This window comes from Macrotis lagotis, chromosome 1, assembly GCF_037893015.1.
Source record: "Macrotis lagotis isolate mMagLag1 chromosome 1, bilby.v1.9.chrom.fasta, whole genome shotgun sequence".
Lineage (NCBI taxonomy): Eukaryota > Metazoa > Chordata > Mammalia > Peramelemorphia > Peramelidae > Macrotis > Macrotis lagotis.
This window is the reverse complement of record NC_133658.1, coordinates 882177869-882430604: the sequence shown is the minus strand read 5'-3', so window position 1 is coordinate 882430604 and position 252736 is coordinate 882177869. Positions and strand designations below refer to the sequence as shown.

At 43.5% G+C, this 252736-nt stretch overlaps 5 protein-coding genes and 1 pseudogene across 5 annotated transcripts; 2 read left to right on the top strand and 4 right to left on the bottom strand.

Annotated features, from left to right (window-relative positions):
- Positions 1-741: 741 nt before the first annotated feature.
- Positions 742-1351, bottom strand: LOC141491348 (NF-kappa-B inhibitor-interacting Ras-like protein 1 pseudogene; annotated as a pseudogene).
- A 17880-nt stretch (positions 1352-19231) lies between these two features.
- On the bottom strand, positions 19232-28412 carry SRM (spermidine synthase). Its single transcript, XM_074218468.1, has 8 exons — positions 28239-28412; positions 27310-27430; positions 24331-24423; positions 22187-22340; positions 21611-21694; positions 20899-21044; positions 19866-19988; positions 19232-19613 (listed from the first exon to the last, which is right to left on the bottom strand). Exons 1-8 carry the CDS (start codon positions 28379-28381, stop codon positions 19596-19598), a joined length of 882 nt encoding a protein of 293 aa, XP_074074569.1. The 5' UTR covers positions 28382-28412; the 3' UTR covers positions 19232-19595.
- A 1591-nt stretch (positions 28413-30003) lies between these two features.
- EXOSC10 (exosome component 10) lies at positions 30004-67792 on the bottom strand. The gene is made up of 25 exons (XM_074218467.1): positions 67614-67792; positions 63504-63640; positions 61983-62106; positions 59601-59705; positions 59110-59275; positions 58813-58924; positions 57433-57508; positions 56770-56880; positions 56491-56634; positions 51980-52170; positions 49974-50130; positions 49636-49784; positions 49380-49430; positions 48784-48895; positions 47392-47442; positions 47145-47223; positions 46860-46969; positions 34275-34370; positions 34085-34159; positions 33571-33655; positions 33287-33360; positions 32695-32863; positions 32130-32188; positions 31549-31625; positions 30004-30816 (listed from the first exon to the last, which is right to left on the bottom strand). Exons 1-25 carry the CDS (start codon positions 67731-67733, stop codon positions 30786-30788), a joined length of 2661 nt encoding a protein of 886 aa, XP_074074568.1. The 5' UTR covers positions 67734-67792; the 3' UTR covers positions 30004-30785.
- A 10297-nt stretch (positions 67793-78089) lies between these two features.
- On the bottom strand, positions 78090-188940 carry MTOR (mechanistic target of rapamycin kinase). The gene is made up of 58 exons (XM_074218464.1): positions 188832-188940; positions 185194-185342; positions 182278-182386; positions 181558-181787; positions 180766-180966; positions 179762-179896; positions 178703-178978; positions 178512-178620; positions 176449-176635; positions 175106-175234; positions 174442-174686; positions 173222-173437; positions 171158-171363; positions 168184-168306; positions 167419-167508; positions 167188-167280; positions 164152-164286; positions 163477-163606; positions 161881-162131; positions 159794-159880; positions 157545-157712; positions 156849-156961; positions 156437-156599; positions 156053-156145; positions 155373-155519; positions 153429-153571; positions 151874-152036; positions 151616-151761; positions 127479-127554; positions 123587-123726; positions 119689-119789; positions 118606-118721; positions 116720-116797; positions 116408-116515; positions 112632-112757; positions 112377-112508; positions 108836-108951; positions 108007-108124; positions 103797-104003; positions 103180-103280; positions 102306-102402; positions 101675-101773; positions 101275-101397; positions 100921-101103; positions 97215-97349; positions 96653-96827; positions 94938-95073; positions 94082-94229; positions 92857-92979; positions 92603-92685; positions 90303-90375; positions 89793-89867; positions 89117-89252; positions 88225-88290; positions 83026-83106; positions 82763-82843; positions 81574-81679; positions 78090-80931 (listed from the first exon to the last, which is right to left on the bottom strand). The coding sequence occupies exons 2-58, from the start codon at positions 185311-185313 to the stop codon at positions 80916-80918; spliced, it is 7563 nt and encodes a 2520-aa protein (XP_074074565.1). The 5' UTR covers positions 185314-185342; positions 188832-188940; the 3' UTR covers positions 78090-80915.
- ANGPTL7 (angiopoietin like 7) lies at positions 141646-149143 on the top strand. Its single transcript, XM_074218465.1, has 5 exons — positions 141646-142213; positions 145731-145831; positions 146153-146347; positions 146880-147078; positions 147365-149143. The coding sequence occupies exons 1-5, from the start codon at positions 141844-141846 to the stop codon at positions 147532-147534; spliced, it is 1035 nt and encodes a 344-aa protein (XP_074074566.1). The 5' UTR covers positions 141646-141843; the 3' UTR covers positions 147535-149143.
- A 1450-nt stretch (positions 188941-190390) lies between the features above and the next one.
- Positions 190391-197632, top strand: UBIAD1 (UbiA prenyltransferase domain containing 1). Its single transcript, XM_074216943.1, is given in 4 exon segments — positions 190391-190405; positions 190649-191257; positions 191259-191691; positions 195292-197632. Coding segments are annotated over 4 exon segments (1545 nt in total). The 3' UTR covers positions 195780-197632.
- The last annotated feature ends 55104 nt before the right edge of the window (positions 197633-252736 follow it).

The following is a 252736-nucleotide window of genomic DNA, read 5'->3' as shown; positions in this document are numbered from 1 at the left end:
CTTTCTTTATATCCTAGCACAGGGCTTCTTCACTGATGGACCAGGTCCCTGGACTCCAGGGAAAATGGAGCAGAAGATGAGATTCCCTAAGGCCAAGGTATCCTTGACCAGTTGTCTGGTTCTGAGAAGGGAACAAGACTTGGGTTTGGAATCAGAAGATTCTAAATGTTACCTACTTTCTGAAGGTATTGGTTATGAAATTAAATTAATAGTCTTCATCCCAATTGGCATTTCTCTTATGCTTGAGAGATTATATGACATTCTGCTCCCATGATCTCCTCTGGGTCTCCCCACATCAACCCTCCCTTGTAGATATAACGGGTATTAATGTCCTTATTGTACAGGTAAGGAGCTTAAAGCACAAAGAAGTTTAATGACTTGCCCAAGGTCGCTCTGTCTCCTATTTTCCTCCAGGTTCAACCTTGCTCATAATTAGACAATTTTTTTTTGATGCCACCCACATTTTATTTTCATAGTCTTTACCACAAGTGCCACCTCAATGTTAAAAAACTGCTTTGAAATGAATGTAAATTCTATATACAGCACATTACAACAGGAGAGATGGGCAGTCTCCTTTCCCCATGACTTCTCCCCTCCAACCCAACTTTCTAACTTAGAGGATATAAAGTGCTTTGAAAGTCCTGCTTGGACCTGTTTCCTAAGGGAAAAGATGGTGGTTCTAGGCAATAGCTTATGTTAAATCTGTTCCTTCTTCACAAAAGTCAAGAATGAGGCCAGATGTTTGCCTAGATGCCATTTTACTGGGGCGCAGTGGGTCTAGTTCTCGTTAGTGGTGCTGCTTCTGTTCTTCCTTCCAGGGAGAGGGAATGAGGCTTTGCTCTGGGGCTGGGTGAGCCTGCTGGTTAGTGTGATGAAGGGCTCGATCAGGGTCTTCCAGTCAGTCACAGTCACCTCCCACAGCTTCACTTTCTCATTCCGGGCCCAGTGCTGGGCCATGTCAGTGTCCACCTGCTTGTGCTCAGATAAATCAGATTTGTTTCCTAAGACCACAATTGCTATCTCTTTTTTGTCTCTGAACTATATCTTTCTTAACAATATCCATCCTCCGAAAGGATTCGAGGTCATTCACAGCGTAGACCAGCACAAACCCATCAGCAAAAGAGAAATAGTGCCTGGGCAGCTCAGTGCCCACCTGCAGCCCCTGGGTGTCATAGAGGCGCAGCTGCTCCTTCAGCCCTCGGTCAGTTTCCACTGATGCCACGTACACGTCTTCCACTGTTTCTCTCTCTTCCTTACCAACAGTGTGATTCCCATAAAGAAGCTGCTCCAAAATGGCAGTTTTCCCCACAGATACTGCTCCACAAATTACGATCCTTCAGCCTTTTCCCATCTTGTCTGACAAACCCTGCCGAGCCGCGCGCAGGCGCCCTGGGCATAATTAGACAATATGAATCCAAATCTCATTAACTAAATTTAACATTCTATCCTCTATACTAGACATTTAGCAGCTGGCTGGTGCTAGACCTGGAATCAGGAAGACCTGAATTCAAATCTAGATTCAGATACTTATGGGTTGTGTGACTCTGGTCAAGTCCTTTAACCTCTGCCTCATTTTCCTCAAATGTTAAAATAAGGATAATAATAAAACCCATATCTCAGGGTTGTTGTAAAGATCAAATGAGATAGCTGCAAAACAATTTGCAAACCATTAAGCATTATTGCTAGCTATTTGTTGTGCAGGACTTCCCTCTTTGATTATTCAATGATCCATACAAGTGTCTCAGAGATTTTGTTAAAGCTGAAGAGATGAGATTTATGCTCTTCTGGCTTCCAGATTTGAAAAAGGTGTTCAACTCGAATCTCTTTTCAGTTGCTAAAGGGAGGAAAAAAACTTTGAGGAAAAAAGATTAGCTAATATGACAAAAAAGAGAAATGACAAATTCTGGAAGGGGTGTGGGAAAATCGTGACTCTAAAGCATTGTTGGTGTAGTTGTAAACTAATCCAAACATTCTGGAGAAAAATTTGGATCTCTGCCCAAAATTGTCAATGCCCATTGATCCACCAAAACCATTGCTAGGTCTGTATCCCAAAGAGATCATAAAAAAGGGAAAAGGACCCACATATGCAAAAATATAGCAGCTCTTTTTGTGGTGGCAAAGAATTGAAAATTGAGGAGATGTCCATCAGTTGGGGAATGGCTGAACAAATTGTGGCATATGATTGTGATGGAATACATTTTGTGATGTAATACTATTGTGTGTAAGACATAATGATCAGGATGGTTTCAAAAAAAAATCTGAGAAGATTTAGATGAACTTGTATAAAGTGAGAAGAACCAGGAGATCTTTATATGCAGAAACTACAATATTGTAGTAAATTGAAATATGATATCAATTGTGAAAGACTTAGCTATTCTCAGCAATACAATGATCTCAGATAATTCTGAAGGACCCATGATGAAATAAGCTATCCATCTCCAGAGAAAAAATTGATGGAGTCTGAATGCATATTGAAGCAATTGTTTGTACTTTCTTAAAAAAATAATATCACATATCTCCCAGGGTTATTGTGATAAAATGATATATTTGTAAAGTACCTGGTAATTCATAAAATAGTATCATTATCTTTTTTATTGCAGTAGTAGTGCAGCATCAGTAGATATGTTGTCAGGGAACAATGTGTCCAACTAAAGGTTTCAGGAGTTTGAGCAAATGTGAAAGAATTCACTTAAAAGAATTAACTCTAATACAGAAGAAATGTTAAGGACACAAAAGGTTTATTTTAAGCATTGCTGTGATTAGCAGAAGCTAAGGGAAAGAAAGACTAAAGACAGAAAACCATGGTCCCTAAGCAACCTAAGCTGCCATGAGAGAATGTGTAATAAGGAAAAATATAGAAGCAAAAGAGGTTGTTGCTGAAGAAAAACGTGGCTGGCTAAAAGTTCTTGTGGAGCATGAAAGAATTCATGTAATAGAGCAACTGACCCAGAAGGAATTTTAGGGACAAAAAGGTTTATTTAAGTATCAATGTGGTTAGCAGAAGCTAGAGAGAGAGAGATCCATGAGAGGATAAACAGTAAGGAAAGATATAGGGACATGAGAGATTATTTTGGGGGAATCATGCTGCCTGAGAGTCGGCTGCCCTCCAAAGGAAGAAGAGCAACTCAGCTGAGGATTGAGTGAGTTTTTAAAGGGGTTGGAAGATGAAACAATTTAGGAAAAGCAGGCTAAGACAGGGATCCTTTGTTTTGTTGATAAGGACTTGTTTTGTGTCTGGGGACAGGAATTTACCTGGAGTTCTTGCCAGAGAGGGGCAAGGTACTTTACTAAAAGTTCATTGACCTCCTCTCCTAACTTGAGCAATGGGATGGGCGAGAGGGGTTGTGATCAATATTAATGTAAGCTATATGGTCAGTGTAGAGGGAACAGATTAATTATAGAATATATTTCTCTTAACATTTCCCCTACTTCAAATATATATGTGTGTGTGTGTGTGTGTATATATATGCATGTATATAAATATACATACACATAGACATATAATACCAAATTTTTATTTGACTGCTTTCTTACACTAGGTACATGAGTTTTATTTGTGCAGTTTATCAATTTCACATAACCCAAGGTTAAGGTTATTACCCCCACTCTACAGGGAAACTGGGGGTGCAGAAACATTTAAATGCCTAGTCAGGCTCATATACTATGTGTCTATAGTGATATTTGAATTTGGATCTTCCTCATCCTGCATCCCGGAATCCTACAATTGTAAGCTGAAAGGTATAAGGATATCCTGTATGCATTTGGTATAATCCCTTTATTTTTTAAAGATGAGGAAACTGAGATCAGGAGAAGTCATTTGGCCAAGTTTGCAGAGCTAGTGAGAGTCCAGTCCTTGAAGTCAGACCCACATTTGTGATTCCTCATTCCAAAGTTCTTATATTGGATTCTTTAACGTCTGTCACCCTCAGTTTTCTCAGCTATAAAATAAACATAAAAATCCTCAGATTTTATTCCAGTCGTGAGAATCAAATCAGTTTACTATGAGAAGTATTTCTTGAGCTTGAAAACCTTATAGAGAAAAATGGAATTTTCCTACTCACAGAGACCAAACTGGAAGGGTCCTCCTTCCTGGGACCTTGCTCTCTTGATGAGTGACTGACTCCTTAGACAGTTTAAAAGTCAATCTAGACCATGTCACCATACTTCTCTTACTAACCTTGAGGAAGTTTGTATTTTTCTCCAAATCTCCCCCACCTGAAACCAGTTCTAGACTCCTGAACTATGATCAAATCAGCTCTGGATGAGTTGAGTGAGTTTTTAAAGGGTCCCCATGGGCCAAAGTGCCTCTCCCTGGGCAATATTTCCCTATACATATTGTAATTCCCTATTAGAATTTTATATTTGTATCTCCATGCTTAGCTTGCCATGTGGTAAGAACAAAACAAATGCATATTCATTTAATTCTGGAAAGTGGAGGCTGAAAGGATGGGTGGGTGATGGGAACACAGGCTCAAATTACTTTTCTTGGTGTCCCTTGCCATTCCCCAGATTAATCTAGTCTGGTTCTAGTTACTACAGTCACTTGCTTCTCTCATCCCCCGCAGGTGTTCACATTGCTTGGTAAGAATTCGCTCTGGGTTCTACTATTAGGGTCTGCACCACATTGTCTATCAGATGGGACTGACTTCTAAGAACCATGTTCTTCCTTCCTCTTTTTCTCCCAGAGAGCTCAGGGCCTTATGGTGGTTTTAGTAAGGGTAGAAGAAGAAAGAGGAAGGGAAACTTTCTGGGTCTCTTTTCTTGCCTATAAAATGCGAGAGTCAAAGTAAATGGTCTCCAAGATGCCTTCCATGATCTAAGGCAGTGGTTTCAAAATCAAATAGAAACAGAGACCTTCAATCCATAAACAAGGATCCTGCAGGCTGCAGATGGACTTAGTTTTTAAAAATGCAATGTCAGCTTTGATTTGTTATATTTTAATTTTTTCTGTTAAACATTTCCCAATTATATTTTAATCTAGTTCAGGTTTCACTCAGGAGTATTGTGGCCCAGCCCATGGGCTACTTGTTTGTCACCTATGTTCTAAGGGTCCTCTATCACTGGTCCTCTGGTCCTTCCAGTCTTGACCTTCTAAATTTTAAGCCAGTCTTTGTTCTAAGATCCTTTCTCTGATATTCTGTATCTAAGGTCCTTCCCAATTCTGATATTCTATGTTCTAAGGATCTTCTCAGCTCTGATATTTTATGTTCTAAGGTCCCTCCCAGCTCTGACATTCTGTGTTCATAGGGTCTTCCCAGCTGTGACATTATCTGTTCTAATAACCCTTCCAATTCTCCTATTCTTGTTCTAATAGCACCCCCAGCTCTCACAATCTATCTTCTAAGAGCCCTCAAAGCTCTGATTTTCTGTATTCTCAGGTCCTCCAATTCTAACCTTTTGTGTTCTAATGGCCCTCCCAGTTCTCCCATTCTGTGTTCTAAGTCCCACCTCTCCACTGAGACATTGTATGTTCTAAGGGTTCTCCCAGCCATGCCATTATCTGTTCTAAGTTCTGACAATCCATATTCTTAGAAGTGATCTAGATTGGGCTCTCTATATTCTTCCAACTCTGACATTGTAAATTCTAAATCTTTCTTTAAGACCTCTCCCAATTCTGATATCTATGTTCTAAGCAGATTTCCAATTTTTTCAGATGGTCTATATTCTAAGGGTCCCTCTATGCCTAACATTGTATGTTCTATGATCCCTCCCGGTGCTGTCATTCTTTGCCTTAAGGAACCTTCCAATTTTGATAATCCTTATTCTATGGTTCCCTCCAGCTTTGACATTCTATGTTCTAAGTCACTGACTGTGTCTACAGAGGGCAACTCCAATCTGTCAATGAGTCTGTCCTTTCCCAGCACTTAGACTTGAAGACCCCCGATGCCACCAAGTTCTAAACTCAACCTGCTTCCCATTTCTCTCTTCCCTCCGGCTTCCTGGGGACTAGTCCCAGTTTTAAAGGAGGACGCTGGCACAATAGAAGGTCCAGGGGACTTAGCCATAGGAATAGTGGTGTGGGAAGTGTGTCTCTGAGTCTCTGAAGTTGTTGTTGTGGTTCTTTTCACTACATGCATATCAATTTGGGAACAGAACTTGACCTTTGGCTCTTTGACCAAGAGAAGATCTCATGGCACATGATCAGCTAAAATCTTAACTCACATACACATTTTCTTTTCCTTTCTTTTTTATTTATTTCTTTAAGGCAATGGAGTTAAGTGACTTGCCCAAGGTCACACAGCTAGGCAATTAAGTGTCTGAGGCAGGATTTGAACTCGGGTACTCCTGACTCTAGGGCCGGTGCTCCATCTGCTGTGCCACCTATCTACCCCCACTTTTTATTTTTCAATAAAAACCACAATTCATAGTTTGGTTCAGGCAGAAGGAAAAGGATATTAGTTTGTTGGATGGGAAGGCTCTATTTAAATAAATGTAGGATCATAGATTTAGAGTTGATAGGTCCTCTGAGACAGAGATCATCTCTTCAACCTGACTTCATTTTATAATTAAGTAAACTGAGGCCCTTGTGACCTGCCCAAGATTGGTACTCTGTTCGTTGAACCATGTGAAAGACCAATTCACCTTAGAGCAATGAATAAGATATCAGATACAGCAAACTGGGGTGATGACAATGGAGATCCAGACTCCTGGAGCCTGGACGAATGGGGAGAGGCTAGAAGTTACAGGGAACAATTAGCAGAAAGTGTTTCAAGGATTTTTCCAGTACTTGGAGGAAGGAGGGAACTGTTTTCCTCTCCTGAGAGAATCTTAGTGAGCTGTTCCAGGCTTTGAAGGCCTCCCTGGGATCATCTTCCTCCCGGTGCTCCAGAAGTATTCTCAGCACCTGTTTTTCCTAAACTTTGTTCTACTTGAAGGGGCATAAGCCTTCATGACTGTCAGCCCCAATTCCTGTCCTTCACCTATACTTTCCAAATTCCTGGTGCTTTATCCCTCAAATCCACTGAAAGACAGAATGATTTACATGGAAGGTCACCAAAACAAATCCCCACACTTTACAATTAATTGAAATTTTATTTTATTTTTCCAGTTATGTGCAATGGTAGTTTTTCAACATTCATCCATTTGCAAATGTATGACTTTCACATTTTTCTACCACCACCCCTTCCTATCCCACCTCCTTGTACATGTACTTTGTGTTTAACATATGTACAAAATGGTCAATTAGAACTAAAGGAAAAGAAAATCCATGAAAAAAAAGGAAGGAAAAATATAAAGGAAAAATGTTGGGGGCGGCTAGGTGGTGTAGTGGATAAAGCACCGGCCTTGGAGTCAGGAGTACCCGGGTTCAAATCCGATCTCAGACACTTAATGATTACCTAGCTGTGTGACCTTGGGCAAGCCATTTAACCCCGTTTACCTTGCAAAATCCTAAAAACGAAAAATGTTTTAAAAGTGAATAAAGAATGCATTCAGACTCCATAGTTTTTTCCTCTGGACGTGGATGGCATTGACCATAGCAGATCTCTCTTAAGTCCCCACATCTTATAGATGAAAAAATGAGACTTAGAGTTGAAATAAATCTAGACTTGAGTCAAATTCTTCCTGATTCTAGGTGGCAGAATGGATTGAATGCAGGTTTTGGAGTTAGGAAGACCTGAGCTGGAATCTCACCTCAGACATTCATTAGCTTCAGTAAAGTTACAGGTTACAAAATAAACCCTTAAAAATCAACAAAATGTCTCCATATTAATAAAATACAAAAAGTAATAACAGAATGATTAGAGAAATATTCAGGCTAGGCTGTGCCAATTGAATAAAAATGATAATACTACCAGAGTTTATATTTTTAAAGCTATTCCAATCAAATTACCAATGACCCTTTATGGAAGTTGATAAAGTTATAACAAAGTTCATTTGGAAAAACAAAAAAATCTGAAACATCAAGGGAAATTATGAAAAGAATAAGGACAAAGGGCAAACAGCTCCAGACATCAAACTCTAATGTAGAGCAGCTGTCATCAAACTGTTTGGGTTTGGATTAAAAATAGAGATAGGTTACTGAAATGAACTAGTCAAAGGAAAATCAAGAAACAGTGGACTTCAGCAACCCATTGATTGTCTAGGATCACACAGCTAAAATGCATCTGAAATGGAACTCAGGTCTTCTAGATTCCAAATCCCTTTATGCATTACGCCATTTAGAATAAGACTAGAATTGAATTGAAAAGATAACAATTGAAAGCTATTGTTAACCTCATTTTACAGATGGAGAAAATGAAGTAGAAAAAAGTCAGTTCCCAGATATTTTATGCATCTTTTAGTTGGAATGAAATTTTTCTTTTCTTTATTACTTCTCTTGTTTTGTTTATTATTATTATTATTATTATTATTATTATTATTATTATTTTAAGGGTTTTTTGCAAGGCAATGGGGTTAAGTGGCCTGCCCAAGGCCACACAGCTAGGTAATTATTAAGTGTCTGGGGCTGGGTTTGAACTCAGGTACTCCTGACTCCAGGGCCAGTGCTCTATCCACTGCACCACTTAGCTGCCCCTATTATTATTATTAAAGAGAAATTTTGTTGATTTTTTAGAAAGATTTTATTTATTTTGAATTTTATATATTCTTTATATAGTCTTGCTTCCCCCCACCACAGAAGGCAGTCTCTATTAGTCTTTACATTGTTTCCATGGTATACATTGATCTCAGTTGAATGTGTTGAGAGAAGGATCATATCCTTAAGGAAGAAAAATAAAATATAAGAGATAGAAAAATTACATAATATAACATTTTTATATTCTAAATTGAAGGTAATAGTCTTTGGTCTTTGTTCTAACTCCACAATTCTTTCTCTGGATACACATGGTATTCTCCATCACAGACGGCCCAAAATTGTCCCTGGTTGTTGCACTAATGGAATGAGTGAGTCCGTCAAGGTTGATCATCACCCCCATGTTGCTGTTAGGGTGCACAGTGTTTTTCTGGTTCTGCTCATCTCAGCATCAGTTCATGCAAATCCTTCCAGGCTTCCCTGAATTCCCGTCCCTCCTGGTTTCTAATAGAACAATAGTGTTCCATGACATACACATACCACAGTTTGCTAAGCCATTCCCCAATTGAAGGACATTCACTTAATTTCCAATTCTTTGCCACCACAAACAGGGCTGCTGCGAATACTTTTGTACAAGTGATGTTTTTACCCTTTTTCATCATCTCTTCAGGGTATAGACCCAGTAGCAGTATTGCTGGATCAAAGGGTATGCACATTTTTGTTGGCCTTTGGGAGTAATTCCAAATTGCTTTCCAGAAAGGTTGGATGAGTTCACAGTTCCACCAATAATGTATTAGTGTCCCAGATTTCCCACATCCCTTCCAACATTGATCACTGTCTTTTGGTCATATTGGCTAGTCTGAGAGGTGTGAGGTGTTACCTCAGAGATGCTTTAATTTGCATTTCTCTAATAAGTAATGCTTTAGAGCAATTTTTCATATGACTATGTATTGCTTTGATTTCCTCAGCTGTAAATTGCCAATTTTGTTGATTTTTAATCTTTATTAATCTGTAACTTTACTAAAGCTACTATCTCGGTTAGTATCTTTGCTGTTTCTCTAGCATTTCCCAACTATACCAAATAGGTGGGTTTTTTTAAAAAAAATCTCTTTATCTGGAGCAGCTAGGTGGCACAGTGGCTAGAGCACCGACCCTGGAGTCAGGAGTACCTGAGTTCAAATCTGACCTCAGACACTTAATAATTACCTAGCTGTGTGGCCTTGGGCAAGCCATTTAACCCCATTTGCCTTGCAACAATCTAAAAAAAAAATCTCTTTATCTGTCTTTATGCCTTTGATTTCTTCCCCTCGTCTTACTGCTGCTGCTAACATTTCCAAAATTATATCAAATAGTAATGGGAAGAGTGGGTATACTTGTTTCACTTCTGAATTTATTGGGAAATATATTTCTATTGCATATGATGCTTGTTTTGGTTTTAGAAAGATACCTTTTATGATATTTTTAAGAAGTTCTGGGGCATCTAGGTGGTGCAATGAGCATCAGCCCTAGAGTCAGGAGGACCTGAGTTCAAATTTGGCATCAGACACTTGATATTTACTAGCTTGGCAAGTCACTAAGCCCTTTGCCTCCCTGCCCCCCACAAAAAAGTCCCTCTTATGCATTTCTGCATCTATTGAGATAATCATGTAGTTTTAGCTGTTTTGAGTTTTATTTTGATTAGTTATATGTATAGTCCCCCCACCCAATGTTGAACCATCATAATCAATGAAGAATGCTTTTTTTGGCTAAACTGCCATAATCTATTTGATAGAATTTTTTAAAAAAATTTTTGAGTCAATTTCATCAATGATTTTAGCTTGAAGTGTTCTTTTTTTTGACAAGGCAGTGAGATTAAGTGACTTGACCAAGATCATACAACTAATAAATATCAAGTGTCTGAAGCCTGTAGTGTTCTTTGTGTTTTTTCTTTTCCTGATTTAGGCATTAGGACTATAATTATTTCATGAAAATATTATGATAGGGTGCTTTCTTGCTTTTTGAGAATAATTTGTGAAATATTAGTACTAGTTGTTGAAAGTTTGATAGAATTCTCCTGTGATTCCATCAGGACTAGAATTTTTTCCTTTTAAAGCTCTTTTACACTGGATCTGTGTCCTTTTCTGAGACTGGGTTATTTAAGATCATTGCTTTTCAGCCAGTTTGGATAATTTATATTTTTTAAAGTATTCCTCTTTCTTTCTGTGTCCCCAATTTTCTTCACTTATACCTGTGTACAATGTGTTCACATTATTAATTTCATTTCTTCTGGTTTTATTGCTCATTGCTATTTTATTGATTTGATTTCCAAATCCCATATTTTTAATCAAATTAGCTAAAGGGGTGTGTGTATATATATATATATATATATATCAGTAATTTCAAATATCAACTTTTTATTTATTTCCATTTTTGTTTCTAATTTATCTATTTTCCTCTAATTTTTAGTATCCCCTCTTTTGTGATGATTTTAGGTTTATTTATTTGTTGGCTTTCTTTTCATTAATCCTCTTTTTTCCTATTTTGTTAATATATGTTTTTATGGAAATTCTTCTTTAATCTGAGAACTACTTTAGCTGTACCACAGGAATTTTGTTATATTGGTTCATAATCAGAATTTTATATAATTTTTATATATAATTTTATGATTTGTTTTTTTATTCATTATTCACTTATTTATTTAGGATTATTTAGGATTTCATTGTTAAGTCTCCATTTGAGTTTTTTTGTTTGGGGCCCATGAATCATTATTATTTGTATTGAGTTATGTTCTGTAGAGTGTATAATCTATTTCTACCTTTTTATATTTGTTTGCTATAACTGTATCCCCTAATACATGATCAATTTTTGTAAAAATCCCTTGTGGTACCGAGAATTATATATATACATTCTTTTGCAGTCTCTTTTAACTCTAACTTAACTCTAATTTCTCCAGAATTTTATCTAGATCCACATTGTCCTGATCATTTGTCTTTCTTAGTTTTATCCAAAACTGAGAGAGTAATATCCCTTTCACTATTGTGTTACTAAGTCTTCTTGTAGCTTAGATAATGTTTATTAATTTGGAACCTAAGGAATTTGGGATATATATATAAGTTTATTATTGATATTGGTTTGTTATCTATGGTTCATTTCAGCCTAATGTAGTTTCCTTGTTTATTCCTTTTTATTTTTTGAATGTTTGTTCTTGCTTTGTCAGATAGCATAATTGCAACTCCTAGTTTTTTGAATATATTAATGCAAGATAATTTTTCCCACCCCCTCAGTTTTATTTTGTGTATGTGTAAGTTATGAGAGTTAGGTTTGTATTTTCTCCATTTGTCCCTAATATTATGTTTTTCATATTGTGATTTCCCCTCCCCCTTTTCTGCTATAAACACAGAGTCATGTCCTATCAGTTACTTTAGATTATTGTTTTTAAAGCACTATTTTCACTGGTTCTCTTCCCCTCACCCTTGACTCTCCCTTCTCTTTATTATACCATTCCCTTAGGGGTTTTATTAGCTCTTTTTTCTTATCTGCTTTTTTTTCTGGTTAAATAATTCTTCCTCCCTTCTTACTGAGAGGGGAAAAGGGAGGAAGAATTATATAACCTACAACTTTTCTCCTTCAACTAGTCCTGTTTGTTAATTCTTTAAATTTCCTTTTTTTCCAAAGATGCCTCTGTCACTCTCTTCATTCTCCCTCCTATCTTTTTGACTATTCCAGACTCTAATTCTTTGATTCATGCCCCTCCCCATAATTATCTAGTCTCATTCTCTGCCCTTCTCATACAATCAAAATTTCCAAGGTATTCATTCTGGGATCTATAGGCAGTTGCCATTACTGCCTTGCAAAGTTTGCCTCATAGATGCCTCTTTTCCACTGAATAATGCCAATTACTCCCAGAATAATGTCAATCCTTGCACATGTCAGAGATGCCCCTGCCCCATGGTAGCCCTCTCCCCAACTTGGTCCCTGATTATGCAAGCTGTCACTAATCTGTGCCCTCTTCTGCTTACTTTCCCATTCAGAATGTCTTTCTTAGTGCAAGCCTGGCTTCTTATTCAGATGCCAGTTTTCCCTGGGAGTTCAAATCCCCTCCCCACCAAAGTAAGACAAGTGGTCTTTTCAAGCATCAAATCCCTCAGACCACATTCATCTCAAGGTCCTCAAGGTCCATCAACTTTCACAGAACATCTCTTTACCACTAGGAGCATTTATCAGTGGAACACCTTCTCACTTCAAGGCAAAGCCTTCTTTTCTCCCCCTTTTTAAATCTTTTCTCTTTCCTCCCTCTCCCCCTGCATTTGCTTCTCTTCTAGAGACAACAAGAATCGCCATCTTCTCACTATAAGTCTTTGATTCGACATGGGCACATCACACATTTCCCTCTATTCCTCTACTTTCCTCACCCCTTTTCATGTAACCTTCCATTTTGTAATGTAGTCGTAACAAGAAACTAACCCCCCCCCCAAAAAAAACCCCCAAATCTCATTGATTCTTTTGTAGGAAGGGTTTCATCAGATTCAATCCATAATGCTCCTATTCATAATGTTCTTTACTGTTATCTCTACCAGATTTCTGCCTTCACTCCTGTCTCATTTAAAAAGAAACCTCTTAGTGGTGTCTCTGAAATTACTGGGTGGGTGGCTGGCTGTCGCTGTACTTGCTTGCTGCATTTATTCACCCCTCTTGCATTTCTGTTGTCTGGGGGTGATTGAGAAGCAGGTAATAATTTCAGTCTTGTTTTTCTTTCAAAGAGTGTTTCAAATATCTCTTTATTATTGGATGTCTATCTTTTTTTTCATTTATGGTTCAGCTCATTTCTATAGGGTAGATGCCCATGGTCTGCATCCTGAATTCTTTCTTTGGACTAAATTATCCCATTTCCTCCTATATTTTTTTTTTGTTGGAAATGGTCTTGTATTTGAATTTCCTTTCTTTTCTTTTTGAAGGTCTTTCTCCTGATCACTTTGAGAACTTGCTTCTGAACTGAATTGTTAAATTTAACCGTTATGTGTCTTGGAGGTTGGTTACAGTCTTGGTTTTTTTCTGGAGGCAATCTATGAATTTTTTTCAATTGATATTTCATTTTATATATTCAGATGTTCTGGGCAAACAGTTCTCTTATTATGTATTGAATTATGGTATTTGGGTTTTTCATCTTGTCATGTTTTTCTGGGAGATCTATGATCCTTAGTTGTCTCTAGGCATCCGACATAGATCACTGTTTTACTTGTAGGATGAACATATTTTCCTTTAATGTTGTTTTTTTCCTTCGTTTTCTCTAGATTGTCTTTTACTTTTGTTTGTTTACATTCCCAACCAATTGTTCTCTTTGATTTGATGAGACATATTATCATAGATTCCAGTTTTTCTATTCAGTCCATTATTTTTGCTATGCAGACCATAAATTCTATTCTTCTTATACTCATTTCTTTTTTGAAACAATCAAGAATATCATGCTGTGGTTCCATATTCTTTTGAAATTTCACTGGGTCCCCTGTTTAATCAGGTCATTTCCATGAGTTTTACAGTATTTATTTAGAGATGCCTGAATTCATTTATTAGGTCAACAAGCCACATTTCTTTTTTGTTTTTAGGTTTTTTATAAGGCAATGGGGTTAAGTGACTTGCCCAAGGCCACACAGCTGGGTAATTATTAAGTGTCTGAGGTTGGATTTGAACTCAGGTCCTCCTGATTCCAGGACTGGTGCTCTATCCACTGTGGCACCTAGCCACCCTCCCCCCCAACATTTTCTTTTGTTGTTATTTATCTATTTCTATTCAAGATCTCTGAGGTTTCTTCTAAGATCTTTGGTAATTTTGATTTTCCTCATCCACTTTCTCACTTCCTCATTCCCTCCCCTGTGATTCCCTTGGGGGCCAGATGGCAGAGTGTTTCAGCCCCTGCTGTGCAATTCATTGTTCACCAGACTTAGCTCTGATCTGGGGACAGAATTGACCTCAGCTGGGAGGATGCTGAACTCTTTCCCTCAAATTTAGTGGAGTGTTACAAACCTTTCATGCATAGTGTCCTGCCTTGAAATCCTATTCCATTCTCTCTATTGCTCAGTGCTTTGGCCTGACCCTGACAGTTCATAGAGTTGCCATATTAGAGCTATGGCATTGATCACTATAGTTTGGGTTTCTGAGCTTCTGGGAGAAGGGTGAGGTGGAGGAAGGTATCAAATTATTTTAAGCCTAGAAAAGTGTCTTACTCCTTTGCCTCAAGTTTTCTGCTCTTCTGAAAAGATGGATCTTAGCTCATTGTTCTTTTGTTTATTATATTGTTTTTTAAATTTTCTTTTAAATTACAGGTATTCTAGGACACTAGTGTCAAATGCAAATAGAAACAGGAGAAACCCTATCTAAGAACACCTGTGGATCAAATACTGACTTAGAAAACCATATATTAATATTATCTCTGTTTTATTTTCATTTAGTTTATTTTAGTAAATATTTCCCAGTTTCAGTTAATCTAGTTTGAGCAGCATTTGGGAATATGGTAAGCTTCATACAACCCATAGATCACATGTTTGACATCGCTTTTCTAGATCATTGAGACAGCTAAAGATGCTTTATCTTTATGCAGTTTCTGTTTGGGAGAAGTTTAAGAGATCTTGGACGTTAGAGAAAAATGACTCATCCTCTATCTTGCTGGTCACATAGCCTGGAAGTCTCTGTTTTATTCTATTCTGTTCGATATTTTAGATTCCATTTTATGAGACTGCTCTTCTAGTGTAGTGGGGAGGTCCAATCCCTGGCAGGTAGAGCCAGACATTGGGGTTTAAGTTATAGCTCAACCACTGACCCTCAGTGTGACCTCTCTCTATTCTCTTATCTGTAAAAAGGAGTTAATAAATTTTGTGAAACCTCACAGGGCTGTTGCAAAGTAAGCACTTTGTCCTTTGTAAAATTTAGAACTAAAGTATCTGAATAAATGTCAGTTATTCTTCTTCTAAACTTATGAGCTAGTCTCCTGTCCCTCCTCATTCTCCCTATTCAATCCAATTTTCTCTCGAACTTTATCCTTTCAAATTATGGTGGGTCAGGGAAAGGAGAAAAAATTCTTTAAGCTTATCACTTAAGAAGCCAGGAGGATTGTCCATTTTCTTTTTTTTTTTTAAGTTTTTTGCAAGACAATGGGATTAAGTGGCTTGCCCAAGGCCACACAGCTAGGTAATTATGAAGTGTCTGAGGTCGGATTTGAACTCAGCTTCTCCTGACTCCAGGACCGGTGCTCTATCCACTGCACCACCCAGCCACCCCTATTGATCCCATTTTCAAAGCCAGGCTTGGTTCATTGCTGGAGCAGCCCTACCACTCAGTGAGACCTTGAATGGAAATCCTAAATGAATTCCCTCAAATGGTACTAGCAGAAGATAGTGCCCATCCTGCTCCCTAAAGTTCAAAATCCCAGGAGTGACATAATTATAACAAAGGATATTATTATCAAATTACAGATTTAGAACTGGAAGAGACCCTACTAGTTATCAAGTTCAGCTCATTTTACAGTTCATTTTACATTTTGCATTTCAGTTCATTTTACAGATGAGGAAACAGGGAGGTGAATGATAATAAAACCTAGCATTGATATAGTACTTAACAAGTGTGATCTCATTTTATTCTATCAATAATCCTGGAAGCTAAGGGCTATTATCTCCGTTTTACTGTCGAGGAAATAGGCTGATTCAATGACTCAACTAGGATGATAAAGTCACTAAATGTTGGAGGTTGGATTTGAACTCAAATCTTCCTGACTTCTGGTCCACTCTTTTTATTACCTATACCCCCTAACTGCCTAGTCTCACAGCGTCTCATGGGAAATAGGCAAGATTTGAACTCAAGTCTTTCTGACTTGAAGTCTAGTGCTTCATGTGTTATTTCCTTTGATCCCTTCAATAATCCTAGGAAATAAGTGCTACAGATATTAGAACCCAGGTCTCTCTTCTCTCTCTCCTGTGTATGTACACCCTATACCAAAGCTCTAGATATAAGACTCCCCTTCCTGGCGGATTTGAATAAATGAATGCATGAATACTGTTTTGGAAGGGGAGGTCCAGTCTTCTTGAATCCTCCTCAGTACTCCAAACAGTGAGTTTGCAGAAGTTGGAGTTCTAGCTTCAAGAGGGAACATGGGAGAGGCCAAGCCCTCTTCAGGTTGCTAAGAGCAACAGTCAGTCTCCCTCATGTGCCTCTCCTCAACTTGGTACAATAGACTTAACCTTTTATAGTTGAACTCTAGAACTTTCTTGCTCCTTCATTCTGTCCTGCAAATATTCTGCTATGAATTCCTTGTTTTGTTTGCTATGATTTGGATAAATGGACTGGTATTAGATGAGGAAACAACCTTGGTTATAGAGCTTGGGGTCCCCCCCCCAATAATAATGACAAAAATCAGTTGATTGAACCTGACCATATCCCTCTACACTAATACTATATAAAGGAGCAGAGATATACTGCTAGCCTGGTATCCCCTTTCTTTAAGGAGAGCAGAGTGGACCCCAGCTTCCTGTTTTCCCTCCTGACTAGAATTAAAGTCTTCTTTGTCTACTCTGTCTCCCTTTGAGTCAATCACTCATCAGTCTCTTTACACAGGTGATCCTTCTTTATCCTCATTCCCTACAAGCCAGTTATCCAGACTGGAGGGCCAGAAATAAAGACTGTCTCCCAGGTGGATCATCTGGTTACCTTAAGTCAGATTATATTAGAAAAGGCAATCTCTCCCTCTCACTATCTCAAGAACCTCTAAGACCTTCTAGACAGGATTGGGGTTGAGATGCTGAAGACTGTTAAACTCAGGGGAATGAGGGACTGGACTCCTGAATCCTCTTTCTATAATAGTTCCACAGCTCTGGGCTGCCTTAGTAGTGTAAGTTGAGTCTGCCTGGTTTCCTTGTCCTTATGGAGGTAAGGACTGTTTTTCTCTTCTTGGGGCTCTCTAATTTCTCCTAAAATTTTGCCAGAAGCCCAGCAACCAGGGCTCAGTTTCCCATTGCCACCTCTTCTATGGTTAATCCTTTCTCCCTTGACCCACTGGAGGAAATCCATAGGGTGAAAAGACTTGCAATCTGCAATCCCATCAACATTGGGGTTTTTTAAGCCCCTCCCTCTTCAGCTGGACTCCAGTATTGCTGTTCCCCTAATTCCTCTGATGTTGAGCAACTGACACTGCCCCCTGGCCCCCACCCCAGCTAATCTGATAGGGAGATGAAAAGAGGTGAACTTCAAGCCAGAGCCCTGTCCCTATTATCCCCTCTCTAGTCCTCAAATTCTCTTCCTTAAGACCAACCACAGCCTTCCCAAACTGTTGCTCTGATCCTTCTTCTTAGGCTGATCAACCTAACCGAACCCCTTCTTGCCCTCAAACTGTTACTTCCCAGATCCCTTCCTTCAGATGAGCAGAGGCAACTTGACCATGCTGCCCCAACCCCACTCCCACCCGCCCTGGTGACCTGGATTCACTCATCTTCAGCAAGGATTCAAGTCTGAAGGAAGGGAGGTGCCTGCCTCCTAGTAGGAGCTTCTTCCCTGTACAATCTCCACAGCCCAAAGCTCAGGTTCCGTCTGTACATGTTCCTTGGTTGCATTCCAGGTCTGAACCCTCTCATTTCCTTAGAAACACTAGGCTTTCTCTCAGCAGGGTTGATTTGAAGGAGGGCCAAGTTGGATTGAGAGGAGGACAAGGATCCAGCCTGAATGACTCAAAGTCCAGAACACCCAATAATCCCAAACCTCCCAGTGTGAAGCTGGCCAGGGACAAGGAACCCCAATTCAGCACCACGGAGAGGGATAGACTGCTTTAGGATGACTCCCTTGGCTTACCCTATATCTAATTTGTAAACTCTTAAAGCCTGGGATTGTTTGTGTAAAAAAATCTGGATCAGGGGCAGCTAGGTGGTGCAGTGGATAGAGCACAGGCCCTGGAGTCAGGAGTACCTGAGTTCAAATGTGGCCTCTCAGACACTTAATAATCACCTAGCTGTGTGGCCTTGGGCAAGTCACTTAACCCCATTTGCCTTGCAAAAACAAACAAAAAAAAGGAAAAAATCTGGATCGGAATTACGATCTAGAAAAGGACCATCAGAACTGCTAACTTCTTGGGTATGTTGTAGGAGGGATTTGATACAATCTGAACCTAAGAATCCTTCCTACAACATACCCAAGAAGTTATCCATTCTGATGGCCACTTGCAGTATTTTTTCATTTCTTAAGAGCCAAAATTTTCTTTCTAACCACTAGGACACTTGAGAGAGGAGAACTTCCGCCTCCAGAGAGTTTATAAAATGTGTGTGTGTGTGTGTGTGCGCGCTCCAGCCTTCAAACATGGGCTCTCATCTCCCTCTAAGACCTTGGGCAAGTCATTGTTTCTTTAGGAGCCTTGATCTCTGAAGAGTGGGACCCAATACCAGGATCACAGAACGTAAATCAAGAAGGCATGGTAGAGATCTAGTCCTGCTCCCTTATTCTGACAGACGAGGAACTTAGGGAAAACCAGACAAGTTCGAAGGCCGTAGATTTAGAAATGGAGGGTCACTGATGCCAAGTGTACCCTTCCTTTGGAGATCTCAAGACTCGATCAAGGTCACCCCTATCTCAACCCAAAGGAATTAGAATCTTTGAATGTTAAGGGAAAGGGGCAGCCTTGAACCATCAGTCTTGGTGAGAACTTCATGGAAAACAGGCTACTGGAGGTATAGAGCTCAAGGATCCAGAACAGAGACACTGACAAGCCACTCAGTTATAAATACACTGTTTGGTGAGGGGCCTTGTTAGAGGAGAGAAGGATCGTTCTGTACACAGATGATCAATATTAATAGACACTAATTGACCAGACTGGACAGAGACAGAGACAGACACAGACATCTTGTACTGCCCCTCACCCGCCCAGCAGAGCATGGCACAGGGAGCCCCTCAATCATGTCCTGGGTTCAGTAACACTTGGTCAACAGGCGGGGTTGGCTGGCGAGGGGCAGGTCCTCAGTTGGGAAGGGGTGCCAAGTGCCAGTCAATGCCCTCAGCGCAAGAAGAGGGGCATCCTGGAATGGGTACTTGTGGCTTGAAGTCCCTGGGAGAGGCCGAGGTGGGCATACCAGTCTCCTCACACATCACTCAGGGCCTGGAATAAGAGAATAAAGAGGGTCATGGGAAGGTAGTGGAAACTGTCGGAATCTGCCTAGGGGAAGGAGGTGGGCATCTTTCCTTTCAGGTCAACTGAAATTTGGAAATAGAAGGGACTTAAAAGGGCACCTGTCCAGTCCAATCCCCTCATTTACTGGTCCAAGGTCCCTCAGGGAAGTCAGTGGCAGAGAGAATTTGAACTCAGACCCTGTGACTACAGGTTGCTGCTCCAGGGTACCCCAGCTATTACCTTGCGGGCAAACTCAGGCAGCACAAAGGCCGCGCGGTGGATGTCTGAGTTGTAGTACTTGAGGTTCATTTTCTCTACTTGTTCCTGGGTCAGCTGCTGCACTGGCTCCCGGAAGTTAGTGCTCTGAGTGGGACAAAGAACAGCATGTTTAGGCTCTCGGGCCTCTATCTCCAGAAGACCCACACTGCCTAGTCTAGCTCCTTACACTCCATGGAAACCAAGATCTGATACTTGGGGTAAATGGGGGAAAGGCCACAGTGTAAGCAACTCATTCAATCCCTGAACTTTTTGGAGATGCGGAAACTAAGGTAGTTGGAAGCCCCCATGTATTATGGGAGTAGAGGGTGTACATGGCTCTAGAAGGTTAAGGAGTCTGGGGTGATCTGGAAGGGAATGGGAGACTGAGGTGAAGAGGAGAGATAGGAGTGAGGAGAAGGTAGAAGATGGAAAGGGGCAGGAAGAAGCTAAGATGCAAAGGAAGCTGGGGGTGATCCATAGCCAGAGAACTTGGGGGGGGGGGTGCCAGAACCAGGCTGCCTGCCTGACCTCATTTTATAGAGGAGGAAATGATAATAATTTTTTTTTAAGGCAGTGGGGTTAAGTAACTTGCCCAAGGTCACACAGCTGGGTAATTATTAAGTGTCTGAGGCCGTATTTGAACTCGGGTCCTCCTGACTGCAGGAAAGGTGCTCTATCTACTATGCCACCTGGTTGTCTTGGAAATGGTAATTTAAAACAATTTACTAAAGATCATACAGGATTCTGGCCAGTTTCCAGCCCAGCTGAATCTCGTGTTCTTCTGGCACAATCTCACTGTTGGGGACTGGCTTCCTAGCATTGACACGCAGGCCCAGAGAAAGCAGGCAACTTGTCCAAAGTCACACAGCTGGCTAGTGAAGGTTCCCAGGCCCCCTGCTCTCTGCCTTTCCATATCCATGCCCCAATAACAGCAAGTTTTTTCTATTTTTCCTGAGTCCTCCCCTCTCTACTGACTGACCTCCCAAGATGACCCAGGATGGCTGAGAAGACTCACCGAGGTCTTGCTGCAGAGCATGAAGCCAATCTGGCCGCTGGGGTAGGTGGGGATGGTACAGTAGGCATATTCCACAACAGGGAACAGAGACTTGCAGAAGTGTCGCATCTCCTTGATGAGGTCCAGATGCAACCATTGGCACTCACCTGGGGGATGGTGGGGGGGAAGTGAGATGGATTCCCTTGGGGATGGGAGGAAAGGAAGGAATGCTGGGGATGGGGTAGGGAATGAGATGAGCTCCCTTGGAGGGTGGGAGCAGAGGGAATGTTGGGGTGATCATCTGGAGGATGGTGGAGGGGAAGTGAGATGAGCCTACTTGGAAAGGTGGGAGGAGAGGAGGGAAGAGGAAGGGATATTGGGGTGGTTACTTGAGGGACTGTGGGTAAAGGGAGGTCATCTGGTAATGGGGAAAAGCAGAGAAGTCACCTCATCAAGGAGAGCTCACCCAGACCATGCTGGGACTATAGTTATCCCACCAATGCTCCCCTCTTCCCAACACTGGTTCTTCCCTGAGGAACATGACTACCAAGTACCTGAGATAAAATTTGAACTTAGGGTTTCCCGAATCCAAGGCCAGCACCCCAACCACTACACTGAACATTAACCTTGCCCATGGGAGGAATGTATTGTGTAGATAGTGAGGTTTTGTAGAGCAACATAAATTGTGTTAAAACACAATTTACAAAGAGGGTGACCTTCTTCAGGAGCTCACCCTGACAGCAGAGGATCCCATCATCCTTCAGCGCTGTCTTCATCAGTTGGTAATAAGACTCTTTGAACAAACTCTCAGCAGGACCTGGGCAGAGGAGAGAAGCCACAGAGATGCCCCAACCCTGCCAGGACCTACCTAGGACTGGGGAAGATGGGGAGACAAAGGGGGTGCACTCCAGGATTCTGGTTGGCCAGGACTTTGTATCCTCACTGCCCCCTCCTCTCACTGTGGAGGCAATGAGGATTGGAGGAGGGAGGGATGAGACTGCCCTGGGGAAAGGGAAGAGAGGCCAAGGTCTCCTGAGCAAGGCCAAGAACAGGATAACACCAGAGGCCTGAGGGGAGTGGGGAGAGGTCAGCTAGGAGGAAGGAGGCTGCAAAGGCTAAAACTGCTTCTCTGGGCCTCAGCTTCCCAACTGCAAATAGAGCTATGTTCTTGGCCAGGGATCACCCTGACCACTCCTGTCCCTTCCCCAGGCTATGAGGAGCCCTATGGGAGGTGATGAATCTGGGAGCATTGCCATTTCTGGACAGACTTCTCAGTTGGGGAGAAACAAGGCCTGCTTCTTCTGCTCACCCATGGGGTCTGAGGAGTCCGTGATGATGACATCAAAGGCGTCTTGGTTCTGCTGCATGAATTCAAATCCATCTCTAACATGCAAGGTCAGCTTCGGACTGGAGTAGCCCACGGCCATGCCCGGCAAGTATTTCTTAGAGACCCGGATCACGTCCTGAGATATGGGGCAGGAACTCAGTGGCCCACAGTGCTCCTGGGGGGGGGGGGCCCTAGCACCCCACCCGCTCTCACCACTTCAGAGGATTCCAGTCCAGAAGCATTGATTAAACCAATTCTCTGGGCCAGGTAAGTGCTGGCAACACAAGGGCTCCAATGAAAGAGGAAGCCCCCCACCCCCACAGCCAACATGCTACTGTTGTGTACATACATGCACACGTGAATCATTGCAAAAATAGAAAATAAGCAGCAAGCAATTTCTGAGGGAGGAGAACTCTCCCCCAGGCAGGGGGCAGGAAGAGATCCAGATAAACCAGATGCTCCAGAAGCATTGATTACAGCTTCCTATGGGCCAGGCTAGGTGGGATTCAAAGATGGATGGGAACCAGTCCCTGACTTCAAGGGGCTTTCATTCAGGGACAGGGGGTGGGAGGGGGAAGCTGCAATACACCTCAGGACACACAGACCCTGGGTAAAGTGGTTATTGTACAAGCTCTCACACTTCTTAATGGATGACAGCATCTCCAAGGATCTTCAAAATACCCTCAGAGGCAGATGAGTTTACCCCCATTTTACAGGAAACCTCAGGTCGGGTAGGTGAAGCAGTTGGCCCCAGAGTCCCACAGTCAGTGTGTGTGTGTGTGTGTGTGTGTGTGTGTGTGTGTGGCAGGATTCAAACTCAGCCCTTCCTGAGTTCAAGTCTGGCATGGTGGCCACTAGGACCCATGGTTGCCTCAAGTGAATAGAAGCTTGTTTCTGGAAGAGGGTGGATGTGCTTGGAATCAGGGAGAGGAACAGGAAATAGCAAAAAGCCAAGAATATTTCTGTTCTCTGAAGGGGGGTGGAGGGGTCGGTCTGGCTGAAATCCAGAGGGTTCCAATTCAATGGGAGTTGCTAAGGAGTGGGGCTAGGTTGGGAGATCAGGGCTTGATGAATCCAAACCCCAGCATGTTTTCAATTCTCAAATCCATGGCAGAAAAAATAGTAGACTATTTAGGTCCATTTCCTGCTCCCTGCCCACCCAGCTCATGGATCTGCCACTATCTAGCTCCATCTGATGCTAGAGGCTTCAGGCCAGGCCCATCCCAGGATTAGAAGATGATCAAAAATTCAGAGGAAAGGATTAGAGCTGACTCATTCTCTCCAACTCCCAAGGATCTAGGCAAGCTAGTTTTTTGGGAGGGAAAAACTCCCAATCCCTAGGTGACCATTTCTACTGGTTCTAATCTTAGACTCAGGAGAACATAAATTTCACCTCTGACCTGAGTGACCTGGGCAAACTTTTCTAGATCACATTCCCTTTTGGCAAATGTGTCTGAGAAAGCAGCAAGGAAAGTAAAACAAGCTTAGTACAATCAATTCCTCCACCCCTGAAGTGATTATGGACACAAAGGATCATAGGGGAGGTTCCAAATTACTCCAGGATAGTGGACAAAGAAAGAATTGAGTAATCTTAAGATTTTAGCTTTTTTTTTTTTATTTTAAGTAGAGCTACTCAGGAAGACCCAAGTTCAAATCTGGTCTCAGACTTGTTATGTGACCCTAGGCAAGTCATTTCACCCTGTTTGCCTCAGTTTCCTTATCTGTAAAATGAGCTGGAGAAAGTACTGCAAATCACTCCAAGATCTTTGCCAAAAAAACCCCCAAATGGGAACACAGCGTCAGAGAGGATTGAAACAACCAAAGCACAATATTTTCTAAAGACTCCAGAACTTCTCTAACTACTGAGCCACCTAATCATAAGCTTAATTGGATCTAGTGCTCCACTTGATATCTTACCTTGTCTCCCCTGTACCCTGTGACCTAGCACTTGTAGAAACACATAGACTTTGTTGAGTGGTAGAAAAAAAAGTTTCTGGTCCAAGGGAGAGGGTTGGGGCAAGTCCCATGGCTTATGGTGGTTCAGTACCCCAAAGGGATAGACTAAGAGAGGGAAGAAAGATATCAAGATTTTGTGACTGGCTCACTTTTCTTCTGGGAAGACTTACCTCATCAATCTCACACTGGACCACAGACTCCACAGAGGGATGCTTCACTACTTCCCGAAGGACGCCCCCGTCCCCACCACCAATGATTAGCACCTAGTGAGGGAGGCACAAAACAGGGAAAGGGGACAAATGCGTCTTCATGGGCCAAGAGCCTAGGAACATAAGGGGTTGAGTCTTCTTATATCCATCCTGTAGCCAGGGAACAGATGCCTTATTTTGACTATCTCCTCTCAAGAGGCAGGCTCACTTGGCTAGTCAGGCCCAGGGGTTCAAATCCATCCCACACCCAGAACATAGGAAGGCAGCTGCTTCTAGGGGTAGCCTGGCCCCTCCAATCAGTTGGGATCTTATTTTACTGACTCACCCCGCCCCCCTCCAAGGCAATGAGTCAGGAGGGCTCCAGAAGAAGCAACCTAACCCTGGAGGGAAGGTGCTGATACCTCCTGAGTAGGTAGGTGCTCAGGAACCTGGCCAAGATTAAGGTCCCGCCTAGGTCCCATTCATTCAGTAGTTCTGGTGAAGCCCTGGCCTGGGAGACAAGGGCGTTTCCATTTCTGGTCTGGATCCCATCTCTACCATTTCCTACCCATGTGACCCTCAGCACACCTCTAAGCCTTGAATTTCTGTTTCCTCATCTGCAAAATGACTGGCCAGAGCACAGGACCCACACTAACAGAGAAGTGGGAGTCACAGAGTGTGGACCAAGACAGTATTGCTGGTGATGACCAGGGCAAGAATTGCTTTTGCTTGACAAAGTTTTTGTGCTTTTCTTTTTCTCCAAGGAGGTGGAGGTAAGATTTGTTCATTTAAAAAAGCAAAACAAAACCCAACAACCCCAAGAAGATTGGATCAATCTTTAAAGTGCCTTCCAGGCCTAAATCTGTGCTCCTGATGGATTGGGGATTCTTTTACATATCAATCAGACTGAGGTCCTTTCTGGCTCTCAGCTTCCCTGAGGTCTAATCCCATTCATTTTATGGAAAAGAAAATGAGGCCCAGAGAGTGACCTGAGGTTAACACAGCCAAACACCTCTAAGAACTGGGTCTAGAACCTAGCTAGAACTCCTCTGGACAAAATACCTCGCTCTGCAACCTCCTTGTGGAAGTGCATTTCTCATCTAACTTTGTTTCCTCCAGTGTAAAAAAAAAAAAGGGGGGGGGGTGATTTTTCAAGGTCTCTTGGAAATGTGTAGCACACCTGCTGCCAGGCCCTATCCATATTCCCAGAGAAGAATGTTCCACATATGGTTCCCCCATTCCATTTTCCTTCTCATTAGTGACTGACTTTGGCAGTTGGTCTCCCTTTGGGCAGCCATGGCAGCATGGCCTCTTGGAGTGGAGGTGGAAGGAGCTGTAGCTCTCAAATCTTCTTTAGCTTCCTTTTCTGTGTAATCTTCCCTATTAGAAGGTAAGCTCCTTGAGGGCAGACCTAGTCTTTCTTTGTACTCAGTATTGGACCTGGTAGACATTAAGCACTCAATAGAGGACCAATGCAATTTTTCTTGAGCTTCAAGTACAACCAAGTTACACATGGGAAAGACAGAAATGCTTCTTAGGGAACCCTGAAGTTCTGAAACAACACAAGGAGGAGGCTAGCCTGGCAATTCCAGTGTGATGCCATTCCCCAAAGCTTCATTAAGAGGCAGAGAATTCAGGAGGTGAAGGTCCTCTTTGCCCCCATGAGACCAGAGCTGGCATAGGGCTTTCACTTCAGAGTGACACAGCCTCGGAAGGAAGGACATTAGTGGCACCCACCAGAGGAGAGTGAGCACAAGTATTTATTGAGCTCCTGAGGGGACATGCCGAGACCATACCATGTGACTGGAGCTGGGGATAGTGATCCTACAGAAGAGAAGACTGTGGGAGGCATCCTCAAGGATTGGGAAGGGTCCTTATAAGGAAGACCTGACCTCTTTGGACCCCAAGGAACAGCAGCAGGCTACAGGTACATCAATTTAAACTCGATACCAGTTCTCCCTATGCCCCCCCCCCCCCACTATAGTATAACCAAATGCTTCAGGAGATAGTCTCCGCCCCCCCCACTGGGTCACAAAGACTATCTGGTTGGGCCCATTTCATGTTCAACAAAATGAAATCCAGAGAGCTTAAGGAATTTGCCTAAGGTCACACAGGTAGTGAACAGCAGAGCCAAGATTTGAACCAGGGTTGGCTCAATTTCTCCCCTGTATCTCAAGCAGAGGCTGGGGCATCCTTTGGTGGGCAGGCACAGGTTGGCTCTGAGATCTTAAACCCTGAGCTAGGATAGACATCAAAGACCCCAGAAGAAAGAAAAATTCTCAAGTAAACACAGAGTAAGGAGTTTGCTAGCCCTGCCACTTCCTACCTCTATGACATGAGACAAATCACTTAAAATCTCTGTGGTTCAGGTTCCTCCTGTTAAAGGAGTAGATGATCACCGAGATCTTTTCTAACTACATCAATGACCCCACGACCTATCATTCCCCTATGAGGATCCAAGGAGGCTAAACTAACTTTTCATCTGGAAAGAATGGAGTGGCTCTTTCTGCTCTAGGCATAGTGTCCCATCCACCCCCCTTCATCTCATATAAGGAGTGTCTCTGAGAAATTCATGTCCCTGCTTGGATTCCCCATACCTAATGTTGGCCTTTTTCATCTATCTGGAGGACAGGGTGAGTGGCCCCAGAAATCGGACTTTAGGGCCTGGTCACAGGGGCAGTAAGTTAGACTGTAAAACTGGGTTTTAAGCCTTCCCAAAGAGGTTCAAAACCACCCTGAGCTGGTTGGGGAGAATTCCCAAGATCATGGAGTCACAGAATGTCAGAGCTGGAGGAACTTTAGACAGAAGGGTCCAATCCTATTCAAAGAAAGTGACCCAGTGTGATGAAGAGCACACTGGAAGTGAGAAACTGGGAAGGAAATGGAGAGATGGTCCTCTTTGCTGTTAACTCTACCCTCACTCCCTACCCCACAAAAGGCCTCTTGCATAGTGTCTCTTACCTTTCGTGGGCTGGGATGGCTGCAGAGGGGCAGGTTGGCAATCATCTCCTGGTACGAGAATTCATCCCTCTCTGTGCATTGGATGACTCCATCCAGGACCAGGACATTGCCATAGGTCTTGCTGTAGAAGCCCCCCACCCCAAGGAGAGAGGGTGTCAGGGATCACAGAGGCAGCTCGGTGCCACGTAGAAAGCAGACCCTATCTTCTCCCGCCCCCCCAAAGACAATGAATTCACTTCCCTGGGAGAGTTTTGACAAACAGCTGCCAGCTGGTCCTCAGGCCAGACCAGTAAACGTGGCATGCCCGAAGCCGCGTGGGCCTGGACTACAAGCTAGTAGATGAGTTCTGTGTCTCGAGCCCCTGGGCTCTCTCCACTGCCTATCTTCTCCCCATCTCCCAAAGCCTGCCTGATCTGGAGAAGCAAAGCAACCCTGCGGGGGATGGCTTTCAAAAAGTGACCCTGAATAGGGAAGAGATAAGAGATGGGGGGAGGGGGCGGAGAGAAAATGCAGAAAGAAAATGAAGGGACTGTATAGAAAGTAGTCTATGGAGAAGAGAGAGGGAACCGGGATGGTGGGAAGTGAGGGGACCTAGAGCCGATTGTGACTGAGATTCCTGGAAAGGGGACCGGTGGGGGGTGGGGATGGCAGCGTTGGACCAGAGCTAAGAAGAGTCCGAACAAGTGAGATCAGAAAATGGAAGGAGGAGAGAGCCGGGATGAGGAAGGGTCCCGCGGGCCTGGGGAGCCCCCAGCCAAGAAGCCCCCCAAAGGCTAAGGAGGAAACATGGTGCGGACGGGCTGGGGAGGGCAGGGGCAGGAGGTGGTGGAGGGTCCTGCCAGGCGGAGGGCTGCGAGCAGGCCGGAGCCAGGCGGGGGCTGGGGCAGGTGGGCGCCGGGCGCGGGGAGGGCCGCAGGGGGCCGCGGTACCTGCGGAAGACCAGGATCTCCTGGTAGCGGGAGCGCTGGTGGTGGAGCAGCTCGTCCACCTGCAGGGACATGGCCTGGCCCGGCCACAGGCTGCACGTCTCCCGGAACCAGCCCTCGCGGATGGCGGGGGGCCCGGGCTCCATGGCGGGGCCGGGGGACGCACAGGCCGCGGCGGCCGCAGCACAACGGGGCCAGCAGCGCCCGCCCGTCCGCCCTCCCGCCAGCCCGCGCCGCAGCCTAACCCGGGGGCCCGGCCGGGGCCGCGTTCGGCCGAGGAGGCGGGGCGAGCGGGGCCGGGGGCGGAGCCGGCCTCCGCCAATGGCCGCCGGGCGCCCGGCGCCCGGCCCAATCGGCGCATCCAGCAGCGGCTCGGGCCCCGCGCGCGCTCATTGGTCCGCGGGCCCGCACCCGGCCGCCTAGTGGCTGGGGCGGGCTGTCCGTCAGCGCTAGCATGTTTGTGCGACTCCTTCCGTGGGGCCACGTGGGGGCCGGAGGCTGGGCAGGTGGGCTTCGGGTCCCGGGTCCCGCTGGGGGGTTTCCCTGTCCTTGAGCGCCCCCCAGCTCCCCCCCCCCCGAGCGCGTGGGCCCGGGGACCCGGATCACCCCCCCCTCACGTGCAGCCACTTGTGGGGGCCCCCAGGGCTGCTTCCGCGGGTGCAGAGGACACTTGGGAGCGAAAACTTGGGCGCCCCCGCGGGCCTCCCCCGCATCAGGCCTCGGCCCGGACGAGCCACGCTTGGGGAGCTCGTGGAGGCTCGGGGCAGGGACCGTGCCAGGGGAAGCTGCGGCAGAGGGGGCAGACTTTCGAGGCGCCTCGGCGCTGGGTTTGCCGGGTCCCAAGGTGGCGCGGCTGAGACTGGCAGAAGCAGCGGCCCACAGGGCTGCCCGGGCGGGCTCCCGGCCCCGTCGGGACTTGAGTTGCCGTTGCCACGCGGTTACATTGTTGCGGGCGCGGCTACTTTGTTGCCCGAGCCTCGGTTGTATCCCTGCGGGGCTGGGCGGCCAGGCTGCGCCTGCCCTGGGGCTCGCTTCGCTTATCTTGCCCGAACCTCTAATCGTAGCCACGCAACTTCTAGGGAGCCCGGTTCCAAGAGCCATGCAGCCGCCTTTTGCCTCCTCCCACCTCCACCCGCTTCGATTCCGTGAGAGCTGAGCACACTGCCGGGGACGTGACAGTAATAAGTGGAAAATGCTGTTTTGCCTCTGAATGGAAATGATGCTCAAGTCTCCTAGATGAGCGTTTCTAATTTTACCACTAGCATTCTGGAAGAGGCAAAATACATCCATACATATTCAACACCGGAGAGAGACTGGCGGATCATCTTCTGAGAAACCGGGCTTTGCTTTCTGGCTGTGAATGTGTTTTCTGCTTTCATGAAAATGTCAAATAACTTCTCAGAAACAGAATTACATTAAGCATGTTAATTACAGAATATCAAATGCTAATTTACCCTCCATATGGCTCTAATGCCAACCAAGGGAGGCCCCTCCGAAATGGCTCCTCTAGCCTTGCTTACTCCGAGTTGTGCTGGGCAGGCTTTGTGGCACTCTCCCAACCCCCGCCCACTTCCAAATAATAGTTCAACCATGTAAACATTCTATACATCAACCAGTCTCAGATTGGCTCAAATAGTATCTCAGAGTCTAGGTTCTCTCCTTTAAAGACGAGAACCAGGTTTTAAGGCAGAAAAGATTGCTAGAGAACAAAGGTGTAGCCCGCCCCCACTCCAAAAGGTAAATTTTTAAATTTAGCAAATGAGATGAATTTAATTTAAAAAATGTTTTATTAAATGATGGAACCACTGTGGTTCTACCTACTTGTCCAAACGGGAGGCCAGCGTTTAATAAAGTCAACAACAGCAGGTTCTCTATGTGTGTGGGAGTGAGGAACACCAGGGACTGGTGAGAGGAGGTCCTGAGATCACCCCAGCCCCCTCTAGCTCTTAGAAAGCTGGAACCGAAGCTGCCTAGGAACAGCAGTCTGACCCTTCACCTATGGTGGGTTGGTCTGATGCTACACTGATGTGGGCCCTGCCTCACCATCACAGGTGACACAGGACAGCCAGACGGGCTCTCTCCCTCTCTGGTGATGTTGGCTTCATGGCAACAATGTACCCGTTCTTCTGAATCAGGGTGAGGTCTCTGCCACATATGGGTGTTTTCCGTGGGCCAGGGAAGCCTTCACCATCCCGCTGAGTTGTGACCATTCATAGTATTATTGGGCTGAAAACCCTGGGGCTCTAATGTCTCAGTACAGAAAACCAGGTTGGTCCACTGGGCTGGGCTCTGGGTTCGCATGCCCCTACCCTTTTCCCGGGCAGTGAAGTTTGCCGTGGTGATGGTGATCTGGGCATCACATGCTAGGTCTATGACAGATAATTTCCAAAAGTCTCTGCTGACAATGAAAGGCAAAGGCCTGGCTTCCTTCCAGTAAGAATTCTTTGTTTAATATTTCACCAAGAGGTCCGTACAGAGCAGCACCCTCCACGACAAGCCCACGGCTCACTCTCTGGTCCCCAGGGGCTCCTCTTCTCCAGGGCCCAGACACTATCTCTTTGGCCAGCTGCATCTGAAGCCTCTGCAGGGAACAGTGGGTAAGAAAAAAATTACTTCTCTCTGGGACTTTGAGGCATTCTCACTTCCCAGTCTTTACCTGGTGGGAACCTCAAGCAAGCAGCTCAACCTTACCAAGGATTCAGGGGAGGAGGTGGCCACTCCAGAAGGAAGTTACCCAACTTTCTGGCTCATTCAGGAGGTGCAGCATGGAGAGGAAGTCTCCACCTGGCTCAGGCTCCCCAAGGCTATGAGCTGCCTGGGGATGGGGGTAGAGGAAAGGGCCCCCACACGAGGCTGCTAAGAAATTACCCAGGCCAGAGAGAGGGGCTACCCTGTGTGGAATCCTAGTATTTACTCTAAAGATGGAGATCCGGGGGATAAAATCAACTACTCCCCCAAACATTCATTAAACCCTTTTTGCTGTTTCAATTTTGTCTGACTCTGTGACCCCATTTGGGGTTTTCTTGGCAGAGATACTGGAGTGCTTTTTGTCATTTCCTTCTCCAGCTCATTTTATAGATGAGGAAATGGAGGCAAAGTGGGTGAAGTGACTTGGTCACCAGTGGCTCCCCAAAGCATTCAGTGAGCCAGGATACACCATAAGGCACTTGTGTGCTGAGTCTCCTTTGCCCTGGGGAATTTACCTGAAGCTCCTGTCAGGCACAGCCTAGAAGCCCCACACTCCTGGCCTTCAGTAGCTATTAGAAGATCCCTTCCCAAGATCAAGGGTCCTGTGCTGGGAGGAACAACATACCTTTCTGATTTTCCAGACACAAAAGATTTGCTTCTGTTTCCTGCTGGTTGCTTAGGTTTACCAACCGGAGCACATTTCTGAAAAGACAAAGGGGTCACATCACAGACTTGTAGGAAACTGTACTGGGGTTCACCTGATGCAGCCAAATTGCTCAGGTCTTCAAGTATCAAGAAGTAACCACACACCTGAGCCCCCACCCCTCTGCTTCCCTTGCACCAAGTACCAAATTGTCAGAAAAGAGTGCCGGGCTGGCATTACCTGGGCTACATCCTGGCCTTGGCACCCCCCCCCCCCCCAGTGCTAAGGCTCGTCTGGGCTTGTGTTCTCAAGTCTTGCCAAAAAATCTAATTTCCATGGTAGCAAAACAGCAATTCAATCCTTTTCAAATCATGCATCAGCTTCGACAACTTCTTTAATTATTGGAATGGCTGGCAAGCATTGTTCCAATCTCCAGAAGAACTAAAAAAGGGAGAAGATGCTCCAGGGGAGAGGACCCCAACATTTCCTTCCTGAGGTTTATCCCTATGAGGTGGGGCAAGCTGTGAATACAGTGTGTGACAAGTCCAAATAAGGCTCCTTACCTTGCTAGGTGGGTCCTGTACATTAGGATCAAACTGAGACTGCTTGGGTTTGCTGTTTGCTGAAAGAGGAGAAAAGAGGGTCAGTGGGCCTCTCCCCAGGGGACAAACTGCTGGCTCTGCTTGCCCCAGGGGCAGGACCCCAAGGGTGTCCCTCCCCATCCTGCCCCTAGTGCTGATCTGCACTCTAGTCACAAATGCATGTGACCTTCACAAGAGCTGCCTGGAGGATGGGTTCTCACCTGTGACCTCACTTCTAAATGACTGAGGTAGGAATGGAAACCACCAGCTCAGACTCAGTACCACAATCTAATTCAAATAAGGAAGCTTTTTCAGGCAGAACCTGAGGACCTGCAGAGCAGGTCAGTGTGGGGACAGGTGGGATCACCAGAAAGGATGGACTGGGCCCAGAAAAATATTCTCAGCAAGAATCAAAAATTAACAAGGGCTTCTCCCTCTACTTGATTTGCATTGTGCTGTGTATTGTTCTCAGACTGCACAGGCTGAGCCAACATTGGTTCAGTCTCTGGGCGGAGGGTTCCACCCTGGCAGGAGATTTCATCCTTACCAGCAAAGACTTTGAAGTCTGACTTGCTGTAGTCGTAAGGGGTGAATTCCTTGGGCGACTCCTGCTCTTGGGGCTGCTGGGAGGCTTTGAGCCTCTTCTTCTCTTGTTTGGATTCCAGGCTCCCCGGCTCACTTCCTGTCCTTTCCCTCTTCTTAGAAGCATTTTCAAGCTACATAGTTCATAAGCCCACAAAGAAAACAAATCAGTACAGAAATGAAGATCTAGGATTCTTTTACCAACATGAACAGTTATAAATCCAGTTGCAATCTGTGAGCCAAAAAAGAATGATTTCTGGAAAAATGAATGACTTGGATGATTTGAGGAGCTGGGGCAGCCACCCTCAGGGATCTCATGGGGTCTTTTTAAACAAGGCAGAGGGAAGGATAGAAAAGCTCCTGAGGTGGAAGAAAGGACTAATCAGTAGGCAAGCTACAGTGCTGGATGGAACCAGGTTTCAGTGGCTAATTAGGCTAATTAAAAAGAGAACATGAAGTGAACCCCATCTGACTAACCCAAAAGAAAGCACCTTACTTGCTCTCCCAGACCAGGTTTAGTCTTTGAAAAGTAGCAACAGAAAGAGGGGCACGCTTACCGAAGCTTGCTCCCGAACCGAGATGACCTGCTGAGTGGCGGCTTTGTAGTCTTCCTTTGCCTGTTCTCGGGTGGCTGTTAGACAAGCAGTTGAACAGATTCTGTCACTGTGTTCTCTCCACCTCCCCTGGCTGGAGGTCCCCAGTTGGGGCCAAGAAACACCTGAAAGCCGTTCTTGCCTGCCCCTCATGAGTCTGGGGGACCCTGTGCAAGTTCATCCTCTCTGGACAGCTGGGAAGAAGGGGCTCTACGAAGGAACACCCCCCCAGGACAATGGTGAGTTACCTGTCTGCTCAGCTTTCTTTCTCAATGATTCCTGGGCCTCTTTTTTGATCTGCACTTGACTTGCTAGCTTCCAACGATTGCTGATCTAGAATTGAAAATAAAAGGAATCACAGTATTTGGAAATGCCTCATGTTTGGGTAAGGCAAGCCAAAGAGACAGAAAGACAGATAAATATAACACAAGGTAGGAGTCAGATGTGATAAAAAGTATGCTCTGCAGAGAACTAGAAAGCTTAAAAAAAGAAATCAAGAATAAGAACTCAGGGAAGACCCTTCCCATAATTATCTTTTCCTTAGTGAGGATCAAACAAGCTTTGAAAAGTCTTAAGGGCTATACAAATTTGAGGTATTATTATTAAGTGGCTTAATTTAAAGGGATTATTGCAGAGCAGCATTCAGACTGTGAAATCTCCTAAAAGACATCTGACCCAAAGGTTTCAGAACACAAGCTGCCCACTTTTTTCATTCGTCCCATTGGGAACTGAGATCTCAAAAAAATCAGCATCCAAACTTACTTCATAGATTTTCGACATTGGATCAAATTTTGCTGACTGTGAGACATAAGAACGGTTTCCTTCTGAGGGCAGGTACTGAAAAAACAAAAAACATTCAATTAAACACAAGACTTTAGGCAGGGCCCCATCCTGTGGCTGATTCAGCAGTTTCACATCCCCATACCCAAGAGGAGCCCCAGTGGCCACTTACCATCCTGAATGGATTTTCAAAGGACTCCATGATGCTCTGTGCCTTCTTCTGGGCTACAGTCAACTTCCCTCCATTTTCTTTGACAGCACTGGGCTCCTATGGGCACCAAGAAAGGGGAAGAGTGTGAGTAGGAAGAATGTGAAGAATGTGAAGCCTGAGAGGTAGAAAACCTTGGTCACAGTGTTATTGCCAGAGTGCTTATAGCAATAGCCTGGGCCATGTAACATCTGGCTGCTTGATCATGTTATAAAAGTAACAGTGAACATTTCAGGGAAGAACTTTAAAATGCAAAACACTGTTCGGCAAATTTTGAAATAAAGCAAAAACCAAAACAAACCCAAACAAAACCCAAACAAAAAAAATTCCTCCTTTCCCCTTGAAGGCTTCTCTTGGTGATCTCTCTGCTATATCTGGCACTTAGCAGATAGTCAGTAAACTTGAAGTATAAAGGTTGAATGAACAGAACAGTGAAATCCCCAGAAGGAAAACAAGACTTTGAGAAGAGCTATAACTCTAGAAAGAATGGACATACCCAACAAATTCCAGAGTGGGATAGAATGAAGGGGAAGGTTGTACTGGTCTGATACTGCCAAGGCAACCACAGGTGGGACTCAACATTCAACAAATCTAGAGCTTTTTAGTGGTAAGTTAATTAAATGTTTGACTAAATATAGCCCAAAAATTGTTATAAATATCGAAATGGCTCTTGGCAGAAGAAAAAGTTGCTCACAAAAGAACAACTGGTATTTAAATGATTGAAGTAAGTTTGCTGAAAGATGGTGAAAAACCTCAAATGGACAAAACCACTACCACTAGCCAGGCAAGTCAAATTCCTGCTTGCCACTATGAACCCCCAGATCCTGATGGGGTCAATCCAGGTCTTTGAACCCCATCATCTTGGCAGCAGTCCCCTAAGGAGAGGCAGCCTGGAGATTGCTCCTGAGGTATTATGGTCCTACCTACTTAGGATCCAAAACAGAGAGCTTTTGTCTCTAAAAGTCTGGATCTCATCAGGGGAAATGACAAAAATCTGCTTGGCCACTCCAGCCTAAGGAGCACATTTCTGTGCTGTCTTCCCCATTAGAACTCCTTGAGGGGAGGGTCTGTCTTATTCTACTTCTATTCTCAGCACTTAGAACAGTGCCTTGCACATAGCAAGGACAAGCAAACAGCTTCATTCATTCATTCATGAAGGAGACACTCTGAGGAGCCAAGAAGATTAGACAAAACAAAGAAAATGAGAGTGAGCTAGAAACTCATTTAAGAGTCCTACAAACAAAAGCTATATAGGGTAAGAAGGTCAAGATCAGGGATACAATTTTAGAATTAGTGGCATTCTAGATTTTAAATACCAGATTCCAGATAATCATCTAATAAAATTGCCTGGAAATAATGGAAACAGAGAATAGAGTGCAATTAACTGATTTTATAGAACCTTAAGAGAAGTTTTAGCTCACTCAGAAATACAATCACCAAATTCAGTGTCTGAGAGATACCAGGCAGAAACAATTTTTATCATCCACAAATACTAAGGTTAACCATGTAGGAGGTACAAAACAGAAGCAAAGTTGGATGCTATCCTCCAGGGACATGATGCAGCTGACAGTGCTGGGTCTGGAGTCAGGAAGATGACAGTTCAAATTCAGCTTCAGATAGGCAACCTGTGTGCCTGTTTCTTTCCACATGAAGTGAGGATAATAGTCACACCTGACTCACAGGGTTGTTGTATCAAATGAAATCCCATCTCCCCCCAATGATCCCACCTTCTCCAGCATGACCAGTTAGGCATATTCTCCAAGCGGGACAGAGAAAAGAAGAAAATTCCTGAACATAAAGCAATAAAGAACCTGGATGAATGGCTAATGAAACTGTGGCATACAATATAGGCATAACATTGTGCCTTAAGAAATCATGCTCTGGTGGCGGCTAGGTGGCACAATGGATAAAGCACTGGCCTTGGAGTCAGGAGTACCTGGGTTCAAATCCAACAAAAAACCTGAAAACCTAAAAAAAAAAAAAAAGATCATGCTCTGCTAAAAATAAGAGGAAGAGGGGTGGCTAGGTGATGCAGTGGATAAAGCACTGGCCCTGGAGTCAGGAGTACCGGGTTCAAATCCAGTCTCCGACACTTAATAATTACCTAGCTGTGTGGCCTTGGGCAAGCCACTTAACCCCACTGCCTTGCAAAAACCTTAAAAAAAAAAAAGAGGAACAAAATGCATGTGAGAGAACAACAGCTCAAGGAATTGTATCAAAACAATCTGGTCCTGGCTAAGAAATAGAATGATGGATCAGTGGAAAAAATTAGATACAAATTACCTTATAGTAAATGACCATAGTAATCTAGTATATGGAAAACCCACACGTCCAAGTTTTTGGAACAAAAACTCATTGTTTCACAAAAACTGCTGGGAAAACTGGAGAATAGTATGGCAGAAACTCGCAGGTTATAGACCATCAAACATCTCATACCCTATATCAAGATATGGTGAAAATGGGTACCAGATTTGCACCTAAAGGGAGATACTGTAAGCAAATTAAGAGAGAATGGAATATAGGACCAAAGAAGTTTTACATATAATGTAAAATAGATCATTTTAACTATACAAAATACAAAAGTTTTGAAAGCAAAAACCCAATGTAATCAAAATTATAAGGAAAGCAGAAAACGAGGAAAAAATTTTTGCCACAAGTATTTCTGCAAAGGGCTTATTGAGGGGATGTCTATCAATCGATGAATGTCTAAACAAATTATGGTACATGAATAATACTATAGAATATTATTGTTCTATAAGAAACCATAAATGGCTGGACTCTTAGAGAAGCATGGAATGACTTATGGGATCTAATGCTGAGCAAAGGGAGCAGAGCCAAGAGAACAATTTACACATCAAAATTATGAGATAAACAACCTTGATGGAAGTAACCCCTCTTGGCAGTCCAGAGAGCTAGGACAACTGTATTTGACAGATTATAAACTGTATTATCCCCAACCAGAGGAAGAGAAACAAAACAAAATACACAGGAAAAAAACAACACCCCTACTAAATCTGTTGAACACTATTTATTTCTGGTTTATTTATTTTATATTCTTACAGTAATCTTGTTGTGAGAATCATCATAACCCCCCCCCCAAAGATGAAAAACCTCAAGAATAGTGAGAGGAAAAAAAAGTACTTCAGTCTGTGTTCAGATTCCAATGGCTCTGTCGCTGGGATGAGTTGCCTTCCCCATCAAAGCTACCAGAGACATTGCTTCAATATTTTCCCCACATTTGTTATCACTAGCTATATTTACCTCCACTCTATCCCTCCCCACACTTATCTATTCCATTATCTCTCTCCTTTAATTCTGTCCCTGTTCAGAAGTGTGTTGTATCTGAGTATTCTCTTTTCTATCACCTCCTCTCCCCTTCCTTCCTCTTCCCTCCCATCTTCCCATCCCATCCCTTTCCTTTCCTTTTTCTCTAGTGTAAGATAGATTTCTATACCCTATTAAGTGTGTATGTTATTTCCTCTCTGAACCATTTCTGATGAGAATGAAGTTCACTCATTCTCCCTTGCCTATCACTATTCCACTCTATAAAAGCTTTTTCTTGACTCTTATGTGAAATGTCTTAGCCCCTTCTTCCTCTCCTTTCTCTTCCTCCCAGTACTTTCCTTTATCACCCATTGACTCCATCTTTTTACTATATTATGCCATTATATTCTGCTCCTTCCTGTGCCCTGTCTATATATATGCTCCTTCTAACAGCTCTTATGAATGAGAAAGTTCATATGAGTTATCAATATCTCCTTCCCATGCAGGAATACAAATAGTTCAACATCATTAAGTTCCTTATAATTAGTCCTTCTCGTCCACCCCCTCTATACTTTATCTGAGTCCTGTACTTGGAGACCAAACTTTCTGTTCAGCTTTAGTGAACACTTTATAAAAATTATCTCTTATGTATCTCTTTCCCTTAATCCTAATTCCTCATGCCAAAAATTACTAATTTGTAAATATGTTTAACAAAATACGTATATAAAATGCTAACCTGACTGTTCCCAACTGAAGGGAGTGGGGGTGGGAAGGGAGGATGGTGGGAAACTTTGTAACTTGGAAATATGCATGTTCAAATGGATGAAAATAAATAAATAAATAAAACCCCACAAAACTCTGAGGTACCAGTTTACACCTAACACACTGGCTAATATGACAAAAAAAAGAAAAATGTTGGATATTAGAGGCCATGTGGGAAAACTGGTACATGACTGTCCTGATGGTAAGGTGTGAACTAATCCAATTATACTGAAGAAAACTCTGGAACTATGCCCAAAGTGCTATATAACTGTGCATATCCTTCATTTTTTTTTTCCTGTGTATAACCTTTGATCCAGCAGTATCACTACTAGGTCTATCCCTAAGAGATCCAATAAAAAGGGAAAAGGACCAATTTTACAAAATATTGTTAGCAGCTCTTTTTTGTGGTAGCTAAGAATAAAAATCAAAGGCATGTCCCATCAATTGGGAAATGTCTGAACAAGCTGTGATTTTTGATTGTAATGGAATATTACTGTGCTATTAGCAATGACAAACAGGATGATTTTGGAAAAACCTAGAAAGACTTACACGAACTGATGCATAGTGAAATGAACAGAACCAGAAGAACATTGTACACATCAGTAGCAATATTATTTAATGCAGAACTGTGTATGACTTAACTACTCTTTTAGCAATACAATGATCCAAGACAATCCCAAAGGACTAATGATGAAGTACACTATCTACCTCCAGAGAAAGAACTGATACTATTTGAATACAGACAAGAATGCTGTTTTTCACTTAGATTTTTAAATTTGCATCTTCTTGAACAAACTGACTAATATGGAAATGTTTTACATAATTGTACATGTAAAACCTCTATCTGATACTTTACTGTCTCAGGGAAAGGGGAGGAGAGGAAGGGAGGATAGAATTTGGAACTCAAAACTTTAAATAAAAATGTTAGCCAAGCCTGGTGGTAGTGCATACCTCTAATTTACTAGATTGTTCAGTTCAAGAGTCCTAAATTGCAGTAGGACTAAAGCCAACTGAGTACCACACTAAGTTCAATACCAATACAGTAAGCCCCCAGAAAGGGAGGAAGCAGGAATCAGGTCCCCTAAGGAGGGGTGAACCAGCCCAAGTCAAATCAGAGCAGGTCCAAGGTCCTATGGCAATCCACAGTAGGGCTGGCCCACTGCATTCTCCTCTAGAGACGGCCAAGCAGAAAGAGTTCTGTCTGGCCTGTGTTCCTGGTAGCAATGCCAGGTCAGATAGCAGGACCCTTGTGGATCTCCTGGAATGGGGCAAAAGTTATAGCCACAGCAAATTCTTTTCAACCCTTAGCTAAATGTCATTCAATTTAGGAACAAGAAGACTGTAAAAGTAAAGCATCAAGTAAAGACTATAAAGCAAAACTTACTGGAAAATCTGCTCCTACTGCTGCTACATTTGTGGGGAAAGTGAATGGGAATGCAAGAAATCCTGTGGTTCTGGCGGACAGGCAGTCCTGCAACATGAATAAACCTCTAGCCAAGTCATGTGAAATCACATTTTAAAGACCAAAAACCCCAAGAAATGAGCAAAGCCTGTTGACATTCTTGGGTCACAATGATGGGTTGTATGCTAAAGAAGGCATTCAAAGATGACTAGAGTTACTACAGTCAGAGTTCCAGAAATGCCAGTCATATCTGGAGCCTTTGATTATGTCATCATTTTGAACAAAACATCTGGTGACTGAATAACAACAACTGAACACTGGTATTCTTTCACAAAGAATGCTCAAGCTTTAATTACTAAGTCTTTCATTTGAAATTTGGAAATTGAAGCAAAAGGGGTATTAGAAATCTCCCAACCTAATAAATTTCATTGCCATTTAAAGAAGACAAAGGATCTGTGGTTTCTGAGAGAAAAGGAAAATGACAGATCTGGAGACTCCTGGGATGTTAGTAAGGGTCCCTTCATTCTGAGGACAAGAATTTGCTTCTTGTATAAAGGGGCAGCAGTTCACAATTTCCAGTAGCCCAATGAGATCATCTATAAGAATTCCAGAGTCGTTTTTCAACCAGCTCACTCAGAATTACACAACACTATCCTGAAAGTTCTCAGATAATAGAAGCATAAAAGAAAAATAAGGCAAGAGAGAAAAAAGGCAGCTTCTGGATTATTTCCCAAATTTTAAAGGATGCGTTCACGATAAGGATGTGATATCCAAACTATGGAAGGAACGCAAACATATAAAACTAAAAGCCATTACCCAAAGGCTAAGCAGTTAAAGGATAGGAATAGTTCTCAAAAGAAGAAATGCAAATTACTAACAATTATTTGAAAAGATGGCTCCAAATCTCTCATATGGAAATGCAAATTATAGCAACTTTTGGATTTCACACACCCAGCAAATTGGCAAAGTAGAATTACACTGGAGGATCTATAGAAAGATAAGCCCAGTTACACACTGTTGGAGGAACTATGCTTTGATCTAACCATTCTCAAAATCATTTTGGAGAAAGTGATTAAGATAGCCATTCTTTTTTTTCCCAAGGATGGATATTGATATAAATTATTAGTTATTATTCTAATCTTTAATCCAAAGTATGTAAAAAAGGTGAAAGAAAGGTGTCAGTGGGTTAGGAATTGCATATATAATTTCACTGCATGGGGAACTTCTGGATAAAAGAAGTCCCTCTACCAAGGCTGCTTAGAAGTACTGAGGTTAAATGCCTTCCCAAGATTCCAATATAGACCAAAGAATACACAGCAAAATTTTTTGTGCCAGCAAAAGACTGGAAACAAAGGAGATACTCATCAATTGAAGGCAAAAACTATAGCTCATGAATACAACGGAATATTCATATTTTAAATCCAGTCACCCAGGATTACAACCTTGTTGTCATCCTCAACTCTGCACTCTAGTTCCCATGCAAAACCAGTTCACTAGATCTTGTCTTCTTTACCTTTACAACTTCTCTCATATATGTGCTCTTCTCGTGTTTCATAAAGGTCCAAGAGCAGGCCCTCTTTACCTCTTGTTTGACTTATTGCATTAAATGGCCAGCTAGTGAACTGCTGGAATTTTTTGTGGAATTATTGCGACTAAAGGAATAGAACACAATGGAGTCCCTCTAGGGTGAGCAAAGGGCAGACTATTCACAGACCATGATGCAAAGTAACAATTAGTGCTTCATTCACTCTTTAATAAGCCATAACAGAGTCAAATGGCCAGGGAGGTAGAAAGGAGATAGTGGGCAGATAGAGTAATGGAAGAAGGAAATATAATGGGAAAGAGAATACAGCCATAAGCACAGATCAGAGAAGAATGCAATCAGGCAGCATGGACCCACAGTAGATGGAGGAATGCTAGAGGAGAGGATTTAGGGGTTTCATTTTTACAGAAATTTGAGGGGCAGCTAGTGTTACAGTGGATAGAGCCCTGGCCCTGGAGTCAGGAGGAATTGAGTTCAAATCCAGCCTCAGACATTTAATAATTACCTAGCTGTGTGACCTTGGGCAAGTCACTTCAACCCATTGTTTTGCAAAAAAAAAACCCCACCCCAAATGAGTAAATAAATGTTCTTTAAAAAAAAAAAAGAAATTTGATGAGAGATCTACCATCTATGCCACCTTAAGGTTAATTTGCTATCATGGCTACATTAACTCAAAATTATGAGCTACAAATTAGGACTAGTGCATTAGTTTAACATCTGTGAGTGTTCTGATCATACTACACCAGTATGGGGCCCTTACAGGAGTCCCCTGCCCTAAATTTATGACAGTTTGCAAGTAATCATGCTATCTTAATTTATGGGACAGATTATAAGTGAATTCTCCTTAAGTACCTCTTTGCAATCTTAGTTCCCACTATCATTACCTTAACTAGCTACTTACAAACATATTTACAAATGGCTGGGGCGGGGGCGCACTGATTGGGGGACACGATACAATTTTAACACTATGTGTCCTCTGCTTTGCATTTCAATCACTTTGTAACCTGGCTCTTTTCTCCATTTCTTCACTTTATGTCTCTTCCACATGGGGGCCTCCCTGTACCACACTATGGCTCTCCATCTTCTATCTCTATGTACTAGCTGTCCCCCACCCTTACATTTGGAATGCTCTGCCTTCACCCCTACACCTCTAAGGTTCACTGACTTCCTCCAATTCCACGGTTGTAGCAGGTCTTTCGGAGTCTCTTGAGGGGGAGGCCTCCCAGCTGCCCACAGCTTTCACCTCTGGGTGATCTTTGTCTACTCTCTATGTTATGTACCTGGATGCTGCCTCCCCTGTGGAAGTGTGGATCCCTGAAGGACAAGATTTTGTTCTTTCTTTGTGTCCCTAGAGCTCAGCAAAACAATAAACACATAGTAAGGGCTCAATAAATACTTGCTGATTGCTTCACTAAGTTCGGAAAATTGAATTATCTCTTAATGAGAAATCTAACATTGTAAAGGGCTTCTGAATTACAGACTGACCAGGTACTTGAAAACTATACCAGAGGGTCAAGAATTGGATGGAAAGAAAGTGCAAAACATACAAATGAGTACTGTTAGAGACAGGCATGACAACATGGAAAGTGAGTCAAAAGACCTGAACTCAAATACCACCTCTACCTCTGTGACCTTGGGCAAGTCATATACCTCTACTTCCCCATCTCTAATTTAGGGGGTTGGATTAGATGGCATCTGAGCTAGGGCCAGTATATTTTTAAAATCATGCCTAGCATTAAGGTAATTGAAAAAAGAATCCTTTGAAAAAAGAACAAAGAGAATCAGGTTATCAAGAGAAATAAAAGGGATGAGGGAGTAGTGAACTATTTAGGTGATCAGGGCCAAAAATAAAGGATTCTTATAAAGAAATAGAGAATGAGAGAAGAGGATGATTCCTAAACCTCAGATGATCTTGTTTGTTTAGGAAAGAGTCAAAAATATCTGTGCTACTAAAAGCTGACTCCCAGGATAGGGGGAGTCTATATGTATGTCTAATTAAGATTACAAAGTTTTTTGTTTGTTACAGACAAAAAAAAGGGGGTGTTTGCATGGAGAGTAATTGTGGGTTTGTAAAAACAAAACAGGCAATACTGTTACTGTACCTTGCACTGATTTTAAAAAACTATACCTCAAGATCTAATGGGGAGAAAACCAAACTATTATACTCTGAAATATTAATGGCTTGAATTCACCAACAAAAAGGGAACGACTTGCAGTCAATCAACATGCTTACCAAGTGTTAGGCATCAGGGATACAAAGAAAGGCAAAAAATAGTCTCTGCTCTTGAGGGGCATAACCTCTTAGGAGGGAACTATATGAAAGCAACAATGTACAAAAACAAGACATATATATGAAAGGATGGGGAAAAGTTTCTTTAAGAAGGTATGACTTTATCTGACAAAGGACTCATGTCTAAAATAATACAGAGAACTGAGTCAAATTTTCAAAAAAAATAATCCATTCCCCAATTGACAAATGGTTAAAGGATATGCAAAGACAATTTATAGATGAGGAAATCAAAGCAATCCATAGTCATATGAAAAATTGCTTCAAATCACTACTTATTAGAGAAATGCAAATTAAAGCATCTCTGAGGTACCACTTCACACCTTTCAGACTGGCCAATATGACCAGAAAGGACAATGATCAATGTTGGAAGGGATATGGGAAATCTGGGACACTAATCCATTGTTGGAGCTGTGAACTCATCCAACCTTTCTGGAGAGCAATTTGGGATTATGCCCAAAGAGCAACAAAAATATGTATGCCCTTTGACCCAGCAACACCACTACTGGATCCATACCCTGAAGGGATGATAAATGATAAAAAACATCACTTGTACAAAAACATTTATAGTAGTCCTGTTTGTGGTGGCAAAGAATTGGAAATTAAGTGAATGTTCTTCAATTGGGGAATGGGTTAACAAACTGGGGTATATTTCTATTAGAAACCTGGCAGGATGGGAATTCAGGGAAGCCTGGAAGGATTTGAATGAACTGATGCTGAGCGAGATGAGCAGAACCAGAAAAACATTGTACACCCTATGCAACATGAGGGTGATGATCAACCCTGATGGACTTCCTCATTCCATCAGTGCAACAACCAGGGACAATTTTGAGCTATCTGCAATGGAGAATACCATCTGTATCCAGAGAAAAGAATTGTGGGCTTTGTTCATGAACAAAGACCAAAGACTATTAACCATCAAATTAGAAAAAAAAAGTGTCATATTATTATGTAATTTTACTATCTCATACTTTATTTTTCTTCCTTAAGGATATAATTTCTCTGTCATCACATTCAACTTAGATCAATGTCTAACATGGAACCAATGTAAACACTAACAGAATGTCTTCTGTGGGGGGTGGGTGGAGGGAAAATTGTAAAACTCAAAATAAATAAAATATTTCTTTTAAAAAAAAGGTATGATTTTAGTTGGTACTTAAAGGAAGCCAACAAAACCAGGAGGCAGAAGATGAAGAGGGACAGAATTCTAAGCCTGGGAAAATGCTTGGAGTTGGGAGATGGTGTATCATGGTCAAGGAACAACCAGGAGGCTGTAAATCCAAGAGTATGTAAAGACAAGGTGCAAAGGTTAGGAGGGGTCTAGGTTATGAATTGTGAGAAGACTTCTGAATGCCAAACACAAATTGATTGCATCCTGAAGATGACAGGAAAGCTCTAAGGGTTGACTGAATGGCAGAATAGTAGGAAGAACATGATCAGACCTATGCTTTAGAAAGATCAATTTGACATCTGAGTAGAGAATGGATTAGAAGAGGGAAAGAATTGAGGTAGAAGATCTAGCAGCCCACTACTGTATTAGTGGAGTGTAATGGGCAGCTAGGTGGCACAGTGGGGTGGCTAGGTGGCACAGTGAATAGAGCACCAGCCTTGGAGTCAGGAGTACCTGGGTTCAAATTCGGCCTCAGACACTTAATAATCACCTAGCTGTGTGGCCTTGAGCAAGCCACTTAACCCCGTTGCCTTGAAAAATCTAAAAAGAAATGGGCCTGAACCAGGATAGTGACAGTGTTAGAGAAGAGGAGGAGATTTATGTGACATAAATTAGGAAACTAAAACCAAAGATTGGAAAACAGGGGGAAGGGAATGGTGGTGAGAGAGAATGAAGAACTGAGGAGAACACCAAGACTGCAAGCCTGGATGACTGGGAAAATAATCAACTCCAAAATTTGGTGCCTATACAAAATATATCTAAAATCTCATGAGTCATACAAATTCAAAGTGAAGGGTCTGGAATAATCTATTACATACTTCAGTTGCATCTAAAACACTGGAAATTGCAATCAAGTTTTCAGATAAGGTCAATGAAATCAGAAAGCATTAAGACAAGGAGTGCAATTTTATGATTAAAAGCATTATGAGATAATATTATTCATCCATCAACCAGCATAGGATCCAAGTTCTTAGAAAAAGAAAAAAGCTGAAATAAAGATCTAGTTCAGGGATGGGGAATCTTTTTTCTGCCAAGGGTCATTTGGCCATTTATAACATCATTCTTGGGCTATATTTAGTCAAACGTGTAATTAATTCACCCTTAAAAAGCTCCCAAATTTGTTGAATTTCCAATCTCACCTCCTTGACAATACCAAATGAATACAGGCCAAGGAACTAGAAGTTGCTTGCCCCTGAACTAGATAATAAGACTGTCAATCCCTGTATAAGCATAACAAGTCTAACAAAGATAAATAAATTATAAACTTGAAAATAATATTGGAAAAATTGCATTTGATGGATCTATGCAGGCTTCTGAATGGCAGTATTAATGAATGTAAATATTTCAAGGCTCTCATATGATGTCCCTTTAAAAAGTTGAAGACTGAAAAATTTCTTTCACAGTTGTGGCCAGAAAAGGAATTTGCAGCCAAGGATGGCATAGAGAATCTTTTGGGGAAAAAAAGTTTTTGATTATATATAAAAAGCTTTTGAAGCTAGAATTGGAAAAAATGACTTGAACTATTATCAATCTTAATTGTCAGATGATTAAATTGTTCATAAGCTTTGATTTAGTAATCCTACTTGAGGGATTATAACAGAAGGAAGTCCATCACAAAGGGTAAAGATTCACTTGCACCAATATATTTTCCTTTGCAAGGCAATGGGGTTAAGTGGCTTGCCCAAGGCCACACAGCTAGGTAATTATTAAGTGTCTGAGGCTGAATTTGAACCCAGGTACTTCTGACTCCAGGGCCGGTGCTCTATCCACCACGCCACCTAGCCGCCCCTACTTGCACCAATATTACTTGTAATCCCAAAAAGTGGAAACAACCTGAGTTCAATGAGATGAGGAACAGCTTGTGAATGTGATAGAGAAAGAATATCAGCATTTATATAGGTCCTACTATGCGCCTTTTACAAGTATCAACCCGAAGAGACAGGTGTTGTTACCATCCCCATCTGAGGAAACTGAAGCCAACATACCAGGCACTAAAGGCCTTCCTCCCTCTCTCCCTTACCCTGTCTGATGTTTGGAATCTCAGTGGCTCAGACATTGGATATATTTGATAAGGTAAATTATGGGTAGTGAAGTTTGTAACAAACTAGGTAGTTACTCACACTGAATAATGTGATGACTGCAGTAGCAATAAGGCTGTCCACATCTGAAAAGGTCTCCTTTTCATCTTTGTCAGAGAAGAGGGTTGCCCTTTTCTGAAGTGGCCCAGGACCTATAGAAATGAAAGCAATTGAAGGCTTTTAGGTGTAAGTAGCCTGTGCCTGAAAGATTTCCACATTCAGAAATTTTCCTGAAGCTGTGTCCAAGTTTCTTAAAAGGATCCAAATCTGAACCATAAGCAAAAATTAGACAAAAATCAGGAGTGTCCCATATAAGTAGAGGTTTACCTGTGGCTGCAACATTTAGATAATCATCTGGAGGAGCTCGAGAATTGTCATGAGGTCCAAATAAAGCATTTTCTATTCTCTGAATATATATATATGTAAAAACAGAGAAAACAAAGGTTGTTATAAATCAATCCTCCTATAGATTTGCTCTGAAGAAAAAAAAACATAGATTGGTGTCATCTCAACAGAGGACAGTGTGCATTTATCTGGTTATATGAAATCCACCCCAGGAAAGACAATACTGTACCTCTGAAGCAGGCTGGGATCTGCTCTTTTTCACTCCAGATGTGACTTCAGACTAGGAATACAGAAAAAAGTTAAAAAAAAAAACCCAATTTGAACAGTAACAAGGCATCTTTTGCCTCCAGGCTCTCCCCATCACATTCCTCCAAGCTCCCCACTCAATGGCCTAAGTGATCTTCTTAACGGGCAGGTCTGACTGTGCTATCTGCCTACTTAATAAACTCCGGTGGCTCTATTACCTCTGGAATCAAAAATATACTCCTCCCGTCTGGCATGCACATCTCTTCCTAGTCTAGTCCCTTCTTACTTGTCCAGGTGTACTAACCATCACTCCTACTACATGCAGGGTCCATGGCTCAGTCATCCTGGCCTATTTTCAACTGCTCATGATGTCTCATCTCCTCTTCCTCATCTTGCTTTCTTAGATTTCCTAGTTTCTTATAAGATTTCTGTTCAATTACTACTTTAAAAAAATATTTTTTAAAACTTTGAATTTAAACTATCAAGTAAAATAAACATTTCTATGAACAAAGTAAAACAGAAAAAGAGTATTGTGCATCAATTGTGACTGTCATGTACAGCCTGGTAGGTACAGCATATTTCTTTTGTTAGGCATGTACAATTCAACAATTACCAAAAACATTCCTGCCTATCAAAAACTCCTTTCTGCAGGAAGCTAGATTCAAGGAGCGACTGAAATCCCAGATCCTCTTCCTTTACCTCCAACAACACAGGTCTAACATTTGACTTATCTTCCCCATAATTCCCTCTTCCTAAACTTGAATTTTCCTGTCAACACAGGCTCAAACTTTTAGAATGGTCTTTCCTCCTCCTTTGCTCCCTGTGGCTAGTCCTGATCCTGATGAGTTCTCCTTTCCAATACTTCTCACACCTTTTTAATTCCCTATCTTAGGACCTCAGATTCAGGAGTTCTCTCCCTCAAGTCTGAAACACAGAAATCACTTGACAGGTTTTTCTGACTCAGATTTATTCTGTACACAGTCCCAACAAGTCATGTATTTGAATGGGGGGGGGGGGGAGAATCACATTTTCATTTCAAGATAATTGATTTTCTTTGTATTTTCATGAATTTAAAAACATTATTCTGAGAAGAGATACATAGGCTTCTCCAGACTGTCCAAGAGGCACATGGCACCAAAAAAGGTAACTGAGTCAAGGTCATGAAATAAAAGAACCTGAGATCCTCATACTATGGTGTAGGTGCAGCTGAACACCAGAGGCCATGCACATTGTAGTATCTAATGCTAATCATTTTATCATTTTCCTAGTATCTCCACGTGCAGAGTAAATACCAAGCTGCTCAATGGGAAATAGGTTCTAGAAAACCTAATAGGTTTGTTAGCATTCAGTGTCTTTAGGTGGAACATTATCTTACCTTCAGCAGTGGCATCTCTCGAGCCTGTTGAATTAGAAGGTGCATTTCATTGATTTGCTGACGCACGAGAGGAGGTACAGGGTTGCAACAAGCAATAATACCTTGAGGTTCCCTAAAGATAAACAACAATTCAGTCTATCTTCAAAAAGAATAGTATTTTAAAATATTCAGAAGAATGACCAATGGATTCAAGGTCAGGTCCAATGACTTCATGAAAGATCAAAGGTTTATCAGCAGATTGTTAGCCATTATTAACTCAGTGAGACCAAGGAAAAGTTCACTTCAGCTTAGTAGAGAAACTCTGAATCTTTCCCTCAAGGTCCAATCCAAGGGCTATCTCCACTATGAATTCTCCTTATTTCCCTTCCCTCCCTCTCCCCCTCCCCATGCATATCTTTCCTTCCCTTTAGAATGTAAGATCCTTGAGAGCTGGGCCTCCCTTTAATCTATCCTTGCACTTTCAGCACTCATCACAGGGACATAATTAGTACTAATGGTCTCTAAGTAGAAGAGCAACTCTGACCAACAATCAGGAAAACGAGATTTTGGAGACTGGAAATCCCTAAGATTGCCATTCTGCCAGTACACAGACTCACTTGGGCAGCTCCTCAGCTATCTTCAGCATCATGTGGTTGGGCAGGACATAGCTGCAACAAAAAGAACTTAGTAAGACTGGGGGAGCACAAAGTTCTCATCAAGAATAACAAATGTCATGAATTAAACAATGTGGTAACTCAGCAGGACAGACTCAAATTATAGATCTGGGCAGTAAATTCAGCCTTCTTTTGTAAGCAAGCTTGCCAAGGTCTTGTGGAAAGTAGTAAAATAATTTCTGTTCAATCACTGTCTCACCCATAACTCTCATCCTCTTTCCGGGCTGTTCTGTCCCTCCAAGAATAAAGCAATTGAAAGGCTGTGAGTTGCTGAGTATTGAGATGCTTCTTCTGCTTTCTATATAGTTCAAGGTATGAATCTTCAGTGAAAATTGGTTTAATGAACCTCTACAAAGGGTTAAAAGAACAACAGGCAAGATATGGGTAAGAAAATGTATTTTTGGTCTTCAACAGGCCAAGTCTAAATCTATGTTTCCCAAAAGAGTAAAAGAATAAGAGGAATGAATAGTCACCCCATAAAGAACAAATGACTGAAGAGCTCTCCCTGGCTTTTGTTTGGACTCAGGTAAACCATACCTTGAGGCAAATGTCCTTGCTCCGCTGCCACACCACCTGCAACTGGGCTGGCTGCCCATTTGCTCGCTCCCACAGGTCTGAACGCATCTTATCATAAATGTAGAGGAGATAATGAGTATCATGGCGTGCGTAGTTGAACATTTCCTCAGGTAAAGGTCTAGAGATGCAACAAGGGAAGTTTTGGTGATTTCTAGTGGCAACCATCTGAACTATTCCTCCCACCCCTTGGCAAAGGTATACATTTAACATGTAATAAATATTGAATGAATTAATAAATATTTGTCAGGCCCCTAGGTACAAAACTTTAATCAAAACATAAGTTATTTTATTCACTTCAGCTTTCTATTTTAATTCACAGAGTGAAAGGGGTGTCTCTCAGTAATAATATAGTGACTGGAAGAAGTACAAACTACTTATTACTTCCCCACATTTACATGCCCCACACTCAGAGGGAATTAGCAGCATTGGGGATGAAAAGAAGGTTAGATTTGGATTGAAAACATGTCGATTTAAACGAGGACTCTGCTACTCATAACATGTGTAGGCCCTGGGCAAGGACACTTCTGGTCATTTTAGTTCTGCATTCTATGTTTTAGGGAGAACTCTGATAAGCTGGAATGGTCCAGAGGAGGGCCACTGGATGGGGAACTGCTGACATTAAACATGGGGAAGAGGACACTTAGGAAGGACAATAGAGTTGTCATTAGGTAACTCAAAGGCTGTCCCCCAGATGAGAGTTTAGACCTGTTCTGCTTGGTTCTCAAGAACATAATTAGGAACAATGAGCAAAAACTACTAAGAAACTCATCAACAGGGCAATCCCAAGATGTTTCCCTGTGCAGGCTCCTGAGCCACTTGTGGAAGTTGCTGATAGTGGGGATTCTTGGGCAACAGAGTCTCAGAAGTTCCTTGTTCCCAAGAGTCTAGATAATCTCTGAATTTCTCTGGGCTTCATCTTCATGAGAGGTTAGGACCAGGTGCCTTGAAAAGGTTCCTTTCAGTCCCCCAACTATGTTCCTCTGATAATCTATTTTGACCCTCAGAGCAATTGTTAAGTATTCCTATACCCTTCTTATAGATTGAGGAAACTGAGGCTGAGAAAGGGTAAATAATTTGTCCAGAAGTGAGACCAGAAACTGACCTGTCCTGAGCCTCAGTCAGGACTCTTCTCACTTCAGCCGAGGGTTTCTCTTGGCTGCCCTGTCTGAAGGGTGCTAATAGGACAACAGGGGATGCCCAAGTGCCCACAGAGAGCCCTGGAAAGGAAGCAGGCAGGCCCAACTTACAAGCTGGGAGCCTCTGAGAAAATCATTTGACTTCTCTGAAGCTCCATTTCCTCCTCTGACAACAGAGACAAGACTTGTACAAACTATCTTCCAAGGCTGTGATGAGGAAAGTGCTCTGAAAGTCATCAAGGCACAGAGAAATATGAGCTATTACTTTTGTTATTTTGCTAACAGGCTTATTTGATTATTATTTTAGTTAGGTTACTTCTGATGACCAACAACAAAGAGACACAATGTCTAACGGTAGATGGAACAGTAGTGCTTTGGGCAGCTGCTGGGGAATGGGAATATGAGCTTCAAGAAAACCCAAATTGCTAAATCACATTTCTGCACTATTATTAAACAAGTAAAAAGTTAAAGAGCTACCACATTTTGGTATCAAACTTATTACACACAATACACCAGAAAAATGTGAGTTTAAAGCATAAGAGAACCAAAGAGGTAAATCTAATGACTGCAATTCTCCTTTAAGGAGCTACTAAAAATGATTTCCTCTCCACTTTTCCTTTTACTTACAGTAACAAATTCAGCCCAAATAAGAGCACATTATCCCTCTGAAATTATGCTGCTTTTATGCCAATGACAATTCTTACAAAACAAGAGAAGACCCATCTTGTAAATCATATATGTCATAAACAGAAATATAAACCCAGTCTTCCAAAGAGGAGTTCAATTGGGTACTCAAATTTCAGCCAACAGAGTCACCAACAAGAATCATACCGTATCCTCCAGTCAGCCAGTTGATATTGCTTGTTCGTTTCCACATTGCAATAGAATTTCAGTAAGTGATCCAGGGAGTGCCTGCCAAGGTTGAGGATGCGAGCTGCCTGGTGGGTATCAAACATATTCACCACATACAGCCCAAAGTCTTTCTGCAGCCATTCGATGTCCATATCAGCACCATGAAAGACCTAGAGAGCAAAACCAAAACCATGAGAAGCATCCAGAGCTAATTCTGCCTCAGTGACTGAGCCCCATGATGGAAATCCAAATGGGGACAAGGCTGTGGGTTTAGTTTGAGAAGCTGATCTCAATCTGGTAACCCAGGCAAACACAAATCATGGCCAAGAAATCTAGACAATAACAGAAGTGCAAAATTGGAAGGGACTTGAGCAACCAGTCAGTCTAGCTACTCCTACTTAAAAGACTGCTTTCTATGACAAGTTTAACCAGGGCATCTCTACCCCTCCAGGGGACCCACCATCCCAAGGAATGATAGAATACTTCCAGATGGCTTCTAGAAAGTTTTTTATTGGACCAAGTCTGAATTTCTCTTTCCTCAATTTTGCCCTCTTGCTATAGTTAGCCTACAATTCCTATTCTTCTCAATTCCTTCCAGAGGCTGGGAGGGAGAGGTAGTAGACTCAGATTGAGAAAGACCTGGATTTAAACATAAGACATGTCATCTTAGATGTGTGCCTGTGAACAAGTCACAATTTTGCTGAATCTCAGTTTCCTTGTCTATAAAATGCAGATGATAGTAATATTCACCAATCACCTAAAAGAATTGTTATGAGGCTCAAATGAGGTATTCCCCAACCCAGTCTTCTCTTCTCCAGTCCAATCATCTCCCATTCCTCTAATCAGTGACACTGCAGGTTTAGAAAACTACAAATTGGGATAATTTACATATTTTTAACATTTCTCAATTAACCTAATCTGCTAACCATGCTCATAGGGCATGAACTTTTGCTCTTTTACTATCCTTTACTATCCCATCTTCTCTGTGGTCTCTAACTCATCAGGACAGTTGACTATCACCACCCCCCCCCCCAAAATCCTCTTGGAAGCTCTGCCTCTCCAATACAGCCCAAGATCATAGTAACTATTGGCATAATGCCAATAAAAAATGAGTTTGCTATACAACAATCCCCCAGTTTAACAGGTAAACTATTATCTAACAATGTCGATTCTACCTTGTTATCTCTGATGGAGGATTTTTGAATACAAGTATGTAACACTACTGCATTTGTCTCTATTAACTTCCATCTTATTAGATTCAACTCACTGTTATAATCTGGCAGCATGCTCTTGGATCTTAATTGTGGCAACCAGTGTGTGAGCTGTGTCCTGGCTCCCACCCTTCAAATCTTCTAAACAGATCATAACTTCCATCATCACTTCTCTTTTACTCTTCCACTTCATACATGCTCCAGTCTTCCCAAGCCCCAATCCTGAAAAACTTTCACTAGACTCTACCATTTCCTCAAGCTTGTACTACTATCACACTCAAACTCAGAAAACATCATCTACTATGGAAAAGCAATTCTCAGATGAAGAATTCAAAGCTAACCAGTCATATGAAAAATTGCTCTAAATCATTACTGATTAGAGAAATGCAAAGGAAAGCATCTCAGAGGTACAACCTCAGACCTCTAAGATTGGTCAATATGTCCAGAAAGGCTAATGATCAATTTTGGAGGGAACTGGGGAAATCTGGGACACTAATGCATTGTTGGTGGAATTGTGAACTGATCCAGCCTTTCTGGAGGGCAATTTGGAATTGTGCCCAAAGGGCAATAAAAATGTATATACCCTTTGAACCACCAATACCATTACTGAGTCTGTATCCTGAAGAGATCATGAAAAGGGTAAAAATCCCATAAGTACAAAAATATTCATGGCAGCTCTTTTTGTAGTGACAAAGAATTGGAAATTGAGGGAATGCCCTTTAATTGGGGAAGAGCTGAACAAACTAGCATATGTGATGGAACACTATTGTTCAATAAGAAGTTATGAGGGATGGGATTTCAGAAAAGTCTGAAAAGACTTGCATGAATTGATGCTGAGTGAAATGAGCAGAACCAGAAGAACATTATACACGTTACTAACAACATGGAGTGATGATCAACCATGATGGGCTTGTCATTTCAGCAGTACAATAATCAAAGACAATTTTAAAAGACTTGTGATGGAAAATATACAGAGAAGGAACTATGGAGTTTGAATGAAGACCAAAGCTTATTATCTTCAATTTTTAAAAGTCATCTTATGTATTATTTCTTTTTTTCTCTCTAATATTTTCTTTCTTCCTTTTGGATCTGATTCTTCTCTCACAACCTGTTCAATAGCTATGTTTAGTATGGTTATAAATGTAGAGGTCCTATCAGATTGCTTTCTGTCATGGGATGGGAGAAAGAAAAATTTTAAAACTCAAAACCTTGTTTAAAAAATGATTGTGTGTAATTGGAAAAACAAAAATATACAAAAAAGAAAGAAAACACCTTCTACACTCACTTTTTCCACTTCTCACTCAACCATTAATTGTCTAACCTGATCCTTCTTGACCTATCTGTTGCATTTGACACTGCAAACCACTATCTCTTCCTGAACACTCTCTCTCTCTCTCTCTCCTCTGGCCTTTTGTGACATCAATCTCTTCTGGTTCTCCTACTTTTGTTGTTGTTGTTCAATCATTTCAATTGTATCCAACTCTCTGTGATTCTGTTTGAGGTTTTCCTGGGAAAGATACTGCAGTGGTTTGTCATTTCCTTCTCCAGTTCATTTTACAGATGAGGAAACCAAGGAAAACAAAGTGAAATGACTTGTCTCGGGGTCACACAGCTAAAAAGTATCTTTGGCCACATTCAAACTCAGATTTTTCTGACTTCAAGCTTGGTGCTCCATTTTCTCAAATTTCTTGCCATTCGTACTTAACTATAGATGTGTACTAAGGTTCTATCTCAGGCTCTCTACTGGTTCCCTTTTTGATCCATTCAAATCACATCAACTACCATGAATTTTTACTACCCAATTCTATACGAGGTCCCCAAAATCTTAGAGCTTTTAATAGCTTAAACTGCCCCAGTGTTTCCCAGAGTTTAAATTCTATATCACCACATGCCTGTTGGATATTTCAAAATGATTGTCCTGGCGATAGCTCAAAGTCAACCATGTTCAAAACTGAACACATTATCAATTCCCCTGCACAACTTATCACCAGCTCTTCTACCTTTCTGATTTCTTACAAAGGTATCAATATCCTTCCTTCCAGTCTCCTGGATCTGCAAGCTTGGCATTACTTTTCATTCTCCTTCACTTCATCTATCCAGTCAGCTGCCACATAAATCTTGCCATGTCTACACCGACATGTTTTTCAATTAGACAAATAGCACTTCATTTCAAACCCTCCTTCCTTTTGCCTAGATTAAACTCTCCTATTATGATTTTATTCCCAATCTATCTTTTAGACATTCCTCCCCACTTCTGACTCTCTACAATACAACCAAATATTGCCCTTCTCTCTCTCCTCACAACACACTCCCATTCTGGTCTCTTTGTACTAGTTGTCCAAATGCCTGAAAACTCACAGCCTCCTCAGCTCTGTCTTGAGGAATCCCTCAGGTTAAGCAACATCTTTATGAAACCTGTTCTGATTCCCTCGACTTTGAAAGCCTTCCTTCCTAAACAATTTCTTATTCAATTGTCTTCTATTGGTTTATATGTATTCTTTTCATATTTATTCGGTACTTAGTTTTCCTCAATAGAATGCAAACTCTTAAAGTGTAAAGATTGCTTCATTCATTGAATCTGTATCCCTTCCATCTAGCCCAGTGCCCAGAGTGGGCACTTAAGACATGCTTGTTATTGAGGCACAGCCAAGATGTCAAGAGTACTAGGAAGAAACTGAGTCGAGTTTCCATCTCCACAACTTCTTTCCAAATTTGCCAGAAAAAAAGAAATTCATAATGAGCCCTTTTTTCAGGGCAGATTGGGATAGGGAGACAGACAAAGAGGCTTGGACACTGGGGACAGGTTCTACTCAGGAACTGTTACAGGTGTAGGTGCATAAAAGGGGATGGAGACTGTGCACCCTAAAAGAGATTCTAGACTTCTAAGAGTGGCCTGATCTTATGTAGGAGGGAGGACTAGGTGCTGACTGGGAGCTCTGTCCCCCAACCCAGTTTCAGGTCACAGATCCAAAGAGGACTGAAGAGAAGACCAGCTCCCAAGGACTGGGGTTTCAGGGTGTGGAGCAGTCATGGGCCGTGGTTGTATGCTGACCAAGGAGTAAGCTCAGAAGCAAGCAGTAGCTCCTCTTACATCCATATCAAGTGTTTAGAAATAAAAAGTTAAACACAGAGCAAGCCTATATCATTCAAGCCAGAAACAGCACTAGCTCTTTCATATTAACTGACTGACTTTTTAGGAAAAGAAATAGTTAGCAGGCTTAACATGTCACACGGCTCTTTCAGCCATCACACAACAACGGTTCAAAAGCATGAGCTGACCTTAACAATGGCTGGATCTGTGAAGCTTTCATTGAGAATATACAAGTCACATCGAAGTTCCAGGGTATCAATAATGAAGTCCTCTGTGCGGGTGGAAATCTGCATTAGGCATGTCAAACCTAGGAAGCTCCTGTAAGAGTGGTGCTAATACAATAGAAAGAGGAGATGTGACACAGTGAAAAAGATGTCATCAGGTTCAGTACTTCAAAGTCCAATTTTTTAAACTTTTGGCACAGAGAAAATCAGATTTTAAATTAAGGGTTAAAAAAAATAATCTACCTCCAAATCTACACCAAATTCTTTACAACTCAGGAGTTTTTCATTGAGTTCCACAAGTTCATCAAGCATGGATATAAAATGACAGGGTGTTTCTTCTATAGTTCTGTACATCTAAACCAAGAAATAACTGTTAGAAACAGTAAAAGTGATTAATCATCTTCTCCAAAATCAAACCAAAGTGATAGACTGGAGACATTATCCAATGTTGCAGTCACTCACTATCAGAAATCTTAAGCTATGAACACTATGGACATTCCGGTATCTCTTTTCTTTAGAAAGTATCTCTTCTCTTTAAAAATAGGATCACCAGAACCTATTATGCCCCAAAACTAACATCTTAAATCTCTCTTCCCTGCTTAGCTAAACTTCTTGGAAAAGTTGTCCACACCATCTCATGCTAATGTCTTTATTCTCTCATTCTTTTAAAAAATTCTCTGCTGTAGGCCTTTCCTAATGGTAATTCAATTCCCTGGGAATATATCTCATATATTCCTATATATTTGTACATATTACCATCCCTATCGGAAGATCTCCATGTAGGCAGGCACTATTTAGCTGTACCTTTTATTCTTAGTATAGTATCAGGCACATAAAGGGTGATAAAGAAATGATTTTCATTCCCTTCCTGCAGGGACTCCATTCTGGAATGCAGACGAGACTAACCTGAATCTGTGGCTTCTGAAGGACTGATTCTAGTGGAGTAAAGTGATCTAGTTCATACTGATAGGGATGAGCAAACCTGGATGAATTGAAAAAGAAATCAGTCAAAGGAAAAATGACAGCCTTTCTATATCCTAATCTATTATGACTTGAAGAAAAGGAATGAAAACAAAGGCCTCAAAAGAAAATGAATTTTAAATGGTACACATTCTAGAAATCAGAAAAACTGCATTATTTCTAATAGCAAAAATCTCAAAAAGCAGGGAATGGTTGAACAAGTCATCACATATCAATATGACAGAGTACTATTTTATTCTTGTAATTCAAGAATTTCTAATTCAGTTATTGTAGACTCTCCATCTACTGATAAAGATTACAACTCTTATATTTCTTAGGAATAGTTTATGAGAATTACTATGGCAAGGAAAAAAAAAAATCATCTGATGGCCAAACTAATGATGATCTATCTTCTCTACATGCAGCCAGGCTGACCCTCCCAATCACTAGGTCCGTGACTGCTTGGTAGTCTCTCTCCCTACTACAACAAGGGAACCAGAGAATGACTCCATTAAAAAAGGGGAATGTGAGAAAAATAAATAAGGAAAAAGCAGATATAATGAAATAAAATATAAAGACAAGAGGAAGCATATATACAATAATTACAAATATGTACAAATGTGTCAGGATATGGGAATGTACAACTAAAGGATCAGAAGGGGCCTGACAAAGAGCTACTTAGAGATTTCAGCAATAATATTATATAAGTAACATTAGATGGATTGTTTTAAAATCTAACGTGGATATTTATACCAAAATCTGAAAAAAAAAAGGTAAAATATTTATAAAGTAGGCACTCTAGGGGCTGAGCTTTCTTTAAAAATTTTTTTTGGGGGGTGAGTTTTTAAAAGATGATGTCCTCCTTGCCCTCTAGTATATGGACTTAGGTTTTGAAATATCAAACTAGATGCTGGTAAGGGGGAGAGAGGCAGATATTATCTGGGTATCTAGGCACATGACCAACTGATGTGTTGGACTATTTCCTTAGGCTAAGTGATAATTTCTGACATTTCATTTCTATGAACTTCTGATTCTCTCTGGCATGTTCACACACATATGTAGGAGTTACAAACAAATGAAAATGAAAACCCAAGAAAACAATGTGATATGGTCAAAAAGAGCCCTGAATTTCATGACAGGTGCTGAGTTGGAATCTGACTTTGGATATTACTCTAAATGTGAGACTGGGCTCCACTTGCAATCGCTTTTGGGGATATCTGACTAAATGAGAGCTAAGCGTCCATCCATCTCATGCTAAATTTTATAACCTGCCTCTTCCCCATCCCCCACCCCCACCCCCACCCCCAGCAACGGTTGTTTTCTTACATATCCTGCTCAATCTGCTGAGTTCTCTGCTGATAGAGAAAATCTGCTAAGGCAGGTGGCACATCCAAATCCTCAGGCCGTTCTTGTCTCTCACGTCTCTCTTTGGTGAGTGCTAGAGCCCAAAGCAGAAAAAACACCTGATTTTATACATGAAAGATCAACACTTAAAATTCCAATATTTTGTATTTCTGAAGGACCAAGACTTCCAGAAGTGGTATAATCTTATGGTCTCCTAGCTTCTCATTCGATAGTTCTACCAACCCCAGACTGAAAGAAAAGTTGACCAAGACAACTTACCCTGTGCCAGAGGTTTCTGAGCATTGGGCTTGATGAAGATTTTGGGGACAAATGGTGTATTGGAATTATCCACCTTTTCTCGAAACTTTAGCTGAGGCCGAATGGTGTTCTTGGCATGAAGGAGGCGGAAAGTTTCAGACTGTTTCTTCTTGTTATACTCTCCTGCCTAAGCAAAGAGAGAAATCCTCAATGTGGTCTACATGGCATCCCTTACAAAAAGGTTTGCTGCATCAGATGGATGAGAAGAGTCACATTCCAACTGATGTCATAACTTTCCCATCAATGAAGACACATTAAAGAATGAAATCCCTAAGTGCCAGGCAGCAATGTGGAAGGCTGGTGGAATGCTGAACAGCAGGCTAAAGCAAAGATTACTTTTTGTCCACAAAACTAGGATTAAAATTTTAATTAGCAAAAGCTCATTTTACAGTTTAAATAAGAAATTCTAGTTAACCAGTCTCAGAGTAGGCTGGGTAAAGAGGAATCCTCACCTTACGATTCCAGCTGGACACAATGGTTTTAGGGACCTGCATTCCTGCAGGGAGGATAGGCTGCTGATTTTTGTTTACTCCTGATGCTTCATCCAAGAGAATTCCCTAAAATCAAAAAACAAAAGTAGACTGATCAGAAGGGAGGCTTGTTCAGGAGGCATGTGCTGAGTGCCGGGTACTATGCTAAAAAGTTCTGGGAATACAAAGAAAGGCAAAAAAACAATCCCCAATTTCAGACAGCTCTTAGTCTAATAGGAGACAGCATATGAACAACTATGTACAAACAAGCTCTGCCCATGACAGCCTGGGGGCTTTCAGAGGGGAGGCACCAAGATGATGGAGGACCAGGAAAGCATTTTCCAGCCCAAGAAGAAAGTAGATAGAGGCCAGGGTCAATGGAGGAAGGCCTAAGAAGACTAGAAAGGCAGAAATCAGTCAGTTTGTGAGGGGATTTGAATATGAAACAAATAACTTTATATCTGATCCTAGAAGTAGGGGGGTGAGTTCTGTGATTTAGGAAGGTCGATTTTACAGCTGACAACTGAGTGTAGGATGAACCTGAAGCAAGAACCCAGCAGCTACTGCAATGATCCAGATAGGATGTGATAAAGGCCTGCACCATACAGTAGCAGTGCCAGAGGAGTTTATGAAAGTAAAATCAACAGAATTTGACAACAGATTAAATAAGAGGAGTTGAAAGAAAGTGAGGAATTGAAGGTGACCTAAGTTTCAAATCTAGGTGTCTAGGAGAATGGTTGGTATTCTCAATAATAATAGTTTAGAAAGAGTCAAAGGTTTTGGAAGAAAAATAGTTTAGATTTGGACAATGAGTTGAAATGTTTATATTTAGTTTGAGATTTCTGATAAACAACTGGAAATAGGAGACTAGAGATCAGGAGGAAGTCAAGACAAGAGACCTGAGAATTCTCTTCACAGAGATGATGATTGAATCTATGGGAGCTAATGAGATCCCAAGTGATAATAGGGTAAAAGGAGAAGAGATGATAACCCAGGTCAGAACCTAGGGAGGAAATCTATAGTTAGTAGGTCTGGATTAGGATCCATCAAATGAGAAGGTATAGTGCATCAGGTGGGAGAAAATGAGAAGACAGTATTACAAAGACCTTCTATCAAGTAGAAGAGAATGATTAGCAGTTTCAAATAATACAGGAGGGTCAAGAAGGATGATGACTGAAGGAAAGGCCATTAGATTTGGTAAGTTTAGAGAGGACCTTCAGTTGAATAATGAGATGAGGAGTCAGTCTGAAGGGAGTTAAGAAGAGAGTGACATGTAAGCACCTACTGAATGAAGCCTTCTCAAGGGGGTTAGTTACCAAAGATCTGTCTCTCTCTTTTTCCCTTTCTTGTGTGTGAATATCACTTCTCTCATTAGTTATCACCATGTGCATGTACACACACACACACACACACACACACACACACACACACAAATAAGAGAAGTAATATTTAAATGATAAATCGTTTGCTTTAAATTTTACAAAAACTGATTTGCAGAATGCAAGACATTTTGATTCTAGATTGTCTTATGAATCATGTCATTTTTTTCCTAATTTTTTTCTTTTACACAATGATTACTAGAGATCTATGTTTAGCATGGTTATAGATATAGAGCCTATACTACATTGCTTTCTGTCAAAGGAGGGGGGGGAGGGAAGGAGAAACATGTAAAAAAAAATTACAGATGAAAACCACTGTTACATGTACTTGGAAAAATAAAGAAATGAAAAAAGAAAGATATCTAGGAAGCCCTACCAACAAAACACTTTTATGAAACATTCAGGTTCATGACTGAATAACCAATCCCCTCCAGTTTTTTATTATATCCTCACTGAAAATTATTGAGTCAAGCTAAAAATGAGTCTAGAAGAAATTCTTCAGAGCACCATAAATGACAGGATTTGGAATTAGAAAGGATTAAAGAGGCCCCTTCCTTAGAAATAAGGAAATTCAGGCCCAGAAGGAAGAAATATTCACTGCCAATGAGAAACATCACATTGGCTTTTCTAATGAACTAAGGACTTTGTTTCATCCATGATAGAAGGCATGTGGTATGGTGGAAAAGAGTTTCTGACTTGGTGTTAGAAGAGACCTGGGTTGGAATCCTGCTTCAGAAATTTACTAGATGTATAACATAGAAGAGTCATTCAGCAAACAGAAAATGAAGATAATAATACTTGTGGAATCTCAGAGGGTTATTGTTATATAATATCTATAAAAGACTTTGTAGACCTTACCCTAGACATAATCACCTATTGGTGTATGTTCCCTTAGCAGCCCCTCTGAGTACAAGGTTCTTAACTGTCACAAGAGAGCTTCATTTCCTAGCTAGATAAGGATAATCAATCAGGCCATGTTACTCACCACTCTTTCAAGAATAACATCATTGGAATCAACCAGCAAATCAAACTTGTCCTCCAGTTCAGTCACTTTACTTCGGTCCTTAATGTGGCTACGACAACCTTGGTACTGCATGACCTTACTCATACTAAGGGAAAACGAAAAAAGTTTACTTATATAAATTCTTTGATTTTCTTACATCCTGGAGAAGAATGCTGGAAGGGAAGAGAGGCCATCACTCTACGAGTAACCCACCAAAACTTGCCAATGGGTGGCAGCTAGGTGGCGCAGTGGATAGAACACCGGCCCTGAAGTCAGGAGTACCTGAGTTCAAATCCAGCCTCAGACACTTAATAATTACCTAGCTGTGTGGCCTTGGGCAAGCCACTTAACCCCATTGCCTTACAAAAACTAAAAAACAAAACAAAAAAAAAACCTTGCCAATGGGTCTCAGATCAAGCCCTGAATTGTCAAAAGGTCACCTTTCCAATCTTTCCACTTCAAGGAGTTACCAAAATAATTTTACTAATATGTTGGCTGACCTATACACATGTCAAAAGGTTTCAATGCATCTTTCTGGTCTTTGGAATAAAAATAAACTGCCTGGCACCACAAGATCTTCCATCTAGCTCAAACCATCGAGTCTAAGTTCTGAGAACGATGTGAAAGGTGTGCTGTAGAAGGCTTTCTTAGAAAGCCTCTGAGGTACCAGCTAAACCTTTCTACTCTTTTTTCACAATATTTTCTTTTGTACATCAACATTCCAAACTGAATTATTATGGTTTCTTGATCAACATAGTCCCCCACTTCTGGGCATTAGCCCAGCCTAATCCCTTCATGCTTAGAAGGTGCTCCATTATACTACCTGCTCAACTCAGTTTCTCTGTACAATCTCCCCTGAATCACTGCTTCTACCTTATTCTTTCCTTCCTAAAATGTTCTTGGGTCACTGCCTTTGACTTCATTTTCATCTACTGTGTACTTATCTTTGTATTTACTGTACACCCACAAGACTGCAAATTCCTTTAGGATAGTGACTGTGTTGTTTTCAATCTGGGTATCTCTAATGCTAAGAATAATCCCTTGCAAGCAGTAGGTGCTTAATAATGTTGTTGAATTGCAGCTCACCCCTTACAAGATTGGAAGATGCATTAGACAGTCTTAAGGAGTCAATATACTCTCTATAAAGCCTCCTACTTGAGTAATTAGGAAAACTGACCCTGTGATATAAACTATTTCATTCTTCAGATATATTTATAATAGTTAGGAAATGCTAATGTTTGAAGTTCTGCAACTTTTATCAGAGGTCAAATGATACCAATGCATGTTTCCCAGTCCCCTAACTAATCCAAAAAGATAAACTCAATGTGGATTGAACAGTCTTCTAAATAGTTACTCAAAGTTCATAAGGCAATTGAAATGTCCTCATTTGGGCTCATCTAGAGTATAATTCGACAAAAGTACAACACACATCGTAACTTTTCCTGGAAAAAACCTCTAACTTTTTTAACACTTCCATCACTGGTAAAAGGAAATGACATTTACTATTGAAGTAACCGCTCTCCTTGTGTTTCACAAAATGCTCGGAAGCCAGGAAAACTTCGGTAAAAATCGTACTCATCTCCAGCCTGTGGCAGCCCATTGGAAGCTTTCGTGGCAGCCAGCACAGAACCAAGTGCAAACTGTCGGAAAAACAAATAATAACAATAGTTAGTATTTATATAGCTTTTAGGTTTGCAAAGCACTTTATAGAAAGCATTTGATCCTCACAAGAGGGGAAGGTGCTGTTTTACAGAGAAGGAAAGTTAAGAAGACAAATGGATTAACTTGCCCAAGTTTACAGCTGGTAAGTGTCTGAGGCTGAATTTGAATTCAGGTCTTCTTGATTCAAGGCCCAGTTTCTATCCACTGTGGTACCACTGAGCTGCCTCTAAACAATCTTATAATGTATGTGTGTGTGTATACATACACACACACACACAAGTATGTATGTATGTATGTATATGTATATAGAGAGGAAAAAACATGATCCTAATAAGTATAAAAATCTGACTCAGAATCTATGTGACTACAGACAAATCACTCCATTTCTTAGAGACTAGTAACATGTGGAAAATTGTAGTTGCATTACCTATCACATATGACAGCTGGGAAGAAAGCATTTTATAAACTCTTTCATGTTTCAAACTTGCAAATTGGACACTTTATCCACCAATGCTATTTGCCAACCATGGAAGTTTTAAATTTTGCCCGGGGCACTGAAATGCTTAAGTAGCTTGCCCGGAGTTACACTTTGTTGAAGTCAAGACCTGAACTGAGGTCTTCTTCCTGAGTCATGTAACTATTGTATCTTTTTTTTTTTTTGCAAGGCAAATGGGGTTAAGTGGCTTGCCCAAGGCCACAGGGTTAGGTAATTATTAAGTGTTTGAGTCTGGATTTGAACTCAGGTATTCCTTGACTCCAGGGCAGGTGTTCTATCCACTCATGTAATTATTGTAGTAATTATGTGGGAAAGGATCAGGTAGACTTTATGAAGAGGGCAGTATCTGAGTCAGGTCCTGAAAAAGGAAAATCCAATATTTATCAAATACCTAGTTGGTATACATTACTGTGTTAAGTAGTGGGATATGAAGTATTGCTCTCAGGAAATTTATAATCTAATGGGAAGAAAGATCCCCTTGTGCATATTATTCCATAAAGAAGGAAAGCATATAAAGACAAAGTATGATATTGTGAAAAGAACTTTGGATCTGGAGTTAGACAGTTTTGGTTTGAAATCTCCAAACTGCTTTTTGTGACCTGGGGTAAATATCTTCTTTCTATACTTCAATTTCCTCATCTGTAAAATGAAGATGAGTTGTATCAGATCTTTAAAATCTCTTTCAACAACATTTATTTATATAAGACTTTAAAAAATTTTCAACATATAACATTTCATAATTAAAAAAATAAAATATGACCGCATCTGAAAAAGGCACTTCAGGTATTATCCCCACTTTACTATTAGGAAAAGTTACATGACATGGTCAGGATCAAAAAGCTAGCGTATGAGAACAATATTTGGGTACATATCTTTTGGTCTCTCAAGTCCAAGGTTCTCTATTCTCCATGTCACAGATTCTTACTCTACACAGATGAAATGAGTCAACAATCAATCCAATCACCATTTATAAAGTCTATTATATTGGGCCAGCTAGGTGGCCAAGTAGATAGAGTACTGCCCCTGGAGTCAGAAAGACCTAGTTCAAATCCAACCTCAGATACTTTAATAATTACCAAGCTGTGTGACTGGGCAAATCATAACCCCACTGCCTTGCCCCCCCCAAAAAAAGTTTATTATGTCATTCGGAAAATGAATAGAAATTATGGTTATCTGAATATAATGCAGAAACCCTGCATGATGAGACACAGAATGAAATAAGAAGAACCAGAACAACTTATAAAATAATAAAGACAAACCATTCTGAAAGAATTCTGATCAACATGACCAACCACAAAGTCAGAGTATTCATGATAAAACATGACGGCTACCTTCTGACAGAGGTAACAGATTAAAAGTACATAACAAGACATGTATTTTCTGGATGTAGCCAACAAAGGGTTTTTTCCCCCATGTTTATCTGCAATAAACAGAGAGCTGTACAGCCTCAAAAGAGAGGATTGATAAATTTTCAGTGTATTTAAACCTCAAAAAACAATCACACTACAAATTGGAGCTTGATTTGTTTTCGTTGATTATCTAGATTCAAGAAAGTGATGGAGAAAATGCTAATAATGCAGCTTTGGTTTTAAAATCTGTCATACATTTCCAAACTGATTATTACAGTAGTGACCAGCACACTGTTGATTACAAGGTGAGGGTCAGGACAGATAGTAGTATCATTCTATATATCTCTTTTAGTGCTAAACTCCTTGAAAATTCTGTCTACAACAGGTGCCTCCCCTTTCTCTTTATTCACTCTCTTCTTAATCCCATATGGCCTGAAGGATGACCTGGTGTCTAGGCTTATCATTCCACCAAAACTGCTTTCTCTGAAGTCACTAAAGATCCCTTGGTTGCCAAATCCAATGGCCTTTCTTCAATCCTCATTCTCCTGTTGATTCAGAGGGTGATAATGCTGATGACTCTTTTGAGTTTTTGGGGCATTGGTCTCTCCTGGTTTTCTTCCTACTTATCTGACAGCTACTTGTCTTCTTTGCTGCATTTTCCCCTCATGTTCTTCTGTCCTGCACACTCTTTTCTCTTCTCCCTCTATACACTTCACTTGGCGATCTCATCAACTCCCATGGATTTAATTATCATCTCTGCTGATGATTCCTGCCTTAGCCTTTCTGTTGACTTCCAAACCTGAATTTCCAAGTGCTTTTCAGACATCTTGAAGTGGCTCTACAGGAGACATCTTATACTCAACATGTCTGAAAAGATACTCATTGTCTTTCCCCCTAACCCTTTCCCACTTCTTCTGACTTCGGGGCTGATGCTCCATCTATTATACCATCTAGCTGCCCCCATCCTTTCTCCTTTTCAATCAATGCCGGTGTCTCCCTATTCCCTCTATAATGAAATATAAACTTTTTTGTTTGGTATTCAAATCCCTGCATACCCTTCATAACCTAGGAGATATGAAGCAGTATCCTTACATCTTACTTTTCTTCACATAGTTTTGGATTCAGTGACACTGCCTTAAGTATCATACACCATCTTCCAACTCCAAATATTTTCCCATATGCCTGGCACTCTGGCTCGGCTCTTGCTCTCTCTCTCTGTTCATTTTCTTTATGTTCTAGATAAAATTCCAACTCCTTCCAGAAGCTTTGCATTCTTCATCCTTCCCCTTAATTCTAATATCACTCTCTCTCTTGGTTTATGCTTCTCCATCTAGTTTAGATGTAGTTATTTTCATGTCATTTCCAAGCGTCTGTGAGCTACTTGAGACCGGAGACTATCTCATGCTCAGTACAAATGCCTGACGCTTGAATGTTTACCGAATGAGGAAACTATATGTTAAGGACCAGGCAATGAGAAATCAAACAGACCTTCCCTTTCGTTGATCAGCAAGTATTTACTAATTACTCACTAGACAGAGGTTGAAAGGTGAAAGCTAAACAACTCCCCGCCTGGAGAGCCTTGTTTTCCAATGAGGAAGGAAATAAGATGAGCATATACAAGTAATTAAAAAAACACAAAATGGCTACAAAATCGTTGTTCTGGGAGGAATGCACTAGGGTTTGGGGAGCTGAGGGGAGGCTTCGCGTAGGAGGTGAACCAGGGCAAGAAGGGCATCCCAGATCTGGGCAGAGAAGCCAGAGCATGGAGGGCAAGGGGGCAGGAGGGGGCGGCCCGGCCCGGGCTGCCAGGGAAGGGGCGCCGGTGCCGGGGGCGAGGCCCTGGGTTTGGCGGCCCGGGCGACTTCTCCTTCCCGGCCTCAGTCTCCTCATCTGGAAACTGGGAGGGCCGGGCCGGCTCCGGGTCGGGGCCATGTCTGGGCTCCTTCTCCCCCCGGGCGGAGGGGACGCACCAGAGGATGAGCAGGAGGGGATGGAGAGGAGAGGGGGATGGGGAGAGAAAGGCCCAGCGCGGGGGGGGGGGGTGATGGAGCGGCACGGCCCCGGGGCACAGGAAGGGCAGGAGGGGCCCTCCGGCTCCCGGCTCACCTTCACGAAGCTGTCCGCGTCCTTGAATCCCGGGAGCACCGTCATCTCGCTGGGCTCAGTGGCCGCCGCCGCCGCCGGCTCGGGCCCGGGTCTCGCTCCTCTGACGCTGGGAGCCGCCATTTTCCTGCCCCCCCAAGCTCACCACTTCTCGCGAGAGGACGGCGGCGGGGAGGCGTGCTCCTGAGCACGCATGCGCGGAGCCTGCCGGAGGAGGCGGAGCCGGAACCGACTCCTGCAGCCCAGCCCCCTCCCTCGCGCCCCCCCCGCAGGGAAAAGGAGGACCTGAGTTCAAATCCCACCTCAGACACTTCATAATGACCCAGCTGTGTGACCCGGGCAAGCCACTTAACCCCACTGCCTAGTAAAAATCCATAATAATAATTAATAATAATAATAATGATGATGATGATAATAGTAATAATAATAATAATAATAATAATAATAATAATAATAAAGAAGTGTAGGAAGACTGGGAAGGTAGGCGGAGGTTAGGATTTAAAGGTTTTCAAAGGTCTTTAAATGCCAAACACCCAGAGTTTTCACTGACGCCTGGTGGATGCTGGGGAGCCTCCTATAGAGTAGCACTGTGACAGGGTCAGACCTGTGATTTAGGAAAATTGCCTTGGGCATCAGGCTGGATTGGAATTGGAAGAGAAAGGAGGCAGGGAGATCAGTCAAAAGGCAATAGCAACCTTGATGGACTCCCTCATTCCATCGGGGCAACAGTCAGGCACCATTTGGGGCTGTCTGCAATGGAGAATACCATCTGTACCCAGGGAAAGAACTGTGGAGTTTGAACGAAGACCAAGGACTATTCCCTTTAATTTAGGAAAAAACCTGACATCTTATTATCTGATCTTGCTATCTCTTATACTTTATGTTTCTTCCTTAAGGATATGATTTCTCTCTCATCACACTCAGTTTGGATCAATGCATCCCATGGAAACAATGTAAAGATTGGCAAATTGCTTTCTGGGGGGGGAGTAAGATTGGGGGGGAAATTGTAAAACTCAAAATAAATAAAATCTTTAATAAAAAAAAGGCAATGACAATAGTACAGGCTTGAGGGTGATGATGGGGATGGAGAGAAGGGATAAAAGACATACACGTAGAAACAAAGGGATTGGATATGGGAAGTAAGTACTTAAGGACAGTTAAGGATGGTACAAAGGTTGTGAACTTGGGTGACTGGGAAGACACTGGTGTATTTATCAGTAAGAGAAGAGAAGAAAGTTTGAGAAAAGAAGAGGATTGTTTTGGACGTAATGAATTTCAGACACTATGGTAAAGACAGCTTAAGAGGTCCAAAAGGCAATTGCCAATGACCCCCTGATCCTACATCTAGGATCAAAAATAAAGTTATTTGGCAGTCAACACCCACCCCCTCTATCCCTCCCTGACTCATGGAGAAGGCAAAGGGAAAAAAATTACAAATACGTATATTCATATGAAACAAATGTCCAAATTACCTATATCAAAGAAAACAAGAAAGAGATAGTAAGAGAAAAAAATGTGTTTCAGTCTGTATTTTGAATCCATCAGTATCCTCTCTCTTGGAGTGACTAGCATGCTTAGTCATAAATCCTTTGCAACTGTTTTGCTCATTGTTTTGATCAGATATTATCTTTTCAATTGATTATTTACAATATTGCTGTTACTGTATATATTTTTCTTCTGGTTCTGCTCACTCCATTTTGCATCACTTCATCCAAATCTTTTCAGATTTCTCTGAAACCATCTCGTTCATTATTTTTTTTTTTTAGTTTTTACAAGGCAATGGGATTAAGTGGCTTGCCCAAGGTCACACAGCTAGGTAATTATTAAGTGTCTGAAGCCGGATTTGAACTCAGGTACTCCTGACTCCAGGGTCAGTGCTCTATCCACTTTGCCACCTAGCCACCCCTCTTTTTTTTTTTTGGTAAGGCAACAGGGTTGTTACTTGCCCAAGGTCACACAGTTAGGTAATTAAATGTCTAAGGTCATATTTGAATTCAGGTTCTCCTGACTCCAAGGCCAATGCTCTATTATGCCATCTAGCTGCCCCTCCTTCATTTTTTCCTCACAGCTCAGTAGTTTTCCATCACAATCATATACAACTTGTTTTGGCCATTCCTCAATTGATGGGCATCCCTTCGTTTCCAGTTCTTTGCCACCACAAAAAAGAGATGCTACAAATATTTTTGTACATATGGGTTTTTCCCCCTCTTTATTTGATCTCTTTGGGGGTATTAAGATCTATTGCTGAGTCCCCCTCAAACTTTTCTGTCTTAACTACAGTGTCTACAATGTGATCCAGTGACAATTGTCTCCTTACTGTTCTTTGAACAAGACTTTTATCTCCTTACTCCAAGCATTTTCCCTGACTGTTCTCCATGCTTTGGAAAACTCTCTTCTCACCACCACTACCTCTTTGCTTCCCTGGCTTCCTTTCAAGTTCCAATGAAAATCCCACTTTTTCAAGGAAGCCTTTATCGATTCCTCTTGAATCTGTGCCATCTGTTGATGATTTCCAATTTATTTTTCATGTACCATGCTTAAACTATGAGCTCTTTGATAGAGCAGAGATTCTCTTTTACTCTTTGTTTTGTACAAAGCCTTGCAAATGGTAGGTGCTAAATAAATGTCTACTGGCTGATTTGACTGACAGTTGAGAGATTGTAGCTCTGTAGAGAGGTTTGAATTGGATATTTAGATCAGAGATTCCATCTACATAGAGAAGGTAATTGAGTCCATGGGAGCTGACTAGACTAAGTGATTTAAGATAGTGAGAAGAGAACAAGGCCCTGGACAAAGCCTTGGAGGTCATCCATGGTTAGTGGGTGTGTCCTGGAGGAAGATCTAGCAAAGGAGACTGAGAATTGACCTACAGGCTGGATGAGAATCAGAAAAGAATTATTGTTAAGACATCTGAGAGACTCAAGTGAATCCATTTTGTGTAGAGTGAATCCAGAATTTTGTAGTGAATCCAGTAATCCCTATTTTAAGATGGGATGCACACAAGCAAGATGGAAGGCATGATTTGTAGTGGGGATGGAGTGGAGGAGCAAGCCATGGACTGGGGAGTCAAGGTGTTGGAGGAAGCATCCATATGTATGTTGAAGTTCTCTGCAGTTATTGTGTCCTACAGCAATGGTGTCAGATTCAACAGAACAGGGATGTTAAATAGTATAAAAGGATCCCTGTGGGCTGCATCTTAACTTAGAAAAACATGTTAATATTATATGTTTTATTATATATTTTTATTTTATATATAATATATAGTATATTTTATAATTATATATTTAAAAAAACTTCTCCCCAGTTATATTTTAATCTGTATTTGGAAGTGATGGAGGAAGTGATGGCTGCTGAGCCACTGACTGTGTGCATATGTGATAACCTCTATCATCACCCCCCCCCCCCCCGCCCCACCCCAACCTCACCAGAAACAGGCCAAGGTATGGCCCTTAGAAGTCCAGTCAGGAGACAGGACTTTAGAGATGTGGATTTGGGCCTGAGAAGACCTCTGGCTGAATGCAGGTTGTTTTTGAATAGAGATAATCCTTTCTGTATTAATACTATTATATCATGAAATCAAGCTGTGCTAGAATGGTTAGGGTTGGTGAATTGATGGATTTGGGATATTCTAATTAGAGGTGCTGTCCCCACTGAATCCCTCTATGGTGAGCCTCTGGGAGCAAAGGGCTACCAGGCTGCCTAAGGATGGTTGGATTGGCCCAGGTCAGAAAAATAGAGCAAGTTTAGCTTCCATGACAATCAACAATGGAATGAATCCCATGGATGGTCAGTACATTTCAGCCTAAGTGAGAGAGGAGTACTCAGGCATCAAAAAACAAAAAACAAATTGAGGAACAAGATGTGTGCTATCTTAAGAAATTTCTTTTCATTCTTTGTGGACTGTGACCTAAAGGTCTCAGATGTGAGCAATATGACCCTGGTAATAAAAAAAAATATGGATCTCACTTCTCTCTGCTCCTTTGTAAAGTTGGACAGATGGATTTGGGGAGTCCTAAGCAGTTGAATTAGAGGTGATGTTGTGACAAGAAATGACATGTTGGACTTAAACGTCACACACCTTGGGACAGGAAAGACAAGTATGTAGCATGCCTGTTGGAGAACACCTGGAGCCAGGTGCTGGACCACTCCCCAATCCACTACAGAAGTGCATTTAAGTCTGGAAGAGAACCTTTGGCTCCCCTTTTTCCATTATTCTTCACCCTACCTTCTCCTTGCAAGGATGGTGATCCTTCTTCTCATTCTTTCTTAGGCCACATGTACCCCCCACTGGAGAACTGTGAGCCCTTATGCCACATGGCCAGACTTATGGCTATCTATCTTCTCTCTTTCTCTCAAACTTCACCTAGCCTGTGCTTAATGTTTTCCAGGAGGAGAAAAGGTTCTAATTTGTACACTTTGCAGCTTTCCATAATAAATCTTGAGCAGTTTTAAAGCCCAGAGGTATGTATGTGAATTCATTCACCATTGAAGGCCTCTCAATCCAAAGGGCTACCAGGCTGCCTGTTTAGGATCAGGTCAGAAAAACAGAACATGGTTGCTTTTAGTATGTAAGGGTAGAACACTACATATATGATCAGATTTTTTTTCAAAGTATTAATCAGTTTTGTTGATTTTTTTCTCTTAAATTTTTGGTCCTTATTTCTCAAATATGTAGAGAACTAAGTAAAATTAATAAGAATAAGAGACATTCCTCATTTGATAAATGGTAAAAGGATATGAACAGGCAGTTTTCAGACAAAGAAATCAAAGTAATCTATAGGACCCCTCACTCAAATCTAATTCATGTGCATCAATATCATTCATTATCATCACAATCACATACCACAACTTGTTCAGACATTCCCCAGTTGATGGACATTCCTTGATTTCTAATTCTTTGCCATCACAAAAAGAGTTGCTATATACATACATACATATATAATTTTTCTTTTTCTTTTTCTATGCTCTCTTTGGAAAATATTGCTAGGTCAAAGGGTATACCATATTATAACCTTTTGGGCATAGTTCCAAATTGTTCTCTGAAAAGGTTGGATAAGTTCAAACTCCACTGCCCCTCATCTACTCATTTCTGATTACCTCATCTTCCTGCCCCTTTAATGACTTACCTTCTCCCTAGTTGAGTGACTGTATCCCTTCACTTGGAGTGGAGATTGCCTGAGTGTGAATTTGTTTGAAAAAAGACCTATGTCCTGAATCTCAACATTTCCACCCCCCCCCAAAACATATTTGAAATGTCCCACCTAGTTGACTTTAAGCCTGGCTCAATGCAATTGCTATCTATGTGACTTTTTCATGGAATTGATATTTAAATAACTAAGGGAACATTTCCCCTTATGTGCCTGTTTATGAAAATTTCTATAATCCTGTCAGATGATCAGTATAAACAATATTAAATCCTTATCTTATATACTGAAAATCTTCTGAATTACTATAGTAAGATGTAGGTAGAAGATTTGAGCCTTTTGCCTATAATTCTCTAAATTTTAAACAGCTAGCTAAGCAAGTTTTTAGTTTTGGCATCTGTTACTAGATACATATTCCCCTTAATCAAGATCCTTTAATTTCTCACAATCCTAAAGGGCTAATTAGGCAAATGATAAAGACTTGTGACAGCAGGATATGATTCTTTATCATAACAATCTCAGCTTCTGTTTTAAGGAAAGAAATATCAGCAAAGCTAGTTATATTGATGAAGGAAAAAATGTTTTAGGGTAATTGAGTGTAGAGTTCAAGAGTGAAATGAAGACCAATTGGACTCAGAAATATTAGGGACAAAAAAATGTTATTCATGCATTACTGTAGATTGAAAATGAATAATAACATGGGCTAGATTTCTTAAGGAATTTTAGCAAAAATTAAGAGGGAGAGAAAATAATTAAAGGCATTTGCAAGATTATAATCAGCAGCTAGGGAATTTACAAAGTAATTAGGGACCAGTTGAGTGATCAACAGCATCAACATTCAGGAGATAAAGCATCAGGAGAAAGCAGCATAAAAAAGAGAAATTAGGGACACTTGCAAGGTTGTTGCAGCTAGGCTGATAATAACAGGGTTTATGAGGGATTAAGGAGTGGATAATACATAATCTGGGTACCATATTCCTAGGGGTCAATTTAGTATCTTCAATTTCTGAGAGGTAGACAGTGAGATGGGACTAGGTGAGTTTTAGGTTTGATACCTTTGAACAATGGGATGGGAATAGGTAAAATAGCTCAAAGATTTAATCCTTTTAAGGGACAGCAGAGATTTATTATTTGGTTGACAGGAGTTTATCTTGTCTTTTTTTTTACTGAACTTTACTGAAGTTCATTGAAATCATCAACATCAGAAGGATGGTCTGTATTCTATTTTGAAAAATGTTTTGAACATTGATCCATTTTTTGTTATATCTTTTTTTTTTATTTTTACGTTTTTTGCAAGGCAAATAGGGTTAAGTGGCTTGCCCAAGGCCACACAGCTAGGTAAATATTAAGTGCCTGAGTCCGGATTTGAATCCAGGTACTCCTGACTCCAAGGCAGGTGCTTTATCCACTGCGCCACCTAGCTGCCCCATGATCCATTTTTTTGACTAGGAGTTTTGTTCATTTTAAATGTGGCTAAAAGTTGAAAATGTTTTATTGTAAATAACTTACTTGATATGTATTGTCTTAAAATTTATTATTATTATTTTTTTTAGGTTTTTGTTAGGCAATGGGGTTAAGTGGCTTGCCCAAGGCCACACAGCTAGGTAATTATTAAATGTCTGAGACCGGATTTGAACCCAGGTACTCCTGACTTCGGGGCCGGTGCTTTATCCATGGTGCCACCTAGCTGCCCCTAAAATTTATTATTTTCAATGTATTTATATGCTATTCCTGAACTTTTTGTTATAACTGAAGTTAATCTGGCAATTTTAATGGATTCACTTTTGTATTAGAGTCCATATTCTTATAAGTATTCTGTTATTAATTTCTTAGTGGAATTTCATTCTCCAAATGAGAGATTGAATAATGTCAAGTTTATCTATCATCTATCTATCTATCTATCTATCTATCTATCTATCTATCTATCTATCATCTATCCATCTAACTATCTATCAGGATTTATCTGAGTTTTCTTCATATCAACACTACAATTGGCCAGCCAAAATTGTAAATCCTAAAATCTATGATCTAAAAGGTTCAAAATTTCATTTTCTAAAAATAGAAACAAAGTTTGACCTGGAAAAATTTAATTCAGATTGTCTTTTAACAGAGAAGAAAGAAGTGATTTGAGCTAGAGACCTGTTCAGAGAAGTATAACTTGAACCACAACACTGCATAGTATATTTTCAGAGGAAGGGATCTGAATTTGCTTCACTGCCACTGTCCTTTGCCATTTATTTGTAAGATCTATTTATCAAAGGGGACTGCCTCCTTTGATTTTGTTAAAGAATCATTCATCTTTTCCCTTTCCCTCTTGATATTTGGCCCCTTTCAACTTGAATCTCCTCACTAGGATTGTATCCTCTAGGCTGGAGTCTATTAAACTCCAGATGATAGCAAAGGATGGCCACACCCCTAGAGAGACTTCCTTGCATCCCCTGGATTCTCCATATGTTCTATTTAAATCATCTCCCTCCTTGAAGAAGGGACCCAGTGAGGCAGGGCCATCTCTATAACCCTTGACATCCTGAAGCAATTATAGAAGATGACATCTTTGTCCCTGTTCCCCAAATAAATTTGGGTTCCTACTTCTTGAGAGGAGAAAGGATGAGATCATTAAACCTCAGTGAAGACCTTGTTCCCTGGCAAGGACTCAGAAAATTCCTACTTCCAGGCACAAGACAAACCCCCTATCAATAGGACAATAAATCCCTGCCCAAGCCTGAAAGGATTTAAGTCTTTACTGATCCTCCTCACAGTCTGATTACTTATCTTCCTGCTCCATTAAAAGCTCACTCTCTCCCCAGTAGAGTGGTTCTTTCCCCTTCTGTAAACAGGTCCACTCTTGGAGAGATAAATGCCTTCACTTCAGACTGAATCTTAATTCTTTTGAGATTTGGCCTGCATTTATTTTTATTTTTGTCTGTTTTCTTTTGAAACAAATTGAGCAGTTATTTATGTTAAAAAAATAGACTAAAAGGATGAGGATTTGTGGTTTTATTGTTCTGGGAATCCTGCTGGATAAGAGAATTTCCTCTACTACTTAGTCTATTGATACAGTTCTTTGTACCTGTTGTTAGTATGAGGGCACTATGAAGTTAAGTTTCTTGCTCAAAGGAAAATAAGATATGAGCATAGGAAAAGAAACAAAAATTGTGTCTGTAGACATGATACTTGACCTAAATACAATAGATTGAATGAAAAACAAAAAAGTCACTAATTTTGATAAGGTAGCAAGATATAAATTAAACCCACAAAATAATCTTTTTTCCCCCCCTGGGTTATAAAAAAGGATATAGAAAAAATTTGAATTTGACTTAATTACAAAAGGCATAAAATAATGGAGAACTAATCTATATATATATATATATATATATATATATATATATATTTAGAACCTACATGAATATAAGTACAAAATATTCTCTGGGGGCATGGTTAGGTGGCCCAGTAATAGAGCACCAACTGGCCCTGGAGTCAGGAGTACCTGAGTTCAAATCAGGCCTCAGCACTTAATAATTACCTAGCCCTGTGGCCTTGGGCAAGTCACTTAACCCCATTTGCCTTGCAAAAACCTAAATATATATATTCATATATTCTCTGCAGAAATGCAAATATTTGGAGAAAGTTTGACTACTCTAGATAGGCAGTTGCCCAAATTTAATCCCATAGCAATGCAATTATCAAGGTTTTTTTTTTTTTTAGGTTTTGGCAAGGCAAATAGGGTTAAGTGGCTTGCCCAATTACTAAGTGTCTGAGACCGGATTTGAACCCAGGTACTCCTGATTCCAGGGCCACCCAAGGGCTTTTTTTTAACAGAACTAGACAAAATAATTAAAAGCCAAGACTCTCAAATGAAAAAATTTTTTTTAATGAGGTGGAGGAAATCTACCATTAGCAGTCTTGAAACTACATTGGCACTGATTAATTTATGGAAATATTTTGCATGACTTCACATGTATAATCTATATCAAATTGTTTACCTTTTCAAGGAGGGGGAAGGAGGGAGAAAATTTGGAATTCAGTATTTTAAAATATTAAATTTTTTACATGTGATTGGGAAATATAAATGGATCATTTTAAGCCACTTGACCAGACACCTTGGAATGGAGGGGATATAGTAGATGCTTTATAAATGTTTGTTTGATTGGATCCATTCTCTAATCTCCATGAAACCACCAGGGTTAGTTACCCTATATTTATAGATTTTCAAGTTTCCCTACCTTTCTCTGGTCACTTATTTTACAACTCTTGTTAAAAGGTTCTTCTTTAAATGTGATCTAAAACCTCAATGGATCCCTGAGCGAACAAAACCTCTAGATCTCTCACTTACTAAAGGGCTGCACAACATTAGCACAGATTTTTGTAGTGATCTTCCTCCCAAGTCTTTCCCCCAGTTTTTTCCCCCTCTAGATGCCTCCCTTTTGGCTGTTTTTTCCTTTTCTTTTTTTGCATTCCCTTAATCTGGTTGATTACCCTCAGGGCATTTTTAACATAAAGCAGTTGCCTAAAATTGATTTTATATTGCACTCTGGGGGGGGCATTTGAAAAATTAGAACATATATACTGGAAGTGCAATGCAGATAGTGAGCTTGAAGGCAAGGTTAGGGAATGGCCAACTCAGGGGGCCTCTGGGATCTGGTGAACAATCCTGGAGGCACAAGGCACTCACCAGAAATCAACAGAGAATAAGGGTCTGCAGACTGATGAGAAGGGCCTGGGGTGGCACTCGCCTCCCCGATTGCCTCTGGAAAATGACTGTTGTAGACCAGTCATCCTGCCCCAAGTGCCTAGAATGCACAGCTTGTTCCAGGTTGCTTGACCAGTGAGAAGGCTCTTTTCAAAGTGGGGCATGAAAAGCCAAAGAAAGGCTTTCAGGGGAACCTGACCATAGCAGCCAGGGGAATGGGAAGTCTAGATTTCAGGCCTTCCTAGGAGAGACTGAGTCCATTGGGGTTTTAAAGCTGAATAATCTTCCTTTTTAACTTCTTTCAGTAAATGCACTCTAATCTGTAATGAGAATACAAAATCCTTTTGGATCACCCCAAGTTTGAGGGAAAGGAGATCAGCTACTCAAATGGGATGGAAGGGGGTAGTCTGAGTCATTTTTAACAAATTGAAAATTATTTTTCGTAATATATTCACACCCTTAGGTTAAACTTGATTGAACCTGAGACTGAAATGAATAGTTTGGAGCACCATCTGGTGGTATTCAAAGATATGGCACCTTAAGTAGCAAGCTTACCACCTGGGAGCCACATAAAGTACTGGGTACATATTGATTTAGGAAATGACATATCTATATTTTATTGTATTTTTATTTATTTCATTAATTATTTCCCAATTCCATTTTCACCTGGTTCTGGCTCTCCTTAGGAACTGGTAGGTAGAGGTCCCTATTCTACATTGTCTCATTCTCCTTCTTGCTCTTCTCCAAATGAGAGTTGGCCTTCTCTGCCATTGTCAGTCCTTACATTTCTGCCCTTAATCCTCTGCCTTGCTCTGTATGTGTGTGGTGTGGAGGGAGGTGTTTGCCTCTTTGTCCATTCACTGGCTCATCTTTCAACTTGACCTGTGGCTGCTCTCTTGCTGATTGCAAGTATGTTTAGGGCTCTCCCTAACCTTGCGAAAGCCATATTCCCAGCTATTGTGCTCTTTCACTCCCTCCTTTCACAGCTAACTCTTAGAAAAAGGCCCAACCCCTCTACTGCTGGCTCTCTTTGATTGTCCAGGTCTTTCCCAGCCATGTTGCATAAGAACACTCAGAGAGCAGGTGACTGTTGGCCTCAAATGCCTGGGGGGATCCAAGGAAGCCTAGAGATTATGGGGTGATGGTGGTAGGGAGTGAGAGGGTTTTGGAGCCTAAAATGTGGACCCTCACTCCTAGCCCTGGAAGTCATTTATCTTCCTATCAATCACAGGAACAAAGAGTGTTTCATTGCACTCAACAGTGAGATGAGATGGCATCCAGCTTGGACCAAGATCCAGGGACTAGAGAAGAATGTGGCTTTGATGGCGAACAACTTGGAAGCCTTCAAGGCCTAGGCTGAGGGACCCGCCAGAGATCTTCAGTGCACCAGGTTTGGGGTTTGGAGTGCACTCAGAAGGGCTGGCTCATAAGTCAGGTTTCCTGGGTAGCTCTGGCAGATCAAACTCCTGGTCTGGTTCCAGCTGCTGTCAGGTGGCCAGCCTTAGGTTTGCTCTGCCAGGGTTTGTTTCTGAGGTTGCTCCCTCTTATGAAGCCTGGCTTCCACCTCAGCCTGGCTTTTCTCAGGGCTCATCTCATAGACTTCTCTGCAGCTTGTGACACGTCCACTGTTGATCTTCTGCCCGGTGGCTCCTTCTGAATCCCCTTCATCTACTGAAGCAGGGGTGCTCCTCAAGGCTGGACTTGCTTCATCTTAAAAGCTCTCCTGGTGAGATCATTTGTCTCCACTTGAGTCCAGGCATTCTCTGCAGCAATGCCAGTCAGATCTATATAGGCAGCCCTAACTTGTTCAGTTTGGCATAACTTACTTCTAACCCAGATATGCTTTTGAGGTTCATCTTTTTCAATCTGGAAGTACTCCTACCCCATGCCCCCTCCCTCCTCGGGAACCTGAGCCAGCCATTCTCATTTGCAGCTCAGCTCCACTCCTGAGGCTTTTCCACATCTATTCTGGCTCCCTTTTTTTTGCCAGGCCAATGGGGTTAAGTGGCTTGCCCAAGGCCACACAGCTAGGTAATTATTAAGTGTCTGAGACTGGATTTGAACCCAGGTACTCCTGACTGTAGGGCCTGTGCTTTATCCACTCACCACCTAGCCGCCCCCCACATTGATTCTTGATGGATCAACACCCTAAATTATTTTTTCATTTCCCCTTCCTAATTCACTGCTGCTCACTTGCAAGAATCAACCCCAGGAGGTAAGAGATTGGACTGTGACTTTAGCATAAATCCTTCTGGAATCTGGTTCCAATCTGTCTTATCAGACTTTCATAGCACTTCCAATTCATACCTCTGCTCAAATGACCTTATAATTACTTAACTCTCTCTATAGACTGAATCAGAGAATGCAGGCTCCACGTGGGCAGGGATTTGCTTGTCTTGTCTTTGTAGCTAACATCCCTTGTGCACAGCATGCTTCATAAATACTAAGTGGAGCTAAACTTGGGCAAGTCATTCTTGCTTGGGCCTCACTTTCCTCATTTGCTCATTGGTCCTTTCCCCACACTTTACAATATTTCAACAGCTAAATGAACACTGATTAGGATAAGCTTATTTTCTGGAATAACTACTTTGTCTGCCTCTCTCCATGTTCTCTCCTTCCCATTATGATGGGGAATAAGAAGCTACTCAAAAGTCTTTTATAACATGTTGGTGTTTATTGGCACAAAAGTTTTTGTTCAGATACATCATGGCCTCTAGACATGGCTATACTTTAGACTTTGTGCACTTTTATATTTGCTCATAATTTCCTCATTGCCTTAGAGCTTTCCTCCTTCCATTTGACCCCCATCACCATTTAATGGCATGCCACCATCTCCCTAACTCCCTTGCCCTGACCAAGGAACACTCAGGTCTCACTTGCTGGTTCCCAACCTACTCTGAGTCTGAGCTGGGAGGGCCAGAGTGCCAGGTGGATTCCCCTCTCAGGTTCTGTGCTCTCCCTGGCAGAGGTCAAGCAGCCTTCCTGGTGGGCTCTGCTCCGCTGGCTTCGGGTCCCAATCTCTGGGCTGTGCTGCAGGTACTACTGCCTCTCGGTCCGGCATCCCCAGTCTGTCTCTACCTGTGCCAAGGCTGCTGTCTGTGAGGAGCAGGCGGACAGGCTGTCCTATAACTGGAAGATGTCGATGATGAGTTTCTTTGTAAGTTGTCAAAACCCGTATATCTAAAGTTATGGACCACCTGAACCCAAAGACCAAGTGCTTTGTTAGGTTGTTGCTATGTTCCTTTTCACTGTCCTAGGAACCAAGTCCAGTCTTGTGTTTCTGACAATGTATAGTTTTCAACAGCAGCTCTAAAGCTGGCTCAAGCCAGCCTTTAATATACAGTAGTTCTCTTCATTTACATTGCAAAATATCTGACCGAGGCTATGTGGCCATTGTTCTATTTTATAGAAGTGTACATTTGGAGTACAAAAGCATCCAGAGGAGAATCCCGGGCATCACAGGGCCTCCAGTTACCAAAAAGGACACCTAAGAAGAAAAGATAGGACTTTAATAATGCAGGCTTTTTCAAAATTTAACAGGAATAAATTGAAATAAGAAAGTGCAAGGTCTGGCTGTCCCTTGGGCACTCCCTGAATTCTGCCATAACTAATAGTGTGGGACATGCCCATCAACACCAGTCAAGGACTCAGGCCTCTTCTGCATCCCTGAAGAACATTTAACTATTAGCCCCTTCCTGCATGTTCCCACCTTTAAGCGTGCCTGGGGCGATTACCGAGGCAGGCCAAGGCATGGTCCTTGAGGTCACAATTACAGATCACAGGTTTCACTTTCCCAGCCTACCCTCCTGTCATTTCTCTTCTGTCCTCTTCTACCCTTTCCCTCTCCAAATTAATGGTAAAAGGACAACTATGTCCTTCAAACCATTTTCCCCTTTCCCATTTAACTATTGTTTGTTTCCTGTGAACTGAGAAAAGTCCAAGTCTATTGTGGTTACAGAACTTAACTAAAAACGAAGATGCATTGCCTATGGTGCCTGGAGGCCTGGGATAGTCTACACTAACTTTCAGACCATCCCCAACACCCCCTGATGCTCCAGGAGGGGATCAGCCCCATCCCAGCCTGCTTTCCTCCATGGTTCCTCTTTACCAAGCTGCTTGGGAGGCTCACCAGCCAATGTAGCATTGGCAGAGGTTCTCGTGGGATGTGGCCTGCTTGATCAGTAGCTCAACTTGTGTAGGAACGTCCAAAGTTTCATCATGAGAAAAATCTCGACCTAAGAGAGCAGGAGCAGAAAAGCTTTTTCTACACTGGATTAACAAAGCATCTCAAAGCCCTTCCTGTCCTCTGTCTAGCCTGTTTGTCTCTTGATCTATAGGATCCCTAGATGTCAGAGCAGGGTATTTTCCAGCTTCTTCAGTTAGTACAGCCTCATAGCAAAGATGTAGTGAGACATCCAAGTTGCCCTTGGTCACCACAGAGTATTTTGTCTTTAACATCTTTTTTTTTTTTGATTTTTTTTTTTTTGCAAGGCAAATGGGGTTAAGTGGCTTGCCCAAGGCCACACAGCTAGGTAATTATCAAGTGTCTGAGACCAGATTTGAACCCAGGTACTCCTGACTCCAAGGCCAGTGCTCTATCCACTGCACCACCTAGCTGCCCCCTTTTTTTGATTTTTGCTCAAGGCATTGGAATTAAGTGACTTATCCAAGGTCACACAGCTAGGTAATTATTAAGTGTCTGAGGCTGGATTTGAACTCAGGTCCTCCTGACTCCAGGGTCAGTGCTCTATCCACTGTGGCACCTAGCTGCTGCCCCCATGTCTTGAACATCTTGAAGGTTCGTGGCATGAATGTGAATCTACTCTTTCCACTGAGACACATTTATAATATATTTAATGGTTATCTATTTTGAGTTTATCAATCTCTAGCCCAGGGTGGGCTGGAAGTCAAATCATCTTCTGTTTGAGGTTCCCTTGACTTTTCTCTAAAACTTGAAACAGAATTTATATGGGGAATGAACAAATGGGCTGATGGGTTAACAGCCCTTCTTTTTGATGAAGTTTATGGAAGGAAAAGATATTTGACCAAAGTAAAAGACTCTTATATGCCTCAATTAAAGTTATATTCATATGACCTTGACTTGTACTGTTGGTATAGGTCATCAACAAGAGAGGCCTGAAAGCCTCTGTAACTGCTGACCTTAGAGAAACAGTACAATCTAATTAATTAGCTAATTGGTAGTAAAAGCCTAGGCCCTAACAACAAGCCTGAAAACCCTGCCAACCATCTACTTAAAGAAATGAAATGCATTCCACAAAGTTTATGTTCCTTCCAAGGAAACACAAACACATACTTACCAGTGAGTTTATCTCGAACCCTGTTAATAATCTGAATAGCCTTTTTATTTAGAGCTTCTGGTTTCACCAAACCATCCCCAACTGAAAGACAAAAAGGAGAAAGAACAATACTAAGAGGGTTGAAAGAACAGTCAGCTTTGTTGCACACATTTCTTGGAAGAAGGTAGTTCTCCTCTCCAGGACTGATGTCCCCTGGCCTCTTCCCTTGTGCATCTTTCCATGAGAAATCCCTCATAACCTAGGACATCCAAAGTTGCACTTACTAAAAGAATGGATAGATTCAGGCACTGTGGTCCCTGTTTTCTTGTGAGCAGTCTCTCCAAGCTCCACACTGTCCAATAATTCTAGGAAAAAATAAACAGAAAAAAAATCAAAACCTTAGGATATGGTCCTGACCAAACTTTCCTCAGTTCAATTAATTCAAGAGACATTTATTCAGTTATCTACTGTGCACAGAACACTGGGCTGAAGAAATAGAAAATTTGGACGAGACAGTCCCTATTTATGAGCTGTTGTATTCACTTTCCATATAGAGAATAGTGTTTGGTGAAATAAATAATCTAAGAAAATGGCGAGAGTTAAACTAGGACAAAAAAAATAGATAACCTTTTAGACCTTTGCTAAGAGATTATCACCGATATGATTTATTCAGAAAGTAGTCTCCATTCCATCAAGCAAAAAAAAAAAAAAAAATTCAGAAGGTCTCAAGCTCACTGAGGAAGCTTATACAATGGGGACCAGAAAGTCTTGGAACCAGGAAGACTAAGGTCTAAATTTGAATGCAGATGCTTAGGGTTTTGAAATCTCTGAACTTTAATTTCTCATTTGTAAAATGGGGGCAACAAGAACACCTATCTCAGAGGAAAGGAGACGACAGATATCAAGTATTTTGCCAAATAAAGTGTAGCTAGAAATGAAGGCTGTGGTCAGCAGCAGCCCCTCCAAGGATGCCTCACATGACACAATACCAAATGCTTATTGCATTGAAAGGAATTCCAATTGAGAATCAGAGCACCCCATTTCTATGAGGCAGGTGAGTTCTCAGATTCTGGAGGTCACACTCAAATGATCGAGGTCTTCAAAGGAAAAGAATTAGGTGAAATTATCCATGTAATTCCTGTGATTTCATTGGAAGAGGGAACCCTCAGATTCCTCTTGTAAGGAGCAATTTACAACTTCAGGTGGTGCAGTAGAGGGTTGGGTCTGGATTCAGGAAGACCTGAGTTCAAATCCCACCTCAGACCTTTTGCTAATTGTGTGACACTGAGCAAGTCAATAACCTATACCTCAGTTTCCTTATTCGTAAAATGGCATAATACTGGCACCTATGAAGGTGATTAAAAAGTGGAAAGAGTTGAGTACAGAGTAGGGACTATTTAAATGCTTATTCCCTTCCTTGCCCTCCATGTTGCATTCTTTGGAGGACATCAAAGTGCCAGGAACAATCAGAGGAGGACTTCTCATGAAGACCATGTCTGCTGTCAATTTGATTCAGAAAAGGTATACATCAAGTCCCCAGGATATGTAAGAGCTTCGACTTTAACAAAGGAGGGGGGACATAGCTACAAGGAGAAGGGACCAGATCTAGAGGAGCCTCTATGACACATGTGAAGAGGTGCTTTCCTTTGGAAGAAAAGGGAAGGCATCAAGAAGGGCATATCTGAACTCTGCCTTCAAGGGAGAGAGGGAGAAGCTTCAGTAGACAGAGATGGACAGTACAGAGCAGGAACAGGAAAAAGGAAGGAGTTTAATTTGGTCTGAAAGAAGCCGAAATGAAGGAAACTAAAAGATAGGCCTGGGACAAATGGTGGAGGTTCTCAAAGGTCAATCACATGCACCTATTGTATCCCAGGCTCTGGGCTGGACACTAGGGATGCACACTGTCCTTGACCTCAAGGAGCTTGTGTTCTGTTAGAAGTCTCTGTCTGATTCATTAGACAATGGAGGCCAAAGAAGGCAGAGCCTGGGGAGGGAATAGGGAGGAAGGGCGAGTGACTGACCAAAGGAAGGGAGTGGAAGATGCAGGAAAGGTCTTGAGAAGGAAGGCTATGAGCCTTGGTGGTAGGTCAGGGATAGAGAGAGTCACAGCTTCTCCAGTCCAGCACCCTGGAGGGATAATGGTACCCTCACAAGGATACAATGAGCTGAGGGGCATGCTGGACCACCTCACAGGGTGCCCTTAATGCTGGTTCTGTTGTAAGATTTATTAAGGGAACAGAGTGAGTGATGGTAGAAAATCTGAGGTGGAAACACTCCACTTTAAGCTATTCCAGTTCTTAGTACTGGTACCAGAGGATTCAGTAAACACTTACAATCAAAAGTCATCTGTTAAAAACCTTCTATGTTCCAAAACTGCCGATTATGTGTTAAACTCCCTAGAATGAGTGAGGATGGTCTCATCACTTCCAGATGAATATCATTTTAAATTATTTCATAGAAAATTAAAGGGAGGGGGGAAGAGTCAAGATGTAAAGGGAGGGACCTGTTTAAGCTCTTCCAAATTCTTCTCCAAACAACTTTAAAATTATGCTTCAAAGTGAATCTTGGAGGGAAAAGGTTAGAGTGAAATAATTTCCAAGTCCAAGACAACTCATAAAGTTGGCTGGAAAGGCCACTGAGAATAGAGTGGAGTCCAGTACAGGGGCAAGCTGCATCCCACAAGCCAGTCACAGTTTTGGGGCAATGGAATTGATAGTGGGTGGCTTCTCATCCCAGAGACAGTAATTTATGCATTGTCCATACAGAGGTCCAGGTTGCAAGATCAATGAGAAGGAGCACCCTTAGGAGTACACCAGAGTCTGTGGCAACAAGAAAGTAGGGAGAAACAGAGTTACAGCTTCAGGGCTGAAAAGTATGCTTGTGGTTTTTCACAGACCACAGCACAAGCCAGAAAAGCAGTGACCACATCTGTCCTTCGATTATACCACACTGTAAATGCCCCCCCACCCTGAACTTGCCCTAAAAACAACAGTATGAAAAACTTGAAGTTTGAGACAGTGCCCTCTCCATCCTGGGAGCAGAATCCAACTCTAACATAAAATTAAAAGTCAAGAAATAGTTTGGAAAAAATGAACAAACAACAACAAAAAAGACTAAAGATGTACAAAAATTATTGAAGAGAAGAACTTTAAAAGTAGAAATGGCCAAATGAAAAAGGAGACACAAAAACTCATTGAAATCAAAATAATTCCCTAAAAATTAGAATTGAGTAAGTGGAAACTAAAGACTTTATTATACATCAAGAAACAATTTAAAAAGTCTAAAGAATGAAAAAAGGGAAGAAAATATGAAATATCTCACTGGAAAAACAACTGATCTGAAAACAGATTGAAGAGAGGTAATTTAAAAATTACTGGACTACCTAAAGCCATGATAAAAGAGTTGGGACATCATATTTCAAGAAATTCTCAAGGAAAATTGCCCTGATATCTTAGAGCAAGAGAGTAAAATAGAAATTAAAAATGCTCACTGATCACCTCCTTAAAGAGATCACAAAATGAAAATTTTCAGGAATATTTTAGTCAAATTCCAGAGCTCCCAGGTGAAGGAGAAAATAATTGCAAGCAGCTAGAAAGAAACAATTCAAGTATCATAGACCATAGTCATCATTACACAAAATTTAGTAGCTTTTACTTTAAAGAATCAGAAGGTTTGGAAAATGATATTAGAGGGGCAAAGGAGCTAAGATTTCAACCAAAAATCACTTACCCAGAAAAACTGAGTATATATTCCTTCAAAAGCCAAAAAAAATATTTAATGAAATAGAGGTTTTTAAGCATTTCTGGTGAATGCTTAGAAAAGACCAGACAAAAAAAGGAAATTTGACTTTCAAATATAAGATTCAAGATAAGAATAAAAAGGTAAACAGAAAAGAGAAACATTAAGGGAATCTATAATGTTAAACTGTTTACATTCCTTTATGGGAAATTGATACTTGCAACTCTTAAGAACTTGTTCATTTTTAGGTCAATTAATTAAAAGGGAGTATACAATGACAGAGGGCACAGGTGTAAGTTGATTATGACAGGATATCTTAAAAAAAAGAAAAAAGTTAATGGCTGAGAAAGAGGGATGCACTGGGGGAAAAGAGGAAGGGAGAGATAGAATATATCATGTAGAAGAGGTATGAAGAGCTTTTATAGTGAAGAGGAAGATGGGGGCTGTGGATAAGTGGACAACATATGAATCATATTCTGATCAGAATTAGCTCAAAAAGAGAATAGCATACCTATTCAATTGGGTATAGAAAGCTATCTTGCCCTACAGAGAAGAAGGAGGGGAAGGGGATATGAGAAGGGAGGTACTGATAGAATGGAAAGTGAATTGGGGGAGACAATGGTCAGGAACAAAACACTTTTGAGGAAGGGCAGGGTGAAAGAAGAGAGAGAGAGAGAGAAGGATAAAGAGGGGAAAAATAAGATGGAGCAATAGTAAGTTGCTCTGATAAAGGCCTCATTTCTCAAATGGTGACAAAGAAATTAGAAATTGAGGGAATGTTCATCAATTGAGGAATGGCCAAAGAAGCTGTGGTAGATAATTGTGATGAAATATTATTGTGTCATAAGAAATGACAGTATATTTTAAAAAAATCTGGAAAGACTTACATGAATTGAAGGAAAGTGAAATAAGCAGAACCAGGAGAAAACTATACATAGAAACAGCAATATTATATGATGATCAACTGCTAGTGATTTAGCTATTTTCAGCAATACAATGATCCAAGACAATTCCAAAGGACTTATGATGAAACATGCTATCTATCTTCAGAAAAAGAACTGATGGAGTCTGAATGCAGATTGAAGCATACTTATTTACTTTCTGCAAATGTATATGTATAACCCATATCAAACTGTTGTTTTCTCAAGGAAGGGAGAGAAGGAGAAATGTTAAAAAATTTTTTACATGCAATTGGAAAAAATACTTGAGAGGAAGGTTAAAAAAAAAATTAAATAGTCCCTTCTTTCTCAGACTCCCTAATTTCTACTTTACTAATCACTTCTTATTTGTTAGAATCAAGTCCGGAATAGACTCACCTTCTCATTTCCTCCATCTTTATTTTAAAAATTTTAAGCTTTTAATGAAGAGAAATCAGTATTCTCTTTCTCTCCCTCCTTCCTCTCTATTTTTCTCTCTCTTGACTACTACTACATTGAAAAAAAAGAAATAAGAAATTCCTTTTAGCAAATTTGCATAATTAGGAAAGACCAAGTTCCTCACTGACTGTCTCTGTCTCTCTCTCTCTCTCTCTCTATATATATATATATATGTATGTATGTTTCATTCTGTTTCCTAATTGTAAGATTATTAATTTTTTAAAAAGAAGATGGTGACTTTCAGATTCTGAGTTGGTGACACTGAGGTGACAAGAACCTTCACTAAGTACTGTAAAAAAGGCCATCTTGTCCTTGGAATGCCCAAGATTCACTAGAACCATGTTCCCTCTTCCTATATAATACACCCACCTACAGACTGGCCGGCTGAGTAGGAGTCTGTCCGCGTTCGTGACCGCTTAGTGCCTTTTGTATTTGCTGGGGAAAGAAATAAAACTCACATTGAAGAGTGTTTTATGCTTTTGTATGAGGTTTAGGAAACTTGGTGGACATTCTCTTCAAATCATGAAGCCCTGATCCTTTCTCAGCTATTAATACTCAAAAATAGACAACTATGTATTATTTGGTATAGGAGGGGTTAGCGAGGACATGCAGTATTAATTCTCCACTTGATTCATTCACCTCCATGCCTAAACTCAGAGAAGGTATGAAAGAGGAAATGTAGGAATAAGATCTGATGGGGGTGAATTTTGGAGGAAAAATTTCCATCCAAAGGCAGAAAAACAGAATTGAAAAAACATCGTTCCCCTAAAACACAACTCTTATTTTCTACTCATACTGCCTTGTAGACCAAACTAGAAGGAGAAAAATCATTAGTAAGGGAGTGTCTATGGTGAGAAAGAAATTCAAAGTGATTTAGGTAGCTCTTAAATGGTTAATAAGCAGTTTTTTAGATTATGGAGTTAAGGACATAAGGGGAGGTCTTTTAAAAAACCTATTTTGTTATTACTCCATGCTCTTAGGGCAGAAAGGGTGATGGCCAAGAAGCTCCAATGAGTTCCCAACTTACAAATGGGCTGCATTCTAAAGGTTTGTTAATGATGGTTGTTTAGCATTTAGAGCAGGGAATTTAGCTTCCCATGCCCTAGCCACCCTAAAAGAAGGGAATGTACCTTTCTTTCGAGGGCTCTAGAAGGAAACTTTCTACTGCCCAGCTGAAACTGGGTGGGGGGGAGAGGAATGGGTCAAGTCTAGTGGGGGGGGCAAGGGGGAGGGGTTCTGTTCTGCACTCTCGAGCACTTACTGTCCATAAGCCTCCAGTTCAACAAGGGGTCATAGACAAAGGCTTCCAGCACGGCCATCACACTGTCCTTGTGCTCCCGAAGTACCTCCATCACTGTGTGGCAGGTGATCCTGTAGTTGCCGTCGAGCCCTGTCACCTGCAGCAGACCCAGAACTTGGTTAGAAGGGCCCCAGGCTCTGGGGGCACTCGCTTCCACCCCAAGGTATTCTATTGCATTCCTCATGGAATGCTCTCTCCCTGACATACAGCAGTGAAGAGGAGCTGGGAGGGACAGGCCAGGGCTCCAAAAGGGTAACAAAGACTGCAGGCTGCCAAATGTGCTCAACTAAACAACATTCTGGAGAGGAGGATCAAGTTACTTACTGCCTCCTACATGGGAAGAGTTATGATAGGGCCTAGACTGGGACTTGACTAATATAAGGAACTTGCCCAAGGTCACAAAGCCAGTCTGCATCACAGGGGCCGGGTTGAACTACTGAACCTCATTCTCTCTGTCAGATGGACAGTGACTCAAAATGGCCCACATAGATCTATGGGGATGGACAGATGGAGACAAGGTAAGGAAGTAGAAAAACAGCCTTCTTGGCGCAGGGTGGCAGGCCCTAACTGAACCCTGGCTCTGGCACCTTGTCTGAACACTCTGAACCTCATCTGAGCTCTGAAGCTGCCCACTCACCTCCATGGCATTGGTCAACATCCTTGTCAATCTAAATGGAATCTTCTCAGGAAACTTCTCTCGAGTCATTGCCACCTAGAGTGCAATAAGCAGAGACACAAAACCACTGTTGTTCAGTTCATTTTCGCAAGCTGAAACCAGGTCGAGAGGTTGTACCCCCCAACTGTCTTGAATTAACCAACAGGAATTTCAATCAACAAGCTGAGCCCTGGCTAAATGGTGGAGGATATGGAAAGCCCTCATCAGGATCACAGGAAGGCATTAAAAGTCCTGGGACTTTTCATGCAAGTTACCAAACTTCAATCAACAGAAGTGAGATCAACAAAATCTGAGCGTGTCCTCTGGGCTCTACATTGGGTCACATGCTAAGGGGGATGCAAGAGTGGGGTGCATGGGGGGGGCCTAGGAGAGGGGTACTTGTTCTTGACTCAGACCCATCTTTAACAGCATAAGAAGAAAGGGCTACAAAGGGAAACTCTGCCCCCTCCCAGAACTGAGGCACCTCCTCACCTCAAAGCAATCCCCAAAGTCGATGTGCAGGATCTTCCCACTGAGTCTGTCCAGCATCAGGTTGGATGGATGTCTTTATTGTGAGGAGAGACCAGAGGCACAAGTTATTAGAGCAGCACAGACAAATCAACCCACCGGCGGATGATGGCTGAGGCCTAGAATGAGACTGTATCTGGGCAAGCCAGAAGAGGCCTCCACAAGGAGCTTCACCCGGTTTCTGGCTGTCTGACAGACAGGCTCTGAGCAGCCAAGTGGGAAAGGTTCTTCTCTTGGAGCTCCTCAGCATCATCTAACCAGAGATGCTGGGCATTCTGACAACCAAGGCTCTGCATCATAGTCAGCACGTGGGCATTTTTTAAATTTAATTTTTTTTTATTTATTTAAGGCAATGGGGTTAAGTGACCTGCCCAAGTTCACACAGCTAGGCAAATTATGAAGTGTCTGAGGCCGGATTTGAACTCAGGTACTCCTGGCTCCAGGACTGGTGCTCTATCCACTCACATGGGCATTTCTAAAGATTTACTATTGATCTGAGGATAAGGTCATTTTTACAGCCTAGAAGGAGAGACAAAGCAACTAATACCAAAAGAGGCTATGTGAAGTATGTGCAAGGGACTCAAGGTCAGAAGACAAACTCAGGGTGGCAGAAGTAATGCTTTCAGTTGTTGACTATTTCTAAGTGTTTTCTGATTTTTTTTTTTTTTTTGGCCAACAGGGTTGGACAACTTTATAGTGAAGAAGTACAGAAAAATTCTAGTTTGGTTGGTTCTAATTCTGGAAGGACACATCTAAAAGTCAAAAGGCTAGATTTAAAAAACTTATTACACTGAGAGTTGGCAGGAAGGTGTAGTTAGTGTGCTGGGCTTAAGAGTTAGGAAGGTCTGAACTTGTTACAATGCCTCACTGGGATCTCTTGGACAAGTCATTTAGCCCCTACAAGCTTCTGAGAATGATGCAGGACTTGTCTCACACATGGCTTTCCTCTCCTAATAAAGCCATTTCAGGGGAAGGGGTGGTTCACTAAATTATGTATTTTTCTTTTCTGGAACAGATTTCACAGCCTATGGCAGCCAAGTCTGGAGTTGGTGACAACTCCTTACACAATCTCACAGCATTCAGAGTCAGACTGGAGGCTGTGGAGCCCATGTCCTTCACTTAACAATGAAGAAACTGTGCAAGGCAAGTACATCCTACCTATGTGCACAGTAACGGGACCTCTATCACATAAAGAGACACCACTCAAAATGCCTAAGGAAGGATGGTCCCTGCAAACAACTGGTGAGGCCCAAGCAGCTGTGGGAGTTTCTGAGGAGGGGCTGCCCAATCAGAGCCTTCTTTGCAGCTTCTGGTTAGGACTTGGACAGAGGATGGATACCCATGGATTTGGAGAATGGAGTAACCCAAGAGCAGGGGTCTTGAGAACATTCTACACTGGGATCAGTTGAGGGAATTGGGGAGATTAGCCTCAGAAGAAGGAGATGGTTTGAGAGGGGAAGTAAAGTATGATATGACAACACTCTTCCAGGAAAGGAAGGGTTATCCTATAGAAAAGGGACCAGTCTTATCCTTCCATAAGCCCTGAGGGAAATATCAGGAGTCATGACTAGACTGAAGTTGGAATGAAGCAGATGTAGACTAGTTTTAAGGAGAAAGTTCCACAAGGTGTCCCAAAAGGCATGGGCTGCCTCAGGGAGGAAGGCTTGGCCTCTGTGGACCAGGGTCTTCCAGAAAAAGCAAGATTGACTCTTGTATATGCACAGATCAGGCTACATGACCTCAGAGTTCCTTTCCAACCCTGTGAGACCCAGAATAGCTAAGTCACTTGTCTTAGTCACACAGCGAGAAAAGGAGCCAAGTCAGAATCCCAGCCAAGGGTTTCTGATTCCAAATACAGTGCTCTTTCCCCCATTCTAGGTTATTTTGGTATACTATGGAATTCTTAGATTTAAACCAATCTTAAGCAGCAAATAATAATGAAACTGAAATAACTAAGTGTGTCCCTTCATCAATAACCCTTAACAGGTTCATTAAGAGCAAAAAATACTGTTCCTTACATAAAAATGCTGAGTAAAAGGTCTATGATAGCTCTGAGAAATATAAAGTTTTAACCTTCTCTGTCTCCAAATCTTCCCTGGCTTATCAGAAATTACAGCAGGATATATTGCAGAAAAGAGCAAATGAAATACTTATTAATGAACCCATCACAAAATCTAACCAAAAAGCCAAATAGTGATGGTTAGATGGTTAAAATTGCAAAAGAAAAAAGATGACTGTAAGGCAGGAGAATGAAAGACACTTACCTGTCTCCCAGGCCCAAAATATACCCAACCATAGACATGACTGCTAAAGAACGGGTATAATTGGTTCTTCGGTCAAACCACACCTAGAATACAGAGATAGATAGATAGATAGATAGAGAGAGAGAGAGAGAAAGAGAGAAAGAGTGTGACCCAAAGTGGCCTCAGGAAGGCCAGTGGGGGGTCAAACTGCTGAGACACCCCAAGGCTTCTAGACTGCCACGTCTGAGGGAGCCCCAGTCAGAGACTCCATGTACCTCAGAGCTGGGGCTCTTCAGCCAGAGCAGTTTGGCCAGATCGTCCCCAGCGGTGTTATTGACGGCGTGCTCAAACACCTCCACCTTCTGCATCAGAGTCAGGTGGTCATAGTCTGGAGCCATCTGAAAAAAGACATAGTCTGCTCAGTGAAGGCAGGCATTCCTACCTCTATGACCCAAGAAGACAGGATGACAACTGGGAAAAGGACCCAGCAAAATGAGAAACTGTGAGGGCCAGCTGAACCTGGTGGATGACCAGCTTAAGAATTCAGGGAGAGGGGGGCGGCTAGGTGGCATAGTGGATAGAGCACTGGCCCTGGAATCAGGAGTACCTGAGTTCAAATCTGGCCTCAGACACTTAATAATTACCTAGCCGTGTGGCCTTGGGCAAGCCACTTAACCCCATTGCCTTACCAAAAAAACCCAAACAAACAAAAAAAGAATTCAGGGAGAGACAGTGTCAACAACAAGTGCCTCATCTGCAGCTGGAGGCAGCCTTCTCTAATCCTAAAGGCTGATGAGCCATCTGCAGATATTCCACAGACAGAATCTCCCTGGGGTGGGGGCAATCAGACTCATGTCCTGCAGCAGGGAGCTCTCTCCTCAGGCACCCTGGTCTTCCAAGGGTCCTCTCCCAGCCTCCCTGAGGTTGGAGTCTGCTGCATGCTAGGAATGGAGGGCAGGGACTATGCCTTTTCAAAATCTTGTGTGATATAGTGGAGAAAGAGTAGGCAAACCTGGCTCTAGGTCTGTACCACTGTCTAAGTCACCTCACCTCAGTGGCACCCCCCCCCCCCAGGACCGCTCTGTGACATCAGTGGCAGAGATGGAATCAATCTGCTGTGGGTGGGGAAGATTCTCACCAGGAGCTCCCAAAAGCTCTTACATATAACAGCTGCCCCATTTCTAGGTCCTTTCTGGCTCTCCATTAAGGAAGTTGGGTTATGTTCAAAAATGTTCATTGGACACTTATGCCATAATACTATTTTTCTAGAAGCTCAGGGTGAATCAGAGGCATTGAGTCCCACCTAGTAATCAGTATTAGGAGGAAATGCCCTTGACTCTCTCCCAATTAGGGCCATCCAAACTATGCCTGCCCAAAGACCCCCCCCCCCCCGCCCTCAGGATTCCTTGAAGAAGAGAACAAGGATCCCCCCACCCAATTGTCCTTGACATCTAGTCTTGGAGCTGGGTGGCTGGGCCAGACTAATTATCTGTCTCTTACTCGTAACATGATCCGATGCTCGATGTTAAGAAGTATCTTCTTCTTCTCCCGGTAGTCTCGGATGAGGGCATGCAGTGTGTCACAGTGGGGGACCCAGCCAATCAGGCCTGAGTTGGTGGATAAGGGAATGACAGCGTACCTCTGGATGCTGGAAGAGATGGAGTCAGAGGGCAGTTGTTAATAGAGGGTGCAATGTGAGCAGCCCAAGCACATCTTCCTTAAACAAGTGCATCCACTCCCCAGTGGGGTTTATACTGGTGCCCCCAAGAGGGATTTCTGGCCCCACATGCTGGGTGGGCCTCAATGACTAGGAAGCATGGGCCCATCTTCAAGGCCATCAGATTGTTTTCTTAAGTAACCCTGAATTGGGGCTCAGGTGGGGGGGTCTCTGGCTATATGTTGGATGGGCTCAAGTGGGGGGTCTCTGGCTGGATGCTCCCCACTTTGCTATTTCTTCAGTCAGATGGTGTGCAAGCTTTCTGAGCACAGCCCAAACCAGATTAGAATGCAACTGGGAAACATTAAATACAACAGAGTACAGATGATGTCAACATGTAGCCCCGAGAGAATCTTATGGATGATTTTGTGGTCCTGTTTCTAAACCACAGATCTAAACTAATGACAACACTGTTCCATTGTGGACATGCCAATAGAGAGTGAGGATGACTTAAGACAAAGATGTAAAACATTACAATTATTCAAAGAATGACTAGACTTTCTGTCTTGGCTTCTTATTACCTTTCTGCTAGGGACCTAGTTTCACTGCTCCATACTCAAAGAAGTAGAGACCTCACAGATCCTCACAGGGAAGCATCTTGGATGGCAATTCACTCCCTCCAACATTTCCTCCACTTACCTGAGATTTTTCCGGAGGGATGTTGGATCATTGGCCAGCAGGGTGTTGACAAGACCAAAGAGCTGCATAACTCTTTCATCTTGCCTTAGGTCCTCATGGCCTTTCAGAAGGAACACAAACTCATGCCCATTGCTGCCTATAAGTAAAGGGGAAGTTGAGAATTCAGGTGAGGGCTTCTAAAGGAAGCGAAGTTCTCAGGCCATTCTAGGAAAGCAGAGGCTCTCCCAGATCTCTGACACTCCCATTTGCCCTCCCTCACCCCTACCAAATTTAGTTCCCTAGAAAGAATGAGAAAACCAAGAGTTTTGATGACATTCCAGTGAGGGAATATTGAGTCAAAACAAATTTACTAAATATAAATTGATAAAGAAATTTTAAAAGGATATAAAGAGACTTATCAGATACCAGTCTGTGAACTACTAGAAGTGATGGTATTTTAGGAGCTGGTCAGAGCTCCCAGAACTAGAATAACAGGATGGAAAGTGAGGTGGAGAATATAACCAAGCTTCAGGCATGATCACACCTAAGCTGTTTCACTGACAGAAATCTAGTCTGTTTTTCTTTTTTCTTTCTGGACTGAACCTGTGATTTTACTGATTTGGTCAATTCCAGGGGAGCAGTTGGGTGGCACAGTGGATAGAGTGCTGGGTCTGGAACTTCATATCCTGAACAAGTCACTTAACTTTGTCTCAGTTTCCTCATCTGTAAAATGAGCTGGAGAAAGAAATGTGAACTACGCTTAGTATCTTTGCCAAGAAAACCCCAAATAGAGTCACCAAGAGTCAAAAAGGACTGGAAATTGACTTAACAAAATTTCAGGACAGTGAGCAGTTAAGTGTCTTATGTCCAGGTTCGAGTCAGACAGGATATGTTGGAAAGCAAGATGCAGCTTTTCCTGCCCAAGAGAGGCCTACTACTCTACCATGGAGGCTACACAACCTCTAGTTCCAGAAGGAATGTCAGAGTCCTTTTGTTGAGTCAAGTTCACTGTAAAAACCTTAGACTCTTCACCCAGTAGTTGTTTAAATTCATCCTTTAACACCATTTCCCACAGAGGAAGCCCCAAGCAGCTCTGGTCACATCCTAATAGTGTCTCAGGTGCTTCCTCCTCCTAGAAGCCCCCCTTGCTCCCTCTGGCAGGGATGACCCTCTTCCCAGACTTGTCACAGCACAGTGCTCTGCCTCCTTTTCCCTCAGGTTCTCAGTCTTTCCCCTGATACTATCAGTCCTCCCAGCACCATCATGTGTCCAGTGCCCAGCCCTTTCTCCTTCATTGACAGGATTTATACTGCTCGCTGCCACTGAGATGGGCTGCTGAGCTTGGGGGCTGGAAGACCCCGGTCCTAGAATCAAGAAGGAGTCAGAAATAGAGAGACAGAGTCAAGGGATGATTGTCCCGACACCAACTCTCCTCCCCCTCTAATCCTGCCAGCCAAGACCTGGCCTTGGTACCTGCAGATACTGCCTGAGGCAATGCTCAAGCCCCCAGGGCTCTGGAGGAGTGAACACACAGCCTTGGGGAGCTACTCTGGCAGAAGCTTTGGCCATTCCTGGTGAGAGCCTCTCTGGTCTCCTTGGCTGGGCTGGTCCTCCTATTAAGCCTCTCTGGCATGGCAAGCCCTGGTAGGACCGGTGCCTTGGAGACCACACACAGAAACCCCAAGAAGAGCAGAAGGTCCAGGGGCAGGGTATGACCAACTGAGGGGAATGCTTACCCATTAATGTCAACTTCCTGGGCCTCTGCTTGGATGTAATGACCTGGAGAGAAGGTGCTATGGACTGAATTCGGATGACAGGCTGGTTGGGGTCATAGGTGCCTGGCACTGCTAACTCCAAGTCCCGGCACATCAGGAGTTTGGGCGAAACATACTGCAGCTCCAACGAAGTGAGCTGGGAAGAAGCACCACAAGATGTCATTTTCGACTGCCAGCATTTTCCAAGTCCTGGCGCCAATGGGAGCAATGAATGCCAGCTAGACTTTTTTTTTTATTTAGGTTTTTGCAAGGCAAATGGCATTAAGTGGCTTGCCCAAGGCCACATAGCTAGGTAATTATGAAGTGTCTGAGGCTGGATTTGAACTCAGGTACTCCTGACTCCAGGGCCGGTGCTCTATCCACTGTGTCGCCTAGCCGCCCCACCAGCTAGACTTTTGTGGACATGTGTCTAAGCCTGGCACTTCATCCTTGCTTGTCCATCCCTTCAGAGGCCCTGGGGTATTCTTGATGTGTGTGTGGGGGTGCATAGCACCTGGCATTTGAGGGCTATAGAGGTCCCTACCTGTGGTAGCTGCTTGGAGATCCGTCTGAACACATGATAGTAGAGGTCCCAGGCCTGGGTCAGGTCCTTGACGTTCCCTGACTTCATGTACTTTCGGCACCACTCTTGGGCTTCCATCAAATCTCGCCCATATGCCTAGGAAGAAAGAAGGGGAAAGAAGCTGGTTTCCATTTGGGGGCTTTGGAGTCCCAGAAATGCAGGAGTCTGACCAGTGTGAGGTGGCATGTCCTCAAGGGCTTGCCTTGGAGTGGGGCAGGTCCTCGAGCCTCTCTGGGGCTCAGTCTACTCAGTCATCTTGTAACAGAGACAGTCCATGGGGGCTCTGAAGAGTGGTCCTGGGTCCTGTGGCCTGTTGGTTCTGGAGAGCTTCCTAAGCAGGCTCCTGTCTAGCACCCCCATCTCCCTTTAAGGCTAAGATCCAGGACTGTCCCTTCCCCAAGTCCCAAACCAGTGGTGAGCTGCCACTTACTCCCTACCAACCCCAGCACTCCTGCCCCCTGTGACTTTATTTGGCATCCCCAGAAGAATGGCAGCTTCCTGAAGACAGGACTGATCTCCCTTTTATCTGTATTCCTAGCACATTGTTGCTGGTTGTGCAACAGTCATTTGGAGCACATTTACTCCTGAAATCTGTTTCTGCCCTTGGATCACTGTGATCTCTTTTTATCACATCACTCTATAATCTAAATTCAGATTTCAGTTCTGTTAAGAACCATCAGATTAATGGGCCCAAGGGCCTAGGTGAGTCACCAAGGTTTTGTCAGAGGCAGGGTCTTAATCCAGATGTCCTGGAGCACCACTACTCTCTTTTCTAATGCTCATTCCCAACAGATTATTCTTTGTCCTGCTTTCTATCCTTCCTTCCTTAGATAAAAACCTAATTTTATGTAAATAAGACAGTTATTTTTGTCATTTAAGATCACTAACAACCCCTCCTCTCCCTATACTCACCTTGTGAAAAACACCTTCTCTATTTCCCTCTAATTTTATCAAGATGTGATTTTTTACAGTCACATCATGTATCCCATTTTTAGTCTTTTAGTCTAAGGGCTACTTTTTGCTAAGTTGTTTTCCAGTTTTACCAGTAATTAATTTGATGATGTTTGTCCTTTCTAGAAGAAAGCCATGACATTGGGATGGTGATACAATGACAAGCACATGAATTGGATTTGAGTGAAGTGATGCTACCTTAAGTCACCAGTCTCACTTTCTCTTCTGGAACCATCAGGGTCCAGTAGACAGGACAAGAGATTCTGGATGGAAGGGAACTCGGAGTCCAAGAAATTCAACCTCTGTATTTTAGAGGTAATAAATCTGACACTCAGAAAGATGCTCCAAATTCTATTACTTTTGTTATTTTCTATGTTCTTGCTAGAGAGTTAGTGATCATGGAAATACTAAACAAGCAATCAAGCCATTGAACTTCATGTTATAAAATGTCTTACTCTGTAGTCATAGGATAGAAGATTTAAAACAGATCTGTGCTGGTTCGGAACAACAAGCTCTGGTCTTCCAGGCTTTCCCATCTCTGTCCAAAAGCTTACCTTTTCCCTAGCATGTCCCTTCCTGCAACCTAGATCTGACCAACCAGAGATGGTCCTGGATGATGCGAAGCAATCGGGCCTCGGACACTTGGGCAAGTAATTAATTACCTTATTAAAAAGGGAATCTTTTCAGAAATAATATATGCTTTTGGTTTTATTAGCAATGGGCTACTATTTATTTTATATTTATATCTTTCTGTTCCTGGAACTTACATTTCTCTTTTTTTGGAACCATTTGGATTCTGGTTAAAAGTTCTGATGACTGCTACTTCACAGTCTACTCTGGTGTGCTCCTTCATTTATACTTCTCATTATTTTCCAGATCTTTTTGCTCTATCAAATGAACTTTTGCTACTCTTTTATTTAATTTCACAAAACGTTCCTCTGGCAATTTGAGGTAGAATTAAACTGGGAGATTTAGAGAGTCATTTTTATTATGTCATCATGGCCCAACTGTGAGCACTGATTATCTCTCCAATTATTTATTAAATCTTTACTGTGGAAAGAGTAATTTGTAGTTGCACTGACATCTTCCATGTATCTTGGTAGGTTAACTTTCAGAGATTTTAGACATTTTTAGTTATTTTGAATAGTCTATCTCTTATTTTTATTTTTACTTGCTTTTGGCTAATGTAGTATATGAAATGCTACTGTTTAATGTAGCCTTACTTTGTGTCCCACTACTTTTCCAAATCTAGTAATCCTTCTATCAGGATTCTCAGTGAATCCCTGAGGTTTCCTAACAGTATTATGTCATCTGCCAGTATTAAGAATTTTGTTGCCTCTTGACTAAGGTGTTAAACTGGTCCAGCTTGCGTGTTGAGAACTGGGCCAAGTAGAGAGAAAGAGCGTTCTTATGCCTTATTGAGATATTTTCTAGTGTTTCTCTTTCACAAAGAAGACTACTTCTTGTTATGAGAGAAATCCTTTTGATTTAACTAAAGAAAGGGCTTTTGATACCTGTAGCTTTTTTTAAAAATATAAATGAAATGTGTTTTATCAAAGGTTTTCCTCTGTTAAAAATAATTATATGGTTTTTGTTTTTATTTATTTATAAGATAAATGATGCTGATAGTTTTTCTAATTTTGAACCACACCTTTCTTGGTATGGATCCAACACTGCCACAGTTAATAATTTTCCAGATCCATTTCTATTGTCTTCTTGCAATATGGTCTTATTTACATTTTGAGAGAATTAATATTACAGTTCTCCACTTTCTCTCTTTCTGGTTTGGTATCAGGACTGTATTTGTCTCATAAAGCGAGTTTGGTAGAGGGCCTTCTAGCACTGTGTTGGTCATTAATTTTTGTAGGATAGCTAACAACTGCTCTATAAAATGTCTGTTAGAATTCATGATCCATTTGGCTGGTTTTTCCCCTTTGTCAACTCCTTTTTCTGAGATTATGGTTGTCTTTGTGATTCCTGATTCTTGTTAGCTTGGGAGCTTCTATTTATGCAGAGACACACTTCCTCTGAATTTTCAGTTTTACTGGCCTAAAGCATCTTCTGATAATGACCTCTTATTTCCTTTCTATTTGTGATGGCTTCATCTTATTAGTTTTTTATCTTCCTGTCTTTTTTTTTTCCTGGAGATTATACTGATTTCTATGATTGCTTAGTTTTGTGTTTTATCAATATGTTTTATTTTCAGTCTTGCAGTGTTGGGCCTAGTACTTCCGTGGATTACCAATTTTACGGATGATGAGGATGGCCTTAGGCAAATCAAAAAAATTCTAGAGAAATGTGAATTATTACAAGGGTTGTCAAGAAAAACTGTGGCACTTCTTGCTGGTTAAGCACCAATGAATTTGACCAAGACTGCTTATGAGGCAAGAAATACCTGAAGACTGTTAGAAGACATCTTCAAGGTGTTTGGTTGGGAAGGACTAACTTGTCCAAGCCCCTTGCTCTGGAGATGAGCCCTAAGAGGCTTGTTCAACATTACATACTAGGATAAATGCCCTGGGATCCCTAGAAACCCCATGGGGTGAGTCCAGGTCCAGTATTCTCTTAGCTGTCTGCCTCCAACAGAGAAAATGCTTGTTGACTTAATAACCTTTGTCTAAGAGCATTTTGATAAAATAACCTCCTAGGCAAGGGAGGATGGAAAGGGGTCCCCTTAAGGTTTTGGATTTGCTCATTTCATGCCCTCGTGCCCTACCTGATTAAAGGATGTTTCTTTCAGTGTCTGTGGTCCCCTTTCCATCATCGCGTGTAGGGGTTCAAGCACTTCAAACATCCCTTTCACATTCCTCTCCCCAAAGTACAAACGAGAAGCTTCTTCCAGGCCTTCGTGCCACATCTCATGCCACAAGATGGCAACTCGGATCAGCTCCTCACTCACCTGGACCAAAAATAGGGAAAGGTAAACAAGATGTCAGTCCACTCACTTCCATGGGTTGAACAGAAGAAATCCTCTCTCTGGACACTAGAGGGCACACGTGCACTTTCTGTGAGGAGCTAGAGGCTGTGTAGGCTCCCCAGGTGCCAGGTGAGGGAGCTGCTTAACACTCACCATCATGGCCTGCTGGACCAGGGTGTTGCTGTGTTCACACATATTCTTCAGAATTTTGTTGGCTGCATTGTGGCGAGCCGTGGTGGTGGACTTAGAGGCCACAGTCAGTGGGTAAATCAGAGCCTGAAACAAATCAAGAGGGAAAGTGGGTCCATGTGCCCAAGGTCCAGCCAAAAAGGCCTAAGTGGGTGAAGAAAGAGGACGGCATTGAGCTACTTTGGCTAAGCTATTAAGAACCATTTCAATAATTAGGAATAAACTTTTAGGGGAAATCACCTCTTCCCAAGGAGGGATGTTTCTTAGTTGGAGTAGGAATGACCATCCCCCTCTCCCAACTGCTCCAAGCCCTCCTCCCAAGGCAAAATAATCTTAAATAAGACTTGCTGGAGACCCAACATACCTGGGGATGGTATCGACCAATATCTGTGAGAAGCTGGTGAATCAGGCGTCCTACCAAGGGCCGGGGAGTATCAATTCTTGCAATGAGCTGTGGGATGACCTGAGATTCAACAGGAGAACAGAAGTGATTCTACTTACTCTTCTGGGTGGAGAGTGGTGACTGTAATTTGCTTGGCTCACTGTGGCCCACCTCCTATATCCTGATGTGTCTCATTGTGGTGTAAAGGTAATCCTAGGTTTCTGGAGGATTTGCCTATCATTGCCAACAGCTTGGAGGAGGTAAGCCACAATGGCTGTTGGAGGACCAAAGGGCATGAGGTTCATGCCCAGCTCAGGCAAAGAGTGAGGAGTTGTGCAGTCACAGCAAACACATAAAGACAGACTAAGCTACACTGGTGGGGATGGTGACCCCATCTACAATCTTGGATTCCCAAAGAAATACTGTTAAACTGCAAAAAAAAATCCACCATTTTCCTGGGAAAGGCTGGCCCCAAACTCAGAACCAGAGTCTAATGAGTGAAGACTCCTTTCCTGATGAGCAGGCTGACAGGCAACCAGCTGCTGCATGAGACTTGATTCCAGATGATTCCAAGAGGAGATTGTAGAGGGGACAGAAATCAGCCCAGCCTCACCTGTAACCAGGTGTCAATCTGGATCGCCTTTACCCCTTCCACGAGAGCTTCATTGACATCTGGCCAGTGTCCATAGTCAAACCACAAGGTGAGGACTCTGGAGAGAGAAAACGAGATCATGAGCCCTTTCTTCAGGGCATACCTACCCCTCTCTTGCCATGGATAGTGGAAATTCACAGGAGTGGCTCTCAAATGCTGTTGGACTATCTCACTGCTCAAGAAGGGCATTGGGCCCTATGGATCAACTACTGCCTTCATTTCTTCATGAACAGAACAAGAATTCCATGTCAAAAGAATGGCAATGAATGGTGAGGAATATGATAAATCAATTACTCAAAGGTCACCCCAGAGACCCAAGCAGGCCTCTCCTGTCTTCTTTAAGCAGATGAATTTGTGAGAGATGAGCCAGAGACCTTCCTGCTTAATGGCTCACTCCTGGAGAACCATGAAGGAGGAGATAGGGAATCCCCCGGGCTTAGAGGCAATCTGGGAACAGGCTTGCTATGATTAGGAATCCCAGATTTTGCTGCTTAGGCCAAATTCATCCCAATCATCTGCAGTCACTGGATTACTTTCCTCTTGTTACCCAGTGCTCTCAACAGCTCATGGGCCCAGAGGAAGGGGTTTTTGAGACACTCTCATCTGCCCAGGTGTCTGAGGTGTTCTGCAAGACTGTTCCCTTCACTTTTGTGTTAGGACACACATATCAACCTATCATGGGTCAAGTCTGTTCAAATGCATGTCAAAGGGAGACTGCAGGTGTGAATTATGTGACAGACAATGAGCAAGGCTGGGATAAAGTGGGTGAGATGCTCATTTGCTGTTCTCTCAGCAAGGCAGGGCTTTAACATTCTCTCCTCTCATAGGTGGGTACCTGAGGGTGTCCTGAAGGTTGTTGCCCCGGGATAGAGAGATGGAGCGGAAGAAGCCCTGCACAGCAGGCACTGTGTACATCAGGAGTGTCTTGGACAGATCCTGCTGGAACACATAGATGTTAGTAACGTTTCAGGCTAAGAGAAATCCCCCCGAACAGAGAGGCTGGAAACTTAGGGACATGTTGTTCTGCCAGCTGCCCCCCAGGAGGTCTGCAGTGAGATCAGGAAAAGCAGAGGAGCAGGAGCCACGCCAGACCACATTCTCTGAGCGGAAATGCAGACACGATCCCACCCACACACACACCTGCATTCAGACAATATGTTCATTCACTCAGGATCGAGTTCAAGGAGTTTAGTTTCAGCTCTGGTGTTGGTCCTAAGCCAGCAGGCCCTGCCATACAGCACCCCACTTCCACACACACATGCTCACTGATGCTCAGCTCCCCAACATTCTTTGGGACCTCTTTCTACACAAGTGAGAGGAGGGGGCTGTCCTCTTTGGATACACATGTCCATATGCACATGTGCATATACCTTGGGGACCTTTTCCTGCATGGACTGGGAGAAGGGACTGTTCTCTTCCATCAGGGTCCCCACCCCCACCACCCTCATGCACCTCGGTGACTTTCTTCTGCACTGGTGAGGGGACTGGACTGTTATCTGCACTCTCAGCCTCGCTCTCGCTGTTGCTGCCCTCTGTGTGGGCACTGGTGACACTGGCCCCACTGGCATGACGGAGTTTCTTCTTCTCATCTCGGGCCTGGTTCTGATGCTTGTAGTGTAGCACTGCTTCAAAGTTCATGACTGCCCAGGCATGCCAGGCCTGTGGGGAGATCAGACAAAGATGTGGGGCAGGGGCAAGTGAGGCTGGTTTTCAAGGGTCAAGAAGACCCAGAGTCAAGACCTCATTGACTTAGCTCCTGTTTCTGCATCCCTTCCACAACTCCCTGGACAACTGTCAGCCAGTCCCTGCCTCTAGATGGTTTTTGCTACTCCCAGGCCTTTCTGCAGCTTCTCCTCACTGCCCTGAGCTCAGCCCTCCAGGATGAATCAAACAAACCTGCCTATTCTCCTCCTATGTGGCTGCTCTAGGACTAAGAAGAGAAACTTCAAGTGGTCTCAGCAATTATTCTTTTGGTTTTTGCTAGGCAATGGGGTTAAATGGCTTGCCCAAGGCCACACAGCTAGGTAATTAGTAAGTGTCTGAGACTGGATTTGAACTCAGGTACTCCTGACTCCAGGGCCGGTGCTCTGTCCACTGTGCCACCTAGCTGCCCCATCAGCAGTTATTCTTGAGTGTGCAAAGGGTTCCCTTGGAGGAGAGACTGGCCTCAAAGGGCAGGACCAGAAGCTGTGGATCATGGTACAAAGAGGTAAATGTAGATATTCCCTAGCACCTAGAGGTTTCTAGAAGCAGGCTGGGCTGCTGTGAGAGTTTGGGGAGGAGGCTCCTTTTCCTTGGAGGTGTTCCAGAAGAGGTGAGGATGGTTTGGTTGGTTGATTCCTATCCTTTGTTATCAAAGAAGACCGAAATGACATCATTATGTTTGAGACAAATTACAATATGTCCGACTGTGGCTGATTAGACCAATACCAGCTCGAGCTCGGAATGCTCTTTCACAAGTCAGGCACAGGGAGTTCTATTGGATATGGATTGGATTAGTTGATCAGTAATGAAGGTCCTGAAAATTCTGAATTCCATGATTGTTGTCTTTTTTTCCCCCCAGGCTACCCTCCAAGTGAACTCCACAAAGGTACAACATTCCATGGTTGTGACTGTCTTCCCTACAATGTAGTACTCCAAACCAAATACTATGTGGAACAAGGAGCTTCTGTATTCTCACAGTACACAACAGGACCATCCCCTCTCACACTTTGGACACAATGGAAATGCACTGGGTTTTGTTTTTTTTTAATCTCCCTTTTACAGTGCTGACTTATATTGCAGGCCCCTAAGGATCCCAGATTTTCTTCATGTGGACCACTGTTTAGTCAGTACTATATACTGAGGTTCAAGACAATTTATCTTAAGTGATCATCCTTTATTTTCTCTCTTGTTGAAAATCTTTCTCAAACTGCTCACATTTTTGTGCTTGACTCTAGAATGGTCAATATAATTTAAATTTAATCTTTCTTTCCCTACTCATTCTCTTGAATACATCCCACCTGGTCTCACCAACATTTCTCTATGCCTATAGTTCCCATGGCTGAGAGAAATCTTTCCGTCTCTCATTCTACCTGTTGGAACTCTTTTCTAATGCCCTTGGCCTAGATCTCTAACCTTCTCCATCAAATCTTCCCTGATGCCCACTGCCCACTGCAGGAAGAGGTCTCCTCTTTTGGTCTGTCCTAGGGCTCAGTTGCTAGAATATTTTACTTAGGACTTCAGCTATTTGGGTCGATCTCATTCCACCTACTGCACTGCATTTATTTTGGGATCTTTGTGCTACACACTCAAGTTTTACTAATTATTGCAGCTGTTGGTTTAGCAAACAGCTAATGCACTGAATTTCTTTGATAAGTGAATATGTGCTTATCTACAATGGTATAATGCTTGGATGCAGATGATGAGGGATGTTGACCTGCCTGTGCCCTTCATTCAGTTTGGTTCCTCAGGTTCTCGTGCTGTGACTTAGCTGGCACCCAATATACTCTCAGTAGTGGTGGAGCTGCTGATTTGTACTGGTTGTGGCCCAGTTACAGAATCCTGATCCAGAGCAGAGGGGGACCTTGCAGAGCAGCTGGTTCAAACCTCTTATCTTACAGAGGAGGAAGCAGGGGCCTCAAGGAAGGGAAGTGACTTCTCAAGATCACACAAGTGAGTCAGAGAGGGATTTGAACCCAGGGCTTCTGACTCCAGAGCTAGTGATTGTCCCACTGTCCCATGCACAGCACAGCTTTCAATGACTGGCTTCTGAAGCACACCGTGCTTATTTCAATCCACTGCAGTTGCTACTCATCTTTCCACATTCCTCTGCATTCAGGATATTCAGTACTTCTTCTCCGGCACAGTACTATCCATTACATTTCTCTACCATAACCCCATTGAGAGGCATCTTATTTTATTTCCACATCTTTCTCACTCCTCAAAATGTTTTTTTAAATAAATATTTGGGTGTCTACAGGGTCTTTCTTTCTTTTTTCTTTTTTTGGCAAGGCAATGGGGTTAAGGGATTTGCCCAAGGCCACACAGCTAGGTAACTGTTAAGTGTCTGAAGCTGGATTTGAACTCAGGCACTCCTGACTCCAAGGCCACTGCGCCACCTAGCTGCCCCAGGTTTTTCTTTTTGTCACTTATTTTCTTGTGTTACATTCCCAGAACCAGAAACTGGGGTCAAAGGGCAAAATTCCGAACCACTATCCTAAATTCCTAGATTCAATCACAGCTCCCCCAACAAAATATGAACGATGTGCCTATCTTTCCATAACCTTCAAAACGGATTCTTGCTTCCTCATTTTTGTCCATTGCTGGATAGGGTTGTTTTGATGGCATTTCTCTTGTTATTAGTGATCTGGAGATTCTTTGATATAGTAGTCATGAACAATGAGTAATCCTTTTGAAAATTGCTTCTATACTTTCACCCCTTCTACAAAAGCATGTTTTGAACAAAGACTGTTCTTTTCAAAGATTTTAGATCTAGAAGGGATTTGGGAGGTCATCTATTCCAACCCTGCATGTTACAGGAAGAAATATGGGCCCTGCGAGGTCAAATGAACTATCTTGCTATCTGAGGACAAGCTGGGGCTGGCCTCTACAGCCATCAGGTGACGCTGCCTCCCCACAAAGCACAAACCTAGAGGGTGGACATGGATTTTTGTTTCTTCCTTAGGGAAGGAGGAATTTCCCAGATGAGGAAACTCCCTAGAGCAATGTCAGCCAGCACCCCATGAGAAGTTGGTGATTTGCCTTGGGCTACCCCGCCAGCATACAGCAGAGGTGGGACATGAATCCTGGCCATTCTAATAAGGCCTACTCCTCCTCACAAGTTAAGGATGTGGAAATAAATGCCCTAAAAGTATCTCATCAGCATTTCTCTACCAACTTTAAAAGTCTACAAAATGTCCAAAAGATCTGTGTTGGGGGCAGCTAGGTAGTGCTGTGGATAGAGCACCGGCCCTGGCTGGAGTCAGGAGTATCTGAGTTCAAATCTGGTCTCAGACACTTAATAATTACCTAGCTGTGTGGCCTTGGGCAAGTCATTTAACCCCATTGCCTAGCAAAAAAACCAAAAACAAAAGAGCTTGCCTGTGATGATATGGCCTCACCTAAAGAGATTCCTAAAGGAGAAAAATTGGTGTCTTGCTAAACTCACCACCAAGAAATAGTTTTTCATTACTGAATAATATCTTTCATATGTTTCTAAATCTTGTTATTTATTTTTTGACACATTTCCTGTGACCTAACAGGATGCTTTTCAAATTTTCCAGCATAAACAGAGAAAAGTTAATGTCTAGGGCTGAGCACAAGACAGGACTGAAAATGAAAGATTGGGAGAGAAGAGTTGGCCTATAGGAAGTTGAGGTCCTCAGGGTTCTCTTTGGATCCCGTGAGGAGAACAGGCAGCCAAAAACAACTGCTCTCTTCCTCCCCCAGCTGTGTCCCTCCAGCCACCCTTGTATGATGTAGCTCAAGTGACTCTGGGGAGCAAACTGAGTCTGAGAAGGCCGGTCATCCCTTGTGACCTTAGTGGTCAGGAATTTCCTTCACCAGCTGAGGTGGGTGAAGCAAAAAGGTTACCACAGGGTCCTCGAGCGCGCCCAGAGGCATCTCTGAGGCACACTACTTCGTGATGCTTCCTCCCTAGGCCTGTGCTGCTCATTGTTACCTTGTACCAGCTGCGGTCATGCTCTGTGGAGGCGCTGTAGTACTGTAAGACCTTTGGGATGGTGCTCTCGTTGATGCCTTGGAGATTCAGCTGCCATTCGCCCAGCTTCAAGAAGCACCTAGTGGAGCCAAGGCACATCAGAAAGGGATTCCTTAGGATGAGAGGCCCAGGTTCAGGAATGGGTCAACTTCTTTCTCTAAAAGGCTGAGGTCCTTCTGGCCAGGTGTAAACTATCTGGGTCATTTCTCAAACCCCGAGGTCCAGGGACTTGCTAACTAGAACTATAACTGTGGCCTCTGGGCTCTATGCTGCTAGATTGGAATTCCCCAGGGTTGCCAGGATATCTGGAGAACATGGGGTGAAAGAAGCTTGGGGAGGGGCTTTAGGTCAACGATGCCTGCCCTGAGAGCACAAGTTGCTTAGAAGCTGATGAAAACCTGTTCTACAGAAAAAAGCTTTTCTGCTAATGGGGTCTTAGGGAGATCACATTTGGAGTCACCCTCCTTTCCCTCTTCTTTCTCACTCCAAGCACCAAGGCTGATGATGGGCTGGGCAACTACTGAGGTTCAACCCAACTGGGGGTTGGTGCAGGTCCAAGGGTTACAGGACCCTAGGGGGAAAGTGCCACAGAGTAATAGGCAGAGGCAGGATTCAAACCCAGAGCCTGTGACGCTAAATCCAAGGGTCCTCTCTTTGTACTACAGTGTGCCTGAATAGAGAAAAGAAGCTGAAATGAGGTGTTGCTGTGGGATCATCTAATGGGGAACATTCTAGTTGGGAGGGGGAGGTGACAGATCCAGAAGGTCTTGGGGAAAGAGCTGCTACACACCGGGCCATGAGCTTGTGGAGCTCATGCTTGCGCTGCTGGTCCTCGGCGGCAATGGCGTGTTGTGCCTGCTGCTGCGCAGTCTGTACAAAGTGCTGCATGTGCTGGAAGGCATCAATCTGGAACAGAGCAGAGTGTCAGGAGCGACCCTGTGTGGGTTGGCCCATGGCCAGGTAGCCACTGACTCAGTCTGAAAGGGTGTGGATGCTGAGGGAGAGGGGCCAGCTCAGCACAGGAAGGGCAGGTGGAAAAGAGGGTGGGCTTTTTTACAAGATGGGACTGGCCTAGACACCCAAGCAAGGAAGTGAAAAAGAGCTTCCAAAGGAGGTCAAATTAGTCTAGCTCAAGAGGAAATGAGGTTGATGAAGTTTCTCATTGTTGATGCAGCTGTTAAGCTGTAAGATGGTCAGGGAAAGGCAGGACTAGAGAGGGACATGTCTGCTAACTTTAAGACTGGGTCAAGAAGCAAAGATTTTTAGCATTTCTTAAGGCATTGTGACCTAATGCCAAACCCCGAGGTGAGAGGTAATGTAAACTAAAGCTGAAGTGTGGATGAGTGTTTTGGGGGCGCGGTGAGGGGGAAAGAGAAAAAAAGGAGAGATGTGTGGCAGGGGGCTCACCTACAGTAAAGTTCAGAATTGTGGTTAGAGACAGAAGGGGTTTGATGAGTTCTGGCCATGCCTCATGCCTCTAGACAAATAAATTGCTAAACTAGCCATGACAATGTTTGTTAATACTCATGACAGATGGTGTCTATTCCATTTTGAAAGCTCTCCAGAGGCTAAGATGAACAGAATGTGCAAGTGTGGAACACACAAATGGGAGAGCAAGCATAATCCAAATTCACTGATATGAAGAATGGGCAGTTGTGTGCAAAATAGGGACACTTTCTAATAGAAGCCACTTATGCCTCTTTCCTTAGAGAAGGGAGGAAAAAATCAACCACTGAAATAAACACAATCATGAGAGCCATTACTGAATCTTGGCCATCATCAAGTGGCAAGCTGTTCATATTTTTCCTATAAAAAGGGCCCCAAAAGAAACATTTAAGAAGACTAAGACAGGGATCTCTTAGCCAGAAATAACTTGTTGCTTTTTTTGGGGGAGGGGGGATGAGGAAGTAGGGAAGACAACCTCAATTATTTTCTAACATGATGATAAATTCATAGGATGAAACAGGGTTTTATCCCAGATCTAGAATAGCATGGCAAGCAATTCATCAGGTAGTGAATCCACACATAGAGAACAGAGCTGAAATACAGATATTAACAATACACCTGTCTTCAAAAGTGGAATCCATCATTTACCACAGGCACCTGTCTTCAGGTAGAAAGAATGGTTTTGAAAAAAACGAAAACAAAAACAAAAACGCAACTGTGTGAATCCCTCAGGTTTGTGACAGGATCAGGGAGCCTTTCTCTTTAAAGAGAGCAGTCCTGGGAGAGCTGAAATGCAAGGATTTGTGTGAAACAACTGATATGATCATTATCACAAAAATTCAGCACAGAATGATTTCAAACCTTGAAGCTAGGGTAGATTTCAAACTCCACATCATGGTCAGGGAAAGGTCTCTACCACTAGCTGCATTTCTTAAGATGAGAAGACCTTCCTGTCTTCCAGACTTGCCAAGGTGGTCCAGTGAAAAGTGGATGGTTGAGGATACCCTTGGAGGGGCAAGGAGGAGATCAGATCTCTTCCCTCTTAGGAATGTCAAAACAAGAGGCTAGCTCTCAACCAATGAGAACTTACTTTCATGGAATTCCTTAAGGGACCAAAGTAATTTGTACTAAAGCAATGACAGATGATTAAAGTAGGGTACTGTGAATTTTTGGGAGCTATGACTAATGCTTTCAGTCAAGGAATGACAAATGCTTAATTGATGGCTTCTTCTTTCTAAAAAGCATGGGTGGGGACTAAAAAGCCCTCCAAAACTGGGTTCATTTGGGGAGTAGTGTTGTTGCCTCTTAGCTTTCTTTCATCTACTCCAGAATGGGAGGATTCACCTAAGACTCAGCTACTCACATATGGTCAGAAGGATCAAGTGAGGACATGGACATTTACCTAATGGCTCCCAGAGCCAGGTCAAAGCCACAATGGTTCCCACAGTGGGCTAATGGGACCTTTCTAGGCCCAAAGCTTTAAAGCCAAGCCCCAGAATTTGCAATAGCCTTAGACTGAGACTCACCACCATAGCCATACAACAAGGTAGTAGTCACATTCTTGAGAGGTTACCCAGAAGTCCCATGGTATAATCTGGGCTGGAAATCAAGATAGCCTTCATATCTACACTGGCCAAAATTGGTCCTTCTGTTTTTTCCATTTGACTGGAGGAGATTAGACTGTGCATCACAAATTTGTGGGCTGGCAGACTCAGCAGAAATGAGAAGAACACCAGACCCTCTCAAAAAGCAAACTCAACAGAGTCCTCACTCTTTGGAGACAGAACCTTGGATCATTTGTAGGTGAAAATCTCAGGAGAGGACCAAGGGACTAGGGTCCAAGAACAGTGGCTAACACTCTGGGAGACATTCTAAGGAATACTGAGCCAAATCCCTTTCAAAGTAGACTCTTCACCCAGACAGATCAGTAGCGACATCCAGAAGTACCTTCTCCCCATGCTGAAGAAAAAGTCTCCAGTAAAACCACAGAATAGTTATTAAGTGCTGATCTCCATCCCTTTCTCTGCCATGTGGTAATGATAGTGGAGAGGGAAGGGGGTGATATCATTGTTCTCCCTCCCCTTGACTGAGAAAATGGCCAAAGCAGGTGCCAGTTTTGGCCAGTTCTATCTGAATTACTCATTGGTCAGGCTCCAGGGAAAGACTGGTCTCACATGGGGCCATTTATTTTTTGTTAACATAGTTTAGTGCAATTTTAAAAACAAACCAGGGGCAGTCCCATTTCCAAAGGGCTTCTCTTTAAAGGGAACAGGAGGAATGTGATGCTGGCTCCCAACATGACTTTCCCCCTGGTTCTGGCATCACTACACCTTGGGTGTTGTTGCTTGTGAATTCCAGTTTGATGACAGAAAGAAGAGAATAGTGAAATCCTGAACAAACCAAATTGGTCTCAGGAAAGTTTCCAGGAGACAGTTTCAGAGCCTCTACTTTTCAAAATAGATGACCTGAATGTCCAGTCACTCAATTTGTTTAGAAAGAGCAAGGACTAGGCTTTCTTTGTGACTTAACACATTTTGGATGTGCAAGTCATATCACTCAGCGATAATGCCCAGAAAGCCTGTGGCACATGGATAATTTCTTCAGACAGGTATGTTTTGAAATCTATCTAACTGTCTAACTATTAGGAGCACAAGTCCTGATGGCCTAGAACTTACTTTCCTTCTTTAAAAAAGAGAAGTGATGAGAAACAGGTCAGGTGGGAATGTTAAAAGGGCTGAGATCAGGAGACAGCTCTGATCTTTGACCCTTGACAATGAAATCACAGATTGTTCAGTGATCAAAACTGGTCAGGTGGTTTCACAGACCAAGTTGAAGAGAGTTTCCTTGGGAAGGGAAGGGAAGGGAAGACAAAGGAGGATACAGACCTTTCGTGCACTCTTCCACATGTGCTTCATGTAGGCATAAGTCACTTGGGGATGGACAGTTGGCAATGGATGGTCTAGTTGTCTAGAGGGGTCAACTCCCAGGAGCAATACTAAAGTTTTATGAGCAAGTGCCTTAAAAATAAGTTGAAGAGAATAGGTTATAAGCAGGTTTGGCCTCAGCATGCTCATCCCCCTTCCCGAGACTTTCTCCTGATGCCAGTCGGGGTGGGAAGCAGCTAAGTAGATGGGACTCACCAATCTTCCACTCTTGCCACACAAACTTGCATATTTAAGCCATGTTCTCATGTCCTCATGGGGGTTGACCACAAGAGACCGGACCATGAGGATTCTCTGCCAGTCTTCTACGATCCGTTGGCAGCCCTGAAGGACAACAGGTTTAGAAAGATGAATCAGCTTTTGCCTAGTTTCTTCTCATATCAGTAGTCTACATGACCCTCTCCCCTCAATCACTAAGAAAAGCCTTTATTATATATATATATTTCATTTTGGTAAGGTTTTTTTTTTGGGGGGGGGGCAAGGCAATGGGGTTAAGTGGCTTGCCCAAGGCCACACAGCTAGGTAATTATTAAGTGTCTGAGGCCAGATTTGAACTCAGGTCCTCCTGACTCCAGGGCCAGTGCTCTATCTACTGTGCCATCTAGCTGCCCCCTATAGATTTCATTTTGTGACTTTCAGTTATCTCAGTCCTATAAGAAAGAACAAGTATACCATCTGTTATTCCCTTCTTGTCTGCAGTTGAAAAATGACTCTATATTGTTAAAACACACACATGTATATACATGCACACATCTACACGACTGAAATTCAAAAGAAGGGGGCGGCGTGTAGTGGATAAAGCACTGGCCTTGGAGTCAGGAGGACCTGGGTTCAAATCTGGCCTCAGACAGTTAATAATTACCTAGCTGTGTGGCCTTGGGCAAGTCACTTAACCCTGTTTGCCTTACAAAAAAAAAACCTAAAAAAAAAAGAAATTCAAAAGAAGAAAAAGTGTCACATCCATGCAAATAATTTTTTTCAATCTAAAAAGGAAAAAAAATCAAATTCTATTATGGAAGTTAAATTCTTTTCATCACTTGGATAATACAATCAACGTATGGCCAGTTTCTGTAACTCTAGTGAGTCACTGGAGAGAAAGTAAAAGGGATGTGAAACAATTCCTATTTTCAGGAAACTCCCACTTCCCCTGGGAAGCATGGATATAAAGAATAAATACAGGACTACAAACACAAATCAATCTGAGGAATCAGGAGAGAGGAGGGCTCTGATCAAGTTGGGGCATGGGGAGTGAGGTGGGATGGGGAGGGGAGAAGTCAATCAGTAAGAGCTTTCAGTAGAAGGTGAGGCCTAAGCTACTACTTACAGATGAAGAAGGGTTCTAGGAGGCAAAGGTAAGGTGAGAAGGATGGCCACAGCAAGAGTGTAGAGAGAGAAGACTAGAGTGGCCAGATCCCAGAGTGAGGGGACAAGAGGAAGGGGGCGGGGCTGGGAGGGCAGGCTACTTTTATCCCTTCTGGTTAAGGGAAATCCCTGTGAAATCTGTGTTTAGTATGAATTGGAGGCAAAAGGAGACTTGAGACAGGAAGATTAAGTGGGAAGCTGTTGCCATAATCTAGTCAAAAGGTGATGAGGAACTGGACAGAGGCAGTAGATGGGGGGGAGAAAGAGAAGAAACCTTAGTCATGCCTAGGATGAACCAGGCACTGTCCTAAGCACTTGGTAAATATGATTTCATTTTACCCTCACATCATTCCAGTTAGAGGCAAGCTCTTCAACTATGGAGAGGAGAGAGAGGTCGGAAACTTGAGAAGGAAAGAGGAAGTTCGGAATAATATCTCTCAAGAATGAGGGGATCAATTGGGGAGGAATAAAAGAACTGCCTTGGTGCACAAAGCTTCAAATGAATAAGGAGTGTACTGAGTCAGCTTAGCTGCCAGGAGAGGAGGCGGATGATGGGAAAAGTTCAGGATGAGATTTGTCACAAGATGAGGCAGGACAAAGGCACAGAGGATTCTAGAGTGGGGGGGGTAGTGTGGAGCTGGAATGCTTAACCATGAAGATAAAGCTTGGAAAAGGCAGAAAGCCCAAGCACAGGATCATGGCCTTGAAGTTGGAAGGGATTTTTGAAGTTACTAAGCCCCTCCAACCTTCTCATTACACAAATGAAAAAATGGAAGCCAAAAGAAATCAAGAGACTATTAGTGACTTTGCCAGGTCCCCAGCTAGTAAGCAGTAAGGCAGGATTGAAACCCCCTGACTCCCAGGGTCTTTGCCTTCTGCTGGGAATAGGTAACCAGAGAAAGAGTCACAACCTGAACCAGAGAAGACCTGAATTGTGGGTTCGAGGCTCTGGGACTGGGCACATCACTTCCCCTTTGGAGCCTCAATATCTTCCCCTGTAGAATGAGGAACTTAGGGGCTTTAGAATTGATTCCAGTTCTAGAATTCCATTAATCAACTTTGACTTCAAAGAGCAAAGTCCTAACTGGCAGCTCCCTGGCCACAACAGCTCCTTTCTATTTCCATAGTACCCCATCAGCAAAAGGCACATTTTCATGCTGAATATCACACTTTACTTTGAGGCCTGGGCCATAGTGTCCTTCCAACCCAAGAAGTACAAAAAACAACAATGGTTTATAAAGTTAGAAAAGCAAAATACGAAGAGTGATTTTCTTATTGTTATTAAATCCCACTTTTTGTCAGTTTCTCCCAGATGGTAAAATAATTTGGCCCCTTCTAAGGGTGGCTTATGGAGACCCTCCTGGACTTAGCCTGCTGGAGAAAGGCAAGAGCTCCACCCAGGACTGGCCCAGGCTTTTAAATTCTGAGTCTGGACTGGGACAAAGATTTGCTTATTATACCATGAGGAAAACCATCAGATTTCTGATTTGGACACTGTAGCACCCCAATCATTAGTGGCACTTAAGTGATGGTGCATGTAAGTCAGAAAGGAAATATTTATTCCATGGAACCTTTTCCCTGTGCTCAAAAACTTTCCACCAAAACATTCAGCAGGCATCTCAATATTACTAATAAAATACTATGAAAAAAATGTAAAAGAACTGTATGTGCTTTTTTTTCAGGACCATAAACAACTGTATTCATAGATGGGGCCTTGCCCAGGACTGCCCTCCCTTTCCAGTGGAATGTGCTGGGAAGTCTGCTTGGAGTCAGGAACCTCTGTCCAGCTTCCTGAATGGCCAGAAAGCAGAGAGCTGCTTTGGGTCAGCAGTCTGTAGATGCAATGGGAAGGCGGAACAGGAGGCAGGAGAGAGCCTCTGGGGTGGGTGCTTGAGACCAAAGGGCCCAGGGCACCTCAGCTTCTGAAGAAGAGGTTTCAGGAGGTAAACACTTTATCTTTGTATGCTCACTCACTGCCCACCTAGAGCCAAGGTCACTGAATGACCTGTTTTCAATATTTAGATGAGAGAATTCACGGAGTTTGACTTGGCAACCTGTGCTCATTCAGATGGTCTAAGAGTGACGCAATGAACATAAGGAAAAGTCCCTTCCAAGTCTGAGACCTCTCAGTGAAAGCTGGCAGCAGGAAAGCGAACATTGATAGCCCATAAGAGAGCTTGGGGAATAGTATAGAGGCAGCTAGCTCATGGAATACACCTCTCCCATGTATTGGGGAGGATTGTGGGGGTGAGGATCCTAAGTTCAGGTCTACCTGCCATCCTCAGTTTCTCTCCTAACAGCCTGCCCACAAATGCCAGAGAGAAAATTTTGTCTTAGGCTAATACAGGAGTGTTAACAAGAGGAGGTTTGCAAGAAGTCAAGTTCTTTGTCTTTAGAAGACTTTGGAGAAAGGTTGTTTTGAATCTATTAGCCTTTAAGTAGCATGAAAGCAGGCAGGACACCTCTCTGAGCTAAACTCTGCACGTTCCCCCAGCCCTTGGCCAAATGTTCTATTGATACTTGTTGCCTTAAATGTGATTGCAGCTAGGGCAAAAGGGGGTGGGGGTCTGCTCTAGGAGCCAAGCCCATGTATTTTTTCACAGCTTTCTTACCTGTAGTCTCTCCCACCAGATCTGGCGGATGATCTCCCGTCGTTCAGGAACAAGTTTATACTGGATAACTTCCTCCAGCTCAGAGAGCATATGGCAGGAAACCATTGCCTGAAGGAAGCAAACCACATTCCATCTTAATCACTGCATGAGAAATCCAGAACACAGGCTTAGTTTAAACCACCCCTTTTGATATCAGGTTATCTGCTGACCAGACCAGGTTAGGCAGGTTTCCAAGGGCCTGCAAGCCCAAACAACTCATTTTGTGGAAATATTGTAAACAGACCAAGATCATCTCGAGGGTCTCACACTCACCCCATAGGCCCGGCTGTAGCTTTCTCCTGCCATGGCTGTTAGCTCAGCATCTAGCAGATCCCTGGCTTTGTCAATGCACTAGAAGAAAGGGAGAAATAGATTCACTGAAACTGGGTCCTGGATTCTGGGTGTCTAAGTCACTGCTGTTATTTTGGGGCTCCCCGAAGAGATGCAGAGACCTCCTCCCTCCCATCCTGCCATTCCAACACCAGGAAGTGAAAAACAAAGGAGAGAATTCACCCAAGAAGGAAATTCAGACCTCTTCTCAGGTCTGATTGCCTTGAAAAACAAGTCATCTCTCCAAAAAAGAGACAAATGTGAGATGAAATTCATGAACCAACCTGAGAGACTTGTAAACAAAGGGCAGTGAAACCACTATGGACATGGGGGAGTCCCTGCTGAATGCTTTCCGGCGTGGTGATTTCACTAGAGAGGGTATCCCCTGCACAGTTTTGTGCAACTGAACTGTAATTTCTCACCAGGCCCAAATCTCACAAACAAGTGAACCTGATGTGTCACACTCTCTCTAGGTCTTGGGAGAAGCTTTGGAAGAACAGATGAAATCTGCAGGATGAGCTTCTCCAGACTCAGCCAGGCTGGGCCCTGGAGGGTAGATACCCATCTGACTTGTGGCCGGGTCTGTTCTTAAAGCCTTTCCGTTTCAGTGGAACAGCATTCAGGAACCAAGGGTCACCTTTGGGCCATGATGCTATTGGAGCTGAACCTGAGGAGGGGCTACAGAATGATCAATGTCCTCTATTGTCCGGAGCAGCTGTCTCTGGATTACAGCTTAGCCATATGATTTACTGATTGTGTATTCTTATGAAAGAAAAAAAGGTTTAGACAAGAACCCAAATGGGCTAAAGCCTTGCTCACTATAGGAGTCACTCCTTCACTGGGATTTCAGAATTTCTCAGCTCTCATGCCTTTGCAACATGCGCTCTAGATGTCTAAGCGTATGTGGGCACCTCCCAGAGATGGTCTGTGTGCCAGGCAACAATCTCACTCACTTCTGCCTGTATAAGGAGTCCTAGGTACAGCTGTGGGACTGCAGCTATGTCTTAGTTTGTGCCATCAATTTAAAAACCTCTCATCCATAGCTTTTCCTTTTTTAAATGTTTAAGGTTAATTACCAAACCCTCATCCCTTAAGTGCTTGGATCATTTATCCACGCACCTCATCCAAAGCCCGTCTGGGGCCTGACAAGGCTGATTTGATTACTCCATTATCTAATTCTGCAAGTCAGCACAGAATTTTCAAATAAAGTGTCAGCTTCCCTGGAAAGTAATCAACCTATGAAACAACTGCATGGCCAAAAAAGACTGTGAGGATTGATATTTGCCGCAGTGTGAGACTATTCATTCATGCCACAAATTCTCCTTAGATAAGGGAAGCTAAGACAAAGACTAAAAACAGGGAGACAATAATGAACAGGGCATGATATGGTGTACCTGATCCCTCTCTGGCAATCAGGTGCCTCCCCCTTTCTCTTCACCAAACATGCTTCTTCAGAACTGTATAGAGCAGAGAGGCCCAAGGATAAAAAAGGCTGTGGAAGCTTCTGGGCCCATAGTGATTAGCACCCTTGAAGAAGGCTCAGTAGACCCAGGAGAGCAACAGGCTTACTTTGGTGTCTGAACTCATTGGTCCCCACTGGTTTCAGGTGTGAGATCCGGAATACAGGTTATTGGAAAGGAAACCTTCAAAGGGGGCGTGAAGGAGAGAACCTCAGGATCTGGGGGGGAGACTGTGCAAAAGGAATGGGGGGGGGGGATATGGATTTGCTTCTGAGAACACAAACTCCTCTCTTAGGCCTCTTGGACTTCTTACCTTTTTATTAACACACCTACTCTAAACTGGGTGGGAAGGAGGAGGAGAGCTTTTACCTGTTGAGCTAGTGAGAAGAGGTCTTGATGCAGGGCCAATACAGCTCTGTAAAAAGCTCCATCGTGGGTGTCCCGGGGGATCATGCAGGTATACTCCTCCATGCTGTCCCACTGACCTGCGCCAAGAGCAGAGGAAGCAACTGAACTGTAATTTCTCACCAGGCCCAAATCTCACAAACAAGTGAACCTGATGTGTCCTGATATACCAAGTGTCCAGCCACTCCTTGACTCTAAGGACATTATCAACAACAAGGTGGGAAAGCTCTTAACAAATAACCAAAGGGTGTCAGATGGCCAAATGCTCTGTGACATGGTTGAAGCACTAGGCTTGACCAAGAACCTGCCCATGGTGCTTGGGTCATCACTTCACCTCACTGGAGGCTCTCAGAAAGGCAGGCCAGGCTATGGCACAGAGAGAGGTCCCTGTCATGCTAGGCACTTGGCGACTGGGGAAAAGACTGTAGCCATGAAGAGTTATTCACTTCCCTGAGGGGAGTGAATAGACATTAAGCTCCAGTATTTCTAAAGCCATCTGTAGAAGAGATACCAGCTTCATTAGTTGCAAACTGCAGGGCTGCCGATTTTTACAAGGCATTTCCCTGACTTTTACTCAGGAATGTCAGCTCATCCATTCTCCCTGCCTCTGGGCAAAAGCAAATAGTGAAAGATGACTTGGTCAGGAAGCAATTTGGTTTTGAAAAATATTTTGGATAGATCCCAGCATTCACTAAAGGAAAGGGACAAGCTCTGTCCTTCAAATGAGACTGAATAGAGGTGGAGGTGAAGCAATCTTTCACTGTGGACCACTGGCAAAGCACTTTGTCTAACACCTATACTTCCCCTTCTCCCCTCCCTGAGCTTCTTGGGACTGGACACTGCTAACTGTCAGCAGTCTGGACCCAGTGACACAAAGCTGCTGGTTAGAGTGAAGGTTCAAACTAAACCCAATTCTCCTGACTTGTCCACTCCGCAGTTTGGTCAAAACACTCTGCACAGAGAGTTCTGGCTCTTCTGTAGGGTGGGCATCTACCCTTGGTGCCCCAGTGCCCACCAACAACCTCTGGCCCGGACAGAATATTTTACCTAAACCCCAAGCAGCTGCAGCAGCCATCCGGGCCATTTTAGCTTGTATCTCATCGTTGACCAGGGTCCACTTTTCACAGCACTGTTGGTGAAGCTGCCCCCTTAAGGAAGAGAAAGTCTCAGTTTAGGCCAACAGAAACCATGGCTAGAGACTGGCAGCTGACCTGAAGGACTAGTGTTAACAAAGACATGGCCTGTGGTTGGATTAGGCTTGGGAATCTCTTCATTTCTTTATTTTTTGTTTCCGTGGCCTTGAATGATAACAACCGTCCTGAGGACAAACTCACTTTCTCCACGAAACTTTCCTGACTTCACTTGCTAGGATCCTTCCTCTACTGACACTACATTGGACCTATGTGCACAGAATCTAATATGCCTAATATGCCTTTGTATGTTTCATAGTTGGCATCCAGTAGATGTTTGATGCTCCCTTACTGATAGTGCACCATCCCTGCAGACAAAGAACATCAGGGTTCCTTCCCTTATGATGGGCCTGCATTCTATGGAGGTATAACAGGATGTGTGGAGTAGGCTCAAGGTCATGATACAGTGGGGCAAATTCTAGTGAGATCCAAGTTGCTTACTCCCAAGGCCTCTGAACACTCAGAATAAGACTGAAACAGGACAGAAAAATGGTTAGATGCAAAGTCTTCATTTATTACCCAAAGAGCTTGTGGTCAGTTACTCAATTAACTATCATCCAAAATCAGTTGGGTAGAAAGCACACTCGAAAGCAGGGATCATCTTGAACTTGGATAAGACCTCAGGGATCACTGAGGTTCTAGGGAACAGTAAAAAGAACACTGTTTTGGAATTCAAATCCCAGCTGCACCATTAACCACCCCGTGACAGCTCAGGGCAGGGGTTCTGTTCAGGCACAGCACTGGCTGCCACAGCCACAGGGCCTTGAGATGATTATTGAAATGATGTGGAGCCAAGGCACTACATCAAGAGAATCATCTACATGATGGCCCCAGGCTACAACAATGGTGATGAGAAGATCCATGAAAGGAAACTCAACCCTGGGCAACAGAAAAACGGACAACAGTCCTGGAAGGACACAGCTTTGCCCTCAGCTGGGGATGTTGGAAATATTTTATGGGGAGGTTTTTGCAGAATAGTTTTAGGAACTTTTTGTCCTAAGTAAGTGTCTGATTTAGAGCAGAAAATGACAGTGATATAAACAAAAAAGACTTTAAGAAAACGTCTCTTTAAGAAACTGAACTTCTCCCAGAGATGAGTGGCTAACACTCTTGTGTTAGCCTTTAGACATCCCTGTCCAAAATCCATCAAACCATCAATCAATAAGCACTGATTAAGAAACTACTATGTGCCAAACACTCTGCTAAGCACCGGCAAGCAGGGGTTTAAAAGTTTCTTTGAAGTAAGATCAAAGGAAAGGAAGGGATGCAAATACATGAGACAAAATGAGACAAAAAAAAGCAATGAAGAAAGACATGTTGTGTCTTGGGTACTTGTTAAAATCTGAGGAAGATAAACTTTGCTAGTACTTATCTTTTTGTCTGCTGAAAAAGGAATAAATCCCAACTTATCCAAATAGATGCCTGAGGTCAGTTTTGCCCAGGCTCAATTGAGCCCGAGGGGATTAACTTAAGAAAAGAACCCAATCTATCTGGCTGATTGATTTTTGGTTTCTGTTGTTCTGGAGACAGAGTGTGGCGCTAGGTGGCACAGGAAGGTCTCATCCCTTTCTAGATCTGACAGGTATGATTCTCTAGAGCTTATGGAGGGTTAATTTGGATGCCAGGAGGGGCTGGCTTCTCTCCCCAACCCCCCAAGTTATTCCAGCTCTCTCTTCAATGGTTTACAAGTTCCAGGCTAAAGATGGAGTCATTCTCCTTCCAGAAATGAGGGCCAAGTTCAGAGGCTGAACAAGATAAATCAGAGCTGAGGAAAGAGACAAGAAAAGTTCTAGGCACACCAGGCTTACAGAGAAGGAGTTCCAAGTAAAAAGAAACAATGCCTCTAAAAGAAGGGTCTTATTTGGAATGGCAGCAAGGATCTAGCAAGTGCAGGTAAAGACTTGGAAGGTGGGTAAGGAGTCAAAGGAAGAGAACAGGATGCAAGGCAACAAAATCCGAGTGATGCAATTCTAACATTAAAACCAAAGAGATGCAAAGAATCTATTCCTGAGGGGGATAAGGCAAAGGGGTGCCTCCTCTTAGAAGATAAGTCTTGACTGATCAGCTCCTGAAGGCTTTCCCTTTTCTGCATTGTAACACACAAGAGGCAGTAAGCATGCTGATTTGATTCAGAGCTTCTCCACCAGCTCCGCGCTTCCTTGGGTGTCACAGATCCTTTTGAGGTGCTGTTATTTGTTTCCTGGGCTGGACCCTTGTCTTTGTGACTAAGCTTCTAGAATACAAGATAAAAATGGGGAAGGGTAGAAAGCCTTGGCATACGTGCATGGGGAACTCCAGAGGCACCTATTTCCACCATCATCCTAAATGCTCAAGACAATAACATGTCAAAAGGGATAATATTTTGTGCTCCTAGCTGAAGGAAAAATAGATTAGTATTTGGGAATGCCTTCAAGAGATAGCCAGGGAAAGAAATGTGCTTTGGTTGTGCTGAGAGGGGGGCAGGGCTGAATGGGGCTCAAATCACAGGAGGTCAGACTCAGCATGTCCAAAACAGAAGTCCGTCACCTCTCCTCCAGACTCATGAATCCCTTCTATTGGGGGCACCACTCTCCCTTCTGTCTTCCAGCACAAAGCCTCTGACCATTAACTCCTCATTCTTCTTCATATCACCTTTCCCACAAGCTGCCAAATCCTGTCATTTCTTCTTTGTCTCTACACCTGTCTGCTTCTCCCCACTCCATTTAAGGCCTTTATCTCCTCTTGCCCCCACTATTAGCCTAAAGTCTTTCCCCCTACAGTTCATCCTCCATACAACTGCCAAAGCCCAAATCTAACCACCTCTTTCTCTTGCTCAAAAAGTTCCCATGACTCTTTTGAGTCTAAAATTAAAAATCGCCTCACTGGCTTTTAAAGTCCCTTCTAACATTGCTCTTGTTCATGTGGTCTATGATCCAGCCCAACTGACTTCTTTGTTGGTCCTCTCATAACCTTTACCAAGGCTCTCTCCAGACCCAGAATGTACTTCTTCCCCAAGGCTCAGTTCAAGAGCTGACTCCTAAAGTTAACCCCAATCCCCCAGTTTCTGGTGTCTCCTCAACTCTGCCAGAATTTACCTTGTACTCATTCTGTGCGAACTTAAATATGTATGTGTTGTCTCTTTCTAGAGAATGGAAGTTTCCTATGGGGGGAGGGGGGTGTTTCCTTTCCTGCCTTTCTAACAGTGTCCAGCGCAGGTGTTGGTAGTCGCCATGGCCCTGCCACTAAAATGCCAGTGTAAAGATGGAAGGATGAGTGGAGCAGATAGGATGGCCTTCTGTGGATCAGTTTCTTGGACGCTGCAGTTCTGGTTCTAGGAGGAACTGGGTTGCCTCTGATTATCTCTACTTAGGCACATCAGCCTTTGTACTTTCTTTCAAAAATTAAAAACCAAACACCAGGACTTGAAATTTAACTTTTCTCTTCAGATCAGAGTCTGGGTTAAGGCCTTTAAAAATGCTCTTATGCCCAATAACTATGAGTCAATTTACAAATATAAAAAGAGTCGACTGATAAATGAATCTTTGGGACATAGTACAGAAATAGGTATAGCTGTTAAATACAGGTGATGGGACCACTCTATTTTGGTAAACCAAGAGGTCTATGGAGTGTGTGGGGTCAGAGTGGGAGCTGGTTGTGGGAAACGATAGTGATGTTATGAACACCAAATCAAACAAAGCTGAGATGGGGATTTAACTAATGTGTGGCTTTAAAAGGTAAATCTCAAATAGACTGTTCACGGCATCAAGTAAACTTACCATTCTCCCAAGGCCTCCAGGCAGCGCATCCGACCCAGCATCAGTTCAGGGTCATCTTTGTTTGTGTCCATTTTTTTGTCATAGGCGACCAGTGCATCTTCCCATTCGTGGAGCTTTTCATACCAGGTAGCTTGGATCTCCTATCAGATGGGGAAGTCAAAGAAGAGTTTCAGCTGCCACGTAGCTACTGGAGGTTGTGGTATGGCCAGGACACACGGTGCACCACACATTCTTCTTAGGCGTTGGACAGTATGTTTGATTTGAAAAGGACATTGTGGATGCCATTTAATTTCCTGGTTTATGCAAGTCTATGTTTGGGCAGAGTTTCAACATACTTGGAGGGATCTGATTAGGTACAGGCTGAAATGCTGGTGCCTCTGTATAACGCCAGAAACAATGCCAGGGTATTTTGAGAGAAAATGCTGGCCTCTTTTCCCCACACCTCCCTCCCTTCCTTACTCATGGGTTCAAGACACCAGAGCAATAGGATATGGGCAGAAGGCAGCCCAGCAGACACCTGGTAATGCTGCCAGGGTCTCATTGGTACCAGGGCTAGAGCTGGGTCAGGGAGTAGGAGTGGCAGCTACTTTCTGGGTGTTGTGGTCTAACCTCACCACTCAAAGAAGACAGGCTACAGTTTACACAATCACTGGCCGTAAATGAGCACATATTTGTTGGAGTAGAAGTCTTACTCTTTTTAGCTCTTTAATCTCTGGGTTTCTCCTTAACAGATTATAACTATGAGGAAATAAAAGAAGTCTGCTTGGAATTCTTTAAAGATTTTTTCCCTCCTGTGTCTGGACACTCCACCAATGTTCCCTCTTGCCGAGTCCTTGGCAGCTCTGCTTATGTCAGGGACCAAAGGATAAATTTCATGATGGTCCTATTGGTCCTGGGCAGAGATGGTGCCACACTGAACCAGAGTCCTCCACATGAGCAGCACTGAGTCAAGTTGAGTCTTAAACAGAACCTGACTCTCAAGTAGTTCCAAAATTCAGTAGAAACTGGCTTTTTAAAAAACATACTTTTCCCTGCCTATACTCCATCTAGTCCTCCTTTTGTATTCCCATCTGAGTTTATCTTTTGGGCTCTGGTACTATTAGTTGAAGAGCTTCTGTCAAGAGATGGCAGATGCTGCCCAGAGACTGACTTTTAAACAATATGGTTCTGTATGGACAATGCAATTCTGGGCTCAACTTGGAAAGCAGAAGCACTAACAAATGCTGAAATATCTCAAAGTTTTCAGTTTTTTGAACTCTTTAGAGAATGAAGTCTCTGGCTATCCCCAAGGCTGAAGAAGAGATAAGAAAAGGTACCCCCCCTCCTCTGAAAAGGTGGGGGACTATGGGTATGGAACAAGGCATACCGCATCATTCTGAGCTGATGTGTGGGTCTGTTTTGCTGAGTCCTCTATCCCACCCCTTTTCTTTCCTATTCATTATTTATGAAAAGGGATACTTTTCTGGAAATGGGAGGCTAAGAATTCTGATATTCCAAGGTCAAAGACTCCTCCTATTATACTTTGCTTATCTCTTTTTTTCTTTGGGGAAGAGAGCATAGTTTTTGTGATTTTCTTGGGAGGTCAAGACCCAAATGAAGGAAAGTGGAAATCATCTCAAAAAAGTCTCTTTTTCAAATACAGATCTTAGTGTATACAAACTAGGTTTGCACATGTATTTGCAAATACCTGGGGCCACTAATCTGTTCAGTGGCACCAGGAATTTCTTAATTCTTCTTCTTTCTTAATCCTTCCTCCTCCTTCCACAGAAAAGTTCCTGTGGCATGGCCCATATTCTAATCGTGGCCCTCTATGAAACTGGATGCTTTCTGAGTACAGGGGTGCTGCCTTATCTAGTCCTGGTTTTTTCTCTTAAGAGGCCAGTTTCATGTTATCAGGAATTTCAACTTGGGGCAGAACTTGGGCTTAACCAGCCCGGTCTCCCACTATCCCTGTATAAATCTTGTAGTCATTTTGCTTTTACCAATGCTTCTTAGAATTGGGCATTTTGTTCACTGAAGCCAAACCACATGCAATGGCCTTCCTAACCCACAGTGTGGCTCTAACTGGCACAAAAGGGAAAAACTAGAGAGAAGATTAATGTAAGGAGATGACTTAAGCATTAGAATGACAGCCAGGGGCAGCTAGGTGGCACAGGGGATAGAGCACTTGCCCTGGAGGCAAGAGGACCTGAGTTCAAATCCAGCCTCAGATACATAATAATTACCTAGCTCTGTGACCTTGGGCAAGTCACTTAAACCCACTGCCTTGCAAAAACAAAAAGAAAAAAAAGGAAATGTCAGAGTCAGATGCTCAGAAGGCTGTTGAAATTCCTTTTCTAAGGTGCCTTAGTGGCACTGTGCTCAGCCAACACCCCTGCATTCCTGGCATATTTGTGCACACTATGGGCTTTGCAGGAGCAAATGGGCAGCAGGGGAGCTCAGATCCCTGATCAGATCAGGGACTGCAGGGAAGAGGAAGAGCAGCAAGAGGGTAAGAAGACTAAAAATGGCAAGGGATCTGATAAGAAGGTGCCTAGATCAGTTGTGCTGAGGGAAGGCAGACTCTACCAAGGAACAGAGACAAGAAACAAAGTAAAATGACACATACAAAGTAAACTAGGGACTCCTTGGCAATTCTTCTCAAGGGTAACTGCTATCTCTGGACCTCAGAGACTGAGCAAACTTTCACTAGAGGCTGACACATGGGCTGCCATGGTTGATCTCCAGTGGATCAGTTTTTGGTAGGGATCTTCTTTCAACCAACTCATCCTAGGCTGGACCTTGAGGATGCCAAAGGAAAGTGTAACCTCTTCTGGGGGAGAACTGAGCATCCTCCACAAAATGACCTGCAGTCAAGATGCAAGTCAGGGCACATCAGCACCTGCAGATGTGCTTTTTGGAGTCTAGTTATACAAGATAAGGGGCTAAAGACATGACAGATTAGGGGGCCCTGGATTAGGGCTTGTCATTTTGGGAAACTCATCAGATGGGTAAATGTTGGCCTCTGCTCTTCCCCAACTGCAAAATCTCCTTGACTCTCAAAGAATTCATGGAGTCCATATTTCAGGAGATATCACCAATTCAAAAGATAAGAAGATCATACAGACTAATACTAAAACTTAAGGACAGTAAGAACTGCATTATTACATTAGATTGCAAGCTTCTTGAGAACAGGGAATAACTTTGTTTTTTCATATTTGTATTTCTAGTACTTAGTACAGTGTCTGTCAGATAGTAGGCACTCAATAAATGTTTACAGATTGATGGACTCAAAAAGGTGGTGGAGAGGGGAAGGTAGAGAGTACATAAATAATGGAAAAAAACCAGGAATATTTATAATCCAAATTGTTCTTTTTTCTGGAGAATCTGTCTTATGGCATTTTAAAATAATCAAATAATGTTAGAGTTGGGAGAGACCTCAGAGGTCCCATGTCATCAATTTATAGATGAAGAAACCGAGGCCCAGAGAAGGGAAGTGACTTGTTCGAGGTCATATTGCCAGTAAGTGTCTCTAATTCCTGGACAGTTACATGACCTAGTGGATATTGGAGTCAGAAAGCTCCAGATTTTAGCTCCAAGTCTAAAGTACTTGCAAGTTGTGTCATCTTGAGCAAATCATCAAAAGTCTTAGTCTCAGTTTTCCAGCAATAAAATAGGGGTAACAGCACCTATCTCACAGAAATGTCATGAGTATCAAGTGATATAAAAATTGCAAAGTGCCTCACAAACCCTGAAGTGACATTTAAGTGATAGCAATTATTATTTTAATTATTTGACACTCTGAGCTGGAGAAAGTGATGCCCAGGGATTGGTACCTGAGCTTGCTTCACAATTCCCCTGACCTTAAGGCCTATCATTTTCTGCTGTTTTCCCCAGTCAAAGGCAGACTCACCAGTTCTCCAAAGTGCTTCATGGCGTATTCCAGCACCCCGGCCGCTGCTTCTGGCTGTTGCAGCTTATTGTTGATGCTAGGAGAACAAAGACAAGGTGGTTATCCCAAGAGCTTGCCCTCTGGTCACCAATTCCAGTAGAAGTATGGAAAGAATGTCAATGATTTCCTCCCACCTGGAAAGGTCAGACTGAATGCTCTTATCCTGGAGAGGTTTTGATTTTACTCAGTTTGGGGCAATGCAATTAAGGATGGCTGAGTTTCTCAGACTTTTATGGTAGACTTACAAGCAGATCCTCCCCAGAGCCTCCTTCTAGAACCAAGCCCATTGGCCTGGCCTCCAGGATGCCTGCCACAGGCCAGAGCCCACCTAGTCTTCACAAAACAAACTATGGCTCTAGAACTTTCCTAGTGAGAGACTGAGTCTGTAGAAGCGCCCATCTCTGTAGCTTCCCAGACCCAAGGGATGCTGATAATCCAACTCATCAATTATTTTCAGTAATCAGGGCAGCTAGAAATCAAATGAAAGCAGCCAAGTGTGTAAGTGACCTGAGAGCACACTGGACAGTCCGGGACAGTGACACAAAGCCACCTGGAGGTTTCCTCCTGGCTCTCAGGATGCTCTCCTAGCAGGGCCACATGGAGATTCTGGTCACTGTCCTTTTCAAATGCAGATGGGGGAGACTGGTCTGCTTCTGCTGTCCTCATGGATTTTTGACACAGGCCATTGGAGCTAGAAGAATGTGGCTAATTGAGCAACCTTTGTCTCCAATGAAGAAATGGGCCAGGGCCTTGGGAGAATGGATGTTGCTAAGGCAAGGGGCTGCTAAACTGGGACGACTGTGCCGACAAGTACAACTTTTGTTACAAGTGCCTGTACAGGAAAGTTAACAGTTCTTAAGACACAAGCACTAACCAGGAAACTACAATCCAGAGAGTCTTAGAACAAGTGTTTTCTAGGAGAGGAAGAAAGGGTGAAGTACCAATGTAAGTACTAAAATATAGTTAGAGGAAGTTAGAGGGCACGGAGGACTCAGAAGATCAGAGTTCAAGTCCTGTTTGAGACACTTACAAACAGTGTGACATTGGGCAAGTCCCTTCACTTCTCTTGATCTCAGTTTCCCCACCTGTAAAATGGGGATAATAGTGCCTACCTCTTAGGGATGTTACAAAGATGAAAGGAGCTAACTTATGTAAAAGCCCTATAAAAAATGAAGCCCACTATGAATCACAGGGCAAGTAAAGAATTTTTTGCCCTGAGATGCTCAAAGGTATTATTTTTAAATGGTGTTAGAAAAGCAAGTCTTCTGGATTAGCTCTAATGAAGAAGGGGGAAGACGGGGAAACCAATTCTGATGAATTAAGATTGAGGCCCAGGGCTGCCTCCTTCCTTAGGCAGCTGCTCCAGCTCCTGCTGGAACTGGAGCCAGTCTTGCAGGGCAAGAGCAAGAGTGTTCTGTTCAACACTTTTATGTTTGACTTGAAGATGCAGATGGTACCTGTAGGACCCTGTCCTCTCTCCAGTGTTCCAAGGAGGACCAAGCTCCCTTCCTCACCAATCACAAGGAGGCTTCTCCTCCATACTGCACAGCTAATGAGACTGAACTTCAGTGTGCAAGTGACACCTTGACCCTAAAAGGGCAAGTGAGTTGGTGAGTTTCTTCTGCCCTTTAACAAAGGAGTTGTTGATGGAGGGCAGAATCACAATACCAAACTCTGGACAGGCTTGAGAGATGGGCTAATCTAAAGATGAATTTCAATAAGGTAAATGTAAAGTCCTGAACTTAATTTAGGAAAAACACTCAATGGGACAAGCACAGAATGATAAGAGTAGCCTACATTTCTATGGTGATTGAATAGTTACAAAGCATTTTCCTCATGACAACTCTTGGAGGGAAGTATTCTCATCCATATCTTATAGAGAAGGAAAACAGGTCCAAAGAAGGCCTCGGTGACTAAGAAATAGCAGAGATGGGATTTAAACTCAGGGTTTCAGGTCCTTAGTTCATGACTCTTTTTATGATGCCAGTTTGCCTCTTAAAGGTAGCAGTTCTAGATGAGGAAGACTCTGGGGCTCTAACTGTTTTTTCAAGGCAGTAATTAATAGATGAAGAGGAGGACCCAGAACAAAGGAGGTAATGATTGCACCCTATACTGTAATGAAAGGCAACATGGCATAGGAGACAGAGATGTAGTCCTGGCATCCAGAAGACAAGGGTTCAAGTCCTACTTTGGCCTCAGAATGGCAATATGACACCGGGCAAATCATATCATGGCTCAATGTTCCAGGCAATTTTCTGGGACTATAAACTGCAGAACAGGTGCAGGGGGCAATGGGTGCCAAACTCAAAGAAAAAGGAATCCCTGTGGGATCATTTCACTTTGCTTGTCTCAATTTCTCCAATGATAAAATGAGCTGGAAAAGGAAATGGCAAACTACTCCAGCATCTTTACTAAGAAAACCCCAAATGGGGTCATGAGAAGCTGGACACGACTGGAAAAAAAATGAATGATACTAAAAAAAAGTTTTCCCAAGCATTTTATACATATTATCAAATTTGTTGCTCCTTCCTATGGAGAAAGATGCTTTTCTTATCCCATTACCCTTACAGATGAGGAAACCAAGGCAAACAGTGTCACCCAGATAGGAGATATCAAATTTGAATTCCAGTTTTCCTGGCTCCAATTATGAGCGGTGATCAGGAAACAGGCATGTTACAACTCTGAACCAAGGAGGCTAATCTGGTCAGAGAACCCCATGAGCACAGACAATTTAGCAAGCAGTGAAAGACGAAAGCCCTAAGGCCTCCTTGGCAGAGGAACCTTGGATCTGCTTCTGGGGTCAAGGGGAAAAGACTTCTGGATCAGCTCCAAGATTAACTGCAATGCCTGGGAAACCAGTTCAGACCAGGAAGGCCCATGTACCAAGGTCGTATCTTTTACAAGTCGAAAATAACATATTTGTACAGGTAAAAAAAAGGAAAATTAACCAAATCGCAGCCATTCCAGTAAATTAAGTAGCCTAAGTAGCAGATGCTGAGGACAAAACAAATGCAGATTCTCCTGTGGTGCACCATCTGCCTTGGCTCCCATGGAGCCTTTCCTGTCCCTGCACCCCCCCCCCCCCCATGTTTAGATATATATTATTTCCAGGGAGAATAGAGGTTGCTTGAGGGCAGAGACTGTTTAATTTTTGTGAAGTAGCACATATAAATGCAGACTGACTAGTGTACATACTTTAAGTTTCAAAGTCCCTTTTCAGCTTTAAGGGTCATGTAGATCCCCTCTCCCCACCTCCCTATATCATCTTATCTAGGGCTGAAGACAACTCTTAAAAGACTATCCCATCTCTAGTTAAATGATCTAACAATTCCCTGGTGGTGACACAAGCATCCAGGTCCCTGGCCTCTCATTTTCCCTCCAATGTCATCTGAGGTGAGGATGTGAAGGAGATTATACACAGTCACTGCATTTTTTCTTAGAGAGAGAGAGAGAGAGAGAGAGAGAGAGAGAGAGAGAGAATAAGCAAAAGTTGAGGCTTTAGCAGCCCGGATGCCATGGTTCTCTTTTATCACTTTAATTTCCTCCAGAATGCTTTCTCCTTAAGCTGTATTTTCCCTTTGGCCTTTTGTATCCTGTCCATGTGTACAAGACTCTTGGAGAACCCTAAGAGAAGCTGTGGAAGTTTCAGCAGATTTCAATTGGATCAAGTTACCATCCTAGTGATGAACCGAAGCAGGTACTGCCCCATCTCCTCCTGTTTATTAAGCATCTCAATAAGCTGGGGTCTGTACTGATAATACAGAGAACAGCAAAGACACAATCTTTATATTTAAGGAACATAATATGTGGTTGACATTTTATGTTTATACAGTAAATATATTTTTGATGTGTTATGGGTTGGATGTTGTAGATCTGTGTGAGAATGTGAGGGGGTGGGAAAAAGTTATCTACCCTTCTCTTTTTATTCATTTAAACCCAAATCAATAAAGCTGTCTCGACCTGTCTCACCTTGACCTCACACTTCTTGATTCTTCCAGTTTTTATCTCCTAGCAACTACTGATACATATCCTAAAAGCCTTTCTTTGGGATAGTAAATCAGACCACTGAGGCAAGGCAAAGAAACAATAGCTCACAGGAGATTCATCTGGTCTTGGGGAAAGTCCAGAGGGCTCTCTCTTCTCTTCTGAATTATGAAAGTGTATGTTGGGGGGAGGTGGGTCAACACACCCTTTGAGAACTTAGGAGTCTGTCCCCTGTCTGGGGACACACAGTTGTTTGAAATGTGACTATTTCAAACCCAAAAGGACTTCTATGAGATTGAGGGGAGGAGTCAAAGATGAAGCTCCTGCTAAGAAAGTGCTTTTGCTCATGAGACCCTTAATGAGGACCTGCCATTTTATGGGCAGCTGAAAGTTTCTAACACTAATAATATATAAGCTCTCCTGTGGGCTTTCCTACTAACACTGGTGAAATTCTAAAGAGGCAATTGTTCAAAGCAGCAGAGGAGTATTTCACAACACAAACCAGATTGACATGAACAGTAGACCAGTAAAAAGGACCTGAGAAAAACAAACCAGTTTGGGGTGGTGGGGGGTGGGGTGGGTGGGTATGGAGAGAGAGGGAGAAAGGAAGGGAAAGAAAGGATAGAGGAGGGAGCCAGAGAGAAGGGGGGGAGGGGAAGAGAGGCTAACAGAGAAAGAGAGGAAGGGAGGGATAGACAGAGAGATGAAAGAGAAAGAGAGGAAGGGTGGGACAGAGAGAGATGAGAGACAGGAAAGGAAGGGGAGAGAGATATATTGAGACAAAGGGAGAAAAGGGGAGTGGGGGAGAGAAAGAGGAGAAGGGTAGGAAGAGAGGGGGGGAGGGGGGAGGGGGGAGAGGGGGAGAGAGAGAGAGAGAGAGAGAGAGAGAGAGAGAGAGAGAGAGAGAGAGAGAGAGAGTGAGTTAGTTTAGCAACATCCCCAAGGCTTCAGGGTTTAAAAAAATGACTAGCAGACTCCATTTTCCAAAACCAGCATCCCTCTCCTGTATATACTGCCAGGGGTCAGAAAAACAGTACATTCCTCCCAAGGAGGAATCTGTATTAGAAGCTGAAGGCTAAAGAGGCAAGGGTTCCAGTTTTGCTGAGAAACAGTAGGCTCAGAGTATCTGATGCGGATTCTTGCTGCCCCTGTGCTGCTTCAGGCTGGGCATCCTTTGTTTGCTGTTGGTGCTTCTGACCTCATCTCCACAGCACAGGGCTTTTCCCAGGATGACAGCGGAAACAGGGAAGGCAATCATGGGTCACATATATATGTGAACAGAGACATGACCTACTTCTGGGGACTTAACTTTCATCATAGAAAACTTTGTTAAATATTGAGAGCCTGTTTGACTTTTGGAATTCCAGAAAACACCCCCCCCCATAATTCTAGAGAATCAGAAGCAAGGAAAAGGAACCCTATCTTGATGCTCTTGAGTCTAATTTCTCCCTTTCATACAACCCAATCCAATGTACACAAGAATGTAGACAGTGACCTTTTTTCTACACACTCCATCCAACCCATCCAAAAAGAGAAGAAATGAGGAAGCTCTCTGGATGCAGAAGAGCTCCCCCAGGCACCTGCTCTTTCAACTACACTTCCCTTGAAACATATTGTACCAACCAGGATTGTTTCTGTCTCTTGTTCTAATTCTGACACAATGTTTTTCACAGCAAGGTCTCTTAGCACCTTATTTTGTAAAAGGGGGAGGGTGAGGCCCAGAATATCTCATGGCTTAGCAAAGCATTAAGTGGTAACCCCAACGCGGGCCCCAAGTGATACCTTCGAAGGAGAGTAGTAATAGTCAGACCTTGAGAAACAAAGAATGCCATTAACCACCTTTTTGCCTTTAGTGGGCTTCCTAAGCTATTACCCCCAAGGGCAGCTTGAATGACATTAAATTCTCTCTCCTTCATTTGTCCTGGTAATTTCTCTCCTATGGCTCTTCTAGATTTCGACTCTTATCTCTTGCAAGAGCCCTTGCCCTTCCTTATGCCCTTCAGTCTATTAAGAACTAAGTGATACAATGGCTATTTTATATCAACTCTGACACTGTTGCCAAGTCTGCAGTCAGACAGGGTACAATCACATCTGGGAGAGTTCCTCGGTTTTACTGGGGCTCCTATTAGACTTTTACAAGGACATTACCATTTGCTTCCCAAAAGTCTTTGAGTATGGGTTCTCCCACAACCTGCATCTCCTCTGGTTTTCTGTCAAGTGAGAATTCTCTGATGTCCCTTGGTGCTTAGCTCGGAGTACATGCAATCCAGCTCTGGGGCCTGTTGCTATACAGAATGTTTTATGCTGGCGGCTACTTTCCACCTATATTCTTTCTACTCCTCCACTCTCTCAAAAACCCAATTCTGTTCAGCATATGATAAATACCATTTTGTTATCCCTACATGAGCCATAGAAAGAGGGCAGGGAGGCTGGGTCCTGTCTTCATCAGCCACTCAATTAACTTCTCTAGGACTTTGGTAGCAACAGTACGAAGAAGAGCCCAAGGAAATGAAAGGCAAGTTGGTCTCTTTTTGATTGGGGTGATCTGAAAGGGAAGAGATGGCAATTAAGGGAGAAAGTGGGGGAGAGCTTCTAAAATGCTACAGGGAAGGAGAGTATTTCACCAATTTAAATGAAGACTATAGGCAAAAGCAAGGGAGAGATTGAAAATCCTCTGAGCTATCCAATTTCAATTCAGAGGCAGGTGAAAATAGGACCCATGGGTCTGGAAGGATCATAATTTCATTGATTTGTGTCAAGAACTTTGAAAGAATCACTTTCCCCCCCTTCAACAGAAGGCAAGTTTTCTCTGTAAGGTTTCGGGGTGGGGGGGACCTCGTGTCCTTGGAGCTCTGAATGTACCAAATGACCAGGTAGTTGGAAATGAGATGAATCAGATTTGTTGTGAGAGGTGACCAGCCTTGGACAAGTGACAATGGCTTCCCTAAAGTTTGGTCCCAGAGTGGCTCGGAAGCAAATGAATCTTACTGCATACCTTCACCTTCCTCTTTAAACAATCTCAGATGGGTCAAAATGCCTGGAAGAGATGTAAAACTGGCGTCCATGGTGGGGGGTTTGAGAGGAAGGACAGGAAGGAGGATAAGGGAGAAAGAGAAAGCCAGAGAGAAGGCCTGCCAGGAGCTGTCTCATAGGGAAAAACCATCTGTTTCCCAGAGGGCAGAGAGCCTCATAGCAGGGAGGGGAATGAAATGCTATGAGGTCAGATCCTCCGGTTGCCCCCGGTTTACCCAAGTCCATATGGCTTTCCTTCCAGAGAGTTGCCCAGTCTAAAGAGAAGCTCTGCCCAAGATAGAGCCCAACTCCTAGAGATGAACATGGCAGACCAAGGTGAGCCAGGGCAACTGTCCCGTCTCTCGGACATCCCTGACTAACAGGAAGGTTCAGTGGGGCTAAGGCTGGGCCAAGGTGGCTGCACCATTTTCTGAGTGTCAATGAGCACAATCTGGCTGGCTTGGTTTGCAGCTGAGGGCCCTGTCGGAGGCGTGCTGTAAAAATGATGAACGCCTGTCACATCTCCGAGGCTTAGGCTGATTTAGGGAGCTATTGGCAGGCGCGTCACTCCCAGAGTGTCAGCCAGTTAATTACTTCCAACTTTATCTTTCTTGTCACCACTTCCTGACAAATTGGCCATTATCTTTTATTCTTCAACAATGAGCACCGTTCCTTTTTCTAGGGATGCCTCTAGTTTTGCTACCCCCCATCCCTCCCCCTCCTTGCCACTTTTTCACAACCAGAGGAAAATGAAGTATTCTCTTCTTGGAGGGGGACTGTTGGCAAGAATCTGCTGTCAGGAAAAAGAAAAGAAAGAAAAGAGTGGCTGCCATAGTGGGCTCCCAAGCAGATGCAGAGGGCCTGTCATCCTGGGTTCTTTGCTTCTGATCTAGAGGTAAACCAGTAGGGACCTTCCTGGAGTTTTGTTTCCCTTGGGGCTTATTATTCCAGATGGTCTCACAAGCACTCTTTAATAAGGCAGGACCTGGCTGGCAACCGTTTATTGCCAGAGATATGCCTCTACTAGGGAATGGCAGGGTGGCTCCCATCACCCTCTGGGTTCCCTCCTCAGACTCAGATGGCTCCACACGTTTACTTGATAGGCTTTCTATTGGGGCTTGACCAAAAAGCCAAGATTCAGACAGGGCAATCTGGAACTATGTCAGAGTCAGGGGTCTGCAGTTCTATGTACCTGGTTCCACCTTTCCCCCAAAGACCCAGGAACAAAAAGAGAGCCTGGGAACTTTTAACCTGAACAACAGTTAACCCCAGAACACCTAGCCTGCAGCTGCACCCTGGTGTTTGGAGGTGACATGTCACCAATAAATTATATTGCACCACATAAATAGCAGTCTGCTTTGGGTCTTGGAAGATGTTTTATAAAGGCAAGTTGTTATATCATGAGCCTACAGGAGGCTGGGAACAGCCCGAAATAAATCTGAACACTACTGACTGAGTAAAAGATCTGATTTCATGGGTACAGTTGAATAGAAGGCATTTAAGTGTTAGAAGTTTGAAGCTATAAAGTCACAATCTGCTGCTTGTGCTTTGGTTACATAAAAAGTTTCCTTTCCACTCTGCTTGCATGAGCTTTTCAAGAGGGGTACAGATTACTGGTGGTGTATTGACAGACTCTGAACTGAGTGAGTCCAGGGGCCTGGAATGTGTTTTTTGTAGAGAAGTGAGTGTTTTTTGAACAGATTCTCACTTCTCTGGACCAAATGCTCTTTCTCTGGGCTGGGGAAGAGGAGTAGCAGAAGAGGGAGAGAGGGGAAGGAAGAGGGTTGGGTACTTTTCCTGGAAGCCCAGGAGCAACTGTGAAATCAAGTCATACCCTTGCAAGCAGCAGAGTGTCAACACCTTTGGGACATGTGTTTAGAATTAAGATGCTGTGAGGTAAGTTTTGTTCATCTCCTGAGAGCGCTCTAGTCTGGCTCCAGCTCCTTCCACACAGGCGGCTGGCTTCCCTTGCTGGTAATCACTTGCTCAGGCACAATCGTCTCAAGTTCTGTTACATTCTTAAAGAATGACCAGTCTGTTTTCCACTCGGTCCTGCCTCAGACAGGATGGCAGAGAACCAGCCTAGAGGGAAGCATCTTCACTCCTAGGGGCAGTCCAGAGCAGGAATTGCCTGTCCTTTGTCCTACCTTCCCATTTAAAACCTTTAACTGGAGTCAGTAGACATTTCTGGAGGTTCCAATGAGAGACTTATTTGGTCCTTCTCGGTGGAGAGACACACCTATTCTAGAGATAAGGCTAGCTTTTGTGAGGAGCTCTTATCTTTTTTGTTCTGCCCTTATTAAACTGGCTGCTAAGGTCTGCAAGGTCTCTGATGCTGCAAAGTTAACTATACATTTAGTTACCTGAACATCTTGAAGTAGAGACCTAAGACAGAGCAAACCACCCCAGGGGAATGGGGAGCAGGAATAGATGAAACTCCAGGATCTACCAGAACTGCTATCAGTTCTTGTCCAGGGAATCCTCCTTGGAGTTGGGAGAAGAGAAAGGGACAACTATTTTTGTGTGCCAAGATATATCATTCCTTATCATGCCTTAACTTCTTCCTGGAAAGTATACTTCTTGAAGGCAGGAACTGAATCTTACTCATCTTTCCATCTTGCTAGGTGCCTAGCAGGCAGTAGAGACTCAGGAAATAATTAACTGAATTGTCTAAGGAAGTTAGATGTTATGAAAAGGATGATGACTAGTTCTTTTTGTGTGTGTGTGTGTTTTTTGCAAGGCAATGGGGATAAATGACTTGTCCAAGGTCAGTCACACAGCTAAGTATTAAGTGTCTGAGGCCGAATTTGAATTCAGGTCCTCCCCTGACTCAGGGTCAGTGCTCTATCCATTGTGCCCCCTAGTTACCCTTACTATTAGTTCTTCCATGTCCATAAGTGCTATGGAAAAAATGAACAAAGTATTTACTTGAACCTAGAATCTTCTTTAACTCAACTACTCTGAAATCAATACTATTTAAAGGACTGGGAGCTATGGAAATTAATGACCAAATCTCTCAGAGATATTCAAGAAAAGGCTAGATATCCCATCAAAAGGTAACAGATGGACTGACTACTTCAAGGACATTCCCAGCCTGGTATAGGTTCCAAATCCCTCTGTAAGAAACAAGAAGTCACATTGTTGTCTCAAAGCTTCTGTGCAAAATGAAAGTAGAGCTAGTTTTTTCCCCCATTAAAAAAAGAAGTAAGGCTCATTTCCATGGGTCCTTTAATAGTGCTTCATCACCAATGGGGAGAAAAGGGGATGAACTAGAGGTCTCCAGAATAAGTCCCCATTTTCCTTAGATTAAATATACATCATGATTATCAAATAACAGCAGAATGAAAATGCTGACTGGAATTAGGGACAAGGAGGAAGAGAAAGAAAAAGACTCCTCTTCCTTCCACTCCAATATTCAGGAATACCTGACTGGCTTCTTTTCCAAACCACAGCTTAATTTTCCCCCTTGGAGCAATGCAGTGAAGAGGGGACACTTGGTTTGTGTCTGCTTTGGAAAAATATACTTTTCTGGCAGGGGCTGTCTCCTTCTTTGGCTCCCTTTCCCAATCTTCAGATTTATTTACATTCAGGCAGCTAAATAACTTGGGAAGAAAACTCAGGGAAGATCCAACTGTTGAAAGGAACCTTATGTAAGCAGCACCAAGGGTTCTTTTCCAGCAAGCAGATGTCGGGAAAGAGGCTACTGAATCTGAGCTACTTCATAGGGTCTAACTACGCATTCCCTTTCCTGGAAAGTATCACCACAGGGTTGGCAGGTGCAGGGGAAGAGTCACTTCCAGGATATATGAGTACCCGCTAAGAACCCCTTCCTGGTTGGAAGGTATTAGAAATAGATAAGAAAAAACAAATAAGTCAACATACTCCAATCTCCCCTTTAAATCTGCTTGCCAAGTGCTCAAAGTGCTACCATGGCAGAAAGAGGCATGGTTCCATTAGGAAGCTAGGAGGTCAATCAAATGGTCTTCTTGGGGCTTAGGGACCCCAGTGGAGACTGTGACCTGAGTACAGATTTTGGGGGTGGGGGAATGGAAGCCACCACTGCCAGACAGACCAGTTCTGAACAGTCTTTTTTAGGTTGTGGTGGCAGCTTGCTTGTGGGATGGTAAGCTTCTCACCGGCAAGAACACCTTCACACATAAGCATAAGGCAGTAGCCCAGGGCTGTAGGAAACAAACCTGGGCATACCTTGATCATTCTTTCTTTTAGATGAAAAAAATCACATTTAGTATCTGTGGTGGATTTAGTATACCAAGGCCCTACTCTATGGAGGTTAGATTAATTTTTTCCTTAAAAGGTACCGACCCTGTCCTCAAGATCTAATTGGCTTAGAAAAGGGCTGTTAGTGTAGCTTCCCCGGGGGTCTAAGAATGCAAAGCGCCAGCATGTGAAAGGCTAGAGCTCCTCCTTCAGGTTTCTGACCAAAGACCAGCAGAGTGACCAACACTGGCACAGGACAGCTGGGCTCAGCTGAAGCAAGGCTATAACTTCCATGAATCCTCTTTTCTCTCTGAACGAATATCCTTCCCCATTACAGTGAAGTAAATCTTCTTGTGTTATTTGTTATATGGACTACATACACATGTCTTAGTTCATTCTGAGGTAACAGAACAATCTGGTGAGACCTGGCCTCTTAAGCTACATCTTCTGAGCCAAGGGCACTTGAACACCAAGGCAGATGGGTGCTCTTTCAGGCCTGCTGGGCCACTTTTGCTTTGGCCCTTCCAGTCCAAAGTGTATCCTCCTCAGCAGAGGCAACAAGAGCTATTAAAATAAGACCAGTGGCTATGACTTTCTCCTTGGCTATTACCTACCTGACCACCCTAGTCAGCAGAGTGTTCTTCCTATGGTCATCCTATGAGAATTTTTAAAAAATCCTTTTTTGTTGCCCTTGCCTTTCCTTATCTATTTCAGCTCATTTAAGAGTGTTAGAGCGCCTGACATTCTTAAAACTGAGCTATACTTTCCCATTCATTCTCTGCTATTGTTTCTATCATCTGTATTTTTTTTTTTAGATTTTTCAAGGCATTGGGGTTAAGTGGCTTGCCCAAGGCCACATGGCTAGGTAATTATTAAGTGTCTGAGGTCGGATTTGAACTCAGGTACTCCTGACTCCAAGGCCGATGCTCTATCCACTGCACCACCTAGCTGCCCCATCTGTATATGTCTTTTAAGGATCTAAATGTTCATTCAGTTCCTTGAGCAGTCACATTTCTTTTAAAAGACAATTTCCTTCTTTCTTCACAACTGTTATTTTTTGTAACTCTAGAATGTCTCTTAAAAACTTATTAATTGCCTTCTGCGGGGGTGGGGGGAGGGAAGCAAGATTAGGGGAAAAATTGTAAAAAATTCAAAAGAAAAAAAAAAGAAAAAACTTACTAACCCGGCTAGGCTGACTTTCCCTAGAGAATTTTAGTTCGTGAAATTTTAACTCTTTTTTGAACTTTTTGAAATTTACTCTCCCAAAATGTAGTTCACATCTTAGTCCATTTCATATACTCTTTTCCTCTTTCAAAAATCCTGAGATAGAAAGGACATTTCTTCCTAAAGTTCCCGATTTTATTATTGGTTAGAATCAAATTTGTAAGAGCTTTTCCCCCTCATTGTTTACCCACTTTCTGAAGAATGAAATTATCATTAAAGGCAAGTAAAGAAATGTTATGTGTGTGCCTGGGGGTTTGAGGGGGATGGAGAGAAGAGGAGAGAAAGAGAGAAAAATAGAGGAGAGGGAAGAGACAAAGACAGGAGAAGTGGGAGAATGAAAGGGGAAAGAAAGGGTGAAGACACTAGAAGAGAACCCCAGCAGATGTCCAGATAAATTAATTTTCACCCTAATATTCTTTCCCTCTTTGGACTGCTTCAGATTAATATCTGAATACAATGATACTGCACCCCTTTTTTCTTCCTTTACCTAGTCTACTCATTTTGAAAAAGGTGCCCCATCCAACCATAAAAGAATTTGTTAGAGAAGCTTCTTAAAATTCCAGAGAGGGAATTTTTAGGGTACGGTTGAGTCATTATTCCCTAGATGAAGAGGGTGAAGGAAATCCTGAAGGGAGTTTAACAAAATTCCATTAACAATTAAGGATACAAGGTAGTGGGGGTACAAAGACAAGAAATGAAAGAGAATCTCAAGGAGCATATATTCTCTTGGGAGGGGACACAACATGTAAACATCAGATAACTTGACTAGGAAGAAAACACTACCAGCCAGTGGGATCACCAGCAGATTTCTCCAGGTTGATGACCTTCTTCCCTGAAGTATTAGGTTGTTGTTGGTTAGGCTGATGTCAGTGAGAATGGTATCTCCCTCCCCCACCCAGGGAGCCATCCCGACGATCCTTATTCACACTGACTCCAATTTTGCATATACCTTCTTGCAAAATGACACATCTTGGAAAGCTAATCAAAATCTATTTCCCATGGAACCAGAAAGTATAAAAGGAGAGAAATCATATCAGGTGGGAAAGTTTTATGGGACAAATCACAAAGACTCATCTCTGGATCTTGTTTTTTAGATTTTCCTAAGTCACTAGAAAGATTCCTAGTTCAAACTTCAAAAAAAGTTTCAGGGAAATATAACTGAGAAATGTTTAAGTAGCATAAAGATAATGTAGATCCATGTAGAACAGGGAGATTTTGCTACATAAGGAGTGACGATCAAACAAAGAAATAACCAATCTAGTTTAAAAAAGTATCCATACTCTGCCAAAAAGTAGCACATACAAGAGAATCAATCTGTTAACTCGGCATGAATTACATTCACAGGACTCCCTGGGTGAATAGGGATTCTCATTCTGTAATTTTTAGAGTTGCATCTGGACCCTCCTCTGACCCCAGCCTGTTCTTCAATACAGACCATTCAGTCCCTGGCAGGGTCACAATTCAACAGGGCTAAGCTAACTGGAAACACTAGTTTCCAGTCCCTTCTTGGTCCAGAGATTGTTCCAGCAAAGAGAAGTCGGCCGGGGGCCTCCTCCGCCTCTGGCCCAAGTTTCTAGGACTCCACCCAATCAGCACCTGATCCTTCCCGAGGAGGTGGGAGGGGCCAGCATCAGGGCTGCAGTGGGGGCGGAGGTATGGAGAGCAAATATATTTAAGATGCTGGGTCTACAGAGAATGAAGGCTTTAAAAGGAAGGTTAAGAAAATACCCCTCAGGAACTCAATCTTGGCGGGGAGGGGTTAGGAAAAAGGGCCTTGAAGGGAAAAGAAAGAGAGCCTGAGAGCAGACTAAAGGCTCCAATTTACCAGAGCTCTTAGCAATCTTCAACAGGTTGCTTCAATTCACACAGAAAGGTCGCCCTAGATAACATGTCGAACATGACACTCTGCTCTCTGGCCTGGTTCCTTTTCCTCACCCTGACCTTCACCAGTCAGCCTGCACTGCTAGAGAAGCCCCCAAAGCGCAAGACCCCGGCCCAACTCAAGGCTGCGGCCTGCTGTGAGGAAGCCAAGGAGCTTAAGGCCCAGATCGCCAATCTGACTGAGCTGCTGGGGGTGTTGAGCAAAAAGCAGGAGAGTGACTGGGTCAATGTGGTCATGCAGGTGATGGAGCTAGAGAGCCACACCAAGCAGATGGCCACCCGCCTGACGGAAGCTGAGAGCAAGTTCTCCCAACTGAACAACCAGATTGACATGATGCAACTGCAGGCGGCGCAGACAGTCACCCAGACCTCAGCAGGTAAGGAGAAAGCTTCACCTCAGCCAGCCCCCTTTGGTTCTCGAAGCAGACACAGCATTCCTCTGCCCCCATATCTCAGTGATGCTAGCTGCTCTGAGGTGCATTCTTTGGGGCCTGGCACTCCTCACTCCTCTCTGCAAGGGGGTCAGCTTAATTCTCTTGCACTTCTATTTCCTTGAAGATTCCTCTCATCCTCACATTGTTCTGAGACAGGTTCAAAGGTGACCTTTGCTGACTTGAGAAGGGAGGCTATGGGTCCAAAGTTACAAAGCAAGTCAGGAAAAGAACACAGGTCTCCATGTCCAAGGCTGCTTCCTTACAAATGGTACTTGATCCACATAAAGAAACAATAGGGGCCCAGATTTTGCCATTTGCTGTCCTGGAAGTAAGGTTTCTCTGGAAATTGCTTATTTTGGGTCTCTAAATATTTATTGTGCTGAGGAATAATTAGCCAAGCCTTCTATCTGCCATTGGAGACCTATGACCTTCCCTTTCCTGTCTACTCTGAATGGTACACCGTCAATCAAGTTAGAGCCAAAGTTTTTCAGAGTTAGCCTTTTGAATGCAGAATGCACTGGTACCAAAAAGTTTCCCATATCTCTTATTCCTGTCTCTTCCCTAAGTTCATCCACGAACAAAATAGGCATAGGGTTAGAGGGGAAGGTTTGTGTGTGTGTGGGGACTCCTCCATTCCCACACTCCAACAAAGTCTGCCCTCTCTAGAGCCTTATAAGATGGGTCTTTGGGAATTACTGCATCAGAAAGTCCATGATCCCATTTGCCAACACCCTGGTGAACAGCCTCAGTTTTAGCTACATTGATGCTTGAGAGACAGACTTGCATTTCACCTCTGGAATCTTATGCAAACTGCTTCTGGTCTGGTTCCTGCCAAAACTTGAACTCTGTTGGAAATGTCTTTGAGAAACAAGAGTTGCTTCCATGTCAGAGAGAAGTGGAATAGGACTTTTGTAGCATGGTTGGTTTTTAAATGATCAAACAAAAATGATTTGTAGTTTCTGTTTGGCTCAGCCTAGCTGACATTCAAAGGTATTTGTTAGAACCAGAGAGAGTTGTTATAACAGAGGCATATTTGCAAGTTGACAAGGGTTCTGTGGGTATCCTAGCTTTCCCCTATAACAAGGGAATTATTCTCATTACAGATCAAAAGGCAAAGAAACACTTGCAAAAGTAGGTTAACTTGAATGAACAGGTGACTTTCATTTTGGGTCAAGAAAATATTAACATTTAAGAATCTTGCAAACTTTTAGAAACAAGCCAACATGCAAAAAGTTATTTCCAAGCATCTGCATCCTGAACTCATCTTTGGGGTTACCTGTGCATCTTCAGGCCATTTTATAGAAGAGTAAGTACCAATGCTACCTACAAAATGAAACAAGGTTAGTGGAGGAATCTGACAATACCACTTTTATCAGCTCCTCCTCCCTTCTAGTTCCTTAAAACACTCTGCTAGCTGTATTCCCCAGAAAATAAGCTTCCCAGAGGAGGCTCCACACCAATCACCAATTGCAAATTTTCTGGAATCACTGAGAAAGGAATCCTATTAATAGAGGGGACTTTTTTCCTTCAGTGCCATCCCTTCTGAGACTGCCTTCTCTCTGTCTCTCGTTTGTCTCTCCAAGGGCAGGCAGGGCCTTTGGTTTTGCCTTTCTCTGTATCTGTAGCGCCTAAGTTAGAACTGTACTGGCACAATACCTCTTGACTGACCAAGCTGGGTGCAATGGGAAAACAATCCCCTTTGAGGGAAGGGGCTGGTAAAGCCTAAAAAACACCTAAGACTCCTATTAGGCTAGTTCTCCTCACAAGAGTTAGAGAAATACTAAAAGGGATAGCTTGCCATCCAAAGGGAAGATCTGGAGTGTACCTTTCTTTGCAAATTGACTTCATTCACTCTTCTGCCAGGTTTCTTGCCTATAGGGTAAGATTTCTTATTTTATTCCATCATTACCAACGCTTGAGTTAGTGAAGAGATTCGTGAAGATACCCACCTTCTTGAACACATACACATTTGTTCTGCAAAGAGGCCAAGCACACTGAAATCATTTATGTAAGAATATGTTGCAAGATATGAAGCACTGTATATTATACATATTATTACATGCTCTTTTAAATGCTCCCATGCTCCTCATTTTGGGTCCTGTAATAGAGTCAATAGAATGACACCCACTGCATCAAAAGGGCCCACAGTATTTTCTCTATGTGGCACTTTCTTTCTCTAGATTCTTCCCAGGGACACTGCCCTTCTGACATATGCTCTCAACTCTTGCCAATACAGAAAGGAGGGTGAGGTGGTGATACAGGACTAAGTGTATCACAGTGAGAAACATCTTCAAGGACAGTCAAAAATCACTTTCATCAAGACTAGATAGAGGAGGTCAATCTAGCCAATGCATTGCAATTTTCAAGTTATTAATAATACTGCCAGAATGGATCTTAAATGGTTAACCTGAAGATGTTTTCATTGTGGCCTAAGAGCCTGGCATTATTAAAGATGCGAGAGAAATTAGGATATTAAGTGGCTGAGAGATTAGATTTTAAAAGAGCGTGAAATCCATCTCCTGTAATTATGGCCTTGGTTTGCATTTGCAGTTACCCTCTATATAGAGGGCAGATGATGTAGGACACAAGCCCTCCTTGATAACAAAGGCTGTCAATGCTACTGAGATCCCTTTTCTTCCTAGCTATTCCAGGATGCACCCCGTTCCCTGTTTTATAAATAAGAGATGTGTCTTGGTGCCGATCTGTTTAATTTGATACTGAAATCACTTGGGAAAGATATTCTACTTTAGTGCTTAGAACACTTGAAAAATTTGATGGAAGAGGTTTGGCATTTTAAAGTTGGCAAAAGCACTTACAAGATATACTTCTAATCCAAATTCATTAAAGAAAAAAGAAGAAGAAAACCTCAAATAAAATAAAGAAATCTGTCTGCTTTGGCCCCAGTTAGAAGCAATCAACAGAGTATACATAGCTACAAGGCAGCTACCAGTAGGAGAAGCAGAACTTCCTGGCTCCATGCTAGGACCTGTTCAATGGGAAAATCTGCATGATTTCAACAGTCAATCACCTATTTCCAAAGGACTTAAATCACTTGTTTAAGCCTACTGGTAATGTCCCTGGGGGAAATCCTTTAAACATCAACTGCCAGTATGGGGAATTCACAATTAGGAAGCTCCCTCTATCAGAGCATGTCAGCAGCTTTTTGGCAACTTAGAGAATTCTCCCTCAAGATTTATGGGGGAGAAAGTGACTTTTTATCATTACAAAGCTGGTGAACTTCAGAAGGGAATGTAAAGTGAGGTCTTCCGGACTCCAAGTCTCTCTGTCCACTTTGCTAAGGTGCCTCATCACCAACATCAGATCACTCTTAAATCAACTGAAAATTTTTTTACCTGGTTAATACCACTGTGAATTTCTTTGTTTTAAACTGAGTCCCATGGAAGGCAAGCACCTTGTGTTGAGATGTTAACCCCATGGTTTCTGCTCCACTCTTAAACAGATGCTGTCTATGATTGTTACTCACTCTACCAGAAGAATTACCGCATCTCTGGTGTGTATAAACTTCCTGCTGATGAGTTCCTGGGAAGCCCTGAGCTCGAGGTGAGGCCTCTGGAAGCATACTACCGAGATCTCATTTCTCCTCAGTTCCCACCTCAACAGAGATAGGGATTGCAGACATTATTCACAGCCTTAGAGAGGGAAATGGTAGAAATCTAATAGGAAGAATACCAATTATATAGAATTGAGCCAATATAACATTCTGTAGTTGCCTCCAAAATGGGATGTCTCATCTAAGCTAAGCCAAGGGGACAGCCTGAAAGAACTAGGCATCTTTAGCAAAATCTCCAAAATGAATTACTCATTTTTTTTTTATGTGTGGCAACTGGATAATGAATCTAACTGTCATCCTGTCCTCCACAGGTATTCTGTGATATGACAACTGCAGGTGGTGGCTGGACCATCATCCAAAGACGGAAGAGTGGTCTTGTCTCTTTCCACCGTGACTGGAAGCAATACAAAGTGGGCTTTGGCAACATCCGTGGGGATTTCTGGCTAGGGAATGAAAACATCCACCGGCTGTCCAGGCGCCCAACCACTCTGAGGATTGAGATGGAGGTAATGACTAGAATAGGTTCTATGAGATGTAGGGGAGCCAAGGAGTATAAAGTAGGGATCTAGGATGAGGACATGGCATAGCCTGTCTCTGGTTGGTGGGGCTGGGCTCTGCTTATTTTTTGGAAGAGTTTATTCTGGTCAAGGAAATCACTTCCTTTAAGACAAAATAATCTCTGTATAGCTGGAGAATTGCTCACCTAGGTCCTCCAACATGGTGATTTATGTTTTTATATTCATCCTTATGACATCCCCCAGCAGGAGACAGCAACAATGGATTATGAGCTACATTCCACAGAGTAATGAAGAACAGAGAATAGAGGCTAGCTCAAGGTTATCTACTGAATCCAGCTCTAAAACCTAGGTTTTCTGGCTTCCAGTTAAGGCCCAGAGATAACCATGTTTTCATAGATTCTCTACTGGAAAAGATATAAGCCTAAGAATGAAGACACAATACTATAACTTCACCTAACTCTTTAGAAAAAGGGCCATGTGGTTAAGCTTCCTAAATAAGACTCTTTCCTCTTCCCACCAGGACTGGGAAGGTGACATACGCTTTGCTGAGTACAGTCACTTCACCTTGAGCAATGAACTGAACAGTTACCGAATCTTTGTGGGGAACTACAGTGGCACTGCAGGGCGTGATGCCCTCCTTTATCACAACAACACAGCCTTCAGCACGAAGGACAAAGACAATGACAAATGCTTGGACAACTGTGTCCAACTCAGAAAAGGTGAAAGGGGAGGGAAGGGCAAAGAGCATGGAATCACTGACATTTGGATTTAGTGTTATTGTTATAGGCTATAATATATTTTCCTGTGCTTACTGTTCAAAATGAACATCACTGGTCCCATATGTTATCTAAGCTCAAAATACTTAAGATCAAAGCATTAGACCCTAAAATTCATCATATCTAACCCTTCATTTTACAAATGAAGAAACTGAAGCCCAGAAAGAATATGATTTGACTGCACAAGGACACCTATTTAACAAGTGATATGATCTGCTTCTTCTGACAGGTGGATATTGGTATAATTGCTGCACAGACTCCAACCTTAATGGGATTTATTATCGCCAAGGTGAACACAACAAACACACAGACGGCATCACCTGGTATGGTTGGCATGGCTCTAGCTACTCCCTCAGGAGGGTAGAGATGAAGATCCGCCCCGAAGAATTTGTACCCTAAAAAGCAGTTTGTACTACAAGAGGGGTACAGAATTCCAGGAGACAAATAAGGTTGGGGGTGGGCAATGACGTAGTGTGGTGGGGGTAGGGATGGGAAATCACCTGTAATCAAGCACCAATGCAATCATTCATTTCGTCGAGAAAAGTACAAATCTTTATCAGGCTCAATGGAGCATCAGTGTGACATAATCAGTACCAGCAGTAGGGACAGCAAATAGGGAGAGACATTTAAAACTGTTAGGGTATTATTCTCAGTGGGTCAAAACTGGCTTAGCCTGTGCCTTCTGACATAGCAACAGCTCTGAAGGTATCCCTATGGTTTGCCTTTTCCCACATGATTCTTTTTATAGGAGAAAATAATTGGGGGTTTATGTCTTACATTTTCTCCAGGGCCATGATTAAGTAAAGGCAGAAAATAAATCTCTTGCTAAAATGAACTGTATTATTTCAAATCACAGGAGAGATATCGAAGGTTGGGGAATAAGGTGAGAGTGCAAAGAGTTTCTATTTCAAAACCCAAAGAAATTGCTTCTGGTCTCAAAGACTCTTTAACAGAGTAATTGCTCTGTTGAAGGTGAGCTAGCCCATGTCTTAGCTGCTCAGAGGAAACTCCAGGGAATTGGGCCCTTCTTTCAGTCTCAGCATTTCTCCTCCTTGCCCTCAATCATAGTATTATACAAAAAGAAATGTGGGACATAGAGTGATTCTAGGTAGGAGTCAGAGAAAAGTCTCATAAGTCTAAATGGGAATGAGGGAACTGTTAGGTACAGGGGCTGCTGGCAAGGAATGAAAAATAGAGCAATCTGAGCTCAGAAAATTAACACTGAGATGCATTCTCATTCTTTAGAACTAAGTAGCAAGAATTATAGTCAGAAAATCTTAAAATTAGAAGTAGACATTTCTTTTAGTAACTTAAAATTCTATTAGAATCCCAAACGGTCAAATGTTCCATAATGCCACAGCTTTTCTATCCTTCTCTTAAAACCGTCATTTAAAAAGGTGATTAATGCAAGTGCTTGCTTGCACAAGCACATACACGTGCACGCATGTGCACGCGCGTGTGCACACACACACACACACACACACACACAGAAATATATTGCTTTGATTTAGGACTTCCCATTGCAGTGGAACTGAACAAAGAACAATAACATTAAAAATAACCATCATGGTTACAAGCCAACAAGAATTCTGGAACCTTGATAACAGTGACAGAAAGAAAGCTTAAGTCAAATCACTGTACTTAAGTCATTTATAAATTACAAGCTTAGTTCTTGGATGAAGTTTTTGTTTTTTAAATGTTACTGACTTGCTACTTAGCAGGTAATAGGTTGAAATAGTAGTAGGCAGGAATCTGAAGAATGAACCAGATTCCTTCAAAACACAGATTAACTGCCTACAAATGTTCACAGTTAATATGTCTATTTGTGTTTGTTCTGTAAAAAAAAAAAAGGGTCAATTGGGAGCTTGACTATAATAATAGTACCTGAAGGACAGAGGAGGGTAGCAACAAGGTTCACACTGTACATAGGCATCTGACTTTGTAAAAACTTTGTTTTAAATGTTCCAGCATTTTTCTGGATAAATACAATAAACTGTAAAACCATGGATCCCTTACATTTCCAATCTTTATGTGTCCAGTGCATTTACAATAGCATGACATATATACCTTCAGAAAAATGGGAGAGGCTTTGACAACAAAAACAACTAGCACTTATACAGCATTTTAAAGTTTGTAAAGCATTTTATAAAAACTTTCTCATTTGATTTTTGCTTATCCCAACAACCCTGGGAGGAAGATGTTATTATAAATCTCTATTTTGCAGTTGAGGAAACTGAGGCTGAGAGAGCATGGGAGGTCCCTTGCATGGGGTCACAAAGCTAAAGGTCTGGTTTAAGACTGAACTTTGGTCTTTCTCTCACCAAGCCCAGAGTGTTAACCATTGGACCACTTAGAAGAAGGGGGGAAAGTACCTTTAAATACCAAGGTGGTACCAAGAAGCCCAGGAAGGAGAAAAAGCAGAGAGAGACACCAGTTATAATACCAGAAATAACAATTAGGGCACCAGTGTGCTTCTGTACCTGTGGGAAGCAGAAGCTGATAAAAGATCAGCTGGGAAGGGGGGGATCCCTATATCCCAAGTTTCCATACCTGCTGCTGGCCTATTGTCAAAATTCCTTACATCTTGCATCACTTTGTCTCAAAATACTTTGCAAACAATCATCTTTACTGAATGCACAAGGAATTTAAAGCTCAGAGAGGGAGAATTTTTTTCTCTAAAAACCGTATGAAGAGTGAGATGGCTAAATCTGCCCAACAGAGCTGCCTCTTCGAGAAGCCTTCCTTCTTTCATAAACATGGTCAGCCCTGTTTCCAATAAATCAGTCTCAGGGAGTCCTCAATAGTGCCTGTATGTATAGACCTGTAATATGCTATCCTTTGGAAACCATCTTTGTTCCCAGGATTAGAAAGCTGGGGGACTTAACAGAGATAACAGTGGGTTGCTAGGAGTTAAAGCAAATAAAGAGAGAAAAGAGGAACTAAACAAAAGTTTGGCCTCTTGAGAGGGCAGACACTCCAAAAGAAAACTTTCATACATAATTACCCTGGTCAAAATGACTCAGTGGCTTACGTTTTTTCTTTTTTGTCCTGAGTCCCAACCAGTGCAAGATTGCTTGTCCTGGTTAATGCTGCTAACTAGAATAGAAAAGAATGCTACCAAGCCAGTGTGACTTACACTAAAGAATGGTAGCAAGAAGTCAAGGGAGGGCCAAGCCGGGGCTCAACTTGAAGAGTTTGCTTTCCATCCTCCTTGGCCTAAGAAGTAGGGGAGGCCTCAGTGAGCCCTTGAAGTTTTCTCCTCAGGGCTCAAGACACCCTTTGCTATGGTTTTTCTGTTAAAGGAAGCCAGGCAGATGAGGATGGAGCAGTTGTGGCAGTGATGTGGATGTTGATCCTAGGGACACTGTTGGTGTGGCCACTGAGTCTGTATGGCTCCTACCACACTAACTTGTCAGAACAGACCCCAGCTACTGAGGCAGAGGATGGAGAGTCAAGGTCCTATTTCACATTCTTTCCACTTTTTCCCTCAACACAAGGATATGACAACTCTTTGTGAAAACCTGCAACTGAGATGGTAGGTATCTCGAGAGCCCACAAAGCAGCCCACAAAGTCCATTGTTCCTTTCTCTCCATCCTGTCCCCCAATTTGAGGAATATTCTCTAATCCAAAAAAAAAAATAACCAACAGGTGAGTATTCATCATCCAAAGAGCTTCTCCAGGGATGGGAGCAGCACAGCCTGGCACATCCAACCCCCCCAGTTAAGTCAGAGAAAGTTATTATTGGTCAGGCATTGTTTTCTTTCCACTAAAACTATTGGTAGTTAAATGATGAACATCAGCATTCAAATAAAGAAAATTCAATCCTAAAAACAAGCATCTGGGAAAGAACAAGCATCTGGGAAAGTTCAGAGGTAGAGAACAGTTCTTAGTTTCATGCCAATGAGATGGTTATGCTACCTTGATAGCATCTGATGGGAGGTGAAAGTCATAACAGGAACATGATTGGATATTCTCAGAACAGAATTCAAATGGCACAGGTTTTAGGAACTGACCCAGCTGAACCTGCACTATGCAAACAAAACCGAATCCTGCTAGGAATAGTTTGAACAGTGGGGCATGTCCTCACAGCAGTTCTTTTTGAGTTGGAGCATCCGCACTTGGGTTTATCTAAAGGGCCTGGTAACAGTTTTCATGTCCTATAATATTCTCATCCAACCAGCAACACATGGGGTCCCTCTGGCCCATTCTTTCTGAGATGGCCTTGTAATTGCTTCCAGAAACATTTCATCAGTCGGCAAAAACATGCACTAGAAAACAATGGGAGCCCAGGTGCTGAGTGGGTCCAAAATTACCAATTTGTGGGAATATTGGTGAGTACCATCTGCAACTTCAATGGGCACAAATGTGTTTGTTGGACCCTGTAGCATGTCAGGAGCCCTGAAATCACTCCAATGAGTTGGCATCAGGGAGATGTGGGAAGAGGAAACAGAAACTCAAAAGGACATGCTAACAGCCTACCTGATGAGGGATTCGAGGATGGCAGGGCTGGGGCCCTTCTGGAACTCCAGCTCCTTGTAATGTAATGCTTTGGCATATGCACGGCACTTGGCTGCTCGCTCACCCAGCAGGACAATACCATTGTCATCTCTGAGTGGCAGCGGACCCTGGAAGGAAGAGAAAGATGGCAGATGAGGCTGAGGACTAATAGGGTCCCCTCATCCCCCAAGCTGGCTCCTTGCCAAACTTAATGGTCACAATGGGAAAAGATGATCTCACCTTGTCACTGTGTTCCATGAATTCGGCCAAATTGAGGAGGGTCTGGGTGACTTCAGCAATGTCCTGAGATGTCAGGGCCAGTTCAATGCTTCTGATCAGCTCGTCCTGCTGGTCTTCGTTCAGCTCAGACCAGCAAGACACAAATGCTGCATTAAAAAGGTCCCTGCAGGGAGAGAAAAGGGAAAAATCAGTTGCCAGTCTACCTGCTCTAGGCCTCCCTTATGCCAGGATACACAGATGATGCGACAGGTTGGATACAAGGGTGATATATGTACAAGGTGAATGGGTGAGGATTTTTCCCTTTTTCAGAGACAATTCTTGATTATCATCATGCTGAAGAGAGGGGAGAAAAGAGCTTTCAATTAACAGGCTGAGGTCTTCAAGGGCCTGGAAGGACTTCAGTATTAGTCTTGTCAATTCCCAAATCCTGGGGATCAGGAAATGAGACATAGTATCTGCTTCTATTTCTAAAAAAAAACCAAGAAGAACTCTTGGATGGTTCCAAGTAAATTTACAGCCAGAACCAAGGAACCTGAGGTATTAGAATCAAAATCCAAATCCACAGGAGATGAGAGGATTGCCAAGCCTTTTTCCAATGACAGGCAACTCCTCAGGAAGCTTTAGCAGCTGAGACTTCCTTAAAGACTGAACTTTTTAAAATGAATCCCAAATCCTCAGGATGACCTGAGTTCCTGCATCCTCCAGCTGCCTTTTAATCCTAATAGACTGGGGGAAGGGGGGGGGGTGTACAGGAAGTGCTTCCAAAGCCTTAGTCCTTCTTCTGCAGCCACTAGCAACCAGTAAGAGATCAAAGAGTCTCTGTGACTCAAAATAACTGAATTCTGCAAAAAGATGGCCACGGATGGGGAGTAGTAGAGGAATAAAATGAAAACATTCATCTGAAGAATGAAGTCAGGAGACTGATGGAGAACTAGAAAGGGAAATAAGCTTTCCTGATTCAAAGGTCTGGAATGGGAGCTAGGTCAGATGTGCTTAGAAGATAATGTGAGTCATAAGGCAGTGTGGTACATGAGTCAAGTCTGAAAAGCCCAGAGAATCCTCAGCAATTCTTTTTTAAGTCTCAGAAACACAGAGAGGAGAAACAAAGTCAATGTTGAGTGGTGGAGAACCTACCCCAACTCCCTGAGGACTGGTTAGTTATGGCTCCTCAAAGACAGCAGTGACAGCAGCCACTGAGAAGCAAGAAATCCTGGCCCCACTGAGTCTAGGACCTATGCTGTTACTCTCTGCCCCCGGCTGCCCAATGGGGGGGGGGGGGGGGAGGGAACAAGACCACTGACTTTCCAATCTTCGTGTGAGTCCGTTTGCCTTCTTTGTATTTGCTCCATTGGTGGAAAAACTCAGAAATGTGCTTCTTCCTAACCACTGACTTACTTTCCTGATGGAGGAAGTTGACCATGGAAATAGGCAAAAATTTCATGGACAAGTACTCAGTTCAAAGGGAGCCTGATTCCTGATGGCAAAGGCTTCAGGAGTCTTTTCCACTTTGCCCATAACCTTCATTGAGACAAAAAATTTCTCCTTTTATGCTTACCTTGCCATGGGATTATAGGCCTGAGCCAGGGCCCAGCAGGAGCGAAGGGATGGAGATGAGGAGTCCTTCAATAATTCCAAGCTCAGTCGTCTTAGCCATTCTAGCCAGTCATCTTTAGAAACCCTCCGGGCTGCTCCCCATGCCTAAAATGTCACATAATCAGAGGCAGAAAGAAATCAATATTAAATATGGACTCATTTATTTAATAATGATTTTTATTCCTAGATTTAGAAAACTGTGCCTTTTGCAATTAAACAACTTCTAGGCATAACTGCAAAATAGGCAACATTTGACTAGAATATACCATAATATAGTAAAAGTTGATTTTAAAAGCTTGCTCTACATGAAAAGTTCTGAAGGTGAGCAGGCTCTGACTGGGAAAGAGGGAAGCCCCAAAACAAGGATCCTCCAATAAGAATGTCAAGTTTTCTGCCCCCTGAATTTTAGAGGGTCATCCCAAGGATCCAGGTTAATTTGATTTATCACGGGGAAATAAATAGGCAGTGCACCCAGAGCTCAAATGATTGGGATGGCACAGGCAAAAGTCAAAAAGCTGCTGGGGTCCTGGTCCCCAGCTTCAATTCTTAGCAAAAGGCAGCTCCAGGGTTGACCTGAGCCCCCACCTAGCAAGAAGAGACACTTGTAATTGTTTAAGTAACTGTCATCACTTTTTTTTGTTGGGGGGGGGGCTGTAATTTATTTAATTTTTAAAATTCTTTTACTATTTCAAATTCTTTCCCTTCCTCCACCTATTAATAAAGGAAGAAATATAATGCCCATTATACATATGAAGTCACGCAAAATGAATTTCTATATTAGCCATGTTGTGGGGGAAAAAACCCCAAGAAAAATAAAGAATATCTATGCTTCAATAGGTAAGCAGAGTTCCCCAGTTCTCTCTCTAGATGTAGATTTTTTTTTTTGGTGTGTGTGTGTATCTGTCTGTCTGTTTTTCTACCCACAGCAGGTACTTTTAAAATCTCTACCCATATAAAACAAACTGGAGACATCAGGGACTAGTAAACTGGGTGACAGGGTCATTGTTCAGCAGCCAGAGGCTTTGAGTCAGCTCTGAAATGGGGCAGCCAGGCACCTGGTTTAAGGAAGTAAGTGTCCTGGGCGGGATGACCATCTCCGGCCTGTACCCATGTCTGGGTCCCTGTTGGGGGAAGTTCAACTCTGCTCTACTCCATCAGGGCTGCTAGGATGAGAAGCCCCCTAGGTCTCTTTTACATCTTCTATAGTAACTTATATCAAGGCTGGGTGAAATAGTCAAGGAACAGATACATGCGGCCCTGAAGCTGAGTATAGTCCCACGTGCCAAAGGGGAGAAGCCAGAAGCATGGACATGGATAACCTTTCTCCAGCTTGTTGATTTGACTGGCCTCCACACAAATAGCACAGGTGGGGTGGGGATGGGGAGTTCCAGTCACTAATTCAAGGTGCTGAAATGAACAACTTGGGGCATTCACTTAAAAGTTGACATAATAAACATGGCATTACATTTGGTTTCAACAGAGATTCTTTCTATGAAACCATCTAGAAGTGTAGGAAAATTAATGGGCTAAAAAGGAAAAGAAAAATGGTTTCAGAGTCAGCTCTACAATTAGCTAGTGAGGAGGTCTGCAAGTCTTTTCCATGTTCTCAGCCTTGGTGTCCTCTTCTGTAAATCTGGGTTACATGATTTCCAAGTTCTTCTCAGGCTCTAAATTTTCTATCTACAAATCTTGCTAGCTACAACCAGTTCTGACCCTGATTTGAGGGCTAGGCTAACTTCTGATTTTCTTCATTTGGATATGCAATTTAGACAAAGATCTTTCCACACTTCCCAATTTCCCCCCTTTCCAATGAAAAGGCTTATGGTCCCATATTAGGGCCTGGCACTCCTACTGTGCAGACTTTCATTTCCAAGAGGCACCTTCCTGGCACTGTCCATGTACCCACCTTCTGCAAGTTGATGGTGCTGACATGCAGTTTCTTCATGGGTCCAGTCTCCACTGGTCCACTGGCTAGGGCATCCCCCTGACTGCCCTTCATCATTCGATGCTGATAAATTAAAGGATCTTCTTCTTCATCAGCTAGTGTGTAGCCCTGTAACCAGAGATGGAGACAGCTGGTGTTGTTGCTGGACTTTCCTAGAACGTCAACAATCCTTTAATCATATGGGCTGCTTTCCCTTTCCTTCCTCGCTCTGGAAAATTCTGTTCACTGTTTATATCAGGCTAACCAGTGGACAGTAAAAAGCTAGAATTCTGTACAGAGTCACCCATGGTTAGTATTCATTCGGTCAGTCATTCATTTAATAAGCAATTATTAGGTACCCATAAGATGCTGGGAACACAGAAACAAAAAAATAAAATGTCCCTCTCCTAGAAGGGCTTTTATTCTATAGTGTGGAGGATTGTACATAAAGAAATGAATATGAAATGATCCAAAATAACCGCCAGTCACCCATGCCAATTAAGACACTGCTGAAGGAAGAAGTAAAAACTAGAAAATGATGAAATAGTACAAGAGCCAGGGCCAGTTAAGTGAACTTCATTTAGTATCACCAGTCCAAATCCTAAAAAAATGAATGAGGGAAAGAGGCCAGGGATTAGAAACAAAGACAAAGATGAGCTTACCTTGACAATCCTACAAATGAGCATGTCATAGCGCTGATGGTTGACTCTGTGTCTCACCAGGACTTTATTCACCATTGGGATAAAAATCTGGTACTATAATAGGAGACAGAAAAGTTTAGAAAACACAACTAAGAAATGAAGGTGGATTTATTCGTTGTATTTCTAAGATGCAGGAGGAAAATCCTTAAAAATGAGCAAAAGAGCTAAAAAAAGTCAACCCAATTTTTACTGGCTTATTTGAAGGTTGAATGATAGAGAGGGGAGAAAAATCATGTAATTTGGGATTTTCTTGTATAATCTTGCTTAAAGATTAGAGTCTCCCCATGCTGAAAGAGTCTCAGCTTAGAACTCAATAACCCTGCATTCTCAGGAACCCTTTACTACCTTCTTTCCCAGCTGGAAGACAAGTGAAGACAAAGTGTCCATGGCTGTGGAGCGCAGCTCTGGGCTCAGATCCAGTGTCCGTACGATGGGATGGATGATTCGGGATGCATAGTCGGTGAAATCTAGAGACTCAGTCAAGCGATCAACAGTCTCCAAGGCTGCCCTACAATCAATCAGAAGGAGAAGTGCCTGAGAGGTCGGGTTTCCTTCTCAAGTTAGAGCAACTTAGATGAAATGAACTTAATACTGGGTCCAGTGGGAGAGGGAGATTTCAGATTTAAATAAACCTGGGTCATTTTAATACTATAGAATGGGGGCTAAAATAACACGAAGGTGGAAGTGGCCCAAGAACCTAAAAGAAACCATGAAGCTTTATCTATTGACTGTTAAGAGTCAAAGGGCAGCTGCTTACTTGCGAGCTGCTAAAGGAACATCAGGGGCATCAAAGAGCTTCACAATCGGAGGCAAGAGCAAATGCAAGTAGTCATCCAGGTTGGCCCCAAACAGCTGGATTGCGTTCAACAACTGGGAAAGGGAAACAAAAGAACTGCCATTAAACAAGCTTCAATGAGCCGGGCTAGTGAAGGGAGATGGTAGTGATGGATCACCCCAATCAGGAGATGAGCTACACCCCATGATATGTGGCTCTGAGGCAAGTGAAAACCTAATGATGCTCTTATTAGATGAATGTGCATACTGTACTCCCTTAGCATGCTTCCTAAGTCAAGGGAAGGGACAGTTCAACAGAGGCAGATGCTAGTCTCCCCCAGCCCGCCCCCCCAGTTGTGGATAGCTCAGGGGAGTAGCCCAGTACAGGATGCCATTGGTGCTCTATGGCACTTCAGCTTGAATCATTTCCTTGACCCACATCTGTAGGTCTTTAGTAACCCAATCTTTATTTTTTTGGGAAATTCCCATGATTTCTCAGCTTGCAGAACTCCTGTGTAGAAACTCCCTCCACTGAAGTCAATCAACAGTTGCCCTCGAGCATCCTGAGCCACTGAGAGAAGCCTCGCCATGGTGACATGGCCAGAACCTCTGACCCTAGTCTTCCTGGTGGTGAGGACCCACAGCCTCTCAGTTTGGACACACAACCCTGGCCACTCACCTTGATGGAGACAGTACGTCCAGTGCTGCTATCATGCATGAAGAGCCGCAGCATGTGGGGAATCAGCTGGGGCAAGTAGAGCTTGAATTCGCCCCCCAAGGCGACCACAATCTGCTCAATAAGAAGGATGATTGTGCTCTGGATGGAGCTATTCATGACCCAGAACTCCTACAGGGACAGAGAGAGGAGGGGTGTGAAAGCCACTTCGAGATGAGTCCCGAGCACAAAGCCCACACTTTCACTTGTGGGTGGGCCAAGTGAGAGGGTCTTTTCTGTTCTGTAGAACTGAAGGGTGCTTGTACAGGCCAGGGAGATGTTCCCTCACAATCACAGAAAGGTTATTGAAGTGGTGGTGAAGTCAATGGAACAGTCAGATCTTGATGGAGAGAGGGTCACCTGAGGGGATTAGCAGAGCGGAGAGGGTGGTAACATCAGAAGATAGCTTCTATGGGACAAGTGGCCAAATAAAAAAAGCTATTTTAAAGAGGAGTGGGCAAAAAGAAACATGAAACTGAAGGTGTAAAATCAAGTAGCAGAAAAGGGGGCACCCCTGTCACTGCTCAGCCCTTTCCACCAACCCTCTAAATGACAGAAGTAATGCTGCTGTCTAGAGTCAATCCTTTCGGGGCCTGGTAATTGAAGGTTGGTCAACAAAAGCACTTTGAACAGCTTCTATGAAAGTCATGATGAAAAGTAAGTTCTTATTAAGAAGAAATCAAAACCAAAAAAGATAAAACCCAAGTCAGAAGGCCCCAAGGAAACTGCCTTTCCTTTACTTGAAAAAACGGTGCTGTGTGGGGTGGCTAGGTGGCGTAGTGGATAAAAGCACCGGCCCTGGAGTCAGGAGTACCTGGGTTCAAATCTGGTTTCAGACACCTAATAATTACCTAGCTATGTGGCCTTGGGCAAGCCACTTAACCCCATTTGCCTTGCAAAAAAAAAAAAAGAAAGAAAGAAAGAAAGAAAGAAAGAAAAAAGGTGCTATGGTGAGAACAGTCTGGTTCAGGAAGGTGGGAGCAGACTGGAGAAGGCACCACCATTCTCAAGTCAATGGGGTTCACAAGGGATGATCTAATAAATTCACAGCCACCATGACTTGCTGGAAAATGTTTCACTTCTGCCTTCCATCAAGAAGGTCCATCAGCCCAAAGGGCTTCTCTGCCCCAAGGCCCCAGGCCAGTGGCTGCTGCCAGATGCTGGCAGGATTACTGCACACAAAGAGGCCTTCTTTTCTCTGTCCAGGGGGAATTCATTAAATGCTCTGGTCCCAGAATCACAAAACTGGGGTGCCTGTTATACATGCACCAGCCTGGACCACATTTTGTAGGTGTGGGCCCCACCTCCCAAAGTATCCTGGCTTCAAAGCTTTGGGTGAATAAATCAATCAGGCATGACATCCGCTGCAGAGCTCCATGAATGCCCTTACTTTTCTGATATTACCCACCAGGCTCCTCAGAGTTCCACAGAGCTCCTTGTGTGAGAGCCTCTGAAAAGGCCCTGGGGCTGGGGAAGCCACACTATTCTCAGTTATTTATATCTGCAAGAATTATTGGTGCTGAGCCTGGGGAGTTGAAGTCAGCAGCTCTCCTTTTAGTTCTAATGCTCCTTCTAACCAACTACGTAAAGATGTGGTCTTGGAGGCAAGAAAACAATTTTCTGGTGTTTTCAGGGATGAACAGTTCTCAAGGCTACCTTCCCCATAGAGACACTTAAATTATGCAGTAGAAGAGGGGAAGGAAGCCTCCCTGCCATTCCACACACCGAGAAGGCACTGAAGTCAATGGGAAGTCACCCTGGCAACAACTTCCTGCATGCTACAAACCACATTAACAGCCACAGAGCTGGCAAATGACCCTTTCCTCATTCACATCACTTCCATTTTTGAAAGGAGCAGACTGAGATGTCTCCCTCCTCCTCCTCCTAGGCATTTAACAAGCTACCAGTCTCTGGTGAGGCTCTGACATGGTCCAATCTATTGGTACATGTTCAAGCCCACAGTTTGTCACCACTGCAGCTGGTACTCCATAAGCCACTACATCCTTTTCTTGCGATGGCCTTTTATCCTGAACACTGGGGGTCAGGCACAAAATCACTCTTCTAAACCTAGCTGGATGTGCTTTGGATCAACTGTCACCTGGGGTTTTTAAAAAGGTTTTCCATTACCCTGGGTCAGGGATGAAAAGGGCCTCTTAGCCAGCTCTGCCCCTCTGGTGTTTCAGGCTGGGGATGAGCAGAAAGGCTTTACTCACTCTCATGAGGGTGACGATCTCATCCATGTAGGGTCTGATGTGGCTTCTCACAAAGGACACCAGCATCCCCAGCTGCTGGAACAGAAACTGAAAAGGAGACATCAGTACCCTCCCAGCCCTCAAGATTGACCAGAGACAGCCCTTTATTGACTAAAACTGGGGAGGGCAAGGCTTTTTTGTGAATCACAAAAAAGGGAAAAACACCCAATGATTAATTTATGTCTGAATGCTTCTAGGGAGGGTATGAGCAATCCAGCTAGTAAAGTTGTGGGAGAAAGGGAAAAAAAGGTAGCTCTACTTAAGACTGTGATGTTTTCCATCCTGGGATCACATAAGAGCAGGGCTGAGGTTGATGAGGAGGACAAGAGGGGCCAGTGGAGTGAGAAAAGCCAGGATCCTCCACCTTCTGGTACTGGGATCTCAGGCAGCCCCTAAGCCTCAGCTCCCTTGCATTTAGGGAGAGCTCTAAGGATAGAGGAGAGCCTGGTATATCAGTGCTGGAAGAACTGTAAACTGTGTTCTGGAAGGAGAGGGGCTGCCTTCCCAGCCCTGCAGAGCTGGGATCTGTTGGCGTGATCAATTTCCACATTTCAGTGTCAAATACTAATGACTTTCCTGCTGTTAGTGCTTCCATTCTTTCCACTCAAGCACACAGACACAAGTCTATCTTTTGAGGACAAATAAAAAAGGAACACTGATTTCATATGAGGCTAATTAATTAATCTGATGGAAGGTAGAGGCCTCAAAAAGTGGTGCTGGCAGAAAATAGAAATAAATTCCAAGGGTGTTAGGGCAAATTTATGAATGATTGGCTTCCTGAAGCTGGAACGTACTGAGCCCCTCATGGCAAATGCTTCAGGGCAGCTTCAGCCAGTTCAAACCAAAGCTGGAGGTTCAAGGAGCTGATTCCCATCTCCCAAGAATCTTTTCCCTGAAATGCTCCAGGGAGTGAGGAGTTACCACCTACTATAGCACTCTCTGATTGCATTTTCTTCACCCAGGGCAAATGATAGACTTTAGGCCAGGGAACACCAAAGCATTCTGAGTTGGGAGGGCAGAGAAGTGAGCCTTGCAAGGAAAAGAGCTGCTCTCCTCCTCCCAGAGAGCACAGCCAGATTCTGATGAAGGAAACCTCAAAGTTGGCTTATCTGAGGAGGCATGGCAATGTCACCAAGAGGCAACTGTGCCATACTTTAATAGCCCAGATAGTAGCCTTCTCATCTCTTCTCCCCTTGACTTTTTTTTCTTTAATGTCTTTCATCTGGAAATTAGTATTTTGGGGGAAAAAGTACTGAGGGTTGAAGTGGAATGGTCAAGTTGAGGGGACTATTCACAAGAAAAATTTCCCTCTCATCTCAAGAGACAGCACTAGTAGGGGGTAAGAAATGGCAAACTCCTGTTTGAGGTATTCCATCTTTTCTTTCCAAGTCATTTCTTCAAGGGAAATAAATCCCTCCTTCTGACGCATGCCTGCTGCTTCAACTCTTAAAAAAAAAGGCATGTGGGTATCCAATGAGGTGCCAAAGCATGCAAGTATTTTCAGGTTAGAACAGAGGTGGAAAAGGGCAGCTAGGTGGTACAGTGGACAGAGCATCGGCCCTGGAGTCAAGAGGACCCGAGTTCAAATACGGTCTCAGACAATTACCTAGCTGTGTGACTTTGGGCAACCCCACTGCCTTGCCAAAACCAAAACCAAAACCAAAAAAAAAAAAAAAGAATAGAAGTGGGAAGAAGCATGGGCCTATCATCAGGAAGTAAGCAGTTTCCTAACTTCCTAAACAAACAGTCCTGGGATAAATACCCTAAGGTATTCCACTAGACAAGAGGAGGAGCTATTAGATCTAGTCCAGTAAATTAAGATGAAAAATAGAACTGATTTCAAGAGTTGACCCAGAGCCCTTTCAGAGGTCAGGGCAAACCCTCAGGGCTGTGAGAGTCAGAGTGAAGCTACATCTTCTTGGACAGAAAGGAAGGAGACAGAACAACAGCAGGTCCAGAGTCACAGAAAGAAACATGTCCCAAGAGTTGGAGGGGATGACAGCTGACATGAAGAGAGGCGTCAGGGAAACATTCCCTTGTCTACTTACTTCCCGAATGGCACCATCACAGACCCGGATCACATTGAGGAATGTGGGCATGACTTGGGGTAGGAATTGGACACACTTGAGCCCCAGGGATTTGAAGATGAAAGTGATAGCCTGAACGACCATGGTGTGATGGTGGGAGAGGGACTGGTCTCGGAAGATCCTCATCAGAGCCACCATCGACACAGCTGGGTAGAACTCATCAAGAGGTAGGTTGCCCATGTTCACCAGCATTTCACTGGTACTGTAGTCAGCTGGAACAAAGCCAAAGAGACAGAATTTAAATACAACACCTGACTGACTTTAGGAAGGTGGGTAAAGCATTGGTAAACTGCTCTCTCATACTTTTCTTCTCTTCTAATATCATGCAGAATATAGCAAGGTGTTAAGAACCACCATCACCATGGAAAGAGAGGACTCTAAAGCCTTTCTCCATAGCTGAAATAACAAGATCCTCAAAGACTGCTTCATGGATTATGGTCCTTACAATGGTATGCATCTGACTTAATTTCTTATGGTTATTGTTCACATCTGAGCAGCTGAAGCAACCAATAAAAATAACTACTCTCTCAAATGAAAGTCATTGAAATTTAGTAGATTCATTTAAGCAAACATCTGTTCAACAGCTGCTTGGCCCTCAAGCCCCTGGGGAATTCAGCTGAGTTAATAGTAACTTATACCTGCCCAGAAAAACCAGGGGTCTTAAGGAGAAGGCCTGTGATTTAATAGGGGGCCCTGAGAGGAATAAGGACTCCAGTGGCCAGGAAGATGAGGGATGGCGGGCAGATGTGAACAAGAAAGACCTTGAGTTTTCTCTTCTCAATGACTCTCATCTGCCACGGAGCCAAGAGCACATGTCACTTAATGAAGCTTCTTTCTGGGACAGAGAAGGAAGTGGGAGATGCAATCTTTTTAATATAAGTTCAGAAAAAAGTTAAGAATAAAGGCCTGTTTCACCAGTGAGGAATGAGACCCTGAAATGGCTGTCAAAGGACAAATATCCATTATGACCCAAAATACCCTTGTGAAAGGCAAAGAAGGATCTAGTATTTTTTTAAGAAATAAAAGAGTCCTGGGTATGAGAGTAAGTTATTGGTTTTCTGGGAAGATCGAGGGCAAAATCTATCTTTCAAAAGGGAGACAAAATTCTGAACTCTACCTCCCAGGAGTGTTGTGGAAATGAAGTATATATCAAAGAACCATTGAAGAAGAATGAGATGTCATTATCTTTCTCCCTCCCATACCTGCTCCGAGAATTAAGAGGAAAACCAGCTATGAAACCTCAGAGCCCCAGAAAAGACAAGGAACCTAAAGAAGAGGTGCTCTTCTTTCCCTCTTCCACCAGACTGGAAGCTTCAGGAAGCCGGGCTTGTTTTTTTCACTCTCCCCTTCTGCCTCCCCAGGCCCTGTAGCCAGTTGTTAAATGATTGAAGGACATGCTGGCTTGCCAGATAAAAGCAAATTTCTTTCTGACTACCAGATGAAACTGCCTTTTCATTCAAAATGATTAAATGCCCTCCTACTTTTGAGGATGACTGGACACCCCTCCCCCCCACTTCCTGCCAAAGCTTCAGAGTTCAGGGACTCCATTCCACTTACAAGAATCCTGGCTGGATTTGGACTCAGATAAGCTGACAGCAGAAGCATCCCGGGATTGGTCAATCATGCCGATGTTCACTTTGTGCTTGTAGGGATCCAAAGCACCTAACAACCCCAAAACTCGGATAGCCTGAGTGAGGAAGGAAAAAGTAAACTGGCCCTGAGCCTGCTGTTCCCAAGATGACCACTGCTCTCCCCTGCCCTGATATTCTTTCTAGGTCCCTGTAAATGAAGTTCTTTCTTGGGCTGCAAGGTAGTTTAGTGATCATGGTGCTGGACTTGGAGTGAGGCTTACCACTGTGGGACCCTGGGCAAATCACTTCACCTGAGTCTCAGTTTCCTCATCTGGAAAAAGGGGCTCCTGGAAGGAGCACTTACCTTCCAGAGTTGTTCTGAGGATCTATTGTCAAATGCTTTATAAGTACAAGAGAACTTCTAAATATTCTTATTATCACAGTTGAGATAAGTATCTAGTTGCATGCACCTGCAGCAGATATTATGGGAAACAGACTGGACAGGGAAGGAGAGGGCCAGGGATAGCAAGGCAGTCCCAGGCTCTGGAAGCTTGAGTTATCTTCTCTAGTAAAGAAGGGGGCTGGCCCAGAGGAGGCAAGTATTCCAGTTTTTCTCCTCTTTTCCTTTCCCAGGTGGAGCCAGGTCATCTCAGCTTCCTACCTCCCTCCGGGTGCCCTGGTTCTGCTCGGTCTTCAGAAAGTTCAGTAGCACCTCCAGCAAGGTTGGATATTTCCTGTACGGCTCCACCACATAGCCTGTGCTGGCCACCAGCTGCCCCAGGGTCCACAGGGCCACCTGGAGCAGAAGCAAAAACCAACAAGTCAAGTCTCTGGAGAACTGAGACCCCAGGAAAAACACTGGGGAGCTCTTTGCTGAGAAAAAAGAGTAGTTGTTACACAGAATGCATTTTTCTATTTTTTTTGCAAGGCAACTGGGGTTAAGTGATTTGCCTAGGGTCACAGAAGCTGGATTTGAACTCAGATCTTTCTGATTTCAGGGTCCTCGAATGTCTTTTCTCTTGCTTCCCCCTCCCCCCACAGAGGGCAGTCTGATAGTCTTTACATTGTTTTCATGCTATACTTTGATCAAAATTGAATGTGTTGAGAGAGAATTCATATTCTTAAGGAAAACACAAAAGATAAGACATAGAAAAATTACATAATAAGATAACTTTAAAAGAAAAATTAAAGGGAATAGTCCTTGGTCTTTGTTCAAACTCCACAATTCTTTCTCTGGATACAGATGGCATTCTCCATTGCAGACAGCCCCAAATTGTCCCTGATTGTTGCACTGATGGAATGAGCAAGTTCATCAAGGTTGATCATCACCCCATGTTGCTGTTAGGGTACACAATGTTTTTCTCATTCTCACTGCACTCAGCATCAGTTCCTGCAAACCCTTCCAGGCTTCTCTAAATTCTCATCTCTCCTGGTTTCTAACCACAATTTGTTCAGCCACTCCCTAATTGATGGACATTTACTCAATTTCCAATTCTTTGCCACCACAAATAGGGCTGCTATGAATATTTTTGTACAAGTGATGTTTTTACCCTTTTTCATGATCTCTTTAGGGTACTACCTAGTAATAATATTGCTGGATCAAAGGGTAAACTAAACTAGGAAGAGGGGCCCCCTAAGTCCAGGCAGTTTTAACAGCTGGTTGACCACAGACTTCTACAAGACAAGGAAACAACATACTGGAATTTTCTCTCATTTCTGGGACTAAAAAGATTTTCTAGAAGGTGCTGAGATCGGATTCTACAACCTTAAAAACTAGCAAGGGAAGAGAAGAGAGAATTCTAAATTCAAGGAGAAAGGGAAGAATGTGATTGAATCAGACCCAATAAAGAAAGATTCTAGGGGTGATTTACACATTAGCTGGCCAGGAATGAAGTAGGGCTGGACACATGTAAATTGAAGGCCTGTGCTTCTCCACATTCATCAACATGTCTTTATTAAGCGGTGACTGTGTCCCAAGCACAGCACTAGGTGCTGGGAGTCTGAGGCCCCCAAATGAGCCAACCCCTCTGGGGCTCTCAGTTTCCCCAGCATGCTCTAGCCAACAGATCCTACAGTATGGTGGAGATGGAGGCTTGGAGCCACAATCAGTCAATCCCACTCAACTTTGAGGTGGATCCCATGCTGAATATGGCCTCCCCTGAAGATCCTTGGCTCCCAAACCAAATGGTTCTACCCCTCTATCAAGCCTAATCTGTCCTCTCTGGGACTCATGCCAGCAACTGCCCATGGGGACAGCAAGAACAGAGACAGCTCCTCCTCTCTTAGCTAAACATCTTGTGTTCCAGTCCCAGAACTCCAGTATGCCAAGAGGAGATCAAGGGGACACTGGGGGTGGGATGCTCTGGTACAGCCTGCTGGGGAATCATGCTCTGGCAGCCTCTGCTGAGGACGAGACAAGTAATCCAGCCAGCTGCCCTCTCCAACATCTTTGGTTTGCTGAATCAGTGTGGACAAGAGCCTGGGGACAGACCACAGCCTCCCCAGAGTTGGTCTCTGGGCAGACTGAATGGACTGACATTATAGAGGAAGAGGATGTTGAAGGCAGCATGGCTTGGACTGTGACCTGAGATTTCTAACATTCATTAAAGACATGGACAAAGTTGCCCTGGGAAGGTCATCCTGATCTAAACCAATCCAAACCAATTCAACGAGCATTTATTAAACACCTAAAGTTTCATGTCCCTGGGAACAAAACACATAAAGAATCAAAGTCCGCATCCTCAAGACCTTACATTCTGCTGGGAAAACTGAACCTGGAAAGAGGCTGGTGCACACATAATATGTGAGGAGAGGGAGTGAGCTCTGACATGGAAGGAAGGCAGTCTGCAGGAGAGCACATGAGACCCCAAGATGAGGAGGGGGTGTGTGCAAGTTGTGAGGCCTGGAAAAGGCCTGGGGGAAGGGGAGGAATGGATGGAGTGTTGAGCCCAAGGCCCAGCAGGTATCTTGAATACATTCTGATAGTGGGGAAATGGGAAGTAGGCCTGGAAATACAGGTTAGGCCAGACTGGGAAGGGCTGTAGGAAGGCAGGTATCTTCTATTTGCAGACCATCTGATCCTCACAGCACCCCTGGGAGGTAGGTGCTATCAATATGTTCCCATTTTACAGGTGAGGAAACTAAGGGAGGGGAAGTTGTTTGTCCAGCATGGTCATGGCTATGGAGAATCCAGGCCTAGAGTACTGGGGGTGGGGTGGGGGGTGGAGGGTGTGGGAAAGGTGCCGGGGCCTCCTAGATACCAAACTTGAGAGGCCATCAGGAGCCCTATGGAATTCCTTGAGTAGGGGAATGACAAAGGCCATAGACTGGGCCACAGAACAATTTAACTCCTTTGTATAAATTTGTATTTATGCACTTTATCCTGTCTCCTCCATTAGGATGTCAGCTCTTGTAAGCCAACTGCTCAATATTTGTACTTTGATCCCCTGTATCATCATGGTGGCTAGCATATAGGAGGTACCAACCTGATCATATTTGAGCTGATAAGGTCACAAAGAAAGGCACAGTTGAAAATAGACTGTTCTCAAGGTGCTCAACAATTCTGGCTTTAGATCCTTTTCCTTTCCATCTCCCTATTCCTCCTATTCCACTCATTCCTCCCCCTTCTATTCCTCTCATCCATTCCATTCCCTTCTCTCCCCCATCCCCATGTGGCCAACAGAACAGAAGTACTCACCTGCCTCTTGGCCAACAGAGAAGAGTCCTGCAGCATGTCCATAATAATGATGAAGAGCTCATCGACCCATTTTCGCATTTCCAGGCCACTCACCTGAAGGGAGAGATGGGGTTTCCACCAAGCTCCTGTACACAATGCTGACAGGAGCAGGGTTGGAAAGCCTAAATTTGGAAGCATGGCCATGCCTCCGGGGAGCTCTTTCAGCTCTCAGAAGAAGCAGGGCATCCCTACCTGTGCCAACTCTCCTATTGTAGCCAAGACATTATTGATCACCCCTGGGTTTGGGTCAGGGTCTGGATCTTTCAGCTTCAGAATTAAAGCCTAAGGAAGACATGAAAAAAAAGCAGGCAAATTACCATCCTTCAAATAGAATATTTTTTATATCAATTTATATTTGAAGGTCATCTCCTAAAGGACCAAGCCAATGTCCAATTGACTTTGTTCAGGGTTTTCAATGAGGGTCTCTCTGGGGCATGGATGCTTAACCTTTTCCTTTCCAAGACCACAAAACTAGCCTAAGGAAGAGCTGAGAGTAATAGAATTTGAAAATAATTACATCTCGTTCCTATAAATTATATTTGTATAAATTTGAATGTTATGAAATGGTCTGTGCTACTTTAACATATTCAGATTCAAAACACCTTCATCTTTTAATAACTCTTTCTGGCCCCTACTCCCCCATGTCATGGGGTTTGCTGTATTTGAGTATCATTCCATTTTGGGACCAATTTTATTGATCTAAAGAATTCCTGTTGGAGAAACTCCATTTGCCAATACCTGGCCCTATGTGCTATGCAACCTGGTCTTATCAATGGCCTGGGGCATTGAAATCTAAGAGCCTTATCTAAGGTCATACAGTTGGATTGTGTGAGGGTATTTCTGATCTGGACCCTTGACTATGGTATCACAGATTAAGCTCAATATCTACCACATCCTCCATAGAGGACATTAGTTACATAAGCAAAGAAAAATCAAGCTCAGATCTTCTTCCTCTACCTTCAGAATGGGCTCCATGTAGGGACGAATGAGCCGGGGGGCATTGGAAACCAAGTGCCCCAGCATTCGGGCACTCTGCTCTTTGATTCTTCCAACTCCACTGTGTTCCAACTCAGTCAAAATCTGAAGGAAAGGACAATGTTATATTATGCAAAGGTTGTTCTAGGAGAGGCATTCCTCAAAGAGACAGTAAGGACAAAAGGATTCAGAGAGGGGCACTACAAATCATGGCCTCTAACAAACTGGGACTGGAAGAGAAATCTGCCCATCACCTTTTCTTCCAGAACTACTTGAGAGCTTCCTGATACTTCCCAATAGATGGCCCAACATCACTGAGATCTGACTGCAGGACAAATAGTCACAGCAGGGGTGGGCAATTCTCTGCAGTAATGAGGCACAGAGGCTATAAAAAGATTGCATTTTTAAAAAGGCATGGACACTGTGCAGCAAGTGGCTACTACATCAAATCTTGTGCTTATGCACTGTGGAAAGAAGTCAAGGCCAGCCCCTTTTGGTCACACCTCGAGATTTAAAATGTAATTGTAAAAATCAGTGGAGTTTTCTTGGCCTATGAAGCATGAGGCATAAGTAGATGTAAATCAGAAACCGTCCAAGATAATGTCCATTAAGCAACATCAAGTTAAGGCTGATTAACTCAATTAGGTTCTTAACTCAACAGAGAAACACTCCCACAAACCTCTGGATCATTAAAAACAAAACCTCTCTAAGCAATAAGAGAAACAGCATTTGCATCTTCCATTTATTTTAATCCAGAGGAGAGGAAGATCGGTATCTGCAGTCAGAGTCTAGTGGTTTAGTATTTGTGCACTAATTTAAACATACTGATTCAATAAACTGGGCTGCTCATCTTCCCTGGCAACCATGAATCCTTCTTAGGTTACAAATAGCAGCAAAAAGCAGAGAAGTATTAACCTAAAAGTGCTGCCCCCCCAACCTGATGGGCCACCTGCTGTTTTACTGAGGGGAGATGTGAAACCCCCAGTGGTTAAGTGACTTGATCAAAGGCCTAGAGGGGGAGGCTGTGGCTTCTGACAGCCAACCCTGCATTCTTCTCATAGCATCTATGCTCATAATCCTGTAACTGATATTCTGAGCAATTAGTTAGAGATATGGAGAAAAGTTCAAATTATGCCCCTTCTACACTGCACAACGAAACGAAACGAGACTATGCTTATCAGAACTGTCCCAGAGATTATTCAAACTTCTTTTTCTTTTTAAATTAGGCCCTTCAAAAGGAATAAAGTTTGGTGAACTAGAAAACTGACTTGCCTCTATTTCCCAGCATGAGCTACGTGAGGCAGCCCCCTTATGTATTTTGTGCTGCTTCTTCCATGAAGCCTGCCTTCCTTCATCTGCTTGGCAAGAAGTCAGCCTTCCCTTCTGGTTGCTCAGCCCTCTGAGCCTTCTATATCTCCTATGTGGAGTTACAATTAATGTTTAGACCAGCTGGTCTCATTTTCCAAGGATAGTGTAAGCTCTGAGAGGGCAAGGACTGCATGGTTTTTCACTTTATATCTCTAGCACCCACAATAGGACTTAAAGGCAAACTTCTTAAAAAAAAACCTCATTGGGGGCTGTTAGCATAACAAAATGTGCTCATCAAGAAAGAATTGTGGAGTGTGAACAAAAACCAAAGACTATTACCTTCAATTTAGAAAAAAAAACCTGTTATCTTATTATGTAATTTTGCTATCTCTTACATTTCATTTTTCTTTCTTAAGTATATGATCTCTCTCTCATCACATTCAACTGAGATCAGTGTATACCATGGAAACAAATGGAAAAATTAACAGACTGCCTTCTGTGGGGGGGTGGGGGAGGAAAGCAAGAATAGGGGAAAAATTGTAAAACTCAAAATAAGTAAAATCTTTCTAAAAAAAAAAAAAGAAAGCTCATTTTAAATAGTTCTTCTGGACAAGCTGTTCTCAAGGCAAAAGAGAGGTAGGAATGCACAAGACACAATGATGTCTGTCCAGTTGGAGCTCAAATCCAAGCTGCCACATTTACAAGTTGTGCAATCCAGGATAATTTACAGGCCTCGATTTCTTCATATGCAAAATGGGGATGTGATATTGTCTTGGCAGAACTGTTGTGAACTTCAAATGGCATTCCACATGGAGTTTTGCAAATTCCACCCTCCACCCCACCCTCTATTTTTCAGTCTTCCCTCTTCCTGCTTTCCAGGTGCTCCAGGTGTTCTCTCTGACTGTCCCATGCCTGTACTGCCTCCCCCTCCTGGCTTCCTTCTTTCAAGACCCAGCTAAAGTCACCAACCACTTTGCGAAGCCTCTCCTGATTCTCTCAGATGCTCAGGTCTTCTTGCTACTCATCAGCTCCAATTTCTCTTGTGAAAACAGAACTCTTTGTCATTGCTCCTTTTGGACTGGAAGCTATTTGAGAGCAGGACTGTCTTTTGCCTTTCACTGTAAGCCCTGTGACTAGTGAAATGCTTGAATATAGTAGGTACTTAATAAATGCAAGCTGATAGATTTCTGTGACTTTGGTTTTTAAAAAATATTTTGATTGCTGAATTTTGACTTAATTGGTTTCCTTTATAATCCTGTTTTTAAAAACATTATCATGAGAAGGGATTCATGGTCTTTGCCAGATGGCTTAAGAACTCCTGCTTAAAGTCAGCTGTAAATAAATGTCAGCTATCAGAACCTTAATAAGATGGGCAATGAATCAAACCATTACTGAAACAAATCATTAGGTTGCAATTCTAATTTACTAAATGACACCTTCCTGATTTGAGAGTTCCTTCCAAGGAAGCAGGCCACAGTTCATCCTTCCTTGTTCTAATCTCCTAAATCACAAAAATAAAGCTTAAACCACTTTGCAGTATTTTATGGGCTTGGCCCTCTTCCTTCCCTGACCCCCCAAGAGGTCAGTCAGCCAGTCTGGGCTGTCAGTCCCACTGGGAGGCACTCTTTGCCCCAGCCAGGTCCTTTACCTGAATGAGCATCTTCCTCAAGAAAGGCATGACAAAGGCAGGGTTCATGCTGCTGAGGCGGCCCACGGTGCAGATGGCCAGCTCCCGGATCTCAAAGACCTGGTCATTAAGGGCCACAAACAGGGCCTGCAGGTTCTCCGCCTGGGCCAGGTGAGCATCAAAGCGCTCATCCAAGGAGGCCAAGACACAATAACGAATGTCAGGGTCTGGAAGAGCAAGGGAGAGCTTCATCATGTGTCTGTCTGCTCAATCTCACCTCTTTCAAGTCTGTAAATTCCAAAGACACTAATAAACATCCTATAAGCATTATGGGATGTAAGATCCTGAGGATATCAAGACCAAAAAAAACTTATGAACCAGTTCCTGTCATCCCTACAGTGTACTTGTGAGGGGAGGGGGGCACATTATGTGCAGAGGTAAGTTTATACAAAATAATGTCAGGAAGGAAGAAGTATTAAGACTCGAGAGAATCAGGAAAGACTTTGCTTAAGGGATAATAGTTGAGGGGTGGCTAGGTGGCACAGTGGATAAAGCACTGGCCTTGGAGTCAGGAGTACCTGGGCTCAAATCCAACCTCAGACACTTAATAATTACCTAGCTGTGTGGCCTTGGGCAAGCCACTTGAACCCATTGCCTTGAAAAAAAAGAGATAATAGTTGAGCTAAGCCTTGAAGGGTTTTACAAGTGGAGGTGAGGACGAAGTTGCAGGCATGGGAGATAGCCTGGGCAAAGGCCCTCTGAGTCTGGGGAATGGCTAGCAGAGCAGAGGGCAGGAAGGGGAGTGAGGTGATGAAGTCTGGAAAGGTGTTTGGACCACAGAGCTTGGACTCTTATCTGGGGGCAGTAGGAAGTTACTACAGAGGGCAGTGACCTAAACAGATCTGTCTTGGCAATTTGCAATCCAGAAGTGGATGGACTTGAGGGGATATGAGTGGATGGACTTGAGGGGATATGAGTGGATGGACTTGAGGGGATATGAGTGGAAGCAGAAGGCCTATGAGAGCCCATTGCAAAAAATCTAGGCAATGAGTGGTGAGGACCTAAGCGAGGGTCCTGGGGAGGTGAGTGAAGAGGACAGAGAAGAAGGTATCATAGAGGTCACAGACTTAGTTGTTTGGGCAGGACCACTGATGTGGGAGAAGGAAGAATCAAAGAGGGATATCAAGATTACTGAGTGACTCAAAGGAGGGGGGGAACCTCAACCTTTCAGCTACCTAGGCTTAAACCCATAAGATCCCTTAGTATCTTTCTACATCTGGGACCAATTATCACAGCCCAACTCTGAAAGCTCCTCATCTTTCTCTCATTTGACCCTCTGGATTTTGTTTGGCCAATGGAAATGAAAGGGAATGGAATGATATAAAAGAAAGAATGACTTTAAGCAAAGAGAGCAATCCAACCAGGACTGACTGGAGCTGTCAAGCTCAAAATCTCTGGAAAGAATGATCTCACCTTCAAGGATGGATCAAGGCAATTCTTCCCCTAGCAGGGAAGACTCTGGTGCACTTAAAAGCAAGATTGTGGTTTCAAAAGAATTTAGTCCTTTTCTCTACAAGGTCAATAGCCATAAAGTTGGAGAAAAGAGCGATGACAGTCATAAAAACCTGAGATTATGTTGGTTATAAATTCATTGGAGCTGGAAGAGGCCTTAGCAACTGTTTAGTTCAATCATCTCATTGTTACAAAGGCAACACCTTATCCTATTCCATAGGCTAAGTGTTGTATCCATGGTTACACAGGTCAAAAACAGAACTGGGAACCAAATAAGATTTCTGACTCAAAATTCAGGGCACTTTGGAAGTCTGAACTGATGACTAATCTAAGAATTTGGATTTACTTTCTTTAAAAGTTTCTCTACTTATCAGCACAATAACCATGAACCACGATGAAAGAGATTAAGATGGTAAACTCCCCAAGAGGAGGGACTTCATCTATCCTACTTGCTGGATAGCAGCTAGCATGGTAAAAGGCCCAAGGCTCTTTAAAGTACTAGAAATGTTCTTAGGTTCTTGAAGGCACAGATCCTTCTCTTCTCCAGACTCCTGTTTTGCAAATAGACTTTACCTGGGTCTGTTATTCCAACCACAAGCAATTTGCTGAGCACATCTGCCACCACCTGCACAGCTGTTTGGCTGACCACGTGAGCGTGACCGCTGATGAGGTGGATGGAGGGTGTGAGAAGGCGGGAGCAGGTGCGGGCAGCCTCCATTCGGATCTCTTTGTGCTCGCTGTTTAGAAAATGATCAGCACAATGGCGGACAAACTGGGTCAGAGAGTGGCCTGGGTGCATGAGGGGAGAGAAAACAGGGCAGATGCCGGGTGACAGAGGTCATGCTTTCCACAATCTTGCTCCTTGGCTTCCCATCATGTCCCAGCTGTTGCCCAGGCCCCTTAATCCCCATGACTTCATTAATTACTATTTTGTTTATAGTGGTTTACATGTCGTCACCTCCATAAGGCTGAGGGAGGTCAGAGGATTCATTGGTCCTTCCTTTGTGGCCCTGATGCCTGGTACGACCCAGGGACACAGGAGGCACTTAAGCTTGGCCTTGGTCTGAGGGGGCAAGGTAGCATGTAGGGAGAAGAGCAAGGAAGGCTGGAAAATAACCCTCTACTCTGTTTGCTCCGTGTCTCTGAGGGGAGATGATCCAAGTGTTTCTGAACTTCTGAGGAGGGGACTCAGCACACACATATAACTAGCCAGAAGGTGGTCTGATGGGGGCATTCCCAAGTGGTCATCTAGGCAGACATTGCATGAAGGAAGGATGGTGCCTGGGAAGCTGGATCCCTTTACACAGTGGGTTAGTCCATCCTGAGCCAGCTCCCCAGCCCCTGGAGGGGCTCATCACAGCCTGGGGGGGGGGGTCCTCATTTCAGGGCACAATAAAGAATTCCAAACTATCCAAAGACAGCAGCCCCCAGCAAGGTGGGGGTTGGGGGACCCAAGATCTCTCCTCACTGACAGATCCACATCCCAGAATCTTAGACCTGAAGCCCCAACAATACAGGTGCTCTGTGAGGAAGTGGTCATAGGGCCCATCTTGCATTGCTTGAGAGCAGTGCCCAACCCAAATCCAAGGCAAGGGGAAATAAAATCACTTAGCAACACATGGAGGAGTAGGTCACAAGCTCAATACCTATCACTCTGACTCTGGCAACATCTCCAATTTAACTTAATTTTTAAGGTTCAACTCCATAAAACTTGGAACCCTGTTTCTCTTAAAAGCCCTCACAGCCTGTTTCCTGGCCCCAGTTCCCAGTCCATTACAGGCTGAGTCTCTTACCTTCAAATTCAAAGCTTCCCAGGGTTCGGAGGGCAAGAGTGATGCTGCCTACATCGCTGGCCTCAGGGAGGCTGGTAAGGCTGGGGGAGGCCAGTTGGTGGGCCAGGCCTTTGGGCATCCCAGGGTGCCGGAGGGGCTTGTGCATGAGGACCAGGGACAGCATCTTGAGCAGGCCATCCTGGATGTCTTTCTTCAGCTGTGGAATCTGGCGGCTCAGGTCATAGAGCACAGCGGTCAGGGCAGGGCTGGGGAGAGCAGGGGGTAGGGATGGGGTTAAGCCGGTGCTAGGGAAGCAGCTCCATAGTCCATCCTTCCCTGGTCAATCACCGCTGCCACTGACTTCCTTCAGGGCAGGGCAGACACTCCCTGAATTGTTAGTCTAGGTTCAGAAAGTAACAAGTTCCAATCACAATATGTAAAACCCCATTCCTGTGCTTGTGTTTGATATAACCACATGAGAAATGCTTCCTTTTTCAGTCAGCCCTCATGCCTAACAGAGATGGACAAATATTATTAGGTGACATAGGCAGATGAGCAAAATAGGGCTTGGAAAGGCAGAGCTACTGGCCCAGGGTAGTCCAGCTTGTGACCCTGATAGGTTTGACCCCAGCAACAAGGAGGGTCCTGCTGCTTGGAGCTTACAGAAGCTCATATGAACACATACCTCAGGCCCACGGCCAGCATGGGCTCGAGAAGCTCCTTGATGTCCTGCTGGATGCCTGGTCCCATTGCTCGGGCCAACATGCTAATGCAGGTGAAGACAGTGGCATCCACCTGAATAGCCTTCTGCCTCCTGTGGGGAAATAAAGACATGGTCAACTTGAATGGAATGAACAGACTGTCTTACTCCCAACCTCAGGATCATCCCTGAGGAGATACATGGAAGTGACTTAGGTGCATCAGGAACCAAACAGTCTTGGGGAAGCCGAGTCCAACCTTGAACACCACCTTTACTCCTTTGAGCTGTTTTCTCTCTGATCTCTCTTTTATTAAAACTGTCAAGGATTATAACCCCCAGTTCTCAGAAAAATTTGTAAAGTTTGATTCAGTAAGTAAATGAGAAAGTTGAGGATGTGAGCAGAGTTCTCTGTCCCAGATCACACCCTACTGGCCAACTCAAAGAAGTCACCTGAGCTCCAGTCATAGGCTAGGCTTCTGGGAACCTGGGAAAGAATGGAGGTGGACAGCCCTTGGAAATCAGAGAGCTAGAAATGGACCCCAGAGGTTGTCTAGTGTAGCTCTTAGAATGAATCAGAAGGGGCTTGAAAACCTTCTAGACAGGTAGTCCCTCCAACACTCCAGGTTGGGGTGGTCTGTTTCACCTGTGGACAGGTCTAACATTTGGGGATTTTCCTCTTCAACCCAATGCTCCTAATTCTGCTTTCTGGGTCTCATCTTGAAGACAGATGATACCTCCCACCAAGGACCTGAGCTGAGAGACTTTCTTGGTTTGCATCCTGCCAGACAAGGCCTCTAAGTCTCGAGGCCTAGATGCAATACTGCCTGGTAATTTTCTACCTGGGAGCCCAACACTTCAGAGGTGACTAGAGCAGGACAGTGGACAAAGGGACATGGGTCTCTTTCTTCCTGGACAGAAAGTTTCTAGATACCTGCATTATGTCAATTGTGTTAAATGACAACTGCCCCATCTTTCTCTGGATTGGGGGCCTGGACCTCCTATTTCCTCATATGGTAGGAATTCCTGATGTGCAAGTTTTCTTCAGTGATATAGGGGCTGGCACTTCCTCTGCAACTCAAGGTTTCAGAGACTTGACTGAGGGGCCCTGAGAAGTTCAATGATCATAATTTACATCATGTCTTTGACTTTTCTAAAATACTGATAAATGACTCAATTTAGGAAAAGTCTAATCCCTGCCCTCTCTCACCAAACACTGGAGGGACACTCTTCCCTGTATCATTAGCCATGTAGTCATGCCAGAGAAGAGCTTGGATTGACATGGAAAGGGCCAGGTGAGGTCAATGGGATGATTACAATCAATTGCTTACTTAGGGGCAAAGTCCTTGGGTGGGAGGGCTGCTCGGATGATCTCCAGCACACGGGGCAAATAGACCTTAAATTCAGATCTCACAGCCACGGAGAGTAAGCCGAGGGCCTGGAAAGCAGCCGTGCGTTCCTTCTCCTTCTTCACGCAGCTAAGAACATGGTTCATAGTGTCCTGGAGGTACTGAGTATCTGAAGACAGAATAGAAAGAGTCTCTGGGTCTGGGCTTGGGTGGTCACACCCCATTTACAAATTCAAGTGGGACATGGAACAAGCTGGGAAAGGTCAATGGATGGATTCAAAAAGCTCCTACAATCCTTCTGAGAATCACCGGCCTTATATTAGATACACATAAAGCAGTTTTGGAAAGAGGTGGTGCAATGTTAAAGAGAAGACAATTTAAAGTGTCTTCCTGACAGTAAGACTGACCAGTTGCCTTGTTCTAAAATAATTTTGCAGACTCATGCTTAGCTATCTAGATCACAATCATCAAGCTGAATTTCATCTTTATGAAATACAGGTCAAATCTCACGACAGTGAATTCCAAGGGATTGTATAAGTTATTTTGTATTGAAAACTACTTCCAATAACAAATGGGCCAACGACTCGGAAATCTTTTTGTTGCTCAGATCTTCATCATAATGATACTTAATGTAAGGGGATTAAATCTGTAATTTGGAAAGCTTCAAATGTCTTCCATCTAATTTGCATAAACTAACATCCATATGCCAGCAATTCAAATTAAAGTGTTAACTGCTGACATTGTCTCAATATTGACATTTCTTGATTCTTTTCTATCTCTGATCCCCCTGATAGTGCCTCAGAAGTCCTACACAGAAACATATGGGAGACACAGAGGGACCCAAAGAATTGCAGAAAGGATAATTGGGATTTTGGGGGGCAGTGATAGGACCACTGAGGGAAAAATGAATTGCTGTGTATCCCAAGAAGTTCCCTAACCACAGATGAATGTAATGGGAAAATGATAGGCTGTGACACTTTCACAAAATTATTGTGAACCACAGGATCAAAGATTTTGAGTTCAATCAATCTTAAGGTACTTAAGAGTCCAAACACCTTGTTTTACAAAGAAAGGGAAACTAAGGCCCAGGACTTACCCAATATAGCTCTATCTGGGACAGAATTTGAATCTGGATTTTGCCTAAGTCCTTGTCCACTGGGATCCCAGGCTTTTAATTTTTTTTTGAGGTGGGGGGAGAGGGGGCACAATTTTAATAACTCAGAATTACAATATGCAGCTGGGTTTTGAAAAAGGAATCCAAGAGGGCCATTCATTTCCCTTTTAGATCTGGCATGCTAGAAAAAAAGGAACTGTATACCTCCTGTGTCACTAGAATCACAACTTTGGCAAATATAGCTGAGATTTCTAGAATCTATATTTATGTGAACTCAGAACAACTAAGGCATGGCTTTTACCTAGAAAGCTTCTGACAAGTGGCCTGTACCCATATAATAGGCATTCATGAGTTCCTGTTAGGTCAGATTTCAATTATATATTTTAATGTATTATTTAAGAAAACAACAGAAAGAGCCTGCATCAAAAGCACAAATCTAGAGGCCTTCTAAGACCTTTCTGTTCTGTTAAGCAATCCCCTGAGCTTATGAAGGTAGCTGCTTCCACAGAGCTTTGCCTTTGATCTCATGGAGCTGAAGTGTTAGTCCCTTTTGAAGTGTGGACATAGTCACCCATTTATTTAGAGTGAGTTGTCTGAGCCTGTCTGGTCATTAAAGAGGGCAGCATGCCAGGAAGGAAGAAGAGGGGGAAAATGAAAAAAAGAACAGCTTACTCCCCTGCTTGATGGTTTGGATACTAATTCTCGCCTGCATGTGACACCTCCCTGGCTATATTTGTCCTGCCGTTCTGGCTCAGCTACAGGGTCTGATATGAGTCAGTGTCTGGGGGATGAGGGTCTGTAAAGGAATAGGGCTGGATGGCCACCAACTCTCTTTGAGCTCTATCTGTCTCACTGTAGACTAGCACTTGCTTCTTAGAGTCCCTCAATGCATGCCAAGTGTGTTGGGATACTTGGAAGAGGTCAGCCTCACCAGTGAAGGCAGATGGCTGGAACGCAGCCAGGCGGGGCAACAAGTTGAGGATGGTCATCTGGATAAGGGAGTTCTTGCTGTTTCGGCATTTAAGTACCCACTGGCACACCTGGGACAGCAAAGGTAATAGGTCAGGATGAGAAGCAGGGGTAGGGAGGCTGGGAATCAAAGGATGGCTTGTCTTGGCTCACCTGATCAAATTTCTCTTCCATCAAGTCTCTGCAACATCGGCTTTCCACCAAGGTGGATTTGGCTGGGAGGGGAGATGAACCAAATCCCATAATGCCTTGGTGGGCACTGTACCCCAGCAGGCCAACCAAGGCATTGGACTGCTGGGGCTGCACCGCCTGGAAGCTGGTGAAGGGGGTGATGTGGCGAGGCTTTGTCCCAAAACCCATGAGGTCTTTGCAGTACTTGTCATGGACTAGCTGTTGCTGCGTTATTTCTTCCATTTCTTCTCGGAGACGCTGCAAAAAGGAGAAAAAAAAATCATCTTCTTGTAGAAGCAGCACCCAGCCTTGGGTTCTATGGTTTTAAGAGCATCAACACCTCCCAGATGGAGAGGCACTCATCTCTCAGATGGTCTGATGGGATGTAGCCCTTTCCTAAGCAGCTTCAAAGGTGCCTCAGGTTTAAAAAAGGGAAGAGCACCAACTACTGAAACACTAGAGAAACACAGGGGGGTAATTAGGGCTTAAGACCCAGCCAAGGGGGGAAATCTCTACTTCAACAAGAAGATGACAAGATGCTACAGTCTCAGGACACACACCATCCTAAGCTCAAATGTAGGTGATGTGAAGTCCTGATGGTGAGAGACCACAGCTTCTCATTTTGACACCCCCCCCCCCCCAGAGATCTGTAGAGAAGAAGGTCAAGACTTTTTCTCAGAATTCCAAGGTTCATCAAAATGAATGAGAAAACTTGGAGTAGTGACAACATAGTCATTTTGCTTGTGCTAAACCATTCAACACTTAGTTGTCAGCAAGTCCAAATCCCTCAACATTAAGCTACTGCTTGATGTGACTTGACAGTCCGCTAATTCTTGGTCCACCCTCCCTACGAAGACTAGGACTCTTTATTTTTAATTCCTGGGAAATTTTGAAATGAATAGTGATATTTGATACAGGTGGGCATCAAAAGAGATAGAGCCATTACTTGGAAATTTTTTTGGTAAAACCACAGGGTAGATAAGATTGCATGGCAAAGGTCCCAGGAGGGCACAAAACTTGGCCCCTGCTTCTGGCACTCACCTCTCCTTCCATGCTGCTGATCCTCACAAGCTCATTGAGAATCAGCAAGGCCCCATGGATCCGGTCATCCCGATTCATGCCTTTCTCCTTGGCCAGTGTCTCATCAAAGCCCTTCTCAGCTTCTTCATAGGTGTGCTGAGTAGAAATGGGGGATGTCTTCAATGACCACATTCTAAGCCAGACCTCACATACCAGTCAATTTCGTGCAAACACCCCGGGGCTCTATATAGGCACATTACTTTCCTGCTATGGTGATCTAAAAGCATTTGCTCTTTCCTTGAGAGCTAAGTGATGCCTCCACCACGTTGTCTTGGAGTAAGTAAACAACATACCACATTGTTTTCCCTGGGGGTGAAGGGAGACATGAACCATAAGGTAGTTCTATAGATCTAGGGTTTACTAGAAAGGGAAAGGCTCTCTTCACTCTTTTCTGCAAGTTTTTCATTTGTCAGGTTAAGTGAAGGCCATTCTATATCAATGTTTTGTTACTCCAAGTGCTTACTTGGGAACTTTTTAAAGCATTTTCTCTGTTTTGTAGAAAACTAAATATGAACCGAATTCTGGGGGTTCCAAAGGAAAAATGGGGTGTGGGGACATGGGTGGAAGAGCACAGCCTTACCAAGTGAACCGAATTTGTTTAACCCAAAGCTCTGGTTTGGGACTCCTGATAAGAAGTCTGGTTGAAAACCAGAGGATGGAATGTTGCTCTTCTTTCTGGGGCATAAGTGAACACAATGGTAAGAGCACTGAGCCCTCAAGAGGGAATCCCAGCTCTGCCCCTTACTAGCTGTGTAATCTGGGGCAAGTAACTTCCTCTCTTGGGGCCTCTGAAGACTAGAAAAGTCCTAGGAGGGCCCTCCCACTGGCCTGAGGGAAGGTCTAGGGAGGCTCTGTTTAAAATGCGTCCTCTTAGGGTCTCCAGAATGTCCACTGCACATAAAAGTCTCTGCTCCAGAGACAAAGAAATCACAGTGCACCTCCTGAGTGACTCAGGCTCTGCTCACCCTGTACCACTGTGGTTTCTGCATCTCCTTTGGTTCACGCTGGGTGGTAAGGATCAGACAGGCTCGGAGGGCAGAGACGGCTCCCTCCCGGATGGCCTGTTTGGGGTCCCAAACTGCCACAAAGATGGTGTCAAAGAAAGGCTGCACTTGCTGGAAGAAGAAGGTGGGGACACTGATGGCCAGCTCACGAAGGACAAGAACCTGGAAGGGAAACGAAGTTGATACCTTAGTATTTATTCTGTATGACTGCCCACCAGAGGACTGCAAGATACTTTAATTATCTTGCTGGGTTAGGACCTACACTGTCATTAGCTCTAACTTGGGGTGTGTTACTCTACCTGTATTCTGACATTTCTGTGACATCTCCATGTATTTTCCTTTAAATATATAAGTGTGCATGTGTGTGGTACGTACATACGTACGTGTGTACACACACACACACACACACACAGTCCCCATTCATTTCTTTTTAAAATTCTGTTTGGTCAGGGCAACTAGGTGGTGCAGTGGATAGAGCACCAGCCCTGGAGTCAGGAAGACCTGAGTTCAAATCCGGATTTAGGCACTCAATAATTACCTACTATGTCCAACCCACAGCCCACATGTAGCCCTCAAAACCATAAATAAATGTCATAAATAAGTATTAAACTCTATATGTGGTCCTTGATAAGTTTTTGTAGAGTAATGCTGCACAGAAGAACTGAAAGTTTGATAGAACTGCTCTAGACAGAACTCAGTCATCTGTCCAGCCCACCCCCATGCCAGACTCTGACTCGTCTTCAGAGTACTCACAGCTGCATGTCTCCGGCCTTCATTACGGTCAGCACCCAACCATTCCAGGGCTCGTTTCACCTCAAACTCCACATATTCAGCTGTGCAAGTATCTCCTGCCATGGCCAGGCGGCCAATGGCCTTAGATGCCATCTCCATGACAACTGGGTCATTGGAGGGAAGGAGGTTTCGAAGGTAGTTAGCAAACCTACCTATGCGGGTGGCATAGGCTTCCACTCCTATAAGGCTGGCTTCGAGGGAAAAGAAAGAAAACATGAGATGAGGTTGGAATACATCTTACTGAAAGTAAACTGCCCAGAGAAAACAGTAAACCACCTATCCCATTATTTGTAATACAGTAATCTCAATTATTCTGTAGAACAAATGGCAGGGAAAAGCAGATAATCAAAACCTAATTTTGAATTTAAAAAAAAACAGGTCCCAGTTTCAAATCTATTACTGAAGCCCCTCATGTAGGCCAAATTTATCTATTTGGATACAATTACTTATCTGGTCCAATCTTGGTAGAGATGCAGATGAGAAGGGAGGTGGCCAAGACACAAAAACACTAGCAAGGGGCTTGGACAAGTAAGTCAATGAAATCTGACTGCCTTTGGTGACTCACAGCCCTGTTCTGAAAGGACTTGGGTGGTCTAATTCCTGACCACTGTTAACCCTGGGCTATTGATCAAAAATACAGAAATCAGAGGCCAAGACCCTGCCTGGCTGGTTATCTCTTACCTATAGCCAAGATGCCCCCTTTCCGCTCATTGGCATCTGAGCTGGACACCAGTTCAAATATGTGATGATTCAACTGGTCATAGAACCGAGTGGACTCCTCCTGACTCATCTGCAAATTGAGGAGAGAGTAACTTCTTTGTCCCCTGAGGAAAGGCTCCTGCTTCCAATCAACAATTCAACAACATTTATGAAGCCCCTCCTAAGTACAACAAAGCTCTGTGCTGAGGATCCAAAGACAGATCCTCCCTCCTGAAGTTTAAGACATACTAGGGAAAACAGCACTGCCACAGAGAAGTCAATATAAAATGCACATAGCAACATAAGAGCAATTTAAAGAGGAAAAGAAGATGAGCAATGGAAGGAATTGGCAAAGGCCTCATAGAGGAGCTAGTTCCTGGGCTTTGTTTTGAGGGAAGCAGGGATTTTAGAAAGTGGAGGTGAGGAGGGAGAACATTTGTGGCATTGGAAATCACGTTCCCAAAGTTAGAATCAGAATGGAAAAGCTTGGAGTTCAGAGAGTACAGAAAGATAAGGCTGGTGAGTTTGGTGGGAGCCTCAAAGAGGATTTTTTTAAAAAATTTATTCTTTTAATGACTCCAAACATTTTCCACCCAATTGCATGCATAGTTGTCAATTGATAGCTGTCAATATTTATCCTAAGTTTTTCAGTTCCACATTTTTCTACCACTTTCTCTTCCAACTCTCCTCCCCATGGCACTAAACAATCCAATAGAGGTTATACATGTACAATCACGTTTAATACATTTCCATATTAGTCATGATGTGAAAGGTGAATTGGAACCGGGGGGGGGGGGGGGGGAGAGAAAGTAGAAAGATAAAAAGAGTTTTTAAAAAATGAACAGTCTGCTTTGCTCTGCATTCAGACTCCAGTTTTTGTTCTGGATGTGGATGGCATTGTCCATATCAGGTCTCTCAGGATTGTCCTTGATCACTGAACTGCTGAGAGGAGCTAAATCCATCACAGTTGATCATTTCACAATGATGCAGTTAGTGGTTCTGCTCACTTCATGCAGCATCAGTTCATACAACGCCTTTTCAGGCTTTTCTGAAGTCCAGTTGCTCATGATTTCTTACAGAACATCACGTTCATACATCATAGCTTATTCAGCCATTACTCAAATGAAGGTCATCCCCTCAATTTCCAATTCTTTGTCACTACAAAAAGAGCTCTTATAAATATTTTTGATCCTGTGGGGCTTTCCCCCCCTTTTAATGATCTCTTTGGGTGCAACCTAGTATTGTTATAGCTGAATCAAAGAATCTGCACAATTTTATAGTCCTTTGGGCATAGTTCCTAACTGCTCTCCAGAAATGTTGGATCAGTTTCCCAACTCCACCAAAAATGCATTGAACAGTTTTCCCACAACCCTTTTGACATCGATTGTTTTCTTTTTTTTTGTCATTTTAGTCAATCTGACAGGTATGAGGTGGCACCTTAGAATTTTAATTTGCATTTCTCTAATCAATAATGATTTGGAGCATCTTTTCATATGACTAGTCAAAGTTTTAATTTCTTCATCTGAAAACTGCCTGTTCATATTCTTTGACCATTTATCAATTGGAGAATGACTTGTATTTTTAAATTTGTCTCAGTTCTCTTCATATTTTAAAAATGAGTCCTTTATCAGGAATACTACCTATGAAAATTGATTCCCATCTTTCTGCATTCCTTCTAATCCTGTATTAGTTTTATTTAATTTAATGTGGTCAAAATTATCCATTTTGCAATTTATGTTCTTTAACTCTTCTTTGTCATAAATCTCTTCCCATTCCATAGATGTGACATAGACCATTTCTTGTTGTCCGAATTGGCTTATGATGTCACCCTTTATGTCTAAATCTTGTACTCATTTTGACCTTGTCTTGGTGAGATGTTGGTCTGTGTCTAGTTTCTGCCATTCTATTTTCCAGTTTTTCCTGCAGTTTTTGTTTGAGAGTTCTTATCCCAGAAGCTAGAGTCTTTGGGTTCATCAAATAGTAGATTATCAAAATCATTTACTACTGTTTCTTTTGTACCTAGTCTATTCCACTGATTTACCTCTCTTTTTCTTAGCCAGTACCAGACAGTTTTGATGACTTGTTGCTTTATAATATAGTTTTTGATCTGCTCCAGCTAGACTCCCTTTCTTTGCATTTCCCCCCCTCATAAATTCCCTTGATATTCTTGACTATTTGTTCCATGAAGGTGGGCTTTTAATGAAATACTGAGGATTCTGTGTTTGAGGCAATTGGGAGTCACAGAGGAGTGACAAGTCAGCCCTGTTTTAGGAAGACTGGTTTACAAGTTGTATGAAAAATAAGTTGTAGATCAAAGAGGGGAGAAGCAAGGGGACTAATGGAGCTATTGAAGTGGTTCAGGTAAGAAGAGACATATAGTTGATCTCTGATACAAGGGGCTTCCGTAGAATGAAAAGGAGGGATTGAAGACAGGTCATAAATGAATAAACAACAATTTGGCAAATGACTGCGTCTGGGAGTAGGAGAGGGAAGAGGTGAGAGCTACTCTAAGGTTTCAAATCTGAGTGACTGGATGAATGGGATGTCCTCAACACACACACACACATACACACACACACACACACACACACACACACAAACACACACACAAGTAGGATGAGAGAAGACATTGCTACAGGCCCATTTCCTAGTTTCAGAAGGTCAGACTCCTGCTTGAACCTGTTTCCATATGGCAACTTTGCAAGAAGATAGAATTGATAATCTTTGGCTGGGGAGGCATATATAGCTGTATAAAAGGACACATCCAGCAGGATCCCAGAAACACACACACAAACTTGTATAGTGGTGTAGAGCCTCCCAATCCCCTGCCAGGCTCCCACTGGGTTTGGGAGCCGTGCCACCAAACCTAACCCCATCCCATGCCAATGCTGCCCTCACCTCTCGGAGCTCCAGGGTGACATAATGCTGCAACTCTTTGGCAGCCTTAGCCCGCGTCTCCTCGCTGCGGCTCTTCAGGCCGGTGGCAAACTGCTGTAGGATGGTTACAGTGCCCGACATGGTGGCGCTGGGTCCAGAGCCTGGGGTTCCTACAGAGGGGGATGACATACTCAATTAATTAGAGACTCAGGTAGAGAGCTAGAGATAAACTCAGAAAGTCCATTAGTTCAAGATTCTCATTGAAAAGAAGCCTATGTGATGAAACAAGCTTCCTGTCCAAGCTCAAACAGAACTAGTGAATGTCAAAGCAAGGCCTCCTGACTCCAGGTCCAGTGATCTCTCCCTAACGTCACATTTCCACCAGCTGGGCTGTCACTCGGGCTGGTTGGAGCTCTCTGCCTGAGGGCCCAAAGCTGCCAGCAGTCCTCCCTCCTCCACCCCCCTCAATGAGCCAAATTCGGTGATGACATCATAACCCCGTGTCCTCAAGAAAGACCAGTGCAGACCCTGGAAAGCTCAGTACAGGATTTTAGCAAGGTCTACCCCCAAATGGCAGCAAGTGAAGATTCCCCTGGGGACTCTGCAGAATAAAGGCCCAGAAAACTTTCTTAGTTCTGTAGAGATATCCTGAAGTCAAGAAGTTTGACCAAATGACCATTTCTGACTTTCTGAAGCAGGCATCCCCAAGAGGTGTAAGATATGTTAGACTTCCAAACTATTGATTTTAAGAGTCTGACCACATCTAAGTTTCGTTGAAGGCAAGAGAGTCAAGCTCATATCATTTCTCTGCAGAGAAAACAAAGGAAGTCATGACATATTAATAACTGCAAAGTACATTACAAAATACCATGGGTTCCTAGGCCTGAGACTAGTGGGGGAAACTATAGCACTCCTAATTCTGAGTACCTTCCCAAGAACAGAGGCCCCTTAGTCTTCCTCTCTCCCAAATGACCATCATGTCCACTACAAAGAACTGACCTAAATGGACTAGAGCATGAAGCATAGTGTGGTGGATACCAGGAAAACTTGGGCTTTAATCCCAATACTGACTAGCTGTGTGACATTGGGAAAATCACTTAAACTCCGCTCTGTGCTCTCTACCTATAAAATGAAGAGGTAAGACTTGATGAACTCTAAGACCCCTTCTAGCTCCAGATCTAGGGTCCCATGACCTATTCACAAGCAGAAGTCTTCATGAGTCTATTTTCTGGGGAGTGGGCCCAAGAGAGGTTGATCTAGTGGAGAAGGGGTCTGGCCAGGGAGGCAGGTGAGCTGATAAGGGGATTCTGAAGTAGTGAGATTAGACAGATGTAGAATTTTACAAGAATTCTATCTCTGAAATTCTCAGAAGAACCCCCATTCCATAGATGTGACATAGACTATTCCTTGTTCTCCTAATTGGCTTATGGTGTCACCCTTTATGTCTAAATCTGGTACCCATTTTGACCTTGCCTTGGTGAGATGGGAGCTATGGGTACAGGATGGGTCTGCTTCTCTGAAGCAGGTTCTCAAGAGTTGGAAGGGGCTTCCGAGTTCATCTAAGTCACTGCCTTCTTGGGAGTAGGTCCCCTCTCATTAGAGATCATCAATTCCATTTAAACAAACAAATGTTAAGTGTCTCCTATAAGTTAGGCAGTGTGCTGGGCACTTGGGAGGTGAAGACAAAAGAAATCATTCCTGCCCTCAGTTTATGTTCAGGTAGGGAGTAGAATATGTACTCAGGGAAGAAAATGGGAGATAATCTGAGTAGATTTTTTTGGGCAAGACCCTTAAACTGAGCCTCAGTGAGTCTGCAAGCCCAGGTAAAAACGTTGTCTAAAGATGTTTGTTGGCTTGGATATGCCATGGAGGGGATTGTTGGATTAGGTGGCCCCTTTCATCTTGAATTCTGAGAAACATAAATGCCAGAAACAACAACCTAGCCTCTGCTTAAATACTCCCAGGGGACAGGGAACTCATTACTTTACAGTGTGTGCTAAGTAATACAATTGGAAACAAAGCCTCGAACTAAGTCTCTATCTCTGGGGACAGTTGGTGGCGCAGTAGAGAAGCACAGGCTCTGGAATCAAGAGGATCTGAGTTCAAATTTGACTCAGACATGTAATACTATCTGTGTGACCTTGGGCAAATTACTCAAGTCTACTGTCCCACAAACCAAAACCAAGTAGAACAATAGTGGCAAGCCTTTTTTCTGTCAGATCATTTGGATATTTATAACATCATTTGAGGGCTATATTTGGTCAAACTTTAAATTCACCCCTAAAAAGCTTCTAGATGTATTGAATTTTGAATGCTCACCTGCCAGACCAATATGGTCCACAGACTGGAGGTTCCCTGACCCTGTTCTAGAACATCCGTCTTTCTTACCTGTAAAATGAGTTTAATCTCATTTGTACTACCCACTCCATAGTGGTCTTCAATCCTAAAGCAGTGCCCAATCCCTGGTCAGCCAGCTTTCTGATCAGCTCTTCCCAATACTGAACCTATCACCTATCTCCTAAAAATTCTGACACTCCACTCCCGATTCTCTGCTCTCAAGTCATGCAAAAAAATTTAATCTTTCTGCTCTGTGACATATAGTAACTGACCTACCCCAAGACTGTTTTTTTTTTAGGTTTTGCAAGGCAATGGGGTTAAGTGGCTTGCCCAAGGCCACCCAGCTAGGTCATTATTAAGTGTCTGAGGACGGATTTGAATTCTGGTACTCCTGACTTCAGGACTGGTGCTCTATCCACTGTGCCACCCAGCCGCCCCTGACTGTTTTTCTTTAAGGCAAAACCACTTCAGTTCTCCAGTATAATGTTCAATTTAGGTAGATCCTAGAATGCACCCTTAGTTTGTTTTTAGAGTAGTCTGTGGTAGAGGGTACATCCAGAGTCATTTCTACAAAGTGTTACTGAAGTAGGACCTATGATGTTTATGGACTCTCGGGGCAGGGGTTGAGAGATCATCTAATTCATCTTTCACTGACTAAAGACGGCAAGCCCTAACTAAACATCCCCTGCTCCCCTGAAGCCCTCCAGGGATAGCAGAAGTTTTCTCATTCTCATTTGAGAATGACACGACAGTCCTTCAGAAACTTGAAGAACTGCGCAAGAACCTCCCTAGCATGGGGCCTGGGCACTCCTGGAGCTCCAAGGGCCCCCGGAGTCCAGCCAGTTCACATCTGACAGCCGGGGGGGGGGGCTGGGGCGGTCTACTGAAGTGGGGGGCTGTGGGTGCAGGATGGGAATCTCGGGGCAGGGGATTCTCCCCCAGCTCTTCCAGTCTGGCCCTTCTCCCCAAACCAGCGACCCCCCACCATGTCCCACGAGCTCATTATCCCATAACCCCGGGCCGGACTCTGGGGCCGGGCTCTGGGGCTGGGTCCCCCGCCGGGTCTCGCCGGGTCTCCCCGGGCCATTTTCAGTTCCCTGCGGTGGGGGGGCAGGCGGCATCCTTCCTCTCCAGTCTGCGTCTCCAGAAGGCTGCCGGGGCGACGGCCCCCCGCGGGGGGGCTTCCGGGGGTCCCTGGCGCTGGGGCCGGCCCTCGTGCCGGGGTGTTTGTGGTGAAGGCCCGGCAGGGAGGGCCGGGCCCCGGGGGGCCTCGCGGAGCCCGGGGGCGCGCAGTGGGAGGCGGATGCGGGCTCCAGACTCACCGTGCCTCGCGGGACTCGCGGCCTCGCCTCCAGCCGGGGCCGCCGCCGCCGCCGCCGCTCCGGAACCCCCTCACCCCCAGCACCGCCCGCCTTCCCTCCCGGCTGCCCTCCGAGCCGGGTGGGGAAGGGCGGGGCACCGGACGCGCCAGCCAACCGACGGAGCGGGAGCGGAGATGGACGGGGAGAGCGGCCAGTGGCAGAGGAGGAGGAGGGACGTTCTGGAACCCGGTCCCCTCCGGAGGCGGGACTAGTTCAAATGGACAAACCAGGTATCCAGTGACAGGCCAGCGTCGGCCCGAACAACTTTCGCACAGGCCAATCAGCGGTGAGTTAGCCGCCCGGGCCACTTCCGACCCGGCTTCCAGGACGTGCTGCGTTGAAATAAGCCCCCTAGACCACGGGGCAGCTCTCCCTGGTACCGCCTCCTCTGGAGTGGCAGGAGGGCCGGCCCCGCCTCCACGCCCCTGGGGGGGGGGGCTCTCCGCACTTGAACTTGAGTCACAGCCGCGCACCCTCAGCCCGCCCCGCCCTCCCGGCGTCCCTCGTGTCCCCACGCTGCAGGCTTTTACATGCGGAGTGAGCCCCGGAGCCCCAGGCGGCTTCACCGCGGTCCCGGGTGTGCCGCTTGCCCGCACAGACCCCGCTCCGGACCTGGCGGCTTGCCTTACGCATCCCCATTCCCGCGCTCTCGGCTCTGCCTAGAAGGGCAGCGTGCAAGAGCCGGGTGGTGGTGGGGGGGGTGAGCTGGACTTGGGCTTGAATTCGGGCTGTGACAATTAGAAGCTGTAGCATGCGCCCCCAGCCCCTGCATCTGCAGAACGGGCACAACATGCCAGCATGGAAAGGCCGAGGCTGGTCACGATCGCTTTATGGGGCTTCATCTTCTCCTTGCTTTGGATTCCTCCCCTACACAATCTCCATGTCCCACTGTCTTCCTTTGGCTTCTGTGATCTTATTACTGTGGATATTTCTAGGGGTGCAGATCAAAGGCCACCAAGGCACCCATGCCCACGCCTCACCGCACTTGCTCCCCGACTCCTTCCAAAGTCACCCGGATTTTGTCAGGATACATGTGCTTGTTTTCCTCTAATTGATGTCTCTGCCCCAGATCCTCTTCCATGTGTAATGTGTGAATTTAGCACGAGTAGATTTTTCTCTCAAAAAAATAACAAGGTAGAAGTTTGGGATAATGTGCGAATTTAGCATGAGATTTTTCTCTCAAAGAATATCAAGGTGGGAGAAGTTTGAGATACTCCATCAAGCTCTCATTTTGAATGAATGCATGCATTTTAAAAAATAAAGAAGAGGGCGGCTAGGTGGTGCGGTGGATAGAGCAGTGCCCTGCAGTCAGGGGGACCTGAGTTCAAATGTGACTCAGACACTTAATAATTACCTAGTTGTGTAGCCTTGGGCAAGCCACTTCAACCCATTGCCTAGCAAAATCCTAAAAAATAAAAAATAAAAGAGTAAAGAGGATGGAGAGGCTCCATGAAGCCTCTTATTCTGAATGAACGCAAGCATTAAAAAGTAAAGAGGAAGAAAAGAACCAAGACCTGGTGATGGAATCCGCTCATGTGAGCCAGGGTTAGAATGGAAGCTCCTCTTCAGTCTTCCAGAAAGGCATCGGCTCAACCGGATTTAGGGCCACGGGGGTCTCTACCTTTGCCAACTCTGAGACCATTCCTCTTTTTCCGCGGGCCTCGGGGAGGCAATGGAAAGAGGACTAGATTGGGAAGTGAGACCTGCAATTCGACTCCCGTTGCTATGACCCTGGGCGGGTCACTTCCCCTCTCGGGCTTTCTTCGTGTAATGAAAAGCCCATTTACTCGGCGCCTGAGCGAAGCGGCACGTGCCGAGCTGCCGGGAACCAATGGAGCACAGCAAGCCGGCGCGGTCGGGGTCACCGGGGCCCCACGGGCGCGAAGCCGCGGGAGCAGGGCTGGCGGGCAGCGAGCGCACGGCCGAGCCCAAGTTCACGGTCAGGAGCGGGAGGCGCGCTCCGGGGGGAGAGGGAGGAGGAGCCGGGCGGGGCTTTCCTTCCCGGCCCCCAAGTGCTCGGGGAGCCGGTTTCCGCCCGGCCCGGAAAGGCCGGCGCACAACATGGCGGCCTCCGCGGCTGGCGGACAGGGCCGAGGCCGGCGCCGGCCTCGCCCGTGACCCGGAGCCCGGGTGACCGGAAGACGGGGCGGGCCGCGGCGCCGGCCTCGCCTCTGTCGCCTCGGGGCCCGGGAGGCCGGGAGGCGGCTCCGAGCTCCCCGCCGGCCCGCCCCCCGCGTGCTCCCCGCAGCCCCTCCACGGGCGCCGGCCCGCCCCCCGCCCGCATGGCGGCCCCGGGCCCGGCCGAGAGGATCAGCATCCAGGCGGGCCCCGAGGACGGGCCCGGGGGCGGGCCCCGAGGACAGGCCCGGGGACGGGCCCCAGGACAGGCCCGGGGGCGGCCCCGGCCCGCGCCGCTGGCGCCACAAGTGCGCCTCGTACGTGCTGGCGCTGCGGCCCTGGAGCTTCAGCGCCTCGCTGAGCCCCGTGGCGCTGGGCAGCGCGCTGGCCTACCGGGCCCAGGGCGCGCTGCAGCCGGGCCTGCTGCTGGGCAGCGCCGTGGCCGTGCTGGCCGTGCACGGCGCCGGCAACCTGGTCAACACCTACTACGACTTCTCCAAGGGCATCGACCACAAGAAGAGCGACGACCGCACGCTGGTGGACCGCATCCTGGAGCCGCGGGACGTGGTGCGCTTCGGCGTGGCCCTCTACACGCTGGGCTGCCTGTGCGCCGCCGGCCTCTACTGCCTGTCGGCGCTCAGGCTCGAGCACCTGGCGCTCATCTTCTTCGGAGGCCTCTCCGGCTCCTTCCTCTACACGGGAGGTGAGGAGGGGGCCCACTGCCCGGGCAGGGGTGAGGAGGGGGCGGCGCTGCCCTGCCCGGCCCGGGGTGAGGAGGGGGCGGCGCTGCCCTGCCCGGCCCGGGGTGAGGAGGGGGCCCGCTGCCCGGGCAGGGCTGAGGAGGGGGCGGCGCTGACCTGCCCGGCCCGGGGTGAGGAGGGGGCGGCGCTGACCTGCCGGGCCAGGGGTGAGGAGGGGGCCCGCTGCCCGGCCCGGGGTGAGGAGGGGGCCCGCTGCCCGGCCAGGGGTGAGGAGGGGGCGGCGCTGCCCTGCCCGGCCCGGGCAGGGGTGAGGAGGGGGCGGCGCTGCCCTGCCCGGCCCGGGGTGAGGAGGGGGCCCGCTGCCCGGGCAGGGGTGAGGAGGGGGCGGCGCTGACCTGCCGGGCCAGGGGTGAGGAGGGGGCCCGCTGCCCGGCCCGGGGTGAGGAGGGGGCGGCGCTGCCCTGCCCGGCCCGGGGTGAGGAGGGGGCGGCGCTGACCTGCCCGGCCCGGGGTGAGGAGGGGGCGGCGCTGACCTGCCCGGCCAGGGGTGAGGAGGGGGCGGCGCTGCCCTGCCCGGCCCGGGGTGAGGAGGGGGCGGCGCTGACCTGACCACCCAGGGGTGAGGAGGGACCACCGCCAGCCCAGGCATGAGGAGGGGCAGCGCTGACCACCCAGGCAGTGAGAGGAAGGGGCAGCACTGACCACCTCCAGGTGGTGAGGAAGGGGACCCAGACCAGTCATTTCTCCATGCTGGTCTTGAGGATCTACTGATGTCATGTCAGGATCTTGGTTCGAAGCATCCCTAAGGCTCCTGACAGAAGGGATTTGCAGCAGGAGGTGCCACCTCCCAGATCCCCAGGACCAAAGTCTTTTCTCTTATGTGGACGTTCCTTAGAGGGACTCCACATGCTCCACTTGCTGACCTCTTCTCACTTCCTGAGACAGCTGGTAACCTGAAAACACCAGGGAGATCCACAGGATGCTTAATGATTACAATTCTAAGGGAGTTACTTTTTTTTTTTTATTTTTTCAAGGCAATGGGGTTAAGTGGCTTGCCCGAGGCCGCACGACTAGGTAATTATTAAGCATCTGAGGTCAGATTGGAACTCACATACTCCTAACTCCAAGGCCAGTGCACTATCCACTGCACCACCTAGCTGCCCCAGGGAGTTACTTTTGAAAGTCATGAAACAACCACTTTAGGAATCCAACTCTGATCCCAGAAAACATTCCCCTGGGGTGGGGGGGCTAGGTGGTGCAGTGGATAGAGCACTGGTCCTGGAGTCAGGAGGTCCTGAGTTCAAATGTGATCTCAGACGCTTAATAATTACCTAGCCGTGTGGCCTCGGGCAAGCCACTTAACCCCATTCATTGCCTGGCAAAACCTAAAAAAATAAAATAAAAAAAAGTTCTCCTTGATCTTTCTTTTCTTTTCTTTGCAAAGCAGTGGGGTTCTGCTTTGGAGCAGAAGTGATTAATCAGGCTTCCATAGTCAGAACTGAGGTCTGTCTGGAGGGCAGGAATCCTGCCTGCCTTAGACACGAGGAGGGCTGAGAGATGGCAAGAGTTTGAGAGACCTGCTGTAGGCCTGATCTATGTGTCTACATCTATGAATTTTGCTTTTAAACTGGGGTTGGCTGCTGCACATGCTACAGCTTCTTGGAGCCACTGGTAAGAGCTGGGTAAATTAGGTGAGTACCCCTAAAAAAGACTCAGCCCTCACATCCTCCTTGAACAGCCCATTTACAGGCTAAACTAGGTTGAAGGTAGCTGACAGGCCTTGAACTTGTTGTTGAGTTAGGGGTCTGTACCTCATGCATATAAAGGTTTTTCCTGGTGGAATAGGAGAAGAATTTGTTTCAACAGCTACAGAAGTGGCCAAAGCAGGTGCTGTGGCACTTGGTCAGATGTCAGAGACACCAAGGTCATCCACTACATCACAGGACATCACCAGTCATCCTGATTTTTGTCTTGTCACTGAACTATGGTGACTCCAGAAGGGACTGAGGCTGATGACTTTGTGCAACTTTGCCTTTCTTAAATCCAATTTATGTTCAACATATGATATCACTGGTCTTTTTTGAAAATGAAGGGCTAACAACATCTTTAGGAATCCTGCCAAGCTCTTTGGCTGAGCTTGCTTCCCAAATATAGTTTTTGTCATGATACTGTGTCACATTTAAGGAGCGCTTGTGTTGACTTGTTGCTGCCTTTTTTTTTTTAAATGTAGCAAGACCAGAGGTTGAACTTAGAGCCCACAAGAAGGAGAAAATGAAATGGCACTGATTTTGTTCTTATCCAGTATTAGGAGGACAAAAGGCAAAGATGAATGCAGATGGTTAGACTTTTTCTGTGATTTTCTAGGCTTACCTCAGCATGTATTCTTAGGCTGATCATCATGGCTTTGACTGTGGAAGGTGGACCTCCTGGTCTGCTGCAGTGGTTAGATGTAATATAAATGACTCACAAACACAAAGTGATAGATAGCTTGAGTCATTTAGAATTATGGAGAACCCCGGGGCTGCTCTTCAAAGCTGGCTGATGGAGGGTAAGGAAGTGTAATTTCCTCCTGGCCTCAGGGAATCTAAAGAGAGAGGAAATGTCCATCTAGGAAGGAGCCAAGCCTGGAAAGCCTGCCAGTGAATGTGGCTTTTGTGGGCGATTCCAACTCTTAAGTCAGCAGCCCTAGAGCTCCAGGGGTTCAGAGGCATTCTGTTTGGGCTGTTCCTTATTGTTTGTTTCAGAGGGGCCTGGGGATTAGGGGGAAATAGGAACAACCCTTGCTGAAGGTGGTGGGCATGTCCAGAGATGAAAACTCTCTCCTGACCCTGGTGCCAGCAGAATAGGGAGAAGGTACTGTGGTGATTACACACCGTGGGGGCTTGGAAAGAAGCATTAAGCTCACAGTCCTAGTTTCAATGGCTGGAAGAGATCTTGGGGTCCTCTACTCCAGTCTTCTCATTTTGCAGATGCTGCTGCTGCTGGTAGTGGTGGTGAATGATGGCTAACATTTATATAGACCCAGGCACTGTGTTAAAGTTCATTTTAAATATTTATTACTCAGGGAGGTAGTTGCTGTTATCTCTACTTTAGAGTTGAGGAAATTAGAGGCAGACAGAAATAAAGTCACTTGCACTGGATCACACAGCTAGCAGGCTTTGAACTCAGGTCAGGTCCTGCCTCCAGGCCTGGTGTCCTTTGTACAGTGCAGACCTGGATGCCTCAGATGAGGCAGCTAAGGCTTGGAGAAGTTGGTACCTCTGTGGCACTCTCATTTAGCATATAATGGGGTATCCTAAACAGAGTGGACACTTAATAAAGGTTTGTTAAGTTATGTCTACAAGGGATTTACTTAAAAACAGAATAATTAGTAATCTTTCTACCCCTTTTCTGTATCTGAGAACAAACCAAATTTGCCTTTGCCACTGTTGAGGAGAGAACTGATTGCAGGGCTTACTGTCCTGCTTCAAGTTCCTGTTTCTTTTGCCCTTCCCTTATAAAAGCTTCTTGACTTTTGACAGTAAGAGTGAGATGAATTATTCTGTTTTTTTCTTTTGTAGCAGGCTTTGATTTCATGTTATCTCTTTGTTTTCTGGCCATAGGAATTGGATTCAAATATGTGGCTTTGGGTGACCTGGTCATCCTCATCACCTTTGGTCCACTGGCCGTTATGTTCGCCTATGCTGTGCAGGTGGGGTCCCTGGCCATCTTCCCACTGATCTACGCCATCCCCTTGGCTCTCAGCACCGAGGCCATTCTCCATTCCAACAACACCAGGGACATGGAGTCTGACAGAGAGGCCGGCATCGTCACCCTTGCTATTCTTATCGGTCCCACCTTCTCCTACATCCTCTACAACACCCTGCTTTTCCTGCCTTACCTAATCTTCAGCATCTTGGCCACACGATATACCATCAGCATGGCGCTGCCTCTGCTCACCATTCCCATGGCCTTTTCACTTGAGAGACAATTCAGAAGCCAGACCTTCAACAAATTGCCACAGAGGACTGCCAAACTCAACCTCCTGCTGGGGCTCTTCTATGTCTTTGGCATCATCCTGGCACCAGCAGGCTCTCTGCCCAAACTCTAAAGGGACCAGGGCTTTCCACTGCCCTCTGCAAAACCCTTGTTTCCTTTTCAGTGGAATGTGATTCCCTGGCTCAGTGTTGAAACCAGAGAATCTGAGAGCAGACTGGTGTTTGGTGACCTTTTGCGCTTTTGGAGTAACAGACTCTTGATACGCTACCCATGTTTTCTCACAATCCTTAGAAAGAATTTTATTTGAATGATGGACATCAGTGATCTAGGTGCTTGCTCTGTTCACAGCTTCCACTAGAGGGCAGTGTCAGGTCGCTTTGAAATGAAGCTGCCCCTTCCATATGACTGTTAAGAGGCTCTCTGTCACTTAGCCTCTCCCCTCACCATCTCCCTTCAATTAGAACCATAATTACTGGGTTTTTCTTACAATTCTTATTTAAGCTATATTTTCTTACCGATCTTGATCTTGTATGTTGATGGGTAGAAGCAGGCTCAATTAACATGGATAGTGCCAGTCTCTTATCTTTTCACTCTGGTCCCGAACAGGGCTGAGAAAGTTGTCATTCATAGCCTGGAGGGAGCGGTCAGACATGTTTGCCCCTCGACACATCACTCTCTTGTTAGTTGCCGCAGTTGACTAAAAAAGATACTTTAGCAAATGATCTAGTTGGAGACAAGGAGGGGAAAAAAAAACCAGTCCCAGGTGGGCACTTTGGTGGTTTGTGTGGAGAAGCGAAGAATGGCTGTTTGCTTTGTAGGAATGTCTAAAAAGACAGACCGGGTTAAATGCTTCACTTATCATTGGCCTAAAAACTGTAGGAGCAATGACAGTTTGGCAGGCTGTTGGAGGGATTCAGGATACTGTTTCCCATTCACCAATACTCAGTCCCTCCCTCCCCTTTAACATTTCTTTTGAATACCCTTATCCTGTTTCCACAAGAAGGGGGAAAAATGAGCATTTAGTAACTAGATTTCCTGGTAAGAGATGATACTTTGCTCACTACCCCAGGGTACTCAAACCAGACACATAACTCCTTATTCCCAGGTCAGGTCATTGGGCCATTTCTGAGCCAGAGTAGGCCAGGTACAGCTAATTTAGTTTGTCCTCTTGAAGCAGATGCAATTTTGACACATCTTTACTATAGGATGTTTGAGATGAAGCCAGGAGAGGAGTTTGCTAAGGACACATTAAAAATAGGTCAGTCTTTTTGCTCAGCTGGGCAGCTTTTCCATTTCTCTGAGACAGATGGTGGTTTTGGGACTGCTTTTGCTCACTTGCAATGTGATGGTCCAGGATTCATCCACATTCTCTGCTAGGATATAATGGCCTCATATGACCAACCCCAAACATTTGTAAACCCCCTCCCCCATCCTGACAGCAACTTTAAAGCTTTTGTGTCCAAACTGGTAGACCAGTTTATCTCACAGATCACCAGACTTGACTGCTGGTTGATCACATCACAAGGAAAAAAAGAATATGGAGACCAGGAAGTTCTTAAAGATACTTAGCAAAGGTTTATGGTCCTGGGACAAACCAGCAGCAAAGAGAAAGGGTGAAGTCCTCCTCGGACTTCCCAAGACCTTTTAAAGAAATGCCCCAGTTGTGGAGTTGCAGGTGCTTCTGCATCCTTTCAGAATTTCTCCCTTGAGGTTTAGGGATAGAGTCTTCAATTGATCCCCAAGTTAGCTACCACTATCTGCCCAGCCTGCCCATCTGTATCATCAGCTCACATGATAGAGTTTAGTGCTGATTTTAATACATTTTTGATACACATTCTGATGAGGCCAAATTTGGTAATGAGTTTTATACACAGCTCACCATGTATTTATATGGCTGTCCTTGATTCAGTGACGTTTTCTTTGTCTTGTTCATTAAAAAAAATTTCACTCATCACTGGTCTCTGGCTTCTCTTTGCCATTTACCCAGCCCCCTTTTCCATTGGGTCTCTTAGGGTTCATGTGATAGGAACATGAGATAGATTGGTGTTAACCCAAAATCATGTTTAATTCAATGTGCTTAACAAACTTTGCTTTTAAAGCTTAGCCAAGCCCTGCCTGTCTAGAGAGTATACTGCAGTTTTGTCCTCTAGAAGGCTGTTCTGTGTCCCATATAGAATTATAAAGTCCAAGAATTGAGAGCTAGAAGGGACCTCACACACATGAACACTAATTACAGTACCCTGATGGGTGACACTTATGTATGAGGCAATTTTTATGTGTCTTCAGAATTCTTGATTTAGAAATCTAGGAATTCTTCCTTTGGAGGGCTCAGTTTAGAGTCACAAAGATCTGGGTTCATATTCAGCTTTTTTGTGACTCATCAAATCAAAGCTTCAAAGCTAAGGACCTGATTCAAATCAGTCCAACCTAGCAGGCACTGATGAGACACTTCTGTCTCAGGAACTCAAAGACACAAAAGGTTCTGGTCTTCAGGGAGCTTACATTTGTCACCATGGCCCCTTTCCCACATATCCTCCACATCAGTCTCAGGATACATCAACCTTGATGTCCAGAAACATTTCCCACAAAGAGGTCAGTGCTTTGCCTTTGCAAAGTGCTTTACAAATATTTCATTTTAGCTTCACAACCCCCCCCCCCCCCCCCCCCCCCCCCCCCCCCCGCCCCACAAGAAATAGATGTTACAAGGCAGCTAGGTGGCACAGTGGATAAAGCACCAGCCCTGGAGTCAGTAGTACGTGAGTTTAAATCCTGTCTCAGACATTTAATTGCCTAGCTGTGTGGCCTTGGGCAAGTCACTTAACTCCATTTGCCTTGCAAAAACCAAAAAAAAAAAAAAGAAATGGATGTTACTATTAGCTTCATTTTACTGATGGGAAAATGGAAGCAGAGGTTAAATGACTTGCCCCAGAGTCATAAAGCTAGTAAGTGTTTAAGGATGGATTTGAACCTAAGGTTCTCTCCCTTGTGTCATCTAGATGGTTTAGCCTTTATGGCGATGAAAATGATGGGAATGATCGTCTCAGCTTTGTATTTTCACCAGGGAGATCTGTCCTGAAGTCCACTCACCTGTTTCATGTGTGTGTTTCTTACTAAAGACCAGCAATGATTTATGATTTCTTCAATATAACACGTTTCAGCTTTAGTATCACAGCTGTGGTGGGTTGCAAAAGATGGCTAACTCATGTCTTTAATCAAACTCTATTAGCTTAATGCTTAGATAAAGATCTATACTGAGTTACCAAACCTAGTCAGAGGAAGTGTCTCCAACTTGATTCTCTTCTGGGGGGCAACTGAGGGAAAAGAAGTTGATAAGGGAGCTCTGGGTGCTCTCTACCAAAGCCAATCCAATGCCAATTGCTCTGGAACTGGACCACAGTGGGTGAAAGAGGGCCATTCCTGAGAAGTCTGAGATTTCATTCTGAACTCCCCTGATTGTTGGTAGTGAGTTTAGCAAAGGACTCAGGGCCATCCTTTAGAACTACCTCAGGGAGGCGGCTTGGTGGTGAGGTGGATAAAGCAGTGGTTTCAAATTCGACCTCAGACACTTAATTATCTAGCTGTGTGGCCTTGGGCAAGCCACTTAACCCCATTGCCTTACAAAAACCTTAAAAAAAAAACTACCTCCGAAGTGAGTAGGACTGTTCTCTAGCAACTGGACTCTCCACCCCCCAACCTGGTTGGTGTGCTTTCTGTCTCTGTCTCTTTGTCTCTGCCTCTCCTTCCTTCCCTCCTTTTTTTGTCTCCTTGATGTTTCTCTGCCTCCATCTCTTTCTGTCCTTCCCTCTTTCCCTCTTTGTCTCTCTCCATTTGTCTCTATGTCTCTCTCTTCCTCCTCTTTTATTCTCTGCCTCTCTCTCTCTGCCCCTCTCTGTTTCATACTTATATCCCTCTCTTCTGTGTCATATTTGTCATAGGAATGGGGGGGGTCACAGATCTAAGCTGGAAGTTTCTTCCCTGTCTTCTCTTTTCACAGTTGAGGAAGCAGGTCCAGGAAAGTGAAATGAATGGTCTGAGGTCATAGCCAGTGTGTTGGCCAACCTTCTATCTCCTTACTCAACTTTACCTCTTGCCTCGAACATAGTAAAGGAGAGGGTCTGGGACAGTGATTTCACTGGTATTGGGAGCCAGTATAGAGACTCTCCTCCAGTGCTGGTCAGCACCTTCTGGGTCACTCCTTTTAGACAGTTGAGGACACTGAAGTTAAGTAATTTATTCAGGGTCACTCAGTCAACAGGTGTCAGAAGTGCATACTTAATAAATATTTGTTGAATTAAATGTTAGATGTGAATCTCTCTGCCAGTTGTAATGAGCTCAGCTGCTATTGATAGGCTGTGTACATAGATGTGTGTGTGTAGAGGGGTGTTTGGGACACACACACTCACATATAATTGATTTCACCCTTCAAAATCCTTGAAATGAAAATGGCCAACAGTTTTAGTCTACAGTGCTGGAGAAAGCCAAACTGCTCACAGACTGACCCCTTTGATGACAGGCACCTTTGGCTGTCACTTGGCATTCAAGGACTTAACCTGATGCCTATCATTGTTAAGCCACCAAATATGGCCAGGCAATGGGTGAAGCATCTGGGCAATTCCTGCTCTCTAGGGAGCTCATAGTCAAGTAGTGTAGACAAGTAAACACATCTGTACCAATAGATTCTATATGGGATCATTTGGAAATAATCCATAGAGGTAAGGAAGACACCAACATTAAAGGAGATCAGAAAAACCTTGTAAGAGGTAAGACTGGAGGAAGCCCAGAGGCAGAGCAGATGAGTGAGAGCTTTCGAGGTCTGGGAGACAGCCAGGTCCATTGCCTATAGCTAAGATTGGGAGGGTCTTATTTGAGGAAGTCAGTGTCACTGGGTCACAGTAAGGTGGTGAATAAGGGGTAAGAAGACTGGGAAGATTGGGGGTGAAGGGTGGATTAAAAAGGGCTTTGATTATGAGGTGAGGAATCTTTGCAATTGCACAGTTACCTCTGCACTTTAGGAAGCTCACTTTGACAACTGGGTGAAGGAGAGACAGGGAAGAAGAGACCAAGCATCCAGTTATTGCAGTAGTACAAGTATGAGATGAGGATTACCTGTACCAGGGTGGTGGCAGCAATGCCAGAGGAAAGAAGGGGGCAGATACAAGAAATGTTAGGGAGGTCAAATCGACAAGATTTCCTTGGCAAAAGATTGGCTATGGGGGTGTTGGGTAGGATGGAGAGAGTGAGGGGTTGAAGATGTCACCTGGGATGCCAAATGGACACCCCAGGGGATGCCCTCCAGTCATGACAAATTGGAAAAGCTGAAAAACAAAAATCTATAACCTGAATTTAAGCACAGTAATTCCAGTTGGCATGTCCTGGAGCTGACCTTGCTCATGCCCCAGATTCCAAGTCAACATCCATACCATCTGGGGTTCTAAGAGCAGGGATGAGATGATCAGCTGTGGTTCCAGGCTAGCCTCTCCCACCCCCCTCTCCAATCTTGGATAGTGCCTAGGAGAGGAATTGGTTCTGGGTTCCCCCAGTGATGCTAATAAACTTGTGGAGGCAGGGCCAACCGGGAGCATAAATAGAAAGGGCAACCAACCTTTTGATTCCACACTCCCTCCCCCACCCCACCAATTGGGCTTGAACTTTCCACCATTTAAAGTCCCTAAAATGTTAACCAGAGGAAGGAGGAAAAAAAAGGGAAAGGAGAAGGGAAGGGGGGGAGGAAAAAGATCAAGATGTGGATGGTGGGTCTTTGAAGCAGGAAGACCTAAGTTTGAATCCTGCCCTTATGAAGGAGCAACTGACTGAGTATAACATTTAACATTTTCTCAGGAGTTATTTCATTTGATCATCACAACAGTAATTAATATTTTCATAGTGCTTTAAGGTTTGCAAAGTGTTCTAAGTATGTTTTCTCATTTGATTCAGATAGCGTTGCTTTCAAATATTTTTTTTTATCCCTTGGGGCAGCTGTATTAAGTCACTTAAATCCCATTGCCTTGCCAAAACAAGCAGTTTTATAGATTAGGAAACTGAGGAGAGAGGTTAAATGACTCAGTGGTCATACAGCAAGTAAGCATCTGAGATCTTGACTCCATGACCAAAGCTCTAGGCAGTTAGATGTTGCAGGCATTATTATCCCCATTTTACAAAGGAAGAGACTGAGGCAAAAAAAAGGTTAAGTGATCTTGTTCTTCTTCCAAAATGGACAGACATCAATTGTAATATGCTCAGCCTAGTAAATACTACATAAATATTAACTTTTATAATAATTAGGCCCTGCCACTTCTTTGTCCCTCAACCACTTGAAGCAGCCTAGGTAGTGTCGTGGATAGAGCACTGACTTTGGAGTCAGAAGGACAGGAGTTTGAATCTAGTCTTAGACACTAGACACTTACTAGCTGTGTGACCTTGGGTAAGTCACATATCCCTGATTGCCAGACATCCAGGGCCATCTCCAGTCATCCTGATCCTTATCTGGCAACAGAATTCATGTGATTCTGGAGGAGAAAGTGAGACCCCCTCACTCAAGTCCAATTCACGTGCTTGAAATGGTATCACCTCCCTGATGTCATGATCTTCAACAATGAAGGACAATCATCATGTCATCATCACCACTTGAACCAGGTATGATTATCACAGTTTTACAAATAAACTGAGGTTTAAAATGATTAAGACCAAGGTCATAAATTTAATAAAGGGGAAGACAAGGAGTGAAAGTAGATCAGTCCCAAGGTCCAGTGTCCTTTGGACTGCCCCTGGTGACCTCTCTAATTAGACAGTGATGACAATCTGCCACATGGGAAGGAGACTAAAGGTGAATTTAGGGATTACGAGGTGGGAGGGAGCCTGGGTGGAGTCAGTTAAGAATAATTCCCTGGAGGATTTTTGTAGGAAGTAGGACAGCATCAGCATGTAATCCATAGCCTGTGGACCAGCCTGTCCCCACCAAATAGAGCAGTTTCCTTGGAAACAGACATTGGTGGCCAGCTGTCCTCAAGTGCCCGGCTGGAGAGGCTCCCCATAATCTCTGTCTTCCGGAAGAAGTGGATCAACCAACTTTTCCTTGATCTCCGTTGGCCATGAAGACTGGCAATTGGAACAACAGATACAGGCCTGCCGAGGGCTAGTCCAAGTGCTGCCAAGGTCAAAACTGTCTGAGAAATTAAAAATCCATGATGCTCCCTAGCTGGGAAACAAACAGGAGGGTTTGGCAGGGCATTTAATCAGCCACAGCTGCCAATACCTAATCAAGACAAATGGCCCCAGGGAGATGAGGCCCAGGGAAAGTATTTCTGCAGGCAGCCCAGACTGGGCTAAATTCCTCCCGGGGCTTGAGAGAATCTCTGGACTCTGGACCTAAGACTTTCACACTGGATTGGAGGAGCTGCTCTCCTCTGGGAAGAGGAATCCTAAAGAAATTTGTATGTATTTTGTATTCATTCGTCAGTGTACGTGAAATTTCCACCACAGGAGAATGGAGGTTCTTTGAAGGTACAGGATTGTTTTATAGGCTCTTTGAAGGGGACCTCAGATGCCATCTAATCCAACTCTCCTTTTTTACAGAAAGGGAAATTGAGGCACAGAGGGTTAGATGATTTAACCAAGATCACACAGGCAGTAAGTATTAGGGCAGGATTTGAACTCAAGTTTCCCTGACAACTCTATTGTGCCAACTGTGTACTTAATAAAGACTGAACTAAACTGATGATACTAAGGGTGGCAACTGGTACTTATCCATTTCTCTCTTTTTTTCTTTTCCAGATACTTTTCATTTCATAAGGACATCGTAAGAAACAAGCATCTTTGGGTTAGGTGGCACAGTGGATAGAATACCCACCCTGGAGTCAGGAGCACCTGAGTTCAAATCTGATCTTAAATATTTAATAATTACCTTGGGCAAGTCACTTAACCCCATTGTCTTGCAAAAACCAAAAAGAAAAAAGAAAAAATGAAACAAGTACCTTATCAAGAATTCAGAACCACCATTAGTGAAGCAAATAGGATCCTTTATTAAAATGTCCTTAAGAACAGGGGTCCCAAATAGAAATGTAGAACACATGGCACATGAAATCAGGGTCTTTTATCTCCCATCTAGAACCCAAGTCCCTCCCAGGACCCCAGTTGGCTGGGTATTGCCAAGGTCAAAGGCCTATCTCTCCCCTCATGGGTTCAAATTCCTTATCAAATCTCCCCTTCCCCACAATTTAGTAGCCAGGCCCTTGAAAGGTCTAACACAGATTTACCTTGTTCCTGGTAAGATATAAATTAACTTAATTTACATCTGTAAGCCAACATTCCTCAAATTCTACCACTTTGGCTCTTTTTCTCCTTTTCTCTAGCTGTTTCTCTGTAAGATAGAAACTGCTTTCCTCAGTTTCCCCAACTATCGTAGAAACGAAAACTAATCACTTATCACAAAGTTATTTCTTGTTAGCCTCCTGGCCTCCTGTCTTCTTGGTCTGTGGAGCCAAAGCCATTTTCCAAGCTGACTATTTTGTCCATCTCTCCTCTCTGATCAACTTTTCAGTATTCACCATCACCTCCTTTGCCTCAGAGGCCCCCAAACCTAGCAAGGCATAAAAAAGAACCCCCTTTCCCCACCCCAACCTCAATTTGGTGACTGACATCTTTTGTACAAAAATAGCTCCTGAAGGCAGTCCTGGAAAATCTCTACCAGTCCAATGGAGCATGTGCTCTTGGGACTAGGGGACTCAGTGTTATTTCCAGGGGCAAGAGGCCAGTGTTCACATCACACTTTTAGCAATCCAGTGAGGTCTTTAGGCAAATGAACCACCCCCTTGCTTGTGAAGAGGTGAAAGCTGCTCACAGAATAATTTTAGGAAACTGATCCCAAGTCATTTTGCTTTGTTGCCCAATACCATCTCAGAGCTTTCCCCTGGTTCTGATCCAAGATTAGAGTTGAATAGGTCTCAACTCAGTAAACATTTATTTTTTGTTGTTCAGTCCTGTCCAACTCTCCATGACCCTATTTTCTTGGCAGATATAATGGAATGGTTTGACATTCCTTTTTCCAGTTCATTTTACAGATGAGGGAAATAGGATTAAGTGACTTGCCCAGCTAGAAGTATCAGAGGTTGAATTTGAACTCAGGTCTTCCTAACCACAGGCCTGTGACTCCCTTTGCTGGGCCACCCATGCTTACTGACTGGGGAACCAAAGTCAAAAATAAACATTCTTGGCCCTCTGAGAGTTTATATTCTTGGGAGAGGGTGGGTGAGAGACCACACCTATGCAACTGAGTAGAGAGAACCATCAGGCAGGGATTCTTCACATTCCATTGATCCTTAGAGGATGCTAAGGCTGTTCAAGGAAGGGGAGGTGAGGAGGAAATCAGAATTTCAGAAACTGAGGAGGCTTTAGAGGTATAGGATTAGGGTTTTAAAATTGTCCTTTTTAGGTCCTCTAGTCCAACCCTTCTTTTTAGGAATGAGGAAACTGAGGCTTTGCCCTAGTGACACCAGAAGTTAAGTGCTGAAGCAAGATTTGAACTTGGATCTTGACTTCAAATTCAGCACTCTTTCCTGCTGCACCAGACTAGTCTGTAATCTGCACAAAAGAACCCCTCTCAAACATGTTTGCTAGGTGGCCTATTTGCTTAAAGATCTCTTTATATTTTTTCTTAAAATTCTTTTTCATTATGTGCTTAAGAGATAGGAACAGTTCAATATACAAAGAAAAGGAGAAAGGAAAATTGGATATGAAACTGTAAATTTCTGTTACATAAAATTATATAGGAATCAAGAGATGGTACTATCCATGTGACCATGGGAAAGTCCAGCTCAAACTTTCATAAACTGAATTTTGTTTCTTTGCAACTATTGGTGGTCCCCTCTTCTACCCTTCAACACCCCCTTCCCCTTTGCTCTGCTCTGCAGAGAGGAAGGGAGATGCTGAAATGAATTCATGAAGAGATAGAAGAGGGATTGCTGAGTTCAGGGGACCACTCATCACTGAAGTTTGCAGTGATATAGAGCATTGCATAATGACCACACAAAAGGTGGCAATAGGAAATATTATAAATGCACATAATAATGAAACTTAGCCTGGAGTGACTGAAGAGTTTTATTTAATATCCCTGCAGGCATGGGCAATCCCCCTAGTGGGGAGAATCCCGAATTGTGACACTTAACGTAGAAAGGCTTTTATTCCCCTCCCTTCTGAGTCCTGATAGGTCCTCATCATTAGGGGTACAATCTAAAAGATAAACCCACATCATGACATCACTTAACATGTTTTCCCCCTCCCTGGTTATACAAGACATGTTATGCTGATGAGCCTCACTCATCAGAGGGCCATTAATATGCATGGACCTTATTGAGCAAGGGCACTTACAAAAAGGTCAGAGATGTTAGGTCAACTTCTAACTATTTTGAACTGGATTTTGGTTTCCCCCCCTGGCTGAAGCATTTTCATGTCAGGTTAGGGAAATTCTTCCAGTTCAATGATTGGTCAAGGTCATCTCTTTTATTACCTCTTTACTTTGTTTCATCTCCACATTGCACATAGACTGGTGTCTTTTCAACCTAATCAATAATCAGAAACTCCTGTCTTTGTAAGGCATTGTTCTAACAGATATCTGTGAGACCTTGGAATATTCTCTCATATTCTGTGGAAAACAAACACCCAATAATTTCTCACAGAATACATATCTCTAAAGGTATTCAAGTGCCAGACTATGGAGGACTTTAAATGTTATGCAGAGGGATTTGTATTTTATCTTGTTGGCAATGGGAGCCACATAAAGTTTTTGAGCAGGGGAGGGATGTGGTTTTAGGAAGATTATTTTGGCAGCTGTGTAGAGGATATATCAGAGATGGAAATCACTGGAAGCAGGAATATAGGTCTATGTCAAGAGATAACTACAAAGTTGGAACCCTGGAGGTACTTTGTTATTATTTTTAACGTTTTTTTGGAGGCAGAGTTAAGTGACTTGCCCAAGGTCATATAACTCTCTTGAGTGTCAGAGATTAGATTTGAACTCAACTCCTTCTGACTCCAGGGCTGGTGCTCTATCCACTACCATCTATCTGCCAGTTAACAAAAACAAGAAAGGTTAGATAAGGCATAGATTTGGGAGTATAAATGAGTTCCATTTGGGACATGTTGAACCTGAAATTTGCTAACCCTGGGCTTTGGATCAAGCAATCTGCAAACTTGTTACAAGCATTTACAGTGTGATAGAATTTCTCTAAGGATGGACATATAAGAAAGTCCAAAATAATCCCTGCCTTCAAGGAGTTTACATTCTTTTGGGGGGAGACAACATGTAAATAATGAGGTTCAGAGGGCAGCTAGTATGGAGCAATGGATCTGGAATCACAAAAATCTGAATTCAAATCCAAACTCAGACAATTACTAGCTATATGATCCTAGGCCAGGCTTAAAATAATAATAATGATAATAAGAATTAGGTCTATATAAGATAATGTAGATTTGTTAGAGAAGAAGCCACTAGCAACTGAAGGTTTGGGAAAGGTTTGCTGCTGAAGTTGGCATCTTGACTGTCTTGAAGGAATCTAGGGATTCTTAGAGGTAGTAATGAGGAAGGAAGAACTTGCTAGGAGTTGGGGAGAACCTGAGCAAGTTGGAAGAGATGGAACGTACTGTCTGAGGCATAGAAGAGTAAAGTGTAAGAGGAATCCCTACGTTGGTAGGGCTGGATTGTAGAGGTATGGAAGGGAGTAAAGTGTAAGAGGGCCCAACAGGTACAAGAGGTTACATAGAGCTTTGAATGCTAAACAAAGGGCTTTACTGTTGGCCCTGGAGGCGATAGGGAGCCACTGGAGTTTATTGAGCAGTGGAGTGACATAGTTGAGCCTATACTGTAGGAAAATCCCTTTGACAGCTGAGTGGAGGGTGATTTAGAATGGGAAAGAGTCAAGAGACAGGAAAATCAAATGGTGGCTATTTCAAGTAATCTGCCAAGTGTGACAAATCAGAGGGGTTCGTCACTCCTACTCCAAAATCAGGCACTCTCCTCCCTGTGGCCCTTCTCTAGTGCCTTCTGTTTGCCTCAGTTTCTCCAGATATACTGTGGGATGGAGCCACACAAGTTCTCTCCAGGGGTGGGGGGTGACAGTGGCAAGACATTTGGAAAGCTTCCTCTACACCTGCTTTGAAGGCCTCACTATAATGAAAAAATAAAACCCTTGTCTTATAATTCTGGGATTCAATAGAAGTTGAAAATTAATGGAATCCAAAGCAATGAGTAACACACTGTAAAACAATCTCAATTACCAGATAACCAATCTATGTGCAATTCCAGGGAGGATAAAGATAAAACTGAGAGGGCTGTTAGAAAATGACAGCCCAAAGCCCCTCCAGGCTGAGTCAAGGAGATGGAGCTGTGGGTTATTCTGCCTTTTCAGATCTGGGACTGGGCAGGAGTGGAGTAGACCCTGAAGAGAAGAGCCATCTGTTTTCCTGAAAGTCATGGTGAAGACAGAAGATAACCGAATGAGTCAAGTGGAGAGGAGGAAAGCAGCTCTATAATCTGTTCCTGGGGCAATAGTTAGGGGAGAGAATTAATTTTAGTGCAGCATTGACTGTGCCAGAGATGCAGAGAGAAGTCTTACAAGAGAGGGTTTTGTGGAAGAATGGATTTGGAGACAAAGAGCCTGGTATTTGAACCTTGGCTCAGGTATTTTCTGTCTGATCATTGGCAAATCACTTCTGGAAATGTCATTTCAATCATATTTGATTCTTCAAGACCATGTTTGAGATTTTCTTGGCAGAGATATTGGAGTGGTTTGTCATTTCCTTTTCCAGCTCATTTTACACATGAGGCAACTGAGGCAAACTGGGTGGTAAAGTGATTTGCCCAGGGTCACACAGCTAATAAGTGTCTGTGACTGGATTTGAACCAGGTCTTCCTGACTCCAAGGTCGTGCACTTTTCACTGTGCCTATAACTGCCTCTGTTAATAAAGAGATTAGAATAGATGACCTCTAAGGTTGCCTCTGGTTTTAAATATCAAGTCATTTTTCTGTAATAGGGAACTGGTTTATTAGAGCCTTTACATTGCATTTTTGTATACTCATCACCTAATGGTTTTTGGTATAGAAATATTTTGGGAAGAAGAAAAGAAGGAGAGAAGGTAGAAAGAGAAACTAGAAGGGAAGAAAGGAAGGGAGAAAAGGAGGAATTGATGGAAGGAAGAAAAGGAATGGATGAATAGAAAGAAGGAAGGAAGGAATGGGAGAAAGGAAGGAAAGGAGGAGGAGAGTAAAGAAGGAACACAAAAGGGAGGAGAGTGGGATGCTATCTTCCCTATGATACCTTTGTACTGGCTGTTTTCCCATGTCTTGAATGCTCCTCATTCCATTTTCTGAGAAGCCCTAATTTCTTTCAGGTCTCAACTGACATACTACCTTCTAAATGAAATCTTTTTTCACCCTCCCTCTCATTCCCCCCAGTCAAGGCCCTTCTCCTAAAATCACTTTCTATGTATTATGGGAATTTTTGCTTTACTTTTATTATTTAAGACTCAGGGCCATTCCTCTTACAAATTTTAGCTAACCAAAAGTCTATCTTAAAATTAGCCTTGCTGGACCAAAACTTGTCCCTGCAATGTAAATTTTACTTAAAGCCTAATGCATTCCTCAGAATAGAAGCCAGAAGGAAAATCTCATCTGTCCCTGACTCCTTGGTAACAATGTAAATCCTCCCTCTCAAACAGTCCGTGAATCCTTGATGTAGCTTAATCTCTAACTTGACTTTGTTTACCTATGGCTTTTGATGACGTTTATTTTCTTAGGGGAAGTATGAGATTATGACTTTGGTTAACTAAATTTGTGCAACTTTTATGACACTGAAGGTGTGGGATTAGGCATCTCTCTTCTCTTTAACTTTTATGACCTAACAGGAATGTACAAGATTGTCAAATATAAAGGAATTAGTTCTCTGTCACGCTGACATAATTTTGCCTATAAGAAACCTTGTCAGAATCTTCATGATTGTTCAGGTTTTCTCTGAGGCCTGAACCTGTTCATGAGCATAATAATAAAACCTAGGCTTTTACTTTCATAATTTCTGTGTTAGGGTTAATATATATTTGGCAGCAGGAAGAGTTCAAAGAGGAGATGTTTCTCCTATATCAGTGATATCTATTTCTATATAAACACATATATGTCTGTTTCTATGCATGTGCATGTGTACTATAGAGTATACCTATTTATGTTGCCAGCAGCTAGCATGCATCAAGGATTCTCTTTTCTCGGTTTAAATTTGTACAATTGCTTCTACTTAATCTGGCATGGTTTCTAGCCCTTTGTCATTCTAAATAGTTGCAACAACGCATCCCAGAAAGGCAGCTAGATGGCTCAGTGTATTGGAGTCAGGAGGACTGGGGTTCGAATCATTTCCTAGCTATGGGACCTTGGGCAAATCACTTAATCTTGCTTGCCCCACATCCAGGGCCATCTCCAGTCATCCTGTTCATCTCTGACCACTGGACCCCGATGACTCTGAAGGAGAAAGTGAGACTGGTGACTTTAGCATAGCACCAAATCCAATTCAAGTGCTTGTCATGGCATTCTCCCTGATGTCATGGTCTTCTTTTATAACAAAGGACAAACCTTATTATATTGCAATACAAACAGGGAGGAAGATGGGAGTTATAGAAGGTTCTACTATGGGGGACAGACAGTAGGGAACTAGAAAGGAAGATACAAATTAAACTGAATTTATGTTAACTCCTGGGTTAGATTGTAAGCTTTTTGATAGTAGGGACTGTCATACTATTTCTTTCTTTCTTTCTTTTTTTTTTCTGCAAGGTAATGGGGTTAAGTGATTTGCCCAAGATCACATAGCTAGGCAATTATTAAGTGTCTGAGGCTGGATTTCAACTCAGATCCTCCTGACTTCAGGGCCCATGCTCTATCCACTGTGCCACCTAGCTGTCCCTCATACTATTGTCTTTAATCTCCAGTACCTAACAGAGTGCTGGCATATAGCATATGCTTAATAAAGGTGTGTTGATCACTTGAGGGAGGTAGGAAGGGAGGAAGGAAGGAAGAAAGGAAGAAACCAGTTCCCCCTCACCTTCCTTTCTTATTCTTTGTGAAGTGACTTGCCCAAGGTCACACAACTAGTAGCTACCTGAGGAAAGATTCAAACTCACTTCTCTCCAGACTCCAAGGTCAGGTCAGTGTTGGGTCCTAGGTGCCTGGGTAGCCCATGAGCAGTTGATTAATTTGAATTGCTCGAAGACATGACTCCACTTGAGTACTTCCCACTTCTAGACAGATGCAATGTTTAAGTCTCAAACATCCCTGGGCTTGCTGTTCTACAAAACAGTCTGTGGGATGATCTGGGATGTTCTCAGAGTCAAATCTTGCAGCTTTCTGGCCCAGAGTCTTTTCTCTGCGGGCTTCCTTTCCTTCTTGGAGCAGACAGAGAATTGCTGCCCAGTGATAGAGGACAGAGGCCTTCCCTCTGTTTTCAGCCAAGAGAAGAGGGGATAAGGCTCACACTGGGAGGTAGGAGAGAAGGCAGGAGAAGAATCTCCCAGGAAGCAGGGACAGCATCATTTCAGGACTTCCTCAAAAGCCAACTCATGGGACCCATGAAGAAGATAAGAAAGGAGAAAGTAGGGAGGATGAGCTAATTCTGGAAATGGCAGATGATGGCTCCCTGGGTGAAAATAAATGCAAACAAGCGAGGAGACAATGATTGCAAGATAATCTGTGAGAGAACTGATGGTGTGCCTGTCACTTCCCCAGCTGCAGGGCCACATCTGGTCAGGCTGGGGGTGATTGATGCCTCCCCAAGCCACCTCACCACCTGGTTTATGTGGAAAACATGTCCCTGTTCTTGGTTCCCTCCCTCATCAACCCTGAGAAGTTCTGACCTATTTTCTCTGATTTCTTCCACAACTTCCCCATCTAGGCTGATCCTTTTGCACTTTACCCCCATTATCAGTATTTTCAAAATCCTGACTCCCTTGCTTCCTGATCCCTTGGTAATAACAAGAAAGTCCAGGATTTTGCCCTATCTTCCCTCTGAAATGTCACTAAGGGGGCAGCTTGGTGGTGCAGTGGGATACAGCATTGGTCCTGGAGTCAGGAGGACCTGAGTACCAATCTGGCCTTAGACACTTAATAATCACCCAACTGTGTGACTTTGGGCAAGTTGTTTAATCCCATTGCCTTGCAAAAACAAAACAACAAAAAGGAAAAGAAAAAAGAAATGTCCCTATGGAGAGGTCCCTAGATGTCCCCTCTGAAGGGTTGGGAATGAAAGTAGGGTAGTATTGCAAGTGCAACCTAAAGTCTCCTTCCACTTTGAGACATGCCTCTATCCCAGCCCCCCACAAAGCAGGGGTACCAATATCACTGGCACTACTATACACACTGGATCTGCCTTAGCAAGTTCTTAACTGGTGGTCTCTCTTGGTGCCATTTTCTTTCCTAAGCTGAGGCATCCCTGGGCAGAGAAAACCAATTTTCAATTGAGTGAATGGCTCCTAAGTTCACGTATGAGAGGAACCCTTTCATGCATGGGAGAAGGGATGTGGAGTAGAGAGGTTCTGGGCCCTATAAAGATTAAGGAACTGATGAACTGAGGAGGTGGCCAGTCACCAGGCACATTCTTCACCACTAACTTAGAGGCACTTAATATTCGGAGCTCATCTTCCCTCCATATTGGAACTTTGGAAAAGTCACTTATTAAGGCAGATTAGAATTAATCTTAAATGACTTCCATAAAGATTGTTATTATTATCTGGTGATATTTCTAGCTGTGAATCAACTGCAAGTTTCCTGAATATGAATGAATTGGGATGAAGTTTGCTCTTCCAGCTTATGATCTGTCTCCTTTCATCTTCACCTATGAGGTATCCCCCTTCCTCTGAACCCAAGCCTCCAGATCTGCCTCCCCAGCTCTACCCATAGCATGCTTTCCTTTCTGAAGACCAGAGTTTTTTTCCCATCTGCCTCCACATTAGAAGCATTTAATTTAGTTCAACAGGGACTTTTAAAGTCCCTACCATGTGCTGGGTGCTGTTGATGTGTGAACAAAATTGAAAACTAATTCTCATCTTAAAGGAGCTTAATCACTACTGAGGGGATCCATGATGGACAGACATGTGAATACCAGATCATCACTTGGAACAAAAAATTTCGTACCAGAGGAGTTAAAAGGTTGGACATCCCTGGGTGATTAAAGGGATCAGAAAAGGCTTCTTGGAGATGTTACTTAAATCTAAGAGATTTGATTGAATTCCTTTTTGATGAGGTGACTCAAAAAATTCTGAGAAAGGGGGCTGTGATCAGTTTTCTCTTGGAAAAAGGAAGGGTGGGGGGGCACCTGCAAAGTTGATTGTTTTTCTGGCATCTCAAGTAGGATTAGGGGACCTTATAGGCTGTTGAATTTATACCTTCTCAAAAGGATTGACTGAAAAAACTGGGAAAGCTTAGCCTGTAGCTCAGTGGAACAGAGTGCCCTAGTGAAGTGCCTGCAAGGTTCTTATGTGGAGAAGGGATTAGACCCATTCTTATCTGGTCCCAGAGGGCAGAGCCAGGAATCATGGCAGGCAGTGACAAAGAAGTCAGTTTAGGTTGGATGGTGGGAGAAAGTTTCTTACAATTGAATTTGTCAAAAATGGAATTAGTTGCCTCAGGAGGTGGTGGTACTCTTCCCCATGGAGATCTTCAAAGAGAGGCTAGATGGGGGAGGTGTTGTAGTAGGGTGTTCTTTTGGGGAGCTGGGTTGGACTAGTTATCCCTTCCAATCACTTTGAAATTCTGTGATGTGGTGGATGTGGAAAGTGAAGCCAAGGATAGGGATGGGATCTATCCAAGATCTCATCCATTGTGATGGAGCTGGGGTTCACATGCATATTCTAAGATTCCAAAGCAAGTTTTCTTTCTGCTACCTAAGAAGCTATTGGTGCTACCAACACAGAGTACTGAGCTTGGAATCAGATAGATTGGAGTTCAAATCCAGTTCAAATCAGACAAATGATCCTAGGCAAGTCACTTAATTTATTATTACCTCTTTCTCTCTTTCCCTTACCTCTCAGGGCTGATGTGAAAGCAAAGAAGGGTTATAGTCTCTGAAAAGAAGGATGAATTGAACAGAGAGAGAAGATCATACAGGATCTTTTGGTTAGACAGCTCCATGAAGGCAGAGCCTATACCTTATACACTTCCTTGTATTCCCAAAACGGAGCACACAGTAGGAGCTCATGTTTCCTTATGATAATGATGAGATATTTACCATCTATATAATTTTTAAATTATTAATAATTGTTTATATTTATTTACAGTGTGTGAAGGACTTTTCTTGCAATTGTTTTGAGATAGATATGGCATTTTTGACAGATGGTGAAACTGAACTTCACAGGACTTAAGTGATTTGCTTATGGTCACATGGTAACTGGAATGGAATTCAGACCCAAATCTCTTGACTCCACATTCAGCATTAGTAATATGAATATTATTCCCATTTTATAGATGAAAAAACTTGAGGCTGAAATGAACCAAAACGAATTGGCTAATGTAATACAGGTGATAAATAGTAGTGTTAGAAGTGTAACTTTGGTTCTCAGACAAACCCCAGTGTTCTTTCCACTACCCTAAGATGTATCTTCTGCTAAGATGTCCCTAATACTGCCCTGTGGTTCCCTCTGATTTTTATTGTTGTTGGTCAGTCATGTCTGACTCTTCATAATCCCCATTTGGGATTTTCCTGGCAAAGACAAGGGAATGTTTTGCCATCCCCTTCTTTAGCTTGTTTTACAGATGAGGATACCGATGCAAAGAGAGTAGAAATGATGAAAGTTCAATGCAAAATGTATGAGAAAAGCATTCAGAGATGCCGACTTTCTCCCAGGCAAGTAGGCATTTTATTGGCCACTATAATGGCACAGTGGGCTTAGAGTTGTGCAAAGAGAAATCTAACACCTACTCATTTATACAGGCAGAGCAAAAGAAAGTAGAAAGAAAAAATTGTTCTCAGTTTGATAATTAAGTCTATTTAAGGTGATTCTGGATGTCAAAGGGGGCTCTAGTGATCTTTGGCACCAAGAACTGAACAGAGAGAACTTATAATTAAGTATCCCAGGCAGGCCAGGTGCTGTTAATAAATAATCAAGTTCCTTAACAGAAGAGGATCCTCATGTAACAATGTTTAAAAGTTAACTTTAAGCAGGGCTTGCTTTAAATGGACCAGGGGCGCAGAGAACTGATAAGGGCAGTCAGGAGACAGAGGACTTTGGGCAAAGGTGGGGGCAGCAATCTTTTAGTATTTAAATCATGGCGAGAATTTCAGGTTTTTACCAAGGAGTTAGCAAGGACACTCACTCAGAGAAGACCAGAATGTTGGAGTCTCATCAAAGTGACTTACCCAGATTCATATTTGCTAAATATCTGAGAGCAAATTTGAACTCAGGAAAATGAGTCTTCCGGACTCCAGACCCAGTGCTGTATACACTATGGCACCACCTAGCTGTGGAAGCTCTCTTTGACTGATTGCCTAATATGGCCCTTGGATAGCTTAATGTGGACAGTTCCAGCTATCCTTCACTTTGTTCTCTGACATCTCATCAGCTACCTTTATTCTTTCTCTCCTCCCCCTTCTCCTCCTTTTCTGGAGCCATAATCAAATCAATGCTACCACTGAGCCTAGAAAGAAAATCTACTCCTCTCTTGGTCCACTCACCATCCTGACAACTTTCTGATTGAAACCACATCTCCTAGACCATATCCTCCCACCTAAAGCTGCCTCTCCCTGATGGAACATCAAATCTTTGAGAGGAGGGACTGGTCTTTGCTGTGTGTGTGTGTGTGTGTGTGTGTGTGTGTGTGTGTGTGTTCTGTATCCCTGGAACCTTTCATTCATTCACTTGTAATTCATTCACTTGTAATGTATCTTGTAATTTTATATTGACATAATATCTGTCTTATGATTACTTCTAATAATTAATCTGGAATTATCTGTATTAATGAGAGATCATGGGACAGATATCTAAAAACAGTAGATAATTAAAAATAATTTACATTTTATATATAATATATTCTACATATGTACAAGTATATGTGTGTATGTATACATTTGCAGAGGACTTACTGTCCTCATTTTGTCTGCTCAGACTAATATCGAGATGAGTTAGCAGTCTCTGAGTACATACTGACCTACCTTGGGCAGAAATAGCTCAGAAACATTCTCAACAGTGGAGAAAGATCAGGCTGAAATATTCTTTAGAATTTGCCAAGATTCCCTCCTCTGCCTCCCCTTTCCCTTTGCATTAGAACAGAGAAATATGTGGTCTTTAGGACTGTGTGATGTGTTCTTCCCTTTCCTTGCCTTGCTGACCATCACCCCATTGGATAGAGGCTCTTCTTGCGACCTACTGCCTTTTTGCTAGAAGCATTGGAAAGGCAGATGCTAATTGGAGGAAAGCCAGGTAGCCCATCCTCGCATTGGTTAGAGGCAGCTCCCTTTCTTCAGCACATATTGGGCTTTCCCAACATCCTGGGGCGGGGAACTATGAAGAATGCTAAAAGCCTTTGCCCCATGCTTTGTTTAGTCTTTCCACCTAGCAATCTTGTAGATCACATTTCAGGCCAGGATTTCTTTCTTTGCACATTCCCCAATGGAGTTGCCAGGGGGTTTGACAAAGCAGTTGCCCATTGCTCTTTATTAGTTTAATATATGTTGAAGCCTCCAAATAGATGTTGGGGCCCAGGTGGAACAGATGAAATGTGACTAAGTTCTGGGGGATGATTGATAATGAGTAGGGACTGGAAAATCAATTGTGTTAATTCCTGGTCTGTCACTGGGACCGAGAATTAATGAGAAAATCTGTCTAACTTAATGGTATTTACACATTATACAGAGTGTGATAAAATTGTCTTCAGGTGCTGCTTAGAATTCCAATTATAGACTGCAGATCTGGAGGGACAGGCAAAGGCTAGGCTGATGCAGACCCTTGTCAGGCATATATGGGACTGGGGACCTGAACAAGCATGGAGAGCTTGCTTTTTGCAGAATCCCCTGCTCAGGCTCCTGGCCACTAATATATGTCTGGATAGACTTGACATATTCCCCAGTGGGCTGTCCTCTCAGCAGTATCCCAAAGTAAAGAATGGGTAAATGAGTGGCTACCTGGTGTGTTCATGCTTGGAACTTGCTAGCCGTGAAAGCCTATTCCTTCTGGCATTTGGGCATCCAGTTTGTGACTTTATATGTTAGCAAAGTAGTTGGCTACCAATGGGGTGTCATCTGAGAGGTGATGAAAAATTCTTTTACCCCCAAGGTTCCTGTCAGTATGCTGCCAATTCCTAGCTAATATCAGCTCCTTTCTACCTGCTCTGTTTTCCTAGAAGGTACTTAACTGGTCAGAGTAGCATCGTGGGAATGGATGGGCTATTAAACCCCAAGCCATCCATAAAATCAGAGCACCTGCCTCCCTGAGGCTCTGACAGCCAGACATTCTTCCTATTCAGTCAGACTTTCCCTGTGGTAGAGCATGGCCTGGGCTGATCCCAATAGCTGAAGAACCCCATGTTCTATGTCTTTCTTTCTCCCTACCCAGATCACCAACTGCAATGTTGACAGAGCAACAGGGTATAAATTCAAACAAGAGAGTCTGGGCTAATGGTTATCAGCAAGTTACCAGCTGTGTGACTTTGGACAAGTCTCTTCTCCTTTCTTGGACTCAGTTTCCACTTCTGTAAAGTGAGAGGGTTACACTAGATGTCTTCTAAGCTCCCTTCTAGTTCACATGACCATCAAAATCCAATGTTGGAAAACTTTCCCTTTTATAAAGCCTCTCCTAATTGAATAGCTCCTCTTAGAACCACAGTGGAAGGGGTATGCTCAGACTAACTCTGTCCCATTCCTCTCCAGGCTGCCCTCTGATGATTCTCTATCATCCCCTCCTCCCTCCAGCCCTTTTCTTCCTTCTTATTTGTTGTCTTCTCTCATTGGAATGTAAGCTCTCTGAGGGCACAGCCTATCTTTTAACTTATATTTGTATTTCCAATACCTAACACAGACCCTGGCATGCAGGAAGCACTTAATAAATGTAATCCATTGACTGAATGACAGAGGTCATCTGGAAGGGTCAGGAAGTCACCTAGGCAGTTAGAAGACAGAGGGCTGGATTTGGATTTAGTAAGAGGAGTGCAAAACTTACCATGGACATAGACTAGTTGCATGACCTTGGGCAAGTCTTTTAGTATTAGTTTTCTCATCTGGAAAATGGAGATAAATAGCGCTTTCCTTGTAGAGTTATTGTGAAGATCATCTGAGATAATATTTATAAATTGCTCAGTACTGTGCCCGGACAAAGCAGGTATTGTATAAATGATAGCGATTATTGTTGTTGTTATCATCAATTGTGGTTGTTTTTATTCCCTCCCAGGGTCTTTGTGAGAGTCAAATGAAATGATCTAGGTAGAGTTTTTTGGTGAACCTCAAAATGTTATTTAAATGAATCACTTAAATGATTAAACAAAGCACCTAGTGATAGTAAATGCGAAACATGAGGGACCTGTGGGAAAGGTACACATCATGCTCTTGATGTTGGCAGGCCTGGGGAGGGTATGGATGGCATGTAGATGGACTCTTGGGCATCTTTTAACAACAGCTGACTGAGCCGTCTTTCTTCCCTCCCCCCCCAATGTGGCTTTGCTATTTAAAAACTGTACAATCTTGGGTAAGCCCCTTCCCCTCAGTTGCTTTCTCTAATATGAGGACATCATTTCCAGCCCTAGATTCTCCTTGTTTTTAAGCTTTGGGAAGAATTTCAGAGATCCTTTAGTCTAGTCAATAATTAAAGTCTGACTCCTATCTAGAAAGAATACTTCTGGTAATGGATCGGCATCAGGGCATATCAGATAGGGATGACCCTGGCTCATACTAGTTAGCTGCACTTTATTCAAGACTCAGTTTCTGTATAAATGGTTCTAGGTTCTTGCTAGCTCTAATTCTCTGGCTTGGGTCCTAGGACTTGCTAGGCAGTCCATCCCACTTCTGAGCAATTCTCAATAATGATAACTCTAAATTTGAGCTCTAAAGAATAGCTCTAAGTGTCTTTATGTTGAACTTAAATTTGCCTCTTTACAACTTCAAACCAGAACTTTTAGTTCTGCTCTCTGGGACCAAATGGGTTAAGTCTATTGAATCTTCCACATGGCAGCATTTTTTTTGGCAAGGCATTGGAGTTAAGTGACTTGCCCAAGGTCACACAGCTAGGCCATTATTAAGTGTCTGAGGCCACATTTGAGCTCAGGTCCTCCTGACTCCAGGATCGGTGCTCTATCCACTAAGCCCCCTAGTTGCTCCCAGCAGCTTTTCAGACATTTGAAATTATCAGCTACATCTTACCCCATCCCCTTCAGTTTGCTCTTCTCCAGGTGGATAGTTCTGGAAAGTGGATAGGTCTGGATCATGGTCTGTTAATAGGAGCCTCAGAAATCAGGAAATCCAACCCTCTCAGTTTGCAGAGGAGATGAAAGTCCAGAGAGGGCACATGAATTGCCAAATTGACTAGCAGTAGTTGGGGCTACAACAGACCCTGGATGAATTGGGAAATCAGTCTGATAGGGGAAATGATCCTGTGGGGGATAGGCTAGGGACTTGCTATATGAATCTTGAGGAAGGGATTCTAAGGGATCTAAAAGGAATGATTCACTACTTAACTACCGAGCATACAGGGGCTGTCCCCTTGATCATCTGAACTCATCACTGCCATCCACCTTACTTGTCTTTCTCTTCCTACCTCATCCTTTGCTTTCTCCCTGCAGAATCAAAAAAGCTGAGCTGCTCTCCAATGTGCTGCCCACTGCAAAGGTGGAAGGCTGGTTAGCTCTGATGTTTTTTCTCTAAAGGTTTTTCTCCTCCTCCAATCTCAGACTCATTTATCCAAACTCCAACTTCATGATGTCAAAGCAATGATTCATGGAACATATATGAGGAGATGTTTCTTATTTCTCTGCAGGAATTTTTATTTTTGATGGGGGTTGGGGTGGGAGATTGTTTGGTCTATAGGATCATTGGAAATTTCCATTGTGGCATGTAGAGAATTATCAAAGAAAGAAGCAGCATGATCTTTATCCACAAGTCTAGTGTAGGAGCAGCAACATGGGTCTCTGGTCACTTGTCCCTAGTATCCTGCTCCTTGGGAAATATGTTCAGCTGTCTTTAGTTCTAGGTATGGGCTCTTTACCTGAATGAACTTCAAAATATGTTCAAAATTGAATTTCAATATAATTGATTTCCTTTTTAATCTTATGTGTTTTATTATTATTATTATTATTATTATTTAGGTTTTTGCAAGGCAGTGGGGTTAAGTGGCTTGCCCAAGGCTGCACAGATAGGTAATTGTGAAGTGTCTGAGGCTAGATTTGAACTTAGGTCCTCCTGACTCCAGGGCCGGTGCTCTATCCACTATGTCACCTAGCTGCCCTATGTGTTTTATTTTTATGCATATAAAAATATTACTCTGGAGGCAGCTAGGTATTACAGTGAATAGAACACATGCCCTAGAGTCAGGAGGACCAGAGTACAAATCTGAACTCAGACACTTACTAGCTGTGTGATCCATGGCAAGTCACTTACCCCTGATTGCCTCAAAATAATTACACTAAAGAAGGGTCCATGGGTTTCCCCACTCTGCCAAAGGATCTGTGACATAGAGGTTAAGAATCTCAGCATAGGGCATTTTTTCTTAGATCCTAGTCTTGTTTGATTTTTGTGGGGCTGACCCAAATACCAATGGTGAGGGTGCATCTCCTCCATCCCTTACAAATAATTCCTCTCAAACATTATATTCTTTTGAGCTCAAAAGTCAAGCCATGATTTGCCTCCTCACTTGGACGATTTCCTATTCTGCTCTTGTCAGTGGGGGAGAACAGGGGAGATTTACCGCTCTTGGTTGTGGGCTTATCACTAGAAACTCTGCAGTGCATGCTAAAACTCATGAACCAAAGAAAGACAAAAAAAAAAAAGAATAAAGAGAAAATGGATTAAAATCTAAAAGTTCCCCATACTCCCATGCTCTGTAGAGCTTCTCTCTGATGCAGCAGAGAGATCTTTCTATTAGTCAGTCCCGACAGCCTGGGGGACTCATAGCCAATGCCCCAGACAAGTCCCTGGCCTAAGTCATTTGAAGTCTGTTGACCAGCAATGCCCCTTGGCTGCTCTTGGCACCAAGGAGTGGGGCTCAACTTGGTAGTAGGGGTTCCTAATGACCCTTTGTGGAACATTGTGATCTGCTCAGTGATCTTGAACAGAAAGGAAACTCAGGGCCTTTGAGTCCATCTGCCTCCTTTTACAGATGAGGAAACTGAGGCCTATATAGGTTAAATAATTCATCCAAGGTCCCACACATAGTAAAAGTGAGAGGCAGGATTTGAAACAGGATCTTTGAGTTCAGAACCAACACACTGCTCAGTATACCTTAAATCATCATTACCATACTTTTTCCTTCCTGGGGAACCTCTCTAAAAAAAGAATGATTTAGGCAACAAAAGATACTTATCCTGGGTGGCTAGGTGGCGCAGTGGATAGAGCACTGGCCCTGGAGTCAGGAGTACCTGAGTTCAAATCGGGCCTCAGACACTTAATAATTACCTAGCTGTGCGGCCTTGGGCAAGCCACTTAACCTCATTTGCCTTGCAAAAACTAAAACTAAAACTAAAACTAAAAGATACTTATCCTTGTTCCTGGTTGCTACCCAGTGGAATGTAAGCTCCTTGAGGTCTTGGTCTGTTTCTCTTCTGTCTTTATATATGCTGTGCTTAGTACAGGGGCTGGTACAGGGGCTGGTACTTAGTAGGTACTTGGTAATATATTCAGGTAGGACACCAGGAAGAAAAGAGTGTGAGAGGAATGGAGCCAAAATTAGAATATCAATCAATGAAGCAATGCCTGACCCTTCATGAATTCATTTGGGATTTTCTTGGCAAGATACTGAAGGGGCTTGACATTTCCTTTTCCAGCTCATTTTACAGATAAAGAAACTGAGGCAAACAGCATGAAATGACTTGCCCAGAATCACACAGCTAGGATGTTTCTGAAGCCAAATTTGAACTCAGGTCTTCCTGACTCCAGGTTCAGCATTCTTTCCACTGAGCCCTATTTAAGCACTTTCTGTGAACCCTGGATATATGTATATATAAAGACAAAAGGGAACCAGCCCCCCCCCCCCCAGGAAACATAAATTCTAACGGGGAGATAACATGCACAACATGCACATTTATTCACATACATAGACTAATACAAAATGAATACAAGATGATTTTGGAAAAGAGGGCCCACTAGAGGCTGAGGTGTAAAGGAGTCAGAAAAGGCTATCAAAGGTGGTGCCCAAGCTAATCTTTGAAGGAAGCCAGAGATTTCAAGAGATAGAGGTAAGGAGGGAGGGCATTCTTGGCATGGGGTGACTAGTGTAGACATGGAGATGGAACCAGGTGTGTGATGAGTGGTAAGAAAGCTACAGTACATGGAGGGGAGCAAAATTTAAGAGGCTTGAAAGAGCAGGAAGGGATCACTTTGTACAGACAGGGGAGTGTTTATATGACTATAAAATGGGGAAATTGGGCCTGATGGTCTTTAATTAATGTCCTTTCTGGTTCTAAATCTACATTCCAAGAGGTAATAGGAACCCCTGAGTTGGGGTGGAAGGGATGGTATCAGACTTATGCTTTAAGAAAGTCATTTTGGCAGCCCTATGAGGAATGGACTGCAGTGGAGAGAGACTTGCAACTGGGTCAAGAAGCATCAGTCTTCATCATTGATAGAAGCCAAAGAATTTTCTTCTCTGGGATGTTTACAAAAGGGGGTAAAAGGGAGTAAAAGGGGCAGTTAGGTGGCCCAACTAGGTGGCAGAGCACCAGTCCTGTGATCAGGAAGACCTGAGTTCAAATACAGCCTTAGTTACTTAGCTGTGTGACTTTGGTTGTTACTGAACCCCATTGCCTTGTAAAAATTAAAGAAAAGAGAGAAATGGGGTGAGGATGCCTTTACAGGATGCTTCAAGTTCAGTCCTACCTGGAGGCAGAATAAAGAGATGGAATGTGTTTACCCCCAAGGTCTGAAAGGTTTTTTTTTTAGCCAAATTCGGAGAGATTCAAGGATCCTTTCCTCCCCTCTCTCATAATATGATGTTTTCTGAAGGGGCTTGGCAGAGGGAAGAGATGTACCTGAAGCAGCAGCCTAACCAGACGTTAATCTTCAGAAGGGAGATATTAAAATGATCCACCTTTGAGTTTCCCTCCATGCTTCAAAGGTATATAACGGCTGCAAGGATGATGAGATGTAACAGCCGTATGAAAGGGAGTTTATCAATAGTATCTGGAGCTCAGTAACTCATAAACCTTTCATTAGTTTTACATCAATGATGGCTGAAGTCCTAGGAAGTAGATTTAGGCTGGGGGACGGATGCTTCCATAAATCATCATCTCTGAAAATTAGAGAAATGTACCAAGCTTCTTTATGGGCTTTCTGGGAAGCTCAGGGAGCTCTGGAATATGGTTTCCCCCCCTGTTCTTGCTCCTGCCTTCCAATGGGAATAGAGCAACTGCTCTGTTCCAGAGAGAACACATTAAAAATGCAATGAAAGGATTTAGAGGGAATGCTCATGAGCCAACACTCACTAGGAAGGTAAACCAAATAGTGTCATCTTCTATTAAGAAGTCCCATGGAGAGGTGGTCCCAATAAACATCTTGTTTCCATCCTTTTGCTTATAGATGGCTAGGGAGGGAGGTATGTGTGTGTGGGAAGACATATATCCTTGGGAGCTATCTTTGGGACAAAAAAATGGGAGCCTGGAGAAGGGAGGAGGCATGATTTTCATCCTGACTTCTTCACTTTTTCTTTTCTCAAATGAAGAGAGCCTTTTGGGAGAAGTCCCAGGGGGTGATGCAAGGGGAGGTCACTGCTGAATTGGTCATAGCTCCTTTTCCTGACTATTCAGTTTCTGCTTGTGATTTCTCAGGCTAAATACCCTGGAGTCCTTTCCTCTCTAATTCTAGTGCATTCCTTCCCAAAGTGCCTTGTAGTTAACTCTTTTTTTAAAAAAATTGATCTGTATTTATTCTCTTTACATTTATTTTGTATATACAAACATATACACACTTGTATATATATATATATATGTATACACACACACACACACACACACACACACACACACACACACACACGTGATTCCCCAATAGAATGTAAGCACCTGGGGGGCAGGAATTCTTTTTTATTCCCTCTGTGTGCTGTGGCTAGCATTAAGTGACTGGTACTTAAAAGATTCTCAGTAATTTCTTGTTCATTGTTTAATTGCTCCATAATAATATTCTATAGAGCTTTGCATATCTATAGCTTTGTCTACCATCATTCTCTCATTTCTTTCTTCAAAATAGTTCTACTTTCCTAGCTGGCCTGGGTGACTCTTGACTTTTCTACTCCTCTCCATTCTGTACACCAGACTCATTTTCCTCAAGCCCCACCTTCATCACTTACTCATTTATGGAACAGTTTGATGATATATATTTAAAGCTGGGAGAGATCTTAGAGGTTATTGAGTCTGATCCTCTCATTTTACAGATGAGGAAGCTGAGTCTGATAGGGGTTAAGTGACTTGCCCAAAGACACTTTAGTAAATGTCAGAGGCAGGATTCAGGTCTTTCTTGGCATCATTCTAGTATTCTATCCACTGTATCTTTAATTGCCTCTTAGGTGGTTTCTTCTTGTCCTATTGGATGGAGTCCAAATGTTGCCTGATATTCAAGAAACTTCATCAGGTGTTCCAACCCTACCTAGCCATCCTTAACTCCCCCAGATGGTACTTTCAGCGCTGGTTTCCTCACTGTCCCCATACAATGTGTTCATCTCCTGATCCAAGGCTTTGCTCATCCCGTTCCTTTACTGCTTGAAATGGGGACCTTTCTCTTCCCTTTGACTATACCAAGGCTATCTATTTATTCTTTACCTACTCCCACCTCAATGCTCTCTCCTTCCTTTAAATTTGTGGTCAGTCACACAGCTCCCTCCTTTTTTGGTTAATTTTTCTTCTCAATGAAAGAATAATAAGTGGGTTTCATAGATTAGGTATGTGGTGCATGGAGAGAGCATTGAGGTGGGAACCATGAAGACTCATGTTCCTGAATTTAAATCCAGCCTCAGACATTTATTAGTTGTGTGACCCTGGGCAAGTCACTTAAGTCTGCTTGCCTCAGTTTCCTCATCTGTAAAATAAGCTGGAAAAGAAAATGGCAAATCAATCCAGTATATCTGCTGAGAAAACCCCAAATGGGGTCATGAAGAATTGGACATGACTGCAAATGACTGAACAACAATAATTAGTTGTTTATATGCAGTTTTAAGAGGTGATGTTGTCTAATAGATAGAGTTCTGGACTTGGAGTTAGGAAATCGATTTAAATTTTTTTTTTTAAGCAAAGGGATTAAGTGACTTGCTCAAGGTCACACAACTAGGCAATTATTAAGTATCAGACTGGATTTGAACTCAGGGCCTCCTGACTCCAAGACCAGTGCTTTACCAACTATGCCACCTAGCTGCCCCTGGAAGTCTGGTTTTATTCTCACCTCTTATACCTATTATCTGTGTTAACTTAAGTAAATCATTTGCTCTCTGTGAATTAAGACTTATCTCATAGAAAGATGCAAGGCTCATTGATGTATGGACTTGTGGTATCCAGCCAGCACAAGGATCACAAGGGGTCTCTCTTTATCTTTTCATCTCCTTATCTCCTTATTGTACAGGGATTACTATAAACAGCGGTAATGAGCAGGATGGAGGTTAGATTTTGGGGAAAATATCTTGTAAGGAGAGAATCCCAAAGGCTGATTTGATCCTATTCTGCAAAATGAAAAGGATAATCTTTTGAGGACTCTATAAAGTAAAAAAAAAAAAGTGATCCAGCAAAGGAAACTGGGAGGGGATGAACTAGGAAATCCTATTTCCATTTCAGGTCTTCAAGTTTCCTCTTTTGTAAAATGAATAAGCAGGATGACATGCTTATTTTTAGGTTTTTGCAAGGCAAATGGGGTTAAATGGCTTGCCCAAGGCCACACAGCTAGGTAATTATTAAGTGTCTGAGACTGGATTTGAACCCAGGTCCTCCTGACTCCAGGGCTGGTGCTTTATCCACTGCACCAGCTAGCCACCCTGACGACATGATTTTTAAAGTGCCTTCCAGCTTTCTATCTTCTGATTCTATGAGCTAGGGATTTAAGCATTATAGGTATGATTGGCTGCATATTTTATAGGAGGAAATTGAAGCTCACATAGGGACAGTGACTTGTTCAAGGTCATGCAATTAGAATACATCAAAGCTGGGCTTGAAACGCAGGCTTTCTGAGTCCAGTGATCTCCCCATGAGACCATAGTAAGAGAGAGAGAGTCTACCTTGGAATATCTAGGGCCCTGGGAGCACTCCTCAAAGACTTTTTGATTAACTGGCTGTTTTTCAGGTGGGTTTCTCTAGAGCTTGACTTTACCTTTCATACTTTTGGAATGTGTCTTTCCAATGATGATTATCTCCAATTTATCCCATATACATTTATATATATATATATATATATATATATATATATATATATGTATATATATTTATTTTGTCTTTACTTGTCTCCCTCATGAAACTCTAAGCTCCTTCAGGGCAGGGACGATTTTATCCCCTTTCTTTGTATTTCCAATACTTAGGACAGTGTCTGTGTCTAGGTAAGTACTAAATAATGTTTATTAAATGACTAACAAATTAATGTGAGAAGATAGGAAGAAGAGTGATGAAGTAGGGACTGTCTCAATTTCTTCCTTTCTTCTTTTTAATTGTTTTGGTGCTCTGTGCTGTATACTCCAAATAGAAAGAACCTATTCATAAAAAAGGAGAGGAATTAGGGAACAGAAAAACACCAGGCTTTAGGGGGAAAGGACCTCAGTTTCAATTCAATTTAATCAACATTTATTAATTGCCTAGTATGTACTAGGCAGACACAGTGCCAAGTGCTAGGGTGAGTGATAGTCCCTGCCCTCAAGGAGCTTATAATTTAATGGGGAAGACAGCGCAAAAGGAAGCTGAAAAGGAAGGAGAAATAGAAGTGAGGTAACCAGGGAGTAAGTACTTGGTGAAGGTTCATGGGGTTCTTTATAGTGTTCTTGAAGTTGGAGTCAAAGTCATGCAGAACAGCTGATGGAGAATGGAGTTACCTGGAAGGTAATGAGGCTGCTATAAAGGAAGACTTTGGGAAGAGATTAATGCTTAGTTCTCCAGCTCAGTTATTAGAGGGAAGACACAACTGAGGGTGAATTAGGAAAGTATAGACTATCCAAAAAATATTTCATCCTTCATGGTGATGAGATTTCTGGTGATTAGCTTATCCTGGCATGTGGATGGTGTTCCCTGGAATGGAAGCCAAATACAGCTGCTGATGGAAAATGGAGGATGGAATATGGAAATCCATTTGATTGGCCCTTCATCCATACCTTCATTCATTCATTTGTTCACTCACTCATTCATTCATTCCAGTAGCATTTATTAAGTGCCTACTGTCTTCAAGGAAAGAAAAAGCTTGGTCTGATGAATAGCAACTAGGGTTCAGAAGTAAGAAGCCCTGGGGACAAGTCCTGTTGCAGGTCCAAACTGGTCATCACCCTGGCAAATTATAATCTCTCTCTGATATTGTAGAACAGTTACTCATGTGCTTTTTTGTTGTTTGGTCATTTTCAATCATGTCCAATTCTTTATGAGCCTATTTAGGGTTTTTTTTGGTGACCTGCCCAAGGTCAGACAGCTAGGTAATTATTTAAGTGTCTGAGGCTGGATTTGAATTCAAGTCCTCCTGACTCCAGGATTTTTTTTTTTTAGGCTTTTCTGGGCTAAGATAATGGTATGGTTTTCCATTTCCTTCTCCAACTTATTTTATTGATGAAGAAACTGAGACCGGGCACTCTATCCCCTAAATACACAGGAGCTTGGGAATCTCCCACATCAGCAAAATCAGGGGTTCAGAGCAACAGAAAATTGTGATAGGGTTGGGTAGCAGCCAAGTTGGGACTTAAAATGTCCTTCTCCCAGATCATTGCTCCCCCTATTGCATAGAGAGCTGATTGTACAGCTTTCTCTTCTGTAAGAGATGTGTGTGTGTGTGTGTGTGTGTGTGTGTGTGTGTGTGTGTGTGTGTGTGAGAGAGAGAGAGAGAGAGAGAGAGAGAGAGAGAGAGAGAGAGAGAGAGAGAGAGAAAGAAATTGCCCCTTGCCTCTGATTTCCTATTGTATCTCCCTATCCTGGGCCTGCTATTTTCCTCCTTTCTTCCTCCTTTCCTTCCCTCCTTCCTTCCTTCCTTCATTCTTTCTTTCCTTGTTTCCTTCCTTGTTTCCTTCCTCTCTTCCTACCTCCTTCCTTCCTTTCTTCTTTCCTTCTTTCCTCTCTCCCTTCTTTTTTTCCTCCCTCTCTCCCTTCCTATTTCTCTCCCTCCCTATCTCTTTTTCATTCCCTCCCTCCCTCCCTCTTCCCCATTCCTCTCTTTTTTCTTCCTCCTTCCTCCCATCCATTTTTCTTTGAATCCTTTTTTCTTTCCTAAATGATCCTAGTTTTGCCAATCGTCCTCTCCCCCCTTCCCCCAGGTCTCAGATCACAAAATCACAGAATTTCAGAGTTGTAAAAGACTTCAAAGGGCATAGCAATCCATGTTTGAACAAACCTCCCCTCCACAAAGTACAGGAAAAATGAATCTTCAATCTTCTCTTGAAGATTGCCAGTTAGAGAGAGGGCACCTCCTCTGCAGCAATCCCTTTTCCTTTTTGATGGCCATAATTGTGAAGAAGCTTTTCCTGATGCCCAACCTAAATCTGTCTTTTTGACTTCTCATCAGGGACTGAGCAGAGCGCTGCCGGTCATTCTACCTCATGACAATCCTCCAGGATGGGATCTGTTCTCTGTAAGTCTCCTCCAGGGTCAGCACTCCAGTTCTTTCAATTGATTTTCATATGAACTAGAGACCCTTTTTCTTCTTGTTACTTTCCCAACATGGCCCCTAGAGACAAGCACAGCATCCTCATCCTTAACAGTGTGAGCAGGCAGCTAGGTGGTGCAGTGGATTAGGCACTGGCCCTGGAGTCAGGAGTACCTGGGTTCAAATCTGGTCTCAGACACTTAATAATTGCCTTGGGCAAGCCATTTAACCCCATTTACCTTGCAAAAACATAAAAAAATAGCATAACCATATTTTCATTTTTTATTTAAGGCAATGGGGCTAAGTAACTTGCCAAAGGTCATACACCTAGGCAATTATTAAGTGTGACTGAATTTGAACTCAGGGCCTCCTGACTCTGGGGTTGGTGCTTTATCCACTGCACTACCTAGCTGCCCCACTGTAAGCATCTTTGAAAAATACTTTGTAAGCCCTGAAATGCTAAATACATATCAGCTATGATTATGAGTTCATTTAGAAGTACAGAGGAAAAATGATAGGCTCTCTGCTAGTCTTTCTTTTTTTTAGGTTTTTGCAAGGCAATGGGGTTAAGTGGCTTGCCCAAGGCCACACAGCTAGGTAATTATTAAATGTCTGAGACCAGATCTGAACTCAGGTGCTCCTGACTCCAGGGTTGAACTTAGGTCCTCCTGACTCCAGGGCCTGTGCTCTATCCACTGTGCCACCTAGCCACCCCTCTGCTAGTCTTAACTGAGAAGATTATGCTGAAGATGGACTCACACACATCCCCAGAGGTCTAGATGCAATCCCAAGCCAGGAGTCCTTACCCTTTTTTTGTGCATTGCATTTCATGAAGCTGAGGGATACCTCTTAGAATTCTGCTTCCTTCCTTTATTCATAACTGAAGGAACTTTAGTTAGAGGTTAGTGAAATTAAAGATTATTTATTTTTTCATTCAAATGAATGTATCTCTTGAAAGGACCCCAGATTAAGGTCTTCAGTTGTTCAGTTGTGTCTGATCCTTTGTTATCCCATTTGGGGTTTTCTTGGCAGAGATATTAGAGTGGTTTGCCATTTCCTCCTCCAGATCATTTTACACATAAAGAAACTGAGGCAGACAGTGTGAAATAACTTGCCCAGGCTCACTCAGCATCTAGATGTCTGAGGTTATATCTGAACCCAGGTCTTTCTGATTCCAGGACCAGAGCTCTATCCACTGCACCATCTAGTTGCTTCTTTCCGCTATCCTAAGTCAATCTCTACATTTTTTTTTTAATATGGGCAAACTGATGCCCAAGGTCAAGAGGCAGGTCCATGCCTCTGACTCTTGGTTTAGAGCTTTTTCTAAGGAGCCTCAACATAACCAGGTGAGAAGATGCCTACCTCTAATCCCACTAGGCATGTCTAGGGCAGCCAGGTCACTGGGAAGAATTCAGAAAGAACTCAGACATCTATTATTCCCTCCTTCCACCTTGACTTCTCCCAGGCAGAAGAGGAGTGGCAAATAATGTTTCCTCACTCTCTTCCCCATCCCCTTTTATCTTTCCCACTTTGTCCAGGAACCCTGAAGGCCTCCATCTCAAACGTACATTACTAGAATGTATTAGGAGACATCGGTGACTGGTGAGCTGATAGGCTGGGACCCCAGTAGCTGTGATTTCAATCTAGTAGTGGTAGCCTTCCAGACCAACGTAAAGAGTTTTCCAATTTCCTTCTTTCTACTCTGCCTTTGCCCAAGGAGGTTGCAGGAGCCAGAATGAAATATTTCTATCTGCTGGGCCTGGGGGTGGTGGTGGTGGTGTGGAGGGGGACAGGATACCATACAAGACGGCAATCCCAAGAGGACTTTTATCATCCAGTGGTTTGTGGGAGGATTTGTTGGCCAGAGGGGGAGGCCAGGCCTATTCAGGTTCAGTGAAGGAGGAAAATTCTATTCGCCCTTAATTTTCATAAAGAATACAAGGTAGACCCCATTACTGCCCTAACCTGAAGGAAGTAAGACTGGCAGTCCTGTCCTCTTGGCTCCTGAGCTACCTTTCCTTGATGTCTCCTGAGGACACTCCCTTGCTTCAGTCTTACCACTGGTTCAAGAAAGCAAGAGGCAGGTAGACCCCTGTGCTCCTGTTACTGTTGTTCAGTCGTTTTGGTCACGTCAGATTTGCCACGTTCCTAGCAGAGACACTGGAGTGATTTGCAGTTTCCTTCTTCAGCTCATTTTGTAGATAGGGAAACTGAGGCAAAGAAGGCTAAAGGACTTTTCCAGGACCACACCACCTAGCTGTCCCTTCTCCTATCCTATCAAAATTTTATTATGTAGCAACTATATAGAGACAAATTTTAGATTAATAGTAGCTGGCATTTATATAGGTTTAGTTCACAAAACTTTTATATACATAATCTTACTTGATTCTTGGGGATGAGTAAGGGCATCTTCATATCTTTGGTTGAGAATGAATTGGCTAAGACCTCCTGAATTATTGCCTATCTTCCAGGAAGGTAGCCAAGTGAATGTCAGCCCTGGAGTCAGAAGACCTGAGTTCAAATTTGACCTCAGACTAGCTGTGTGAGCCTGGGCCATTTAACCCTGTTTGACTCAGTTTCCTCATCTGGAGAAGGAAATGGAAGATCACTCTGGTATCTTTGCCAAGAAAACCCCAAATTGGGATACATGACTGAGCAATAACAAAATCTGAGGAGGGTCCCATAGATATCATGACATATTTGACATATGGTATAACATATGATATGACATATTTTACAGATATGTCAAAAGAGGCTCAGAGAAGACTTAACCTTGATCAGAGGTGGGATTTAAAAATAGGCCTCTCTCCTCTCCAATACTAGTTCTCTTTCTAGTCTATCAAAGAACATATATTAAGCACCTACCACATGTCAGAACTTCTCTGCCCTCAAAAAATTTACAGTCTAGCCAGGAATGTCAATGTATACTTATATCCATATGTGCACAGTAGATACAAAGAGATTTGGGGAATAAGACTCTCATAGCTGGGGGCATCTTCAATGAGGCTCCTGGATATCAAATCGTAGACCCTCCTAGACAGGGTTAGCATGTGGAGAGGCTTGTGGCATGTTCTTTCTCTGGAATGCTACCCTTTCCCTCATCTCATACTCCTAGGTGACATCTGTCTTTATCTTTTGAAGGTGCTTCAGGAGCCAGTCTCTTAAGTTCTGCTGAACAGAAAAAAGAACCAAAAAGTTTTCTATTCCTAATGCTGGGTTGGTGTTTGTCCACTAGAGGGAGCACCCAACGTAAGAATAGCCCTTTCCACTGGGCCATGGAGCTAAGAGCTAAGGCTGGCCTCCCAGCCAAGGGAAGGGTCCCCATCTCTGGAGGCACCATTCCCAAGGAAACCTGGAATCTGGAGAATGCTATATAAGGTCAAGAAATTTAATTAAATTTATAGGCTCCTATGGTTTTGAAGCTAGGAAGTCAGAAGGGGCAAGGGTCAGGGAGGAATGAATGCATTCAAAATAACCCAATTCAGTTTCATGCAACAAGCATTTATTAAACACCTACTATATATACTAACCAATGTGTTAGTTGCTAGTGACGCAAAGGCAAAAAACAAAATCAGGACTTGCTTCAAGGAGTGGGTGGAGGGAAACAACTTGTACTTGATAAATACAAGTTAAAAATATATATATAAGAAAAAATACAAAGTTATTGTGTGTTTGGGAAGCTCTTACAACTTTGGGGGTTGGAATGCAGAAGTCACAGACCCCACTCCTCTTGCTAGCACCTAAAACTTATTACTTCTGACCAGCAGGGTCACTCAACACCATAGGCAATTCAGAGTAGAGGAGAAAAGGGACATGTTAACTATGTTGAATTATAGAATCGCAAAATCTGAGAGTTGGAGTGGACTATCAGGTCCAGCCCTCACCAGAAAGGTGTTAAAATTTCCGGATTTAGTCTATCTACTTAGTCTGTCTAGTCTTTTTTTTTTTTTTTTGGTAGGCGATTGGGGTTAAATGACTTGCCCAGGATCTAATTTAGTGTCTGAGCTCCCATTTGAACTCAGGTCCTTCTGATTGTGCCACCCAATTGCGCCTGGCAAATCTCTTCTTAATGGCTTGGAGGGTGGGGTTGGGCACCATCTCTCAAGGCATTCCATTCTGCTCTTGGCTGGCTCTAGTTATTAGAAGTTTTGCTGGTATTGTGACTGTGAACAAGTCATCTGGCCTCCCTGACCTCAGTTTTTTCTTCTATACAATGGGGCTAATAATACTTGAAATATCTCATAGGCTCTTGGAAGACTCCACATGAATAAAATCATCTACATAAAGGACCTGGCAAACTGAAAAACATTATGTAGGTATTTATTGTTTTTATTATTATTATTATTATTATTATTATTATTATTATTATTATTATTATTATGTCTGGTACTGGAAGGAACTTTAATGATGATCTACTTCAATACTCTCATTTTGTTTATTTTTACTTCTTTAAAAAGTGCTTTACAGGGGCGGCTAGGTGGTGTAGTGGATAAAGCACCAGCCCTGGAGTCAGGAGTACCTGGGTTCAACCCTGGAGTCAGGAGTACCTGGGTTCAAATCCGATCTCAGACACTTACAAATTACCTAGCTGTATGGCCTTGGGCAAGCCACTTAACCCCGTTTGCCTTGCAAAAACCTAAAAAAAAAAGTGCTTTACGAATACCCTTTGATTTCTAGAAATCTAATTTGGGCAAAGATGTCAATTTTCCTTGGAGAGGCGGCTCCAAGAGGTAGCTGAGCACTGAACCTGGAGTTAGGAAGATCTGAGAGCAAATCCAGCCTTATACACTTATCTGCCATGTGACTCTGTGCAACTCCCTTCACCTCTGCTACCTCAGATTTGGCATCTGTAAAATGGGAATGATAACAGCACCTCCCTTCCGGAGTTGTTGTGATGCTCAAATGAGATATTTATAAAGTACCTGGCACAGTGTCCAGTATATAGTTGGTGTATAGTAAATGTATATTTTCCTTCCTTATGATAAAAAACAATAAATCAATATAAAATTATTAATTACAAAATAAAATATTACTAATAAAATTTATGCTAAAATACTCATCATAGTATTTCAAGGTGAAAATGTATACTACATTATTCCTAGTTGTCCAATGACTCTCTCTGCAGGAACATATTCCATTGTTTGTTCTGGAGGGTCATTAATGTCAGCTCTCAAGGTGACCCAGTCAAGGCCATAAGGTAGCAAAAAGCAAAATCCAGTTTTGAATCCTTGTCTTCTGGCTTAACATACAATAAACTTGGGGGCAGCTAGGTGGCACAGTGGATAGAGCCCTGGAGTCAGGAGGATTCTGAATTCAAATCCAGTTTCAGTTATTTGTGTGACATTGGGCAAGTCACTTAACCCTATTGCCTTGCTAAAAAAAAAAAGATACAGTGAGCTTTTCCTCACTAGAGCCTACTAGGGGAATAGAGAGGAACTTTTCTTCAGGCCTCCCTGGACAGGGTCAGCTTGGAGAGGTTGCCCGGCTCAAGGAGAAGAATATACTTTGCTTAACAGCCTAATCTAATGATTAGCATATCCCTGACACAAAGCACTGCTAATTACAATGATTAATGAGTTTAATTTACTTAGGAAGAATAATGGTCAATCAGTGCTTTGTCCAAGCTTAAACCCAGTGTTGTCTGCTTTTTTCCCCCCTGTGTCCTCCCCTCTGCTACCTTCACCCCCCCTCCCAGCCCACCCACACTTCTTATTAACAGGGGATGGATGCAGTCTCTACTTCCTCTCCTAATTACTTTCCTGTGGGTATTCAGGAGGCAATGCCTTGGGTTTGCTTTTAATGGTTTCACCCCAGAACATGGTAAATGTTTAATAATACTCACTGACTGACTTACGTTCTATTGGGGTAGACCCAAGTAGACATCAGACCCAGGATACCCTCCCCTTCTCTACCCAATACCCCCAACAAACTCTTTCCATGGCCAACACATAGATGAGCTCTGAGCTGAGTCCAGCAACCTTGCCAACACCTACCACATACACCACAATCACTTCTACCTACTCACAAAAGTACTTTTCTTATAGCCCTGAGCAAGTTACTTCCCCTTCTCTGGGCCTCAGTTCCTACATCTGTAAAATGAAATGTAAAATGAATGTAAAATGAAAGGCTTGAACTCAATGACTTGTAAGCTTCCCTTCCAGCCTTTCAACCTAAGATTCTATGATCTTAGAAGTTGGTAGAAAGGGTAGGTATGATTATTCCCATTTTACTGATGAAGAAATGAAGTGACTTGTATAAAGTCATTTGGCCAATGGGAGGTAGAGCCCATCTCATTTGACTCCAAAAGTAGAGGAAATGGACTGTTGGCCCTCACATGGACAGAACAGTTGCAAATCTATTTTCAGAGGATAAAACAGCCAAGAGACTTAGAATAGGCACGGTGTGCTTTTAAAATATCTCGTTTGAGCCTCAGAACAGCCCTGAGTTTGTTGTTCAGTTGTTTTTCAGACATACATAACCGACTGCTGTCTAGGGTCCTTTGTGACTCTTTGTGAGTTTATCTGATGGTTTTCTTGGCAGAAATATTGGAGTGATTTGCCATTTTCTTCTCCAGCTCATTTTATGTGAGAAAATTGAGGCAAACAGGACTAAGTGACTTGCCCAGGGTCACATAGTAAGTATCTGAGGCCAGATTTTAACTCAGGTCTTCCTAATTCCAGCTTCAGGACTCTGGGTCACCAGTTTAATGTACCACAAGAAGCACCACTGAGGTCCTTGTCCTGATTTTGCTATTCATTCACTGACCATTAGTATAGATAGACAGGCCCCTTCCTCTCTTGGGTTCTCACTAGTAAGTAATCTCCATCTCCAAGGTCCAGGCCCGGGAGTCAATCCCCAACATTGCCCAGACAACAGTCAGGGCTAGGGCAGAGAGGACACATCATCCCCTCCCGGGCTTTCTGCAGCTTTTGGCCTTCAGTCATCCCCACACACAACACAGATACAAAAACCACAGCATCTTGGAGAGCCAGGGACTAGGCTGATAATTGAATCTGGTTTGGGGGGGGCGGGGCTTGCTCCTAGCTTGATTGGTATGCAGGCCCAGTCAAAGTGCTTAAGAAAAACTTATTAATTTCCTTTCTACAAAGACTAAGAGTACGACAGTAATCACAGTATCAAGTCATGAAAAAAAAACTTCCATTGAAAATAGCATTGCAGCTCTGGGGAGTTGAGCAGGAAAAGATTGTATTAAGATAAAGTAGATTATAACACAGCGGACATTAAAGGTTGTCATTGTCTGGTGAATCCCATCAGGAAGTCACCAAATCGCAGATTTCACAGCCAGGGAAGGAGTACTCTGCTCCTGACCCGGATTTCTACCCTGCCAGCAGTTGGGAGGGGTGGTCCGGGCTGGGCTGATCTGATTTGGTCTAATCTGATCTGATCTGGTCTAAATTGATCTGGTCTGATCTGGTCTTAATGGTCCCATTCAGTCTGTTCTGATCTGGTCTGGTCTGATTCCATCTGAACTGCTCTGGCTTAGATTTGATTGAGCCAGGCTGGGCAGTGCTGAATTGGACTGTTAGGCTGGTCTGGGATGAGCAAAAAAAGACATGACTGGGTTCTACTGAATTGGACTGAGCAGAGTTGGCTTGGGCAAAGAAGAATGGAACAGCATAGGACAGAATAGAGGACACCTCTTCCTACCTGAGGGGCTTCCTGCCCTTGGCTAATCCCTGATGAGCCTAGGTACCTCCTGCTTGTCCCACATCATATGGTCGGGAGGGCAAGGATGGTTCTCGGGGATTATGATAGTGATCTGACCATGTAGACCAGGGGAAGAGGTTTATGACAATGCGATCCAGCAACCTGGTCTTCTACAGACCTTCCTAGCTTTGGAGAAGACATTTTAACTTGTTAAATGTTAAATAGTCAGCTGACAAGCATTTATTAGGTGTTCATTACATTTCAAGCACCATGCTGAGTGTTTGAGTTACAAATATGAGCAAAAGAAAGGATAAGACAACTGAGGAAAAGTCAAAGAAAATCATAAAAAGAAAAAAATTAGCAACTAATACAGGGCACCAAATATTATCATTATTGTCAGGTGGTCCTAATGAAAAAACTCTTTGCTACAGAGTTAGATAGATATGGTCCATCTTCTCCTGGGGCTCTGGTCTGGGACAGACATTGACACAGTCAAACATACTCTTGAGATAAGATAGAATGGAGACTCAGCTCTTGTTTATAAAAAGAGAACTTTAAGATTGAAAAAGTGCCAACAGGTGAACAAGAAATTGAACCTACTCGTAGGAGTGGGAAGTAGGATTAGCTGGGATTGAGATGGGGGCTCAGATGGTCTTCCTAAGTAAGCTTCTGCTCCCTGGTCTCATTAATAGTCATATAGACAAGAGTGTCACAGGATTGATAGCTATAGGGGACCTTGTGATATGATATTTGTTCTTTGTTCTCAAAGAAGACCAAGACATCATGACACCAGATCATGACAAGCTCATGAACTGGATGTGAGTGAGGGGGATGCTGTGCTAAGTCATGAGCCTCACTTTCTCCTCCAGAACCATCTGGGTCCAGTGGCCAGATATGAATCAGGCTGACTGGAAATGGCCCTGGATGTGAAGCAATCAGGGTTAAGTGACTTGTCCAAGGTCTCATAGCTAGGAAGTGTCTAAAGTTAGATTTGAACTTAGATCCTCCTGACTCCAGGACCAGTACTCTACCCACTGTGCCATCTAGATACCTTTAGATATTGTCTAGCCCAGTGGTTCTCCAGTTATGGTTTACAGACCCCTGAGATACTTTCAGATAGTCCTCAAGGTTCAAATTAATTTTATAATAATAATACTAAGATTTTATTTGTTTATTAAAAATATCCTCCCCTTTCCAGTTACAAATCTATGTGAGATAGCTAGGTGGCTCAGCGGATGTGAGTGGTACTGGGTCTGAAGTCAGGAAGACCATAGTTCAAATCTGATTTCAGGAATATGATCCTGGGCTTCTGGAGAAGGAAGTAGCAAATCACTTCAGTATCTTTTCCAAGAAAAGATGGCTAGTATTGGCATGCTATGGTTCACAATCAGACATGACTGAACAACATCTGGGTGGGACTGAGTTTTCTTTTATAGACATCAATCAAAAAAAAAATCTCAACAGACTCAAAAAAGAAGCAGATATGCCAATCTAGCTGTCTTCCCTGAAACCAGATATTAAAGAGATTTGCAAAACATATAAAACATCATTTTTTGCTATTTTGTTCTATAAAATAGTTATTTTTCATCAAAATATGATGTAATGGTATTATTATTATTATTATTTTGCAAGGCAATGGGGTTAGGTGATTTGCTAGGTAATTATTAAGTGTCTGAGGCTGGATTTGAACTCAGGTTGTCCTGACTCCAGGGCCGGTGCTCTTATCCACTGTGCCACCTAGCCACCCCAATTATTATTATTTTAAAATGAACAACTAAATATTTGAAAAGTAAACAATTGTAATTTCTAATATGGTAAATATTGATCTATCTAGTCAACCTAAACAAAAGCTCTTTAGAGGAGGTGGGGGGAAGAGATCCTTAATAATTTTTAAGAGGGTAAAGAAATATGGGAATATGGTTTGCATGATTGCACATATATAATCTATATCAATTGGCTTGCTGATTCAGGGAGGGGGAAGGGGGAAGATGTAGGGAGAGAATTTGGAACTCCAAATTAAAAAAATGAATATTACTAATGATTTTACATGCATTTGGAAAAAAAATTTAATTTTTTTTAAAAGAATATAAAAGGATCCTGAAACCAAAAATTTGAGATCAGCTGATCTAGTTCAATTGTCTTATTTTATATTTAGAAGAATTTTAATTCAGTACCTCATTTCTGTGCAAGCTTTGGCAAGTTATTTTATTTCTCTAGGTATCATTTTCTTTTCCTTTTATTTAAACAATTTTGTTATTTATAATTAACATTCATTTAAAAATTTTAGTTTTAAATTCTCTCCTTTTCTGCAGCTTCTCCTCATTGAGAAAGAAAACAATATGATAGCAATTATACATTGTAAAATCATGCAAAACATATTTCTATATAAGCTATGTTGTAAAAAAAAGGCAGGGGGAGAAAGCAAGAGAAATAAAGAATGTGAAAAATTATGCTTTGGTTTGCTCTTAGAGTTCATCAGTTCTCTCTCTGGAGGTAGATTAGGCCTCACATTCCATGTAAGGTAAAATGCTATCTAGAAACATGAGCTGAATATTCATCCTATTATCTCCTCTTTCAGGGACCTGTTTGGCCATTTTAGTGGCTGCCTTTAACTGGAGCAGGCCTAGAGGGGTTCAGAGCTTGGGCTGAGATGGCTCAGATGTAAGCATTGCATCCAATATTCAAACCCAGGGCCTCTGGAGTAGGCTACATCACCAACCCTAGTGTGGAGTAGTGGAAAGAGTGATGGATTTGGAATCAGAGGCTCTGGTTTCAAATCCCAGCTCTACCACTTTATGATGACCTTGGACAGCTCCCTTCATTTTTCTTTTCTATAAAATAAGAGGATTGGACTGGATGGAAGAGGCTCTTAATCTTTTTCATGTTTATGTTGTGGACCCCTTTGGCAGTCTGGTGAGCCAAGAGACCCCTTCTCAGAATATGTTTTAAAAATTTCTAATTAAAGGAAATGTTCAATTTCAGTTAGGAGTTAGTGAAAATAAAGATGTATTTCTATTCCTCCTTCAGGTTCATGGACGGTTTCCACAATCTCCCCACCCCAATCTACCTTTGAACCCCATGAATTGACTCCCTGTTAAGAACCCCTGGTTTAGGTTCTCTCAAAAGCCCAGATCTATGATTCTATGACTCCAAATCCTAGTCAAGAGAGGAGGCAATCTGGGGTAGGTGTCTTTCTCCCCCCTCCCCAATTCTGCCTGTGTGTGTGTGTCCTGGCCTCTGTATGGCATCCTACCCACCCCAGCTGCAGAGATCCTGGTACCCTTGCTTGTGCTGTGCATTTGCCCTAGGTGTTTGGAGGTTAAGGAATGGGGAGATGGCTTAGTTAAGGTAATGAGGTTCTGTGGAGATTAATGAGACTTGGTGAAGTAACTAAAACCAATCCGATTGCCAGTTAATAAGCACATTTAAAGAATGATTTGAAAGTGTGAACATATTTAAAGGGAATGCTAATTTCATGAGGAGAGAGAAATTCAGGGGAAATAAGGCAAGATAAATACAGTCGTTTTAGGAGGCTGGCCCTCTCTAGGCAGGGGGTGGGCTTGCCATGCTCTTTGGACAGGCTGTACTTTGTCCTGATGCCAAATCTCTTGGGGCACAGGGCTCGGAGAGACCAGCAAAGATCTCAGCGAGGTAATTGACTTGCAAGAGAGGGGGAGAACGCCTCTCTTACTGGAAAGCTTCCAAATACATTGTCTTTGGAAATCCATAAATCTGTTTAAGTATAGCTTCATGGGGGCATGCATCCAAAGGTCCTTTCTATGGGAGAAATTACTACCACCAGAGAAAAGAGAGCACTGGCTCTGGAGTCCAAGGATCTGAGTTCAAATCTTGCCTCTGCACTTATTACCTGTGTGACTTTGGACAAGTCGCTTAACCATTATGTCCAGATGAATTTCCTCATCTGTAAAATAAGGAAGTTGAACTAGGTGGACTCCTGGGTCCCTTTCAACTTTAAATAGATAATGAAAATCTCAAAGGACTTTTCCATCAATCAATGAACACCAACAAAGTATAGGGCACTTTAGGGAATATGTGGATGAATTAGATCAAGTCCCTGACTGCAGTATAGTTAGGGAGATAAGGCATAGGCCTATGAGAAATTATATAATAAAGTGAGAGATTTTTTTCCATTTATGAATATGAGAATTATGGACAGTAAAAGTTACAGACTTTGGATGAAGGGAGAAATAATGATGGTTTGGGGCTACTGGGATACAGAGAATATATGAATCTCCAGAAATATAGGATTTGTGCATAGTAGACAGAGTGAGAATCAAAGTTATTATTATTATCATCATTTTTGAGAGGCAATTAGGGTTAGGTGACTTGTTCAGGATCATACAGCTAGTGAACATCTGAGATTGGATCTGAACTCAGGACCTGCTGACTCCAGGGTAGAGTTCCATCCACTGTCCCTCTTAACTGCCCCAAGAATCCAAGTTAAAAAATGATATGCAGGGGTCTTTAGGCCCAAGTCTAGCTCAACTCTAGGAAAGAAATTGGAGACCAAGACAGTGATTAACCATTCTTCTGGAACTGAATCTATTGCTCTTCCCAAGGGAGCTCTGTGTAAGAAAAGGACTCCGAGTACTAGGCTAAATTGAGTCAGCTTGGGAACTTAAAGAACCCTCAGACCAGAGAATGTCAGAGCTAGGAGGCCCCTTAAAACAGAGAACATCAGAGTTGGGACAGTAATCTGAGAATGCAGAATGTTAAATTAAAAATGGCCCTAAGCAATCATTTAGTTCAACTCCCTTGGTTCCTCAGTTTCCTCAACTGAAAATTGGCTCAAATCTTTTCACCAGCTTCATCCTCCCCTATAATTCTCACCAAGAGTTTGAGAGCTTTTGAGTTAATGCCTGCAAAGTGAGCAAAGATGAAAAGCCTTTATAAGTGTGTAGTGTGGTTATTAATAACGTCTCTCAGTGCCGAATGCCTCTTTAATTCCTCTGCTTAAACCACTCTGGAATCCATAACAGTTGCCCCTTAGCCTGTAGTTATTTCTTTCTCTTAATGGTCTTTTATAGAGGGACCTTATTGAAAGCTTTTCCCCAGCCCAAGTAAATCATGTCCTCTGGGTCATCGCTGCCTGTGATTTTATTAACTTCTTACGAGAAGTCAGAGGGATGAGAGGGAGGCCAAAATTTTCCTGCTGTTCGCCTGAATACCATCCCTTGCCCAGTGGAAGTCGGCCACCGCCACCGCTGGGGACCCTTCTTAGACGCATTAAGGAACACAATTTGTGACTCTTCTTTAGAGGGCTCCAAGGCATCCTCTTGACTGAGGCCAGCCAGGCCTGTCTTTTTTACTCACAAGTTATTCTTTCAATCAACAGATAGGAAGTGTTTGCTCACTGCTTGCTGTGGGGAGAGGAAAGAACCCAGAGGGTCATTACAGAAAGAATCCTTGTGGTCCTTCAGGTCAGTGGTGTTGAATATTTGGAAGGAGATCTGAAGGACTTGCGTTGACTTGGTTTTACAATGTATCATAATAAATGGTTTATTATATTTTTATTTTGTCAATAATTTCCAATTTTCTTTTAATTGGGTTCCAAGTACATTTCAGGGGCCTGTTGGACGCCACTGATCCAGTCCAAGCTGTTCATTTTCCACTAGGTCCCAAAGATGTTGAGGGATAGACTCAAGGTCACATCTGATGCAGGTTGGACCCAGGGCTTCAATGTCCTATTGGCTGCTGCCTCTATTTGACCCGATTCTGTGTTGCTCTGTTCTTGTTAGGGTGTCCTACAATGTGGCCTGAAGGTGGAGGGGGGCTCTCTATAGAGATGACCTGAACCAGGTGGGCACCCCGAATCCTGAATCTCCTGGAGGGGTCAGGCTATGGGAAGAGGTCAGAGGCACCGGGAGCCCGCAGCCTCCGCTGCCTGGCTGCTTCTGCATCCTGGGGAGTGGCATAAACCATCTTTATTACTGCAGCAGCCTCTGCTGCCTAAGCAGAGAGCCAAGGAAAGGAGAGGGAGGGAGAGAGGGGGAGACAGAAAGAGGGAACCCAGGCGACCCGTGCTCTGACTGCAGGGCCACAGCAGCGTGTGTATGTACATGTGTGTGTGCAGGTGTGTAGGTGTGTGAGAGAGTCTGTATTTGTGCATGTGTGGGTGGGGGCAGCCCAGTGAAGAGTTCTCATCTCAGGATTACTGAGGGGCCCGGTGGTTCTTATATATTCAGGCTTGGAGCCTGGGAAGATAAATAGCCCCATCAAACAGCTCCGTGAAGGGGCTGATTCCCATCACATCCCATTGTCAGGGGCCTAATGAGCTGTGTTATTAAAGGATAGTGCTGGAATACCTTGGGCTGGGAAGTTCCTTTCTTTCCCCCTCTTTGATAGAGTAGAAGGAGCACTGGACTGGAGACTGATCCCAGGTAGAGGAACTCACTGTGTGACCCAGATCATGCCAAACCTCCTCTCTGGGCATTAGCTTCCTCCCTTCCAAAATGGGCAAGTTGGACTAAATGAACTTGAAAGATGGAACGTTCTGTGTCCTAAGATTTTTTTTTAGCTTTGACATTCTCTGTTCTAAGAGCCCTCCCTCTGTATGTTCTAAGAGCCCTCCCAGCTCTGACATTCTATGTTCTAAGGTCCCTGTTAGCTCAGGCATCCTGTATCCTAAGGGTCCTCTCAGCTCTGGCAGTCTGTCATTCTCTCTTACTCAGGGCTTTTGAATTAATAGACTTTCTCCTGTCCATGACCCATTGGAGCTGTTGGAAGTTGTGAAAGAAGGAAAGAAAGACCTCACTTCCTCCCTCCCCACCATCTTGTTTGGGGTATCATCATCACACCTCTCTCATTATAATCATAACAATAACAAGAATAACAACAGTTCCCATTTATGTAATTCTTTTTTTTTTTAGGTTTTTTGGCAAGGCAAATGGGGTTAAGTGGCTTGCCCAAGGCCACACAGCTAGGGAATTATTAAGTGTCTGAGGCCGGATTTGAACCCAGGTACTCCTGACTCCAGGGCTGGTGCTTTATCCACTGCGCCACCTAGCCATCCCAATTTATGTAATTCTTGAAGATGAACAAAACACTTTACATATATCAGGGGCTGTCATTCTCATTTTATAGATGAGAAAACTGAGGCAAATAGAGGCACATTGTCTTGCCTAGAATCATACAACTAATAAGTATCTGATATTGGATTTGAACTCAAGTCTTCCTGACCTAGAATGAGTTATCCCTAAATCACAGTTTCATTGTAAGGGGAAGAAGGGAAGAAAATAAGCATTTATTAATTGCTAATATACCAGTCACCATGCTAAATGCTTTATCAATAGTTTTTCCATTTTATTCCATTTGTTTGCTCAAGGGGCCTCTGCTGTTTTTGTAGATGATGATGACTATGGTGATGGTGATGATGACAGTGATGATGATGATGATGGTGATGGTGCATTGTGTCTGACTCTTCATGACCCCATTTGGGATTGTTTTGGCAGAGATTGCAGCAGTTTGCCATTTCCTTCTCCAGCTCATTTACAGATAAGGAAACTGAGGCAAACAGTGTGAAGTGACTTGCCTAGGGACCTTAGAGATTATCTAGCTCAATCCTTCCCTGTTACAGATAGGAAATCTGAGTCCCTGATGCCAAAAGACCTCACTACCAATGACTAGAGAATCAAATCTAGGTCTCCTGACCAGGTTGGGGTTTTCCCCCAAATATTTTGCTTTTCTTGCTCTTGCACCTACACTACTCCTCTCATCCTATTAGGCCCTTACTTCCAGAGTGTCAGAAAGAAATGAAATTAGAAGTGATTTTGGATTTGCTGTGTCTCCTTCCCCAGGGGTACTGGAGCAAAGAGAGGAGACCTGATTCTTCTGAAGAGCCACAAATTTAGACCAAAAGAACCTGAGCTTAAAACTCATTTCTGATACTCTCTGGGTCATCACTTAATCCCATGTACCTCAATGTCTTCCTCTATAAAATGAGGGGATTGGACTGAGTAGTCTTAGTAAATAGTAAGAATAGGAATTATCAGAACTAGTTAGTATTAATATAATCAAACCCTTGGGTTGGCAAAGTACTTTCCATATGTTATCTCATTGGATATCCTTGCAACAACCCTGGGAGGTAATGTGTTATTATTCTCATCTTGTACATAAGGAAACTGAGGTTAAAGGAGAATGTGATTTGCTGAGTATCATACAGCAAAGGTAATTTTAAAAAGTGAGATTTGAACTCTTTTCTCCCCAACTCTAGCACTTAATCTGCTGTTCCATCTACTGTCTATTATCTCAGATGCCATTCAGTTCAAACCTCCCATTTTACAGGAATAGAAACTGAGACCTTGGGGAAATTGCTACTCATTCAATATTATACTTGTAGTGTCAGAGATGGGAGGGGAGCTCAAATCCTTGACTCTGGATCCAGGGTTCTTTCTGCCATCCTATAATCTAGCTGAGGGGTTGGGGCAGCATTAGGTAGTCTAGAGAACACTTTCCCTCTCCAATGACCAAGAAGGGTTATTATTTCTTATCATTTGGTGATGAACCTGATTGTGAGAAATGGGGATCAGAGGCTTTGCCCTTCCACCATAGCCACTATCTTACAGACACTACTGAGGGAAGGAGGGCAATGCATAGGGTGTGTGTGTGTAGTAGTAGTAGTAGTAGTAGTAGTAGTAGTAGTAGTAGGAAATGCTGCAGTGAACAAAGATCCTAGATCAACTTTACAGAGTCCTTACAGAGAGACAAGTAAGCTTAGAACTGTGTGTGTATGTGTGTGTGTGTGTGTGTGTGTGTGTGTGTGTAGTAGGGAATGCTGCAGTATACAATGCTCCTGGATCAGCTTTACTGGATCCTTGCAGAGAGACTAGTAATCTTGGAGCAGCGTGTGTGTGTGTGTGTGTGTGTGTGTGTGTGTGTGTGTGTGCGCGCGTGTGTGTGTGTGTGTGTGTGTGTGTGTGTGTGTGAGAGAGAGAGAGAGAGAGAGAGAGAGAGTGTGTGTGTGTGTGTGTGTGGAGTGTGTATGGGGGGAGTGACATAGCAGCCCAGGAGATAAATGCACCTGTGCAGAGATGCTGCCCCCAGAAAACAAGGCCCTATTAATAACCATAATAACCCATGCCAGGAGGCGGCCAGGGTGGCTCTTCAGGAAATGCCGATCACTGCTCCATCTGGGTCAGAAACAAATGGAAAAAACGATTCCATTATTTTATAATGGACTGTAATGTCACTTTTTATTAGGTCCTGGGTTTTAATCAGGCTGGTAGGCTGGTTCTGCACAAAGAAATTCTGCCTCCTACCCTTGGGGACAATTCCCCCCAGGGTCCCCAATCTGGGAAGATATCCCTCTTAATCTGGCCCCCAGGAGGCAGGGCTTTGTTGGTGAAGACAAGGACCCTCATCCATCTTTAGAATCATCAGCTCTCCTTCTTTTCCTGATTTCCATCTTTCCTATGGTGCCTGCAGCTCAGCCAGAACCCTGGAATAGCTAGAGTGTTGGGAAAGGGGGAGGTTGGGGTAGCTTAGCCTAGAGGAATGGAAGAGAAAGGGCAACAGGATGTAAGCGAGAGGGTTATATTACATGGGCTCCAATTCCAAGCTGTTTCCTGGAGAACCTCAGAGAACTCATTGAATTCTGAGTTTGTGTTAAGCAGGCAGTTTGAGACAGTGGATGGGAAGTGGAGAATATTTGGCTTCAAATCCCATCTCAAGTATAGGCTGTGTGACCTTGGGCAAATCACTCAACTCAATCTTTTTGCTCACCTAAATGAAGGAGATGGATTCAACATCCTCTAGGGGTCCTTTTTGGTTCTAAATCTGGGAGACTTTCTTGAGACTCAGTTTCCTCAACTATAAAAAGAAAAAGGTTAGAACCAATGACCTCTAAGGTTCCATTTCGGGGTTAAAGATCCTTTCATCTGGCAATTGAGAGACTTCCTAAAAGGAAGAAATAATTCCGTCTTCATTTTCACAAATCTTGAATTTTCTTTGAAATCCTAAGTATTGTATTATATGCATTTGATTTTGAGAAGGGGTCCAGACTGCAAAGGCATCCCTGGTACATTAGGGTGAGGAGGCCCTTGTTTAGGGAATCTCTAAGGTTTGCTGCTTCCAGTTCAAACCTGAGAGAGAGAAGGAAGAAAGGGGGGAAGGGAAGAGATTGGGTTTGCCTAGGTGGGGGGGAGTAGAAAAGAAAGAAAAGGTGATGGCAAGTTCTAATGGGGGGGGGGAGGAGAAAATGATGGAAACAACTAGTGGGCGAGCCTAGGCTGGGAGCAGGGACAGATAGGTGAGGTGCCATGGGGGGGGGGGGGTGTGATTCTGACAGGGACCGTTCGACTGTTCTCGTCCCTGACAAGAAAAGAACACTTGTCAAGGTTATTTTTAGGAAAAAACATAACACCCTCATCACCTCCTCAGACAAGTTCTTTCCCCCGCAGTCTGGAGGCTCCCAGCAGCTGCCAAATGTGGGAGCTGATGACATTTGTGTTCCGCCCATCTTCATCCTGGAGGCTCCAGTCCTGCTGAGATGGGGCCTGACCCTTGCTGTCAGAGACCTCAGGATGAGACTGCACCCTGTGCCCATGATGACAAGGAATCAAACGTTCATAGAAACAGAGCTGGAAGGGACCTTAGAGGCAACTTAGAACAACTTGATTTTACAAAGGGGGAAACTGAGGCAAGGAGTGGTTAATTAACTTCCATAAGCAGTAAGAGCAGAGCTGAGGTTTGAACCCCAGATCCCCCTCACTCTTAGGACCTAGCATCCCCCTCCCTTCCCCCTCAGTCTGAGTTCATCACCCAGTTTCTGATTTGTAAAATGGGAATAATAATAGCACCTGCTTCACAAGCTTGTTGGAAGGATCAAACAAGATAAAATCCATAAAGCATTTTGCCAACTTTCTAGTTCTATAGAAGTGCTGTTTGTTATGACTATTCTAGGTACTTTGCTTTGCAGCCTCTACCCTAGGGGCTGGGGGCATTGGAGAAGCAGTGTCATATGCTGAAAAGGGATTTGGAGTCAGAGGATGTGGGATGGAATCCAAAGCTCTACTATTTACTGCTTCTGTGACCTTGGCCAAGTCATTTAACCTATTAGGGTCTCTGAGAAACCTTTCAGCTCTACATATATGAGGCTATAAGGCTATGAAAATGCTTTCAGTTGGGTATTCCTTGCTGTTACTTTCATCCCTCTCTCTCCAGCCTCCAAGCTCTAGCTTCTTCCTCCATTTAGCCATCAGAGAAGATCACTTATAGTCATCCCTCTTGGCAGAGCCAGCCTCTATAACCAGCTAGTCTCACTCCTATGGACTCTCAATTACAGAATCACAAGAGCTAGAAGAAGACTGTGAGACTATCTAACACAAATTGGAGCACCAATCACGCAATAAGCACTTATTAAAATCCTACTGTGTGCTAGAAACTGTTAAGCATTGGGGATTCTCTCTTGTTTTGGGCAGGAGCATAGAGTAAGTTTATCTTACTGAAGAGTGAGACATATGGTTGGATCTGAGAGCCCTAAGGATGCAGGTACCTACTTACCTGAAATCCTTCTGTCTTGTCACTCTATGATGAGAGTCACTTTTGATCTTTGCTTCTAAGTTTGGGGTGAGCTTGTGTTTGTGTGTGTCTGATGTGTGCGTACGTGTGTGTGTGTGTGTGTGTGTGTGTGTGTGTGTGTGTTTGTGTGGTGTATGTGGGGTAGACAGAGACAAAGGGATAGGGAGAGAGGGGAGAGAAAAAAGAAGAGGGGAGAGGGATGGAGAAAGAGGCGGAGACAGAGAAGCAGAAAAAAACCAGAGACAGAGACAGAAAGGCAGAAAGTAGAGAGAGTGAGATAGAAGGAAAGGAAGCAAGAAAAAGAGGGGCATTACTCTGCTAACCCCATTCTCTTTGCCTTTGTCTAAAGTTGACCCTGTGGTTCCTTCCTTCTACCATGTTAGTCTGGGCTAAGGGAAACCCAGTCAGGCCAGAGAAGAGCCAAGAGAGTATTGGGATGTGGGGGTCTTCAATCCATTGGCATAAGATTCACTTTCAATAATAGTTGAATCTCAATTTGAGTTGGAAGAGATTTGAGGGACTATCTAATCCCAGAGGGTCTTGTATATGTGTGCATGTGTGTGTGTGTGTGTGTGTGTGTGTGCATGTGCACGTGTGTGAATATGTGTGTATATGTGGTGTATGTATATGTGAAGTGTGTGTGAATATGTGAGTGTGTCTGTGGTGTGTGTGTGTGTGTGTGTGTGTCTGAGTATGTGTATGTGAATGAATGTGTCTTCCTGAGCCTTTAAGTCCCATCTCAAATGCCAACCCTTCCAAGACCTTCCTCAGTTGCTCCATTGTTCCCATTCCCTGGTAAAGATCTCAGCTCTATACTTCACGGAGCGTTCTGTTCCGTGACACTATTATGAACTTGGCATGTTGCCAAGTGCATTATTCTCATCTGTGCTGTTGTTACTCTCCTACCGGATAGCATACCCTTTGAGGGCAGGGAGGCCATCTCAGCTCAATGTTATGCCCCCCTAGCGCCCAGCATAAGAGTCTGCAAAGTTATGCTTATTGCTATTGATGTTATTTAGCGTTTAAGGACAAAGTCTTGGATTGCTGCCCTGGTACCCCCAGTGTTTAACAAAGTGCTCGCTAGACAGTAGCTGCTTAGTAATCACTTGTTGCTACTGATGCTGCTTGCCACTCAAGGTCTTCAAGGATAAAGACTAGTTTCTGTCCTTGCACTCCCAGTATTTAGCTCAGTACACAATTGGGGCTTAATAAATAAATACCTGTTGCTATTGATGCTGCTTTAGCACTCAAGGTCTTCAAGGTCAGAGATTATCTGGTTTCTGTCTTTGTACCTCTAGAATTTAGCAAAGTGCTCAGTACACAGTAGGTGCTTCATAAATGCCTGTTACTTTTTATGCTATTTTCGCCTTCACACTCCTCAAGGACAGAGACTGACTTCTGTCCTTGCACTTCCTGTATTCAGCAAGGTGCTCTGTATGTGTACAGTAGGTACTTAAGAAATGTTTGCTGTTATTGATGCTGCTTAACACTTGATATCTTTAAGGACAGAGACTGGTTTCTGTCCTGGCACTCCTAGGGTTAGCAAGATGCTTAGTATACAGTGGGTGCTTAATACATGCTTCAAATGTTTGTTGGATTAGATTGGGTTTGTTGAATTCTTAGGAGGAGAAATGAGATTAGGAGTAAGCTACCATAATGAGGCAGGGGAAGGAAAAGGAGGGATGCTCTGTGATGTGACTTTTTTTTATAAGGAAACACATTTGCAATGCCAGAAAATCCCAATCTCTTTGACCCAGAGATATTTATTTTGTGATAAGTCAAGCTGGCTGTGTTCCGGTGATTCTCAGAGCTTCCCAAAGATGGGCCCACACAGGGGACAGCCTTTTCAAATACAGGTTGGGGATGGAGAAGTATCTCACAGTGTCCCCCTCTTACCCAGGACATGCAAAAGTGCTTTCTCTTGGCTTTTCCCGCTTGGATGGCCACATTTGTGAGTCTGGTTGCGTTTCTATCTGAGGACACTCAGTATGTCTCTGTTGTGCTTTTGTGTGTACTTGCGAATGTGCGTGCTGTGTTCGGACTGGCTGAGAGTTGGGCCTGGTCAGGAATACCAAGTTCCTTTCTAATGAAAGCTGCCCAGCTTGGCTGTCTATAACTACCACAGCATAGACTTCCAGGAAACCATCAGGAACAGAAATAGATTTGGGGTGCAGTTCTGGGAGGGACAGGTTAACTCACATTTAACTTCTTTTCTCATGACATTACCCCCCCCCCCCAAGTTGCCCAAGGTCCCAGGGGAATCTGGGAAAAGTGAATCAGGGACACATGGAGAGAGACAGAGAAGGGATGAAGGAACAAGAGAAAAGTAGAAAGAGGCTGAGAAACAAAGGATGAAAGAAAGCAAGAATCAGAGACTGAGAGAAGATGAGAGAAGCAAAAACCTAGTGAAAGAGATAGCATGGAGACAGAATCAAAGAGAAGTAGAGACTCAGTGATAGAAAAGAGAATGAGCTAGGGTAGATAGAAATGGAGAATGAGAGAGAAACCAAACAATAGAAAGACAGAATGGGAGACAGAAAGAAGTAAAGGTAAAGAATGAGAGGGACAGGCAGAGACTGAACCAGACAGGCAGAGACACAAAGAGTGAGAAAGAGGTGACAGAGAGGAAACAACAGGGTAGAGTTTGCAGGGGGGCCTAAAAGAGACTGGAGCAGAGAGAAGCAGGGAGAGAGTTTAAGAGAGGTAAAGACAGAAAGGCAGAGTGGATGAAACAGAAAGTGAGGCACAGAGGCAGAAATGCAGAAGGAGAGAAAGATGGAGAGACAGAGAGAGAGAGAGAGAGACAGAGAGAGAGAGACAGAGAGACAGAGAGACAGAGACAGAGAGAGAGGAAGATAGACTGACAGAGAGACAGTGAGAGACAGAAAGGTAGAGAGAGATAGAGACAGAGACAGAGACAGGGACAGGGACAGAGAAAGGAAGAGGAGAGAGAGAGACAAAGAGAAACACATAGAAAGACAGAGAGACAGAAGAGTAGAGAGAGAGAGAGAGAAGCAGAGACACAGAGAGGCATAGAAACAGAGAGAGAAATGAAGAGGAGAGACAGAGGTAGAGAGAGAGACGGTCAGACATAGAGACAGAGAGGCACAGAGACAGAGAGACAGAAAGGAAGAGGAGAGTCAGAGAGAGAGTAAGAGAGGAGAGAGAGAGAGAGAGAGAGAGAGAGAGAGAGAGAGAGAGAGAGAGAGAGAGAGAGAGAGAGAGAGAGAGAGGAGCAGAAGGAAGAGCAGAGAGAATCAGAGAGGCATAACAATAAAAGGGATCGGAACAGAGAAGAAAGTAGAGACTAATCAGTGAAGCAGAGACCAGAGAGAAGCAGAGACTGGGTTGAGAGGTGCTTTTTTTGGGAGGCAGCATCTGAGCCGGGTGGGGAACTTGGATTCCTGCTGTTGTCTCTGACATTAGATAGCTTAGTAGTGAGACATACTAATTTGTGATTTCAACCAGGTCCTACTGGATGACTACAAAAAAACAACACACCATTCTAAGTGTCTCTTGCCGTCTGTCATCTTCATTTTGCTTTTGTCTCTGGAATAAAGAGAATCAAAAACTCCTGAGGTGGATTTTTTACCCAGCTGACTTACTCTCCCTCTTTCTCTCCCTCCCTCCCTCTAATTCTCTTCTTTTCTTTGTCTGGGCTGTTCCTCTTTCTCTGTCTGCCTGCCTGTACGTTTGTCTCTTTCCATCTGTCTCTCTCTCTCTCTCTCTCTCTCTCTCTCTCTCTCTCTCTCTCTCTCTCTGTACCTCCCTGGCCCTGGCTCTGTCTACATCTGTTTCTCTGTCACTGGTTCCCTGACCCTCATGTGCTTCTTTCTTGGATTTTCTCTGGAACCATTATTTCTCATCCTCTCCTCTTTCCTCTTCCTACTCTCCCTCTCTCCTGTCCTTCCTCCTTCTTCCTCCTTTTTTCTCTTCTCCCCTTCTTCCTCCACCTCCTTTCCTCCTCCCCTTCCTCCCTCTTCCCTCCTCCTTTCCCTTCTCCTTCCTCCTCTTTCCTCTCCTTCTCTTCTCTCCTCCCCCTCTCCCCTCTCTTCTCCTCCTTTTCCACCTCTTCCTCTCCCCCTTCTCCCCTCCTCTTCTTCCTCCTCTCCCCCTCCTCTTTCTTTTCCTTCCTCCATCTCCTTTCCCCCTCCCCTTCCTCCCTCTTCCCTTCTTCTTCTTTCCCTTCTCCTTCCTCTTCTTTCCTCTCCTCCTCTTCTCTCCTTCCTTCTGTCCCCTCCTCTTCCTCTTCTTCCTCTCCTCTTCCTCCCCTTTCCTCCTTCATCTCCCCTCCCCTCCCCTCTCTCCTTCCCCCTCCTCCCCTTCTCTCTTTCTCCTCTCCTCCCCTCCCTCCTCCTCTTCACCCCCTCCCTCCTCCTCTTCGCCCCTCTCTTCTCCTCCTTCCCCCCTCTTCCCTCCTCTCCCCTCTCCTCTTCTCGCAGGCACCATTACCTGGTAGAGCTGCTGTTGTATCCTTCATCCTGCCTGCTCTGTCCCAGCCTCCCTGCCTGGGTGCTGGGTTGATGGATGACTGCTTGGCTCTTTGCACTCCCCAGCTGTCTCTGCCGCTCTGTCTGTTGGATTGACAGGGCCCATAAATCACTCTTGAAAGGCAAAGCACTGGGGAGAGGGAGCAGAGCAAAGTGCTGACAAAGCACCATCCCTAGGAGGTAGGAATGGGGTGGTGGTGGTTGATTTTGCAGCAGACAGAGGGGCTTGAAGCCCCGAGGCCTGGACTTGGTAAATTATCTTAGTCACAGGCTTTTGTTGACAGCTCCAGAGCCTATTCTATCCATCTTCCCAGAGGAGCCAGCAAGAAGAACTAGCTTAATTGGTAGCAGGATAGACCAAGGGGAGGACTTCCTGAGGAGTTATTTCACCTTGGAGAGGGATGTTGCAGGAGGGGATGAGACC

Bases quoted from the DNA above. Each gene is read 5' to 3' on its own strand.
- SRM (XM_074218468.1), bottom strand. From the start codon at position 28,381: ATGGAGCCCGGGCCCCCCGCCATCCGCGAGGGCTGGTTCCGGGAGACG. The intron at 24,424-27,309 runs GTAAGAGACACT...CTCCCTCACTAG, and splicing joins GCCATCCCAGCCCACGAAAG to GTGCTAATCATTGGTGGTGG. The intron at 22,341-24,330 runs GTAAGTCTTCCC...CCCATATCTCAG, and splicing joins TCCAGTGTGAGATTGATGAG to GACGTGATCCGGGTCTCTAA.
- EXOSC10 (XM_074218467.1), bottom strand. From the start codon at position 67,733: ATGGCGGCTCCCAGCGTCAGAGGAGCGAGACCCGGGCCCGAGCCGGCG. The intron at 46,970-47,144 runs GTAAACCTCTAC...TCATTTCTATAG, and splicing joins TCTAAATGTTGCAGCCACAG to GTCCTGGGCCACTTCAGAAA. The intron at 32,189-32,694 runs GTAAGGATGAAA...CTCCTCTTTCAG, and splicing joins AGACTTCAAAGTCTTTGCTG to CAAACAGCAAACCCAAGCAG.
- ANGPTL7 (XM_074218465.1), top strand. From the start codon at position 141,844: ATGTCGAACATGACACTCTGCTCTCTGGCCTGGTTCCTTTTCCTCACC. The intron at 142,214-145,730 runs GTAAGGAGAAAG...ACTCTTAAACAG, and splicing joins AGTCACCCAGACCTCAGCAG to ATGCTGTCTATGATTGTTAC. The intron at 147,079-147,364 runs GTGAAAGGGGAG...TTCTTCTGACAG, and splicing joins CTGTGTCCAACTCAGAAAAG to GTGGATATTGGTATAATTGC.
- MTOR (XM_074218464.1), bottom strand. From the start codon at position 185,313: ATGTCGGGCACTGTAACCATCCTACAGCAGTTTGCCACCGGCCTGAAG. The intron at 96,828-97,214 runs GTAGGGACCTCT...GCTTCTTCCCAG, and splicing joins TCTCCAAGCAGCTACCACAG to CTCACTTCGTTGGAGCTGCA. The intron at 95,074-96,652 runs GTAAGCATTCCC...CTTTACTTATAG, and splicing joins CAGGAAGTTGACATTAATGG to GCAGCAATGGGCATGAGTTT.